This window comes from Tamandua tetradactyla, chromosome 21, assembly GCF_023851605.1.
Source record: "Tamandua tetradactyla isolate mTamTet1 chromosome 21, mTamTet1.pri, whole genome shotgun sequence".
Taxonomy (NCBI): Eukaryota; Metazoa; Chordata; class Mammalia; order Pilosa; family Myrmecophagidae; genus Tamandua; species Tamandua tetradactyla.
The window spans coordinates 55,011,368-55,299,725 of record NC_135347.1 but is presented as its reverse complement, the minus strand read 5'-3'; the positions used below and the strand labels follow the sequence as shown (position 1 = coordinate 55,299,725).

The window sequence follows — 288,358 nt, the reverse complement described above, 5'->3', positions numbered from 1 at the left end:
AAGTGGTGGAGGCAGTGGAGCTTGGAGGAGGTCTCCACACTTACGGAAACTACAAAGAAAGCAAAGAACGTCTGATCTAGAGGTCCTCATTGGGTCCTCTGAGTGAACATTTGTAATCGGTAATGGAGAAACAGTTGCAGGCTGAGTCTCGTGAATGTGTTTTCTGCCTAAGATGGTTTTTTTTTAAATACAAACTTACAGTTTCTGCATTTATTCTAAGCAGAGTCATAAAAAAATCCCCAATCTTACAAAATCCAACTGATGTTAACTATATAAATTTTTCACAGGTTTATTCCACTTAAAGTTTGGGATTAGGGTCAAGAGCCTGTTCTGAAGTTAAAGGGGTTTAAAACATATGGACTCATTCGTAGCAAGTGAAGCAACAAAACGAATAGAGACAGTCAATCCTCTGGTTTACGGAATGCTTTCTCTTCCAGCAAGAACAATGTCATTTATGAGGAGCGATTGGATGGCCGGAAAGCTGTCCTGACGCACACTCAGACAAACAGGCAAATTCAAACAGAGTAATCTGTTCTCCTTATGGTAAACACTCAACTTCCCTTTGCCAGTCAGTGATCTCCTGAGGGAGGGAGCACAAGCCTTCGCTGACTTAACGTGAACTGGTTTACATCAGGCTTCTTCCTCTGGGCAGGCAGAGTGGAGAGGCCGGTAGCATTTGTTGGACCCTATTTTGTACCCAGTGGTGAAATAAAGCTTCTGGGCATGATCTCAACTAATCCTCCCAAGAATTCAGCAAAGTAGATACAAATATCCCCATTTCTCGGTGTGGAAAGCAAGGCACAGAGAGGTGAACGCTTTGCCTGAAGTTGCAGAAAGCGGAGGCGCAGGCACTCCCCAGACTGTTGCGGGGTGAGCGTTGGCAGGTCGGGGGTGCTGCAGAAACAACCAGATCCGGGTAGGGAGGGAATCAGGAGGCCGGAGGTGCTGGGAGCCCAGTGACCAGAGACAAGGAGGCGTCTCCAGAATCGGCAAGTTACCTTCCGGCAATGAAGTCTCTCTTGTGCACACCTAAATCGAAGTGTGTAAAATCTGACTCTAGTATGTACATACACTGGCACACACACACACACACACACACACACACACACACACACACACAAAGGAATAGAATAGGATTGGAGTCCAAAGCAGTAGTAATTTCTGGATGATGAACGTATGAGTTATTTTTATCTTTTTTTCACTCATCTTTAGTATTTGATTTTTCTAAAATGAGCCTGCACACTGGGTGTATGTGTGTCTATACCAAAATCCTGCCAATACGTCTTTTCACAAGCTGTCAGGAGTGTTTTCAAAGGTCACTTGTGCTGAGTGTACATATTTCAAAACAACAGGTTGTAAGTTCAAGCAGGTAATGCTAATTCTCGATGTTGTGTGGGTTTTCTTTCTACTGAATTTACATGAGGTTTTTGCCATTATGTTCGGTTTGGTTTTGCCCAGGATCGACTAGTTATTTTCCTTTCCTACAGGCATAAGCTAAGTAATACAATTTGGGTATGTTGGAAAAGAAGTATCTATCTGAACTTTCCCTAGGCTTTCAACAACATGAGCTTTTTATGGCCTTATTGTGCTGAGACAGAGACATTTATAAAAGCCAGTTAGAAAACTGAGGCACCGCTGAGCTGCCCACACAAGGCTGACTTCATCATCACCCTTTTCAAAGAAACGTCATCTATTTATTCATCAACATTTTGAAAAGAAAAACTAAATGAAGTTAGATTACTTATTTATTTATTTTTGGCTGATGAGGGTTGGGAATAAAAGTTTTTTTTAAAAAAAAACAACAGGAGATGATAAGCTTTTAATGATTCTTTGTAATATTTAAAACCTCAACAAAGTAGCTTAGTACCAGTGGGAGCTAAAACTAATTAGAAATCAAAATTATATTCACTTCCTCAATGCTCAAATTAATCCAAGGGAAAAGAAAAAAAGGTGCTTTTGTAATTAAATTTAATCTTGTGCAGTAATCTTAGCTCTTGACATTTGCAACCGAGGGAGTTCTTTTTTTTCTAAAGAATGTTTAAGGATGAAATTTTTTGTAAGAGTTAACAATCTGCTAAGTTTTGGGCAGAATGGAGATGATTCAAAGGAAAGGAAGAGAGGAGAGGGCATCAGGACAGATGAGAGAAGTGAGATAGAAAAGTGGCTGCCGAGGCTTCCCTGTAAGAGCCATGTCTGTGGGTGGCTCCGAGCCTGAGGACGTCAGGCGGGTCCCCAGAGTGAGGCTCTCCCTCCCCTGCTCTCTGCTGTGTTGCTGGGTGGCGCTCTCCCGGCTCTCCAGGGACTGCGTGGAGAAGAGAATGTGGTCCTAGTGGTGCACACCTCTCCTCGGGCAGGAGCGGGGAGAGGAGCCTAGGGAGCGAACGGCCTCTTCCAGAGTTCTACAATAGTGGGATCGCCCGTTGACAGTTTGAACGTACCTCACAGCACTGAAAAGTCTCTGACTTTGATGAAGCCTGCCTGATGTGATGAGCCCCGGAATATTAGTCACTCACCTTTTCAGATCACCCTGGGACACGTGGCTGTGTGTAGGAAAATGCCGGCACCTTTTGCCCTGGTGGCAGCTTCTATTTACTGAACATTTGCTACATGCAGGACAACAAACCTCAGGGAACAGGAATTATTATCCCCATTTTATAGACAAGGAAACTGAGACTGCTATTAAATAATTTGCCCAGGGCCGTTGCCCTTGGCCATAGGGTGACCAGGCATCTAGGATGCCATGCTCCAAACCCCACGGTCTCCATGGACTTCCTACAAATGCACACCACAAACCTCCACATCAGACTAGCCCTGCAGAAGGAAATCCACAGTGAGCTTTCATCTCAGGCCTGTGGAAATGACTGCTATTTTATAAAGGAAAGCTGCTGCTGGAGAGGAAGCAGAGAAACAGGGACACTCACTCCTTGCTGGGGGCAATGTAAAATGGTGCAGCTGGTGTGGAAGACAGCTTGGCAGATCCTCAGAAACTTAAAATACAGAATTACCATAAGACCCGGCAATCCCACTATTAGGTATATACCTAAAATATCTGAAAGCAGGGAATTACACAGATGCTTGTGCAATGATATTCATAGCAGCATTATTCACAATTGCCAAAAGACAGGAGTAACCCGTGTCCGTCCACTGATGAGTGTATAAATCAAATATGGTATATGCGTACAACGGAATATCATCCAGCTATAAAAAGGAACGAACTCCTGATACATGCAACAACATGGATTAGCCTTGAAGACATAAGTTAAACCATAGCCTATAGTTAGTACAATTATAAAAATGTGCTTCCATCAGTGATAACAAATGTTCCACACCAATGCAAGGCATTTAATAACAGGTTGGTATGGGAATCCTGAATTTTAGGCGCAACAGCTCTGCAAACCCACAGTTTCTCTAATCAAGAAAAGAAAAATCACCTCGCAGTGCTTCAGTAATACAGATTTCTGGGTTCCAGCCTAGTCCTACTAAAACAGAACGAATGAGTGATAAGCTTGGCATTGTCAATTCTTATGCAAAACTGAAATTTGTGAATCACATCATTGTTCCCTATTGCAAATGCAACTGAGAAAAGATGGTGCCAGAGAAAATGAAGGCATAATAGCAAATTCAGGGGTCAGTGTTCTCACTGATGGAGAGAGTTAACAGGACTCCAGGAGCTGTCAAAACCTCTGCATTCTGTTGGACAACCCCCGCCCCTGCCCCCGCCCCCAAACTGTCCACCCTTTATCTTCTTTGTGGCTTTAAGACTTATCCTTTTATGAAGTGAAAAGATAAATCTCTCCTAGTTATGCCATATTTTTCATTCCCATTTTTATGGTTCATGTCAATGTGTATTATGTATGAAAGACAAACTAGCTTACCATTCAGTGCTGCCCAAGGAGAGCATCCTGAGGATGCGTGGTATGAAAAAAGAAAGATAGGAATGGTGAGTTGGGATGTTGGCAGACCAATATACAATGTGGCCAAAAGACATGTATTTAGTGTTGGACTGAAAACTCACCTTCAGGCAGACTTTCACCTTGAAATCTGGGGATATGTGGAACAGATGTTTTAATTTACCCAGGGTGATTTGCATAATCAATTTAACATATGGTTTATCAAATCTGCCAAAGAGCAGGTGATAATATGGAATTAATATGATTACTAAGTTGACAGATCGTTGAGATTAATTTGACCTTTCCTGATCTCAGAATACCCAGAGGTCTTTACAGATGGGAGCAGTGTGCTATGAGATGCCATATGCAGCAATCCAAACTCGACTATCTCAGCCTCATGAATAAAGTCACTGTTTTACCCAGTCTGACCACATATTACTGCTCCTTTCCTTTCAAACTCTCTTTTAAATTGAAAAGGCAGGAATGAGTGAATTTGGGGGGAGATATTCCATTCAGTGTTCATGAGTTTATGAAAAATAATTGATCTCTCTCTCTTCTAATGCTATATATGGCACTGCCTTCTCCTTGATATGTTGATTTATCCTTGACTTGAGAATCAGAGATAACATATTTGAGAACCTATGGGCTCCTCCACAGCTTTAGCTTTAAGTCCAGATAAACAAAAGAAGGGATTTTAAAATGATGTGTCAGTTTGATAGCAATAGTCAATTGCTGGAAATAATAGAAATGTTCACCATTAGGGGATTAGCTAAATAAAATGACATATCATGCTAATAAACTATAAAATGATGTGGGGAAACTATATTCAATGAAATAAAAATGTTTTGTGATGTCTGACATATGATACGAAGAAATCAGATTGTAAAATGTGCGATGTATGCTAGTTAATAGGAAAATTATAAAATGTGCTTTCATTAATTGTAACAAATTTACCATAACAATGCAAGATGTTAATAATAGGGAAGGGAAACTTGTATTTGAAAAAAAATAGCACATGCACTATAATTTCATTTTTTTAAGGAAAAACTATGCATATATCTCTGTAGAAGGTTAAATACCAAAGTATTAACCATGGTAGAATTAAGGGTGCTTAATGTTTTCTTCTTTTTCTTCATCTATATTTTTAAAATTTTAACCTTTATTTTTGCATAATAGAGAAAAACGAATATTTTTTAAAATTGTGAAATGAGGATAGGAGATTGAATCTAGAATCCATTCTCACTCTCTCCAAGTTCCATTAAAGGCTCCATAAATGCTTTTCCAAATCCAAACACACACACACACACACACACACACACACACCACACACACACACACACAGAGAAGCAGAGAGACTCAAGGAGAAGACAGCTGCATGTCGGAAATGAAGGGCAGCTCTGGGAGCATAATTGGTTTGATAGGCAAGAGAAAGCCTAATCCCAAGGTAGCAGTGGGGAAAGTAGAGAACCAACCTGCTCAAACTGCAGGATCTTCACAGGAACTGTCACTGGAACTGAGGGTGATGGGGGCAGTGTCAAAGCTGCCGAGAACCTCTAGATCTCAAGATAGTCATGTAACCGGGCGAATATGTAACCGGTACCCTGCCGGCAATGGTGCCAGGTGATCCCCGATCCAGGTTCGTTAGTCTCGACACTAAAAAAATTTAGAGACAAGAGGGCCAGAAAGGAATAAGTAGTAAAATCTATTAAAGAGAAGGAGAGAGAGTATACATAGGAGAGGTTAATGCTCTTGTGCCCAAAGGAGAGACATGCACTAAGTGGGTTGGATTTCGCTCACTTTATAGGAATCGTGTTGGCAGCAGGTTTCCATAGTAACCTTTGAGCACCAGATATTTACTTTGTGCTCATTCTCGTGGTGACCTTTGAACATCAGGGACTTTCATGGACTGGGTTAGCCATGTACTTACAGGGTTAGCATTGTTTCAGGGAGAGATAAGTATTGATGCCTGTGGCCAGCCCGTCCTATATCCAACATCTGTCTTTGGGCAGATGTTTAACAATCTTTACAACTCCAGGTTTCTATTATTAACTAAGAGTTCGCTTTGGGCCCAGGATTTTACAAGCTTTTATGGTCTGGGGAGGTTTCAATGGTTTAAGTTCGGGGCTTTGAGGGAAATGTTTGTCCCCTGAAGTTTGCAGCTCTGTATTAACTCTTTATTTTTTTTTTAATTTTTTAATTGTGAAATATATATACAAAGAAAAAAGATAAAACAATAATTTTCAAAGTACACTTCAAAGAATAGTTACAGAACAGATTTCAGAGTTTATCAGTTACCATTCCATTATCTCAGATTTTTCCTTCTAGCTTCTCCGAAACACTGGTGTCTAAAAGAAATATCAATATAGTGATTCACCGGTCATGCTCATTCGTTAAATTCTATTTTCTCTTTATACCTCCTCCTTCTCCTTCGATCCTTCTTCCAATCTATAGGGATCTTTGGGCAATGCCCATTCTAACTTTTTCATGTTGAGAAGGTGTGTCAACACTAAAGGATAAATGGATGTAATTAGTTGATAATCTTGGAGAGGCTGAACCCCCTGGCTTTCAGGATTCATCTCGCCTCAGGAAGTTATAGGTTCCAGAAAAGTAAACTTAGTGCATGAAACTTTTTATAGAGTCTCACTTCAAGCTCCAAGTATACTGTGTTTTTGTTTTTAACATTATGTGTGTGTGTGTGTGCACATGTGTATGTGAAATATAGCATATATACAAAAAAGCAATACATTTCCAAGTACATTTTAATAAATAGTTACAGAACAGATTTTAAAGTTTAGTATGGGTTATGGTTCCAAGATTTTCTGGTTATCTTCTAGCTGCTCCAAGACACTGGAGGCCAACAGAAATATCAATATAATGACTCAGCAGACATGCTCATTTATTAAATTCTATCTTCTCTGCCATATGCCTTCTTCTGTCCAAAGAACACATATACATAAAAGCAATAAATTTCAAAGTGCATTGCAAGAATTAGTTGTAGAACAAATTTCAGAGTTTGGTATGGGCTACAATTCACACTTTTAGGTTTTTATTTCTAGCTGCTCTAAGGTATTGGAGGCTAAAAGAAATGTCAGTATAATGATTCAGTAGTCATACTTATTTCTTAAACCCAACCTTCTTTGTATAACTCCACCATCACCTTTGATCTTTTTCCCACTCTTTAGGGGTATTTGGGCTATACCCATTCTAACTTTTTCATGTTGGAAGGGGCTGTTGATAATATGGGATGGGGGATGGAACTAGCTGATGTTCTGGAAAGGTTGGTTCCTCTGGGTTTCAGGACTTACCTGGTTCAGGGAACAATCTGGAAGTTGTAGGTTTTGGAGAGTTACCCTAATGCATGGAAACTTTGTAGAATCTTATATAATGCCCTAGGTGTTCTTTAGGATTGGCAGGAATGGTTTCAGTTGGGGTTTGCCAAGTTATGAAGTAGCAATGTCTAACTGAAGCTTGTGTAAGAGTGACCTTTAATATAGCTTCTCAACTCTATTTGAACTCTGTGAGACACTAATACCTTATTTGTAACAGTTTCCCCCTTTTTCTCAGGATAGCATTGTCAATCCCACGGTGCCAGGGCCGGGCTCATTCCTGGGGGTCATCTCCCATGCCAACAGACAGACTTTCATCCCTGGATGTCATGTCCCATGTAGGGGGTGGGCAATGGTTTCACTTGCAGAGCTGAGCTTAAAGAGAGAGAGAGGCCACATCTGAGCAACAAAAGTGGCTGCATTAACTCTTTTGGAGCTGAATAGCAGATCGGAGGCACAACCTTGATGCGTATTCTATCCTGCCTCAGTCTCCCATTCCTCAGCACTTGAGACTGTCTTCCCCCACCGCCTCAGAAGTTTATTGTTTGGAGAGCATTTCTGAATTATGGGATACCATCACATTTGAAAGTATGAGCTCCATTCCAAAACCAGAAGGAATAAGTGACCTTATGCACACCAAACCCTGAATGCAGAGACCCTTCCTGACTTTTCTTTCACTCCGCAATGAAGACTTCAGCAGTTAGGCTCTTACCTGATAGATAAGAGATTGGAAAAGACTTTTTCACAGGCTGAATTTGAATTTGTTCCTCAAAGATTTCAACATCAAACAAAATATCATTTAGGGTAGAATATTCGCCTTCCATGTGGGAGACCTAGATTAGATTCCTGGACATGCATCCCCCCCCCAAAAAAAAAATATATATATATAGTTTAGGGATACATATGTAGGTGACATAACTAAAAGAAAAATACAGAAATTAATACTCTTGCTCCCTGTGAAGGGAAAGCAGGGGATACAGTTGGGCGAGAACCCCAGTCGTGTTCCATCTCTTAGCCTGTGCAGTAGGGGCATGGATGGGACACATTTAATTATTCTGTACACAAACTGTACATGTCCATTTTGTACACTTTTTTCTATATTATATTACACATTTTGTTCTGTTATATATTTTACAATTCAAAAGAGATGGTGCTGGGCGCGCAATGGTGGCTCAGTGGCAGAGTTCTCACCTGCCATGCTGGAGACAGGGTTTGATTCCTGGAGCCTGCTCATGCCAAAAAAAAAAGAATTGGTGTTATCCTAAGAAGATAGCATTTAGATGAAGACTCTGCGTAGGTGGCCCAAGACCTCTCTCCCTCTGTATTTTTTTCTCCCTTTCATCTTTTTATCTCTATTCTGCTTTTCACATTCTCTCATTCCTTCTTTCTTTTTCCATTTTCTTCTTATTCTACCTTAGAATGCTGGTTATACCTCAATAGAGTTCCTAAAAGAACAAAAGTTTACTAATTATCAGAAAGTTTTAAAGAATATCACACAGTTTTCCACCAATATTCTTTTTTTAAAAAAAGTATTGAGGTATAATTTATGTGTGATAAAATATACAGATCTTAAGTGTACCATTTGATGAGTTTGACAAATGTATATACATATGTGTGTATATCAAGATATGAAGCATTTCGTCAGTCCTCACCCCCAAACGCAAACACTGTGTGATTTCTCATACATTAATTAGTTTTGCCTGTTCTACGACTTCATCACATTAGCATCACACAGCACTTATTCCTTTTGCATCTGTGTTTTCTTGCACAACATAATGCTTTTTAGATTCATGCATGTTGACATATGGATCAGTAGTTATTTTATTTTTTATTGCGGCATAATTTTTCATTATGTAAATATATTACAGTATGTTTGCTTCTTTCATTTCTCTTAGTATTGTCAGTCTTCTTAATTTTAGCCCTTTCAGTGGATAGGAAGTGGCATCTAATTTTGGTTTTCATTTGCATTTTCTAAAGACTAATAATGTATATCTTTACATGCACTTATTGACAATTTACATATCTTCTTTTGTGAGGTGTCTGTTTAAGTCATTTGCCTATTTTTTAATTGAATTGTTTGTCTTTGTATTATTGATTTGTCAGACATATGAATTACCAATATCTTCTCCCATTCTGTTGCTTGCCTTTTCATTTTCTTAATGGTGTCTTTCAACGAGCAGAAACGTTTAATTTTGATGAAGTTTATCAGTTTTTTTCTCTGATGGCTAATGCTTTTTACATCCTAAGAAATCTTTGCCTATTTCAAAGTTGCAATGCTTCCTTCTATGTTTCTTTCTATATGATTTATGATTTTAGCTTCTATGTTTGGGCCTGGGATCCATTTTAAATGAAGTTTTGTGTGTAGCATGAGCTAGGACAATACATGTATTAATTGTTTCCATGCAGATATCCTGTTATAGTACCCCATGTTTTTAAATTGGTAGAATGTGCCTCTTATCTCTTTCTCTACTCATCTAGCAAAAAAGTATTCTAAATCTAAACCCGAATCTTGTGATATGCAACCCTGTCTCCCATATTCCATTGCTTTCCTGAAATACACTGTATTCGTTTGTTAATCTACAGGAACACAATATATCAGAAATGGAATGACTTTTATAAAGGAAATTTAATAAGTTACAAGTTTACAGTTCTAAGGCTCAGAAAATGTCCAAACTAAGGCAATAACAAGAGATTACCATCACTTAAGAAAGGCTGATGTCATCTGGAACACCTCTGTCAGTTGGGAAGTCACGTGGCTGGCTTTTGCTGGTCCCTTCCTGTTGGGTTCCTTTGTTGTCAGCATCTGTTCCTGTGGGGGTTTCTCACTTTGCTCCTTGGGAGCTGCCTTTCATCTCTTGGCTTCCCTTGGCTCTCTTCAGGTTCTGGCTTGCTAAGCATCTCAGGGGAATGCACATAGCGACAGCTGCTGGGCTCTGCCCGTGTCTGGACATCTGCTCTCCATGTCAGTATTCCAAGCATCTCCAAACATCCGTATATCTGTCAGCTCTGAAGCAGGTGTTCTCTAAGCATTTGCATGTGCTTTGAAGTTTCTCCAAAATGTTTCCTTTTTTTAAAGCCTCTAGTAAACTAATCAAGACCCACTTTGAATGGGTCACATCTCCATCTAATTAAAATCTCCATGGAGATAATCGAATCAAAAGTTTCTGAATCAGGATTAAAAGAAGTGGCTGCCCCCACAAGTTTGGATCAGGATTAAAACATGGCTTTTCTGGGGTACATAGTAATTTCAAACTGGCACACACACCAAATAACTTTAAGTGCAAATTATTATGCCTTCCAGAATATTACAACAACCGGCCCTTTATAATCACATTGCTGACTTAGACAGAAAAAAACTGCGAAATAAAAAAAACAAATAAATAAAAAAGAAAAAGACTGTGTAAGGAGAACAATTTTGGCATTGTTTTCCTTTGGCTGTGCCCTTGAATATTTAAGATGTAAACAAAATCAACTGATAAGTTTGGTGCTACATATATATATCATATAAAGGGTAAAATGATATGAAATAAATTGGAGTTTACCTTGCTCTTCCCAGTAGTTTCAAAGTAAGTATGTGCCTGACCCTCTTAAAAATCAATTTTACCAAAGACCAAAGAAATAAGAGTTTCAAAATCAAGGAAAAGGGAAAGTGTCACAAACACAGAGATTGATGAAAGTGATCAGTAGATGTAAAATTAGGGAAGTTCTGCAGCACGGTGGAAATGGCAGCCAAAGTAAAGGAGACTGAGGGGGAAACAGCACAGCTAAAGGTGTGGATAGAATTAAGAGACAGTTTTAAAGAAATGATGGGGAAGGTCTAAGAAATTTCAATGATGAAAACTTCCTTGGCTCTTGCTTGCAAATGTCAAATACATTTTTTTAACTATTTAATTGTATAGTACAACGTATATACAAAGCAAAGAAATAAAAAAGCAATAGTTTTCAAAGCACTCTTCAACAAGTAGTTACAGGACAGATCCCAGAGTTTGTCATGGGCAAACTCGATCCTCTCAGATTTTTCCTTCCAGCTGCTCCAGAATACAGAGGCCAGAGGGCTTAAATAATTTTTTTTGTCATCACAATCAACTTTTTTTTCCCTTCTTTTTCGTGAAATACATTTTGATACTGGAAATCCCATATATAAATCTTTACATTTTAAAATATTTATATACTTTATTTTTTAGAACAGTTTTAGATTTACAGAAAAGTTGAACAAATAGTACAGAGAGTTTCCAGATACCCCCATACAGTTTTCCGGACTATTAAAATCTTACATTAGTATAGTACATTGTTTGAAATTCATGAGTAAATATTGATACATTATTATTAATGAAAGTCCATAGTTTACTCAGATTTCCTTAGTATTTTTCCTCCAATGTCTTTTTTTCTCTTCCAAGTTCCAGGATACCACATTACATTTAGTTGTCGCCTCCTTAGACTCTTCTTGGCTATGACAGTTTCTTAGACTCGCCTCATTGTTTATGACCTTGAGAATTTTGAAGCATACTGGCTAGGTATATTATAGGACGCCCCTTACTGGAATTGTTTTTTTTTTAAATATATGCTATGCAGTGGGGGTTACATTGCATTCTTTTTCCATGTGACTATCTTGTTATTGCCGCATCATTTGTTGAATTTTTTTTCCTTGAGTGCATGAGCTGGGAATGGAACCCAGGTATCCTGCATGGCAGGTGAGAATTCTACCACTGAAATACACATGCACCCCTGCCTTACTGGAATTTGTCTGATATTTTTCTCATGATTAGACCAGGGTCATAGATTTTTGGAAAAGTGCATTTTCATCACATCTCACCAAGGATGAGATCTCTCAACATGGATTTATGCCTGTTCATGCTGACCTTGAGCTCCTCGCTAAGGTGATGTCTGTCAAGCTTCTCCACTATGGGTTACTCTGTTTTCCTGCCTTCCACACCATACCCTTTGGAAGGAAGTCACTGTGCACAGCCCACACCTAAGGAGTGGGAAGTTATGCTCCCTGCCTTGAGGCTTTGTGTCTACATAAATTACTTTCAATTCTGCACAAGAGAATTGTCTCTTCTCCCTCATTAATTTATTCAATTGTCTTTTATATAATTATGGATTTATGATTATTTCTTTTGCACTATGAATTGAGTAATACAATATTTGTTTATTGCTCAAAATGTCCATTTTTGCCAGCGAAAGTGCCTTCAGTTGGCTCCAAATGCTTACTAAAGTTGTTTAATGCCCAGTTTTTCTACCATGAGATTTAAAAATATCAATGGGACATACAATAGAACTATTACATTGGCTAAAAACTGACTTCTTCAACATTAGATGGCCTTATATGGTCTCTCTTCAAATTACTCAGAGCAATCTTGCTCTAGTTGCACATTTAATGATTAAAATGGTAGAAGTGTCTGTGTTTAAAAGGCAACAGTGTTCGGTGGTCTTCACATGTAACTTCCACAACCAGCTGGTGAGGGCGTGTTGGCTTCAGGGTTGAGGCATCAGGTCAGGCCTTTCCAGGGCTCGTTAGCAGCAGTCTGCCCTCCAGTCCCTCCCGAAGCTCCACAAGCCAAGCCTGCCACCACCCAGCTCATTTTCACGGATGCTGACTCAGCCTAGAAGAAGGCATCTGGCTACAGGACCATGCATCACAGATGGTGATTCAGCTCAAGGTCTTCAAGTCCCAAAGAATACTAAAGAGTGAAAATGGAAAGAGCCTGTATAGTGATCTATTCCTGAATAACTCATCACTCCAAAACCTACAGGCTTAAACCAAAAACAGCCATTTTTTTCTCTCTCTCATGGTTCCTGTGGGTTGGGAAGTGCTCGGCAGGGTGGTTCTGGAGTGGGTTTTTGCATGAGGTTGCAGTCAGATGATAGCTGAGCTGGAGCTGTGGTTATCCTAAGGACTTCCTCACTCATACTTCTGGGCCCAAGCTAGGATGATCCAGACAGCTGGAGACTGAAACTGATGGGTTCCTCCAGGCATCTCTCTTTATCTCTGTGTGATCTCTCCACATAGTCTCTGCAGCATGGAGGTTTCATGATAGCTGAACTTCTTACACTGTGGCTCAGGGCACCAACGGCGTGTGTCTCTAGGAGAAAGAGGGAACTCCAGGCAGAAGGTGTATTGCCTTTTGCTAACTTAGCATCAGAAGTCACCCAGTATCGCTTTACCAATTCATTAGAGGCACATCCCCAAGATCAGCCTATATTCTAGGAAAGGAACTGGACCCCACCTTTCTGTGGGAAGAAGGTTAAAGAATTTGCAGACAAATTTTTAAAACACTTGGAGAATATCATTAGCCATCAGGGCAATGCAAATCAGACACAATGAGATACCACTTCACACCCATTTGAATGGCTTTAAAAAAATAATAAAGTAGCAACAGATAATAACAAATGTTGGCAAATACGTGGAGAAATTGGGACTCACATACTGATGGTAGGAATGCAGATGGTAAAGCTACTGTGGAAAACAGTTCGGCGATTCCTTGAAAATTAAGCATAGAATTACTGTATGACCTGGGAATTCTACTCTTAGGCATACACCCCAAAGAACTGAAGGCAGGGACTTGGATGGATATCTGCACACCATGGTTTATAGCAGCGTTTTTCCCAATGGACTATTTTTCAGCCATAAGAAAGAATGACGTACTGATGTATGCTACACCATGGATGAACCTTGAAGACATCATGCCAAGTGAAAGAAGCCAAATGCAAGGGGAAAATATTGTATGATTCCACTTATATGAAACTTCTAGAATAAGTCAACTCAGAGACAGGAGATCAGAGGTTACCAGGGGCTGAGTGGAGGGGAACTGGGGAGTTATTGCTTAAAGGGCACAGAGTTTTTGTTATGGGTGATGAAGAGATTTAGTAATAGAAGATGGTGATGGTAACACATCATCGTAAATGTAATTCATGGTACTGCCTTCTACACTCAAAATGGCTAAAATGGCAAATTTAAAAACTTAGGTTATTAAAAAACAACAGCACCAACACCACAGACTTTTCAGACCCGAGAGCCTACCCCTGGGGCTGGATGTTTTTTATTTGCCACACACACACACACACACACACACACACACACACACCGCCGCCTCATGATGTTTTTTATTTGCCACACACACACACACACACACACACACACACACACACACACGCACCCCGCCGCCTCATTCTTGTCTCTTCTCTCGCCTGTTCTGCGGCCCGGGAGGCTGAGCAGGCAACCGGGCTGTGTTAGCCGGGACGGCCCTCTCCCGCTTGCTTCCCCGCCCTGCCCTCTGTACCCGCCCTCTTAGGCGCTCGCCTCTGAGACGGCCATCCGTGTCCTGCCGCGGTCCTGACCTCCCTCATCTTCGAGTCGAGCTCACCCACAGATATCCAGGTCTTGGGACCCCTTCTGCGTCCGCTCTATTAGCTACCCCCACGGAAATGAGAATGCCACCCCTGAAATTCCTCATCACTCCTACGGGGACTTGCCTGCGTGCTACCTCCACCGACCTGTGCCAAGCCACAGGGGAGCCTGCGGGAAAACGAGAAGCACCACTACTCATCCTGTCTTTATTTAACATTTTGATATTTTGTTTATGACGGATTTAAAAGTATATATTTTTATTAACAAATCTTCACACACATACATTCTAAACATGGTATACAAACAGTGGCTCACAGTATCATCACATAGCTGTGTATTCATCACCATAATCATTTTTAGAACATTTGCATCACTCACTCCAGGAAAAGAAATAAAAAGAAAAAAGAAAAACTCATGCATATAATGGCTTTTTTGTGTGTTTATCTTCATTTTATAATATATTACCTTATACTAGCATTTATTTTGATTACTGAGTTTTTTGGCACTGCCTTAACTTTTGGGCCCCCTCCTAGCCCCGACCCTGTCTCTCCAGAGCCCCTCCCTGGCTGGCCCCATCACCGCACTCTCGAGCTTGCTGTGGGCTTTTAGAACTGATTCCAAGAACCATTTTAGCATCTCCCTCTCCTCCCTTTCTTTCCTGAAGTTTTACTCTCATTGCTTGGCTGGCATCCCATCTGTGAATATTGTCAGCTAACATGTTAGTGGTGTAGTGGTGTGTATTCTCTGATTTGTAACTAAATGGAGGAGAAGCTCCCTTTTTCAGTTTGCTTTTGGGTGGAAGCCAGGATGCGCCAGGTTGCGTGTGAACTGAGTGCTGGAGCTTCGAGGAGTTCACATTTAGGGTTGAAGATAGACATATTTAAAGTTATAATAAGATACAATAAAGTGCATGTATGGCCAAGTGTATGTATAAAATACGATTAGTATGAACAACTAAATCTACTGACCAGAGTTTGTAGAAGGAAGGGAGAAAGGAGAAAAAGAAAAAAGAAAGGGGGAGGAAAAAAGGAGGGGACAAAGGAAGGAGAGAGGGAAGGGTGAAGGAAGGAAGTGAGGGGAAGGGTGCTTGGCAGAGGTGGCTGGCAGGGCCCCCACAAAAGAGAGGCAAGAAGGCAGCTCAGAAAGCTAGCCATCGCCTAACTCACCCTCTTCCCTGAGGCTGGCCTAATTTAGAAGCTCTTTTATCAGTCACCCTCCCCGGCAGACTTTTCTCCTTTAGATCTCTTCTAAGGCATTAAGGAATGCAACTCCTTACACTTCATCGCTGATGGCGTCACCACCGCCTAATGACGTTCACACCAGCGAATCTGCACCCAGCTGCACTCTTCCCTCTGACGCAGGCAGTGAGGGATGGCAAATGCCATTCCGTTAGGATCCAGAGCTAGATGTTAGTCATGGCGCATTTTAGAGGAAGCCCGAAGGGAGCTGAGATAATAATGTCACTCCAAAGTCAAGGAAGCCATTGCACACGGTTATGGAGTTTGTTGCTTTGGGCTGCACGTCTCACTTTTTGCTGCTAGTCTAGCAATTTTTACAACCTAGAATACTAGGACTTTGGTTAATTTCCAGGGCTGCTGCCTTTGGAGAAGGATTGATTCCCTGGCTGGATGGAGAGGGATCTTTTCAGTCTGGACTTGATTTCTGACTTGTGATTATCTGGGCAGATCATTTCCTCTTTCCTTCCTTTCTCTTTGGAAACATTCTCACCAACTCAGGGCGCTCTTTTTCCCATGTCCCCAGGCCTCGTTGAGATGGGCTCAAAATACTACTCTCTCTGGGCAGTTCCTAATGATCTTCTGTTTCTGCTTTATGATTTCAATTCCCCCCTTTCCCCAATCTTCTCAGTTTCACTACTCTATGTTTCAGCTTTTCTCTCTCATACAGCAAGGCCACTATCCATTATTGTGCATAATCTTTAATGGAACTTTTCCTATGTATTCTTTCGAAATGCACTTCTATAATTATATTTCAACTTATTTTTCTCTTTTTTTAATAGCAGCTTTTAAGAGTTTGTTAATGCTCTCATAGGAAGTCATTCCTTTCAATTTAATAATTCGAAAACCTGTCATATGTGCACACTCTAAATCCTAATGATAAAGACATAGAATATGATTGACATAATTAAATAATAGCTACCATTTAAGGTTATCACCTATGTGTTCCATATACTATAAGATTTAATTCCTACAATAATCACCAGTGTGTGTGTGTGTGTGTGTGTGTGGGTATGTGTATCCATTTTGCAGCTAAGAAAACTAATGAGGTCCTTGAACCTACGTTTGCGGAGTTTTTGTTTCCATCCTGTCGTGGATACCTACTATTTTGTGAATCCAGCAACCAAGTTATGTTGATAGAGTCCTACTCTCTGGCTTGTGAGTCTCATCCTAGACAATTCTGTGGACTGAGGATTATGAGAACATTTGTTTGGTGTATCTTTTTTTTTTTTTGCATGGGCAGGCACTGGGAATTGAATCCAGGTCTCCGGCATAGCAGGTGAGAACTGCTTGGTGTATTTTTATTTGTCTAACTCTAGCATGTTAATCTTAGGACTTGTTGATGGTCCATTTATTGCCTCAGGGCTGCAGAGTGGGGGCAGGCAGCCTGCAGACAGAGATCCAGCCAGCAACCTTGTAGCCCCTGCCTCTGGTTTCCCTTCCCACGCATTCTGCATGACTTCACTATGGCCTGGTAGTAAATCTTCCTTTTGGCTGAAGCTCAAGTTGCATATCAGTCACCCGCAACCCCCAAAGCCCCAACTTCTCCTGACTGCTGTTTTTCTTAACCGCACCAATGGAAGATGATGGATTTGGGCTGAAAATAGCTGACACATGAGGATTTCATTCAAAGGCTGATTTATATTAGTTCTCCAAAAGACATTTGCCTACTTCCTTCCTGATCTGAAACACATCTGAAAAATAAATGCTGTCTATTAAAAATAGTTCCAGCAAAAAAGTAGCCAAATTCATTCAAACACGTCATCTAGAAAGAAACTAGAAAGTATGGTTTTGGTTAACTACAACTAGTTTTATTGAGTTGTTTTTATTTCTTTCTTAAAGAACTCAATCATATATCCCATTTCCCAACATTTTAACAAATTAACCAGAAAATGGGAAAGAAAGGTCTTCTAAAGCATGTGTTTGGACATATTCTCTGATGAGCTGTTTACCGAAAGAAAAAGGTAGTGAACACTTAATGGAGTCCTAGGATCTTAGAATAGAAGGATATTTGAGATTATTTAGCCCCCTTTGCTGCTTCTGACTCCTCAGTGCCTAACCACGGCAGAGTCTCCATAAGCTCCCATGTGCCCATCGCAGGACCACTACAGGTTGTGCGCCTGGGGGGCTTGCCAGTTAGGAGCTGTCTGTGTACACATCTTCATTAGTAGCCTAATTCCTTATTTTTCTCCCATGTTCATGAATTGAATACGAATCTAATACTGTGCGGCCACGTTAACACAGGTAGCGATTTGCTCTAGTGCTTTGTGGAAAAAAAAAATCTTAATCCTGTCTAACAACAGTTTAAGACACCCCCTCCCCCCAACAAAAAAGAAAAACCACTCATCAGGGACTATACTAACATCAATACTGGAAAGTCTGCCGAGAAAAATACGTAGAAACACTAAAATGTGTGCAGAGAATGGAGGTAAATATGCAAATAATTTCCAACCAGCATGCCTGCGGGCTGAGTTTACCCAGAACATACTTCAAAATGATCAGTTAATTTGGTTGAATAAACAGCTTTCAACTATTAAGCTAATTGTCTGAATGACTAAATCAGTCTATGAAAACAATTGATATTCAGTCCTCAGACGTACGCCTACCAAAACTATTACACAGAAGACTTTTTCTTTCATCTAATTCAAGTCCCTCTTCATTGCTCCCATCCATTTTTAATGCTTTTGCTCACAGAGGACTGGCTGGCTTCTCTTTGTCCTCCAATCCTAGCTTCATCTCCACACTCACCCCACTTCTCAGGTTCTAGCTGTTCATCCTTTAATCACTCTTACTTTTGAAAATGCAGTTTCCACCGGCTTAGTAGATATTTGCCAACCTGGTGAAAACTACACGTTGTCCTTTCTCCACATAGCATTCGGTGGTACAGTCCTTCATGTTGTACTGTAGTTTGTGGATCGTTCGGGAAAATCGAATGTTTCTGGGTGTATTATTGTTTGCCCCCATTCGTACTAGGCCTTCCTGTGTGTGGGTCCGAGGAAAGAGCGTCCTGCAGGCGTGTCACAGGTGGTTGCTGGCCACGGGTGTGAAGGGGCGAATGTCTCCATGGGGATGTTAATAGTGTGACGCTGAGCTGAAGCTCAGACCCCGACAGGAGGAAAACAGGGCTCACAGGGTGAGTGCCCGGCTGAATTCCAGGGGCAGGCCAGGGGGCAGGAGGGGACAGTCGGTGAGGACAGGCTGGTGAGTGTGCCTGAGCTTCCCCGTAGGCTAAACAGGGGAGTCGAAAGGCCCGGAGAAGGCCTGACACGTTTGAGGCCAAGCAAAATCAGGGTTAAGTCATCTGTTTTGCTTTTCTTTTATTCCTCTCAGGTTTCTTTATACCCTTTCTAAAACTCTGAAATCTGAAGAGTCCCCGGAATGAGGAGAAGGCTGTGATTGCTAAGGTTCACAGCACCCCCCCACCCCCCCCACCCCCGCTTCAACATTCCCTCCCCTCCCCTCCCCCCCTCCATGGGCCTCTCCCCCACTGGGCTCTCCGCGGTCTGAGGCTTAGGTTTTAGGCTGGGGATAAAAGGTCTTTTGGTTCAAGTAGCCCCTCAAGAGACCGGAATTGTCTTAAAAATGAAAATATTAAATTCTCACGCCACTGGGCAAACTACTGCTCAATTTTGAGCATCACAAAAAATATAACCATTTCCTTGGGTTAAAACCCTCTATTACGGTTTCATTATTTTAAGAACAAGAAAACTGTAGGTAACAACTGTGTTTTCTGTGAGACAGAAGTAAGACAGCATGAGGTTTTTAGGATTTAGTCACCTTACTTTAGAGGGTAGGTTGGTAAGAGAAAAGCTAAACATGGACTATCCCCCTGTTTCCTGTAATTTGGGGCTTAAAGGAGAAACAATTCTCTTCTCCCAAGCAGTAAAGTGAAGTTGAAGCTTAACTTACTTCTGGGTCCCGAAGACAGTTGCTTAGCCCTGTAAATGTGCGGGCTAGCAATTGTAGTAAAGCTGCTCCGTTCTTTCCACCAGAGTGCGAAAGTTATCCAGACAGAGAAGGGGTGAAAGGAAGGACTTTACCTCCAGGTGATGTGGATGGGCCCTGAGGACCTGCTGCAGTCACCTGGCCCAGGAATGTGGACACCTTGTTAACATTCAGACCAGGTCACCGAGGTCCACTAAAATCTAGGAGGGTCACAGACCCCAGAGCTAGCTCGCCATTAAGGAAACCCTCATACAAAATGCAACTAGGATACAACAATCAGTAAAGAACAGAAAGAAAGCTGGAATTGCATTACTTCAAAATTCTGTAAAATCAGACTTTGCCTCTTGTTCAGCTTCCCCGTAGAGCTGAAAACTCCTCAAGTTTATTCCTGAGAGGCATGGGAAATTGCATGAGTTCTATATTCTCCGACAATTGCCAGAACGAATCCATCAAAGATTACGTGACAAGACGGTACGACAAGGTTATACAGGTTTGGGTATTTTATGCATGGGTGTAACTTTATCATTTTCTGTACAAAACCCAAAACCACAGGAGAATATAATGTGGCATTTGGCAAGCCAGGTAAAATGTCCCTCCCTTCCTTATTCTTTGTCCTCCCTCATTCTTCCTCCCAATTTATTTCACTAAGTTGTAGTGGCTGCAATCATTCTGGGTGAATAATGCTGGACCACGCAGCACATTTGTGGCTGAGGGCTGGACCCTCGTCATCAGCACGCACTTTGTCACTGAGACGGGGTAACCCATGGTTACTGAGCTCAGATCAGTTACAGGGCAGAGAGCCCCCCCTCTCCCCGCTGCTCTATAAAAGAGACCTGGCAAAGGGACCCTACCAGCTTCCAGCTCTCACCCTGGGCAAAGTGGTGGGAACGATACACTAGACCCGCAAGCAGAGCCCCCCAGCTGCGGAGGCAAGGCCAGGCATGCCACCGTCCTTCAGACTTCAGAGTCACTTCGTTCTGATCTTCCTGACAGCCCTAAGAGGGGAGAGCCGGCACCTAGAGGTGAGCCACCGCCTTCCTCGCACGCGTGTCCATGCTTGGGGACCGGCTGGCTGTCTCTGCTCGTGCCTCTGCTCTGAACTCTTTCTTCCCGTCCGCTGGGCCCCTTCCTTCCCCCTTTGTTTCCCCTCAACCGCTCTTACCCGGTGCCTCTGAGCATCCCCAAGTGCCTGCCTCCCCCAGGCAGCCGGGACGCCCTGGGTTCGAGAAGTCAGCCTCTCCAGCGCTCTCCAGACCCAGGGAGACACCCACCACCTCTTTTCCTTGACTGCGGGACGGGGAGGGTGCCGCGCTCTCGGTCCGCTTTTTTTCCTGATGCCCCGCACTTTTGCGGACCGAGCCCTTTTCCTCTCCAGCTGCGGGAAGCTGCCGAGCCCCGCGCGTTCCCGATCCTCGGCGCCGGCCTGAAGCGGGAGCCGGCGGGGGAGCAGCCCTACCGCCGGGCCCTGCGTGAGTCTCCGGCGGAGCAGCCCCGGACGCGGGCGCACAGGGAGGGGGAGGCTACGGCCCTCCGCGGGGGGCAGAGGCTCCGCGGGCGGCGGGCGGCGGGCTCCGGGTCACACGGGGAGACGCGTCTCGGGGCGCGGGAGCCGCGCGCAGCCGAGGGTGGGAATCGGGGCGCCGGGCGCTGCGCGCGGACAGCGACGGCAGCCCGGGACCCCGAGGACGCGCGGTCCCCACCCCCCCCACCACCCGCCGTCCCCACCAGGATGCCTGGACATGCTGAGCCTCCCGGGCCAATTCACCTTCACCGCCGACGAGCCGCGGCGGCACTGCGCCGCCTTCTTCATCAGCGAGCCCCACGAGGTCATCACCATCCACTTCGACCGGGTCTCCGTCGACTGCCGCGGAGGGGACATCCTGCAGGCAAGTCGCCCCTGCCCCGCTCAGCCCCGGTCCGGGGACCCGGAAGCGTGGGGGTGGTTTGGGGTGCTGCTGAGCGGAGGGGGCCACCGAGCGTGGGGAGCGGGTAGTAACTCTTACTTAGACACCCCCGCGGGGCCCGGGCCGGGACAGCGGGACGCTAGCGCTCGCGGATGCACACCTCGCGCCCCACCCCGGGCCAGGCTGTCGTTTAAATCCGCCCCGGTGCGCCCCAGCCTCCCCCGCCACCCGCGGTGACTGGAACTCGCCGCGCCAAACACCGAGATGCAATTCAGAGGGCTGGAGCCCAAGCGAGCAGGACTCCCAGGTTCACCGAAAAGGCCTGTCCTGTCCTGGAATGGCCAGTTCCGAGTTCTAAGCCGCCCCTCTCCTGCTGGCCCCTCTCAGCCAGCTGTTCCCGGCTCGCAGCCTAATTTCACCACCCCGGCCCCCCGAACCCGACTTTGGAGGGGTAGAGCACTAGATGCTGAGCCGGATGCTCGGAGGGAATGCAATTTAAGGGTGGGGCGGGGGGTGGGGTGGAGAAACGGACCCCCCCATCTTCACAACACCCCCAGTCCCAGGGTTCACCATAAGCCTAATAAACCAGCTTAGGATGGCTAGTGGAGCTCTATTGTCCAGTTAAATTGATGATTAAAATCTGCAGATTGGAATCATTTTGGAACATGTTAAATAGTTAGAAAGGGTTTGTGAAGTAATTTGTAGCTGGGTTGTTGAGACTTTCGCTCATTTGGCTTAGGTTACACTCATTAAACTGGAGACCTGTGGTGATTTTGAAAGAAACCCAACAGACTCACAGCCACACTTTGTCCAATTGCAAAAGTCAACTAACGAAGAAAAAAAGTCCTGAGTGGCTTACCAGATGTCATTGGCTGAGTGTTGAGGCAGTTATTGATATTTTAAAGTAAAAAGTGATGATACTTAAAAATGAGCACATAAGTTGCTGCTCTGTTCTTTTCTTTTACTATCTATTCTTGATATTTTATTGTCTGCATTTCATTAAATAGAGGAAAGAGAAGAGCTGAAACTAAAATCCTGTGGAATTTCTCTAAAGATGGAATGTTGAAAATGTGACGAGGATAAGTATATATTGTCGGTAGTCTAATTTACCAATGTGACTGATATTATAAAATCAAGTATAAAAGAAGTATTTACTTTGGAAGCTCTAAGGTTTAAAAAGAAAAATTCACCATATGACTTACAAACAAACGTCCAGAGGAAAATATATGCAAGTCAAAAGCAAGCAGGCAGAAGAGTGTAGGATGTCAGTTCTTCACTTAGGACCAAAGTCCCACTGCTGGGTGATTGTTTTTCCTCTTCACCAACCCCTGTTTCAGGTGTTGATGGAAAGGATCGTCTGTGTTTCTGTTTTTTATTGGAAGGTGTTTGATGGCTGGATCCTCAAGGGGGAGAAGTTCCCCAGCTCCCAGGACCATCCTCTGTCTACAGCCGAGCGGTATATGGACTTCTGTGAGCGTGGCGTCAGCATGAGGGGCAGCAGGTCCTCCCAGAATGTGGTCATGATCTTCTTCCGGGTCCAGGAACCAGGCAACGGATTCACGGTGACCGTCAAGACAGAGCCTAACCTCTTTCGTAAGTGGGCTCCCCATCATTGCAACTGCAAAGCAGAACTTGGGGATTCAAAATGCTTTTCGAGGGTAGCATCCATGCACAAACGTAAGAAATTAGAACCAAAGAAGTGTTTGAATGGAAGTCCTTTTGTAAAGAGAAATAACCCGAAGGATATTTTCTATTCATTATCAAGCAAATCAAATCACAGTTCTAAGTTTATTTCCCAGGCTAGGTAGTCAACTAATTTATAGTAGCTAAAATTCCATTTTCCCCCTAAATCCTTTTTCTCATCTCCTAAGGTATTACAATGCATTCAGTGTCAAACTTTAATCCCTCAAGTCATTCCATTTATCTGGGATAAGCTTGAAGGGCGAAGCATGAAGTTACAGTCCTAAAGATATTTAGGCAGCCTGACAGGTGGCATATCTAGGCAGTAGTAAATGGACCTCAGGCCCTGAGAAATGGCTGGACTAGAGGATGTGAGCTCTGCCTTCTCATTTTGAGACTACTACTCTAAATTGGCTCATTCTAATGCACATAATCAGATTATCCTGAAAAACTGAGTGGTCAAGGACCCAAGTACATTATCTTAACCAAAATGAGTTCATTGATATGCTTATTGTTTCCTTCTCATCAAGAGAAAAAATGTTTTTGAAAAAGTAAATCACATCACTCATTGTAAGTTGCATGCAATAGTGTTAATATTACCATTGCATGAGATTGTAGCAAGGGGCCTAATCTGCCAAAGCATAATGCACTGACTGATCGTCTAAGTTTTATTAATAAAACAGCGTGTCCTTTCCCCCCCCACAAAGCCTGCAATGTCATCTCCCAGACCCCAGATGGAAGGTTTACCCTGGTAGTTCCGCACCAGCATCGAAACTGCAGCTTCTCCATAATTTATCCGGTGGTGATAAAAATCTCTGATCTCACCCTAGGACATGTCAATGGTCTCCAGTTAAAGGTGAGCTCCTTGCTTTCTCCTGAATCACTTCCTCAGGCTTTATCAGTTCGCAGGGAGTCAGACACAGCCACTCTGGCATCAGCATGCTGGACCAGACGTGTTTATCTGCTTGTTTCTCTGACAGGCTGTTCAATTTTACACGCGCTTGCCCTCACTGCTCACGACTAAACCCCTCTTTATTTCAGCTATGGTGCAAGTTACACACTCAGGTGCCCTTTCTGACCACCTGAATACTTTTCTCCTGATACAAGAACTGTTTTCGGCTGATAATGTTTTGGTATATAATTACGACTGAAATCTCTTGTGCTTTCCTTTTTCATAAAAATTCTCTCCTAGTGGAAACTAGATTATAGTGTGAGTCATCTACAAAGCTGTTTCTGTGATTACTGGAATTTTCTTTTGACATGAAGGAAGTTATCTCATTGACAGAACTGTGTTATAAAGGAAGGCTAAGTATAGCATAAAATACGAAGTTGGATTTTTATATTGCAAAAAGAACAAGTAAAGATTGGGGGAGCGTTTTGCAGGGCATCTAGTTCAATACATTAAAACATTGGTAGAAATGTTCTAAGAAATGATCATGATGAATACACAACTATGTGATAATACTGTGAGTTATTGATTATGTAACAAGAATGGAATGATCATATGGTAAGAATGTTTGTGTTTGAATGTGGATATGTTTCATAAATTTAAAAAAACGAATTGATTGAGGTCTTAAAAAAAATGTTTGCAGAAACTTCCCATCGACTTCTATGACCTTCCATTTGGAACTTAAAATTAACGGTGAGCTTGACCATAGTTACATGTCCTGGTAGCTTCCCTCTGAGTCATCCTCATTTCCTTCTACTTTCTCACATGCCTGGGTGAAGGAAGTCCAGGTATTTGTGACATCAAACAGATTTTAGTGAAAACTAAATAAATAGGACCCAGATTAAGAAATAGAATATATTTAAGCCCTAAAATGCATAGGCCAGTGCTTACTTTTTTTAGTTGGATCTTAGAGAGAAATAATCTTTTGATAAGGACCAGAGGTAAGTAACTGACTTTGATGCAATCTTAGTGGCTTGTTTTGCTATTGTTTGTATGTCATTCTTGATGTAGACGAGAGACGAGAGAAAGTGTGATAGGAGGTTGGGAGTATTACTCATTAATTATTCTTAGCTGTGATGAGTACTCTTAATGTTTCTCCCTTTAAAAATTTAAAGTCTACAGTGCTCTGGGCATCTGTTCCTTTACAGAATATTTTCTGCATGCTTAACGTATGCAAGGTCCTATGCTACATGTTGGAAATTAGAAATGAACAAAAGAGGTCCTGTTCTCTATGTTCTAGTGGGAGGAGCAGGCAGAATCATGAGGTATTTCAAATAATAAGGGCGGTATAGAAATTGAAGCGGAGTGGTACGATACGCAGTGACTGGGGGAAAAGGGATGGAGAGAGAAGCAGTTGCTAATTGAGATAAGGTCTTCAGGAAAGAACACTTCTGGGAAGGAGATGTTTAAAGTGAGACCTGAGCAATAGACAAAAGAAGAAACCAACAGGTATGAGAAGATCAACGGATAGAGGGAATGGTTGTGCAGGCTCAGGGCTTGCCATGTGCCAGAAACAGAAAGAAACAGAGATAGAGGGGTCACTGCATGAGACGCATCAGGGAGATGAGTAAGAGCACTGCAGGCCGCATCAAGGAACTTGAGTTTACTCTAAGTGCAGTGGGAAACCACTGGAAGGGTTTAGGCGAGAGAGCAACAGGAGCGGATTTGCACTGTTTAATGGGTGCCTGGGCTGCAGGAGCAAGAGTGGTGCCAGAAGTCTAGTTAGGAGCCCCTTGTCATAGTCTAGGCAAGAGATGATAGTGGCTTAGTCCCGGGAAGTAGAACCTCAGCAAAGAAATCTAGGGCTCGCTGTTGGGGAACTGAACATCAGACGGGTCCCTATACAACTCAGCGGAGGTGTTTGGGAAGGAGAGAGAAAAGCCATTAAATACCAAGGAACAGGGGCACCCACCCTCATTGCTTCTTTGTTTTGTTTTCCTCACTTTAGCTTCTACTTCTTCCCAACTTCTTTATTTCTCATTTCTCTCTTCCAAGCCTGCCCCTTTCACTTCACCACCACCTGCTGAAATTAGGTTCTACTTGGAACCTATAGGACCAAGTAGAAAGTTTAGTCTGAAGAGATACTTTTTCTGGGCATCTTCTGCTCAAGGGAAAGACGATTAGGTGTTTTTCCTTCACTCTTAAATGACTTATTCAGCTCTCAATGCAAGATCATGAAGTCTCATACCCCGTAGGGCTAATTAAACCTCTGCTTATTCATTTGATGAAATTATGTGTAAAGCACCTTAGCATACAATAGATCCTTCAATTGAAAAATACACATCCCCACATATTTTTCGTTGGCCAAACAGTTGCTATTATATTGTTTTCTAATTTGTTGTTTAGCTCCAGTTGCATTTAATTGTCCTTCTAAATGATTGAATGTGCATGTTTGTATATGCAAGTGAGTATTTAGAGTTGTTTATTTTACATTTCGGTTCCTACATGTCAGAAGCTATCTGGCTAACTTCTAAGAACCTTGCCACACTCTCCACTGGATCTCTTAAATGAGTTTGCCTTTATGAAGAAAAGGGTCACTAGTAGGACTGGCTACATAATTTGTAGGACACAGTGCGAAATGAAAATGTGGGGCCCCTTGTTAAAGAGTGATTGCAAATTCCAAGATTGTGACTGTAGGGCATTAAGCCAGACATGGGACCCATCGATGTGTGGGCGGCATGTGCGCTCCCAGGCCTCATGCCCCTAAGGCCAGCCTTGATCACAGGAGATGGGTGCCCCGAAGTGTGGCATTTGGGACTGAGAGCTGCAGCTTTGTATGTGTGGGAAGGTGAGGCAGGAGGAACTGCTGTGAATAAGATAGGAAGGAAAGGCTGAAGAGAAGCAGCCAAAGGTGGTTACAATGGAGCCTGAAAAGTCTTAGACCCAATTCTTCTTTTGCGTAGCTGGAAATAATGTTTTATTAGTTAACAAGGAAAAAGATTATAGAAACTTCACCTTACTTAGATCCCGAGTTATGATTCTATTCTTTTTAATATTTGCATACGTTTTAGTTTCCTGGGCTGCTGAAGCACAGTCTATGACATTGGTTGACTTAAACATTAGGAATTTATTAATTTATTGTTTTGAGGCTAAGGGAAAGTCCAAATTAAGCTGAAATCAAGGCAATGCTTTTTCCTCAAAGACTGTCATTCTGGGGCCAGCTGCTGGTCGTGCTTGGCCCTTAGTCACGTGACAAGGCACACGAGGGCATCTCCTGCGCTCTCCTTTCTCTTCTGGGTTCTGTTGATTTCAGCTTCTGGCTGCTTCCTCTATGGCTTTCTCTGCCCGATTGAAGTTTACTCTCCTTATAAAGAACTCCAGTAATAATATTAAGACCCATCCTGATTGAGGGGGTCACTTCTTTTTAACGGGAGTAATCTCATCAAGAGGTCCTACGTACAATGGGCTCACACCCACGAGAATGGATTCCATTTAGGAGCATGTTATCTGGGGTAGGACAGCTTCACCCCCCCACAGCATACTAATCTGAATCCTTATCAGGAGAAATGACGTGTTTCAGTAGAAAAGAAAAAAGGATGAATTGAAGGAAAAACTAATGTGAAAGTCCTACTAATAAAGCAGATATTACTTCCTTTCACTCTGACTACAATAAGGAATTCAAATAATTTAGTATGCATGTCCACATGATTTGAAAAGCAAAGCATTTTCCGATTCAATTTTCATACATCTTATATGGAATTTACAGATTCCCATTTCATCATTCCAGTTCCTGAGCTTAAAGAAAACAAGCATGCACACATTTTTGAAGAATGATTACTCAGCAAATTTAGAAAAGCAATTCTTGTTTCTTTTTTTTTTCTCTCTCTCTCTCTCTCTTAAATAATCTTTTAATTTCCGGAGTCCTGGATATTAAATTGAATGGCCAGGATGCCTCGGGCTAACTGAATGAATTCACGGAGCCTGCCATTGGTTAAATGGTTTGACTTTGATAATTAGTTTGAATATATTTTTCTCTGTTCCTTTATTTCTTAGAAACCTGCAGCAGGGTGTGTGGGAATAGGAGACTTCGTGGAGCTGCTGGGAGGAACTGGATTGGACCCTTCCAAGATGATGCCTTTAGCCAATCTCTGCTACCCCTTTCACGGGCCAGGTGAGGTGTTTCTTTTATTATTATCTGTGTGCTTATCAAGCTTATCTCCTTAAGGAAAACACCCCCAATTTTTAATAAATTGGACCATGAGGTTCACCAAACCAAAAAAAAGACACTTCAGTTTGCACATTGAGCCACTGTGAGGTTTTACTTTATGCACTACTATACATAAGCACAGCATCCATTACCAAAATATCTGACACTGGGGAGAAATCTATGAGTAATAAAGTGCATATTTAAGATTGCCCCCAAGAAAAACTATGAAAAAGACAAAGCTTTCCTATTCTGTGCTCTTTCCATCTTCTTGGTGACCCTTGCTTACATCCTCTAGAGAACAAAGTGTTTGCCTACCTACAGCAAAGCATGTGGTTCAAATTGTAGGTGTATTGTCAATTAGTAATAGTATAATAATAATGATGATAGTATAATAGTATAATAATTGGTAATAGTATAATATAATTTTGTTACTATATAATAATAGCATAATTAAATATATAGTGTATAATATATTTAACTGCGTATATATATATATATATATATAAACTCATAGTAAATAAACAACAGAGTAGAAACTTTGTTAGAAATTCTATGAACTGCTGAATTTCCCTTGCTACCACTAAGCAGCTTGACTAGCCTCTGAGAGGCCACTGCAGCATAGAGGTAAATTCTGAAATCTGCAAGTGGTCACTGGTAATGAAAAACCGGTTAAGTGCACCATGTGCCAAAGAGAACCACATCTTCTCTGTTAGGGACCAGGGAGCAAGATTTGCACTGATTATGCTCAGGAAGGATGAGGGTGGAAGTGAGTGGCTGTTCTAGTTTGCTAGCTGCTGGAATGCAACACACCAGAAACAGATTGGCTTTTAATAAAAGGGGATTTATTTTGTTAGTTCTCAGAGGAAAGGCAGCTAACTTTCCACTGAGGTTCTTTCTTACGTGGAAAGCACAGGATGGTCTCTGCCGGCCTTCTCTCCAGGCCCCTGGGTTTCAACAACTTTCCCCGGGGTGACTTCTTTCTGCATCTCCAAAGGCCTGGGCTGAGCTGCGAGTGCTGAGATGAGGTATGCCGACTGCTTCAGCTGTGCTACATTGCGGTCTCTCATTTAAGCACCAGACAATTAAGTCAAACGTCACTCATTGCAGCAGACACGCCTCCTAGCCGACTGCAGATGTAATTAGCAACAGATGAGGTTCATGTACCATTAGCTTATGTCCCAGCAACAAAACTAGGTATGCTCACCTGGCCAAGTTGACAACTGAATCTAACTAACACAGTGGCCCACTCATGACCAAACTAATTAATGAATTCCAAAGGGAGAGGGAAGAGGCAATCCTTTTTATGATTATGTAATCTGAATGGAGTGTGCTTGGTTGGAAAATATCACCTGTTTACAAAACGTGCAGGACCGTTTCTACACCTCTTATCTGCAAGTCTTAATTTACAATGTGTTCTTTTCTGCTTTTTTTCTTTGGGAGGCACATGGGATTGAAAAATTTAGCGGCCCAATTTTATCCAGCTACTACACAAAAGCACAAATGACAGTCCCAACACTGCAAACTTTGCATTATCAGTAGTAGCAGGTTCAGCTGTTGAGCTAGAAAAATGTTGGCTTTTTCTCTTAATGAGAAATAAATTTCCTTTGGGGCTTTCCTCTAATTTGGCTGGACTGGGTTCCAGAAGAATCCCCCACAAGTTTAAAGTGTGACGACTGCAAGGTATTCGTGAGGACAGCAATTCTTAGCCACAGCCCACGTGCTCTCCTTTCACCTCAGATCATTAACAAACTAGGAAAGCAAGCTGCAAAACAGGAAATGTTCACCAGACATAAGCCTTTGTTCAGCTGTAAAAACCAGGCCTGCCTTTGGGGAAATATTGCCTAATGGGTACAGAGTTTTTTGGGGGATGATGAAAAGTTTTGGTAGTGGATGGCAGTGATAGAAGCATAACTTTGCAAATGTAATTAATACCACCAAATTGTATACGTAAAAATGGTTAAGATGGAAAATTTTATTACATTTATATATATATATATATATATAAACCACAATTTTTTTTAAAAAAGCAGGTCTTCCCATCAGTATTTTCTCTCTCTGAGCTAATGCTGAAACCTTAATTAATGAAACATCTTAGAAACATGCACATGCAACAAACACTAAGGCTTGAGTTGTACTCATAGGAATCATAAACATTAAACATGTTTCAGACAAGATTTAAAACCGGTCTGGATTCAAGGCAAGCTTTCCCATCAAGGCAAAGGCATAAAGTTTCCAAAACCCACCTGGCTGAAAACTTGAGGATTATTTTATGTCAATTTACAACTGAGCTACAATTTAACGTCAGTACCTATGGTTTCTTTAACCTTTGGTACGTACTCTCTGGGGCGCCAGGAGCTTCCACGCAGTGGGAAGGGCCTATAAGGAGGTGTATTAGAACTGGTCAAGAGGAAGAGATTAGTAGGAAAGGACTCTCATGCCTTAAAACTGAGAGAACTGAAGCCAGAATAACTTTTCTGCTTGAATTATATTGCTAGTTAGTATTTGGTATAAGGGTGAGGCTGAGGCCACAAACAAAACCACTTTTGCCTAAATTGTCTAGATGATGGAAACCAGGAAGATTTTAAGGCTTAAATTATGAGTCATTGCTTCATTTTGGATTTCCTTTTTTTCCTTTCACTCACCGTATTTTTGATGAGCATCTCCTAAGTTAAAACAATGAAAAACTATTAAGAACCCAGTCCTTTAAATTGGATTTTATTAGGAAGTATGTCAAAATAGTTTGAAATAATATGCACATTAACTAAAGGAAATAGGGCATGTTATATAGATTAAAGTTCAAAGTAAGATCAGAAAAAGAATGACCTTCCAAATCACTTTTAAAAAATACATTTGGAGTGGTACAATGGTGGCTCAGTGGCAGAATTCTCACCTGCATGCTAGAGACCTGGGTTCACTTTCTGGAGCCTGCCCATGGCAAAAAAAAGTAGAAAAAAACACATTTGAATTTTCTGGTAGAAATGTAATTTAGATTCTCTTGTGCTTATAATAAAATAATCATGGCATTTATATTTTTAATGGTCGCAAATTGACTTTTGCCTCTACAACTCTGTCTACTGTGTTACTTCATTTAAGCCTGGGCACATGTTTGCGAGTTACCTGTTAGTTGCCATGTTGGTGTTTCTGTGATAATGTTGAGGGGTGAGCTGGGGGGTGGGGAGGAGACTGCGAAAATAAAAACAGCAGAAAGCAATATGTTAAGAAAGATCTATCTTGTCTCAAAGGACAAATTAAGGCCAGAGAAAGAAAAGAAAGTTTTAATTAAAGTAATATGAATGTCAGTATATAACTATTCAGGCACATCTGCTAGACTATATATAAAAGTTGTCTGATGTGTAAACCAATAATGAATACGATTGGATTTAAGAGAAGACATTGGATCAGAAGCCATTCCATATAAGAAGTACAGGAAAAGTGACAGAAAATAGGTATAGGCAGAGAACAGAACCAAAACCAATATTATCCATGGTCCGTCAAAGCCATGCAAAAGAGTTTTTTGTTTATGTGTATAATAGAGTGGTTATCTAGGCTCAGGAAACAATAGACTGATATATTTTTTGGTTACATTAAAGGTCCAACAGAAACCCTATTCTGTACCCCTGACCCCTAAATTCCAGTTGTACCCCTAAATATTATGAGAACCAAAAAACCCCCCTGCAAGTTTCCAACCAGTCCCTAGAGGGCGATAGCCACCCCCCCACCCCCCCACTGAGAACCCCGTATTCTAGCAGCACAGGCTGACAGTACTTGCTTTCTCACCTATTTTACCAACAAAGCTTTGCAGGGAGGGGACAGGGAAAAGGCCAGGACATTTCCCCTGTTTCCTGCCAGTTGGGCATAAGGAAAAAGGCTGAGTTCAATTTCACTAGTTTACCATTAATTATCTACTATAAAAATGAAAATAAAAACATCTCCCTCCCCTGATAGCAGGTTCGAGTAGATGACAGGAAGATCTATCCCCTCGCTTTCATTACATTTAAATAATGCTGGTGGACAGAAATGATTTGGCTGCATAGTTTCTAACCTGCTGAAAAATGTTTATTTTCCCATCAATTTTAGCCCAAATGAGAATCGGCTGTGACAATGCTGTGTTGCGCATGGTCTCCAGTGGGAAACACGTAAATCGCGTGACGTTTGAATATCATCAATTGGAACCGTACGAACTGGAAAACCCTAACGGGAACAGTATTCAGGAATTCTGTTGAGTAGCCAACCTGAAGATTTAATGGCTCTTACATCCTATTTTAGTGACCAGCTGGTTACAAGCCTTTCATACCAGTCAGTATTCCACCCTCGAGCACATACTCACACACAACTGCATTCATTTTTGTAACTTGCTCCTTTTTTCATTTGCAATATATAAATGATCACATGGCAGAAAATAAGCCCTGATTTGGTAGAAAAATTTTTGATGGAAATGTTTGCAATTCTTTGGTGTGTTACAAACCTGAACTTGTAAGGCAAGCACAAAGCAGTGTGTGATAAAAATTGTATCTCAAAGGAAAACACCTCAAAGGAAAAATGGTGGCGCTCATATAAATTTTGTAACAGAAAAAAAATCCAATGTCTTGTACGGATCAAAGTAGTTGTATCTGCTTATCTTCTGTTTATTATCCTGTATCTATAATAATAGATCATTGTATCCATTATTTGTTGATTTGTAACAAAACTTTGTAGCTTGGAAAAATATTTCCATTCACAAATACAAACACGAATAAATGCATTTCAAAACGTTGACCCTTTGACTTTATGCTCTATTTCCTTTCTTGAGTAGTTCCTTCCCTCATTACCATCAGAAAATGTTGTCATATGGTACGGAACCTAAGGCTAGACTAAGTCATTTTGGACTCTTAGAGCTAGTAGAACTCTGGGTCCATGAAGGAGAATTCTTTAGAGCAGAAGGTAGAATTGCAATATTTGCACAAACAACATTGGCATGTGACTGATCCCGGCACGGAAGAAGGCTGCTGGGACCAGCTTTCCACTACCTTCCAAGAAGACTCAGGATATATGCCTTTGTCACAGGGGGTGTGCTTCTCGGTAAGGACCTTACCACACTCAGGGACATAATTTGCAGAAATGTGGATACTTCTCTGGTACTGTTGACTGTCCTCTTTCCTGACTTGAGACTGAACACAGTATATAAAAGTATATAAAAGAAATCTTTTTTTTGCATAATCATCATGATCATTTCTTAGAACATTTGCATCAATTCAGAAAAAGAAATAAAAAGACGACAGAAAAATAAAACGAAAACAGGAAAAAAAATTATACCTACCATACCCCTTACCCCTCCCTTTCACTGATCACTAGCATTTCAACCTAAATTTATTTTAACATGTGTTCCCCCATTATTTATTTTTATTCCATATGTTCTACTCGTCTGTTGACAAGGTAGATAAAAGGAGCATCAGACACAAGGTTTTCACAATCACATAGTCACATTGTGACAGCTATATCATTATTCAATCATCATCAAGAAACATGGCTACTGGAACACAGCTCTACATTTTCAGGCAGTTCCCTCCAGCCTCTCCATTGCATCTTGAATAACAAGGTGTTATCTACTTAATGCGTAAGAATAACCTCCAGGATAACCTCTCAACTCTGTTTGAAATCTCTCAGCCATTGACACTTTGTCTCATTTCACTCTTCCCCCTTTTGGTCAAAAAGGTTTTCTCAATCCCTTGATGCTAATTCTCAGCTCATTCTAGAGTTTTTCTCAATTCCTTGATGCTGAGTCCCAGCTCATTCTAGGATTTCTGTCCCATTTTGCCAGGAAGGTCCAAACTCCTGGGAGTCATGTCCCACGTAGACAGGGGGAGGGTGGTGAGTTTGCGTGTTGTGTTGGCTGGAGAGAGAGGCCACATCTGAGCAACAAAAGAGGTTCTCTTGGGGGTGACTCTTAGGCCTAATTTTAAGTAGGCTTGACCTATCCTTTGTGGGGTTAAGTTTCATATGAACAAACCCCAAGACTGGGGGCTCAGCCTATAGCTTTGGTTGTCCACATTGCTTGTGAGAATATCAAGAATTCAACTTGGGGAGGTTGAATTTTCCCCTGTTCTCACCATTCCCTGAAGGGATCTTTGCAAATACTTTTCCACTCACTGATCAAATCACTCTGGGATTCATCAGGGCATCAATCTGGACAAACCAACAAAATCGCATGTCCTACTGAAGGTTCCATGTACTTATGTTGTTCAACCAACTATCTACATAACTTATATTAGGAGATGCACTAGTCAAAATATAAATTTTGTACCAAAGAAACATTTTTTGCTTTAGTTTCACACATAAATTGAAAATTTAAAATATTAATTACCATCTATTTTCAGCACACTGTAGTAATGACATTCCGTTGTACTTCCTCAAGCAAAAACGTTTTTTAAATTTGCACATTTAGTCACTATCATTATACACTCTAGGCATTCCTAGATTATACCATCTCAATCTTTATCATCTATCTTTCTTTCTGATTTCATTTATGCCCCCAGCCCTCCTCCCTCTATCATTCTCACATTCAGCTCCATTCATGCTTTAACATAATTGTATTACAGTTAGGTAATATTGTGCTGTCCATTTCTGAGTTTTTATATTCAGTCCTGTTGCATAATCTGTATCCCTTCAGCTCCAATTACCCAATATCTTGCCCTATTTCTATCTCCTGATGGTCTCTGTTACCAACAAAATATTCCAAGTTTATTCACTAATGTCAGGTCATATCAATGAGACCATACAGTATTTGTCCTTTTGTTTTTGTAATCTCACTCAGCATAATGTCCTTAGGTCCATCCACATTGTTACATACTTCATAACTTTATTCTGTCTTACAACTGCATAATATTCCATCATATGTATATGCCACAATTTGTTTAGCCACCCGTCTGTTGATGGACATTTTGGCTATTTCCATCTCTTGGTAATTGTAAATAATGCTGCTATAAACATTGGTGTGAAAATGTCTATTTGTGTCCTTGCCCTCATGTCCTTTGAGTAGAGACAACATATAGATGGGTCCTGTTTTTTAATCCATTCTGCCAGTCTATGTCTTTTAATTGGGGAGTTTAATCCATTAATATTTAGTGTTATTACTGTACAGGCAGTACTTTCTTCTACCATTTTGCCTTTTGGTTTTTTCCAAAAGGTTTTTTACCTTTACTCATAGTCTTTCTTTCTACACTCTTCTCCACACCTCTCTCTTCTGTCTTTTCATATCTGTCTCTAGTGCTCCCTTTAGTATTTCCTGCAGAGCTGGTCTCTTGGTCACAAATTCTCTCAGTGATTTTTTGTTTGGAAATGTTTTAATTTCTTCCTCATTTTTGAAAGACAATTTTGCTGGATATAGAATTCTTGGTTGGCAGTTTTTCTCTTTTAGTAATTTAAATATATCATCCCACTGTCTTCTCGCCTCCATGGTTTCTGCTGAGAAATCTACAAATAGTCTTATTGGGCTTCCCTTGTATATGATGGATTGCTTTTCTCTTCCTGCTTTCAAGTTTCTCTCTTTCTCTTTGACCTCTGACATTCTGATTAGTAAATGTCTTGGAGTACATCTATTTGGATCTATTCTCTTTGGGGTACGCTGCACTTCTTGGATCTGTAATTTTAAGTCTTTCATAAGAGTTGGAAAATTTTCAGTGATAATTTCCTCCATTAGTTTTTCTCCTCCTTTTCCCTTCTCTTCTCCTTCTGGGATACCCACAACACATACATTCGTGCACGTCATATTGTCATTCAATTCCCTGAGTCCCTGCTCATATTTTTCCCTATATTTTCTTTTTCTTGTTGAATTTTAGATGTTCTGTCCTCCGGTTCACTAATCCTATGTTCTACCTCTCAAAATCTACCACTGTAGGTTTCTGTTGTTTTTTTCATCTCTTCTACCATGCCTTTCATTCCCATTAGTTCTGTGATTTGTTTTTTCAGACTTTTGATTTCTTCTTTTTGTTCATTCCTTGCCTTCTTTATATCCTCCCTCAATTCATTGATTTGTTTTTGATGAGGTTTTCCATGTCTGTTCGTATATTCTGAATTAATTGTTTCAGCTCCTGTATCTCATTTGAATTGTTGGTTTGCTCCTTCGACTGGGCCATATCTTCAATTTTCCTAGTGTGATTTGTTATTTTTTGCTGGTATCTAGGCATTTAATTACCTTAATTAGTTTATTCTGGAGATTGCTTTCACTTCTTTTACCTAGGTTTTCTTACTGGATGAATTTGTTGTCTATCTGTTCTTTGACATTCAGTTCAGCTTTATCTGGACCACTAGCTTAGGTTTTGTTTAACAGAGGATAATTTTTCAGTTCTTGTTTTCTTGTTTCTTGCCCTGCTTGTATGGTGCCTTCCCCCCCCACCCCCACCCTTAGGAGGGTCTACTAGGGTATTATAGACCCAGCCAGATTTTCCCAGACCAAACTGGCCTCCTATCAGGAGGAAAGAGTCACCTGTGTCAGTTTTCCCTGAGGGTGAGACCCAGCAGGTTGAAAGACTTTCTTGTGAAGTCTCTGGGCTCTGTTTTTCTTATCCTGCCCAGTATGTGGTGCTTGTCTGCCTGTGGTTCCCACCAGCATAAGATGATATGGTACCTTTAACTATGGCGGACTCTCCCTGCTGGGGGCATGCTGGAGACAGAGGAGAGGTTGTAGGCTGGTTTTAATGGCTTCAAATTACCAAGCTCTGGTGTCTGATTCCTTGAGGGAGGGATTCCACCTGAGTTGGGCTTCACCCATCCCCTGGGGAAGGCACAGGCTCCAGACTAGCCCTCAAACGAACTTGTTTCTGCCTATGCCTGGGGCAGTTGCAGCCTGAGAAGCCCTGCCGCTGTATCCAAAGGCAGTCAAGCCTTTGTAGAAACACAGCCGCAAAAACCTCTGTTTGCTTTTTTTTTCTTTTTCCGTCAGCCCTGCCCCCTTGGCACCAGGGCAAAAATGAGTGACCTCACTTTTGACCAAGTTCACCTCTGCTGGGGGCCTATTTTTAGTAGTCAGAATTTGTTAATTAATTCCACAATTGGCATTTTGTTGGGCTCAGCCCCTGTTGCTGGTAAAGTCTCTTTCCTTTCCCCTCTGGGAAGCAGCCTGTGGGGGAGGGGTGCCAGCCGCCACGGCTTGGGGAACTCACGGTTTTGGGGGGCTCACAGCCAGTCCAGCTGGTCCAGACTGGGGTACGCTGTGTGTCCGGTCACTGACGTGGCCCCAGGGGCTCCTCTGTACTGTTTCTGGTTATTTAGTAGTTGTTCTGGAAGATGAACTAAAATGCGCACATTGCTAAGCCACCATCTTGGCCCGGAATTCTAAAAGAAATCTTGAAGCAAAAAATGAGGTTCTGAGCAACAAAGAAAATGCCCCTAAATAAACTCCTTATTTTGGATTAATGAATGGAAACTGCAAACGATGTCATAATTAATGGCCTGATCATGATTCCTGAACATAGTTAAATGAAATGCATCATATAATAGGGTATGTTGGAATCCCACACACTGGACTTGTTAATTAAATCAAGTAAAAGGAAAAATATTGATTGAAAGTGCTAAACATACATAGGATTTAGCACAAGTTTCGGCTCAAATATTTTGAAGTGAGTAAATATTTTAGCAAGTGTATGAATAAATGCTGGGTGGATGGACAAATGATCATATCGCCCTTGATCGGTTATAGAGGATATTGGATTCCTCATGTCAAAGAAAATAAATTCTATGAAGTTGAACCCCTTTACCTTTATCACAGTCCCTCTACCTAAAGATTAATGCAATCACTTTATCACCTCCAAAAATGACTGGCTCTTACCCCTCATATCCTCTTAGACTGAGCAGAGAAAATGATCTGAGATAAAGAGGCATGCATTTTACCATGGAAGTTAGGGCAACCTGCTTTCATTCCTAAGGGACATTTTGGAATTTATAACTGAGACAGGCATAACTGTGGTCCCTAGGAATCCCTCCAGCCTTGATAAGATGTGGTCACTCATTTGTGACATACTTTACTTCAATGTTTGTTATTGTGCATTGGCGCACATTCTTTGGTTGGATGGCCAGTCTAGTGAATTCCACTGGAGGTCTTTGACTTATTCTTCATTCCAAAAGGATGATCAGCCTTCTAGAAACAAGATGGTAGATGAGATCTTGGGCAAGTTACAGGGTGATGTCTTCACTGGCGGCTCCACTGAATTAGTAACAGGAGATAGGAAGCATTGGCCAAATGTGACTTTCTAAAAGAGGCAGGATAGCATAGCTGTTAAAAGCACTAACTGCAGCTCTCCACATACCTGAGCAGGTCATTTATGTGAGCAAGTCAACATCACTCAGTTGTTGCCAAGATTAAATAGTTAAATATATGTAAAGCCCCAGAACTCTGTTTTGCATGTAGCTATTTTTATTATTATTCCTTACTTCTAAGCAAATATGCTTCAACAGGGCCTCATATTCTTGGTGGAGCATTTGCTTTGTGTCCTGATGGTTTGCACTGATTCAACTATCCTGGACCTTTGTGAGGACACTAGGGATAGTTAGGGTTGCCATTGGTAGCAGAGTAAGGTTACTGGTGATATTTGAAGCTGAATCAGGCCAGGACTTATCTGGTTCCCACATGCCTCTTCTCACAGCTGACACCTCTCTGTAGGCTCTGTGCTTCTCCAGGACCAAGCTTGGCCTTGGGCAGGAGAAATTCAAACAGCTCTTGTCCAACAGCTCCTGTAAGGTGATAAGCCTCACAGAGAGTCTGTCTTGACTCTCAGCCCTTGTGTCCCAGCCTCCACCTCCTTGACAGTCCTAGCTTTTGGCTACTTCACCCTAGCTTTCTGCCTGACCCTACTGTTGTCCCCACTTCTACCCCAAGGTCTTTCTGAATACCATTTAGGTGACTCTGGCTCTAACACTGATTACTGAATCATCCAATTCCTCCTGCCTCCATGGCGGAAACTGTGAGCAATTTTGCTCCAGAGTTTTATGTCTCACTGCCCATCCCACCCTCCGGACACTTTTTCTACCCTCCTGTACACCTGCCTCTTCTGCTGCTGGTATTTAACCCATCACCTTTGGTGTGTCTATAACATTGGACTATCTTTCGTTTTCTAAAGTGGTTCACCTTCCTCACTGTGCTGGTTTAAAAGGATGTATGCCCCCGGAAAAGCCATGTTTTAATCAAAATCCCATTTCATAAAGGTAGAATAACTCCTATTCAATACTGTATGTTTGAAACTGTAATCAAATCATCTTCCTGGATGAAGTGATTTAGTCAAGAGTGGTTGTTAAGCTGGATTAGGTGACAACGTGTCTCCACCCATTTGGGTGGGTCTTGATTGGTTTATTGGAGTGCTATGAAAGAGGAAACATTTTGGAAAATAGGAGATTCTGAGAGACCAGAGAATAATGCAGCCACAAGAAGCAGAGTCCACCTGCCAGTGACCTTTGGAGATGAAGAAGGAAAATGCCTCCCGGGGAGCTTCATGAAACAGGAAGCAAGGAGAAGAAGCTAGCAGATGATGCCGTGTTCACCATGTGCCCCTCCCAACGAGAGAGAAACTGTGACTGTGTTTGCCATGTGCCTTCTCACTAGAGAGAAACCCTGAACTCCATCTGCCTTCTTGAACCAAGGTATCTTTCCCTGGATGCTTTTGATTAGACATTTCTATAGACTTATAATTGGGACATTTTCTCAGCCTTAGAATTGTAAACTAGCAATTTGTTAAATTCCCCTTTTTAAAAGCCATTCTGATTCTGGTATATTGCATTCTGGCAGCTAGCAAACTAAAACACTCACTCACAAATCTTTCCTCATACTGTATCCTCATTTTAGTGACTAGCATATTTGGTGGCATCTACGTCCTGGGTAGAACCCTTACAGTTAGGTCTGATCATGTGTCTACATTCTGACTGAAGGGATACGGGTAGGTGTGATGTTGGACCCTGTCCCAGAGAATCTCTCATGTGATCTTCCAAACCTTTTCTCTCTTTTTCCCTATCTCCTGGGTAGATGAGGAGGCTTTAACAGAGGACTTCATGGCGATACAGGAAAACAGAGTCAAATGATATAAGGCACCTGGATCCCTGAATGACTGTATGGATGGCTTCCCACTGACCAGGGATAGCTGTGGAAATGATATTTTCACTTTTGTTCCAACTTTCCAGGCAGACCTGACCTGAATGTTTTCCAAATCAAAAACTACCTCAAACGCACAACTTTATCTCATGAGCACCAAGCTTTAATATGGTTGGATCGAACATCTTCTTAAACCTTAAAGACTCTTCTTAGAATAGTAATTCTTAGACCCTTTTGAAAGTCTGACAGGAACTAGAGATCTCTTCCCAGGAAAAAAAAAAAAAAAGAACCCGCAACACAAAAATACACTCACAAGGTTTGAAGGTTTACATTCTCTGAAGCCTATTCAAGTGCCTCAGGCTGAGAGTCCCTGCTCTAAGGGGAGATAATGAATAAAAGTCAATTTTGTACCAGTTTTCTCAAACTCGGTTGCCTTCTCTTCAGTATTAAGCACATTCACCACTTAATTTGGTATAAAATAGGTTTATAATCGAAACTTAATGTTACTGCTTGTATAGTTAACTATTTAATCTTTCCTTTCATTAGATGAATTTTCTTCAGTGGCTATGTAGCTTTTCCTCAGGGAGAAAATACATTTGTCACATACAATTTTGTGTGTGTGTGACAAAGATACTTTCAGATCTCTCCAACTTCGAACTTTCCTTTCTTGTTATTTTTAAAAAGGAGGCAATATCGCTAAGGTTTGCCTGCAAATGTAGATGCTTCACGAAAGAAACATAAAGGTAGGCAATTTTTTAATGTATTCAGTAGCACCCCTGAGAGTTGCAGAAAGACGCTCCTATCACAGGGTGATCAGATGAAATTATGTCCGTATGCAGATCTGAATGTAATGGAGTATTTCAGAACAAAAAAACACCTTTTTATGCTTAAATAAGCAAGTTGAGTGGCCTCTGTTCTAATGGGTCATTTGTAATGATTACCATCCATTTTTCTCTTTGCAATCAAAACTCTTTTTCTTCAAGTGCTAAGACAAACTATACAAAGAGAGAAGTAGCAGAAACACAAGAGAGGAAATAGGGTTGAATGAAAGAGGCTTGATTAGAGGGTGTAAAAACATAATAAATTTCAAGGTCTCCAAATTGGGCTCTGAGCTGTGCTCCTGGTATATCATAACAATGGTGTACTCAATCCCTCAGCTGAAAACGGGAAATGACAAGTGTTTTGGCTTTAAGGGAAAGACTGAATGTCAACTCTAGGACATAAAGTAGGGTGAACTGGACAGAACGGTGACCATGTAGCTAGAGGGGTTATCAGATATTGGAATGGCTTTCCTACTAAGAAGATGGTCTCCCACTGCTCACACCCACCCCACACCCAGGTTTCTAAAGCATAAGGTATCGTGTTCTATGCTATTAATAATTCGGATATAGTCAAACCGGCACAGTAAAGTAGGTGACTACCTGGGAGGGGTGATTTGAGGGATAGCAAAAGGCCCCGTTGACTTGAAAATATCATCTTCTCCTGAAATCTGCATACATTTCTTTTTGTTCTTTACAATGTTGGTGTTTTTTTAATTAAGCGTGTTATTTATAAGTACCTTCGGTTGTAAAAGATTCAAACCATACAGAGGTAACCAGTAATTAATTTGACTATCTAATGTCATTACCATGTGACACAGAACTGGTAGGCAAGTTTTGAATTAAGGAGAATATGGTGGGTGAAATTAAGAGTATGAGAGGCTGTTTCCCAGACCATGCATCCCCCAAAAAAGGATAAGAGGCTGAATGAGGCTGAGAAGGAAACAGACCCAGACAAATGCCCTATTAAGATTACCTGGTCAGCCAGCCAGGTTCTCAGGGAGCCATTCACCGGGCTGCAAGTTTGTACAGGTAAGCAAAAAGAAAGCATTTTTGGAGTAGGAGGTATTGTCAAAGACAAACTTGTTAATTTCACCTCGGACCATCTCAGAATGTAATTTTCTCTCTGTAGAAAGGATGAAACCAGGGAACCATCCTTGTTCACAGGATATCACAATGTAGAGAGAAGAACCCAGACTCGGAAACCAGACATGGGGGTTAGACGCTGATTATAGTCGACCTCCCTGAGCACGTCACTGCTCCTCTCTGAGCATCATCTTCCTCACAGGTAGAGTATGGACAGCAGCACTAGACTCCTTAATGCACTGGCTTGCATGAAACGCCAAACGTCATTCTGAGCACACACCCTGTAAAGATGAGTGCCCATCTCTGGAAAATTGTTTATCTATATACTAACATCTGAAATGGTGCTGCGAATTTTCTATTTAAAGGTGAATCAGTGGCATTTCTTTTAAGTGATGAGAAATTTTTTTTTGAAAAAAAATAGCTTATGGTTTTTGAAACTTAAATTATTTATTTTCCCTAAAATGGACTTATCACTACTAAATTCACTTGTTATTTCATTTAAATGGATTGGACCATTTGCAAGTTTAATAAAATGCCAGTCCAACCTTGCCGCATACACTCCCTTCACTGTTATGTCCCAGGCATATTAACAGAGGCCTCTGAGGGTTTTTTTTCCCCCTCCTCTTCCAGTATTTCCAGTGAAAAATAACCAGTGATGAACTTGAGTGCCCCTTAAGGGACAATGAAATGCTAATCCCAGGGTAAAGGTAGGATGGCGTGAGGCTGTTGTAGCTTTCTCTAAGGTAAGGCTGCAGGTTAAAACAAGACAAAAAACCTACCCCCACAATTCACGGACATCAAGAAAATGTTTGGCTTTATTCTTAATTTAAGTGATAATAGAAGTGTTATTCTACAAATTTCCCATGTGTTAAAACATTGAAACCTACCTCCGTTATATAGATGGGGGAGCTAAAGCATAGAGAAGTAACAATGTTTGCCTCAAATCACACAGTGGGAAAGCAGTAGGACCAGGATTCCAACGTCAGGGAGATGGCATGAGCGCCTACACATGGCGTCACCATCTCCCCTACTTGAGACCGCTGTTGGAATGAAGAGTGAAGCGCAACCCTCACAGAGAATTGCTGCCAGCATGGCAATAACATTGAAAGCTTTCTGGTCCATATCCTTTATCGAAGCATGACCTTCAAAGTGATTTTAAGTCATTTCTGAGGGTATCACAAATCAATCTGATTCCAATTCTCAGAACAGCCAAAGAATTCTAATTTTTATCTGAAAGTCTTTCAACTTGTACCCCAGCCACATCCTTGTTCACCAATGAAGGGTCTGCAGGGATTATATCCTTTTATTTTTTCTTTTCCCCATATTCTCTCTGTGGCCCTCTGCTCACAAGCAAACTGACTTTCACTTACAGGGGCCCTGAAAAGGGCAAAGGAACAGATTGGCACCATCAACACATTCCCTCAGTTAACCTAGTAGAGAACCAGGGGTTGAATATGACAACAGCCAAAATAAAAACCCAGTTCTCACCCAAATAAAACGTGTCTGAAAAGTAAAAACAAAATTAAAAATGGCCATGCAATATCATTGTCCCATTTTCAGGAGAAACTGGTGAAAGAAGAGTCAACATTTACACAGAAATTTAAGATTGTGCCTATGCGAATTCCACGCAATATTCTATTATAACCCATGCTAATTAAACATCATCACTTAACATTCATGATTAACAAAGCTTCTTCGACTATTGTCAAAGTCAAGTGAAAGGCTTCTGGCATCCTTTATTTCTTCTCAATGAAATGTGTTGGGAAATCTCTTTCAACACAGTCTTTAATTATGAAGTATTCCCTTGCGCATCATTGAACAATGTGTCATCTTAGATCATTGATATGAAATGCTTGGAATGAATGGGAGACTCTACCGAGATTCTCTACCTAGGATTGCAGAAATATCCAGAATGTTACTATGTAACAGGACAACAGCAGAACATCATGGAAACAAACAAAAAAACTAAAAACAAGTCTTAGTTTTAAGAAATGAAAAAAATAGTAATTAAAATATAAAGCTCAGTGAATGGATTCAATAGCAGGCTGGACAAAGATAATGAGAAAATCAATTCTCAAAGAAAAATTAGGAGCTATGGATGATAGAATGAGGTCCACCAGCACACATCTGAGAATGTCTTGGTCTGGATATTAGGCATTTTGCTTCTCTTCACTATAAAAGATAAATATCCTCAGATACTTTGCAGGTTTTTTAAATGATTATTTTTAAAACTACTACCTCAAAAAGTGATATGCATGAAGATGATGTGGAAAACTGACCAGTTTTACTAATCAAACAAATATAGTCAATCAGGGTAACCCCTTCCAGGCCTATTCCATTCCCTCCTTCCCCTTGCAGTCATTTTGTTTTGTTTATTCTTAAATAATCTGGTAAAGTACTTCGGTTCCTCCTTTGACTTTTAAAATATATGTTGATTTTAATTTGATACTCATGGTTTTGCATTAAGACAACCATTTAGTCCCAGAATTGAACTTATCCACATATAATAATAAGACTTCACATTTATTCAGTATTTGTTATAACCTAAGCACTGTCAAACAGTGCCTCATTTCACTTCAAACAATCAAAAGAGGTAGGTAGTATTAGCCTCATTTTATGAACAAAAAACTGAGGAATAAAAAGGTTAAGATGCTGCCAAAGGGCAAACAGTCATCCTATAATGGAAGCATCTCACATTGGTCTGACCAGGTTGACTCATGGCAAAATGACTCAGCCCATCCTTACTTATCAGTTCTTTTATATCGCCTTTTAACAGTCTCTCTTCTCTTCTTCTGTTTCAACCCATCCTAGACCATCTTCTCTCCCCACCCCCACCCCCAAATAAACAAGTCCATAGCCTGGAAAAAAATTATCTAGATTAATAATTCAATGTGTTTGCTTTCATTGTTTTCTTTTTAATGAAAGTATGTGGGTAATTTCCCTTGGTTTTTTTTTTTTCATTTCATTTTACTTGTAGAGAACTGGCTTGAGGATTCCACATGCCTGCTAGGAATGAAGAAAAGTCTTTCAAACTTGACGTTTTGGATAGCTGAACATTTTCCATACGATACCTAAGTCAAGGCTTAACTAGGAAATTCATTGCTGTGATGGATAGGAAGCAATGACCTCCTTCTGCATGCTGGCCAGAAGAGACAAAGCTTTCTTTTGAGCTTAAATGTGGCAAAGTTTCTGGGGACTCTTTATGAGAACAAAAGCCTCCTCTCTGTGGTGCGGTGGAGACATGCCTGCTTTGGTTCAGAGTGAGCTCGGGCTGGGTGCAGGCCAGAGGCGCAGGTCTCCTGAGCTAGACTGGGCACAAGAAAAGCTTAAGGGGCCAAATACCTGGCATAGCCAGAAACATTTTCTTGGTTAAACATAGCCTAATTGACCAAGTCGCCTCCTTTTTAGGAAGAAAAAGAAAAACCCCATGGGATTATTTCCCACTTTCTGTTGAAATTTTATCAGGCCCCTGAGGCTGTGCAAAAGAAGGTACCCCAGAAGAGAAGGCCCCGGAAGGAAAGGGCCCTGCACACGGCTGCTGCTGGTGGGAGAATTTAGAGGGAGTTCTCCAACTTGAGTGTGAATTGGAGTCACCTGGGGACCCTGTCAACCGGCAGATTCGGATTCAGGGGTGAGGCCTGAGATGCCACCAGCTCCAGGGGTGCCGATGCTACTGCCCCCTCAACCACAAGGTTGGACAGACCCATCTGGAGGAAGGAGACTGACTTTCAGTGTAGCTCGTTTCAGTCTGGTTTGTTTATTTTTGCTTTTCTAGAGATTTTGAAGGCTTGTGCTAAATAATAAATTCGGCCTACTTTTCGTCCACCCCGTCACTTGTGTCTGGAGCAGCACGGTGGAAGGAGCAAGCTGTAACTTGCAAACAGGAGACACATTAATAAAAGACGGGCCCGGTGGGAGAGCGTTGCCATGACGCCCAGTTAATGACAATGGCCCGGAAAGAGTGATTCTCCCAGAGAATCCCAGGGTGGTTATCAAGTGACACCATCTTAATTGCCCACTGAACAGGCTGCGGTGTTGCCAGCACACACTTATTTCCTGATCGATACCCCTGTCTTATTAAGCAGGCTTTCTGGCCATTTATAACCAAACATCTGATGTACTTGTCCTCAGAAGGAGAATTGCCTTCTAAGCTATCTCTTATCAGCAGCCCCAAACCACACACCACACAAAGCGTCTACGTTTAGCTATTCCGAATTGCTTGAAATCCCTCTGCATTTGTCCTGCTTCTTTGACTTTTGACGATACATGGGGAAATAAGAAAGGCACATGACCTTGCTTCCAGCAGCTTATTTTATGCTTATGGCTGAGGTCTCCCTTGGGGGAAGGAAAGAGGGTTGCCCCTTCTTGCTCTTGGCTCCCTGTTAGGCTCCCCTCTCCCCAGGGCCCTGCTCACTTCACTCGGGGCTGAGGGGACTCCGGGACCACCATCCCATCCGAGCTCTGGGTTGGGAGGCGGCCGAGCACTCACTTCCCTCTGGGTCTCTCTTTCACTTCCTTTCATAACGCTGCCACACTGAGTTGAAAAGCTTCTTGATGAGGAAGGAAAACTGAAGGGAACTAAAATGCATGCAGGAAAGAATTTAAAACTTGTGAAAAATATGACTTCACCCGCACTCTAATAAAAATCGCCCAAAACGAAGCCTTTCATACAACCACACCAGCTCCCCGCCTTGTTCAAGCTCAAGTCAGGGCTTTCTTCAGAAGAATATTTTGTCACAACTCCGCAGTTCAGACCTCCACCTATCACTCGGGAAACAGCACTCGCTAGCTTAGGACATGGTCTCCCTCAGGGCCAATTTCCCTTTCGCCACAATTTGCAGTAGTAATCCCCAGCTGGTTTTCTCTGATGCCAAATTATCCAGCCTAGAATCAAACCACGGGGAAAGGGTAAGCAACATCACTTCAGATCCGTCTAAAGTCTCCTGCGCATTGTTTTGAGCTTCCAGTATGTAAATGGAATCACCCGGGGAACGCACACGTGTGCACATGCACACGCGTGCGCACACACACACACACACACACTTCTCTAGGACCATCATTCATTCTCAGGTGCAATACAATCCAGGGGAGAAAAGAAACCCATAGTGGACTCAAAACTTTATAAACCGTAACCTTTACCTTACTTTTACTAGGTAGATACAGATATTCAGGAATTTTCATCTTCAAGCATAAGGCAAAACATTCACACCAGCTGGAGGTGTGCTCCGACCTGGGCCCCCAGGGACGAGGTTCCCGCCGAGAGACGGGAGGAAACACCAGGCACCCCCTGCGCCACTAAGTTTATTGCGAATTTACTCAGGACAGAGACAGAGGTGCTGATGGCTGGCGCGGCCCGAGGCTCACAAGAAGCATTCTGCAATTAGGCAAAAATCACAAGGGCCAGATTCAGCGGCCTGAGGCCTTTCATTGCATATAAGATCATGCATTTAGAAGGGTCCTGTGACCTATATGCTGGTCTCTCACTACTCAGCCTATGCATGGAGGGGTCACCAGGTAACTGAGGAAATTCAGAGTAGCGTGTGATGGTATATTTTCAGAAAGGCGTACAGGGTACAGAATAACATAAAACCACTAAGGGGTCTGGTTTTGTTCAAAGGACCGTGTGTATATTCTTCCCTCCTGAAGGAGAGAAGCTCAAAAGTTCCCTGGTGAGACGGGCAGCTGTGGTCAGTCAGTGGGATGACACCAAATTTTGGTTTTGGTTTCCACGGTATTGCATGACGCCGAATAAAGGGACAGAAAAGCCTTTTGGCCGTTGGCTATGCTCTGTCTCTTAACGTCATAAATTTTTCATTTTTTTTTTTTGCAATTAAAACAAATAAAAGAGTGTTCCAGCCCCCAACAAATGAAGCCAGAACCAATTTTGGCCAATTGTAAAACAAACAAGAAGGGAAGGGGGGAGGGAGGGAATTCTAGCCCCTAACTGCGTCTAGAGACCTTAATCTGATGACTTTCGTTTGTGGTTTAGAGACAAGCCTCCAGCCTCTGCTGGGGTGAGGAAGGGGATTTGTCTGGGGGAGCAGGGCAGGGCGGGCTGGGCTGTCCCAGGCCTTTTTTTTTTTTTTAATAACAACTTTATTGGGATATGATTCATATATGCACACTGCAATACAATTCGCCCATTTAAACTGGGCAGTCAGATGGTTTTTGGTATATTCACAATATGTGCCATCATCCCTAAAGTCAATTATAGAACATTTTTGTCAGTTCAAACAGAAACCGGTACCCTTTCACTAGCACCCACATATCTCCCCATTCTCCTTACCCCTAAGTAATACTAACCTTGAATTCTGTCTCTATAGAGTTGCCTTTTCTGGATATTTCATATAAATGAAGTAATACAATATGTGGCCTTTTGCAAATGGCTTCTTTGATTTTTTTTTGCTTTCAAGGTTCATCCATTTTGTAGCATGTTTCAGTACTTCATTGCTTTTAATGACCAAATAATATTCCATTATATGATAGACTCCAAGGTCTTTTTAAACAAACGTTTCAATTGGTTTTTCTGCTTTTTGTCTTGCATTCAACCCCACTTCCAAAGGTCTGGGGCTTCGATTCCTGCACCTTTTGGAGGTTCTCGAATATACTTATTGACGTTCCTTACTGGGCCTGGGATTCCACTTTCTTGGGCCTTTTTAGGTCAGCTAGCATTTGTTCTTTTTCCAGGTTCTAAAATTGTGTTGCTATAATCTTTCCTCTTCTCTTTGCACTTCCGGATTTATGACTTTTTAAAGATTTATTTATAGTTATTTAGAAAAAAACATAAAAAAAGAAAAATAAAATTATATTTATTTATAGGGACTTCAAAAGGAAATGATTCCATAGCCCAACTTTATCCCTAAGTCCCATGCAACCGTAATGGTTATTTTTAAATAAATTCTTAGTCATGTTCTTAATTTGCCTGGGCTGCTAGGCTGAATTCCATCTGGGGTGGTTTGAGCTGCTGTGCAGCCCGGAAAGACCAGGCTCTCAGGATTCCTGTGCAGACCTATTGAAGGTGGGACCTTTTGATTATTCCAAGTGGGACATGACCCACCCCATTCAAGTCAGGTCTTAATCCCCTTACAAGAGTCCTTCACAAGAGGATAGAGGACACACCGAAAAAGCCCAAAGAGCTCAGGGAAGCCGAAAGATAGGACACACCCAAAAAAGCTGAGCGAGCCACCGAAGCTAGAAGCTGAAAGCAGCGAAACCTGGGAAAGAAGGACCAGCCGTGGGCCTTCCCGTGTGACAGAGGTCTTCCAGACACCAGTAGCCTTTCTTAAGAAAAAGTATCATCCTTTGATGCCTTAATTTGTTTACTTTCATGGCCTTAGAGCTGCAAATTTGTAAGCTAATAAATTGTCATTGTAAAAGCCAATCCATTTCTAGTATTTTGCATTCTGCAAGCTTTAGCAAACCAAAATACCACCCAAACCTTTGGAGTAAACGACAAGAACTTGTTGGCTGAAGTTTTAGAGGCCAGAAGTCCCAAATCCAGGCATTGACAAGGTCATGCTCTCTCCCCAAAGGCTGTGGGGAGCTGGCGCTCGCTGGCCCCAATGCTTTTAGGGTTCCTTGGCTTTTATCTCTGCCTCCCCGTCACCTGGCAATCTTTCTCTTCTTGTGTCTTCCAGTTCCCACTGACTTCTGGTTTCTGGCTCCTCTGGCTGCTTGGGAATTTCCTTTCTTAATAAGGTCTTGAGTCATGTGGATTAAGGCTCGCCCTCACTCAGTCTGACCACATCTAAGGAGGATTTTAGAGATCCTTTTCACAAACGAGTCCACACCTTACCTGACAATACATCATCATCAAAGGGTCTTGTTTACAAACGGGTTTATACCCACAAGAATGAGAATTAAGATTAAGAATTTATCATTTGTAGGGGTACATAATTCAGTTTACCATATCATGGAATGCTAAATCAAAGCAATACACTTTTCTTTTTTATTTTATTTTATTTATTTATTTTTTTAATATAGAATGCTTCACGAATTTGCGTCATCCTTGCACACGGGCCATGCTAATCTTCTCTGTATTGTTCCAATTTTAGTGTCTGTGCTGCCAAAGCAACACAAAGAAATCCACTTTTAAAGGTGTTTGACTCATGTCCCAAATAAAAGTTCCAAGAGGATATACAGTATGTCAGCTTGGTTCATAATACTTAATTATGGCCATTATCACTTAACAGGTCTTCTATTTGTTGGTTTTAGAAAACATATATATATTTCATGGTCTGTAAAAATATACAAAAGATATAAAGATTATTCAATGATGATTCATGTGCCCATATCCAAAGCAAGAAATAAAGCATTGCTATCTCAGTTGAAGCCCACTCTTGACAGGAGTTCATAAATATTTATGTAGTGGTAGAATGAATGAATGCCTTCCAGAAAGTTGAAGTCAATATACATTCCCATCAACAGTGTGGGACAGCCTATTCCTCCTTGAGTTGGTCATAACTACATATTCTCATTTGAAAAAAGTTTCCATTTATGAATAGGTAAAAAAGAGATGCTTTGGTGTTTTAATTTGTGCCTATTTCATTACTAATGAAGTTAAACTTTTTAAAATCTTCTTATTGGTCATTACTTATTTTTCCTTTTCAGTTGTCCATTCACTTCTTTTGCTCATTTTTCCTGTTGTAGTGTTTGTTTTTTCCTTAAAGGTTTTCAAGACCTGTTTGTATGTCAATGACACTAAATGTTTGCTATACATGTTGCAGATATTCCCCCATATCTTATCACATTTTCTGAACTAAAAATTAAGACAGAAACTATGGAAAAGGATGTTTTCCTGATTTAAAAATGAACATATATGAAAAGGTTTACAAAAGTTTTATAAAAATAAATCAGTTATAATATTTTTTTAAATTGCCTTTTGTTCCGGTTTGAAGCTATTATGTACCCCAGAAAAGCCATGTCCTTTAATCCTCATTCAATTTTGCTGGGTGGGATATTTTTGATTGTTTCCATGGAGATGTGACCCACCCAATTGTGAGTGGTAACCTTTGATTAGATGATTTCCATGGAGATGTGTCTCCACCCATTCAAGATGGGGTTGCTTACTGGAGCCCTTTCAGAGGGAACCATTTTGGAAGATACAACAGAACCAACAGAGTCCACAGAGTAAGAGAGCTTTGGAGATACATAAAGAAAGCTCCCCTGGGGAAGCCATTGAAGAAGCCTGGAGAGAAAGCTAGCAGATGTTGCCATGTGCCTTTCCGGCTGAGAGAGAAACCCCAAATGTCATCAGCCTTCTTGAACCAAGATTCCTTTCTCTGGATGCCTTATTTGGACATTTTTATATCCTTGCCTTAATTTGGACATTTTCACAGCCTTAGAACTGCAAACTTGCAACTAAATAAATTCCCCCTTTTTGAAAAGCCATTCCATTTCTGGCATATTACATTCCAGCAACTTACAAACTAAAACACCTTTAAAGGAAATAATTAAAATTCCTGAAATAAGAACTTTTGGGAAAATCCACTCTTAGTGGATAGTGATTCTCAATCCTGGCTGTACATTAGAATCATTTTGAAAACTTCCTAAAAGAACCGATGCTTGGGTCCTTACCCCCTAAATGTCGTCTGTGGATTCTAAAGTGTAACCAGTGTTGAAAGTCCCTACTATATGTAACCAGCCCTGTTGATCAAAGTAGACTCACTACTGGGAAAGTTTCCCTCCTGGGAAAGTTGGTGCAAAGTATTGCAGATGAGTCTAGTCCTACCTGGGCTCCTCTGGTCATATTTCTTCTGAGCCAGCTTTCTCACCAATAATTGACAAAAAGTCTGTTTGCTCATATGTGTCTCCTCTTCCATTTCCACCACAACCTACCCAACATGCCCGTCATTATTGTCAATTCTTAAGTGCCCTTTACTTAAAGAAGTAGGGGATTTTCATTGAGCTAAGGCATTATGTTTCTTGGCAGGATTTCACGTTGGCAACCTAATTCCTTGATACTGAAAATCGCATTCTGAACCAGCAACCCTCATGCCCAGCACCAGACATACTGAATCAGAATCTGCCTATAAATCAAGCCCTCAGATGATTCACATGCACATTGAAGCTTGAAAAAGACAAATCTATAGGGACTTGTCCATCAGATATAAGCTCCAATAGGATAGGAACTCACTTGCCAATCTTGTTCACTGACATTCCTCATAGGAAATACTTGCAGTAACATTTGTTGAATGAAAGGATTTGATTACTGAAGTCAAGCATGTTATACGAACCTTACAGTACAGTCAATGGGGCTTTCTTTGGGTGCCACCGTGAAAGGCACAATCATATTGTCATGTATTTTGTCCAACACAGCATGATGTTTTATTTTTATCTTCTGTACAAGTATGATTCAGGTTGCTTGATGCACATGCTGTTTTCTGATAGCATAGTGATTTATTACTACCATTTGTATTTCTTTAAACACTTCATAAAATACTTTCATGCATCCCATTTCATTTAATCTCTACAATGTGCATGAACTCAATTTTGTGAACCAGGTGTACGTGGGTCTTTGTCATTTAATACATGGGGGAACACAAGATTGAAAGATTTATGTAAGGATTTGTAGAGCGTTTATGTCAAACTAGAATTTGCACTCAAAACTCCTCTATTTCTAGATTTCTCACTAACTACTTATCACTGAGGGTTCATATATAGAACCCAGCATTTTATAAAGCTAATAATGTTCAGATTATTGCAGAATACATATGAAAAAAATTATAATAGGTAATAAACCCTTTTCTTTTAAAGGCATTTTCTCCTACTTTTACATCTTGTCACTTTCAGTTTTGAGCAACTAATTAATGCCTACAAAAAACTTCCAAATGAGTATCGGCAATGCATATCTGTAAAGACTTCCTGAAATAAAATATGTAATACAATCTTACTGGGTATTCATAAGCAAGCTAACCCGAAATTGCTCTCCCTTTTACAGCGCAATATATCCTTGGGAGCTGGGAAAGAGAACACATCCCGTTTTATGGAACTGTCACTTCATTTTTTTGCATCAGAAAATAAACATTTGTTTCTTTTTGATGACATTGAGCATAATCTCTGATCATGTAATTTACTTCTCAGTTCACTAGAGGATATTTATGGCAGAACGAGCCTCAGAGATGGATGTTTAGGATAATTTTATGATGTTAGAAGCAAAGATACAGGAGGAATTAGGCAGGAATTCATGTTGAACTGATAATCTCTTATAAATGATCCCTTCTTCACCCATTCTTGTATAGGAAGGCCATTTGATGCAGCCGATCTTGTTCAACAAACAAGAGAGAGAGAGCAAGAACTGCTTCTTAGTCATTTTTGTGTCATTCAGAACTCTGCGTGTGACTGCCTTGCACTTGATATGAGTTCAAACAAACATTCTTTTAATTGGATTACTCAATTGTTTCGTGAATTCACAGAAATTGTATTGAAGACCCCACAAAACCCGAAAGTAATAGTGATAAATACTGAACTGAATCCAGATTCCTCTCTGAACCAGCAAGGTGGAGACTGACTCCTTAAGCCAAATCTAACTTGGAAGAAAAGTGCTAGAGACTTTTGTTATTTCATAGTATAATGAATAAGAAGCACGGTTCTTGTTTACATCATTTTCGTCCTCTACTTTCCCAAATATATGGTCATCTGACGATCTGGACTGAATGGCTCCTCAGACAGCCTCTGCTAGCTTTTGGCTGGACTGATGGACTGCAGCCACCACCCAGAGGGTGCTTTCTGCTGGTTCCCTAGACAAGCTGGGGACCCTTTTCATTTTTCTAGGTATTTTGGATTGTATTATTGTCCACAAAAACATGTGTTGACGTCCTGTTGCTTAGAACCTCAGAATGTGATCTCATTTGGAGACAGATGGAATTTTTTATACTGGAGTAGGGCGGGCCCCTGATCCAATATGACCGCTGTCCCTATAAGAAGAGGAGAAGAGGCAACAACTGGGAAGAATAGCATGTGATGGTAGAGGCAGAGATTGATGTGATGCATCCATAAGCTAAGGAACACCAAGGACTACTGACAAACCACCAGAAGCTAGGAAAAAGCAAGGAAGGACCCTCCTTTAGGAGGTTTCAAGGAGCATGGCCTGCTGACACCTTGATTTCAGACTTCTGGCTTCCAGAACTATGAGAAACTGTGAATTTCTATTGTTTAAGCCACTCATCTTGTGGCACATTGTTACAGCAGCCCTACGGAACTAAGACACTGGAGAAAGAGTTTCTTGGAGTACTTGCAAAGTCTGGTGCTTACACAGGCCCAGCAACACTTCCCTTATCTGTTTCCACACTTCGCATAGGAGAAAGGAAAGTTTGGACTAGCAAGTTTGGCCTGGGAAAGCTCTTTCCTTTTATAGCAACTAAGGAGGGGTGCAATGATCCAACTGCCGACAGGGAGTGACTCTGGGAAGGAAATCGTAACACCTCCCTCCTGATGCTTCTCTCTCCTTGGCCCAGGCCCCCCCAAGAATCCCAGCTGAATCTTGTTACCTAGGCAATAAGATGCACGTGTCGCCACGTTCCTTCTTTACCCCAACCCAAGGTCATCATCTGGGGTCGCATTGTTCAGGACCCCCTTTTTCCCTATGCAAACAGTAGGTAGATGGTCTTAAATGGATTCTCTATGTATTGTGGGATTGAGTAGAAAAGCCTCAGGATCTGTAATCCATTACCCTGAGAATTAGAACTTCTGAGTTTACACCACATGTAGTGCGGTGTGCAGATGAGACATGCCCAACATGTGCCCGAAGAGGCTGCTGTTTGCTAGTTTGGAAGAATCTTGTTTGACCCGTAAGGCCAGCCTGGTTGTCTGTTTCTGAGAAAAGAAAACATCTGATTATAGTCAGGGATTAAGTTTATTTTTCCAACATCAGGCACTTGGTAAGAGGAATCATTTAAGCCAGTCTCCCAAACGTCCCCAGTCATGGATTCACCTAGGTTGGTTGGTATGAACCCAGATCTCCAGGCTCCTCCACAGAAGATTCTGACTCACTAGGCCCGGGGGGTCTGAGAATTTGCATTTCTGACCTGTTCCCAGGAGATGGCGATGGCGATGTTGCTGGCGCAGGGACGCTGTTTTCCATAGGTGGATCCTTGGCATGGGAAACCCTTTCACTGCTCTGTCGAGCCTTGGGGCTAGCTTGGACTGTATTCAGAAGGTTCACTTCTGAACTTTACAGGCCTCCCGCCACAGCTCCCTCCTCTGAAGAGTTTCCACCAAGCAAAGCTGGAGCCGGACAGAAATCTTTCTGAAGATGTTCTGTTTACTTCCTATGTATTTCCTTTATTCTGCTGACCTTGGTAGAGGTCACCCTGCCTGTCTGCTACCAACATCAACACATTTGTGTCACCAGCAGTTGTCAGGTACTTTCAACAGCATCTTATCCTCAGTACAAGAAAGCTATTTTAAGGAAAGACTGAGTTCATTATTACTTTTTTTCTTAGAGCAGCTGTAGGTTTATGCAGGACATACAGAGTATATACCTCCCTCCACACACAGTTTTCCCTGTTAGTAACATTTTGCATTAGTGTGGTACCTTTGTTAGAATTCATAAATCAATATTATTATAGCTATGCTATTAAGTTTGGTGGACCATTTACCCTGTGTTGTACAGTTCCATGGTTTTGTCTCTCTGTGTGTATGCGTGCGGTTACCTATATAAAACCTGAAATGTTCCTTTTGTTTCTGTTTTCAAATATACAATTCAGTGGTGTTAATTGCTGTGCAAAGTTGTGCCTCCATCCCTATTGGCAACTTCCAAAACTCTTCCACCCCCCCAAAAAAGAGTTAGCATTTACTAGAGTCCTGACTTGCTAAAACCACTCCAGCATAATCCCCCTTGAAATTACAGCAACAAATACAAAATTTCTTGTATTTGTAATTTCTAAATGTCTAAGAACTCCCACTATATTCAAGAATCTTATGACATTGGTTGCCTGAGGGGAGGGGAGCTCTGTAGTGTAGATGGAAAGGAAAATGTTCACCATATGCTTTAGCATTTGCATTTTGAGCCATGTGAGTGAGTTAGCACTTCAGAAAATAAATTAGTCTCAAACAAATAAAAATCAAACAAAGCCAAAAAGCTCTTGCTAACATTGCACCATAGCACTGGCTGGCATAAACAACATGAATTCACCTCCTTGATTTTCTTTGAAGTTTTCATTTATTTTTTAATATGGAATACATTCATATGATCCCAAAATTTTAAAAGTATATATATATATACAGTGTCCCTCTTGCTCTTCTCCCTCCATCCACTGAATTCTAAACCTCTACCCCTAATAGCTTACTAGTTTTATTAGTTTCTGATGTATCCTTCTAGAATTATTTATGCAAATAAAAATATATGTTTTTGACTTTCTCCTTTTTCTTTTTTTTTTTTAGTGTAAAGAATCCATCAGAGGATTCTTTCCATATCAGCATTAGGTAATTTCCTCATTCTTTTTATGGCTACAGAGCATTCCTTTTTTCATTTTTAAAAACTTTTTATTGTAAAATATAACATATATATATATTCAAAACAAAGAAAGAAAATAGCAATAATTTTCAAAATATCCTTCAACAAGTAGTTACAGAACAGATCCCAGAGTTTGTCACGGGCTACCATTCCACCATCTCATATTTTTCCTTCTCCCTGTTCCAAAACACTGTAGGCTAGAAGAAACATTAATATAGTGATTCAGCAGCCATATGCATTTGTTAAATTCCATTTCTCCCTTATACCTCCTCCTTCTCTTTTAATCCTTCTCTCCATCTACAGGGATCTTTAGATCATGCCCATCCTAACTTTTTCATGTTGAGAAGGGGTGTCCACACTGAAGGATGGGGGATGAAATTAACTGATACTCTTGGAGAGGCTGATCCCTCTGTGTTCAGGATTTATCTGACCTAGGAACCCTCTGGGAATTATGTGTTCCAGGAAGGCAAACCTAGTGCATGACACTTTTATAGAGGCTCAGTTCGAGCCCTACGTGTTCTTAAGAGTCCACAATAGTGGTGTTGGTTGGGGTTTAGCAAACCACAGTGATTAGCACTATTTACCTGAAGCTTGCAGAAGAGTAGCCTCCAGACTCTATTTGATCTCTTGACTCTATTTGATCTCTCTTAGCCACTGATGCCTAATTTTATTACACTTCTTTTCCCTCTTTTGTTTCAGAAAGCATCTCATGGTACCAGGGTCAGAATCATTACGGGGAGTCATGCCCCATGCTGTCAGGGAGGTTTTCACCCCTGGATGTCATGTCCCATGTAGGGGGCAAGGTAATCATTTTCCTTTCAGAGTTGAGTTTAGGGAGAGAGAGGCCACGTCTGAGCAACAAAAGAGGTTTCCTGGAAGCAACTCTTAGGCCTCGTTATAAGTAGCCTTAGATTTTCCACTGCAAAAATAAGTTTCATGAGAGCAAGCCTCAAAATCCAGGGCGTGGCCTCTTTCCTTGGGAGTCCCCAGTGGTTGAGAGGGTACCTTGGGTTTCCCAGATGGGGAAGCTTTATAGTTAGACTATTATGTGTATATTATGTATTATGTATATATTAAAATATATAAACACATTTCAATCCATCCCACACACCAATTTCATACAGATTTCTTTAAAGCACTAGTTCCATCATATCCTTTTCATGTTCATACTCAAAGTCTCCACAGTATTATAGGATACGTCTTAATTCCACAATAGCATTCAAAGCCACTTATCATCTGCTTACTTTTATTTATCAAACCCTACTTCCAAGTTCTTCCCAAGATATTGTTTATAATAACATCTTGCAAATGGGGTAAGGTCAGTAGAATTATGTTCTCTACCCAAAAATGCCCACATCCTAAACCTTGGAGATTATTCTGGATTATCCAGGTGGGCCCAACAAAGAAGTTTTCCCAGATGTGGAGACAAGGAGATGTGACTACAGAAGAATGATTAGAGAGATGCAATATTCCTGACTTTGAAGATGGAAGCAGGCCTTGAGCCAATGAATGTGGACAACCTCTAGAAGGTGGAAAAAGGGAATGAAATGGTTTTTATCTTAGAGTCTCCAGAAAGGAACAGAATTCTGCTGACAACTTGATTTTCATCCAGTGAGATCTGCACCAGACTTCTAGTCCCACAGAACTGTAAGATAAAATGTTGTGTTAAGCCATTAAGTTTGCAGTGATTTGTTACAGCAGTAAAAGAAAACTGGGCGGGCCGCGGTGGCTCAGCGGGCAAAGTGCTTGCCTGCTATGCCGGAGGACCTCGGTTCGATTCCCGGCCCCAGCCCATGTAACAAAAACGGAGAAACAGAATACAATAAAAAACAAGAAAATGTTTAAAAATGTTTCCCTTTCTTCCTTCCTTCCTTCCTTCCTTCCTTCCTTCTATCCTTCCTTCCTTCTCTCTGTCTTTCCTTTAAAAAAAAAAAAAAAAAGAAAACTAATACACAGGGTAAATCACTATATACACACAGAGTGTTTCTATTTGCCATGTAAACCTTCACACCTCTAAATAAGCCACGGTCACTCATAACTCCAAAAATGGTCCCAGGATAGCCCCCTGCCAAAAATGTCTTCCCCTCTTGCTTTTATTTCTTTCTATATTCTCTGTCATTCAAGTCCAGTTGGAGACCGATTCATTTCAGATTATTTCCCACCCTTTTTCTTAATGTACTGTCCAACTTAATTATTGCTCTCCTACCTTGCTAATAAATTGCTTAAAATTTTTAGGTCTTGTTTCCAGAATTAGATTGAGGGGCCACATTTCACTTTTACTTTTTTTGGATACTTATCAGCAACCAGAAAACTGCATGCACATAGTTCAATAAGTTAAAAAATTTAAGAATTGAAAAACCAAATGATTACCAATTGAAAAATAATCCTTGGACTCATTGATGAAATTACAATGCTATTCAGCAAGAAAAAATCCAATTATTGAATAACTTTCCCCAAGAAAACACCACTGCATGAAAAAAAGCATAGCCCTGCATATTTTAGTGTAATATAAACGAATGACTTTTTCCAGTTGCAAAAAAAAAAAAGAATGATTCAACTACAGAGGATAGGCAATATACCTCTTTCTTCCCAGCTTGGGAAAGCGATCAGCCTGCTTGCTAAGTAGAATGGACAGGTCTCCTATCAGTGATTGGCACTATCAGATAAACCTTGAGGTGTGCACCTACAAAGCTCAGCCATGCCTTTGTTAAATTTAAACTAGTTTTTTTTTGTATGCTATATTGTGGGGGTTGCATTTCATTCTTTTTCACATGGTTATCCCATTATTGCGGCACTATTTTGATGGATTTTTTTTGGGGGTGGTGGTGCATAGACTGGGAATCAAACCTGGGTCTCCAGCATGGCAGGTGAGAATTCTACCACTGAACTACCCTAGCACCCCTAATATTAATTTAATTTAATTTAATTCCTTGGAACAGGAAAATTCAGCCTTTAACAAATTGCTATAATTGGCATCTTATTCAGTATTACAGATATCAGAATATGACCCCGGGTCTGATGTTCTGCCACAAAACATGTGTCCACGTGGCATGGCAACAATGAAAAAGAGGGTCCCCCAGTTTGCTTAATCAAACAAAGCAGGTTGATTAATGACACAAGTATGGCGTGAGACTAGGATGCAATCATTCTATGTTCTCTTATAATAATGTGGATATTTTTACACACTCATGGGCTAATCGCCATAGCTGCTTATTTGTAACAGAACATTCCAGGGACACGGTGGCTCAGCAGGCAGAGTTCTCGCCTGCCAGGCCGGAGACCCGGGTTTGGTTCCCAGTGCCTGCCCATGCAAAAGGAAAAAAAAAAACAAACGAACATTCCATTGTGGCAATCCTTTGGATGGTAATGATATACACAATTATTGATTTCATTTGCAGCCTCATTTTAACCATGTGGTTGAGCGCTAAGGACTGAGGAAAATATGCAGCAGAGTCTAAAATTGAACATAAAAGGTTTATTTCCTTATGAAACAATTGGATGAGCAGGGGAGGGAATGCAGAATGTGTGCCACTAAGTAACAATCTGTCACTGATGGGATAGGAGTGGTGTCCTTTGGTGGTGAGATCCAAGCTTTACCGACAACCACAGCCCTGGTATCTCCTCCTGTCTCCGCCTCTTAGACTTCAGACCATCTGAACTGCTCCACCCAGATGCAGCCCCAGAAAGCAAAGTTCATCTTCTTGCCTCTCTCCAACTGGGTCATTTTGCCCCTAAATTATTTTTCCATACATCTTTGCAGTATGTCTGCTGGATATCTCTCAGCATCGTGTGTCTCTAGCAGCATAAGCACTCTTCCCAGTCCCAACTGTTTAAGATTGTTTTGCTAGAAACATACTCTGAAAAGGAAACTATAGAAGTTTATTGAAATAAAGTAGCATTAATGCAAAACAGCAACAAAAGGTTACTGTTCAAAAGGCAAGTTTTGGATAGGCAGCATATATATGGCTGCTAGGAACAAAGGGAGGGTATGGGAATGAAGAGGGGAAGCAAGGGAGAGTGAGCTACATGAGGGGCTTGGGGTGGGATGTCCTTGGGTCATTTTTCATTAATTTTGTAACTTGGACAGGTAGGATGTCTCTGCAGGAGCTGGGCTATTCAGTGAAGGTAAGCAAACTTGTTTCTTTTCTGCAGAAGCAGAGGTCTTAGTAAACGCCATGAAGCGTTATTGGTATGTCAGCCTGACTCAGTTGTTCTCTGTTTCTTCTTCCTAGTTCCCTGGATAAAAGGAAGTTCAAGCATATCAAGTTGACTGGTGAAGCTATTAACCATTCCATTTTCACACAAGCCACTGGACATATCACTGGTCATATTGGTTCAAGTGATGACAAATGTATTTCCTCCTTAAATGATAATACATCCATACATTTTCCGAGGACCATGTAAAACCACACATCAACAAGCACTCTTCCTTGTTTTGATAAATTTGCACCTAAATGGGACTTAGCCCTGCCATCAGAGACCTATGTTTGATTTGGGCGTGGCATCAAAAGCTCCTCCAAAACATCTCCTTACTGGTGAATGTGTCACTTTCTCCTTCTGGTCGTCTGCTTTGTTACTGTCACGGACTCACCAGCAGTCACTGACTCCTTCCTCTGACTTCCCACAGCATCCTGTTTGTTCTTTTCCTACGTCTTTCAGTCTGCGTTTTGGTTAATTTTGGTTGTATGTACATGCATATGTGCTTCCTTGACCACTAAGCTCATACTCCCTAACAGCAAATATTTAAATATCCCTGAAGACATAGTAATGATATGTGTGCATAGCAGATAGACAATAAACATTTGCTGAGTATTTATTGAATGGATAATTACATTAAATGGTAATTTTCATATTTCTATAGTACCAGCTGCCTATAGGATCTTTTTTGTTGTTTCTTTCTGATTTTATTCTTTAAAGTTTTAGTACATAATTAGCATAAACTGAGTTAGAAAACTAGAAACTACATCCTGGTTAAAAAAAAAAAAAGGTAAGCTACCCATTGTCTCTCAACCATATATAACTCCCATATATATTCTGCTGTTTATTTATCCAGGCTATCTTCTATGCATATATAAACATATATATAAATGGGATCATGCTACGTTGAGTGTCTTAAAATCTGATTTTTTAAACTAAAGATATGCAATCTAAATGCAATTAAGTATAATCAATATAGTCATATATCACCATTTTGATAGCTGCAGGGCATTTCATTTTATGGGTGAAATGGGTCAAACCCTTATGATCCTAGATTTATATTACTTCCCAGTTTTTGTCTTTGCAAAGCCAGCCAAGATCTTGTTTCTTGGGTCTATCACCTTGTTAGCTTGTGGATGGATCTACGAAGGGACCCACAGTGTCCTGCATGCTTGTGCTTCCAGAAACCCCTAATTCCATCAAGTTATCCAGCTTGATAAGAACAGCTAAGGAGGTGAGGCTTATCCTGATATTTGAAAGTGAGAGTGTGAGCCCAGTCTATGCCTCTCCTGTATGTATAGTTGACTCTTCAGGTTTCCCCAAACATTAACAAGGCCCTAATATATGTGATGTTCAATGTATAAAGATTGATTGTGGAAAGAATTGCTATTAAAGAGAAGTACCCAACCAAATTTTCTTATAAATATATACAAATAATTCCACTAAAAATTTATATTTAAAATATATATATATATTAAAAAGTATATATATGTGGGAAAAGTGCAGCAGGCACTCATACTTCTGCTGAGTCTCTGTGGCTGCTCCACCACTTGGCAGACAACTAAAGACTTGGCCAGTTTACAAGCTAGATTGTGATTTTAATTAAGGTGCTGATTCCATCTATATGTTTGAACCCCAGGCTGGTCCGTTCCATACAGCACTGATGTGTCTAATGTCCTTATGTGCCAATGTCCCAGAATTAAGGGAGCCTCAGGATCTCCTTTGATAACTGTGGAGTGAGTTCCTATACGGTGCGTCGTGGGAACATGGGCTCAGGCACAATAGAAACTTTCAGCAAACGACCATTTTATTACTTACACAGCACAAAGTGTCCAAAAGAGTAGGGGACAAGATCCCACCGTGACCAGTCTCCTGGGGGTGACAAACTGCTCTGGCCAGGGTGGGTGGAGGGCAGCTCTGACACCCCACTCAGCTTGGGAGAGAAGACACAAGTCCGGGCTACCCGAGCGCAGGCTATTTACACCCCAGGGCGAGGGGGGCCCATCACGGAGCAAAACTGCATGTATAAAGCAACATGTGTATAGAGTTTCCACCCTGATAGGCAGCGGGGGACTGCTTGTTCCCATTTGGGGTTCACAGTAGATCAGACCCTTTCATTGAACCTAAAGGTCTCTCCCTGCTGTGAAATGAAAGCACTGACACATGGCCACACAAAGGAGAGGAGAGGGTCGGTGAGGGCTGCGAGGTGGCTTTTGAGGGCTCCTGTGACTTTCCAGCAATTACCTTGGGGGATAAAGGGACCAAGCTAAAGGGCATACCAACATCTCCCAATAGTTCTTTCCCATTCCTCAAGGAACAAAGAGAAGAAATCACATTCTTAAATGCAATAAAATTGGTCCATGAAAACTTTTCACCAGAGTTATAATTTTGTAACTACAATATCCCAGTAACCATAAAGTTAATTTAAATGTGGATTTGTAAAAGGAGAAGAACTGGAGAACATCAGTCACAGGACCCGGAAGGTCACAACCTATAAACTGTAGTTTGATACCTTGGAAACAATGCAAAACTTGGAGCTGGAATCTTTTGAAAATGCCGGTGCTTTATTGCCACCTGCTGGTCGAAAAGTGTATTTTTTCTTGGTATTGTCATTTGGTCTAAGCAGGATTTTGGAGAAGTTCTCGCCGCAGAAGCAATCTCACTTCTCCAGTGGCAACCACCATGGACAGAATAGTGTGTAACCTTTGAGAAATTTTCCAAGGATGGTTGTATGTATGTATGTCTCTTGCACATACACACATGAAAACCATTCTGAATCTCTTAAATACAAGTGACAAATGATTAGAGCTTACAATACATCTCTTTAATAGTTTACAAAGTGCTTTCACATTTGGTCATTCTATTCATTTGATGGGCAAGTAGGGATTATTAATGGAATGATCATTTTTATAGAAATCCCACAAGAAGCTAGGGAATCATCAATGATAGCCCTTCAAACCTTTCTAACACGATTCCAGTCTTTTTTCTTTAGCAAGTCCACTGGTACACCGAAACTATGATTTAGTTAACAAAAGTGACATGAATATTTTAGGACATCTATGGTGCAAAGTGGACAAAACTTGAACAGTTGATTTCAACTGTTTTGTCGACTTGTTGATTAACAAATATTTACACATTAATGCCTTATTGGCGCCCCTCAGCTTATGGTCCAGGATGATAATGGTGTGGTGATGAGGATGCCACATGGGGTGGACAGATGCCACATCTGTAAGTGCTCTGCCTCTGGAAACAGAGTGCCTGCAGTGGAATCCGGGACCTGTCCTCTGGCTGTGTTGTCTTGAGCAAATCTTTTAATTCCCAGGCTTCAATGTCCTTATCTGTAAAATGGAAGTGATAGTAGAACCTACTTCAAAGAGACTAGAGGTACTATTAGAGGTACTGCGCGCTTTCTTGGGTGCTCAGTAATTAAATGGGTGCTTAGAGTAGTGCCTAGAACAAAGGTGAGTTGTTTGTTTGCTTGTTTTTTGTAAAGTGGTTAGGCAGTGCCTGGCACAAAGCAAGCATAGGTAAGCATTTGTTAAAGAAAACAATAGCGGTTAAGACTCACTGCAAACTCATGTGTCAGGTTCTATACTTAGCACTTTATACACGTTATGGCTTTTTTATCCTCAACAATCCACAATCCTAAAATGAAAGGTATTATTACTTAATTTCCATTTTACACATGAGCATAGCTGAGCTGTTTAAATGACTTGCCTAAAGTCACCCAGCCAGTATGTAGCAGAGCTGGGGATTAGTTAGCCCGGCTCTACCTTAAATTCATTACTTCATTTTCATATGATTTTCCTGCCCCATATGGCTCCCTGTTGCATTTAAACCTTCTCACTTATCTATTAAGTGGAACATAACAGATATTAAGATTACCTTTAATTTGTTTATAATATTTTATATCTAGATACATTTAGTACCAAAAGAAATATGAAAAATGTTTAATAAACATATGATGATAACATAAGGCTCATTAGGCTCAAGAATATTTTGTCCTTCCTCTTCAAGAAACTGTTTCAATAAATTAATGCCCTTACTTTGGTGATCAAACATTTTTATTCGTTGTTATCTCAGATAGAATCTTTATGAACTAAATAAACAAGGTGAGAAGTACATATTTTTCAACGAATGAGGGTCATGTCCAGGCTTTTCCTTGAAACAAAAATAAGGTAAATATTTATTAAGGGCATTCTTATTTTTTTCTTTGGATAATTTTAATTTCCTGTCTTATATTCTTTAATGATAAGAGAGTTGTAAATAACTATTGTTCTCCTTTGAGGCAGAAAGGGCAGGAAGGGGAAGGGGGCTTCTCCAGTTTCAGGAAGGATCACCCAGCAAGCCTCCCGCCAAGCACAGGTGTGATGTGCTTCCCTGGGCGCGCTCCACCCGCGATCCGGTCCAGAGCTCTTCTCTCTGCTTGTCGGCTCATGGTGTCCTGGGGTATTGTGTGCACTGGGCAGCGGCGTAGGGGAGAAGGGGTTCGCTACTCCGGGCAATCAGTGGGGGAAGATGCTGGAGGAATAAATGCCTTATGGACAGCCCCAGCAGAGTCTTCTGGTGCGGGGACGGAAACGCTCCATGGAGTGGACGCAGGTGATGGCTCAGCTCTTGGCAGTTCCCAGGCCCTTATCCACAGTGCCACGTGGTCCCTTCCAGCTCGGCCCACCCACTCTTCAGGCTATGGGCCCTCTGTCTTCCGGAATGCCTTCTCCTGGCTCTCATCCCTGTGCCACCCCCCCTTCTTCCTCTTTCTTTTATCCTCTTACTCACTTCTCGGTCTTAGGGGAAAACCCTTTCTCCCTTTAGTTCCTTGCCTTCTCTAAAGATGTCTTATTCTTCCTCAAACTCTGGTCCTTAGTCCTCTCACATCGGAATCATGGTGCAGTGGACTCAGAGCCCAGACCTGTCCCTTCATTCTTGAGCACGGTAAGAAATTGTCTCTAGACTTTGTCAAAAATCTAAGGGGAAAATTGCATTCCATTTTTTTTACTGGAACAAAGAAAGGGGGGAAAAAAAGCAAAACAGATGGGTTTTTAAAGTAAGATGGTCTGCTCATTCGCATCCTTCCACTTTACCTTGTGTGGGCAAACCTGCTCCAGGGAGCCTGTCTGGCACAGGAGCAATGTGGCAGAAGTTCTGAGCCAGTCTGAGACCCCTAATAAGGAGAAAGTATTGATCCCGTCCCAGTTGCCTGTTTTGATGCTCTAAAAGAGAATTTGCACTGATTTTTTTTTTTAACCTCTAGTTAGTGAAAAGAGTTGCAAGACTCCCTTTTAATTTTTCTCTGATCTTTGTACCACTTCTGTCCTTTAAACATAACTTCTAACACATTTTTTTGAATTGAGGTTCTATGGAAGGAGTTTTATTCAATGTATGATATGGTTCTAATGCTGGTAACCTCATTTTATAATTATACTTTTATTAGTGTGATTATTTCATTAATGCCTGCCTCCCCCACTAGACTGAATGCTGTGAGAGACTCTACATGACAAAGAACTGAATCAAGTTCTATTTACATTGTACCCCAAGAGCCCAGCGCTGGGCCTGGCACATAATTGGGCAATAAATATTTGTAGAATAAATGCTATCCTATTTTGCCTTTGTGACATTTCTATCTGTGAGGGTTTCTATCCATGCATTAGAAATAAAGAGGGACAAAAATAAGAACAAGAATATTGGCAGAACCCTATTAAAAACATAGGTCCCCAGTGCCTCGCCTTCCTGGTTCTTATCCAGATGACTTAAGGCTTTCTCACACATGACAATTTCATCAATTGGCTGTGGCCACCTGGAGCAGTTGTGTTGAGAAGGATGCTGAAGTGGAGTGTGGGCTCAGTGGGGTTGAGCCAAGTGAGGAGTGGTTACTTCTCACTGGGATATGCCACTCACCCCTCACAGGGAGAGGCAATGGGACCAAGGAATAATCACACACCTCCGAAGTTTCACGCAACTTTTCTCAGCTCATCAACCCTGTGATTTCCATAGTCCGACACTAAATCACTCTGGTCCTCTAGTGCATTGAATGGCTTCTCATTCAATTCAACAAGCATATATTGAGCATACGATATCTTGGGAATGTGCTGGTAATGCTCAGTGTACATGTATTCTGTTTATTACTCATTTTAAAAACCTTGAATCAAAATGTTACCTTAAAATGTAACAAAGTGATTTTGCAAATGAGCCCATGTTGCCTCCACACACTCCTGTATGCACACACAAATGCGCAAAACCAGTCAGCCTCCTCCCACCGCGCTTATAACTTCTATACACTACTTCCTGGCTAAAATTTATCTAAGGGGAAGTAGAAAAGCCAAAAACCTCAAAATATACCAGGAACATTTTTAGGTCACAGTCGTTGGAAAACATCCCTGAAGTTTCTTTGCCAAATTCCTAGTGAGCTTTGAGATAGCAGCTGCTGGAGACTTGTCCATTAAATAATACTTACCTTCTGGAAAAAAAGTTTGAGGATATAAACTTTCATCCCTGAGCTAACAGAAATGTTTCTTGACTGCAGTGTTTCCTAGGTCAGTCATACAGAGGAACAGTGCTGAGAACCCAGAGGCTCTGAAATTCAATATCGTTTTATCAGCAAGCATTCCCCGAGTCCAAGTTCATAAAAATAAAGTGTGTTTAGAGACCAATGCAGTAAATGCTTTACTGTTTAAAAGTTAGGCTATTAAAAATTACTAAAACATCTAACAAAGTAAATAAACTACTCAACATATAAAATAACTCTGTGTTTAGGTATTATTACACTTGGCTGAATGAACTAGAAACCCAACTGTGGTGGCCTGATCAAAAGGGGATTATTTTTCTCATGCAAGGGCAAGTCCAGAGATGATACAGTTCCCAAGCATCATCAATACCTACGATCCTTCCATCCTTCGCTTTCCTTAGGATGTGGTCTTCATCTTCATAATTACAACATGGCCACTCCATCTCCAGTATAATAACCACTTTCCAGGTAGAGAGAATAAGAAGTGAGAGAAGGCTAAAGGCCAAGGCCAAATCCGCCCCACCCCCCACTTTCTTTTTTTTTTTTATCAGAAAAGCAATAGCTTTCCCAAAAGTCCTGCCTCTAGTCTTCTACTTACACCTCATTAGTCACCCCAGCTGCAAGGAAGGTGAGAAATACAAACTTTTCGGTAGGTATGTGACTACTTTGAATAAAATTTGGGGTTTCTTTTTAGAAAGAAGGGAGAACAGCCACTGGGCTGTGACCACCACAAAAATACTTTTCAAAAATCGAATCCACTTCTCTCTCTCCAACCAACACAACAAGCAAACTCACTGCCACCCCCGGTCCCATGTGGGACATGACTCCCAGGGGTGTGGACCTTCCTGGCAAAGTCAGACAGAAACCCTAGAATGAGCTGAGACTCAGCATCAAGGGATTCAGAAAACCTTCTCGACCAAAAGGGGGAAGAGCGAAATGAGATAAAATAAAGTATCAATGGCTGAGAGATTCCAAACAGAGTCCGAGAGGTTATCCTGGAGGTTATTCTTACACATTAAGTAGATATCATCTTGTTAGTCAAGATGTAATGGAGAGGCTGGAGGGAACTGCCTGAAAATGTAGAGGTGTCTTCCAGTAGCCATGTTTCTTGAAGATGTTTGTATAATGATATAGCTTTTACAATGTGACTGTGTGATTGTGAAAAACTCGTGTCTGATGCTCCTTTTATCTACCTTGTCAACAGATGAGTAAAACATATGGAATAAAAATAAATAATAGGGGGAACAAATGTTAAAATAAATTTAGATTGAAATGCTAGTGATCAAAGAAAGGGAAGGGTAAGGGGTATGGTATGTATGAATTTTTTTCTGTTGTCTTTTTATTTCTTTTTCTGAATTAATGCAAATGTTCTAAGAAATGATCATGATGATGAATATGCAACTATGTGATGATATTGTGATTACTGATTATATATGTAGAACGGAATGATCAAAAGTTAATTTAAGAATGTTGCGTTTGTTTATTGTTATATATATTTTTTTAATTTAAAAATTAAATTTTTATTAATAAAAAATTTATTAATAAAAATGAATCCAGAAAGGGTAAACCTCCCAGGAATTTTGGAGGCACTAAGAAAATGAGTCAAATTAATGGTTTCAATAAAACATTCTTAAATATGCATAGGCTCAAGCGGAAGGTATTACCTGTGCTCAGGGCACTGGGTATGGTTGGCATGGGCTGGCTTGAGTGGTTTTTAAAGAACAAGGCAGGCATCTTTTTACTTATGCTGCAGGGCACCTGAAAGGGACCACCCAGCAATGAAGACTGTCAACAGAATTTACAGTGATGCATGATTTTTGAAAATTTGCATCCAAATTTTACTCTAACGAATTTATGACCCAAATGGACCAGTTGCATTCAATGAAGCATAGTGTAAGGAAATCAGTAACTTTTAAAAATGCAAACTTTAACTTACACCTCTCGGAAAACTATTCAAGAGGCAACTTTTCATACTACCCAGCAACACTTGTTAGATCCCCGAGTCTCTCCTCTCCCATTTAGACATTTTCTTGCATTTTACAAAACTGCTGATCCACAATGGATTAAAACCTTTTTTTTTTTTTTTAAAAAAAAAAAGGTCCTTCACCACGGAGACTGTGAGAAAGTACTGCTATTGTCTAAATCGCTGACTTTTCATCTTGAAGACCTAGAATTGGACCAGGAGGGACAGACAGACTGTCCTCAGTGGTTCAGCATTCTTACGACTGGGAGGTGGGTAAGGTGTGGAGAGAGCTCCAGGGCAGTGATGACTTACTCAGCACAGTTATGAAATGAAGGTGGAACATGTCGGTATTACGCTAGGGGTGGAAAAGAGGGGCCTCCCTGTACTTCTTTACCATCACACCCACTTATTCTTTCCTTGGGCCTCCAGGGGAAGAAACAGGTAATGGTCAATTGACCAAAAGTAATATGGAGCAATAAATCAGAACTGCTGAAATGCTATAGCTCCCCAGATATTCTTGTGTGGCATCAAACAGAAGGGTCAGGAAGGGAGAGCTGGCTGTCTGTGAGATCCAACATAAATTATAATAAGAGAATATTCATTAGATACAGAATTAATGATACTCTAAAAGAAATGGATGATAAATCAACTTTTATTTAATGGACAATATTCTTCAGTTGTGGAATATAGTGATATCCCAGGTACTTAGCCTCCAGCCTGTTAAAATTCAGACTCCTGGAATGGCTCTCAATCAGGTTGAATATCCATTAGCTAGTGCTGCATACAAACTACCCCAAAACTCAGTGGCTCCAAAGCATTGTCATTTATCATTTATCACAGTTCTGGGGTCGGCGGGGACGGGCTGATCTCTACTGCGATTGCTCACGTGTCCAGGGTTTGCCTGGGGTCTCTGCTGTAGGCTGGGTTTGGCAGGAGCATCTTAGTTGGAACAGATCTGCTCCATGTGTCATTCATTTTCCTCCTGACACCAGCAGACATGCCTGGGGATATTAGCTTCATGGCGTGACAGGAATAGAAAAGAGCAAGTAAGAACATGAAGGCCTCTCGTGACCTGGGATCTGAACTGATGGACTGTTCTGGCACATCACTTCATTCTATCAGTGAAAGCAAACCACATAGCCAAACCCGGATTCAAAGGTGGAGGCAGGACTCCACCTCTTTGGAGGAGAACCACAAAGGATACAGATACAGGACAGAATCCAAGAACTGAGGTCATTAATGCGATTTCCAAAGCATCTACTACAAATAATAATCCTAAGCCTGAAGATTAAATTGGATTTGGGGGTTAGTTGACTCACTGCCTGGAAAAAAAGAGGTCTATTATTGTCTGGTTCTCTCTATATATAAACACTACATATTTACATATAATTATATGTATAAATATTATATATATATATATATATATATATATAAACTTTTTCAAACAAAACAAAAAAGCAAGGCAAAAGAGAGGAGAAGAAAGAGACAAATTAGAAAGAAGCAAAGAATAGGGAGGAGATGGGCAATGCAGCAGGGATGATGATGATAAAAACTAGAAGACATTCAGGAAGTACTTAAAGCAAAAATGAACAGTGATGAGGACTTAATAATAGAGCCATTATTTTTAAACAGAGAGATCTCACATAAACATCCAGGTTTCTGGCTTTTCCTGAAAAATCAGAAGCTTACCCACACAAGCATCTACAGTTCCCAGGAAGCGAGGAACAATAGCTCACTGCCCTGTCTACTAATTTACATTGTCTCCTTGGCCCCTGGACCCATTTGAGTTTGCTTTACGCAGTTTTAGTTCTTAAGCTTCTTAAGCTTCAGGTGAGCTTCTGGAAGCTCCACTTACTGACCATGTGCAGTGGACGTCCTGCAGCCATCTCAAATTCAATATAATCAACTCAATCAAAGCCAAGGCATGCCTCCCTCTTCCACACAAAATAGTCTTCTCTAATAATCTCCCCCTCATTTGTCCAAGCTCAAAATCTCTCTATCACTTTGACTTTTCTTGCTCTCTCTAATATTCTAATAAATATGATTTCATTCACAATAGTAATACAATTACAGAGTGCCTAGGATATAACCTAAGAAAGAATGCCCAAGACCTTTTCATAAAAAAAAAAAAAAAAAGGTAAAACTCAAAGTATAAAATAGGGTGAATAAATGGAGCAGAAGAGAATGATTTTGGATAGGCTGTCTTAAAATAGTAAGGTTTTATGTTAATGCTTCTCTTAATTTAAAATCACATATTCATTGCAATATTTAAATTTTCCATTAGATTTTTTGACACACTTGACAAACTCTTCTAAACTTTGTATGAAAGAAAAGAGGTTCAAGAATGATTAAGTCAATTTTGAAAAAGAAAAGCAGAGTGGGGACTTGCCCACCCAGATATGAAGACATATTGCTATACCAAAGTAAAGAAACAGAATTGTTCTGGCATCGGAATAGACTAATGTAAAATGGAACAGAATAGAGAGGTTGGAAGTAAACCCACATATTTATGGGAACTTGATATATGAGATATGTGGTACAATATAAAGGAGATGGCCGTAAGAAAACTAAATTATTATGTGGAAAAAGTACCTCCGACTCTCTGTAGTTGAAGTTGAAACCTAAATCTGAAAAGCAAAATTACAGGGTTAATTGAATAAAATATGACTCAGGGGTGAGGAAAGACTTCATAAGTGGGGTTCAAAAGCCCAAACCACAGAGCAAATGAAATAAAAAGAAGCAAAATAAAATGAAGATCGACTTGAGCCCATAAACACTAGGTATTTCTATTCAATAAAAGCAGAGCACCATGGACAAAGCTAACAGGTATATGACAGACTAGAATACATCCGCAATTTCTGAAACTAGTAAATGGCAAATATCTAGATTATATAAAGAACTCCTAAAAAAAAGGAATGGGGAAAAAAGGAAAAGAAAGGAATGGGAAAATGATTTGCATAAGAAATTCACAGAAGAGAAAATCTAAAACGTCTAAAGAATGCATAAAAGTACCCTAGTGTATTAGTTAGGGTTCTCTAGAGAAACAGAATCAACAGGAAAGATCCTTAAATATAAAATTTATAAAAGTGTCTCACATAACCCTGGGAACATAGAGTCCAAAATCCATGGGGCAGGCTGGGAAGCTGATGATTCCATTGGAGGGTTTGGATGAACTCCACAGGAGAGGCTCGCTGGTGGAAGCAGGAAGAGAGCCTGTCTCTTCTGAATCCTCCTTAAAAGGCTTCCAGTGTTTAGACTGAGCATCACTCATTTAAAAAGACACTCTCTTGGCTGATTACAAATGGAATCAGTTCTGGATGTAGCCAACGTGATCATGATTTAATTCTATGAAATGTCCTCATAGCCACAGCCAGCCAGCACTTGTCCAACCGGACAAACGGGTACCACCACCTGGTCAAGTTGAGACATGAACCTGACCAGGACACTAGCAATAGAGACGTGCAAATGGAAACAATAATGGGATACTTCATTACATTCATAAGAGTGGCTAATACTAAATACGAGACAGAATGTGGGGACATAGGAATTGCTTGTGTACTATTGGTGAGAGGGTGAAGTACCACAGCCATTCTGGAAAGCAATCTAGCGGAATACGGTAACACTAAATGTGCATTTGCCCTAAGTACTAGAGATCACATGCCTCATTGCATTTCACAAAGAAATTAATGCACAGGTCAATAAAGTGGTTTGAACAAAGATTTTCATTATGGCATCATTTGTGGTAACAGAGAGCTGAGGATAGCTTATATGTTGATAACTAAGTGAATGGATGAATAAAATGTAGTGTATATTTACAGTGGGTATGTATTTCCTAGGCTGCCATAAGTTACCACAAACTTGGTGGCTTAAATCAATAGACATTTATTCTCTCATCATTCTGGAAGCTAGAAGTCTGGAATCATAGTGCCAGCAGACTGGGTCCCTTTGGGAGGCTCTGAGGGAGAAACTATTCCATGCCTCTCTCCAGTCTTCTGGTGGTTGCTGGCAATCATTGGCTTGTGGCAGCATAATTCCAATCTGCCTACCCCTGTCGCCATGTGTCTACCTTCTCTGTGGAGAAGTGGCTCCTGTTCCTTAAAAGGATGCCAGTCATTGGATTTAGGGCCCATTCTAATTAGGGCCAATCTTAATTACATCTGAAAAGTAGGTCACATTCTGAAATTCCAAGTAGATATGAATTTTGGGAGAGGAGTCACTCTTCAACCTATTGTATCTTGGCTACTGTGAAGCACCTGAATGTATATACAGCAATATGTATAGATTCTTATAAGTACTTTAGTGTGGAAAATTAAGAAAGAGCATAAGATTTAAAGCAATTTACTACAAATGTAAAAGAAACACACAAAACAACATATTTTTGTATGGGTAGACTCAGATTTAAGGATGTACATACATCAGACAAGAGAGTGGGTGTCCACGTTGGCAGAGAGTGGAAGGGTGGAAATACTGAAGGACATTAAAACAAAAAGAGAAGAGCCTTGTGTGGGCCAATGTTGACAATGTACCATGAACTACGGAGTATGATTACAACTTGAAATAGAAGTAGTAAGTGAGAAAAACCACAAAACAAAAGCAAGTGTGGAGGTGTCATGTAGTAGACTTCTCTAGGGCTCTGGCCCTGTCCACTGTACTAAGTACCCCTTAGACCTGAACACTACGGGTGGCAGAGACTGCTATCCGGTACTCAGTATGCATTTTCCCCTTCGTTTACTTAAAAAGAAAACCTTTGTTTTAGCTTTCCAGGGCTGCTGTAACAAGGTGCCACAAACTGGGTGGCTTAAAACAAAGTAAATTTGTGCCACCATCCCAAAGGCTAGAAGTCTGAAATCGGGATGTCAGCAGGACCGTGCTCCCCTGACATCTGTAGGGTTCTGGTGGTGACTGGCCATTTACGCTGCTCCTCAGCTTGTGGCTTAACCCAGTCTCTGCCTCCCTCACATGGTCATCTTCCTTCTGTGTCCAAACGTCTTCTTCCTAGAAGGATACCAGTCTTATTGGCTTAGGGCCCACCCTAATTCAGTGCCTCATCTTAAATGATATTTTCAAAGATTCTATTTCCAAATAGGTTCACATTCATGGCATTGGGGGTTAGGACTTGAATATATATTTGGGGGGGGGGACACAATTCCATCCATAATACCCCTGCATTATCAGAGGGAACAATGTGCCCAGCTTAGAAACCCACACACATATACACACATAAATGCCCAGGCCCACTTGTAGCAAGAGGTGCCTACTGGGATATAAACAAATGTCACTGGGCAGAGCTTTGGGAAAATTCTTTTGTCCCTTGCTATCTTAACCAGGGAACCATGCTCTAGAATAGCAGAGCAGAGAGCGAGAGAGAGAGAAGAGCCTGAGTCTCTGAAAACCTGGTGAAGCACCCGTATATCAGCCCTGGCCTGCCCATCTCCAGGCTTCTTCAATGTAAAAGGATAAACTCCTAATTTGTTTAATAAACTACCATAGAACCATCCCTGTCACTCGTTCTTAGTGCAATTCCTGATTCACAAAGCTTCTTCTTTTTTCTCAAAATAAGGGTCACTGTTTTCTTCCAGACTAATGGTCAAAGGAAGACTGGTAGGATGATAGAGGCATAAAATTTTTTTTATTAGATTCTGAAGAAATACAACTAGGAAGCATACACTAAGGCTCGAACGGATTGCCTTTAAGATGAAAAAAAGAAGCACTGAGTCAAATAGCAGCTAATGACTTATTTCTTCATTGGCTAATTAATGATTAAAACCCGAAATCATATCTTAAAGGTGATCTTTGCAGGTGATGTCTATGGATTTCTTACCCCCTGTGTTGGTTTGAAATGATGTATGTACCCTAGAAAAGCCATGTTTTAATCCTAATTTCATTTTGCAAAGGCAGCCATTTGTTCTAATCCCTATTCAGTATCACATGTTTGAAACTGTAATTAGATCATCTCCCTGGAGATGTGATATAATCAACAGTGGTTGTGAAACTGGATTAGGTAGAGGCGTGTCTCCACCCATTTGGGTGGGTCTTGATTAGTTTCTGAAGTCCTATAAAAGAGGAAACATTTTAGCGAAAGAGAGATTTAGAGAGAGCAGAGAATGCTATAGCATCACAAAGCAGAGAGTTCATCAGCCAGCGACCTTTGGAGGTGAAGAAGGAAAACACCTCTTGGGGAGTTTCATTAAACAGGAAACCAGGAGAAAAAGATAGCAAATGATGCCATATTCGTTACGTGCCTTTCCAGATGAGACAGTAATCCTGACCGTATTTGCCATGTGCCTTCTCACTTGAAAGAGAAACCCTGAACTTCATCAGCTCTCTTGAACCAAGGTATCTTTCCCTGGATGCCTTAGATTGGACATTTCTATAGACTTGTTTTAATTGGGTCATTTTCTTAGAACTGTAAACTAGCAACGTATTAAATTCCCCTTTTTAAAAGCCATTCTATTTCTGGTATATTGCATTCCGGCAGCAAGCAAACTAGAACAGATTTTGGTACCAAGAGTGGAGTGCTGCTGCTGCAGTCTGCAAATACCAGTCATTTTGGACCAGTTTTTTGGATGCATAAGGGGAAGATTTTGGAGGAACTGTGAAGAGAATGATGGAGAAGTAAGTCCTGGACTGCTTGAAGTGACTGTTGGTATAAACAGAACCACTGCCAACATGGACAAAGGGGGACACAAAAGGTAGAAATTGGAGTTTGCAGAGTGAGAACCATGGAAGTTCGTGTCTAAAGCCAGGAAAGCTTGGGCCAGGAGAGTGGACCCACCCACATACAAGGAGAGGGTGAGTGTGCCCTAAGGGCAGAGGATGAGTCTCCCCTCTCATTGTAGCGGAAGAGCTGTGCCACCTCAGGTCTTGGAAAAGGTACAGCACGCTCCTTGGGGACCAGGAAGAGCCTGGCTGCCACCACATGGAGGGGTTGAGCGTGTGCCCTGGAAATGGCAGAGAGCCCAGGTGTGGCCCTGATGGTTGGAAGGGGTGGAGCCAAGGAAAAGGTGGTCTCCTCAATGCTCCCCAAGGTTGATTCAGAAAGAATGGGCCACTACACAGGCCCTTGGAAACGGTGGGACTGCCACTTTTTAAAGCCAAAGGATAAATGACTTTCAGATTTTGAAATCCAATGGCGCTTGCCCTGCAGATTTTACATCTGTGTTCTTCCAATATCTCCCCATGGAAATGAAAAGCTGTATCCTGTGACTGTCTCTCCTTTGCATATTGGCACCAGATAACTTGTTTTGAGATTCATAGGTCCACAGCTGGAAGAGAATTTTTTGCACTTTAATATTGTTTAAAGTGATGCATGTCATTGCCAAGTTGACAAGGGGTGGACATGCAGTAGTTCGATTCGGGTGTCAAACTTGGCTAAGTGAAGTGCCTAGTTCTATTGCTGTGGAGACGGGCTGATGGCACGTGAACCTCATCTGTTGCTGATTGCATCTGCAGTCGGCTACTAGGTATGCCTGGAGCAATGAATGATGTTTAACTTAATTGGCAGGTGCTTAAATGAGAGAGTGCAACATAGCACAGCCCAAGCAGCTCAGCATACCTCACCTCAGTGCTGTGGCTCAGCCCAGACCTTTGGAGATGCAGAAAGGAGGAATCACCCTGGGGAAAGTTGTTGGAACCCAGAGGTCTGGAGAGAAGGCCAGCAGAGATCACCCTGTACCTTCCCACCTAAGAAAGCACCTTAGTTGAAAGTTAGCTGCCTTTCCTCTGAAGAACTAATGAAATAAATCCCCTTTTATTGAAATCCAATCCGTGTCTAGTGTGTTGCATTCCAGCAGCTGGCAAACTAGAACACCTACCAAAGATGGAGAAAGTGGAGATTGCGTCTATAAAAAAATTTTGGATAAATTCATAGAGTTGTAATGCATTAAGTGAAGACAGAATTTTTTGGCTGTGCATCTCTATTTTGAACAAACTGTGCCTTTTCACTCAACTTCCCTTGATAGCTAGTGGATCATTGTCTGCTTAACCACAGGACAGAATCCTTGGTTTCACATAGACTACTTCCTAGAAGGATTCTTAAGGCCCTAGAAAAATGTCTGTGGAATCTAGAGAGCAGGTCCCTGCTGGAGGGATCACCGCCTGCCACAAACCATGACCCAGTGGGCAGTGCACTGAGCAAAACAGACACACAGTGTGCCCACCGACACAGACGCCAACCAGAGTTCTTGTGTGGAGCTGTGTTCAGCAAACATTTAAGGACACCGCTGGGTCATGGACCAGGAGGATGAGCAGGACACGGTTGCTGATGTCCACAAAGCCTCAGACCGAGCATTCAGAGATCAGGATCTAAGACGAACAACTGCCCGTTCCCATGCGGATCAAAGACCAAATAAACCCACAGACCCAGAACAGTTCTCTCTCCTGTCTCTACGGACTTTTGCCGCTTATTTTCCCATCAGGGATGTTCCTCTCTGCAAGTCAGACCTAATTAAATTTTTTACTTTTCCCTGGGGCCTAAACTTAAGGAATCAACTACAGAACGATTAAGGAAGCTAGACGTCAGAACCTGAGGTTCCAATGTTCTAGTTCTGGTTTCTCGTTTCTCTCTCCAATCGTCAGCGCATCACTTCTCGGAGTCAGCTTTCTCATCCGTAAAATGAGGTGCTAAGAACTGAACTCTACGCAAAAAGTTTTCAAGAGGCAATAAGAAAAGCCTGAGACATGAGGTCGCGACCCTCCCCTCGCTCTAGAGCTTCGGAAACCACTTCAAACGCTACCACCTCCTTAAACCAACCGCACCACCATCCCCTCAGTCACGAGAAGTGCGCAAGCGCACCCTGCCCGCTTCCCGTCGCTTCCTTTTCGGTTCCGGCCCCGCCTCCTGCCCGCGGCATTGCTTCCGGTTCAGCCCCGGAAAAGGCCGAGTTCTTCCGGCCCTGGAGTCCCTGACCCGCCCACTCCTCCAAAGCGTCTTCCGCTGTCTCAGTCGCTGGGGAAGGCAGTTGCTACTAAAGTTTTCGGTTTTCAGGTGTGCGGATCCGGCCAGGCCCAGCCTCGGTCCGTTGGCTCGTTGCCCGCACCCGCACCTGGCTATAGGCAACGAGCTCCAAGGCGTCATGGCCAGGGGCCGCCGCGGCTGGGCCGATGTGAAGCGGCCTTTCGCTGCCCGTGCGCTCCCGTGGCCTCTGGGTACTCTGGTACCTGTCTCGGCCTGAGCGCAGCCCCCCTGCGGCCGCAGACCCCTCGCACCGGACCTCATGGCCTCCGAGGCGCCGTCCCCGCCGCCGCCGCCGTCGCCTTCGTCGTCGCTCTCGCCGCCCACCTCCCCCGAACCTGAGCTGGCCCAGCTGAGGCGGAAGGTGGAGAAATTGGAACGCGAGCTGCGGAGCTGCAAGCGGCAGGTGCGGGAGATCGAGAGGCTGCTGCATCACACAGAGCGGCTCTACCAGAGCGCCGAGAGCAACAACCAGGAGCTCCGCACGCAGGTGCGCGGTTCGCCTCCGGCCCCCGCCCGCGTCCCCGCCCGCGTCCCCGCCCCACCCGGTCAGAGGCGAGGCCTTGGCAGCCTCTGACTCACCGCCGAAGGTCTTTCCGGCAGGGGCGCGGAACTGCTTCACGAACTATTTGGAATAAGCAACAATAAAAACTCAGTGCAATTGTAATTCTAAGTACACTTGGCGCAGATCTGAAGGTGGAATACTCAGTTTAGATAAGTGCGTGGTTAGCAGTTAACGTTGGCATCAATTGAACTTGAGTGCTTTGGTTAGATTGTGTTCTTTCTCACCTGCGAAGTTCCATTGGCAGGAAGCGCATTTGTAATATTCCCAGTCTTTATGTGTCTAGTTAAATCGCTGTACTTGAACCCGAAGCCCACCTCTACCTCTCACTAGATGTGAACTGATGCTGGGCCTCACTGGTCCATACTTGGAGGTGAAGTTAGCGCACAGTTGTGAAGGGTAAATCAAATTACTGTGACACCTTTTTACAAGCTCTCGAAGGCTTTACAGTTGTAAGGTTGGGCCTTTATCATTTTGGGTTTTCTGGTGGAAATAGGGAAGATAGAACCATCTTTGTTATAGGCTTTAACTTTATTTGTGTGTGTGTTTTTAAATTAATTTTATTTAGTTATGATTTCCAATGCAAGGGACACAAAGATTTTCATGGTACAGTTCAATCAACAGTGACAAATGTATACACTCATTTTAACCAAGATCCTTTTTAGTGAAACCATCTAGGCCAGAAGTTTTCTTTGTGGAGAAGTTTTTAATTAAAAATTCAATTTCTTAAATAGACATAGACTATTTAAATTTCCTCTAGCATCAGGTTTGGTAAATTTGGTTTTTTTAAAGCTTTGTTATTTCTTTTTTCCTATTTGCTGCCATTTATTGTCCTTAGGTTGTTTAGAATATCTTTTTATTATCGTTTTAATGTCTGTAGGGTCTATAGTGAATGCTTTATTTCCAATCATATATTTGGAAATACATGTCTTCTCTTTAAATTTCATTTTGATCATTCTAGCAAACAATTCATAAATAGTATCTTTTTACCAAAATTTCTGACTTTGATTGTCTAAATTGACTGTTTTTTCATTGACGTCTTATTTCCATTTATCTTTTCTTTACTATTGTTTTCTCTTTTTTCTACTTTTGATTTATTTTACTGTTTCCTTACTTTTTTAAGGTAGCTTAGATGATTGATTTCATTCATATATTCTGTTCCATAATAAATAATTCAGACTACAATTTTTCCTCTAAGAATCACTTTACCTATAACCCACAAATTTGCTATTTTGTGCTTTCATGATCATTTATCCTGAAATATAAACGTTTGAAAATATAACTTACTTTATTTTGCTAGCTTATTTCATTTTCAAAATGTATACTAAGGATGTTTCAGCTGTCACTTTTTTTTTCTTTTTACTTTTCAGCAGGGACATAATTTTTTTTCCAATTTGATTTGTTGGGCAGGTGCACACTCTGCCAACATGTAACTTCAAACTATTTCCACATTAAGCTGTTGCTTAGTCTTTTGTAATTTATTGGTACATTTTCTAAAACTACAAATGTAGGCTAAATATTAAAACTTTTAAACTTCCTTATGCAAATACCACTGTGTCGCCATGATTTGATGTGCGTGTTGTATAAACTGTCATGTCAACAAGACATAGAAAGGTTTCTTTTTTTGTTTCTCAACAAGTTCTTGAACATGTACAATGTGTGAGGACTGTGTTAGGAGAATACAAATATGTTGAAAATACTGGAGGAGGTGAACCAAATATGATTTAACCTTTAAAAAAAGCCTCTTGTAATTTAAGTTGTGAAAGTACTGCTTGCCATAGAGCTCCTAGAAAACAAAACACTCTTGCTAATCTTTGAAGAGTGAGCACTTTGGTTGTTGTAAGTATTTTGATAGTGGTCTAACTTGCATAGAAAGACTTTCCTGCTGATAGTAATAAATTCTCTCCACCACTCCTCCTAGTTGACTTCCATGTTTGGGATTTGGGAGTGGTGGAGTTTTGTGTTGAATTTTGTTTTATCTGGAGCAGTTTAAAAAAGAAAAAAGAAGGCTTGAGAATTGAGGATGAAGTAGTAGAAAAACATGTACAGGCTTTGGTACAAAGAACCTTGTCCTGATTATTTTCAGAATTTTCTTAAATAAAATTGGGATTAGGACAACTAATGTGTAAAGTTGTAAGGATTAATGAAATGCTGTCCAAAGCACCAGGTATAAATGTCTAGCATGTAGTGGTCCTAGCCAGAGCCAGGACTAGGGTAGGGCAGTTTAGACACCCAGAGTGTAAAATTTAAGTGGGTACTCTCAGGTCTGGACCCTGCACTTGCATGAACCCAAGAGCCTTCTTAAATTTGATACTCTCTTGCCTCATCCTAAACCCAGCCTTGGTAGTAACAAAGGATCTAATAACTTGAAAAATGCCTTGATTATCTATCTGTCTGTCTGTCTGTCTACATGTCTATATATCTATCTATGTCACTCTTAACACTTTTTTCCATTTAAGCTTTAGGTATTAAAGAAATATTTAGAGGCTTTCATGTTTATGATAGACATTGTCTCCCAGTGAGGTCTTGTCAGTCTGCTTATGTGCATGAGCATATTAGCTTATGAAGCATCCTTTCAGAGGCATTAAATGTATGAGGTACATGGAAGACAGATGCCCTTCTGAGGCACTCACCTTCTCTATTTTCTATTCCAATTATTAGGTCATAAGGCCAATAAAGAAAAATGTGCATTTAAGTATTTACATGGCATTAATATATTTAAGTGAGTAGTTAATTCAAAGTGGAAGACACTGAGGATATTAAATAATTTAATTCAATATGGATGGAAATTTACGTATTTTAGAGAGAACGGTTGATCTTTGAAAATATTAGTATAAAAGCATTCTTATTTGTTAAAAATAAAGGATCCTGTTCACAAAGTTGACCTGTTAATTTAGGTATTGATGGAGCAGTGGGACTTTAGGGTGGTCATATCTTGAAGTTTAAGGATGAAAATATCTCCTGCAAATTAAAATGTGAAAGGCAAAAGAAAGTCAGTTATTGCATTTTTAGTTTTTCTGCAAAAGAATCTAACTGTTCTTGGTACTTTTTTCCCCTAAAACTTTTACCAAGATAAGGAATTACTTACTGTGATTTCAAGAGAATGGTGTCCATTATGAGATTGGTATATGATTTGTGTTTCATAAAAGCCTTGTTTTCTTTCAGGTGGAGGAGCTCAGTAAAATACTCCATTGTGGGAGAAACGAAGATAATAAGTCTGATGTAGAAGTACAAACAGAAAACCACACTCCTTGGTCAATCTCAGGTATTCAGGTTATATAGTCAGGGTATCCTAGTGCTATTAAACTTAAGCTAATGTGAAGTTTTATATGCATTTGAAATAGACATAGGTCTAGAAAAATATGAGTACTATTACAGTGTTGAGTTCTCTCTGTCTGATTTGATATTTTCAGATAAACAATTTGCTCTTCTGGTGGAAAAAGTAGAAATGTATTGTCATTCCTGTAGACACAATGGGTATAATGTTTTCAGTGGCACATTCACTCATTAATTTTACCTGTGCAGTGAGCCATCTGTTCTCATATCTGGCCTTCCTCGTGACCAGGGCTGCATGTTTTCTTGTTGATGCGTTCTATCTAGTTAGCATCGTATGCAGTGCTGATCTGTTAGACCCTTGTCATAGTGGTGAGTGCACCGCCTTGGCCTCATCATTGTGAGGCAAAATAATTGAGCTACTGAGTTTTAATAAACTTGGACCACAAGAAGTGACCTTTTTCCATTAAGTTTTGCCTTGTTTTATTCATTGCTTAGCTAAATTACTAAACATAGCAATATTAGCCATAGTACAAATATTGGATATCTGTATATTATATATTTTAAAACGTCAACATCGTGATGAGAAATTTGACAGATCATCCCGATTTCTTGTCTTTATTTTATTGTAGTTGATAAGCAATGACATTAAAGAATTTGAGTTACTAAGTTTTTTTTTGATAGAACCCAATATATACTTATTTCTTTTTTTAAATCTTGCCATAGGAAATCCAAATCTCTTGCCTTTTGTTTTTTTTTTTTAGCTTGACAGCTGGGATAGTGAAGGTGACATTAGAATTAAAGATACACCTGCAGATTTATGTGCACTGCCAATTTTAATCTTTTAAAACATGTACAATTCTAAAAATCATGATTTGTTTGCAGTATGTGTTGTTTTGTGTTCAGTATCAATGTTTTGGAATTAAGTCCTTTTTATATACACTATTCTAATATGAAATCAATTTATTTTTGTTACAGATTATTATTATCAGACATACTATAAGGATGTTAGTCTTCCAAATAAAGCAGCTGAGCTCTCAGTTGAACAAAGTCAGGATGTAGAAACTTCTATTTTTGATTCTAAAGAACAGTCACAAATAGAAAATGTTGCTTTCACTGCCACTGACATAACAGAAAATGATAAATGTGGACAAGAGGACCATTTTGCCTCAGATTCACAGGTAATAAAATGCTAAACATGAACTGTTGATGCCTAAGAATTTGTCTTTCTTTGTTGTTTATATTCTGTAGAAATATAGACATTTTGGTCCATCACAACAAATATATACAAACATTATTATATAATTATACAAAGAATATTATGTTTTGAGAAATAAAAATTAGAACTTGTTCATATGTGTAATTGTTTTGCTGCTCTGTTCTTTTCCAAGAATTCATAATGTACATAAACAAAATCAAATTTGTCTTGACATATGTTATATATTATGACTTCAGATCAACCAGAGAACTTTGGACAGTTGTCCAGAGACGGCATTTTTATCTAAAAATTACCTACTTTAGAAACTTTAAAATAGATAAACATTTATTATTATTGATAGTATCAATCTCCACTAATTTTTTTCCCTTCAGAATCTATCATTTTGTGAATTACTGCTGTAAGGAATAGGAAGGATATCTGTTATGCTGGTTTTATTTACATTAAAAAGAAACTTTTATAATGGAAAATTTCAAACAAATACAAAAGAAGATAGTAAATAGAAAAATGAACCCCCATGTACACATCGTTCGTCAACTCATGGCCAATCTTATCTCATCTATACACCTATCCATTTCTCCCATTCCCGTGTTGTTTTATGCAAATCCCAGATATCATATCATTTCTAAAGATTTCATTGTTTACAGGGACTTTTTTTTTTTAACAACCACAACACCATTTTCACACCTTTATTTTTTTTAATGCTTTTTGTCAAATATTCTGTGGTGTTCAAATTTCCTTTAGTATTTTTTTTAGACCTTCTTTTTTGTATGCTGTATGGTGGGGTCACAGTTCATTTTTCCGTGTGAGTATCCCCTTATTGCAGCACCATTTGTTGAATTTTTTGTTTGTTTTTGTTGGTTTCTTTGTTTGGAAAGTGCATGGTTCCCTTAATATTTTTTATAAATTTGTTTTTTACAGTTTATTTATAGAATCAGAATTCCAGAATCCATACAGAGGCATCTGGTTACATGTGATACTCCTCAATTTATAGTTTTCTCTTCTACCTCTTTTCTTCTTTCCCTTTTTGAACATATAATTATTGAAGAATTTAGATCGTTTGTCTAATTTTTCAGGATCTTACATATTGTGTATTGCTTTCCGGGATATCATGCATTTATTTTAAATAACTGTTGCTCACTACCTTTTACTGTTTTCAACCTGGGTCAAAATTGATTAACTGACGTACTACTAAATTTTTTTTAAAGTAAATCAAATTGTAATAAATGGCTATCTGTTTACATTGCAAAAATTGAGGTCATATTATTTAAACATAGCTTTTAAATCTATTCATTAGTGTGAATTCTGCTAACTTTTAAACTGATAGACAGAAACTATTATTTCATTTCACTTGACTGTCTCTTACCTAGGAGCCAGCATCTGCATTGGCAGCTGAAGATACGTCCTTAGGAGGCTCATCATTAGCTGAAAGTTTGAGAGCTGCAGCAGAAGCTGCTGTATCACAGACTGGGTTTAGTTATGATGAAAATACTGGATTGTATTTTGACCACAGCACTGGTTTCTATTATGATTCTGTAAGTACCTCAGACTTTTTAATACTGTTTGATTGTGTGTTTATACCAAATATTAAGCCCTAAGCAGAAATAACAGAAACAAGAAGCTGTATTTAAAAACTGATTCAAAGTTGTTCGACAGGAGTGAAAAATTATAATATAGTTTATGAAGCTATACTTTTAAGGTTTCTAATTCAATACTGACAGGAGTGAAAAATTATAATATAGTTTATGAAGCTATACTTTTAAGGTTTCTAATTCAATACTAAGTTATTAATTATTACAGGCTAAAATTCAAAGAGGTCTAATAACCGTTTATATATAAAGTAACATAACTGAAGTGTTAAAACTTGTTTATAAAGGCAGATAATAAACTACATTGTTGTAAAAGTAGTGACAAATTTAGTAACCTAAACTAATGTTCTTTCTTGGATTTGATAATAAAGTGAAATTGTTAATTTTAGGCTTGGCGTGGAATTTTAAATATTAAAAAAAAAGTCTATGTAGCCATTTGATGCCATGAAGGGAATCTTTTCCTTGCATTCTCAGTAGCATGCTTATTATTAGTCATTGTTTTATAGTCTGTAGTTTTAAACATATCTTTTTCTTTTTCTTCTTTTAATCAATCTGTCAGCAGTGAGAACTAGGGAATTAGTGTGGAGTCAGAAATGTAATCATCCACTAAGACAGAAAAAACAGTCTTGATTTATAATAGTGTTATGGCCGCTGAAATGTGACACTTATTGGTTTCATTCAAGATTCAATGACAGTGATGATGGAACTCACATACTCATGTATTGGTCCTTGGAATTTGTAGAACATAACCCAAAATGTAACAAATGCCCCCATCCCAGTTACTGGAGCTATTGTTAACTAACTAATTTAGGAAATATAATGATGATACTAAGTATCTTATTTAAGAGGAGAAATTTCATTAGCTTCTCAGTCTACACTTTTATAGACTTTGGTCTTTGTGAAGAGAGGGTTTTCTCTCAGGAGTTTGCTAATTCAGAATACTAATTTAATACTCAGAATATAAATGTTTAAACTCTTGTCACCAAAGGGAGTAACCGTTACTTATTTGGTTTCTACAGAAATACAGCATTTCTAATACATGACATTAGTCTTTGTTATTCTACTTTCTTTTTGTATCTTTCCTCCTGACATCTTTTCTGAAAATGATTAGTTACATTCTGCAGGCTATATTTCTCAGTGACCTAGGGATATTTTTTGCCATTTTTATTGTTCTAGATTTCACTTTAATTAAGTAAAAAATGTCTTGTATTTGTGAAAAATGTCTATATTTTGTACCGACAGACATAACATTTTAAAAGTTTGAGTTATAAGTGCTTCATTATCACCAGAAAGAAATAAAAACTAGAAAGCTTCCATTCAGTTTCTTAGATAAGAGAAAACTAGTGAGAATTCTAAATATTTTTGTAAGAACTCTGCCAAATGCATGGTTAAAGATAATTGACAACAATAGTATTAACAGTTAGAAAAATAAATTATTCTTTTTCAGGAAGTTGTAGTTGCTCAATCTCAGTACATCATAAGATGTTTCCAGGTCTGGTCTGCATGGATTTATGATGTAAATAAAATATAGAATGTTCAATTAAATCTTGGTTATGGAGTACTGGCCAATATCTAATAAATGCAGGTGATTACATAATTTTATCTTCCTAGTTTTTAATCCATAATTGCCAAAATTAATTTTTGCATGGTTGTTTTACTTATAAATTTTATTTAATTACTTTACTATATAATTAATTAGTGAACAATTTTTTATTGATTTCTTTATGTGGAATGTTACATGATGTTTATGAGCTTAACTTTTTTATTTTCAAATGTTTCTTCAGTGACTTTCAGTAATATATGTAAAAGGCATATATTTGTTGTATGACATTGAGAGGAAGGTTTTAAGGTTTATACTACCAAACAGTTGTCATGTAATCATTGAGGATGATGAATCTGGAATTAATTTTAAATGGTTAGCTTTTTTTTTGATGCATGTGTTAGGTTTTGTGCTTTCATAAAGGTTTCTACTTATAATTTTTAATATATTGAATTGAATCATATGAAATTGCTGTTCATAAAAGTAAAAAATGGTCAAATATTGGCAGTTTCATATGAATCAATTTAATATTCGATTTATATATTTTTCACATTAGGAAAATTAGAGCAGATATTGAATAGTAAAGTATTTTGGAAAATTACAAGCATTCTTTAATCTGTTATCTTCAGAAAACATAATTCTGAAACATTTACTCTGAATATATTTGGAATTTTTATGTTTGTTTTTCTATTTTATTTTATCTTGCATGAATACAATTTATTATTTTCTTGACCTTGAAAGGAAAATCAACTATATTATGATCCTTCCACTGGAATTTATTACTACTGTGATGTGGAAAGCGGTCGATATCAGTTTCATTCTCGAGTAGACTTGCAGTCTTATCAGACTTCTAGTACGAAACAAAGTAATAAAGATAAAAAATTGAAGAAGAAAAGGAAGGATCCAGATTCTTCTGCAACAAATGAGGAAAAGGTAATGTCTTCATATATATTTTTTAAACATACATTATGGTGGTAACATGGTAATTAAGCCAAAATTTTTGATAAAACTGGAAATCATTTGTAAATCTGTATTTCAAGCATAGTCATTAAAATACCAAGATTTCAGAATCTATCAAGGAGTATCCACATGGGACAAGCATGGACTTTTTCATAAATTCTCAGTCACTAGAACACATTTCTTAAAACTTAAAGGGGGTAGTTTTAGGGCAGATAAAATATTATTGTGTTGCATACTTTGGGAGAACTTCAAGACCCTCAATTGATAATTCAACATTAGTGCGCAATTCACAGTAAAATATCCCCATTTATAAAGAGACAGAAAGGTTCAACTTCCTTAGTTGTGATGAGCCACTTTTTGCCTCTTCTTTTAGCAAGCATTAAAAAAGCTTCATTGCTGACAAATATAGAGTGAAGTATATATTTGTTATAAGCCTAAATTGGTAGAATCTTTTTGGAAAACAGGCGAAAACCATAAAGAAGTTTTTCTTTAATTGAAAAATCTCACTTCTAACCATAATTAAAAAAAGAAAGAAAACTCTGAAGTTCACATATGGAAGTAGGATTCTGTTAGATTTATTTTCTGTTCTCTGATTTGTTTCTGTTTCTCTTATTTTTTTTTGACACTGTGTAGGAAGAGAATAGTGTATGGCTAAAATACTAAATTTGATTTTTCTTTTTGCTTTCAAGACGTCTTTTGTAATTACTCATACCTGTTACTGTTGGTTGGACTGTTTGTTTGAAGGGATAGTTGCAAAAGCATTTCTCAGCAATGAAAAAATTACGTGTAGGGGTCCTCAAATGACCTTCCTTGACAAAGTAGAGGATGAAAATTGAAAGAGTTCTGTGATGTTTCGTCCATCCTGGCTCTCTTAACTGTTCATCTTGCCATCCTTCCCTGAAAATATGTGAACTCCAAGACAGGAACTCAAGAAAAATTGTTATGAAATTTTGAGAACTCTCCAAAAGCTCTAAAAGGTAGCTGTGAAGGATGAAAGAACACTTAAAGCATTCCCATCATTTTCTTTCTTTCTTTCCATTTCTGTTGTTCGTTTGTTGTGGATTTACAGAAAAGTCATGCATCAAGTACAGGGTTCTCATATACCACCTTGTTATTAATACCTTGCTTTGGTGTGATACATTTGTTACACTTGATGAAAGCACATTTTTGTAATTGTACTGTTAACAATAGTCCATGGCTTAACTTTTGGTTCACTGTGTCACACAGTTACGTGGTGTTTTGTTTTGTTTTTTAATTTTTATTCTTGTAACATATATAATCTAAAATTTCCCCATTTAACCACACTTAAATATATAATTCAGCACTGTTAACTATGTTCATAGTGTTGTGCTACCGTAACCACCATCTGTTACCAAGGTTTTTCCATCATCCCAAGTAGAAACTTTGAACATTTTAAGCCTTAACTCCCTGTTCCTTAACCTCTACCCCATCCACTGGTAATGTCTTTTCTAGATTCTTACTCTATGCATTTGCTTATTCTAATTATTTCCTGTCTTTGAATATTTGTCCTTTTGTGTCTGGCTTATTTCACTCAACACGATGTCCTCAGGGTTCATCCATGTTGTTACATGTATGAGGACTTCATCCCTTTCTTTGGCTGACAAGTATTTCATTGTCTGTATATACCACATTCTGTTTATCCGTTCTTTAGTTAATGGACACTTGGGTTACTTCCATCTTTCGGTAATTGTGAATAATGCATATTGAGAATCTTTTTTCTTAAAAATCTTTGTCTATTATGATCCAGTCTGGTAGAAGACCAGATATTTCCTGGAATTTTATCCCCTCCCTTTGGCTGGGCCATCATTTCCTGTTTCTTTGTTCATCTTACAATCTTTTATTGTAAATTGTTCATTTTAATGTTTTAAAGTTAACTCTGAAATTTGTTACCTGAGACGTCTGTTTCTTGAGTTGATAACTAGCTGATGACATGACAGATTTTTTTGACTGTCAGGGGCTACCCAAACCAAGGAAACCTATGCCCAGCACACCTTGCACCATCTTTGCATATTGGATTTGCAGTTGGCTGTTGCTGTCCGTCAGTTTAGCCCTTCTGTTAGGATGGCCAGCCCAAGGCAAATATTAAATGCTGGATCGTCCTTGTCTTTTCTCTTGTCTTAGGTTCGTGTTTACTAGTGGCCTTAGGAGTTCCTCTGTTTTCAGGAGTTTGAATATCCCTCCCTCTCCCAAGTGTTGTATTTTAGGTTTTAAGGCAGCTAAGCCTTTGCCAAGACTGTCTGCCAAGTTACTGCTTTCCTCCTCTGGAGGTACTTTTGCCTGGAGGACAAATTCCGGGAGGGCGTGCACTGCCAGGGAAGAGTTTTCCAAGTCAGCTATAACAAGCCCAGGGACCTAAAGGGAGCACAGGCAATCTCCAAACTACCCTGGGGTAAAGGATGAGGGAGGGGCCAGAAGGGGCATCAGGAGCTCATTCCATGGCTCCTCAAAGCTGTGTTTTGTTGACTCAGCACCTGCCCAAATTATGCAGCCCTTCAACTGTCCTCTGCAGCTCTGAGGAGGTTGAAACAATGGCCGCCCTCAGACCCAGGCCCCCAGCAATCTAAAGTAGCTAATCAAAAGCCCTGATAGGCCTACGTCCTCCCTGTATCTTGGGGAACTGGATTCATTTTCCTTTCTGGCACCAGCAGGCCATGCCAGAGGCCACATCCCACTGCTGCCTACTGTGGATAGGGGGTTGATGCTGATAACCACCATGCAGAGACCATTTTACTGGTATGTATGGTAATTTACCAGCCTTTTCCTCCTGCTTTACAGTGTTCTGCTGGATTCCAGAGTTTTGAAATAATTGATTTAGACAGTTCCTGCCTATTTATAGTTGTTCAGGTCAAGGGACTGATCCAGAACCTTTCTCTTCTGCCATCTTCGCACTATCCTCTTTTTATCTTTTAATAAGAGCTTATTTAACATTCTGGACCAGCAAATAGTTTTTTAAAAGTAGCACCTGTGGGGATTTTACTTATTTTTCCCTTGCATATGTTGTCCTATAAGCATTAGCAGTAATAAAATATACAAGATTGGAAACTTTTATTTTCAGTATGTATGTATACAGAAACATTTTGCTGTTATTCACTGTGGCTTGTAAAGCACCATATAGATATTTAGTTCCTTGCCCTGTTCTTGTCCTCGGTGTGTGTTTGTATTACTGGAAGCATATACAGTTTGTTAAGCTGAATGTTTGGCCAGTCTCCAAGCTGAATTTATGCCACTATTAAAAGTATGTGTTTAAGATATGCTCATATTTTATAAAATAACAGAAAGTATATAGATTTACTTCATCATGTTGCTCTCAGGGGGAAAAAAATTTCATGGTGTGTTATAAACCAGAGGAAAAAGAGGAAAGTAACTGTTTCTAAGGTAAAAATAATAGCTTTGTTTGCTGATCACAAGGTATGCCAAACACACATGTATAGTAAATTAATAATAAAAGTCTTAAGCCAGATAAGTTGGAATTTTAGCATAAAAGAGATGTAACTGATTCATCAAGCTATTTTAGTTTATAAGCTGCTGGAATGTAAGATACCAGAAACAAGACAGCTTTTAAAAAGGAAATTTAGGTTGCAGGTTTATAATTCTAAGGCCATGAAAATGTCCAAATTAAGGCAAGGCTCCAAACTAAGGCATTCAGGTAGTTAGTTACCTTGGCTCAAGAAGGCCAATGATGTTTAGGGTTTCTGTCTCAGCTGGAAAGGCATGTAGTGACATCTGCTAGCTTTCTCTCCAGGCTTATTCATCAGCCTCCCCAGAGGTGTTTTCCTTATGCATTTCCAAAGGCTTTGTGGGTTCTATTGATTCTTGTGGCTCTGAGCTTTTTCCCAAATGGTTCCCTCTTAAATGGAACCATTCTAGTCAGCAATCCCACCCTTTCAAGGTGGGGACACACCTCCATGTAAACCATCTAATCAAAAGTTAACACCCACAATTGGGTAGGTCACATCTCCTCGGAAACAGTAAAAAAGATCTCACCCAGCAATATTGAATAAGGATTTAAAACTTATGTAATAGAATTAAATTGATGTTTTATTGAACTATTAAGGTGATATTTTATATTAACTAATGTCACTAAATGATGTTATCATTAAAATGATAATATTTGTATATAGTGGATTAGTTCAAATTAATTTCTCCTTTTTTTTGCTTAAAAATTTTTTTTATTAGAGAATTTGTAGGTTTACAGAGAAATCATGTGGAAAATACAGAGTTCTCATATACTCCACTATTATTAACTCCTTGCATTAATGTGGTACATTTGTTACAACTGATGAAAAAGAATTATTCTAATTGTACTTTTAACTATAGTCCATAGTTTACAATAGGATTCACTGTGTTGTACAGTCCTATAGATTTTGCTTTTAAAAAATTTTTATTTTAGTAACATTTATTCAAATTTCCCCTTTAAACCCATTCAGATATATATAATTCAGTGCTGTTGATTACACTGACAATGTTGTGCTACCATCACTACCATCCATTAAACTTTTTCATCACCCCAAACAGAAATTCTGTATAATTTAAGCATTAACTTCCCATTTCCTATCCACACAATTGTCTTTGTTAATCTGTATTCTAATGTCTGACTATGAATTTGCTTAATTATTTCATATCAGTGTGATTACTAGAAAATTTAAAATTATAAATATGGCTTGCATTATATTTTTATGGGACAGCCTTGGTCGGGCTGTTAAGTGATCCAGACAACAGGAGATAAGGGCCTGGACTGGAACTGTTAGGGCATTGGGAATAGATAAGGGGACATTTTGGGATAAATCTTAGGTAGATTTCATAGTGCTTGTAATTGATTCCATGTGGTTATAAAGGGAGGTATCAATGATAACGATAGAATTTTTAATTTGATTGTCAGTGGATGGTAATATCATTAACCAAAAAAGAAAATGAGAGGAAGATGGGATACAAATAATAACTTTATTTTGAGTTTGTGATTCCTGTGGGAAACAGGAAATTCATGGACTGCATTTTGATAGAAGGTTAGGCTATTTATATAGACTTGGGTGTTGTCCACAGTGAGATGGTTGTTGAAACTGTGGGAATGGTGAAATGTTTGGGAGAGCATTAAATGCAAGGAGAAGAGAAGGCTGAGAGTGAAATATAGAGGATACCTCCATTTATGGGACCAGGTCAATAAGATCTAAAACTGACTATGTCATTCTTTCAAATAATATTTAGGAAATAATTTCTAAAGAAAAAATTGGGATATCAGAATGGTTTACTAATACTAAAACTAGTAAAGATATTAAGTCAGCTAGATTTTCAGTTTTTTTAGCTGCTGGATTCTAAAAGCATGCAAGTTTTGTTCTCTGCTCACTATTTCTCTAGCGTCTCTCAAGGAAGCACTTTCTATTTCAGTGGAAAGAACTCTGGGCTTAAAGTTAGGAGAACTGAGTTACATTTGTAGTTCTGCCACTAGCATGTTTGCGAATTGGTAGTTCAAATTACCTCTCTGTACCTCAATATTTTTATTTGTAGAATGAGCTATTTGGACTAGATTGGAGTCTTCAGATTTTTATTTAAGAAATGGACCTTTTTCCCTTTTAGTTGAGATCTTTCCTGGCACCCAGTGTATAAGTATATAAAGCAGGTAAGAGGCACTTCTCAGGTTGTAGAGGGGCATACAGTGGAAAATGCTACTCATGCTTCCTTTCCTACTGAGAACACCTGAGGCTCCTCCTTTGAACTCTGGGACACTAAAGAACATTAAGTGGTCTACTAATCTGTAGGTGCCCTTGTGTCTGTAGCATTTTGTTCTCCTTAGCATTTTAAAGGGAACATGACTAGGCTTGTCCTTTGAGTTGTGTGGAGGTAAGCAGTTGACTGAATATCTGCACTACATTGCTTTCCTTTTCCCTTGTGGCAGATAGTTCAAATAGGGGGCTTTGAATGCTTGGGCTTTAGTTTAGCTAAACAGTGTTTTGATTTATTTTCTGATGCGAGACCCTTACCTTATTGTGAACAAGTAACAGATTTAAGGACCAGCACTTCAAATAGCATCTGGCCACTATAACTGTCAGAGAATTGATACACTAATTTTTTTTTTTTAATATTGTATCTTTAGGCAGTGCGTACCATGTTGTATTTTAGAAAAGCAAAAGCTTGTTTCCTTATCAAGAAAATATACTCCTTGGAAATACAGATTGAGAGAAGATTAAATGAATATCATTGACCATCCATGTGTTTTAGCTGATGAAAAGATGTTCTTGTCTTTGTCTTGTCTTTGTTATTTTAGAAATTGCCTTTTTTTTTTTGACATGGGCAGGCTCCGGGAACTGGACCAGCTCTCTGGCATGGCAGGCGAGAACTCTGCCACTGAGCCACAGAAATTGACTTTTTTTGCCATAATCATGTTAAGCATAAAAGACTATTTATTTTGTGCAAGTGAGTTAGAAGTCATAAGCTTTTGATCTTTTTTGTTAGAAATGTACAGTGCTTTTATTTTATAGGACATTTAGAGAGGTAGGGGGAATAGTTCACATCACAAAACTGAGAGGTTATTTAAATCATTTACCAGATACAACAGACCTTAGCTTTCACCTGATCCAGACACAGAACTCATTCCAACTTTCTATTTGGTTTCTTACTCTAAAACAGAAAATGATGTCCTCCTCAGAATATTTGAGATTAATGAGGCCATCAGCATTATGAAACTGTATAAAATTATTGAATAAAAAAGGAATTATTCTTTTACCCTTTGATTAATCTTGATTTTCAAAAAGTTAAAATGACAAAATGGGTAGGTGTCTTGATGCCACAGATATGATAACCATGTGCACTTATTTAAGTGAAAATAACACCATTTTCCTACTTTGCTTATGAACAAAAATTCCTTTTTAAAATTTTTGTGTTGGTTCTAAAGTGAGTACATTGAGAGCAAAAGTATGTAAGTTCTGTAGAATATTGCAAGGCCAGGTCATGAAAATATGCAAGCAAAGGTTTATATGCCAGTCTTAATTTGATTATGTCATACAAACATGACATTTTATTTTAGCACTTAATCTCTGAAAGATGTTTTTCTAGGTTTCATTGGTGTTTAGGTAACTTAATTGCTTACTTTATTAGAGTGTGTTGACTCATTCCATTAGGTGCCATTTAGTAAAATACCATTTCACTATAATAATTATACAATAATATAAATATTACTATCCTTTCAAAAATACACCATGCAGTGTATTGATTCCCCATCCCAAGCGTTGACCCTGTGTTGGTACTACGTTTATTACAGCAATGAAACATTATAAAATGATTTTTTATTTATAAAATAATCTTTTTTTCTTGGTTACTTGTTCAGTAATTATTTTGGCTTCTTACTCAGTGACTGACTTCCTCCAGTGTAAGCATCCCAAGAAAACTGGACGGAAGAATTTTCTTGACATAACCTCAGAAATTATACAGTTATTTCTCTTTCTTTGTTTCCAAACGAATCATTACGGTTAGCCTTAGTTCAAGGAGAGGGTATATAGACAGCAGTTTTCTACAAAAGAAGTGTCATAGAATTTTGTGAGCATGTTTTAAAACGGCACATGATTTTTCATTCTATCTTCTAAACCTTTTTATTAATTCATTATAACACGTAGGATAAAACATTATAAAATATGTGATGTTTAAGATTGTTCTCCTTTGTTCTCACCCTACCCATCCTCCCCTTTCCAGGATTTAAATTCAGAAGATCAAAAACCGTCCATCGTTGACCATGTAAACTGCAATGAGGGCGATTTTGGAAATGTGAAAAAGAAAGCCAAAATAGACATTCATTATAAAAATAGTCCCCCAAAGTTCACTGTTCCAGCTGGTGGAAATACTATAGAATCTTCTCATAATGAAACTAGCTATAATTCAAATTCATTTAAAGTTGAAAAAATCATAGAGACTGATAGTGAGCCAGAAGAAGGTGAAATTACAGACTCTCAGACTGAGGACAGTTATAATGAAGACAGTACCAGTGAAGACAGTGTAACAGCAGAAGATACTGAGGATGAAGGTGGTGAGTGAATAATCATTATTTAATTTTAAATAAATAACCCAATCTGATCATCGTAAAAGAGCAAAGCAGTTAGTGACTTATATAGTATATCTGCAAAAAAGTAATGTCAATTGGAATAGTTTAAAATGGATTAAATTAATAATGACATTAAAAATATTCTTTTTTAGATAATTGACTGTAAATACATGAATAATACTTATACTTTAAGAAAGTTTCATTGTATTGAATGGCCTACTCAGTAGAACACAAAATAAAGCTATCTAGTTCTAATCCGAAATATATTATTAAGCCTGATTTAGTGGGTTAAATATTTATCCTCTACTTTTGTAATGGGGATATAGAGGAGAAGGCAGATGCCTTTATTACTCATTTGTATTTTAGATCCTTTAGGAAGTAAAAAGTGGAGTTAGAAACCAAAGATAGAATAGTACTGGTGTTTATATCTACTGATGTTATTATCTTTACCAGAAATCTTTATTTCTTTATTCAGCTTCCATCTGTTGTCTTCTGCCCTTTCCTTTCAGCCAGCAGAAATCCCTTTAGGTCTGGTAGTAATGAACTTCTTTAGCTTTTGTTCACCTGGAAATGTCTTAATCTCTCCCTCATTTTTTTTTTATTTTTGAAATATTTATACAAAACAGTAAATTTCAAAGTGCATTTCAACGAGTAGTTTAGAACAGATTTCACAGTCTGGTATGAATTACAGTTCTACAATTTCAGGATTTTCCTTCTAGCTGCTCCAAAACACTGGAAGCTAAAAAGAAATGTCAATATAATGACTCAGTACTCATACTCATTTGTTAAATTCTAACTTCTATGTTATAACTCTTCCTTTTCCTTTGATCCTTCTCCCAGTCTTTAGGGATATTTGGGCTATGCCCATTTTAACTTTTTTCATGTTGAAAAGGGGTGTGATAATAAGAGATGGGAGTGGAACTAGTTGATGTTCTTAGACGTACTGGCACCTCTAGGTTTCAGGACCTATCTGGCCTTATGAACAAACCGTCTAAAGGTTTTAGGTTTCTGAAAAGTAAACCTCATGCATGCAACTTTTGTAGGATCTCAGATAGAGTCCTGGGTATTCTTTTGGGTTAGCAGGAATGGTTGGGGATTGACAAACTATGGTAATTAGCAGTATCTCCCTGAAGCTTGCATAAGAGCAGCCTCCAGAATAGCCTCTCAACTCTACTTGAATTGTCTTACCACTGATCCCTTATTTTGTTACATTTCTTTTCCCCATTTTGGTTAGAAAGGCAATATCAGTCCCACAGTGCCAAGCCAGGCTCAACCCTGGGACTCATATTCCCCATTTGTCGGGGAGACTTTCACCCCAGGACATCTGTCTCTCATAGTGGGGAGAGTAATGATTTTCCTTGCAGAGTTGGGATTTAGAGAGAGGCCACATGTGAACAACAGAAGAGGTTCTCTGGGGGTAAATCTTAGGCATAATTATAGCTAGGCTTAGCTTCTCCACTACAGAAATAAGTTTCTTAAGAGCAGACCTCAAGATCAGGGGCTTGACCTCTTAACTTGGGAGTTGCTAGTGTTTGAGAGAGTATCTGGGATTTCCCAGGTAGGAAAGTTGAATAGTTCCATGTTTTTTCTTCAGTCCCTCAAGGGACTTTGCCTGTACTTTTTAATTACATGCCCAACATGTTCTGGAATATATCTGAGTATTACATTCAACTATACAGAATTACAAGCCCTCGTTGCCATTCTGGGCTCCATATGTTTGGGATGTTTAAATGAACTATCCAGACAGGTTGAGTTAGATTGTATGCTATAGAAACTTTAGGTTTGGACAAAATAAAGCTCTCTTCCTTTGGTCTAATACGGTAGGTGCAGTTCTAAAATACAGTCATCCTTTACCCTATATTCTGATTTGCCTTAGTCCCAACCAGATCAGCTTCATTCTTATATCTAATTGAAGCCTAATCTTTTTTAGTTTCTTTAACAGTTGTATGTAGCAGTCCTGTTCAGAGTTACAGAACTCCAACTCTCAATCTTAGGTGTCACACAAGTATCCAAATTTCCAGTGAAATACCAGTTACGCACATATAGCATAGCATCTCAGAATCTAAAAATAGCACTTAAAGCCAGGGGATAAATGTGACCGTTTTAAGAGCTTATGGTCTAGGCCCTAATTTTCTTATACATATTCTCTAGAAAACCATACAGTGTTTGTCCTTTTGTTTGTTTCTGGCTTATTTCGCACAACACAATGTCTTTAAGGTTCATTCACCTTATCTGCCTCACTATTTCGTTCAGTTTTCAAGCCGCACGATGTTCCATTATATGTATACACTCCAGTTTGCCTTTCTGCTTGTCAGTCATTGTGCCCTTCTGCCACCTGCGTCCATTGTGCATCATGGGTAATGTTCAAATAAACAGTCTGTGACTCACGGTATCCTCACTTAGTTGTGTAATCATCATCACGCTCAATTGTAGATAGTTTTATATTGCTCTAAAAAGAAAAATAACAGATAAGCACACTGTTACCAAATAGAAAATCCGAACCTTCTCTTAACTCTTATCCCTCCATTGCCACCCCCACCCCTGCCCCCAGTTTTGTTTTTTTTTTTACCCTAGTATTGCTGTGGTACTGATGTCTTCCTGTTAAAAATAGGCCATACTGGCATGCCATGCCAGAGACCCAGGTTTGATTCCTGGTGTCTGCCCGTGCAAAAAATAGGCCATAGTTTGGGAGAAGTAATATGGGACTATTAACCGTTACCACTGGGGAAACCCCTGATGCTGTGTCAAACATTAGGGACATCCAAATCAATAGGCCAAACCCGTGATCTTGAGGCTTGCTTTGAGGTTTATGTATGTAGTGAAGAAGCTTAGCCTATCTATAGGTATGTCTAAGAGTTACCTCCGTAGGACCTCTTTTGTTGCTCAGATGTGGCCCCGCTCTAAGTCCAACTTGCAAGTGAAATCATTGCCCTCCCTCCTATGTGGGATATGACATCCAGGGGTAAGAGTCTCCCTGGCAGCATGGGAGATAACTCCCATGAGCCCGGCCCTGACACTGTGAGATCGACAATGCCATCCTTACTGAAAGGGGCAAAAAATAAGGTATCAGTGGCTGAAGGAGTTCACATAGAGTCAGGAGGCTACTCTGGAGGCCACTCTTACATAAACTTCAGTTAAATATTGCTACGTATCATAGCTTGCCAGACCCCAACCAGAACCATTCCTGCCAATCCTAAGAACAGCTAGGGCAAGCTATAATATTCTACAAAGGTTCCTTGCACTAGGATAACTTTCCAGAAACCCACAACCTCCAGATGGGTCCCTGGACCAGGTAGGTCCTGAAATACAGAGGAGCCAACCTCTCCAGAACATCAACTAGTCCCATCCCCCTATCCCATATTATTGACATCCCCTTCCAACATGAAAAAGTTAGAATGGACATATCCCAAATACTCCTAAAGAGTGGGAGAAAGATCAAAGGTGATGGTGGAATTATGCAGAGAAGGTAGGGTTTAACAAATGAGTATGACTGCGAATCAGTACATTGATATTTCTTTTAGTCTCCAGTATCTTAGAGCAGCCGGAAATAAAAACCTAAAATTGTGGAATTAAAACCCATACCAACTCTGGGGCGGGCCGCGGTGGCTCAGCGGGCAAAGTGCTTGCCTGCCATGCCGGAGGACCTCGGTTCGATTCCCGGCCCCAGCCCATGTAAAAAACAAACAAACAAACAAAATACAATAAAACAAGAAAATGTTTAAAGATGTTTCCCTTTCTTCCTCCCTTCCTTCCTTCCTTCTCTCTGTCTTTCCTTCCCTTCCTCCCTCTAAAAAAAAAAAAAAAAAAAAAAAAAAACCCATACCAACTCTGAAATCTGTTCTACAACTGATTGTTGCAATGTACTTTGAAATTTATTTCTTTTTTTGTATATATGTTATTTTCACAAAAAAAGGCAATTGTGATGATAAATGCATAGCTATATGATGATATTGTGAGCCATTTATTGTATACTTTGGATAATTGCATGGTATGTGAATATATAATATATATCATTAAAAAATAAAAATTTTTTTGATTAAAAAAATAGATCGTAACATGCAATAGTAGTTTTCTCCCTATATCTCTCTATTTACTCTTTTTACAAGATTCATATCTTTGAAATGGTTCATGGAAAAACTTTTGTAATGTTACTCAGTGAGATACATGGCTCTATACAACCCCTTTCAATTATGTTCACCTCCACTATGGCAATATTACTTATAAACCCACTAATGAACTACCATCACTTCTATCCATTCCCATACATTTACGTTCAGCCTGTTGAATGCCAAGATAGAGAATTCTGAAAACTGCCAAGAATTCGGTAACCGTTGCCCTATCTCTAGCTTCTGTTTATCTCTAGGTCCCCTATATTCTACAGTATAAGTCTCTGAGTTTACCTTTACCAGAGTCGTATTAGCAAAATCATTCAGTGTCTATCCATTTGTGTCTAACTCGTTTCACTCAGCATTACAACCTTAAGGTTTTTATCCATGTTGCCATATGCTTCAGGACCTCATTTGGTCTTACCTACTGCACAATACTCCATTGAATGTATATACCACATTTTGTTTATCTGCTCTTCTGTTGATGGGCACTTGGATTGTTTCTACCTTTTGGCAGTTGTGCATAATTCCACTATGAACATCAGAGTGCAAGTGTTTATTCATGTCACTGCTTTCGGCTCTTCTGGGTATATACCAAGTAGTGGTATTGCTGGGTCATAGGCCAGTTCAAAATTTAGTTTCCTAAGGATCTGCCCAACTGTCTTCCATAGCAGCTATACCATTATATATTCCTACTAGCAGTGCATAAGTGTCCCAATTTCTTCATGTCCTCTCCAACATTTGTAATTTCCTGTTTGTTTAATAGCAGCCAGTCTTATAGGTGTGAGGTGATATCTCATTGTAGTTTTGATCTGCATTTCCCTTTTAGCTAATGAAAATGAGCTTCTCTTCATGTGCTTTTGAGCCATTTGTTTTTGCTCTTCAGAAGAAAGCCTGTTCATATCTTTAGCCCTTGTTATAATTGGGTTGTTTGCTCTTTTGTTGTTGAGTTGTATGATTTCTCTATGTATACAGGATATGAAACCTTTATCCAATGTGTGATTTCTGAATGTTTTCTCCCATTGAGTTGGCTGCCTTGTCACCTTTTTGACAAAGTTTTTGAGGCACAAAAGTATTTGATTTTGAGGAGTTCCCATTTATCTATTTTTTATTTTGTTGCTTATGTTTTGGGTGTAAAATTTAGGAAGCTACCTCCTATTACTAGGTCTTGAAGATGTTTCCCTATATTTTCTTCTAGGAGCTTTGCTGTACAGATTCTTATCTCTAGGCGTTTGCTCTACTTTGAGTTAATTTTTGTATAGAGTGTAAGATAAGGGTCCTCTTTCATTCTTTTGGCTATTGGTATCCAGTTCTCCCATGCCTATTTATTGAAAAGACTATTTTGTCCCAGTTTAGTGGATTGGGGGGCCTTGTCAGAAATCAGTTGACCATAGATTTGGTGGTCTATTTTTGCACTCTCGGTTCAATTCCATTGGCTAATACTTCTATCTTTGTGCTGGTACCATACTGTTTTGACCACTGTGGCTTTATAGTAAGTTTTAAAATCAGGAAGTGTCGATCCTCACACTTCATTCTTCTTTTCTAGGATGCTTTTAGTTATTTGGCCTCTCTTTTCCTTCCAGATGAATTTGGTAACTAGCTTTTCCAAATCTTCAGAGTACATTGTTGGAGTTTTGATTGATACTGCATTGAATCTATAGATCAATTTGGGTAAAATTGACATCTTAACTATATTTAACCTTCCTATCCATGATAGGAAGGTTGTAATCTTTTGTTGCAATCTGGATACCATGATACTTTAATACTTATTGCTAGAATTTAGAGCTTAAGTTATCTGTTCCTTAAGTTTGTATCCTGCTAAATAGGTGGGGGTATCTTTCCACCTATTTAGATCTTTGATTTCTTTTAGCAATGTTATGTAGTTTTCTGTGTATAAGTCCTTTATATCTTTGGTTAAGTTCATTCCTAGATACTTGATTCTTTTAGTTGCTATTTTGAATGGACTTTTTACCTTAATTGACTCCTCCATTAGTTCATTACTTGTATATAGAAACATTACTGATTTTTGCATTACATTAATTTTTCATCCCACCATCTTGCTGTTTATTAATTCAAGTAATTTTGATATAGATTTCTCAGGATTTTGAAAGTATAGTATCATTTTGTCTGCAAATAATGATAGTTTTACTTCTTCCTTTTGAATTTGGATGCCTTTTCTTTCCTTCTCCTGCCTGATTGCTAAGCTAGAACTTCTAGGAAAATGTTGAATTATAGTGACAGAGGGCATCCTTATCGCATTCCCAATAGGAACCTGTCAGTCTCTCTCCATTGAATACAATGGTCACTGTGGGTTTGTCATATATGCCATTTATCATATTGAGGACATTACCTTTGATTCCCTACCTTTTGAAGTGTTTTTATCAGAAAAGAATGTTGAATTTTGGGAATGCTTTTTCAGTATGAATCAAGATGATCATGTGATTTTTTTCCCTTTTGCTTTTTTATGTGCTGTATTACATGAATTGATATTCTTGTTTTGAACCATCGTTTCATTCCTGGTATAAACCCCACTTGATCATGGTGTATACTTCTTTTAATGTGTTGTTGAATTTGATTTCCTAGTATTCTATTGAGAATTTTTGCATCTATACTTGTTAGGGAGATTGGCTTGCAATTTTCCTTTATTATAGCATCTTTACCTGGTTTTGGTATTAAGGTGATGTTAGCTTCATAAAATGAGTTAGGTAGTGTTCTTTTTTCCTCAACTTTTTGGAAAGTTTTGAGCAGGATTGGTGTTCTTTTTGGAATGTTTGATAAAATTTCCCCCTCTAGAGAATTTTTTATTTCTGTTTCTGTGGTATTTAGCTCTGTTCCCTTTTCATGATTTCTCTCTCTTTATTGATATTCTGTTTGTCTTCATCTGTTGTTTTCCTAATGTCTTTTAGGTCTTTGTCCATGATTTCCTCTAGCTCTTTGAATATATTAAATACCACTTTTAGAAGTCTTTGTCTACTGCGTCTCCCAGGTCTGGTCCTCTTTGTTGATGGTTCTGATGCTTTAATCTTCTCCTTTGTATGGGCCATTACTTGCTGTTTCTTTGTATGTTTTGTAATCTTTTGTTGCAACCTGATATCATGATACTTTAATACTTATTGCTAGAATTTAGAGCTTGAGTTATCTGTTCCTTAAGTTTGTATCCTGCTAACATTATGACAGATTTCCTTGAATGCCTAGAGCTAAGAATCATAAATAAAGGGCAAAATGATAACACCTTTTCCAGTCTTTGCAGATTGACCTGTTTGAATGTTCTCCTTCAGAATTTAGCCATGTAATGAGTTTAGAGAACAGCCTGAAGCCAAAATTTAGGGACCCCTTGGTCTTTTCTGCCCGTGCATCTTGTTCTGGCTATGGAATTCCTATGGTCCTAAAAATTCCCCCATTTACACATACAAATGACCTCTTTTTCCCCAGGAAAGTTTCATCATGGTCCCAGGTGGTATACTCTATGTCCCATGTCCTTTGCTCAGGCAGCTGTGAACTGACTCTACAACATTTGTAGAAGAATGCTGTGAGCTACCTCTAGGTGCAGGGCATATTCTGGGATGTGTCCTACTCTTCCTCACTTTTCAGTCCTTCAGGCTGCCCCCAGACAGATTGGCACAGATACATGTGCACTGTAGTTTGTGCACAGAGATTACTCTGTTCCCTTTGGAACTGGGACCAAGGGCTCCACACTGGGAGCGAATGGGCCAGCAAGGGCATTGGGGGATCCTGCCAGTTTTAAGTTGCCTTTTTCTTGACTCAGCACTAACCTTGCTACTGCAATCATTTAACTGTTTTTAGGAGTTTTGAGGAAGATGTTTTTTTCCTGTTGTGTTGTTGTTCAGAACTTCTGTGGACTGGAGATGGAGCCCTGGAGCATCTCACTTCATCATCTTGATTGCGCAAGCTCCTCTAAATGTCAGATTGTCCTTAAAAAATATAGTTCATGAATTTAGCTACTTAGGCATCATGGTACATCTAATATTTACTTGAAGATATAAAAACATACTTTTAAAACACTGGGTTTCATATTATAGTAAATGAGCTTGTTTGTTCTTTTGTTAATGGAATTTTGACTTTTTTAAGGATGAACTCAATTATTTTAAGAAAATAACACAATTGTTTGAAACATTTTCAAGTTCTAAGACCTTAAAAAGTAGGTTATTATTTTATTGCTGTGATAGATGTTACGTACCATTAGGTTGATCACTATAAATTTATGACAGTGTAAAACCTTACTCGTATATATCGTTATAGCAGAGTTGAGAAGTTTTAGTCAGAATTAAGATTTTTTTGACTAATATATTTTTGTTTTATGCATGCTCTTAGTTATCCCTAAACATTTTGTGTTTTTCTTTCATAGCATTTGAATTAATGTTTATTACCCCCTTCTTTCTTTGGCAGATGAAGAAAAAATTTGGCCCCCGTGTATTAGAGTAATTGTTATTAGATCACCAGTACTGCAGACAGGATCACTTTTTATTATTACAGCTGTAAGCCCTGCTACAATTGGAAGGTAAAATCTTTGATAATATTATATCCTTCAGGAAGACTTTCTTGAGCATCTGTTGTGCATTAAGCATTGTTCTGTGTGCTAAGGATACAAAAGCAAGATTTCTACCCGCAGAAAGCACAGTCTGAAGGGAAAAAAGAATTATTGTATGAAAGTGCTGTAATACAGGCTATATAGAGTGCTTATGGGCTCACATATAAAGAATCATTTCATGGTAACTGGCAAGCCTAAAGAGTTGAGAATAGAGCAGCATTCTGAAGGATAACTTGTAGTTTGGAGGAACATGTGTAAAGGTTCATGTGTCCATGTGTACATGGGAATTGTGAATAATTTCATGTGACTGAAATCTAGGATGTGTGTAAAACACTGGAAGTTGAAGCTGAAAAGGTGATTTGGGCTTAAATTATAAAGGGCCTCCTTTGTCATCTGAAGGAACATGGTTTTTGTCCCTTAGGTATTATAGGACCATTAAAGGGTCTTTTAAGCCAAAGGATGATGCGTACTTTTTTTTAGAAAGCTCTCTAGCTTCAGTTTGAAGTATACCCACTTTAGATCAGGGAGACAACATGATCCTCCTTTCTCTTCATTCCCTTCTTTATCTGTGTGTTTCTTCTGCTTTCTGTATCTTTATCTTTGTTAAGGGGAGGCCTAATTTTATCTGTTTCCACCTCTGTGTTGAATTTCAGACCCACATGGTCTATCTAATAACAAGGTTTGCATATAAGTCTATAGTCAACATTTTGTATTGCAGGCAATTGTTACTTTTGATCAAAATTGGCATTCAAGGTGGAATGTATTTGCTGTCTTCTGTTAGTCGTTGTTGACTCCTTTCCTCTCATCTCCTACAGCTGGTCACAAGACTGTTTATTCTCCTGCTAAAATGTCTCTTCCATGTGCTTCTTTGTTTCTTTCCCTGTTGCCATCATCATCATTCAGGCTTTCCTTAGTCTTTTGAGTGGCCCGTTGTAGTAGCTTCTTAACTGGTTTCCTGTATTCGTTTGATTGTTCACCTCTCATAATGCTTCCAGATTCCTCTTGCTAAAAGCACAACCCTTATTCTTTTCCTTCTGTTTAAAATTAGTAACTGGTTTTTTGTGGCCTGATAGATAGTTTCTAACCGTTTTAGTTCTGCATTCAAGGCTCTCCAGACTAGTTTCAATATAACCTCTCTAGGCTTTTATACTTGGGATATACCAACTTTTTAAAGGACTGGATAGTCAATATGTACTGAATGGGTACAGTTTTGTGCTAAAAAGACTTGTATTTACAGAAAGAGGTGATAATTTGTCAGCCTCTGATCTACATAAAACTGAGGCTCCAACCATATTCGACTACTTACTGTTCCCTGAATGAATTCCATAATTTACTGCCCCTGTACCTTTTCTCATAGCATTTCTCCTATCTGGAATCCCTTTTCTCAGTGCTGGTTGTGTAAAATTCTACTTATCTTTGCACATATCCTTTCAGTCCCAGATCTAGAGCCACCTTTTCTGTGTGTGTGGTGTTTCTGAATCCAAGTCAGAAACCAAATCTCAGTTTTCTTATTTGTTACATGGATTAGTAATTTAATTCATAAAGTTGGTAGATGGAAGCAGACCAAGTGGCCTAATAAAGTACTTAGCTGAATTGTTTAAACATTGTCCTTGAATCTTCCAATACATGATTTACTATATTAAGTAGCTATTTAAATTTATTTTGTCTTATCGTTCCAGTGGACTGTAAGTTTCTTGAGTACTTACTGTGAAATGTGATAGTTGTTAAGTAGGTAAAAAATGGCATCTCTACCCCTCTCTCCCCCACTCAGAAATTTTGTTGACATTTAGCTTTTGTCACTACCTTTGGAAAGTCAATCTAGGATATTTCCTCCAAGTCCCCAAATAAAAACCTGTCTATATGAAGAGGTAAAACTTTGGCAGTACTTTCCACAGGGATTTTGTGGAAAGGATTTTCATCTTCTACAGAGATTTTGTCATTTTCTTACCTTTCGTTCTGTCCTTTTCAGGTTTAAATTACCAAAATCCAGCATTGGCAATAACTGCTTCTTTCTTTTCCTATGGAAAAGATAACCTAACCTATCCTAAATTCAGATTCTATACAATGTCCTCGTTTTAAATTCTTGGAGAATAGCATACTCCTTTTACATGTAATAATAGAAATAGAAACATTTTGTCAACAGTTCTAGAAAATTGAAATTGGTAAAGAGGACATTTTTTGCTTAACTTTTTAAATGTATAGTTTAACATATATACAAAGCCAATTAAAAAAAAAGCAACAATTTTCAAAGCAGTCTTCAACAAGTAGTTATGGGATGGATCCCAGAGTTTGTCGTGGGCTACCATACAATTAGAGAGGACATGGTTCTGATTAGCCTGAGATGGATAAAAAGAATAAAAGTAATTCTGGAACACCCTTTCAAATAGGAAATTTAGAGCAAGATTAAAGAAGCTATAAGTAGGAGATTTACCACAAGGGAGATTTACATTTTAACATTATCTGTTTTTTAAAAATTATTTCCATATCACTTTGTAAATGCTGCATCTTTATATGGTCCAAAAATTATTAAAGACACTTTATTTAACTCTGCAGAGAAAAAGATATGGAGCATACTCTTCGAATCCCTGAAGTTGGTGTAAGTAAGGTAAGCTGTTCGGTTTTTCAAACATATTCTTGCTGGGCTCAGTTTTTATAATCATCATTGTAACAGAAAGCTTAGGGTTTTTCTGTTTTTTCTTTTTCATTGACTAGAAAGGTTAATATACAGTGTCATAATGGTAATGAAAACAATAAAGATTCTTTTATTCTAGTGCTTGAGAAAATAAAAATTTTTCTTAGCAATTTGGATAAACTATGTAATAGTTAGATAAACTGTAAATTATGTTTATTTTTTTGACAGTCTGGAGCAGGGGTAGAATTTAAGAATACCGAATTTAATCTTATGTATCAAAGTAATACGCACTTAACAGATGTGTACTGAGTGAAATAAATATGCTAGATATTTGGCTGTTTACAAATGAGTCAGACCTAGATTGAGACTATCAGTTGGTTACTTTAGTAGGTTGCTAATTTGACCCCAGGGTATGTTTCAACCCAAGAATAATCTAGCTTCCCAAATTTCTTGTGTGTAGCTTTTCCTAATTGAGCCTCTAGTTGAACCTCTGATGGTTTCAGGGGGAAAAAAAAGTTGGATTTTCAAAACAAACAAACATTAAGAATAGAGTTACAACTTAAGTTTTAAGTAGAAGAAAACCAAAGATTTACTTCCCAAGTTCTTTATATTTCATATTTCTATCTTTTTGTGCTAGATTATCTGTCCTTTTCTCCCTCCTCCTTTGGTTATCTTTTTCCTTTTTTTTTTTTTGTTTTGTTTTTGTTTTTGTTCTTCTTTTTTCTTCCTATAATTTCCATTAAGTTCTCATTTAATGGACTGTTACATGAAGCTAAAGGATATTTTACTTAATTTTTTCCTTTTCAGAATGGAATTTGTTTCCCATTATCAGTGGATAGTATAGCACTTTCACTTTTTTTCATTCAAAGTAGGGGGAAATCCTCATAATCTTAACTCTATCTAAATTATCTTGCTTTTTTTTTATGTTCCTTATGATCTTTGATTCTCCTGCCTCCAAAAAAACCCAGTCAGTAACTTAAATAGCAGAGAAGTCCTTCTTCCTCCTCCAATGTAAAATATAGATGATTCTCCATGATATTTGTCTCTTCTTTCCTTTTTTTAAAGTAGCGTATCCACTGTTGAGAAAAAAAGCTGGCTCTTTGAAATCACCTTGTCAACATACACCACACATAACCAAGTCGATGAGAAAAAAAAACAGAAAAACCCATAAGTTTAATATTAGAGGAAATCAAATAGAAACAAATATTTAATTAGTGGGTTGGAGAAGACTTTCTAAGTTTAAAAATGTGGAAAAAGTTACAAAGGCAAGATCATTTCAACTAATTTCAGTTTGAACCTCTTTCTATATCACAAAATAAATTTAAAAGGTAAGCTAGAGATGACACTCAAAAAACATGCCAGAAAGACGTCCTTTATATTGCAAAAGCTCTTATGAATTTTTTCGAACCCCACTGTGACACCAGTAGATAAATGAACAAAGTTCATAAATAGGCAATTCACAATAAAGTACTGTGGGAAATACCTGAAGTCATTCCATTTTTCTAGTAATGCAAGAAATACGAGTGAAACTAGAATGTCAATTTTCATTCATCATATTTAGTTAAATCTGCTGGGAACATTATTTTGAGTAGTCTCTATGGAATAGGATTTGACAGTACTGAAAGACTTGAAATAATTTAAATACTTTGATATGGTTATTTTACTAATAAACAACTCAGCAGAAAAAAAATGAGCGAAAGACATGAACAGCAAAATGAACAAACTACAAATATGTACAACTGGATGAACCTTAGAACATAATATTAAGTCATAGAAGCAAAATAAAAGGAAATGTACAGAAGCATACATTTGTCAGAACTCATCAAATTGTACTTAAGGTCTCTGAATTTCACTGTATGTAAATTATATCTCAGTAAAAGGTTCTTCCAGTATGATTCCCATTCACATCAAGTTCAGAACCACACAAAATAAAATTACATATTATTTATGTTACATACATATGTGGTATAAAAGTGTAAAGAGTTGTATAATGGTTAAATAAACACCAAATTTAGGGAATTTTTGATTATCCCTGAAAAGGAAGGGAGGTAAATCAGAGATACACATCAATAGATAATCGTTTAGTTTCTTTTAAATATCATTTCTTTTCTGTCCTTATCACAATTTTTTTAATTGTGAAATATATATACAACAAAGCAATAAATTTCCAAGTACATTTTAACAGGTAGTTACAGAACAGATTTTAAAATTTGGTATGGGTTACAGTGCCATGATTTTTCGATTTTTTCTTCTAGCTGCTCTAAGATACTGGAGATCAAAAGAAATATCAATATAATGATTCAGCAATCATACTCATTTGTTAAATCCTCTTTTCTGCTGTACTACTCCTTCTCTTTAACATATATACATAAAAGCAATAAATTTCAAAGTACCTTGCAACCATTAGTTATAGAACAGATTTAAGAGTTTAGTATGGATTACAATTCTACAATTTTTGGTTTTTGTTTTCAGCTGTGCTAAGGTACTGGAGGCTAGAAGAACTACCAGTATAATGATTCAGCACTCATACTCGTTTGTTAAGCCCGACCTTCTCTGTATAAGTCCACCATCACCTTTGATCCTTCTCCCACTTTTTAGGGGCATTTGAGATATGCCCATTCTACCTTTTTCATGTTGGAAGGGGCTGTTGATAGTATGGGTTGGGGGATGGAACTAGTTAATGTTCTAGAGAGGCTGGCTACTCTGCATTCCAAGATTTATCTGGTCCAGGGATCTATCTGGAGGTTGTAGGTTTTGGAAAGTTACCCCAGTGCATGGAACCTTTGTAGAATCTTATTTGATGCCCTAAGTGTTGTTTAGGATTGGCAGGAATTGTGTAAGAGTGACCTCCAGTGTAGCCTCTTGACTCTGTTTGAACTCTCTCAGCCACTGATATCTTATTTGTTACACTTCTTTTGCCCCTTTTTGTCAAGATGGCATTGTTGATCCCACAATGCCAGGCTCATCCTTGGGAGTCATTTCCTATGCTGTCAGGGAGAGTTTCATCCCTGGATGTCATGTCCCACATAGGAGGGATGACAGTGGTTTCACTTGCAGAGTTGGGCTTAGAGAGAGAGGCCACATCTGAGCAACAAAAGAGGTCCTCCACAAGTAACTCTTTGGCATACCTATAGATAGGCTAAGCTTCTCCGCTACCTACATAAGCTTCACAAGAGCAACATTTATTTTCTTTTAAATATCTGAGACAAATATGGCAAAGTTTGTGAGAGCTGGGTTCCAGGTTATACAGAGTTGCAATATATTTACAGTATTTTGTGTGTTTGGAACTATAATTGTTTATGTTTGTGAAATATTTATAACAACTTTATTGAGATATTTAAAGACCATCTTAATTTACCCATTTAATTTGTATACTGCAAGGGTTTTTAGGGTATTCACAGAGATGCAGAGTTGGGCAGTCATCACTACAATTCAATTTTAGAACATTTTTATTACTCAAAAAAAGAAACCACCTATCCTTTTTCTTCCTCTTTTCTCCCAACCCTCACGGTCCTGGGCAACCACCAGTTTACTTTTGGTCTCTATGGTTTTGCCTATTCTGGATATTTCATATAAACAAAATCTCATAACAGGTGGTCCTTTGTAACTGGCCTGTTTCATTTAGCATGATATTTTCTAGGTTCATCCATGTTGCAACACATATCAGTACTTAATTTCATTTTAGTGCTGCATAATATTTGATTGTTTGGAATCACCATTTTTTATCCATTTATCAATTGATGGACATTTGGGTTATTCCTACTTTGGGCAATAGTGCTATTATGAATATTTGTGTACAAGTTTTTGTATGGATGTGTTTTTGTGTTTCTTGAGTGTATATCTAGGACTACAATTACTGGGTCTTATTGTAACTATTTAACCTTTTGAGGAACTGCCAGATTGTTTTCCAAAGCAACTGCACCATTTTACATTTCCACTAGCAGTGTATTGATTATAAAATTTTAAATATTTGAGTTGTCTCTTTATTCAGTTAAACAGACATGCATTGAGTACATACCCAATACGTGTGAAACATTATGTTTAGAATGATAAGCAAAAATGAGCTCCCTTTCAGTATACTGATATTCAACAATACATCATATAATGTGTGTTACAGTAATATAAAGAACATGTTGTGGAACACAAAGGGGGAGTGTTGAGTCCTGAGTATTGAAGATCTGGAAAAACTTCTGAGAAGTTGATGTTGAAATTTTCAAATCTCTTTTTGTATTAGGAAATGTTTAATGATGTGGATAAATACCTATATTAAGTGAAAAAGAATTTCAAATTGTATATTAACTCAACTGTATTAAAAGAGTAGAAAAGGTAGGACATATTAATCATAGTTATAGGTGGAATTACAGGTAATCCCCACATTTCTACTAAAGCATGAGTACTTTTGTATTCAGAAAAAAAGTATTAAAATAATAAATTATCAGAGACTATCTTCTCAAAAAGAATTGTTATACATGGTTTCAAAAGTATAGTACTTTGTGAGGCATGCAAAGATGTGAATAAACCTGTGGAGCATTTGATGAGGCAAAATGAGCCAGAAACAAAAGAGAAAATATTGTATGATCTCAGTTAGAAACTACCTATAAGAAAACTGGGGCCTAGATTATAGGTTCCTATAGCAGTCACAGTTAATCCAGAGTAGTAATTGTTATTTCTGGATTTTAAGGGGCTGTTTTATATATGTATGATCTGGTATTTAGAGATAAGCCAGTTGGGTCAGAATTAAGATAATTCAGAATACAGGGGTAAGGAAGACATTGTCTGTATTTTAGAACTTCACCTACTCTTTGTGAACAAAGGAAGAAAGTTTTATTATGTCTACAACCTAAATTTTCTGTAGCACATAATCTAACTCAAGCTGTTTGGACAGATCATTTAAACAATCCCAGCACAGGGAGCCCAGAATAATAATGAGAACCTTTGATCCTAAATAGCTTAATCTAATACCTGGATGCATCCCAGAGTGTACTAAGCAGATAATCAGAAGATACTGGTAAAGTCCCTTGAGGGATGGGAGAAAAATTATGGAACTATGAAACTTTACCACTGGGAAAACCCCAGATATTGTGCCAAACGTTAGGGACACCCAAATCCTTAGGCCAAGCCCTTGATCTTAAGGCTCCTGTGAAGCTTCTGTATGTAGTGGAGAAGCTCAGCCTACAGAGTTGCCTCTGGAGGACCTGTTGTTGCTCAGATGTGGCCTTTCTCTCCCTAAGCCCAACTCTGCAAGTGAAACCATTGCCCTCCCTTATATGGGACATGACATCCAGGGGTGAAAGTCTCCCGGGCAGCATGGGAGATGACTCCCAGGGGTGAGCCTGACTCTGGCACCATGGGATCAACCATGTCATCCTGACCAAAAGGGAGAAGAGAAGTGTAGCAAATAAGGTATCAGTGGCTAAGGGAGTTCAAATAGTCGAGAGGCTACACTGGAGATCACTCTTAACGCATGCTTCACTTAGACATTTCTACCTGTCATAACTTGCCAAACCCCAACCAAAACCATTCCTGCCAATCCTAAAGAACACGTAGGGCATTATATAAGATTCTACAAAGGTTCCATGCACTAAGGTAACTTTCCAAAACCTACAACCTCGAGATAGGTCCCTGGACAGGATAAGTCCTAAAATGCATAGGGACTAGCCCTTCCAGAGCATCAACTAGTTCCATTCCCCATCTCATATAATCAACAGCCCCTTGCAAAATGAAAAAGTTAAAATGGGCATATCACAAATATCCCTGAGGAGTGGGAGAAAGATCAAAGGTGATGGTCGAGTTATACAGACAAATGTCCCACAGGCTTATTCACATCTTTGCATGCCTTACAAAGCACTATACTTTTGTAAACCATGTATTCCAATTTCTTAATGAGAAGATGCTATGGACGTTAGTCTCTGATAATTATGTATAAGTGCAGAATCACTATGCTGATAATGTAATGATTATCATTATACTCCAATACCTTAGAGCAGGGTAGAAGTAAGAACCTTAAAATTGTGGAATTGTAACCCATACCAAACTCTGAAATTTGTTCTACAACTAATTGCTATGATGTACTTTGAAATTTATTACTTTTATGTATGTATGTTATTTAAAAAGAAGGAGGAGTATAACAGAGAAGATAGGATTTAACAAATGAGTATGACTGCTGAATCATTACATTGGTATTTCTTTTGATCTCCATTGTCTTGGAGCAGCTAGAAAAAAAAATGAAAAATCATAGAACTGTAACCCATACCAAACTTTAAAATCTGTTCTTTAACTACTTGTTAAAATGTGCTTGGAAATGATTGCTTTTTTGTATATATGTTGTATTTCACAATAAAGAAAAAAATGTTTAAAAATAAAGTTGAGTGCCTTATAATTGCTCGATTTCTTTTTTCTAAGTTTCATGCAGAAATTTTTTTTGACCATGATTTACAAAGTTATGTCCTCGTGGATCAAGGCAGTCAAAATGGCACAATTGTTAATGGGAAACAGATTCTTCAGGTAAGTGTATATATATTAGTTAACTGCTTGCACATTATTTTAAAGTCCAACTGAAAATTTTGATTCCTTGAAGTCCATAGTTACTATAGATATCGTTCTGTTTGGATTAGAGTTTAAGTCCACATTTGTTACTTGGAAAGGAATTCCCAGAAAGGGTTGGAAAAAAGTCTATATTCAACGTGTACTTTGCTGTTTAGTTTTGACTTCTAATTATGTGTCTGTGCCTTATTTTTAGATATAAATCCGTTTTAAAATATTCAATGTAAATATTTTTATAGCAACTTTAGGTCCCCCCTTTAAAGAATAAAAAGTTCTTTTAATGGAATTGTTGCCAAACTGGAACAGTTGAAAGCAGGGCTCTGTCTACCCAGTTAACTTTTTTTTTTTTTTTTTTTAACACGGGTAGGTACCAGGAACCGAACCCAAGCCTTCTGGCATGGCAGGCAAGCATTCTTGCCTGCTGAGCCACCGTGGCCCACCTTATCCAGTTAACTTTTATATCCCCAGTACATAGCAAAGTGCTTGGCACTTAATTAAAAAAAAAAACATACAGAAGGGAGAGAAAGAGTAAGGTCTTAGTCTTTAGGAATCAACAATGAAACAAAACTGAATTATCAAGAGGAAAGAGGTAAGGAGGGAAGTATAATGTACTTATTGCCTGGTAACACTTCCTCTTTACCATGATGATTGGTAATAGATTGTTTTAAGTCTAGGGTTGAGTATTTCTGATAAGATTGGTCATGGAGATGTGACAGTAGGGAGATTGGTGGGTTTTGATAAGATAGAAATTGGAAGAGTCTCATTTCAGCCATTTTCTATACTTGGAGAACGTTTTTAATGGGTTATTATTGTCAAGTTGTATGTGTACATATGTGTGTGTACCTCACAACCATTTCAAATGTTTTTTATTATTATCAGGCGTTACTCATAGTAGATGTAAAATAATTATATGTAACTGTCTGGATTTCTGGTTTGTAATTTTTTTCCCCTCTAGCCTAAAACTAAATGTGACCCATATGTACTTGAGCATGGAGATGAAGTGAAAATCGGAGAGACTGTGTTATCCTTTCACATCCACCCTGGCAGTGAAACCTGTGATGGTTGTGAACCAGGACAGGTTAGAGCTCACCTTCGCCTTGATAAAAAAGATGAATCTTTTGGTATGTGAAGCATATTGTTATTTGTGGATATGATAACTTTTTTTTCTAATTCAGTAAGTGTTCTAAAAATGTGTCAGCTACTAGCTCCATAACTAATTGATGCAATATCATATTGAGATATATTTATATAAGGTAAATATCAGCCTTGTATCTAATTGGTATAATACTATATTGAGATACATTTATAGTTCAGTGAATATTATCAAATGAGGCTAACAGATGACATGTATTTAGAATTTGTGACCCAGGCTAGTAGATTGCAATTGTAGTTGGTTTTTCTATGTAATGTTTAGCTATGTGATATTATAACACTTCCCACGAGGAAAGTTACACGTTAGCGCTGTTTTTGCCAATCCAGTTTAGTAGGCTTTTGAAGCAACATTGCAGTGTTCACTAAATGACCTTCAAAAGAGTAATTGTGATATAATTACAATAAAGATTAGTTTCCTTTTTTAAAAATTTCTTTAGGGCACTTTTAGGTTTACATAAAAATTACACCAAAAGTACAGAGAGGAACACCCCCCACAGCAGTTTTCCCTTTTATTAACATCTTACATTAGTGTAGAATATTTGCTACAATTGATGAACCAACATTGATACATTATTAGTACTTAAATCCATAATTTACATTAGGGTTTACTCTTTGTGTATCTAGTTCTATAGTTCTGTGGATTCTGACCAGTCCATAATGTCATATATTCACCCCTACAGTATCATACAAAGTAGTTTCAATGCTCTAAAAAAAAAAATGCCCTATTTTATCCCCTATCTCTGCCCCATTTCCCCAGTCTTTTCCACAGTGTTATGTAGTTGGAATCATATAGCAGATAGCCTTTAAGGTTGGTTTTCTTTTAATACCTATTTAGTGATATGAAAAAGTCATCCACCATTAAATTCTGATATAATATTGTATTATCTAGGGTTCTCTAGAGAAACAGAATCAGCAGGAGAGATCTGTAAATATAAAATTTATGAATTTATATCCTCATGCAGCCTTGGGGTTGTAAAAAGATCTTTAGTGCAGGCTGCGAGCTGGCAGATCCAGTGAAGGGCCTCAGCAAACTCTCAGGAGAGGCAGGCTGGCTGGGAGAGTTATTGTCTCTTCTGAGTTCTCCTTAAAAGCCTTCCAGTGATTAGATTAAGCATCGTTCATTGCAGAAGACACTCCCCAAGCTGATTGCAGATGCAGTCAGCTGTGGATACAGTCAACCTGGTCGTGATTTAAGTCCATGAAATGTCCTCATACAATAGACAGGCCAGCGCTTGCCCGACCAGACAACTGGGCACCACCACCTGGCCAAGTTGACACATGAACCTGACCATCACAAATATTAACATAGAGAATAATGGGCCAAGGCGTTAAGAGTTTTATACACACACACACACACACACACACACACACACACACACATATGTGTGTTTCCAATCCTATTTATAGTTCATGTTGCTATATTGTCTGTATACACTATTATTTTCTATAATAAATAGCACTGTAGGATGTTTCTATGTTGGTTTCAATCCTCCCATCTGAGGCTCTTAAAATTTGAACAGATACTTTGGACTTTAAGTACTTTAAGTAGACACTCTGTAAGGGGTAACATTTTTTTTTACCGTTTTCTCCCTAAATACCTATATCTCCCCTAAATTTTCTTCCTAATACAATATATCCTCATTATTTATTTTTTGCTTTCTGATAAATTAAAAGAATGAGCATGGTACATTACGAAATAACATAAATCTTTGAGTTTTGTACATGCCTTTGTTCCTTTGGAAAATATGCTTAATATTTCAGCACTTAGGATTCTATTACAATGATAATATTGAAAAATTGAATTGTTTAGTTTGGTATTTATGCTGTAACCATCCAAGAACCCATTAGATTGTGGGTTTAATTTACTTTCCAAGTAATTTTCATTACCAGAGATGCTGAAAGGACATCAGCGGAGTATTAGTTATTTTTCTATTAAATAACATTAGTGTTTATTTTTAAAAAAAATCTGTCAGATTTCATTTTATTTTTTAATTAGACTCATTTTTTTTCTCTTCAGTTGGTCCAGCATTAAGTAAGGAAGAAAAAGAATTGGAAAGGAGAAAAGAATTAAAGAAAATACGAGTCAAATATGGTTTGCAGGTAAGAATGTTAAATATTGCTTTAAGTGTTACAGTGTATTTGGATTTGAGTAGAAATGGCTGCACATTTGCCAAGTCACTTTATATATAAAAAGAGAGCTAGCTACTTAGTATGATTTTGAGATTTATGTAACTTCTATTAGTTATTCTCTATTCTGGGATTCATAATCTAACAGCTGTTGAGGTTTGAGTAGAAAACTGGTAACACCCTACATATGAATAGCCATTTCTGGTTTTTAAAAATTTTGCTTTTTTTTTTTTTTGAGGACTAACGCTACCTGATTTCTAGACTTATTCTAAAGCTACAATAATTAAGACTGTAGTATTAGCATAAAGATAGACAAATAGATTAATGAAACAGAACACTAAGTTTAGAAATAGACCCATATGTAAATGGAAAACTGATTTTTGACAAAGGTGTAGAGGTACTTTGGTGGAGAAAAGAGGACTTCTTCAACAAATGGAGCTGGAAAAATTGTATGTCCATTATTTTTTAAAAAAAGGAATTTTGATTCATACCTCATGTTTAAAAAAAATTAACTCACAGGTGGGCCACAGTGGCTCAGCAGGCAGAGTTCTCTCCTGCCATGCCAGAGACTCAGGTTCGATTCCCAGTGCCTGCCCATGCAGGAAAGAAAAAAAAAGAACTCAAAATGGGTTATAGATATAAATGTAATATCTAAAACTTTTGAGACTTCTAGAAGCAAATGTTTTAAAAAGTAAATTAGGCAAAGATTTCTTAGAAATCTAACTTCAAAAGCCCAATCCATAAAAAAAAGAAACTGGTGTACTGGACTTAATCAAAATTTTAAAACTTTTACTCTTCCAAAGACAGTTAAGAGAATGAAAAGATAAGTCACAGACATGAAGAACACATCTGCAAATTATATATCTAATAAAGGATTATATCTAGAATATATAAAGAACTCTCAGAACTCAATAATAAGAAAGCAAATAGCCCAATTAAAAAAAAAAGTACAAAAGATTTAGATAGACTTCACCAAAGAATACAAGGTAAATAGCGAACAGATATAAGAAAACATGTTCAGTACCATTAGTCTTCAGAGAAATGCAAATTGAAACCACTAGATACCACTGCACATTATACTAGAATGGCTAAGGTAAAGAAGACTGACCATACCAAGTGTTGATTAGGATGTGGAGGAACTGCTGATGCTAATGTAGAGTAGTGCAATAGCTTTGGAAAATAGTTTGACAGTTGTGCTGGTGTGAAAATATTATGTACCCCAGAAAAGTCACGTTTTAATCCTGATTCAATCCTGTGAGGGCAGCCATTTCTTTTCATCTTGGTTCAATGCTGTAGGTTGGGATATTTTGATTAGATGGAGATTGACTCCACCATTCCAGGGGGGTCTTGATTAGTTTCACTGGAATACTTTAAAAGAGGAAACATTTTGGAGAAAGGGCAGAGCTACCAGAAATTGAGAGTGAAGATGTGCAAGTGCCTACACTTGGAGAACAGAGACGAAGATGTTTGGAGATGCTTTGAGCCCAGTGGATGTTACTGTGAGATGTTAAGTGAGCCAGAATCTGGAGAGAGCCAAGAGAATCCAAGTGATGAATGTGAGCCCCAGAGAAGCAGAGTAACAAACTCCATATGGGAACAGAGGCTGAAAGCAATGGAGCTTAGCACAAGAGACCAGCAAGAGACTAGTGTGCCTTCCCAGATGACAAACATGTTTCAGATTTTGGCCTTCCTTGAAGCAAAGTATTTTTCCCTGAATGCCTTAGTTTGGACATTTTCATAGGTTTAGAACTGTGAATTTGTAACTAATTAAATTCTGTTTATAAAAGCTGTTCCATTTCTGGCATATTGCATTCCAGCAGTTTACAAACTAATGCAGAAGCTTCTTAAAAAGTTAAACACTATCTTAGTGAAATCTAGAGTGGACAGTGACAGTGTTTAATTGTATAAATATAAGAAAATTCTTACATGAACTAAAACAAACATACTTCACTATTACAAGGAGTTAATAATAGGGTGAAATATGGGAAACATACAGTTTATGCAAACTAAGGTCTATAGTTAATAGTAACATTGTAATATTTTTTCATTAATTGTAACAAAGGCACTACACCAAAACTAAATGTCAATAATGAGATATAAGAGGTGTGAGATTATTTATTTATTTATTTTTTTTTTTTGGAAGAAAGAGAAATTCTCATGTTGACTCTATGGGTGAATGCATAACTATATGATTATACCAAAAGTCATTGATTGTACACTTAGGTTGGATTGTATGGTGTGTGAATGAAATTGTTTATATAAAAATAAATAAAAATTAAACATGCATCTACCATATGATTCAGCTATTCTACTCTGAAGTATTTATCCAAAAAGAAGGAAAGCATATTTTCATATAGAACTTATAAACAAATGTTCATAGTGGCTGTTTTTGTAATAACTAAACAGTAGAAAAAATTCATGTCCATCATGAGTGGATGAACAAACTAGTATATCCATACAGTGGTGTTTTAGTTTGCTAATCCTGTTAGAAATGCAATATACCAGAAATGGGTTGGCTTTTGTAAGTCACCCAGAGAAAGATACCTTGTCTCAAGAAAGGCCAGTGGCATCTGGAACACCTCTGTCAGCTGAGAAGGCACATGGCTGGTCCTTTGGCTTCTGGTTTCAGCTTTTCCAGGGGTGTGCTCTTTCTGCATCTCCAGATGTCTCTGTTGGCTCTGAGCTTTTTCCAAAATGTTTCCCTCTTCGAGGACTCCATAAGTGGATTAAGACCCACCTTGAAAGGGTGGAAATACATCTCCATGGAAACAACTTAGTCAGAAAGATCCCACCCTAAACAATAAGTCTGCCCCCACAGGATTTGGAATAGGATTAAAAGAACATGGCTTGGGCGGGCCACGGTGGCTCAGCAGGCAAGAATGCTTGCCTGCCATGCCAGAGGACCCGGGTTCGATCCCCGGTGCCTGCCCATGTAAAAAAAAAAAAAAGAACATGGCTTTTCTGTAACAGTTTCAAACAAGGGCAAATGAAATACTATTCAGCAGTAAAAAAATCCGTGAACTGTTGATATAGGCTATCTGAATGATTCTCAGAATAATTATGCTGTATGAAAAAAGCAGAGTACGCACTGTGTGCTTCCATTTGTATAAAGTTTTAGGGAAGCAAACTAATGTATAGTGACTGAGAGAAGATTGTGAAATTGCCACATGCAAGGGAAAAGGAGGAGGAATGCACAGGAAAGGTTCAGAGGCAAAGATTACAAAGAGTGATGAAGCTTTTGAGAGATTTGGATATGTTTATTATCTTGATTATGGTAATGGTTTCAAGGTGTGTATAAATCTCAAAATTATCTAATTTTTTAATTTAAATATGTGTAGTTAATGTATGTTCATTATACCTCAAAGCTGTAAGTAGCCACCCAGCTATTTAATGACAGAGCTAGATATAGAATCTAGAGTTAAAGTATGCTTGTCCAGTGCTTTTTCTGCTTCATGAGGACATTGGTTAAAAAAAACCAAAAAAAGTACTGCTATAAAACGTTTTTCTGCAAAATCATATTTTTTGTGGTACTGCTATGTAATAAGGGAGAGAAATCAGAAAAAATGTCAGGGTTCGACTGGATTGAGAGGAAAATAGAAACTATGTAAGTAGAGAATAAAATGTTTTCTCTAAGGATTAATCTTCTGGGGGAAAAACTGATCAGGGTAGGGTCTACATTTTTTTTTTCTGTTTAAAAGCAAAACTAAGTAAAAACACATGTGGTATTTTACTTCAGTTGCACTACTACTCCCTAGCATCTTCTCTGTATGAATGTCATACTTTTTACATAAATATCAGTAAGTATTAGCAAAGAGGAAAGGAAGTCTTCTCTGAAGCCACAAGCCAAATTGACTACCTCTTCTTTTGTGCCACTGCTATGTATTGTTTAAACAATCCTGCTGTATCATGCTGAGTGACTTCCCTCCTGGATTATAAATTTCTTTGTGATAGCATGGCGCTTAGCACACTTTTTGCTCAGCGAATATTTGTGAAGTGACTAATCAATCATATAAATGTAACCAACCAAAAAATCTCTTATTGTAAGGGTAAAAGGTATTTATTTGCTTTTTCCTCATTTTTAAAAGACTTTAAAGTAGTGCCTATGAGAAAATGAGTCTAAAACATTCAATCAAAATATATCATTTTCACAGTATTTTGTTTGTAGAATTTATATTTATATTGTGGTATAAGTAGAAATCATATAAAATTTTTAAGAGGGATAGAATATATATATATATATATTCTATATATAATTGTAATTCCATAATGTAGAATAAAAATATCACAACCAGTAATATAAATATCTTGATTATATGACCCGGGTTCAATTCCCGGTGCCTGCCCATGTTAAAAAAAAAGAAGCCATAATATTTCCTAAGTAAGACAAATGTACAGAAATCACATTTTTATTTATAAAGTTTCTTTTCCTCAATTAATATTTTGTGTTTATAAAGAATACAGACTATGAAGATGAAAAGGCATTGAAGAATCCAAAATATAAAGATAGAGCCGGAAAACGTAGGGAACAGATTGGAAGTGAAGGAACTTTCCAGAGAGATGATGCTCCTGCATCTGTACATTCGTAAGTATTGAATTGTAATGGCTTGAATCAGTCTGTGTACCATAACCACATTCCTAGGGTAGTCTGACTTACAAGGTTAAGTATTCTGATAGGTAGCCTTTAAAGGGGTGGTTCAGAACAAAATGGAAGCACTGTCTATTCATTCCTTGCTCTAATATCAGAATTCCATTATTTCCTAGAATATTGATGAGCACATACAAGTGTGTACACACTTAAATACACATATATGCCTAACTAACATTCCAGCCACCCAGTTGAGTGATTATACTACTATATTCTAGCTATCTAGAGCCCAGGCTAGTAAGAAATTGATATGAACTGATACTTTTTATAATTAGTTTTACTCTCAAACACTTTTGTTCTTAGTGACCCAGAAATACTGTTTTTCTTATTTATTTCTTTTTTGATTCAGTTCTTTTCTCGTGGTAGGGTAGCCTTAATAAAGTAAAAATTGTGATTTAGACCTATAATGTGACCATTATTTTTGCATCTAAATATCTATTAGCCCCCCTTTTTTTTTCTTTCTCTGGATATAAATTCTGGGTTTAGTTAAAATTTATAACTGTCATGTGGAATTAATATCTGATGACAAAATTTTTATTAAATTTCATATTCGTTAATTCTAAGGGTTACTTTTTTTTATTTATTTTTACATTTTAACATACCTGATGTTGATGGAGTTTTACAATTATAAGCAGCAGCTATTTCTTTACTAGTATATGAAATAGTGGTACATCTTAAAAGCAGTAGGGTCAAATTTAATAAAATATAGTATTATAAGGTAGATACACTGAGCAACATGGCAATTTTAAGTTTAATATTTTAAAAATTGTTGGAGTATATGAAATGGCTTAGGAGTTAAACAAGAAGTGGGGCCTATTGTAAAGGGTCCTAGATGGTAAGCTCTTACAGCAATCACATATATTCAGGAGTTGTAACTGTTGCTTCTGAATTCTGAGATACTGAGCTGTTTGAGTATAACCTAATTGTTCACTGAAATGTCGCGTATATATGTGGCACCTGAGACTATGAATTAGAGCACTGAAGCTATTAGTATTACCCCATACAGCAACTCTTTAAAATGTTGAAAAAATGATCAGACGTCAACTGGAGATATGAATGAAGATAATTTGGATAGGACTAAGTTAAATCAGAATACAGGGTAAAGGATGATATGGTCCATATTTTAAAACTTAAACTTCTAAGTGGGATCAAAGGACGGGATGTTTATTTGGTCCAAAATTTATATTTTGAGTGATGCATTATCTAATTTAACTTGTATGATCAGTTATTTGAACACCATAATTACGTGGAGTCTTGAATAGGGCTTGAAATCCTGTTGGTTTGTACAGGTTAGTATGATGCCACGATATATCCCAGCTTAGTATGGGCAGAGAATGAAAAAGTATTTGCTAAATCCCCTTCAGGGACTGGGGAGAAAAGAGGAAATACTAAACTTCCCATCTGGGGAATTCCTGATATTCTTTTGGGGACAACCAGTTCAGTATGCTGAGTCCTTAATCTTGGGATTCACCTTTATGAAACTTATTCCTGCAATGAGAAGCTAAGCTACTTACGATTATGCCTAAGAGTCACCCCCTAGAGAACCTCTTTTGTTGCTCAGATGTGACCTCTCTCCAAGCCAATTCAGTAGATGAACTCACTGCCCTCCCTGCTACATGGGGCTTCACTCCCAGGGGTGTAAATCTCCCTGGTAACGTGGGACAGGTCTCCCAGTATGAGCCAGGACCCACCATCATGGGATTGAGAAAGCCTTCTTGATGAAAAGGGGAAGAGAAATGAGACAAAATAAAGCTTCAGTGGCTGAGAGATTTCATACAGAGTCGAGAGGTTATTCTTATGCATTATATACATTTTCCTTTTTAGTTTATGTGTATTGGAGTGGCTAGAGGGAAGTACCTGAAACTGTTGAACTGTGTTCCGGTAGCCTTGATTCTTGAAGACGAATGCTTAACTATATGGCTTTTACAGTGTGATTGTGTGATTGTGAAAACCTTGTGTCTGATGCCCCTTTTATCCAGGGTATGGACAGATGAGTGAAAAATAAGGATAAAAAATAAGTAAATTATGGGGGTGGGGATAAAGGGAAAAAAATTAGGTAGATTGAAATACTAGCGGTGAATGAGAGGGAGGGGCAAGGGGTATGGTATGTGTGAGTTTTTTTCTTTTTATTTCTTTTCCTGGAGTGATGCAAATGTTCTACACATTATCATGGTAATGAATATACAACTATGTGATGATACCATGAGCCATCAGTTGTATACCATGTATGGACTATGTCTGTGAAGATTTCTCAATAAAAATATTAAAAAAAAAAGTTAAACTAAGAGGCAGAAACAAAAAGTAAAATACGTTGGTTCTGATCTTGCTTGATTTATTGTATTGAGCCAATTTAACACGTTTTGTAGAACTGGAAACACAATATAATAGGACATAAAATTAAAATATTTTTAAATTAATGCAACATGTAAAAGGGTAGGACAGAATGCAAATAGTGAATGAGTTTTAATTTTAACTTTTTTATTGATGTATAATATGTGTACAGAAAAGTACACAAATCATAAATGTTCAGCTCAATGATATAGCATAAAATTAACATGTTGCAAAATGACCACCTTGGTCAAGAAATAGAAAATTATCACCTCCCCAAAAGCATACCCTCCTCATCACTATCCCTTTCTCTTTCCCATATGTAATATCCTGACTTGTAACAACAGATTAATCTTACTTATTTTTAAAATTTTAAGTAAGTGGGATAATTCAGTATTTGCTTTGTCCATATGTTTTGTTCAATATTATTTTGTTAGGTATAGTTTATTTTTATTGCTGTATAATTTTTTTTATATGAGAATACTAGAACTTCTTTATTCATTATACCACTGTTGGACATTTGGGTTGTTCTGTGACTGTTACTAATATTGTTACAAGGACATCCTTGTACATATCTTCTGGTGCACGTGTACATGCTTTTGTATTAGGTACATACGCCAGAGTGGAATCTGGGATTATAACATTTGTGTGTCTTCAACCTTATTAGGTAATGCCAAATAATTTTCCAAAATAATTGTTCCAATTGTTTATATTCATGAATTTATTATAAATGTCTCCTAAATGGTGTACTATATATCAACTATCACATCAATTTTTGTTCAAGTGAAATTACTGATAGCAACAGAGGCCGGAAGATGTTGGAGAAGATGGGTTGGAGAAAAGGAGAGGGCCTAGGGAAAGATGGTGGAGGAATGAAGACTCCGGTAAGAGTTGTGTTTTCTTTCATTTATTTATTCTTTCAGCAGATGCTTACCACATACCTAGTATATGTCAGGCATTGCCTTAGGTACTAGGAAAATACTAGTGTACAAAAAAAGAGACATGATTACTGCCTCTGTAGGATTTGCAATGACCAAATTTATAGGATAGTAAATTCTGTTTCCTGAGCCAGACATTCTGTGTCTTTTAATTGTTTTTATGACTTCCTTATTTGTCTGGTAACGAAACATTGTAGGGACGATTGTAGTGTTGGTTTATTATAAAAAGCAGATTCGGTGTTAGCTAGAGAATCTGTATTAGGTTCAAGGATCAGCACATAGCAAGCAATATAAAGACCAGTGCTTAGAAAACAATGCAGTGATTAAACCTACAGTCCATGATTCATAGGAGGTCCAGATTATCTTTCACAAAAGCCTTAAAAAGTATATGACTAAAGAAGTTTCTTGATAATTACTTGGTACCTAAAGAAATAATAAATGGGTAAGAGTAGCCATAATAGCAGGTTTCTCATTTTCACTGTAGATACAGTGAAAGAGCATGGTTTTTGTAATTAGACCTAGGTTAGACTCTGTGCTCAATAACTTACTAGCTGTATGACTTTGGGCAATTTTAGGCCTCAGTTTTCTTTGGTAAAATGGGGATAAGAAGAACTATTTTTCAGGGATGTCATGAAGATAAAACTTTAGCATGGTGCCTAACATACAATAATTTCAATAACTGGTAACTTTTTTTTTTGCATGGGCAGGCACCGGGAATAACTGGTAACTTTTAATGTTCTTAAAATGAGAAATCCTCCCCTCTTGTTATGAACAATCAAGTTTTCTTTATGATTCTTAATGTCTAATCTGTTCATTAACTTAGATGAGACCAGGACAGTAAGTTTAAATATGTCCATTGCCTTTACTCTGAGTTGGTTCTACAGCATCTCAGCGAAATATGGTGATTGCTGTTTAAGGCGCACTTGATTTTCTGTAGAGTCAGCTATACTTACTGACAGGCAGGAAAATGTGGAAAAATAACTTTAAATTACATGTATAATGATGTACGTTATATATGTTTTTAGTGCATTTGACAGGTTTTTTTTCCATTGGTTTCTAATAAAAGTGTTATAGTTAAAGATCATTTTAGACACAGCAAGTTTCCGTGTGTTTAGACTCTAAAATAAGCCCTGCTCAATTTTTGATAACAGATTCAGCTTCAACTTCGACGAACACATGCAGGCTTGGGGACAGGAAAACCATCCTCAATTGAAGATGTTCACCTTCTTCAAAACAAAAGCAAAAAGAACTGGGACAAAGCACGAGAGAGGTTTGCTGAAAATTTCCCAGAAACTAAACCTCAAAAAGATGCACCAGGGACCATGCCTTGGGTAAAAGGGACTGTTGAATGAAGATCAGTCATAAAACAAAAATTCAGGCTTTTAAAAAGAGTTAGGAAACTCTTGTCTTACTGCAGAACTTTTCCTCCGAGAAGAGTCGTGGCACATGGGAACTGTGTCACAATTTACTACTCCCTCAGGATTCAGAAATGTGTCATAAAGTGTGGTTTAGTTATTTTGGTAAACTTTGCAGCTTCCAAAAACCATTTTTTAACTAATAGTGATTGAATCAAGTTATGCTGTGAGTGGACTAAAGTTCACAAGGTGCAGATGAGCTTATTGACTTTGTTCTTTTGTCATTTATAATATCCATATAACAAAAATCCATATAACCACTAATGACTTAAGCGTGCATTTGTCCTTGTCTCCATATATTTGTTATTGTAATATGAGCAAAGGAAAAACACAAAAGTTTATTAAAAAAAAAAAAACAGTTCTGAGCATTGCACCCTTGTTTATGCCCTTTAGAATCTAGATAAATAATGTTTCTCAACACGGATAGTGGTGCATAAATCTTATCTTTGAAATAATCTAAATAATATTATTGAAGAACTAATGAACAGGTGACATGTAGAAAATTAGTCTTTTAGTGTTTTCTTCTATGAAGAATCTGTTGATTTGTACTTATATATATATTAAGCATTTACATTTGGTGTGTTTTGTAGCCAATGACATACTTAGGTATGAACAACTGAGTACAGTATTGAAATATTCAATGTGCTGGCATTTGTAGTTTTGATAAATCCCATTGCTGGCGATGGAATTTTGCCAGGGAAATTTGATTTCCGGTGCAAAAGGATTATCTACCCAAGGTCTCGAACTCATGGTATTTATTGCAAGTGTCCTCAAATGCAATAAAAACAATATTATAATATCAAAGAGTGAGTGATTGAACCGACGATTTAACTATATTTTGGTTTGCTTTGAACGCATGACCACATCAGAATTTTCTTCTTCAAGTTGGCAGAGCAATAAAGGATAACTTCAAATATCGGAGAACTGCAGTGCCAGCCTTCTGGGTGCAGATGTCACTGCTCTGCCAGTTAGTCACTATTCTTTGCCTTTCTTTTCACCTTTTTCTCAACTTTTTTGCCGAGAAATTAACTCTGGACCTCCCCCTTTTTTGGCAGTGAATATAAGCTGTAGCATCCCCAACAGCTTTGAAGAAATGTCTTCAAGATGTAGAAATAAGGAAGGGAAAATCCTGAATATAATTGTAGAGTAAGAAAGCTAATTCAGAAAGAAAGGTTACCTTTTAAAATTTCCAGTTGAAGTGATACATAGTACTTAGGGTACTGAGAAAGAAAGGGGAATAGGAAGAGAGAAATCTGTAATTAAAAGTTAGAGATACCACCAAATAAATTACCAAGACCTTACAGATAACCAGAGACTCTATAACTCAAGATCTAGTTAATAGTTAAAGTGTTCCTGGCAGATTACCTCCACATATACACAAGTGGCTTGGAGGTTTTACTTTTTCTAAAATAGAAGAAATTACTGCACTGTTGCTGGTTTAAATGTGGTGCTGTATGTAGGTAACAATAAGGGACCCCTAAAATAGATTTTGCTTCTGGTGGTTCTCACTCATTGCTAAATTTATGGCTGTCTTTAATAGTTCCATTTTTTTTTTTTTTTTTTTAAAGGAAAGACAGAGAGAAGGAAGGAAGGATAGAAGGAAGGAAGGAAGGAAGAAAGGGAAACATTTTTAAACATTTTCTTGTTTTATTGTATTCTGTTTCTCCGTTTTTGTTACATGGGCTGGGGCCGGGAATCGAACCGAGGTCCTCCGGCATAGCAGGCAAGCACTTTGCCCGCTGAGCCACCGCGGCCCGCCCAATAGTTCCATTTTTATCATTAGATTGAGGAAAACTTTTTTTATTGCTTTCTTTTGTAAGAAAGTGGGAACTTGGGAATAGTGATAAAATTGGAAATATATGCAGTAGTTATTAAAACTCTTTAAAGATCTTAAGTCTCAGGGCTGTACTATATAGTAGATAAAGTAATGTCTCATTATACTTCCATCTGTAAAGTAAAAATAATATTTATCTCATATCTGTCTTGAATAGCAAATGAAAGAATGTATCTAAAAGCACTTTGTAAACTGTAAAAGTAATACAAATGTGAGCTGCATCTATTTGTTTACAAGCATATATGCAAATTATGTAAAATTTGGATTACACATAAAATTTTGCCCAGTATTTTAAATTATAATTTATTTGTAGTTATAAATTTACTCTTTTAGTAGCTTTTAAATATTTGTCCTAAGTGGCACTACAATTTCCTGAATTTTGAGAAATTTAACATCTCATTTTTTGCCAGAATCTGAGATGCTAACAAAATTGAGAGGAGAAGAAAATAGCGTTAAAGTAACATGAATTGTTATTTGGTATTACATAGTCAAAGGAAGCACTTACCTTTAAAAGAGGGGGACTTAGTCTTTTTTTTTTTTAACCCCTCAGCTCTTTTGAAACAATTTTTAATTCTAGTGTTTCATTTTTATTCCAGTCATGAACTTACGAAAAGTACCCCAGTCAAAAACTTGACTTTTCATGTAAAAAAGTATTAATTTATTTGGCATGTTTTCACAGAGTAGGCAAAAGAGGATAGAAGTCACAAGCAGCGGAAAGCAAGATGTGTCAGATATTATATACTAAGGCCATTTATCAAGTTGTAGGTCAGAGGGATGTGGTTGGTGTCACGGTCAGGTTCATGTGTCAACTTGGCCAGGTGGTGGTGCCCATTTGGCTGGTCGGGCAAGTGCTGGCCTGTTTGTTGCTATGAGGACATTTCATAGAATTAAATCATGATCACGTCAGCTGTATCCACAGCTGATTGCATTGGTAAATAGCCAAGAGGAGTGTCTTCTGCAATGAGTGATGTTTAATCTAATCACTGGAAGGCTTTTAAGGAGGATTCAGAAGAGACAGTCTCTTCCTGCTTTGGCTAGCGAGCCTCTACTGTGGAGTTCGTCCAGACCCTCCATCGGAGTCATCAGCCTCACAGCCTGCCCTATAGATTTTGGACTCTACGTTCCCACGGTTACATGAGACACTTTTATAAATTTTATATCTACGGACATTTCCTGCTGATTCTGTTTCTCTAGGGAACCCTAGCTAATACAGTTGTTAAGTAACCAGAAAGCATTTTTGGGTCCAGCACCTAAAGATGTTTTCAAGAACAGTTGAAAATATGTCTTGTCCTCTGTGTGCTGCTTTTTTTTTTTTGGTGGACGGAGGGCATCACTTCTATCTCTGCCCTGAACATCTGATGTAAAACATTTTATTTTACTTTTTCAGGCTTTAGAGTAGAAATACATTTGCGTTCTTTAAAATGATTCAGTGTGTCTGCGGTATCTGTGTGTTTCAGAGCCAGACTTTTTCTTTTGCCTTTCTGCTTTACTGTTCTTGGTGCTGGTGTATGGCCTTATAGTTGGAAAATGACTTTCGTGACACCAGACCTCATTCAGGCCCAAACGGGAACAAAGGAGAAAGAGAGCAAGACAGTTCTCTTTGGTCAGGAAAGCAAAAGCTTACTCAGAAGCCCTTACAGCAGACTTCTTGGGGTCATTAGCCAGAACTGGCTAACATGGCTACCCATAGCTGCAAGGGAAGCTCAAAAAGTGGGCAACAGAATAGTCACAACTGGCATAAGCCAGTGAGGGTTGATGGTGGTAGTGGTTTAATTGTGATACATTCATACTGTGTAAAACTTTGTGACCATTAAAATGAACAAGATAGAGCTATCTATATCCTGACAGAATATCCTCAGTACTTTGCTCGTTTTCAAAAGCATGTTGTACAAAAGTCCATATATCATAAACCCATTTTTATTTTAAAAAATGTGCATATATCAAGTTGTCAGTATTACCCAAGGAGTGAGAGGACTTATATTTTATTATTTCTATATTTGAACTTTAAAAAAGAAAACAAGTTTCACTTGTGTAGTTAACTGTGTATGCTCATATGAGTAATAAATAGGAATTCAGCATCTGGAAGTGGGGCATCTTTAAGTCTCAACTTCAGGCATGCTTATTCCCACCCTCATGCGTGCCCAGTTTCATTTACTGTCTGTCTGCCAGCGACTTCCGCGGAGCCTCAGCAGGACAGTGACTGAGCCCGTGACTAGCATGTCCGAAGCAAAGGCACCTTAAAATTCAGCTTGTCCAAGACGGAACCCATAATCGTCTCTGAACCTCTCTGCTCTCTTGCAGCCAGTTTACTCCCTGACTGGCAGTGTCATCTATCCTGTTGTGCAAGCCAGAAACTTAGGAGCTATGGACGACTTCACTACAACCACTCTCTCACCCTGCCGTCAGCATCCAACATATTAAACCATTTCACTGACCTGCACTATTCCAGTAATGTCCTAACTGTTCTCCGTGGAGTCACACCTTTCTCCCTCCCATCTACCCTCCAAACTGCAACCACAGTGTCTCTAAAACTCCTGTCTCATCATCTAAAACCCATCAGTTGCACCTCATAACTCTCAGAAAACAAAATCCTGACCCATAAGACCGTACATAGCTTGGCCTCCCACTCCTTTTCCTGTCTTGTATCACTTTCCCTCCATGTTCTCTGAGCGCCATTAGCTTTTTGTTTTTCAGTTCACCAAGCCTGCCATGCTTCCATTCTATGTTTGGAATGCTCCTTTACCACCTTTTGACTTAGTTAAATTCTGACATTCTTTAGATCTCTGCTGAGTGATTCTTCAGGATACCTCCCTCGTTCCCCCCTGAAAAGTCAAATTTCTTTCATTTAGACTACTTACCTTGGTTCGCAATTACACATTTATTAGTATAATTTGTATAATATTTGTCTCTAGATTCACGAATGCTGTGTAGGCAGGAACCTTGTCTGGTTTTGCTCACTACTGCATCCCTGGTGTCTAGCATTGTGCCTGGCTTATATGCCTATAGACAGAGGTGAAGGAGAAGATGGCTTTGGGGAACTGCAAGTGGCTCGATAACAACGGAGTTTTACATGATTCAAGAAACGTGAAACGACGTGAGGCTAAATAAAGGATCTAAAGCAGTGGCTTCCACTTTCTTTTGACCAAGAGCCACAGTAAGACATAGTTCTATGCAAAGCATCTTTTGTTGGCTGCGTACATTAATTGAGCAAATGGCCGTGAAGCACTTAGCAGAGGGCAGGCACTGTACTAGGCACTAGGGTTATAGCAGTGGACGAAATAGGAAACAACTCCTGTCTTCATGGAGCTTACATTTAATTTTAGAAAGTATTTGAGGAAATGTAAAAGCCAAGTAGTCCAAAGTGGTTTATTTTCATTCCAAGTTTTTCAAAAGCCAAAATTCCCAGGGGGGTGGGCAGGGAGTGCAAATAGAGGGAGGGAAGGACAACTTTTTTACTTAAAACATTTACAGACCTGTCTAGGGGAATCTTACAAATTTCCGCCTGCAGAATTATCTATTAGTTGTGTTTTTGAGAGTGTTAGATGTAGACAATGGCTAAACCTTTCTGAAGCTACAGCCCCTCATTTAATTACACTCTTCCTCTGATTACCTGAGAATAAGAGACTCTTATCTATTCATTAATTTTTCTGTTTTGTGGTTCTAAATCTGAACAATACATTATTGAAGCACAAAAAAGAATGCAACATGAATCAGGTCAAATTTGAAATTGGAGTTGATGGAGAATATGTAAATTAAAAGAAAGTTAGTGTGAATGGAACTTTCGCACTAACCTTTAGTGTGAATGAAAAATTAGTGTGAATGGAGGCAAGCAATGTCTTCTACCTACTAAGAATAACTTTCAGAAATTCTCCCACACAAAGTTAGTTTTCTTCATCTATGCTGAAATGCCATGGTATTTCATTACCCTGAAATCAGGGAACAGTTTGGGAGAAGATGGTGGGAATATTATTAAATGTATTACACATGTGACAAAGTCTTAATGGCCAATTACCAACAGACTTCACAGGGCAGGAAGGTTGCCAGCTCATTCATTTGATCATTACTTATCTCGACCAGAAAGGCCCAGGAGAATATATACTGAAATCATAAAGATTTCATTAGCATTTTATGTTTTTTCCTTAAAGTTTTCATTTTAATATTATGAAATCAGGTATTAGAGAATATCTTAAGATTTTCATAAAAGGAAACATTTAATACTATTTAAATATGTTATGACTCCCAGTGCTACCTGAATTCATTTGCATCATAAACCCACTAAAATGGGCTTTAATCTCTAACGTGACCATGCTGCCTTCATTTAACATACAACACTATGAAAACCACTTTACAAGCTACACAAAAATAATTATCACTGCTTCATTATAATCTCACTTTATTGGCCAGGAATGTTAATCTGGTTAATCACCTACCATATTCACCAGACTTGGCTCTGAATAATTGGCAGCTCTTTTCAAAATTCTAATTTGTGCTGCAAAGATGAATATTTGCCAGGTTAAGTTTGTTTTAAAGAGTGTTCCAAAAGCTACAAGGGCCACTCCCAAAAGAAGCGTTCCAGAGATGTTTATACATGTAAACATTTTTGGAAAAACTAGTCTTCTAAGGAGACTAAAGAAAAAGTATCCAAATAAATAGGTGCTAATATATTTGCTTGTAAGATGAATCTGATTCCTTTGTATTCACAAGTCAGATTGCATTTTGATAAGAGAGCTCATATGGCAAGTCAGGTATGAAATGCATATTTTGATAGAAAAATAGTTCTACTATGAAGGACAGTGATTTGGCAAACCTTTGTGGTTTTCATGCAGCTGCTCTTGGAATCCCTCCAGGGAACCTCTTTCTGAGGAACCCGGGATGGGTTTTGAGTTCCCACTCAGGTCAAAGAAACAGAGGGAAGCAGTATTTGTTGAGTCTAACTATATGTCATAATTGGGCTAAATATCTTACTTAATTCTTACAATAACCCTGAAGTCATGTATTATCCCCATTTTTTAGTTGAGGAAACTAGGTTTCAGAGAGGTTAATGTGGTTGACCAAGTGGTTGGAAATTTAGATTTTTAATTCCCATCTGACTCCAAAGGTTTGATCAACTCCTTTCATACCACCTGACTTTTAAGTTAACCAGATTCTAGTCAGCACACAAGTTTTACAAATGTTCTCAGAACTATGAAGGCCTCTGATTTCTTTTTCTTCCCAGAGAAGCATAGTTCAAATTCACCTTTCCAGGTCTTTGGGATTAGTTTTGAGCTTCCTCCCAGGGATCTGTCATTGAGTAAAGTCTATAATGCTGTGATAGGCAGGATAATGCCCCCTACCTCCAACTTCCTGCCCTGAAGATATCTACTTACTTCCTGGAATTTAGGAATATACTATGTTACATGTCAGTGGGGAATTAAGGTTGCCAATCAGCTGACCTTAACAGGAGGGCCCTTGAGGCAAAGTATGAGTCAGAATGATATATTATGAAAAAGGCTAGACTGGCCATTACTGGCTTCGAAGTTAGGAGAGAGTTCATGTGTCAACTTGGCCAGATGGTGGTGCCTGGTACCCTGGTCGGGAAAGCGCTGGCCTGTCTGTTGCTATGAGGACATTTCATGGACCTAAATCATGATTACAGCTGCTGCATTCACAGCTGATTGTGTTTGTAATCAGCTAAAGGGAGTGTCTTCCCCAGTGAATGATGCTTAATCACTGGAAAGCTTTTAAGGAGGATTCAGAAGAGACTGTCACCCTTCCTGCTTCAGCTGGCAAGCCTCTCCTGTGGAGTTTGTCCAGGCCCTTCATCGGAATCGCCATCTTCACAGCCTGCCCTATGGATTTTGGACTCTTTCATTCCCACAGTTGTCCAGCCAACCTCTCCTGAGAGTTCATTGAGGACCTTCACTGGAGTTACTGGCTTGCAGAGTGCCCTACAGACCTTGGACTCTGTATTCCCATGGTTACGTGAGACACTTTTATAAATTTTATATTTATGGATATCTCCTGCTGAATCTGTTTCTCTACAGAACCCTAGCTAATCCAGGGGGCAAACAAGCCAAAGAATGTGGACAGCCTCTAGAAACTGGAAAAGGGCTGAAAACATGTTCTTCCCTGGAGCCTGCAGAAAAGAACAGCCCTGCAACATCTTGAGGTCCATGTTGGACTTCTGGCCTCCAGAACTGTAAGAATAGTGTGTGTTATTTTAGGCCACTAAGTTTGTGTATCTTACAGCAACAATAGGAACCTAATACAGAGACAAACTTTATTTCCTCTGGGAAAGCTGGCTGGCCTACCCCCAACCTCCCAGCTAGTGGGCAGGGAGTGACCAACATCAATTCAGAAGTGTCAGGAAAGCACTCAGGCCAAGATATAGATGATAGCACTGCTGATGAATGGACTAGAAGACAGGCCTTGAAGGAACTGCAACTATTTGGCCACGGGTATGCACAGGATCCATTGATTGTCTCCAGGCCTCAGTCTGCTACTTATTAGCTATGTGGTCTTCAGGGGGTCATTTAGCTTTTTTGAAGTTTGGGGCCTCATTTGTAAAACATGGATAATTATACTTGCCCTGCCTGCTCACAGAGGTGCTAGCGAGGACCAAAAAGCATAGTATGGGAGCCCATGTTGACACTGGCACACAAATTTTCAGTTCTGTGGAATGAACCTGATAAATTTATTATTCTGAATACTATTTAAGAGGTTTGACATACTATGGTTTTCATTCCTACTCCAGTGTCCAAATATCCCTTGTTTAGGACTCCAGTCATACTGAATTAAGGCCCACCCTGACTCAGCTTCATCCTGATTCTTGATAGGATCTTTGAAGATCCTGTTTACAGACTGGTTCACATCCATGGGATTAGAGGTTAGGATTTGAACATGTCTTTGTAGGGGACATGATCAAGCCATAACATGTCACCAGTTGGCAGTGCCAGCCCTCTGTAAGCAAACTATAACACAGCCAGAGAAGCCAGTTCAATCCTGTAAGCCCGCCTCTGCACTCTCAGGTAACATCAGGATGCTTAGGTAGCGACGCCACCTCACCAGGTTGGTCCTGATAGACCTTGGCAGGCATAGAAGCAGAAGCCCTCACGGCCAAAGAGACAAGAGGCTGGAGTCCAGTGACCTGCCACAGCCACTGTCCCCTGAGTGATCTTGGACAAGTCACTCTAGACCACAGTTTCTCCATCTATCAAATGATGGTATTGGATTGGACAAGGGCCAACTCTCTTTCTAAGCCTTTCTGAAAGTGGGAATTATGTTTTGTCCTTACGTTGGATGTTCTATTTATTTTAACTGAGCAAGCTGATGGTGAGGATTTTTTATTTGCACAATGTAAATTATTTTTTATTATAAAAGTAATTCATGCTTGATAAAAAAAAGTACAATGTACTTGTATAAAGCAGAAAGTCAACTGTCTTTCCTTGGCCCTATGATGGTTAGGTTCATGTGTCAACTTGGTCAGGTGATGGTGTCCAGATGTTTGGTTAAGCAAGACTGCCCTGATTGTTACTGTGAGAACACTGCATGGACTTAAATCATCGGTAAGTTGATTGCATCTATAGCTGATTATATGTACAAACAACTGAGGAGATTACCTTCAACACTGAGAGAAATTTCATCCAATCAGTTGAAGGCTTTAAAGGAGAAGTGACAATTTCAGCAGTCAGGAGAGACAATTTCCATCTTTACTTCAGCCTGGGGATTTTCCTGGGGAAAACCTTCATTGGAGGCTGCAGCCTGCTGTACAGAATTTGGACTTTGCATCCCCACAGTCACTTGAGATAATTTTTATAAAAATATCATAATATTTACAGGTATCTCCTGTAAGTTCTGTTTTCCTAGAGAACCCTAATACAGCTCCCAGAATCATCACTCGGTGCTCAGGCTAATTGCTCTTCTCTGTCCCCTGAAAAGGTTATTTGTGGTCAGCAGCTTTCCCCAGGGAGTGGTTAAAATTATAAGAGTAAATCTTTGCTTTATTTTGATATTTCTAAAAATTGGTAAAATAGAAGAGTATAATTTTTGTTTTTTTTTTCCCTCTATGAAGTCCAAATTCAGATCTTATAGCCCAATTTATAAATCTTCATGTAAAAATTAACTTCCAATATTTAAGAGAAATAACTTCTATGGTTAGAATAATGTAAAGTTTGTGAAAGAAAAAAGTATTAAAATATTAATAGCAGTTTTATCAAAATGACAACTTTGCGGGGATTGTGTTTTCTGCTGTTTATCCAAATTGAGGCAATACATTAATGTTACTTATCAAATAAAAAAAAAAGTCTTATGAAAAAGGAGAGAAATAACATTTTTTATAATGACATGCTAAAGTAGTTGGCTGAATTCAAACACAGTAGCCCATAACTGACACTTTTAAATCTTTATTGACTAAACAGCTTTTAAAAATTATTACAGCCATTTCCTTTTTAGTCTATTTTTTCTGCTATAAATATCACTCAGAAAATGCAAGCAAAATACAGTATTAATAATTATGAAAAAAATCAGCTTGTAAAAATCTTAAACACACTGAGTCATTTTAACACCTTAAATGCGCATCATCTATTATACACAAGGCATTGTAGGAGACAGGAAGATGAATAAGCTCCATCCTCAAGCCCAAAGGTTGCATTGGTCTGGCAGTGGAGGTAAGACAGGACCCCAAAATGGCCAAATGCTAGATGGCCTAAGGGCTGTGAACTACAAAATGTCATGTGATTCAGAGGATTAAGGAGGAGTCATCAAGGAGAGTGGCATGCATTCAGATAAATGGGCCTTGGTCTTTGAGCATGGGTGGGAGTTTGGGTCCTCAAGACGCTGATAGGGACTCCCCCATCAGTGCAGGGAAGATGAACAGAGACGTGAAGATGCCCAAAGCGAGGCACATCAGAAGGAACAAGGACTCCAGCTAGGCTGAGCTGTACAGTGTAAGTGGAGGACAGTTAAGACTGACATTAGGGTGGGAGGGCTTGAATGTCAGGCCACTGGAATGTTCAAAGCTGAAGCTTGAACTCTTATAAGTGGGTGATGGGTGACCTTAGAGGGTTTTTAAATAGGAAAGTGATACAACAAACGTTAGCTTAGGACAATTCCTTTGAGCCAAAATGTCTGCGGGGTAGGACAGTAGGGGAAGATGAGAATGGGGGTATCAACCCTAGACGAATGCTATATGGGAACAGAGTGAGACAGGGGGTATCAGAAGGAAGACAGGGTCAATATTTTGTAGAAATAGACTCAGTAGAGCGGGGGTTACAGATTCAGTCAGAATGGGGTTCAAACCTCACTCTGCCTCTCAGGAACTGTGTGACTGAAAACATTACTTAACTCCCCCAAGCCTGTCTCTACATTAACACAGTGAGCACAACAGCACCTATGTCATGGGGTTGCAGCATGGCACATGATTCTTTTTGTAACGCATTCAGCACAGTGCTGGCACATGGAGAACACTCAGTAAATAATGCCCTGATGGTATAAATTGGAATTGGAAAGAAACAATGTGAGCTCTAGTGACTACTGAACAGGGAAGCAAAGCTCTCAGGAGGCGGTACACTCCAGTAGTTAGCATGGCTTCTGGAAGCAGAATGATTATTTGGACCCACTCTACTACTTACCAACTTGAGCCTACATAAGCTACTTAGCCCCTCTGTATCCTTAATGTGTGTTGGGCATAATAGTAACACCATGAAGCTGCTGTGAGAACAAGATGAGATCATCTATGTCAAGTATGCAGAACATGCTTGGTATATTTTAAGTGCCCAATAAATAGTAGTATTAGGGGAGGGGTGGAGGTGGAGAGTTGGAAAAAACTTGCCCCTTCCATTTGTTGTAGTAGAATATGCAGGTGGAGGCAACAGAGGACTAGATGTAAAGGATTGGACCTGGGGAGAAAATTCAAAGCTAGAGATATTTAGGAGTCACTGACATGGAGGTGATTATTGCAGTTGTACAAGTAGGTGAGTCAAAGATTATACAAAGAAGCCTGAAGAAAGAATCAGACAAATCCAGAACATAGGGCTTCTAATTTGGCTGGCCTGGTTCCTTAAAAAAAGTGTCATGGCAAAAAAGTAAAGAAAGAAAGAAAATAGTAAGGGAACTGTGTTAGATCACTTATAACCAAGAGTATGAAGCTTGGCTAGACCATGTTTAAACTAAAAACAAAAACAGCCAGAAGACAGTCCTGGGACAACTGAGGAATTTTTTTTTATCAAGATTATATTACAGGCTATTAGAGAATTATTGTTAATATTCTTAAGTATAATTATACTGGGACTATATAGAATAATGTCTTCATTCTTAGGAGTTACATGCTGAAATATTTAGGGGTATATGAAAAAAATAGATGCATGTACGTAAGGGGGGAGGGAAGAAAAAGTAAAGCAAAATGTTAGTCCAGGTGGAGAGTATATATGGGTAGTCATTGAATCAGCCCTCCAACTTTTCCTGGTACTTGAAATTTTTCAATATGAAAAAATTGGAAAAATGAAGCCTGAGGAAGGATTATTTGGATATCAGTCTATCAGGAAAAAGAATTCTCTGGAGGAAAAGCAAATTCCTCCTACCAATGGAGCAATTTTAAAAAGGGAGAGATAGAGCAAAATGAAGGCTGGAAAGAAAGCATCATATTCAGTGATTGGGAAATGGTAGTGACTTAACCCACTGTAGTGTGGAAATCTGATCATAAAGGAAAGAAGTAAGGAGAATGGGGAGGAAATGTAGACTATGCGACCCTTAGGTGATATTCAAATGGAAGCACCAGCCAGGGAGGATTTTTTCAGTACATTGAGCATTACTGATGAAGGGTCTGGAGAAAGTGGCAGTACCAGACAGAGGAAAGGAGAACTAATGGAGTAAACACCCAATAGAGGTGGAAGAGGAGTGAGATGAAAACATGAGAGGAAGACATGGCTTTGGTTGGGAGGGACGCTTTCTCCTTTGGCCCAGAAGTGAAGATGTGAAGACACATGGGGAAGGAACTGCTCTTTTTAGGGACAAGGGACTGAAATCTTACGTTGCCAGTAAGGGGGCAAAAGAGGTAAATTTACAATAGCTGCCATAAGGTCTGAAAGGGAAAGAGGATGGCTGAGGTGAGATAGGGTGAACCTGTTATTTATTGGTTCGGCAAGTTGGGGGTTGGATGGTGTGCAGGCAAGTAAAATGAGGGGCTCTCCAGGACCATCCTGGGAAAGAAGGAAACCAGGGACTAGAGATGACGAAAGTAAAGGGCAGTAAGAGAAACTAATAGTCCTCTTTACAGTACTTGACGATTGATTCTGCAATAGGAAATAAGAAAAACTTTTTTTTTTTGCAATAAGGTCCCAGATTCAAGCTTTATCCTCATTTCCATACACCTTTCATCCATAGTTTACCTGGCTGGTGTACAGGCACATGTGTGATAACGGTCTGATGTGTAAAGTTTCTGCCCTTAAGTCATAAGGTACAAGGTTCGGCACTGAGTGACTATTGGCTCATCTGATCGGGTTCTTCAGGGCTGCTGGAGTTCTTCCCTCCGCGAAGCTCCACCGTTGACCTGTAAATGCCAACACCCAAGGAGGCCGCTGGGGCTTACGCTCCCTGACAACCACAGGTAACCCCAAAGAGGAAGTGACTTGTGGCTCTGCTCTGGTTTCCGGGAGTGCTTCTCAAACTTGAGCAAGCATCAGCAATGCCTGGAGGGCCCCACATTTGGAGATGCTGATTGAGTAGGGCTGCAGCTGAGCTTGAGATGCTGATCCGGGAGCCACAGTTTGGGTAGCGCTGTTGCCTGCGGTGGAAGTTGCAAAACTCTACAAGAGGACCTTGGTTATTACGCAGCTGTCCCTCTCCACGTCCTGTTCCTCTTTCAGTGGAATCTGCAGCGGGGCTGCGGCCAGGCCCAGGGCGGATTCCCGGCGGCTCACTTCCCGCAGCCGCGCCTGCAGCGCTTCCCTCTCGGCCTGCAGCTCCCGCCGCGCCTGGGCCACGGCGCGCTCCTCCTCCTGCACCGCCCGCCGCCTGCGCTCCAGGGCGCGCTCCGCCTGCTCGACGGCCGCCTCGCGCCGCCCCAGCTCCCGCTCCCGCCGGCTGGCACGGAAGGCCAGCGCACCCATCTGCTCCAGCAGGAGCGCCCAGTCGCCCTCGGCGGCTGCGGCGGGGGTAGCGGGTGGCGGCGGGCAGGGGACAGCGGGCGGTTCGCGTCGGGCGCTGCCCTTCTCCAGCTCCCGCCGGTGCGCGCTCTGCAAGTGCTTCCAGAGCGCCAGGGTGCCCGCGTGGAAGCCGGGGCCACGGCTCACCTGCTCCCCGCACAGCCGGCAGGTGGCCCAAGGGCCCGTGGGGTGCCCCGGATGCGCCGGGGCCAGGTGAAAGTACCCCCAGGCCTCGGAGTAGGGTGCTCCCAGGCCCGGAGCCAGGCTACCGTGCGCCACAGCGTCCTCCAGCCCACGGCTCTCCTCCATGCTGACCACCGGCTCTTCACACCTCATGCTTCTACAGCCTCTTCACACCGAGGGGGAAAGGGGGAGATGGATACACATACACACACATGCAAATCACATGCACCTTCTGTGACTATAGTCAACCTGCAAAGAAGCACGCCTCCCTTTTATTATAGGTAAAAATCCCATGGTTTGGGTAGATAGCTGGGTTTCCAATATTCAGTATTATCACATATTGATTTCTCAGAAAAATTGTTTAAAATGTTTAGCTTTCCTTATACTAGGAATTCTCTGCTAGATCAAATGGGTCCCCAGCTAACAAGTACTTATACTAAGAATGGGAAGCTAAGCTCCTTGAATGGAAAGGACTAAGTAAGTGCTGTATCTATATAATAGTTTTAGCTTGTCTCCTCAGCTCTCAGAAGAAAAATGTCTATGTTTTTTCTTAAAATAAGAGTAAAATTCTCTTTTGAATTTTTTTCTGGGTATTTCAGAGGAAACTTTAGAAATGAGCAAGAAATAAAGCGTTGGGAATGAAAAATTTGTTTCTTAAAGTTTAGGGGCTGAACAGCCTTTTCAGGAAGGTACGATGACTGGTCTTTTCCCAATCTGAAAATCTCTTTAATGATTATAAAACAATGTGCCTATGAGAAAACTGGCAGCTGTAAAAGTATTCAAAATGTTCAAAATTTTATGCACATTTGGAAATGTGTATACAAGCGGCTTTCTAAATGTTTACCTTTAAATTCGATGGCATTCCACATTCCCAGGACTGCACTGACTTAGGGCTTCCAGCCAACAAGGCTCACTGCACAGAAGCGCTGTCGCATCACTCCTGAGCTCTGAGAAACCACTCGCAGGGCTAGAAGTAAATTCAGAGGACAGACAGGCAGTGAGAAGCAACCCAGTAAAAAAAAATTCAATTAAACAGGCTTAAAGATAAATATTAGATATACTGACTAGCGCTGATCCTTCCCCGTGTTCATTTTTTTCTGAGCCTATTATAGGTGCCAGAGTCATAAAATAAAATTAGTTTCCTTTATAGCTCATTCAAACTAAATGGCTCCCTCTATATATCTGCAAGATACAAAATTTGGTCAATACTTTTAATTAAGGAACAAATATAAAGAAAAGTAATAGCTTATCACTTTCTCTGACAAAAGATCTGTGTTAAAGGGGCCCAAGTGCAATGCAATGATTATCATTCCAAAGTCTTTTCTATCTGGAAAACAATAATCTCTCAGAGGGGACAGGGAAAAGTGAAGTTTATTCTTTAGAAAATAAATTCACAAAAGACCAAACATGTGACTCGAGACAAATTTGATTTGAAAGTTCAAAAATAAACTTCTGAAAAACTTATTTCAGGGGGAAAATCAAGTTCAAGGTCAGAGAATGATGCACAGTGAAATAATCAATGCCCTCTCATTGAGTCAATTCGGAACCAGCAGAGTGGAAGCAATAAAGTTCTGGGATCTCTCTTTTTAAACACAACTGGCAATGACTGAAGACAAAGATGAGAAAAGGAAAAATATATAATAGCAGTATTTAGTGTAAGTTTTTCATACAATTGCTAATAGTCTTGTTACAAATACATTATAATTTTCTAAATCTAATTATTCTTTTTCCCAACCAAACAAGTTCATTTGGGATCAGGCATGACTTTAATATCTCTCTCACATTTTAAAAAAAGATTTATGAATCTACCAAAATCAATACCTTTTTTAACAAGAGAAATGGCTAATTATGTATCTTCTGATATTACAGTTATTGATTTGAATGTGGTTACTCATGATGACCAATTAGTATAAAAGACCACTAGAAATTAAAGAACTTTTACATTTCCCCAAGAAATATTAAATCACAAAAGTCCCCAAAGCAAGGGGCAAAGGGATTACAGACCACTTCCAAGGATCACTTTTATGGAAAGTAAATACAGAACAAAATTTTAGTATTAGAAATGTTTTCATTATCCAACTTACCTAAACTTTCTTTTACATAATCTTTTTTTTTTTCCTTTTTGGAAGTGTGGTTCTTTCTCACCCCCACCCCTATCCCCTTAAGGATTTTATAATAAGAAATTTTGAACATATACAAAAGAAGGTCCTCCATATCCATTACCCAACATCAATAATTATCATCATCACATAGCCAGTTTGAAGTTTTGAAAGTTTAAAAATAAACCCTTCTGTGAACTTATTTCAGGGGGAAAATCAAGGTCAAGGTCAGAGAATGATGCCCAGTGAAACAGTCAATGCCTTCTCATACTGTCCAGTTTTGAAGTAGCAGCACAGCCCCTTCCCTCCTACCCTGGGTTATATTAAAGCAAAATCCACTTCCATTCAGTATTAATAGTTAAAAGATAAGGACTCTTTCTTCTTTGAAAACAAAACAAACATCACCACCACCCAAAAATATAACCACTGCATCTTTGTCACAGGTAACAGAATGAACAATTCCTTTAAATTACCTTGAATCCAATTATTCAAATGTCTCCACTGTCATGAAAATGTGCTTTTGTTGCTGTTTTTGTTTTTAGACTTGGTTTGATCAAATCAGGATCCAAATAAAGTCCAGACATTGCATTTAGTTGAAGTGTCTCAGAAATCTCTCAACCTAAATCACAGGAAAGCAAACTACACCTGGGTCAAATCTGGCCACCACCTGGGGCTTTGTTTCTTTTGTTTTATTTGTTTAGACCTAATGCTCAGCTCTACCTGCCCCCCCCCCTTTTTTATTTGAGGTGAAATTCACAAAAGATTAACCATTTAAAAGTGAATAGTGGCAATTAGCACACTCACAATGTTGCGCAACCATCACCCCTAACTAGCTCCAAAACATTTTTATCCCTTCGAAAGGAAACCCTGCACTCACTCAGCAGTTGCTCCTCATTGCCCTCTGCCCTTGGCCCTAGAAGCCACCAATCTGCGTTCTGCTTCTGTGGATTTATATGTCTTTATTATGACTGTTGTTGTTATTGTTAGACTTCTATTTCCCTCTACGCCCGAGTTATTTCCAGAGTTCCTTTCTTTATTACTGGACATGCACAAAAGTGGAAAGAATAGTATAATCAAGCCCTATGATTTATTTTATAAACTGAAGAAAATTTAGAATTTTCCTGTAATACCAAAACTGTGACTTTGCTTTATTGAGGTAGGGGCTGAAAATTTCATATAACCTACAGACTCTCTTACCTGTGCCAAAGTCTGTGAGTAACTGTTACGGATGTGCCCCCAACAGTGCCAGAGGCGACCAGTGACTGTCAGACTTTACCTCCCTGCAAGATGTCTTTGGATCTCTTTAAAATCTGGGTATGCCCAGAGGGGTACCACCATGTGAATGCCATCTGTTCTAAGAGTTAAGGCGGAAACAAGGGTGAGAAGATTGATTTTGATGTCGTCATCCTTTAGGCTTGGCGGAAAGCCTCACCTGGGTCAGGGAGAAGCAGCACCCCCAATGTCGGCCAGCACAGCGCTGCCCCTCCGAGGGTGGCAGAGGGCCGTCCTCTGCCTTGGCACCCTTCACTCTGGGAGGTCTTAACCAGTGGAAGGCAGCATGGGACATACCTGCCTCACCTTCTCAGTCCTCCGCACACAGCTTTAGATCTAATATCTAAAGAGTGATCAGCAGCCGTGGCTGCAGGTCATATGCAGCCCGCCTAGCGCTGCTAAACGACCCCTGGGGCTAATTTCAACCACCCCTGCGGTGCAGAAGGCTGGGAGAGAGGCCTCCTAGTCAATCTCCGCAGCTGGGAAGAGAAGCCTATATGAACCCTCAGCCACAACCGTCAGACACAAAAAGCTCTTACAAATAAAGAAAAAGACGAACGAGCTGACAAAAAAAAAATAGGCAAGAACAATGAGCAGGCAAATGACCTAAGAGCAAAGCCAATTTGCTAGGAACTGTATGAAAAGATGTGCAACATCACTTATACTCAGGAGATGCTGTGAAAGTAACAATAAGGTATCATTTTATATCTATCACGCTAACAATACTGAAGAGTTCCAACAGCCAATGCTAGAAAGGGATGCAGAAAACAGAGCACGCTCATGTGTTACCGTGCTGATGTGAAGGGTTACAGCCTATTAGAAAAGCAATCCAGCAGTTTCTATTAATTAAAAATATGATATTTTCAGAGAGTCCACTCCCAGGAATCAATTCTGTAGATTGAGAAGCATCAATACATAAAGTCATATGTATTAGGATGTTTATTACAGCACTATTTAGAATGGCCAAAAACTGGAAACAAAGGAATGCTTTCAGGAGAGAACACCCGAGTAAATAATGTACCCCTACACCAGGGAATACAATGCACTGGAGCCGGGCCAGATGACCTGGAAGGATTTCTGGAGGTACAGTTGAGGGAGAAAAAGAAGATGCAGAAAAATATGTATAATATGATCTCATTATTATTAAATAATAATGAAAAATAAGGAAGGAAACAGTTTTGATTGAAAGGGTGGCAGCTGACATGAAAGGAGAGAAAAGGGGGAGAGGAAAAGAAGACAGGCACTAAGAAAGCATGCACCGATCATGTGCGTGCATTTAAACCGAGTGTGTATGTCAGGGTCTATATACAAATACAAACAATTTTAAAGAAACAATCCTTGGGTCCTCAGGAATGTAAACTCAGGTGGGGCCAGGCCAGCCCTAACTATGGAGAGAGGAGCAAGGGGGATGGGGAGGTGGGGGGCCGGATGGGTCAGTCCCGTGGAGAAGCCCATCACGGGGCCACCTGAAGACCTGTAAGCATAGTGTGCTGCCACCAGGCCCTCAGGGAAACTGAGAATGTGAGGCTGCTCAGCGTCAGGTGGTTTGCCATGCTCGGCCCAAGCATAAGGAGATTCTATGTCCATCAGAGACAGGGGATGGACAGGGAGAGAAGCTCACCTCGTTTGTCTCCTGCACCCAGGACAGACAATCAGGGGATGCTGCATTTAAAGGAAATGAATGTGACCCTGTGCTTATCTCCAGCTCAATCTCTGTCTCCCTGTCTGTAAAGGGAAATAATAAGATTATCTTCCTCTAAACAGGTGGCTGAAATCAGATCATGCAAATGATCTCACCACTGGACTCTCCAAGGCTACATAAATTAAGACATGAACAGAAACGAAGCAACAAGTATTTACTGCTCAAACAGGCCTGGATTAAGATTTTTGTAGCTAAAGATCATGCTATTTTTCTTCTTATTATTTTATTATTCAATACACTAGGTAATCTAAGTTGGGAAAAACAATACCCTTGGGGATTTATGAATGTAAAAACTGAACAAAAAAGAGTCATAGGTCTACCTCCTTCCCCAAATTTATTTTCACTTCTGAAATGGACTCTGATACAAATAGTTTGCTCATCATCAGGTGAAGGGAGATGACGGTGAGGTCTGGAGAGGGGAACCCTGTGATATGAGTTCTGCCTACAAAGGGCACAATGAAAATGCACATCCATTAACTGGACATCTGCTAACGAGCAAAATGAAAAGTGAAGAGCTCCCTTAACTTTGTCTTAAACAATTTTTAAGCCACCAAAAAGGTGCCAATGAATGTGATTATTTCACTTACATCCATTCACTTGATCCACTTTTTCATTCAGATGCTCACCGTGCATCTGCTCAGAGTCAGGCAAGGGCTGCTGGCGCTGCAGAGAAGCTCACGGCCTGGGGGTAGAGAGAGGTGCTTCCGTGATAATTCCCACACTGCGTGCTAAAGCTCAGATCAGGGTTCCTTCTGGTGGGTGAATTTCATCGTGCAGCGTTCACGTTGGGGAAGGGGTCAGCAAGGGGCAGTTCCATGGTGCTGAGGACTTGGGGGTCGTAACACAAACATTTATGCTGATCGTGACCCGGGGACACCCTGCTCCAGCCTCCCTTCCCTTCCCTTCCTCCTCAAGTGCAAAACTGTCATTCATCCTTAGTGCTCGAAACTAAGATGGTTCCAACCCTTTAGTTGTATAACTAGGCTTCCAAGCTCATATCTTAAAATAAAATTTCTTAACGCTAAATATGAAATTAATTTAACAGGGGAAATTTCAGAGTCAAATCTCAGGGGAAAAAAACTGAAAAAAAAAGGAGTAGTGCTTAGATAGTTCTTGGAAGGGTTGAGTTTTACTTATGACTTCATTATCTGGAAGGGGTGACAAGACATCTAAGATTGTGGATCTTAATTAATTCACATTAATTACTTCTGTAATTGTTCTAATAACCTATCAGATTAAAACCTCCCCTGAATGAAAGGGAATGAAGAGATCAAAACCTGAATGAGTAATTTGTGTAAATACTTACACACACATGGTATGACTATAACCACCCCAAAAGTTCATTTTATTATTTTATATTTATACTTTTACACATAAAAGTGTGCAGGGATAAAGGCCAAAGAACCAGCTAATGTTCTCAAAAGGAAAATAATAAATGAAGTACAGCTCTACTTATCCTTCCATCATCAAGGCTAATCTTTAGTTGAACTAACCTGGTAGAGCTACAAACAAATATGTTGGCTGAACCCGGACATTAGGTGAGAATTTCACACAAATGTGAAATTTACACAGACTTGTGCAGAGACATGAAAAACATTTTCATTTAATTCACCCATTAGTGACTTTAATTGAAGTAGAAAATATTATTTACAAGTAATTAGTCTCGATCACTGAGTCAGGGAAACCACCACTCATTCTCCTGTTATTTGTTCATCTCTGTTGAAATACTAGTTCACTGCTATGTACTAATCTATTTATAAGCAGATGCATACAATTAGACAGGTCAGTCTAGAATCACCAGGCTGAAGCTTCCATGAAGTTAAAATGCCTACGAACTGGAAAACGTGGACACCTGGGTGCCCGTACCTGAGTGTATATGCTGAGGCTACAGGCACTCACCACTCTTAGGGAATAAAGAGGTTAAGTGTGAAATTTTTGAAAGAAGGTTATATGTGAACTGTAAAAAAATTCATGGGACCCATAAGTAATTCTCTGTTGAATCAGAGATGTTCCCTTTGATGTCATAAGTTATGCTGTCAGTCACTTCTGTCATTAGCAAAAACGGAGAGCAGCACTGATATTAATGCCTTTTAAAAATGGAAATTGTAGCGTGTTCTGCCATAAAGTAGACCTTTATTTCAAGCCCAGGTTACTTTAATACACGTGCTACTAAAAAGAAAGGTGGTGAGCCATTTGCTCTTGTAAAATGCCTAATTTAATGTGAATTAGGGGGATGTGGTAGTTAGATTCAGTTGTCAACTTGGCCAGGTGAAGGTGCCTAGTTCTGTTGCTGTGACATGAGGCAATGGTACGTGACCCTCATCTGTTGTTGATTACACCTGCAGTCGGCTAGGAGGCGTGTCTGCAGCAATGAGTGATGTTTGATTTAATTGGCTGGTGCTTAAATGAAAAAGTGTAAGTCGCACAGCCCAAGCAGCTCAGCATACCTCATCTCAGCACTTGCAGCTCAGCCCAGGCCTTTGGAGATGCAGAAAGGAATCACCCCAGGGAAAGTTGCTGGAACCCAGGGGCCTGGAGAGAAGGCCAGCAGAGATCGCCCTGTGCCTTCCCATGTAAGAAAGAACCTCAGTTGAAAGTTAGCTGCCTTTCCTCTGAAGAACTAACGAAATAAATCCCCTTTCATTAAAAGCCAGTCCGTCTCTGGTGTGTTGCATTCTGGCAACTAGCAACCTAGAACAGGGGATTTAAAACTGCCCTGCTTTGATTCCCTTTGTAACTCAAAGGTTGCGTTTTAATGGAAAACTACCTGGACTGGGCTCTTGGCCTTTTTACAAATGGTGGTGTACCTTTTCCTGTCTGTTGCTTCAATCTATTTTTGACGAAAGGTGTATAAATAATACATCAAGAAAAAGTACAGAAGATAATTACCCCAGTTATGTCAACTTATTAAGCTATCTCCACACGGTTTCTCCGACGCGCCGCGTCCTTCTCTTCCAAGGAGGGAAAGGGACTGCTTGGTAGGCTCCGGCCTTGGAAGGACCAGAAAACTCGTCCGTTTCGGCGCCGCAGGGGAGGGGGCTTCTTCCCCGACCATCCGGCGGGGTCCGGTGTCCCCGAACGTGAGGAGAAGGCAGGGCAGAGCGCGCACCCCGCGCACCCCGGGCACTCCGCGCACCCCGCGTTGTCGCGCAGGGAGGCGCCCTTCCCGGGCCTTCGGCGGGGGCCCGGCTGCGGCCGAGAAACGTTGGCGCCGCCTGTCCCGGGCCGGGCCGGCCGCGGGGGACCCGAGCGCCCCGACACGCGGGGGCGGGACCCGACCGCGGGGACGCCGGGCCGGCCGCGAGGCCCAGGCCCCGGGCTCACGTCGGGGCTCCTGTGGGCGCCCCCCGGCCCCGCTCGGCCCCCCGCCCCCCCCCCCGGCTCCCGCCCCCGCCCGGCCTCCGCGGGGCCCCCAGTCTCACCAGGGCGGGTGGCGGGCTCGGTCACCCCCTGACCCCCAGGCGCGGGGCGAGCGGCGGGCCGGCTGGGCCTGGGGTCGCGGGTCCCCGCCGCGATCCCCGCAGACATTTTGTCCTGGAAGGACACGCGGCGCCTCCCCTTAAAGACGCAGCGCTCGGGGCGCGACGCGGACCCCGAAGCCGAAAGGGTGGCGGCGTCACTCCCAATAGGTCCTAGAGTGACAGGCCTGTGTTTCAGGGTTTGGAAACTGTGCACTCGTTTAGTGATTAAAAGCCAATGCAACCCAGTGGTCCGGCTTCCACATTTACCTGCCAAGACCTGGCTTCGCGGGCCAGTCTTCCCGCGCAGCCCGCAGCCTCTCGGGGGGGAGGGGGTGACGTCCAAGCCTTTGGGAGAAATGCTCTGAACCCAAAGGGGGATCAAGGCAGAGCTTATTGGTGCTCGCCCAAAACCTAACGCCAGCAGGGTGTATCAGTTAGCTTTTGCTGGATGATGCCGAGTTGGCAAACCCCTACAAATCATGGTTAAAAAGAAAGGTTCATTCCTCAAGTAAATTACATAACGGCTGCAGACAGTTTTCTGGCGCAAAGATCACTTGTTTTTGGGACCTGCTTATGAGTGTGCTGATAAACCAGCTTTGGGGAGGGGTTGGGAACCTGATTTGTACTGTTGGCTGATTTCCTTGGTGTGGGGTGGGTTACCTCGATTCTGCTCACATTTCATTGGCCAAAGCAAATCAAATGATCAAACCTGCTGTCAACTGGGGGGTAGGGGGTAGAAAAGTAAACTCCTTTCGCAAGGAAGCCTTGGAAGTCAGATGACAAGAGGTATGAGCCTCTTAAAAGGAGAACAAGGAATAATTGGGTACAATAATGTAATCCACCCTATGTGCTTTGGCTTTTATATATATATATATATATATATATATTGCCTCATTCTTTCTATAAATTAGGCTCTCAATGGAGGGAAATATGGAGAGATGAAAAAACTTACCAAAGAAACTAGACAGTAATTGCTAAGACATGCAACTTGGGTAACAAAGTGGGAGGAATTGTGGCGGGGGTTGCCAGCTGGAAAAGTATTTTTGTGATATGGACTTCAGCAGAGCCTCAGAATTACTCTTTTATGAGGGACGGGGAACAGGAGTTCACTGCTGCCTGCAGCTCAGCTGACCTAGAGAAAAACTGGAAGGTGGTTTGGTGAGCTGGAGATTACTTCAGGAGAGGTGTGGTCTAGCAACGTCTAACACCAACGTTAATAGACACAGTCAGAGTAGATCCAGGTTTTGTGGTGCTTAAAACTTATGCAGTTTCAAGGACCCATGCATTTTAGGTATTAGGGACACAGACACATAAATCATTGGCTTCATGCATGCAATTTATCCTGGAGGACAGCACCTCCTCCCTGCAAGGTATTGTCCCCCAAATTACATCTTGGCTGAAACTTTAATAGGCTATTCCAATGATCTCTCAAGATGGCTGATTCTGGATTTATGGTTTTTATAGGACCAATTACAGCTATGGCATAAACCACCAGTATGTCCCCTTCTACCTGTTCCACATCTCATGCCATCAAAAGTGAGACCCCTACTCTTTTTCTTTCTCTTCCTTCTTCTCTTAATAATATAAAGAAGACAGGGAGGCTCTTAGAAACCAAGGGGACTCCATCAGCTTCATTTGGATGAAGGGAGTTAGGCTGGAGTTATCACAGAAACTTTCCCAGGGTGCAGGCGTGAGGACATCAGTGAAAGTCCCCACGTTTCTGTGGATCTGCTAGGCTTCTGTCCGCTCAATCCCGCCGGTCCTCAGTGAGGTCACGGCCACTGAAAGCAGGGGAAGGGGAAAGGGTGGTGCTGATAGGGAGAGAAATGGAGGGCAGGAACACAGACTTCTCAATGAGGTTTCAATGCAGAAAAAAAGAACACCCGGAAAAGATAACAATGAAACAGAAGCTGGAGTTGTTGGGAATACGGTATCTAGAGCGGTTAGCATCATGGCAAATGACAAAATAGTTTTACTCTTTCTACTGCCACATCTTAAAGGGGAGAAAGAGAGGCAAGGAAGGAAAGGGAAAGCAAGATGAGTGACAATGTGGGGCCCTCTGGTTCGTTCTTGGATAAGCAGAGAAGAGACGTGAGAGGCCACACAGCATGAGAGCTCAGGCTGCTGGCAGGGCCCAATCCAGCTTGTTTAAAGGACTGGCATGACTGGTTAGTGTGGACACTTGGAGGCTAATCATACGCAGCCCCGGGAGGGCTTTCTCCCCACCCATGATCAGGGTAGATATGACGTGACCCTGCCAGTCAGACAGGGCACACAAGTCTCAGATGTTCTTACAAACTCCCTTTGCCAAAGGAACGAGCAAACTTGGAAAAAAGAGCTGGCTTTTTATTTTCTGGCTATTTTTGTAAAAAAAAAAAAAAATTATAAAGAACAACAAAAAGCCTTTGGTTTTCTATTGATGTCTATGCTGCAATAGGAGAAAAGGAAGCCATTAGATGTGTGAGTTGGTGGGACAGGCAGAAGTCCAACTTACAGACCTACAGTTTATCACCCTGTGCTCAGAGAAACAGTATCAGAATGCTATTTGCAGTTGGCTTTGGTTGGGTCAATTTGTGGTAATCTGACCTGTCTGAATTTGTGAATGATTTAGTTAATCCAAAATCTTCCTCTTGGCCTATTCTTTAACTCACCTCCTAATGAAGACTTCTTAGACTGTACCAGCTTATAAGAATCTCTTCCTCCTTTAAATTTCTCCTGTCCTCCAAGTTAGTATCCTGCATTTAACATATTGTTTCTTAGAAACTAGCTCTGTCTTCACAGCTCAGTTGTAATGAGCTCAGTGGCAGGGATCAGATCTCACATTTTATATCTCCCCTGTAAAGCCCTAGCACAGTGCTGGGAAAATAGTAGATCTCAGTAAATGCCTGAGGGACTGAAAATTAAACATTAAAGCATATACTGGAGTCTGCCCCAATCAAGATGGTAGAGATGCTTCAGGGCGCCATTCCTCCCACAGAAGCCTTAAACAACCAGCAAGACTTGGCAGAAACATCTTTCTCAGGGTTCCAGAAAACACTTAAAGGACTGTAGTATAAGGCAAGCACCAAATCAAGAGAAATCTTCTTAAAACTGGTAGGATTCTTGGTGCCCTGGCTGGCTCCTCCCCCACCCCTCACCTGCTTGGCAGGAGCTCCTGTGCAGATCCCTGGTCCCAGTTCCAGAGGAAGCTGTGGTCCTCCTGCCCTATGCCCTGAGGGACTCACCAGGCCTGACTTTATCCTGGGTGTCGAAGCAGCTCACTGAGCTCTCCTACAGAACCCTGTGGAAGAGCAGTCAGGACGGGCTGCCAGTGACAAGGGATTGCTGCTGTAGGAGAGACAGTGCAATGCCCAGGACCTGAGGAAACTGTTTTCTCAGGAAGAGGGGACATTTGTATCCTCGTAAATGGGGTCAATCTAAGGGTCACATGTGCATGCCCACGATCAGGGAGGCTCCTATGCTTTGATCTGGAACCATTCAGATACAACCCATTGTATGAATAAGCTCTGAAGGAGAAGCTTATTGACAAGCACAAGCCAATTTGCCAAGATTGAGAAAGGTGTTTTCCTTTTTCCCTTCTTTTTTTTTTGTTAACTCCTGACATTCAAGGAAAACTCAGTCATAACACTAGCTTAAGGAACAGACAGCGCAGAGTCTAAATTTCAGTGCTAACACATTAAAATATAAAAATGTCCAGATTTTAACTAAACGTTACAAAACATACAAAGAAACAGGAACGAAAGGCCCAGGCAAAGGGAAAGATTAAAGCATCAGAAACTATCAGCAAGGAGGACCAGACCTGTGACATACCAAAGACTTTTTTTTTTTTAAATGGTCCTAAATATGCTTAAAGAGTTCAAGAAAACATGAGTAAAGAAATAAAGGACATCAGGAAAATGATAGATGAACATGAAGATGATATCAGTAGAGAGATGGAAATTATGGAAAGGAATCGAACAGAGCTGAAGGTGACAGTAATAGAAGCTAAAAATTTCTCAGAAGGGTTCTGCAGCAGCTTGAAGCTGGCAGGAGAAAGAATCAGTGAGCTTGAGGTCGAGACTATTGAAATCAACCAGTCTGAGAAACAGAAAGAGTAGAGAAGAATAAAAGTAAACAAAATCTGGGGAACCTGTGGGGCACCACAAGCATGCCTTTGTGGGGGTCCCAGAAGGAGAAGAAAAAGAGAAACTGGCAGAGAAAATATTCACAGAGATAATGGCTGAAAACTTCCCAGAGTTCATGAAAGATATGATATGTATATCCAAGATGATCAACAAACTGAAAGAGGGTAAACCCAATTAGACTCACACTGTGGCATATTATAATCAGATTGCCAATGCCAAAGCTAGAGAATTCTGAAAACTGCAAGAGAAAGCAATGTGTCATATAAAAGGAAGCCTTGATAGATTACATGCCAGTTTCTCATTGGAAGTCAAGGAGGCAAGAAGGCAGTGGGAGGACATATTAAAAGTGCAGAGAACAACAACAAAAAATGTTACCAAGACTTCTATATCCAGCAAAATTGTCTTTCAAAAATGCGCGAGTTTCTGCCAGGACCACCATTGAAGGACATGGGCCGCAGCAAGAACCACCAGGTGAGCGAGCTGAGGTGTAGCTGCTGCTGCAGGTGCCTCACCAAAGCACACCAGGTTACTGCAGGACCTGATCCGAGAGGTGTGCAGCTGTGCCCCGCACAAGCAGCATGCCTTGGAGCTGCTTACGGTCTCCAAAGACAAGTGGGCCGTCAAGCTTATAAAGAAGAGGTGGGCACACACATCCATGACAAGAAGAGAGAGTTGCTGAGCAATATCCTGGCTGCAATGAGGAGAACAGATGCCAAGAAAGACAGCTAGCTCCCTGTTTGTAATAAAAACCTTTACAGAAAAAAATTTTAAATAAAAAATGAGGGAGAGATTAAGATATTCCCAAATAAACAAAAGCAGAGAGCGTTTGTCATGACTAGATCAGCTCTACATGAAATGCTAAAGAAACTTTGGGAGTTTGAAAGGAAAGGACAATAGAAAAGAAATCAAAGAAGTGTGAAGAAATAAAGATCTCTAGTGAGGATGATGACATGGGTAAATATAAATGCCAATACCGTTGTATTTTTGGCTTGTGACTCTCCTTTTTCTTCCTACAGGATCTAAATTGCTTAAAACTCAGTGAGAAATCAGTGGTTTGGTACTCATAATGTATAAACATGTAATTAGTGACAAGGATTTTACATAAATGTGGGGGAATGGGTTAAGAACACAGTTTGTCTATATTATTGAAGTTAAGTTAGTATCAAAGCAAACAAGATTGTTATAGAGTTAGGATGCTACATTTAAACTCTGTGGTAAATAGCAAGAAAATATCAGAGAATATGCAAACTTATAGAGATAAATTGGAGTACAGGTTGTCAGGGGCAGGGGATAGCGGGAATGGGGAGTTAGTAGATAATGAGCGTAGGGTTTCTGTATGAAGAGATGGGAAAGTTTTAGTAAAGGAAGGTGGTGAGGGTACCACAATATTGTGAATGTGATAAATCAGATTGAACGGTATGTTTGGGAGTGATTGATATGGGAAAGTTTAAATTGTATGTAAGTTTCCACAATTAAAAAAAAGAGCAACTAAAGAGGCAATGACAATTAAATTCAATCCATGACCCTGATGGGACTTAGCAAGGGAAGAGAAAGGCTCAGAGAGACATTATTGTGACATATGAAAAAATTGGAATACAGACTGTAAGCTTTATATCGATGTTAAGTTTCCTGTACTTGATAACTACACCTAAGGTGGTTGCATAAGTGAATCTCGTTGCTCTTAGGAAATGTACATGGTAGTATTAAGTGTTCAAGGAACATGGTGTCTACAACCTAAATTCAAGTGTTCAGAAAATGGATAGCTAGCAAGCTAGCTCGCTAGATGAATAGATAGAATGATGAGGCAAATGTGGCAAAAATTAAAAATTGATGGGCATCTAGGGGAGCAGGAGTATATCGGGGGTCTCTGCATGGGATTCATATTAGTTTTGTATCTGTCCCATATGTTTGAATGTATTTTGAATATTTCAGAATAAAACATTTTAAAAATGTAAAGCATGCACTGGGGAATGTACTGGAGAATCCCTAATTCCCCCCCAGCCACCCCGGCTGATGCCTCACGCTGCATCAGTGTGCATGTGGGAGTAAGATTTACAGTTTGACACACATGCTAGGCAGGCTCCAGATACCAAGGTTGATTTTCCACTTGCCAGCACTTTTTTTTTTATTTTAAATGGGAACACATGCACCAGGCTTTTAGTTTAGATCTGTTTTATAGTTTATGCATACCTGAGAATAGGTACGAAAGGCTCTAGAACTAGAGCAAACAATGTTAGAGTTTTCCTCAGAGTAATGAAAAAAGGTGCAGTGATACTGTGACTGTGGGCACGTCATACCTCAGAGCCTCAACTCTGGTTTGGTTTGGTTTTTCTTCTGTAAAGCGGGGATAATAACAGCACTTACCTCCAGGGGCTGTTGTGAGGAGTCAGTGAGCTAAGTTACGTGAAGTACCCGGCAGAGTACCTGAGTGGCATAACTATCAAATGCCTGGGTGGGCTGCTCCCTTTGGCTAAGTCACTTGCCTCCACACTGACCTCTGGCCCCGTTCTAAGCAGTTTCCCGCCCTGGGCGGTAGACTCCCGCAGGGTCCAAACCCACACCTGCGGCCCTCACCCACCCCACTCCACACAGGCCTCCCAAAACCTACAGCCAGTCCCAAATGATAAGCTCTCCATCCCCACCACCCTCAGAACCCAGGCCCTCTCCTACTTGGCACACATTTTCTTTATACTAACCAAAGCTTGACTCTGCGGGACACTTACTAACCTCCACCCTGGCTACACTAAGGACACATGCCCAGGCACCTCTAGCTCTGCCTGCGTGCGCCCCACTGGCTGTTGAGCCGCTGGAGCTGAACATGCCTCTGGTCGACCTTTCATGGAGCCCCTCTCTCTCTGGGACCTGTGAGTAACAAACTATCTTTTCTCATGCACATGACCTTGGTTTCCCTTTGTGTCTCACCTGATCTCTGCCTGGGCCCAAATTTAAAATCCAATTTAACTAATTTGAAACACTGAGAAAGAGTAAGAGCCGAAAAGCATGATTAAAAGTTTTTAAGTGACAGCTGAGAATTCTTTGATTTGCAACTTCAGCTTGGGTTTGAGAAAAATGAAAGTATCCCACATGTCACCAACCTCCTGGAAGATGCCAGGTTTTGGTCAAGGAATGACTCAACCCAAGGAATCAAAGGCCTCAGGGCTCTTTCTCTCATACTGACTTTTCTCTGCTCAGCTAGAAACAGCTGCCAGTAGCTTCTGGGCGCACGTGTCCACAGCTGTGTGCTCTTTCCTCAGTTCAAACTCAGCAGGTCTTGGGAAAGGGCTCAAAGAGACCCAGCTTGAGTCGCTTTGTCACCTTTGTGGTCAGGCTGTCATGCCTGGTAGCCCTTGCTTGACCAGGTGCTGGGATTTGGGAAGAGCAGTTTTCCAAGTGAAGAGGACTGCTGCCTGCTGGAAAAGGGCAATGTTGAGCAAAGGAAAATGTGGTGCCCTCCCCCTACTGCCTCCTTGAACTGTGTGGTCTGGTCAAGCCAAAGGACATTTAGCCATGGCCCCATCCTCAAGGATTATGTTGTAACTGATGACCTATACCCACAATAGTCTGCTTTCAGAGAACAGATGCCTTATGTTTCTTCTTTTCAAAGGAAGCTGAACACATTGATCTTAAGGTTTTTTGAGTTGGGATCTAAAATCGTTTGACCTGGGTTTAAAATGAGGGAACTTATCAGGTTGTAATAATGAAAAGTGAAAATGCTTAATGAAAAATGTTTGAAATGCACTCACGGCACCTGTAACATTTAATTTTCACTTCTAAATGGAAGCTAATGTTACATTTCTATCTCCTATGATATATTTAGTATGATATGTTGTAGTTGTTTTTGCCTATGACTCAATAGGATTGGATATTTTCCCCGTTCCCTCAAATAGTTTTCAAACTGAATGTGACACAGAGTCCCCATTTTCCCCATAAACAATATATTTATAGTACATGAGAATAACAGGAATGCTGTGTGTCTCTTAAAAGCACTTCTGTATGTGAAATATAAAGAAAATGACTTAATAGGGCTCTGAACTTTGGACACTCTCGATGGAGCGGGAGTAGAGATGAAAACAGCACTCTGTTCCGGGAGCTGACATCCTGGTTATTCTGTACACTGTCCCCTAAGCCTGTCCCGAGCTGCGTGTGCAGGGCACTGGTGATGAGGGGAAGTAGAGTGTGAGAACAGAGCTAGCTCAGGAGCAAAGTCAGTGTGGTGGTTACAAACGTGGGCTTTATGTCAGGCTTCCTGGGTTCTATGTATTCATCTATCCCAGGTCTACCACGTATACTAGCTCTGAGACACAGGGGTAGTTTCCTAGCCTCTTAGTGCCTTTGGGAGCATAGTAATAGTAATTACACTGATAATAAGTTGCACCTAAGAGTGTTATGAATAAGATGATGTGTGGAAAACGCTCACCATAGTATTGGGCACAGAGTGAACCCCTCAATAAACAATGGTTCCCTTGTTCCGGAGAGAGCTCTAAAGCAGGACAAGAGTGTCTTCTTTCCTTGCATCCTTCTTGTTTCTTACTCCATTGGTGCTTTGGGACCCTGTTGGCTTTCTGCTGAAGACAGCTAAGCTCTCGACTTGGGAGGAGGTGTCCAGCATTCCCGTCAGAAAGCTAAGTGGGGTCCAAGATGGGGAACACATAGTGGGTCCACAGAAAGTCTGTGCTTTATGCGGCATTCATGTGTATCTGAAACGCATCTCCACATAGGAACCTGGGGCCAAAGTAAATCCATCCCCTACTCTTTACCCTTCCCTCTCACTGACCAGGTATTTCAATCTACTGGGAGAGTCCTCAGTATAGTAGATGATCCCTTTATAATTCTACATCCAAGGTCATCTGCAAGAATCAAGGCTATTGGATGACAGTTCAACACTTTCAGGTATTTCCCTCTAGCTACTCCAATACACCAAAAACTGAAAAGGGGTATCTATATAATGCGTAAGAATAACCTCCAGGATAACCTCTCGACTCTATTTGAAATCTCTCAGTCCCTGAAACTTTATTTTGTTTCATTTCTCTTCCACCTTCTGGTTAAAAGGACTTTCTCAATCCCTCAATGCTGGGTCCAGGCTCATCCCCAGGGCTCATTCCCATATTGCCAGGGAGATTTACATCCCTGGGGGTCAGTTCCCACATAGGTGGGATGGTGAGTTCACCTGTGGAGCTGGCTTAGAGAGAGAGGCCACATCTGAGCAACAAAAGAGGCTCTCTGGGGGTGACTCTAAGGCATAATCATAAGTAAGCTTAGCTTCTCCTTTGCAGGAATAAGTTTCATTAGAGCAAGCCCAAGATCAAGGACCTGGCCCATCAAATTGGCAGTCCCCAGTGACTATGAGAATATCAGGTCTTCCCCAAGTGGGGGAAGTTTAATATTTCTACATTTTCCCCCAATCCCTCAAGGGGACTTTAAATTATTTTTTAATCTTCTTCCTGGTATTATTCTGGGATATGTTGAGGCATCATATCAACCTGTACAAACCAACAATGTCTCACTCCCTATTTAAGATTCCATGAAGTTATGGTTTATGAATAAGATGACCATACAAGTTAGCATGCTACCGAAAATATAAATTTTTCACCAAATAAACACCTCTTCCTTTGGTCTCATACAGAAGTCGAAGTTTTAAAATATAGTCAATATCATCCTTTACTCTTTAGTCTACCCAGATTTACCTTAGTCCTACCCAGATCAGTTTCATTCATATCTCTAATTGAAGTCTAATCACTTTTTCGTGTTCTTATCAGTTGCTGAATGGGGTAATGCTGACTTCCATAGCTTCAGAGCTCTAACTCTGAGTCACAGACGTCACACAAATACCCAAAGTTCAGGAAACAACCAGGTTACACATCTCAGAATTTAGAAATGACAGTTACAACTCCGGAATAGATGTGACCGCTGTAAAAATTTACAATCTAGGAACCTTTACAATGGCCTGCACATGATAATCTAAGCCCTCCAATTCAATTCTCAGAGTTTGCCCACTATAGTTAGTCCATGTTAGTGAGGCATTATAATATTTGTCTTTTCGTTTCTGACTTATTTCATTCAGCATACTGTCCTCAAGGTTCATTCACCTAGTTGCACCCCTCCCAGCTTCATTCCTTCTTGCAGTCTCTCTATAGTCCATTGTATGCACACACCACAGTTAAGCCTTCCATTTCTCAGTTGATGTACCCTTAGGCCACCTCTATCCATAGCAAAATGAGAACACTGATGCCACAAACACCAATTCAAATGTCCATTCATGTCCCCATTCTCAGTTCCTCCAAGTACACACTTAACTACAGGGTTTTGGGATCATACGGCAACCCCACCCCTAGCCTCCTGTGGAGCGACCACATGACCCTCCAGAGGGGCTGCACTGCCCTATTTGCCAACCAACAGTGAGTAGGTACATACATTCCATACATGGTATACAATCAATAGCTCACAATATTATCAATAGTTGTGTATTCATCACCATGATCATTTTTTAGAACATTTGCATCAGTCCAGAAAAAGAAATGAAAATAAAAAAACTCATACATACCTGTCATAGTCAGGTTCATGTTTCAACTTGGCCAGTTTGTCTGGTTGGGCAAGTGCTGGCCTGTCTGTTGCTACGAGGACATTTCATAGAATTAAATCATAATCACGTCGGCAGCATCCACAGCTGATTCCATTTGTAATCAGCCAAGGGGAGTGTCTTCTGCAATGAGTGATACTTAATCTAATCACTGGAAGCCTTTTAAGGCAGATTCAAAAGAGACAGGCTCTGTTCCTGCTTTGGCCGGCGAGCCCCTCCTGTGGAGTTCATCTAGACCCTCCTCCATCAGAATCGTCAGCTTCACACCTGCCCTACAGATTTTGGACTCTGCGTTCCCATAGTTACGTGAGACACTTTCATAAATTTTATATTTACGAATATTTCCTGTTGATTCTTTTTCTCTAGAGAACCCTAGCTAATACAATACCATACCCCTGGCCCATCCCTCACATTGACCACTAATATTTGCATCTACCCAATTTATTTTACCCTTTTACCTCCCTATTATTTATTTATCTTTAATCCATATTTTTTTACTCATCTGTCCTTATGCTGGATAAAAGGAGCATCAGACACAAGGTTTTCACAATCACACGGTCACACTGCAAAAGTATTATCTTTAATTCTCACCTGCCATGCCAGAGACCCAGGTTCAATTCCCAGTGCCTGCTCATGCAAAAAAAAAAAAAAAGGTTTTATCTTTATGCAATTATTGCCAAGAATCAAAGCTACTGGAACATAGCTCAACTGTTTCAGATACTTCCATCCAGCCACCCCAATACACCATAAACTAAAAAGGAATATCTATATAGTGCATAAGAATAGCCTCCAGGGTAACCTCTCAACTCTGTTTGAAATCTCTCAGCCACTGATACTTTATTTTTTCTCATTCCTCTTGTGTTAGGTAGATTCAGTTGTCAACTTGGCAAGGTGAGCATACCTAATCTTGTTGCTGCGGACATAAGCCGCAGGTACGTGAACCTGTGAACCTCGTTTGTTGCCAATTACATCTGCAGTCAGCTAGGAGGCGTGTCTGCTGCAATGAGTGATGTTTGACTTAATTGGCTGGTGCTTAAATGAGAAAACACAACGTAGCACAGCCTAAGCAGCTCCGCATTCCTCATCTCAGCACTCACAGCTCAGCCCAGGCCTTTGGAGATGCAGAAAGAAGTCACCCCCGGGAAAGTTGTTGGAACCCAGGGGCCTAGAGAGAAGACCAGCAGAGACCATCCTGTGCCTTCCACGTAAGAAAGAACCTCACTGGAAAGTTAGCTGCCTTTCCTCTGAAGAACCAACAAAATAAATCCCCTTTTATTAAAAGCCAATCCATCTCTGGTGTGTTGCATTCCAGCAGCTAGCAAACTAGAACACCTCTCTTCCCTCTCTTGGTCAGAAAGGTTTTCTCAATCCTTTGATGCCAACTCCTGGCTCATCCCAGGATTTCTGTCCCATGTTTCAGGGAGGTTTACATCCCTGGAAGTCATGTCCCATGTAGAGGGGAGGACAGTGAGTTCCCCTGCTGAGTTGGCTTCGAGACAGAGGCCACATCTGAGCAACAAAAGAGGTTCTCTGGGGGTGACTCTTGGGCCTAATTTTAATTAGGCTTAGCTTATCCTTTGCAGGAATAAGTTTCATAGGGGCAAACCCCAAGATCGAGGACCCAGCCTATTGATTTGGTTGTCCCCATTGCTTATGAGAATATCAGAAATTCTCCAAATTGGGTAGTTGAATATTTCCTCCTTTCTCCCCCGTCCCCCAAGGGGACTTTGTAAATACTTCATTATTCACTGCCAAATTACTCTGGGACATATTGGGATATCACACTACCCTGGACAAACCAACAAGATCTCACGCCCTATTCCAGATTCTATGTACTTATGGTGTTCTGGTAAACTGACCCTATAAGTTAAATTAGGAAATGCACTACCCAAAATATAAATTGTGCACCAAATACTCTTCTTTCCCTTTGGTCTCACACAGAAGTTGAAGTTTTAAAATATGGACAATATCATCCTTTACCCTGTATTCTGATTTTCCTTAGTCCTATTCAGATAAGCTTCATTCATATCTCTACTCAAAGTCTAACCACTTTTTCAACTTTTTAAACAGTTCCTGTGTGGAGTACTGCTGGCTTTCATAGCATCAGAGCTCTTCTAATTCTAAATACCTGAAGTTTCTGGAATGACCAGGTTATAAACAAATATCTCAGTATCTCAGAATTCAGAAATAATAGTTTACAACAGCTGAATATATGTGACTGCTGTAAGACCTTGCAATCAAGGACACTTTACCCATGTTCTCAATTTCAGTTTACCGAGTTTTTATGTTATAGTTAGTCCATGTGCTTGAGGCATGATAATATTTGTCTTTTTGTTCCTGACATTTCATTTATACAGTCCTTAAAGTTCATTCACCTAGTTGCATGCCTCACAACTTCATTCCTTCTGGCAGCCAGTCAGTTGTCTATTGCATGTATACACCGTAGTTCCCCCTACTATTCTTCAGTCATAGTACCCTGAGGCCAACTCCATTCATTGTGGATCATGAACATTGCCACAGGAAACACCAGTGTGCAAATGTCTGTTCCTGTCCTCACACTCAGTTACTCCAGGTATATACTGAACAAGGGGTTTCAGGATCTTAGGGCAAACCCACTCCTAGCCTCCTGTGGAACAATCACTCTGCCCTCCAAGGGGCTGTACCTCTCAGTTTCCCTACTGATAGTGAATAGATATATCTCTTTCTCTGCACATTCTCTAGCACTTGTTTCTCTCTGTTCATTTTTAAACAGTTTTATTCACACATTATACAAACCAACTGTTCTAGTTTGCTAGCTGCTGGAATGCGATATACCAGAAAGGGAATGACTTTTAAAAAGGGAAATCTAATAAGTTGCAAGTTTATAGTTCTAAGGCCATGAAAATGTGCCAATTAAAGCAAGTCTATAAAAATTCTAAGTTAAGGCATGAACAAGAGGTTGCCTTCACTCAAGAGAGGCCAGTGAAGTTCAGGGTTTCTCTCTCAACTGGAAAGCACATGGTAAACATGGCAATGCCTACTAGCTTTCTTTCCAGGTTTCTTGCTTCATGAAGCTCTCCAAGGGGTGTTTCCTTCTTCATCTCCAAAGGCCTCCAGCTGCGTGGGATCTGGTAGTTCTCATGGCTTTCATGGATCTGCTCTCTCCAAAATGGTTCCTCTTTTAAAGGAGTCCAGTAAACTAATCAAGACCCATCTGGAGTGGGTGGAGTCACAGCTCCCTCTAATGAAAAGTTAATACTCACAATTGGGCATGTCACATCTCTGTGGACATAACCTAATCAAGTGTCCAACCCATAATACTGAAGAAGGGCTGCTTCCACAAGATTGGATTAGGATTAAGCCATGGCTTTTCTAGGGTGCGTGAATCCTTTCAAACCAGCACACCAACCTAGGCAAAAAAAAAATCAATGGTTCCCTGTATAACCACATTGCCATGCCTTCCCCACAACAATCTATATGAGGACAGTTCCATTTCTTCTGCAAAGAATCCCATATCCCTCCTCCATATCCCCTGTTTATTGACATTTGGCCTTGGCATACTGCCTTTGTTACATTCAGTGGAGTCTTCTGGGATTTTGATTGGCGTTATGTTGAACCCATGGATCAATTGAGGGAGAATTGCCTTCCTAACAATACTGAATCTTCATTTCTGTGAACATGATGTATGTCTCTGTTTATTCACTTCTTATTCAATTTTTCAGCAATGTTTTATAGTTTTCAGTGTACAGATCTTATACATACTTTGTTAAATTTATCCCTAAGTACGTCATGTTTCTTGATGGCATTGATAAGTAGAGTTGTATTTCTTCTTTGCTGTATATAGAAATACAATTGAGTTTATGCATTGATCTGGTATCCTATGCCCTTGCTAACTCAATTTATTAGCTCCACTAGCTTTTTTTCTAGATTCCTTAGGATTTTCTACTAAAAATGGTGTCTGTAAAAATATAGTTTTATTTTTTCCTTTCTAAAATGTATAACTTTTCTTTCTTTTTCATGCTTTGTATTTTTTTTCCCAATGGTTAGAGCTTCTAGGTTAATGTTGAATAGAACTGATAAAAGTGGGCATCCTTGCCTTGTTTTCACCAGCTTGGGGTGATGTATGCACTTTCACCAGTAAAGAATTTGGTTGGCTAAAGGGTGTATAAGTTTGGGGTACAGGGGGAAAACTGCTGTTGCATGCTATGAGCTATGTTTAACAGGAAAACATCAGCAATACCACAGCAACACCAGGGGTAAATAATGGGGGGAGGGACAAGAGTTAAGGGGAGGTTTAGATTTTCTGTTTGGTGAGGGTGTGTTTATTGATTATCCTTCTCTTGGAAACAATGAAATTCTCTAAAATTGAGAGTGTTGATGGATTTGAACATTAGGCATGATGCCCAATGAATGGAGGAAGCTAAAGTGTGCACTGACTGACAAGTAGATTGGCGAACAATGGTATATACATATAATCAAATATTGTGCTGCTACAAAAAGGAACAAAGTTGTGAGGCATGCAACATTGTGAATCAACCTGTGGGACATTTGGTGAGTCAAAATAAGCCAGAAATAAAAGAGCAGATATTGTAGGTCTCATTTAGAAAATACTTAAACAGGGGCCTAGATTGTAAGCTCTTACAGTAGATTGTAAGCTCTCACATTAAGTCCAGAGTAGTAATTGTTATTTCCAGATTTTGAGAGGCTGTGCTGTATATGTATAACCTGGTATTAGCGATAAGCATGAAGCTGGTCAGGTCGGGATTAAGTTAATTCAGAATATAGGGGTAAGGAAGACATTGTCCATATTTTAGAACCTCATCTACCTTTGAGACCAAAGGAAGAAAGGTTTATTTGGTCCAGAACCTAAGTTTTCTGTAGCACATAATTTAACTCAAACCTGTCTGGATCATTTAAACAATCCAAACTCCAGGAGCCCAGAGTAAGAATGAGGGCCTTTAATCCCAGAGTATATTAAGCAGATAATCAAAAAGTATTGGCAAAAAAAAAAAAAAAAGTGTTGGCAAAGGCCCTTCAGGGATGGGAGAAAAAATACGAAACTATTAAATTTTACCACCAGTTAAACCCCAGATATTGTGTCAAACATTAGGGATACCCAAATCAAGGGGCCAAGCTCTTGATCTTGAGGCTTACTCTTGTGAAGCTTATGTAGGTAGCAGAAAAGTTTAGCCTACCTATAGATATGCCTAAGAGTTACTTCTGGAGGACCTCTGTTGTTGCTCAGATGTGGCCTCCCGCTCTCTTTAAGCCCAACTCTGCAAGTGAAACCATTGCCCTCCCCCCTATGTGGGACATGACATCTGGGGTGAAAGTCTCCCTGGCAGTGAGGGAGATGATTCCCAGGGATGAGTCTGGCCCTGCCATCATGGGATCAACAATTCCATCCTGACCAAAGAGGGAAAAAAAGTGTAACTAATAAAGTGTCAGTGGCTGGGAGAGTTTAAATAGAGTCAAAAGACTACTCTGGAGGTCACTCTTATGCAAGCTTCAGTTAGACATTACTACCTATCATAGTTTGCCAACCCCCAACCAAAATCATGCCTGGTAATCCTAAAGAACACCTAAGGCATTATAAAAGATTTGTAGAATAAGGGTTACTTGTAGAAAAAAGGGTAGCTTTGCAGAAACCTACATCCTCCAGATGTGTCCCTGAACCACTTAAGTCCTGAAACCCAGGGGGCCCAGCCTCTCTAGAACATCAACTAGTTCCATCCCCCTATCCCATATTATCGACAGCCCCTTCCAACATGAAAAAGTTAGAATGGCCATAGCCCAAATACCCCAGAGAGTGGGATAAAGATTAAAGGTGATGGTGGAGTTATACAGAGAAGGTAGGGTTTAACAAATGAGTTTGACTGCTGAATCATTATATGATATCTCTTTTAGTCTCCAGTATCTTAGAGCAGCTAGAAGTAAAAACCTAAAATTGTGGAATTGTAACCCATGCCAAACTCTGAAATATGTTCTACAACTAATTGTTGTGGTCTGCCTTAATATTGCTTTTTTGTAAACATATTATTTTTCACAAAAAAGAAAAAACTTTTTTCTTCTAGCTTCCAGTCTTTTGGAGTACCTAGAAGGAAAAATCTGAAATGGTGGAATGGTAACCCGTAGCAAACTCTGAAATCTGTTCTGTAACTAGTTGCTGAGTTGTACTTTGAAAATCATTGCTTTTTCTTTCTTTTGTTTGTATATATGCTATATTTAACAATAAAAAGCATAAATAAAAAAGAATGATGTTTTCTGTAGACTTTTTGTAGATGCCCTAAAATGTGATCTGCTTTTAATGAATACCACATTCTGGCAATTCTGAACAACATCGATGATAAAATATTCCACTCTCAAAAACTATCTTTTATTGTTCTAACTTCTAAATAATTGCTGCAGTTACTGTTGAGTTTTATCAATATAAATGTGAGATTCAATTGCATATATTTGTATTACTTATCTTTTACTAATTATATATATGTATATATATATATATAATTTTTTTTCGTACACTCTATGGCAGAGTCACATTTCATTATTTTTCCATGTGAGTATCCCACTATTGCAGCACCATTTGTTGAATTTTTGTTAGTTTTTTTTTTGTTTTTTGTTCATTTTGCTTGTTTGCTTTTCAGGAAGTGCATGGACTGGAAATAGAACCCAGATTTCCCGCATGGCAAGCAGGAATTCTACCACTGAACTACCCTTGCACTCCCTACTAATTATATTTTACGTGGAAGTTAATTCAGAGAACTCCCAGTTATGCAGTTGCCTGCCTGACCCTGCTTTTCTCCCTCCAAGCACACACTGACCCAGCTGCATGCATTCTTTCCAGAATCAGTGTGTAACAGAGTGGAGTCATTCCAGCTTGCTGTAGGTACAATTTGCACCTCCAATCCCTGGGGTGCATATATTCCTACATTTACACAATAGATTCAAAATTTTAAAAATTATTACACAATGATTGTAAGAATCAAGAAACAAAACTACTTACCTTAGTTCTATCATTCTATATAACCACTTGGAATTTGGGGTTTAAAAATTAAAACAATGAAACAGGGAAAACTTGTGAGGAGTAAAATCTTTCTTTGATAAATGCAAATTGTAATTCATACTTCAAATAATTTACTGATTTGAATAGAATCCTCAAAATTGAAGTTTATTCTTCATGTTATTCCTGTTATATAATTGTTATTAAATTATAATATGATTCATTTCTGTGCCGGACCAATATATAGATCTATAGGTGTTTTCCCTTTATACAAATATTAATGAAACAAAAAATATTGATCATTATTTTTGTATGTTTGGCTGTAATCTTATTTTTTATTTTTTACTTTTTGTTTTATTGGTTTAACTAACTACACAAAGCCCAATAAAAGAAAACGTTTGCTCTGGGGAGCATTTTGAGTTTTGTTCTGAGGCAGGGGCACAGATGGAGAAGTTAAGGATGAAAAGCTATGAAACAATTCTGTAATGTTCTAGTGGAAAATGCTGGACAAAGAGTCAGGACCCTCTACCCTGTCACCACATCATCAGCCTTTTATCTCTCTGGAGCTGGATGAGGCAAACTCAAGTGATTTCTTCAGGTTCTGAAATTCAATGATTCTCTTGTCCCACTAGGAAATACGTGTTATTTGTATCAAGGAACAAAGAAGGGGCCCTGGAGACTTAGATCAGTGGGGTGGGATGTTATAAATATTTAAAAATTTTCTCCAGGCAACCTAAGGAGTCTTATCCCCAGCTGTTTCAATTATGCTTACTTTTGTCCCTGTATTCCCAGGGGTAGGAAATCTTTATGAAGTTGAATTGCAGACAGGAGACTCTGATCAGGAGTTAACAAATGATATGTCTGCCTTCAAGTGTTCTCCTGGATGCTTGGCTCAGACTCATCTCTACCTGGGACTGTCTGCTGGCTCAGAAAGCAGAGACAGAGGCCCAAGCTCCAGACTGGCCTGAGCCTGGCACTACTCCCAAGTGGGGGGCTACAGCTTCTCCAAGGGTGTTCATGGATTGCTTGCATCAGAATCACCTGGGATCTTCCAAACCTACTGAATCAGAATCTAATGGTGGGGCCCAGAAATCTGCCCATAAATGTATTTACTAGTTAATGTAATGCATTCTGTAGTTTGAGCGCCATTCATATAGATGGACGGACGAAAGACTGAGAATTTGAAAATGGTTCACAGCTGATACTATATAACTGAATTACTAAAACATGTTGCTGCCTTTGTTATTTCACAGTATCTTTTAATTATTAAATGACCAGTGTTTTGCTCTCTAAACTTGTCATTCTGTAAAATAAGGATATGTCCTTTTAAGTAGTATAAGGTACTTAAGATTAAATGAAGCTATGAAATCCATGGCCTAATGAAAGGTTAGGGAAACTGTGGATTTATAATGAGAAAGTCAAATTTAATTAACTCTCCTCTGATTAATAGATTTGCATCGGCATTTGGCACCTGAAACTTCATAGCTAATTGCAAAGACTGCCAGTGAATAATTTCACAGTGGGTAATTTGCACCCCCAGTTTCATGTTGGAGATATAATTGCTGTTTGTCACAGAAAAGCAAGGTTGCGGGAATGTATACAAGTTGTTGCTTTCTAAAGGCATGCCAGGATGCTGCTCTGAGGGTTAGAGAATGGGTCCCAATTGTCATCCAAAGTCTGAGATGGAATCAATAGTTTCAAAGGATGTGCAATATACTTGGTTGTCTTTAAATCATGGAGGGAAAGCTCAATCAAACAGCCTCTAGCTGATTCCCTGGCACCAGACCATAATGCATCCAATTAGTTAAGAATATACCATCTTCCCTTGTCCTTCCAGCTCCATCTGCCGTTCAGCCAGGATGCCTGGCTGTAGGAGAGGTAACCAACTATTGGCTCACTTAAGCAAAGGGGATGATTGGAAAGCGAGACATCACAAAATGTTGGATTGTTAAGTCACTCTCACAAGAATCATAGGTTGTATGATTCTTTAATAATTAAACTTTAATAATTCAGATGATACAGGTGACTGAGATACAGATGAAATGTGGAGAAGTTTGGTGCCGACTTCCAGTGTCCTTCCAAATCAGGGCACACTCTGGCCCCAATTCAGTACCTGAGGTCTCGAAATAATGCATGCAGAATATCATTTACACAAACGAAGCCATTTCATAAATTGCAAGTTTGTTTACTAGAAGCAATCTTGACAGGCCTCTCTTGCTGAAACCACTTCATACAGAAGGACTCCCAATTCTCTTTCAACTAGTAAATACCATCAAGTGGGTTTGATTAGCACTTTAAAAGGAACATGTAACCCAGTAATGGCTCTGTTCCTCTTTTTCCCTTTTGTCCTCTTTTCCTGGGTGTTACTAAGGTAACTAAAATCAGCTGCTAATCTTTTCCTTCCCAGAGGATATCGGGGAGGAGACTCAGGGGAGTGGGGACTCTAAGCTTGGGTATAGATAATTACCAAGGGAACTCTAGGGACCAGGCTGCAAGAACCCCAGAAAGTTGCTCTTAGCCAGAACCGCCTGATCAGGACACCATTTGCCTCTGCTACCAAAACTGCTGTAATCAATGCCCATTTCCTTTCATCCTACAATATTTGCTCAGGATTCAAATTCCAGAATGAGAATTCCTAATTGGACAAATTTAGATCATATATTAATACTCACTACCTCTTCAGTCCCTTCTCAACATCCGTCACCCTCCTTCCCAATGATGTGTCTTCTCACAGGGAAGACATCTTCCCATTAAGTCTACACAAACAGGGGAGAAATATTTCCCCAATGGGGAGCAGAGTGCTATCAGGGAGGAAATCCAAAAAATAGAAGAGGGAACAATTCTCAACTCATTTTATGCGGCCAGCATCACCCTGATACCCAAACCAAACAAGACATTACAGGAAAATAAACTACAGCCTAATGTTCCTCACAAACACAGATGTAAATTCTCCAACAAAATACCAACAATCAAATCAAGCAAAATGTGAAAAGTATAATACATCTTGCTATATGAGATTTATCCTGGAATGCAAGGTTGGTACAACATTTAAAAATTAACCAATGTAACTTACTGTATCAAAACCACCTGAAAAATTCAACATCTGTTCATAATAAAAGTTCTCAGCAATCTAAGAATAGAAGAGAACTCTATTAACCTAAAAAGGGGCATTTACAAAAACCTACAGCTAAAACCATACATAACAGTGCAAGACTGAATGCTTTCACCCTAATTTTGAGAAAATCCATTTGGTTGCAGTATGAAGAATGGATTGTAGAGAGATGGGCAAATGTCAAGGATGGGTTACAAGGCATCTAAGAAAATATTGCAGTAGATGAGAGCTTAGACTTGGGTGGCAGCAGTCCAAATGGGAGGTGTTTAGCAGCCAAAATAGACAGAGTTTATTAGCAGATTGGATATGGAGGTTGGGGAATGTTGCAAGGATAACTCCTAGATCTTCCTTACTCAGCTAAATGGATGGTGCTGCCACTCATTGAGCAAAAAGATCAGGGTGATGGGAAATGTCCATTATCTTCTGGAGAAACCCCTATTCTCTACACACAGGGTGGGGTTTTAAACATGGTCCAAAAAAGGCGAACTACAATAGTTAGATTTCTGCTTAAGAGATATTAAGAATGGGAGTGAGACATTTCAAGAATATGCAAGCGTGTTTAAATACACAGGCTTTTCTGAGCCCAAATTGGCAGTGAAAGGAGAAAAGCAGGCCTTTCGAAATAAGTTGTTGGGAAGGTGTGCCAATACTGCAACACTAAAGAGGCGAGGATGATGAAGGCGCTTTATAACACAGCTCTTTAACATACTATCTAATCTGGGTCTCACCGCGGCCATATGAGTTAGAATTTTCCTCATATCTGTTTGCAGATGAGAAATCGTATTCCCAGATTTAAGTGATTCTACCAAGACCATTCAGCAGTAGTAATAGGGTTTTCAAACTTAAATCTTCTGATTCCAGCGTACCTGATCTTTTCAGTGCTACAATGAAAGTTAATACAGCTATGATGAGAAAGAATTCAGGTCTGTGCAGGAAGGGTTTTTTCTTGTAGGCTGTTCACCCCTTGTCCCTCCCCCCACCAAATCCTACTCGTCCTTCAAGGTTCAGTTCAGATGCTTCATAGTCCATGACTCTTTTATGCTCATTCCTGCCTAACAATTTCTTCCTTTTTTTTAAACTTTATAAACATATTTTACTTAACCCAATATCTCAAAAACATTGTCATTTCACATGTAATCAATATAAAAAATAAAGATATTTTACATTGTTTTTTCCATACTAAGTCTTTGAAATCTGATGTGTATTTTACACTTACAACACATCTCAGTTTGAACCAGCCACACTTCAAGTGCTCAAAAGCCACTGACCCTGCTCTGGGCAGCACAGATTTAGAGGGTAGCTCTCTTTTATCCCCGGTGTAATACTCACCTTAAAATGTACAAAAACAAAGTGCAGAAAAGGTGATCCAAAGTTAAGCAATGTTTCATTAAACTGGCAAATGAAAGATTAAATGTTATAGTGTATGATGGTTAGTTCAGATGTCAGATGATGGTGCCCAGTTGTCTGGTCAGGCGAACTCTGGCCTAATCGTGCCTGCAAGGACATTTCATGGCTGGTTGATAAACCAGAAGGCTGGTTTATTAAATTATCAGTCAGTTAATTGTACCTGTGGCTGATTACCTCTACTATCAACAAAGGGCATGTCTTCCACAAATGAGAGAATCCAATCCGCTAGATTTAATCCAATCAGTTGAAGACTTTTAAGGGGGAAGAGAGAATTTCCACTTCTTCAACCAGCCAGCCTCTCCTGTAGAGCTCATCAAGAAACATTTCATTTGAGTTGCCAGGATCATGGCCTGCCCTACGGATTCCGGATTTCTGCATCCGCACTGTTGTGTGAGACACTTTTATAAATCTTGTATTTACAGATATCTCCTGTTGGTTCTGTTTCTCTAGGGAACCCTGACTAATTCATTGTGTTTGGGCCTTTTCTAATGACTTGAATGAGAAATTTTGATGTTAGGAATAGCTTTCCAAATCTTAAAAAAAAATTTTTTTTAATTTTTAATCCAGATTATTCCTGCTTGGGAATTGTTCCCAAGTTATGTTCAGACAACTGCTGAACATTCTGCCAAGAGCACTGTTAATCTCTCCATTCTGCAGACCACTGATAAGAAAGTTTATAATTGGGGCACCATGGGGATTTCCAAATATTTTTGACATTTTTACAAATGATTTAAAGAATGGTTTCTTCTTTCCATTACCTCACCTAAAGTTCTCCTGAGCTTTTCTGGTAATTTTGTTCTTTTTCTCCATTTGAATTGTTCATTCAATGATTCAATAAATACTTAGTGAATGTGTCCAAAGGATTATGCTAGATGCAGAGAAGGATGTAAAAGACATCCGACCTCTGCTTTCACAGCTTCCAAACGAGTGAGAAAGGGAAAGAGAATGGCAAATATATCTTTGTATTTTATTTTGCTGTTTTCACTTTGTGTCATTTATTTGTTTGCATGGCAGTCTTTCCCCAATTCTTTAACAATGAAGAGAATAGAATTTTCTTATTTTCATAATCTTCCCATAGCCAGCAGAATGTCTTAATAAAATATTGTTGAATTTACTGTAATGAATAAGTATGCGCTATTTTCTAGAATAGAGGTCCCTACCAAGTACCCTAGGAACATAAAGAAACATTTTTCCTTTGGGAAACAGAAAAGACTATAAGGTGAGGAGTTATCTGGGCCAAGCCCTGAAGGATTCTACCCAGAAGAGGGTGGTGAGGAGGCTTGAGGAAAAGAATGAATGAGTATTTATAGATGATAAAGTATGGGAATAGAAGAGTACATCGCTTATTGTAGGTCTGCTCTGAACATTGCTTAATAAGTGCACGATGAATAAAAAGGAGAGCCGGAATGACCTGAGAATGTATCATCTGTGAGTATAGAGATGGAGGAGTCGAGAAAATGAAGGAAGCGGTGGTGGTGCTGCACAAGTCGTATGAGAAGTTTGGCCCACGAGTAAGCAGCTGCAATTGTTAACATTGGAAAGCAAACCAACAACAAACCTTCCCACCTTAGAAGGAACAGTATTGTGCCCTATTTTCTTACCTCTAGAATAATACTTATTGTGTCTATTTGAGAACTTTAATGATTCCATAATTCCATGATTTCTCATTAACTTGAACAATTTCATTCAACATGTTTATTGGCAGGGTAAAACTAAGAAATCTAGCAGAGCCGCATGCTTTTATTTTACCCTCATACATTTAAGGGAAAACAAATATGCCAATGATACAGTTCCAACTTGACAGAACAATCTCAAAAGCATTTATGCTATTTGGGAAAAGGGCCACATCAAATACTAAGTCATTAACATGGCAAATTATCAAATAAGACAATCGATCAGAGCCACAGATATTTGCATGTTCTTTTTCCAGGAAGACAATAATTTCCAAAACCTTCAGAATCTGACAAGATCACTTTATTTAGATTATATTTCTAAGGATAAAGTTTTAATAGAGACAAAAACAAGCTGAAAACAGTTATGAAGTTTCACATAATTCCCTATATTGTACAGGAAAATAAGATTGATATTCTTACAAATGTTTCCAATTGAAAACAAAAGCACGCCTGTATAGTTCAATTTTTCCAGTAGGCAGGAATAGAGAAAGCAATTGGATTTTACCAAATACTAATGAATTAAAGAGCACAGTATCAATCTTCCACCCAAACAAGATCACATGAAAACAAGAAGAAAACACCAAAGTTGCACTGTTTGCGTTTCTTTAAAGAACCCCTTCTCTAAGCAACATATTTAACACTCCAATCCCCTTCAATTTTCCCATCCTAATTCTGAAAAAAGTATTTCTCCTCCCAGCACCACTGACAGAGTAAGTGCCCTGTCTCTGCAGATCTCTCAGCCAGTGTAGTACTTCTTCTAAGTCATTTTCACCCAGCTCATTGCTGCCTCTGGCCTTTTGTTTAGTTATCCCTATTCAGGGCACCCAACACAATCTCTTTGGTTCTCCCATCCAGCCTAAATTAAAAATCATCTTTCATTCCACCTAGATTTGTCATGGGCTACCATATCATCACCTCAGAAATTTTCTTCTAGCTGTTCCAAAACATTGGAGGCTAGAAGGAATATTTTTTTTAGCATCACAATTTACTTTTTTCTTTCTTTTTTTGTGAAAAATAATGTATACAGAAAAAAAGCAATAAATTTTTAGCACAGCACTATAACTAGTTGTAGAACAGGTTTCAGAGTTTGGTATGGGTTACAATTCCACAATTTTAGGTTTTTACTTCTAGCTACTGTAAGATACTGGAGACTAAAAGAAATATCAATTTAATGATTTACCAATCATCCTCTTTTGTTAAACCCTACCTTCTCTATATAATTCCACCATCACCTTTGATCTTTCTCCCACTCTTTAGGGGTATTTGGGCTATACCCATTCTAACTTTTTCATGTTGGAAGGGGCTGTCAATGATATGGGATGGGGGATGGAACTAGCTGATGTTCTGGAGAGGCTGGCCCCTCTAGGTTTCAGGACTTATCCTGTCCAGGGACCCATCTGGATATTATAGGTTTATGGAAAGTTACCCTAGTGCATGGAACCTTTGTAGAATCTTAGGTAATGCCCTATGTGTTAAGATTGGCTGGAATGGTTTTGGTTGGGGTTTGGCAAGTTAGGATAGGTAGCAATGTATAAGTGAAGGTTCCATAAAAATGCCCTCGAGTAGCCTCTCAATTCTATTTGAACTCTCTCAGCCACTGATACCTTGTTTGTTACAATTCTTTTCACCCTTCTGGTCAGGATGGCATTGTGGATCCCATGGTGTCTGGCAGTATATTTTACAGGACAAATTTCCTGTCTCTGGAAATGATAAAGACAGCCAGATTAAACTATAAAGTGTGCTGTTGCAGACGTTTCTGTGCTATCCCCCACCCCCCTTTTTTAAGAGAGAGAAGGAAAGGTATATTGCCATCCTGGAATATAATCATCTTAAAGATGTGGAAGGGAGGTAAGCAAAAACCTAAAATTTGTGTGAATTCCTTAGCTAAGGCTGAGAAAGCCTGGTACTTGGAAAGAACACCATCCTTATCCTTCTGACAGGGTCTCACTTGTCATCTCAACCACTTGCCTGACAGCAGGGTTCCTGGGTTACTTGGTGAAGGTGGTAAGGAATCAAGAGGTCTTTTAGGATAGGAATGGAGGCAGGGTTCACCCCCAGTTCTGGAGGCCCTTGTTTACCAAAAACCATAGAGTGAGGCTGATAAGGTCTGGAAGATGTTCATTCAGAAGGCAGCTGCCAAGAATGGGTAGGCACAGGCAGTCAAGAGCAGGCAGAGGAGGCAATCAAAGGGGCAGGAAGGGCAGCAGAGTCACATAATCACATACACCAAGTAGTCCATGGCTGTTCTCCCTTGACATCATTAATGTCCACCAATTGCTCATTGGCCAGTGCCTGGACTGCTGGATACACAGGTGAGTGGGTAGAATGGGCTCCCTGTTAAAGCTAGAAGTGTAGTGGTGGTAGCCAGATGAGGGACCACAGAAACAGAGCCCAAGCAGTGTCCATGGCACCGCAGTCCACAGTATCTTAGCTTGGCTTAGAAATGGTGGGAGCTATTTGGTGCAACATGTAATGCAACATGGGAGAGGAAGGCCACATGGAGGTGCAAGAGCATGGCCATGAAGGTTTCAAACTTGAGACTGAGAGAACTGAAATGTCCAGAGGAGGGAGGATGCAGAAAGGTGAGCAAACAAGCAAAAAAAAGTAGAAAGCACACCTATTGCTGTTGCCTAAGCACAGGACCAGCAGGAAGTAGGAGCCAACCTTGTGGAGGAGAATTCCCAAGGGCAGGGGTTAACCAGACTGGAACCCAAAGGGCCTGGGGATCTCCACTGGCTCTCTTACTGAGCCACGTCTGGCTCTGTGGGCCCCTTCACACAAGTAGTATTGTAGTGGATTGGACCACAGCTAATCTTGGCTAATCTCAAGAATCCTGTTCGACTCTGGAAGGCTGTGGTCTGAAAACCAGGTGAAGAAGCTGCAGATGACGTCTTGGCTCCTGTGAATGAAGGACTGGGGTTCATGACCCTGGTGCCATATGATCGGAGAGGAACGAGATACCACCCGGCCAGAGGATCTGACTTCATGTTCCGTGACAATCAGCCTGTTGCTGAAATACGGGTTTCTTCAAAAGAAGAACACGAACTTGCAGCCCGTCTTAGGGTTTCTGAGCTCCTTCACTTCCAAACTGGTTACGTGCCATAACATCTTGGCGCCCTGGCCCCTAATCATGGCAGACAGCTGAGGGTGGTTCCGCAAGCAGTGAACCAGAAGCCAGGGGTATTCTTACTGAGCTAGTTCCTCCGCTTCAGGTAATGTGGACTCACGCACCCAAACTTGCCCTCCAGATGGAGGAAGGCCCCGCTGGCCTGAGCGTCCGCTGTGTCCGGTACCTGCCGGATGGCCTCCAGGGGCGTCACGCCGAAGGCCGCATTCAGGGGCTGAGGCCCCGCTTCCTCTATCGCCTCTCCCATCTGTGCTCCTCTGCCACTTCCATTTCTGCATCTACTGGCTTCTCTACTTCCTTCTTCTTCACACCTTCCTCCTCCACCTTCTTCTTCACCACCTCAGCCCTCTCCTCCTCCTTCGCTGCCATGGAGAAGATGGCGCACTTTCCAGGCGTCACTTCCGTGGCCTTTGCCCCAGAGGTCCCCTGACCCTCCTAACACCCCCCCCCCCCCACGCCCCAAACCTCTGCCCTGACCCCGCTCTGCAGGTTTTTAGGGCTTTCTCTCTAACAGGGCCTCGCAACTCTCCACCCTGAAAGCCGTTTTCCGGGCTGCGGCAGGTCGCCAGGGCAGCGCCCGCGAAGTCACTTCCGGCCCCCGGGGAGCCGCGCAGCCACTTCCGGGTCCCTGGGGACCCGCGCAGCCACTTCCCGCCCTGGCTGGTTGCCATGGGAACTCGACCCTGTCGTCCGGGGCCTGGGGAGTGAGGCCAGTTCCCGGGGTATGGACGGCAGCCTTTTCTCTGGAGTCTGGGAAGGCAAGGGCACGACAGTCTCCAAGCGTCCCCGACCCTGCCACCCCCGCGTCACCTTGGTTCCCTCTCGGGGCATCTGGCGCGAGGGGTTTCCTGGGCAGAGTCGGAGCAGCGGGGCCGGGAGCGTGGAGGAGGGAGGGCCGCTCGCCCCCGTCGGGCTGCCAGTGTGGGCGCAGCCAGACCAGGGGTGGGGGAGCGCGTTTTAGCCTTCCATTCGTGCTCCTCCTCGCTGAACTTGCTTTTTGTATCATTCTTGTGTTTTGTTTGTTTGTTTGTTTTTTAGCCACATACTGTTGTTTGAACGTGCATCCATTCATTTACACACATTATTTTTCAACCAACGGTTATTGACGCATGTGCACAAGGCACCATTCTAAATGGTAGTGCAGTCTCTAAGTCTAAAAACTTCAAACTGTAAGTTTTTCTGTTGTGCAGGAAAACACATATCCTGGGGCAGAAGATGAACATAGAAGGAGAAGGGGTGGGGGGAACCTGCTCCTTTCTTTCAGCTTTGTCCTCTTGGAGAGTCATGACCTGCTTCGAGGTCATCTGGGTGAGGACACAAAGATGGTGACTGCCATGCAGAGGCAGACCTGGGCCAAGTAATGAATGGAAGAGTCATTTGGTTTCTAAGCCGTTTTTCTGCCTATTTCTTAGACCAGTGCCCTTTGTGTTTGAATTTGATGTGAACAAACCTCTTAGCTATTCATATTCCAGTGACAATAGAGTTTAATGACATAAGATTTAACTACAATGGATAGAGAAATTTGTCTGCATATGGTCAGAGGTACAGTTTTCTGGATCCCCCCAATGACATCTCTTGGAAGCACCCCTGTTGACCTGTGAGGAGTGAGGTTTCACCAAAATTGAGAAGCATCCCCATTTTCACAGGAGTTGGTTAGGGATGGGGTTATACCTTCTTAGCCCTCCCAGATGTTGTTGGATATCTTAGGCTGGATATTCTTATAGTAAAGCCAACGTAAAGGATCATAGGTACCAGGAATAAGAAATGAGAGAGTGAAACAAAGGGGGAACAGTCAATACAAGAATGCACTGTCTGCACATGAATGACCAATAAGCACATGAGAAAGTATTTGATTTCACTAGTTTTCAGGACAATTCAAATTAAAACTGCAACAAAATTCTTACAGGATGCTAACTAGATTGCTGAATTTAAAAGACTGACAGCACAGGATGCATCCTAGAATATATTAAACAGATAATCAAAAAGTAATGTTAAAGCTCCTTGAGGGATGGGAGAAAAAATATGGAACTATTAATCTTTATCATCAGAGAATCCCCTGATACTGTGTCAAACATTAGGGACACCCAAGTCAATAGGCCTAGCCCTTGATCTTGAGGCTTAAGCTTGTGAAATTTATGTAGGTAGCAGAGAAGCTTAGCTTACCTATAGATTTGCCTAAGAGTTACTTCTGGAGGACCTCTTTCGTTGCTCAGATGTGGCCTCTCTCTCTCTAAGCCCAACTCTACAAGTGAAATCCCCCAAAAGGGGGAAAATAAGTGTAGCTAATAAAGTATCAGTGGCTGAGAGAGTTCAGATAGGGTCGAGAGGCCGCTCTGGAGGTTGCTCTTAAGCAAGCTTCAGTCAGACATTGCTACCTATCATAACCTGCCAACCCCCAACCAGGACCATTCCAGCCAATCCTAAAGAGCACCTAGGGCAATATATTAGATTCTGTAAAGGTTCCATGCACTAGGGTCATTTTCCAGACACCTGCAACCTCCAGATGGGTCCCTCAACAAGATAAGTCCTAGAACCTAGAGGGCCCAGCCTCTCCAGAACATCAGCTAGTTCTATACCCCTATCCCATATTATTGACAGCCCCTTCCAACATGAAAAAGTTAGAATGGCCATAGTCCATATACCCTTAAAGAGTGGGATAGAAAGATGAAATGTGATGCTGGAGTTATACAGAGAAAGTAGAGTTTAAGAAAGGGATATGATTGCTGAATCATTAAATTGATATTTCTTTTAGTCTCCAATATCTTAGAGCAGCTAGAAATAAAAACCTAAAATTGTGGAATTGTAAGCCATACCAAACTCTGAAATCTGTTCTACAACTATTGTTGTACTATGCTTTGAGATTCATTTCTTTTTGTATATATGCTATTTTTCACAAAAAGGAAAAAAATGTCAATTGTGATGATAAAAAATATTTATTCTTTCTAGCCTCCTGTATTCTGGAGAAGCCAGAAGGAAAAATCATAGAGGATTGTATGGTAGCCCGTGACAAACTCTGGAATCTGTTCTGTAAGTACTTGTTGAGGAGTGCTTTGAAAACTATTGCTTTTTTCTTTATTTGCTTTGTATATATGTTATATTATACAATGAGAAAAGAAAGAAAAAAGACTGGCAGCAACAAATGTTGGTGAGGATGTAGAACAATTAACTGGAGCTCTTGTAAATTGTTGGAATGTAAAATGGTACCTCTTTGGAAAGGCCTGGCAGTTTCTCGTAAATCTGAACATATCCCTTCTCTATGACCCAACACACCACTCCTAGTTATTTACCAAAGAGAAATGAAAGTATCTGTATACAGACTCGGATAAGATTTATGCAGCAGCATTATTCATAATATTGAAAAACTAGAAAAAGTCCATCAATAGAAGAATGGATAAGCAAACTCTGATATGTTTATGCAAAGAAACACTACTTAGTAATAACGAGGAACAGACTATTGATGATTAAACTATATGGATAAGTATTAAAGCATGCTGAGAGAGAGAGACCTTACACAAAAGAATATTGCATGATTCCATTTGTATAAGGTTCTAGAACAGTTTAGAAACTAATCTATGGTGAAGTAAAATAAAAATAGTGGTCTCTGGGGATGTGTGGAAATAGGTATTGACAAAGAGAGGGCATGAGGGAACTTTCTGAGATAATACTAATGCTCTGTATCTTGAATGCAGTTTGGATTACATAGTTGAGTGCATTTTTCAAAATATATTGAATGGTATATTTAAGATTTATATAGTTCATTGAATAAAAATTTTGACTCAAAAGAAAAAAGTCAAATATTGAACTCTAGTCAATGATATGGATGCTGGAGTGTTTAGTGGTAAATTGTACTGGTGTCTGAGAATTACTTTAAACTGCATTAAAAATAAGGTGTGTTGGGTGGGCCACGGTGTCTCGGCAGGTAAGAATGCTTGCCTGCCATGCCAGAGGACCCGGGTTCGATTCCTGGTGCCTGCCCATGTAAAAAAATAAATAAATAAAATAAGGTGTGTTAATGAATGAATAGAAGGATAGATAAGTGGATAGATATGTGTTCTAGTTTGCTATCAGCCAGAATGCAATATACCAGAAACGGAATGCCTTTCAACAAGGGGAATTTAATGAGTTGCTGGTTTACAGTTCTAAGGCCGAGAAAATGCCCCAATTACAACAGGTCTATAGAAATGTCCAATCTACAGCATCCAGGGAAAGATACCTTAGTTCAAGAAGGCCGATGAAGTTCAGGGTTTCTCTCTCAAATGAGAAGGCACATGGTGAACACAATCAGGGCTTCTCTCTCAGCTGGAAGGGCACATGGCGAACATGGCGCCATCATCTGCTAGTTTTCTCTCCTGGCTTCTGGTTTCATGAAGCTCCCTGGGAGGCGTTTTCCTTCTTCATCTCCAAAGGTTGCTGGCTCGTGGACTCTGCTTCTCATAGCTACATCGCTCTGCTCTCTCTGAATCTCTCATTCTCCAAAATATTTCCTCTTTTATAGGACTCCAATAAACCAATCAAGACCCACCCAAATGGGTGGAGACATGTCATCCCCTAATCGAGTTTAACAACCATTCTTGACTAAATCACATCATCCAGGGAGATTATCTCATTAAAATTCAAATATACAGTATTGAATACAGATTATTTTACTTTTATGAAATGGGATTTATATTAAAACATGGCTTTTCTTAGGGGGCATGCTTCCTTTCAAACCAGCACAATATGTGGTAAAGCAAACAAAGTAAAATGTTAATTGTACGGTATGGGTATTGACTGTACAATTCTTTCAACTTCTCTGTGTGTTGAAAATTTTCATAATAAAAAGTTGGATAGGGTGCTGGGTGGTTCAGTGGTAGAATGCTCGCCTTCCATGCAGGAGACCCAGGTTCAACTACCAGACCATGCACTGCACCCCCCCCCAAAAAAAAGTTGGGTAAGAAGAAAAATACATTATCAGGTTAAATACAACTGAGCAATGAATACTTAAGCCTACCGAGACCTGAGGAGGCTAATGAAATACACCTCAGAACCTACCACCTGGGTGATGTAAGGAAAAGCATTTATCCATTGGTTTCTGTCCCATTGTGTGAGTGCTGAGAGGCTCCTTGTAGGTGCCCCACACATTAGAGAAGCTAGAGGGTAGGATAAGCTGGAGTATACAACATGGGCTGATGTGGGGTGCTTCAGATTTCATCTGTGTAAAGGTGGTCAAGGCTTATATACAGAGCTGGTTTGTCTGCAACAATGACTAACATTAAGAGTTAAACAGGATATGAAGTACTGTTAGTTACTGTATTAGTTTGTCCAGGCTGCTGTAACAAATACCACACACTAGCTGGCTTAAACACGGGGATTTATTTTCTTGCAGATTTAAAGGTTGGAAATCCTAAATAAAAATGTTGGCAAGGCCATGATTTCTGTCATACAGCAATCTCTCTCTTTCTTCTCCTCCTCTGGTTCCTGCTTTCATGTCCAACTTCCTTTGTATTTAAGGATATCAGCCATATTGTATTAAGGCCACCTTCATTCAGTTTGGTTGTGCCTTAACTAATAACTTCTTTAAAGGTCCTCTTTACAAAGGTCCTCTTTACAAATGGGTTCATACCACCAGGACCAGGGTAGGACTTGAACATGCCTTTTGTGGAGGGCCTATTGCTGTATAACAAATTACCCCAAAACTTAGTTGCCTAAAACAACAACCAGTTATTATCCACAGTTTCTGTGGGTCATGAATTTGGGAGCAGCTTAGCTAGGTGGTTCCGGTTCAGGGTTCTTCATGACATAGTCAGTATTTCAGCCAGGGCTTGATTAGGGCTGAAAGATCTACTTCCAAGGTGACTCACCACATGACTGTTGATTGGAGGCCCCAATTCCTGACCACATGGGCCTTTCAATAGTGCTGCTTCAGTGTTCTCATGATAAGGCAACTGGCTTCCCCCAAAGTGACTGATCCAAGAAAGAGAGAAAGAATAAGGAAGAACCACAATATTTTTATGACCTAGTCTCCCAAGACATACACTATCACTTCCTCCACATTCTATTCCTTAGAGGTGAGTCACTAAGTATAGCCCACACTCAAGGGGGAGGGGAATTAGGCTTCACCTTTTGAAGGCAGGGGAATCAAATGATTTGAGGATCTATTTTAAAACCACAACACTTGTCCAATAATGTTCAACCCTTGCCCTACTTACATAGTTTGGTGCTCTGAATTAAGTCCAGTCTGTCAGGGTCTTCTTCAAGGTAGTGGCCAATTCCAAATCCTACAAAGACTTAATACAGGAAAGTTAGTAGAACAAATCACATTCCCTGATGCTTCAGCAGCTCCCAAGTTTATAATTTATATTTGTCACCTCCCTTTTCCAATATCCACTCAGATTTCCTTCATCATCAGCTAACTTTAGTTGATCTAGGTTGCTTCATTTCTGATGGGTCTGTACCTTTGGTTGCCTTGCCTGTATAAGGTCATGACTGCTGAAATTGCCCATTCACCATCACCAGTCATGAAAATGTTAACAGGTGTCCTAGTGAATCTCCTCTGCTCCAAATATACTCCTCCCTGCTTACATAATGCAAATGCAACTCTACCTCCTCATGGTAACAAGAGTCAATTATTCTTACCACTTTGATAATACCTTGATGGTCTATTGGCATGAGGATTCCAAAGTTAGCAGGAGGTAGTCATAGCTTCAAGTTCAGTGGAAGCCTACCATATCTCCTAGTTGAAAAATTCTCCTACCTGAAAGTAGGACCTTTACTTCATCGGAGTCTACAATCATGGGAATGGAAACCACAAGTTCTGCAAATGGGTTCTTAGGAGTAATAGTGAGGGAGACTGTGCCAGTTTGAATCTATTATGTATCCCCCCAAAGCCATGTTTTAATACTGATCAAATCTTTTGGGAGCAGCCATTTCTTTTAATCCTGATACAGCACTGTAGGTTGGAATCTTTTGGTTAGATTATCTCCATGGAGATGTGATATGCCCAATTGTGGGTGTGGCCTTTGCTAGAAGGAGATGTGACTCCACGCATTCCAAGTAAGTCTTGATTAGTTTACTGGAATCCTTTAAAAGCGGAAACATTTTGGAGACAGTCAAAAACAACAGAAATGACCGAGTCGACAGAAACTATACAGCAGAGATGACACAGGTGTCGACACCTGGAGAACAGAGACACAGATGTTTGGAGATGCTTGGAGCCCAGCAGACATCGCCATGAGGTGTTAAGCAAGCCAGAACCTGGAGAGAGCCAAGGGAAGCCAAGAGAAGAAGGCTAGTCCCAGACAAGAAAAGTGAGGAAACCCACAGGAATGGAGCCCAGGAGCAAGGGACCAGCAGATGCAAGCCACATAACTACCCAGCTGACAAAGGTGTTCCCGACCCATCGGCCTTCCTTGAATTAAGGTGTCTTTGCATGGATGCCTTAGTCTGGGCATTTTCATGGCCTTAGAACTGTAAACTTGCAACTTACTAAATTCCCCTTTAAAAAAACTGTTCCAGTTCTGGTATATCACATTCTGGCAACTTACAAACTAACACAGAGAGCAATCCTACCATCTGTTTCTCAGCACATATAAAAAATATCCAGGAGGACAGTGTCCTAATGTATATGATGTTGTTCCTGAGCTGACACTTTAGCTGAATTATTAAAAGACCTTTCCAAGAACTTCTGCTTCCAGCCCTGATGGAGTAAGCAGCCTGGACTTACTCTTTCAGTGTAGGCAACTAGAAAACTAAACTTAATGTTGGGAATAAGTAGTTTCAGACAGTGAGCAACAGGCAACACAAGATTTAAAAAAATATATTTTTATTGATGAATCTTCACACACACACAGTCCATACATGGTGTACAATCAAAGGTTCATAATATCATCACATAGTTGTGTATTCATCGCCACGGTAATTTTTAGAACATCTGTATCACTCCAGAAAAAGAATAAAAAGGAAAAAGAAAAAACTCATACATCTCATACATCTCGTACTTCTCCCTCTCACTGACCGCTAGTATTTCAATCTACCCAATTTATTTTACTTGTTATCCCCCCTATTAGTTATTTATTTTTATCCATATGTTTTTACTCGTTTGTCCATACCCTGGATAAAAGGAGCATTAGACACAAGGTTTTCAAAATCACATGTTCACATTGTGAAAGTTATATCTTTATACAATCATCTTCAAGAATCAAGGCTACTCGAACACAGCTCAACAGTTTCAGGCACTTCTCTCCAGCCACTCCTATATGCCTTAAACTAAAAAGAGATATCTATATAATGCATAAGAATAACGTCCAGGATAACCTTTCAACTCTGTTTGAAATCTCTCAGCCACTGAAAGTTTATTTTGTCTCATTTCTCTTTTCCCCCTTTTTGTCAAGAAGGCTTTCTCTATCTCATGATGCTGGGTTCTGGTGAAGCCAAGGAGTTCTGTCCCATGTTTCAGGGGGATTTAAATCTCTGGAAGTTATGTCCTATGTGGCAGGGAAGAGCAGTGAGTTCACCTGCTGAGTTGGCTTAGAGAGAGAGAGAGAGGCCACATCTGAGCAACAAAAGAGGTTCTCTGGGGGTGATTCTTAGGCATAATTTTAAAACATTTTTTACAGTGAAAAATAACATATATATATAAGCAATAAATTTCCAAGTGCATTTAAGAAGTAGTTATACAACAGATTTTAAAATTTGGTATGAGTTACAGTTCATGATTTTTCAATTTTTCTTCTATTCATATTCATTTGTTAAATCCTATCTTCTCTACTATACTCTTCCTTCTTTTTTCTTTTTTTGTGAAAAATAACATATATCCCCAAAAGCAATAAGTTTCAAAATACATTGCAACAACTAGTTGTAGAACAGATTTCAAAGTTTGATATGGGTTACACTTCCACAATTTTTGGGTTTTATTTCTAACTGCTCTAAGATACTGGAGACTAAAAGAAATATCAATATACTGATTCAGCACTCATAACCATTTGTTAAAACAAACCTTCTCTGTATAATTCCACTATCATCTTAGGCATAATTTTAAGTATCATAAGATTTTGATCCCCAGCAAAAGGAAATCAAATAGGGCAAGACCTATCATTGCAAAACTGTGGTCCTGGGAGGGGAAACCAGAGTCTGACAATATCCCTGAGTTAAATCAATAGAGGTTGAGGTTCAAAAAGGCCAAGATAGGTATAACTTGCAAGGTAGAGTACCTGAAAAGAGAGACCAAAAAGGAGCACAAGAAAGCTTTATGGGAATCCCCTTGAGTTTTTGGCTGAATGCCTATGTACTCATGATTAGGGTGAAACCCTATGAGGCTGAGAAAAAACAGCTTCCAAGGAAAGAACTGTTATAATGAACATGTAAGACAAACACAGGGCAGGGGAATCATTTGAGTTCCAATCAGAGTATAGAGGCCTTGTTGAATACATATGATGTTCAGTAGAAATCTCAGACAGGCATCAATTTGAAGTGGGACTAAGTTAACCATCAAATAAATACTACTCCAGACCATACTGAAAGAGTTTAAAAAAGATCAAGCTAATTTTTTAGTAAAAGTTCAATATAATTTAAAGAAATAGAACAAAGCCCAGCAAACAACAGTGTAAAATTTACAATATCCAGACTATGGAAGACTATCAAACAATCTACCATATGTTTAATTGAAGTACCAGCCAAAAAGGAAAGAGAGGAGGAAGAAAAAATATTTGAATAAGTAATAGCTAAGAGACTTCTAAATTTGATGAAAACTGTGAACCTACAGATCTGAGATGCCTAACAAGACCCAAAAATAATAATGATAAAGAAAATGACAACATGCACATCTTAATCAACACAGCACCATGTATTAGCTGTTGCTTTAGCACATATATACAATATTCAGGAGGATAGTGTCCTAACCAAAAAGATTTATCCCTGAGCTGACACTTTAACTGAGTTATTAAAAGATCTTTCTGAAGACTGTTGAAAATCAGTAGTAAAGAGTCAATAATAAAAATAAACCAGAGAAAAAAACAGCCATTAAGTATGAAGTAACAAATAAACACAGAAAATGTCTTAGACTCCAGAAAACTCTGGAGTGGTATCTTTAAAGTAAGGAAAGAAAAAGCTGTGAACCTAGAATTCTATAACCAGAGAAAATATCTTTCAAAAAAAAAGGTGATTCCGGGTCAAGATGGCAGCTTAACAACATGTGCATTTTAGTTCGTCCTCCAGAACAACTACTAAATACCCAGAAACAGTACAGAACAGCTCCTGGGGCCACGTCAGTGACCAGACACACAGCGTACCCCAGTCTGGACCAGCTGGACCAGCTGCGAGCAGCCCCCAGAACCGTGAGTTCCCAAAGCTGTGGCGGCCAGCGCCCCTCCCCCACAGGCCGCTTCCCAGAGGGGAAAGGAAAGGACTTTACCAGCAGCAGGGACTGGGCACAATCAAACACCAATTGTGGAACTAATTAACAAATTCTGACCACTAAAACTAGGCCCCCAGCTTAGGTGAACCTGATCAAAGTGGAGGTTGCTCATTTTTGCCCCAGCCCCAAGGGGGCAGGACTGACAGAAAAAGGGGCGGGGGGGAGAAGGAAACAGCAGTTTTTGTGGCTGTGTATCTACAAAGGCTTGACTGCCTCTGGATACAGTGGCAGGACTTTTCAGGCTGCAACTGCCCCAGGCATAGGCAGAAGTGAGCTCTTTTGGGGGCTTATCTGGAGCTTCTGCCTTCCCTAGGGGAGGGGTGAAGCCTCACCCAGTGGAATCCCTCCATCAAGGAATTCAGACACCAGGGCTTGGTAATTTGAAGCCACTAAAACCAGCCTACAACTTCTCCTCTGTCTCCACCACGCCCCCAGCAGGGAGAGTCTGCCAAAGTTAAAGGTACCACATCATCTTATGCTGGTGGGACCTGCAGGCAGACAAGCACCACATACTGGGCAGGATAAGAAAAACAGGGCCCAGAGACTTCACAGGAAAGTCTTTCAACCTGCTGGGTCTCACCCTCAGGGAAAACCGACACAGGTGACTCTTTCCTCCTGATAGGAGGCCAGTTTGGTCTGGGAAAATCTGGCTGGGGTCTATAATATCTAAGTAGACCCTCCTAAGTGTGTGCGGAGGAAAGGCACCACACAAGCAGGGCAAGAAACAAGAAAACAAGAACTGAAAAATTCTCCTCTGTTAGACAAAACTTAAGCTAAAGGTTCAGATAAAGCTGAACGGAATGTCAAAGAACAGATAGACAACAAATTCATCCAGCAAGAAAACCCTAGATAAAAGAAGTGAAAGCAATCTCCAGAATAGACTAATTAAGGTAACTAAATGCCTAGACACCAGCAAAAAATAACATCACACTAGGAAAATTGAAGATATGGCCCAGTCAAAGGAACAAATCAACAATTCAAATGACATACCTGAGTTGAAACAATTAATTCAGAATGTATGATCAGACATGGAAAACCTCATCAAAAACCAAATCAATGAATTGAGGGAGGATATAAAGAAGGCAAGGAAAGAAGAAAAAGAAGAAACTGAAAGTCTGAAAAAACAAATCACAGAACTTATGGGAATGAAAGACACAGTAGAAGAGATGAAAAAAATAATGGAAACCTACAATGGTAGATTTCGAGAGACAGAACATAGGATTTCTGAACTGGAGGACGGAACATCTGAAATCCGACAAGAAACAGAAAGTATAGGGAAAAAATGTAAAAATATGAGAAGGGACTCAGGGAATTGAAAGACAATATGAAGCGAATGAATATACATGTTGTGGGTGTCCCAGAAGGAGAAGAGAAGGGAAAAGGAGGAGAAAAACTAATGGAGGAAATTATCACTGAAAATTTCCCAACTCTTATGAAAGACTTAAAATTACAGATCCAAGAAGTGCAGCGTACCCCAAAGAGAATAGATCCAAATAGACATACTCCAAGACATTTAATAATCAAAATGTCAGAGGTCAAAGAGAAAGAGAAGATCTTGAAAGCAGCAAGAGAAAAGCAATCCATCACATACAAGGGAAGCCCAATAAGACTATGCGCAAATCTCTCAGCAGAAACCATGGAGGCGAGAAGACAGTGGGATAATATATTTAAATTATTAAAAGAGAAAAACTGCCAACCAAGAATTCTATATCCAGCAAAATTGTCCTTCAAAAATGAGGGAGAATTAAAACATTTTCAGACAAAAAATCACTGAAGGAATTTGTGACCAAGAGACCAGCTCTGCAAGAAATACTAAAGGGAACACTAGAGACAGATATGAAGACAGAAGAGAGAGGTGTGGAGAAGAGTGTAGAAAGGAAGACTATGAGTAAAGGTAAAAAGAAGGAAAATTAGATATGACAGATAAAATCCAGAAGGCAAAATAGTAGAAGAAAGTACTACCCATGCAGTAATAACACTGAATGTTAATGGATTAAACTCTCCAATCAAAAGACATAGTCTGGCAGAATGGATTAAAAAACAGTACCCATCTATATGCTGTCTCTACTCAAAGGACACGAGGCCAAGGACACAAATGGATGTTACACACCAATGCTTATAGCAGCATTGTTAACAATTACCAAGAGATGGAAACAGCCAAAATGTCCATCAACAGACAGTTGGCTAAACAAACTGTGACATTTACATAAGATGGAATATTATGCAGCTGTAAGACAGAATAAAGTTATGAAGTATGTAACAACATGAATGGACCTTAAGGACATGATGCTGAGTATGATTAGCCAGAAACAAAAGGACAAATACTGTATGGTCTCACTGATATGAACCGACATTAGTGAATAAACTTGGAATATTTCCTTGGTAACAGAGACCATCAGGAGATAGAAATAGGGTAAGATATATTGGGCAATTGGAGCTGAAGGGATACAGATTGTGCAACAGGACTGAATATAAAAACTCAGAAATGGACAGCACAATATTACCTAACTGTAATACAATTATGTTAAAACACTGAATGAAGCTGCATATGAGAATGATAGAGGGAGGAGGGCTGGGGCATAAATGAAATCACAAAGAAGGATAGATGATAAAGATTGAGATGGTATAATCTAGGAATGCTTAGAGTGTATAATGATAGTGACTAAATGTACAAATTTTAAAAATGTTTTTGCATGAGGAAGAACAAAAGAATGTCATTACTGCAGTGTGCTGAAAATAGATGGTACTTAATATTTTAAAATTTCAACTAATGTGTGAGACTAAAGCAAAAAATGTTTATTTGGTACAAATCTATACTTTGACTAGTGCATTTCCTAATATAACTTATGTAGATAACTTGGTTGAACAATATAAGTACATGGAACCTTGGGTAAGACATGAGATTTTTTTGGTTTGTCCAGGTGATGCCCTCATGAATCCCAGAGTGATTTGATCAGTGAGTGGAAAAGTATTTGCAAAGTCCCCTTCGGGGAATGGTGAGAACGGGGGAAAACTCAAGTTCCCCAAGTTGAATTCTTGATATTCTCACAAGCAGTGTGGGCAACCAAAGTATAGGCTGAGTCCCCAGTCTTGGGATTTGTTCATATGAAACTTAACCCCACAGGGGATAGGTCAAGCTTACTTAAAATTAAGCCTAAGAGTCACCCCCAAGAGAACCTCTTTTGTTGCTCAGATGCGGTCTCTCTCTCTAGCCAGCACAGCAAGCAGACTCACCACCTTCCCCCTGTCTACGTGGGACATGATTACCAGGGGTGTGGATCTTCCTGGCAGCATGGGACAGAAATCCCAGAATGAGCTGAGATTCAGCATCAAGGGATTGAGAAAACTCTAGAATGAGCTGAGACCCAGCATCAAGGGATTGAGAAAAACTTCTCGACCAAAGGGGGAAGAGTGAAATGAGACAAAGTGTCAATGGCTGAGAGATTCCAAACAGAGTTGAGAGGTTATCCTGGTGGTTATTCTTATGCATTAAGTAGATATCACCTTGTTATCCAAGATGTAATGGAGAGGCTGGAGGGAACTGCCTGAAAATGTAGAGCTGTGTTCCAATAGCCATGTTTCTTGATGATGATTGTATAATGATATAGCTTTCACAATGTGACTGTGTGATTGTGAAAACCTTGTGTCTGATGCTCCTTTTATCTACCTTGTCAACAGATGAGAGGAACATATGGAATAAAAATAAATAATAGGGGGAATAAATGTTAAAATAGATTTAGATTGAAATGCTAGTGATCAGTGAAAGGGATCAGTAAGGGGTATGGCCTGTAAAATTTTTTTTTCTGTTTGTTATATTTTTCTGTTGTCTTTTTATCACTTTTTCTGAATTGATGCTAATGTTCTTGGAAATGATCATGATGATGAATATGCAACTATGTGATGATATTGTGAATTGCTGAGTGTATGTGTTGGGAATGTTTGTTTCTTGTAATTTTTTTAATTAATAAAAAATTTAAAAAAAACTTCTTTATCACCTGATAAAAAATAAATAAAGGTGAAAATTATTGCTTTTTTATTTCTTTGCTTTGTATATATGTTATATTAACAAAAAAAGGTGAAATGAAGAATTTTTCATAAAACAATAGCTGAGTGAAATCAGTGGCAACAAACCTGAATTACGAGAAATGTTACAGAAGTTCTTTAAACAGTAGGAAAATTATTCCAGATGGAAATTTAGATCTACTGAAAAGAATGAAGAATGCCAGAAATAGGAAATATGCGAGTAAATAGAAAATACCATCTTTTCCTCACTTTCAATCTCTCTTTTAATTAGGCTCTAGTACAGAAGAAGATGGAGTAAACACACTCTACCTTGTCTTTCACAATAAATATAGATGTAAAATCTGGAACAACAATTTGCAAACTCTGAAAAGTAAGTAGGAACAGTAAGATTAGGGAAGCAAGCCAGAATTTGAAGTACTACTGAATTGGTGGAGCGTTTTCCATTTTTTATTTTTTTTCCCAGTGTAGAATAAATATAGACCTGAAAGTAGTCATGGGAGTGTGGACAGGGAGATCTCCAGGAGAAATCCTCAAATTCTGGCTAGAAAGAGAGGAAAGGGGATTCCTAACCCGTAGACAGAATGAGGAAATGTACAACATAGAATAATTAAAACACCAGTTTTCTATCCAGAGGACCAAAAAGGGAAGATCCCATTCACAAGACTATCTTTATTTAACCTGACTCACATCTTACCTACTGTGAACACGCTTTTTCCTAGTGTCTTTGTCAAAAACAGTCAGAGTCTGCCTGAGACAGCGAATAACAGCTGGGAAAAACAACAGGTTAAGCAAAAAAGGAAAAACTGGGAAATGAAATGTTCATAGAGTTTTTGAAAAATTTTTACATTTTGGGGGATCTAGAAGGCTGTGTAAATATGTATGGCCTCATGCATGCTGAGGCAAGGCCTGAGAAGGCCCTAAGCTCTCAAAACCACAAATGAAGTACTGCTACTTGGGCAAAGAAGTTCTATTTAGCTGTGGGCATCTCTGGTAAGGAACTCAGCTGAGAATGTCGTTACCAACACTTGAAGAAGCTGGAGAATTGAGTGTTTAATTCGGAAGGGGCTGGTTCTCACTCCACCACAGCATCCAGTATAGAGTTCACCAAGCACTGTGCCTCTGTAATGGTAAGAGGTACAGGATGCAACCACTTGTCCTTTGTCTTAGAAGGACTGTCTTACTATATCCCTTGCCATTAACCCCCTAAATCTTCAATGATGTGATAGACATTGAACTTCCCTGGTGTTCATCTCCCAACCTGTGGCATGCATGTTTCTTACAAGACCTTCTAGTGTACTTGCCACTTCCTGCTCACTAGGTCCAATTTGTGTTATGCCATTTACATTTTGGAGCAGAGTGATGTTCTTCAGAATGCCAAGAAAATCATTGTCCCTTGGATTATAGCTTGACAGAACAGAAAAGTTAAAACAGTCTTGAAGCAAGGAAGTGACTCTGTACTGCTATCCTTCTCATTTAAATGCAAGCTATTTTAGCTCCTTTTTATTGGTGGGAATAGAGAAGTAAATATTTGTCAGATCAAAAGCTACTTACCCAGTGCCAGAGTCTTTATCCTGTAAAGATAACACAATTGCAGTGTAACAGCTGTAATTGAGGCAACAACTTAGTTAAGTTTGTGATAACCACTCATCTACCATGATCCGTCTTGTTTCTGCAGGGCTAGTGATAATTAATTAGACAAAGATGTTTGGGAATTACCATCCCTTTTAAGTGTCTGGTGGTGCTAATTTGTGTTTACTTCTGGGAAGTAGAATGCCTTCAGATTTATAATCTTTTTTTTTCAGATTTATAATCTTGGTCACTGTATTTCAGTGGCTTCCACTAGGCCCAACCTACCATAATGGGTCTTACTCTACAAATCAACTTGTCGGGTTCTGACAAGTTGAAAATCATATATGACCCAATTACATATTTGGGGACTGGGGAGAATAACCACAATGCAGGTTTGGGAACCCATTAGACAGCTGTGAGTTATTCTTGGGCTAGAACTCCATTCACCAACTGACCACCAGAAGTTTCTTCTCTAATAGGAAAATCGTGATGGTTTTTCAAGTCTTTTGGTATCCATGCCTACTCATATCTCATAACAATTGCAAAAAGTATCTCCTTTTCTTCAGTAAATGGCTGCAGATCCCTTTGGGTAAGAATTGAAAAAATGCTTATTTTATTGTAATGGTGTTGGCATTGCAGGGGGTCCTTCTTCAAAATGACTTAGTCTCCCTTCAAAAAAATTGGCTCAGAATTTGTAAACTGAGTTGGATCTTGAAACCGGATGGGGGACCGTGATTTTCTACTATGGCAGAGTGGTGTAAGGCCTAAAATTAAGGCTTAAAATTACATGCTGCTTGACAGCTGATAAAATCAGGGCCTCAAATGGCTTACATTCAAGTTCCCCTCCCCACTCTGCTCCTGCATATAAGGTCCCCTCACCTTATTAAAAAGACCAGGCACAGTTCCTGCCTATCTCTCAGTGATGGGTTTCAGTTCCTTGTCAGCCAGCAGAATTATTGAAACAAGCCAATCACATCCTACTACAGGAACCAGAGGGTACCCTAAACTCTTGATACTACAAAACCTTCTTCCCACAGCATCTTGTTGTTCAATCTGTCCCTGAGTACAAACCTGGGTGGCCCTGAATAGTGTGTGGTGTCTTCCTCCCTTGAGCTTGAGTCTATGTGACTAATAAACTGCTTTTGAGCTCTTCTGTCCAGCATTAGGGGGTCATGTGTTTGGTCATTCCTATAACGTAGGGCAAGAATCCCTCCCAGGTGAATAAGAGACAATTAAAACAGGCAGCTGATATCAGTCTTCTGAAAGTTCATTAGTAACAGTTGGCTGCCCATCTCTCTCACCCCAATAATGCACTATTAGCCATGAGCGCAGGTTCCTGAGGACCAAAACAGCTCATTGCCTTCCAGTAATTATACCCACCTTGCCCCTGACTATTAAAATCATGGCATCTGGTTTCTGCTATTTACAAATTCATCATCCCTATTGATACTAGGGAGTCTACTTTCATGGCAGTATTTCTTACTACCAATCCTAACTACAGAAGACAGCCCCAACTGAGGTCCTCAAAGATACCAGTGCTTCCCTCACCAGGTAATCGCTTACCATATAAACTAAGGCATGTTCTCTGTCCTTCCCTCCTCCCCAAAGAGAACATGTTCAGGTGGTAGGTTCACCAAACCCACAAAATAAATCTATTCTCATATTTCCGATTCCCTGAGTTTTCTGATTCCTTCCTCAGTACTGTGCCATGTTAGTTCCAGCATCTGAACTTTATTGCAGGCTATCATTTTGTCCAAGTCTCAAGAAGCCATCCTAGCATGTAGTGCCCCAGGTTCCTTACCGGGATGTTGAACTATAAATCAAAGGGTGCTCCCTATTAATAAAGTCTCTGATATTTAGCTGTCTCTTCCACTTGCCCACCCTAGCCCAGCATCCTCAAGATCTGCTCCCACTAACTTACCCAGGTGTCTGTGTTTACACATAAGCCAGATCCTTCAGCTCCTTCAATAAACACACTATCCTCTTGGGGCAGGGATGTTTCTCCACTTGCGTGAGCCAAAACCTGACTCTAGTCATCATACTGGAGCCAATGAGAGAAGGTAAGAGGATCTGGAGGAAGAAAAACATCATCTTTCAAGACAAGATTTGGTGAAGTCTTCCCAGGGTCCCCTGGCAAGGTGAGGCAGCTCTCCTCTAGTAAGGGGAAGAGGGCTGGTTATGCTCTACTGGATGATTCAAATAAATCTAGTGATTAAATATTCTCAAAGCTGTCTGCCATATACTAGGTCTCAAGATTTTAAAAATGTCCTATCAGAAACCTAACTTTGACATAGGAGACTTATAGATGTTGTATATTCTGTCTCCTATTATGACTGTCACCTTAAGATTAAATCATGGGCTTGATTTAAAGACAATATTCTCTGCACCTTCAGGAGATAAAGTTTTTTTAAAAATTTCCATGGAGACCTCCTGCAGTTCACAGTGTGCCTTGAGCTGATGGTTTTCTAACCCAAGTCTGTCATTTTCTTTTTTAAAGACTTCCAAATGTTAACAAAATCCATTGAATTCTCATTCCTTATAATTATCATTGCTTCCATTTTGTTCAAGTGCCACAGCTGCCACATAAGCTTCTTGTTACACTTGTACCCCATCCCAATCCACCTGAGGTAAGATCTTCAATTGTTTTACTTTTGTATCTTCACTTACTACCAGCAGTAGAGTCCTTATTTCTGTCTGATTAGTAAGTGACCCAACTACAAAATCCCATCCAAAGATTCTCAAAAGTAGTAATTTCCAGTACTTCTGGATTGTGTATTGTGTCACTGCCAAGCAGCTTTCCATAGGCACTGCAGACTTTGGTGTCAGAGAAGCCCTGGAGCAAAAACTGAGAGGTGCTTGATGTGGACTAAGGTGCTATCAGATTACATCTTTGTGAAACTGGGCAAAACCCACATGGAACTGGTTGCCAGCAACAGTGGCTGTGACAAGTGGCAGGGCCAACAGTTTACAAAATGGTACTCAAGGAGACCGTAGCACCAGAGGCTCTGTCTCTGGTCAAATGCTGGTGTGTGAAACATCATCAGCATATTCCTGAGCATTTACTTGAGACCAAGCAAATCGGAAATCAGCTCCAAGATGTACTTAACCAGTACTAGGACAATGTCTGTTGGCCTAATCAATCTTAACTACACTTTTATTTGTGTGGTTCTGGTACTAAATTTGGACTGAGTCTGAGGACCTTAATCACAAACCTACTTCTCAGTGGACTAAAGGAGAAGGCAGATTAAATAGTCCCAAATTTACTAACGTCTCTGCCTTCAGCCAGACAGTAACTTGGTGGCTATTTTACTCACTAGCATAGCTTTGAACACAGTTTTCAGTGTCAAACTGTCTGAATAGTTTTTCTTGTTCAATTAATATATCTCTTAATATATTATATTATATATGAACTAATATGTCCACGTTTAAAAAAAATACCCAGATTTTCCCAACCGGATTGCTAATGGTTTAAAAATTATCTTCAGTATGGGGGAAAGAAGGACACATGAATTATTAGACTGTCATCATAGATATTCAAGAGCATTAAAAAGTTATAATTGCTTGAAGATTAAGAAAAAGATTTTATTATGGAAAACTTAAAACTTACCCAAAGTAGGGAGACTCCCATGTACCCACTTGCCAGCTGTTTGTTTTCTTTTATCAAGAATCTAAAGGAATGTAGAATTTTAGATATACCTTGCAGGTGCCAAGATGCTCGATATACGAGAAGAATGTTTTCCTCACTGCTCCCATCACAGCTTGAGTGAGTGATCACACTGCCCACCCAGGAAATGCATTTCTTCCCCTCCAGTGGTTTTATCTGCTCCAGGTTCTCTTTAGCCAGTGGCAGTCAGAGCCAGAGATGAGGAAGGGTCTGACTGTGCCCACCCGAGGAAGAAGTGTTTCTCCTGTTTCTCAATAATTTGCTATAAATTGATGCTGATACTTGTCAGAGTTTTATTTAGCTCTGTTGTTCTTCCCCTGCTGGAATAGAATTCCTTATTCTTGGACTGTGGGAGACAGTCCATGACCTTCACACTGCGTTACTGGCTGTAGCGTTTCACGGTAAATGAGTGGGCAGAACGTCACCTGCCCTACCTCTGCACTGTTCATCTCTTGCATTTCGACCGGTCTAGGCTGCTCACTATTTTCCATCTTCATTCAAGGAAATCAGAAAAAAATTGCTTTGAAATTGAATTTTGAAAGTATGTTTTTCTATTGAAACACCATTGATGGCCCTTATATTGTGGGTTTTTTTTTTTCCAGATCTCCTCCCAGAGATGCTATCGTTTTTTTGCAATAGAAAACACACTTTGTCTCTGGAGTACAGAAAATGCATAGACCGAACTATGCAGTCTATATGGTTTATATAGACCTCTGTGCTTTATTCTGAGCACTGCATTTGAAAGAATATTATGCAAAACTAGAATGTACAGGGGGAGAGCCAATGTACAGGTTGGTGAGTAGGCAGGGAGTACGATATGATAAACAATCAGCCATGGGGAAAGGAAGACCCAAGGGAGATGCAGTAGGTATATGCAAAAACTATATTGAAATACTTACTGTGACTGGTGTGGGGCAGTTAGAGGAATGAAAATTTCAGCTTATCCTAAGATTAGATTAGAAATAGCCAACATTTAAACTAGGTTAACTCAGAGAGAATTGAATTACCCTCATCAGGAATCAGATAAATATCAGATAATAGAGAACGAACTCCCAATAACACCAGCAAATACGTCGAGAGCACTTATTCTGTGTCAAATACTATTTAAGCCCCTTTCCTACGTTACTAATTTAATCCTCACAGCAGCCTTATGAGAGAGGCACTTCAGATTCACAATCTTTTATTCAAAAGCTTTAGGACTAGGTGTGTTTCACAATTCTGAATTATTTTTTGGATTTTAGAAAGGCATATAGAGCATATACTATATATTAGAAATCACCCCATGCAGCTGTATCTTGTAATCAAACTCATTACTATTTCAGTGGTGAGCCATTTGAATTTTCACACGAAATGGAATAAATAGCTTTATATGAGTTGGGTTAGGTTTTGCTGCCAAGAGGATTCAGATGAGCTCTTCCCACTACCATAGATGTTTTGAAATAATTTTTGGTTTTTGGATTCTGAATTGTAGATATGGTAATATGGATTTACATTACTGTCCCTAGTTTACAAATGAAGAAACTGAGGCACAGAGATTAATTTGCTCAGTTATGCACCTTCCACACAGACAGATGCCAAGTTCAAGCCCTGCTTATACCTCTCAGTGAGAAGTTGGGCTAAATAACCTCAAGTGTCTCTCTCAACTTCATGAGCTTTGATTTCCTGACCTCTGACACTTCAACAGCTTCAGGCTGGGCAATACAATGGTCTGTTTCTAGAGAGCAGGTTGGAAAGAGGGGCATCTGGAAAAAGAGGACCTTCCCTTCCAACGGATCCTCTCTTCAAGTGGATTCTGTCCCAGGAGGCATTTTAGTGTAATTGTTCCCTGCCTGCTAGGCAGAACCAGCTAAAGACAAAATGAGGTGTCATTATGATTTGTTTTCCGTACTCTTTCCTTTAGTGTCTTTCACCAGCACCTGTTCTCCACAACATTACATGGCTCCTGGTGGTGCAGGTTTACCCCCTTTCCATCCCAGACCCGACTTTCCTAGGAAAGGGATTAATGCCTCTTAGTTTTTATTCTGCAACTGTATAGAGATGCATTGGGGGTGGCGGAAAGAAAATGGGATTGGATCGTCAAATACTTGAATTTAAGTCCAGATGGGCAAATTTGGGCAAAGCCATTAACCTCATTCATCAATTTGTGAAATGGGATAGATAATACATACGTAGAGGCAGATTCAGGTTTTGTGGAGCTTGATGCTTATACAATTTTAGGGAGCCCTCTTTAGCACAAGAATATAAAATTGTCAACAGAAATTGGGTGCAAAATATGTATTGATCCAATAATCATGCCCATGACCACATAACGAGGAGTATAATGAGTTGAAAGTTGGAATGGAGAGAAACAATAATCTTAACAAAAGGCAATTTTTTTGGTGTGTAAGTTATAAAAGCATAATCCTGGGAGCATATTGCTAGGGCCTCTCCCTGGAGCCAGGATGAGATCCATTCATCAAGGGATCCTGAAGCCTAAGACTCATTAGCGTCATGGTAGATTTGTTTCTCTATCTCCTTGCAGAGTTGTTGTGATAACTAAATCACACGACCAAATATATGCAAATGTGTTTTGTAATCTCAAGCAATGTAGAATATTAATCATTATTTTAATGCCTAGAAACAAGCATAAGGACTTAGTCAATAAAAGACAGAATGGATAAAATTTGTTCCCACCAAAGTATAATACAGGCTTGTCATATTGCCCTTCTTTCGACTTTTAAACAATTTTATTGGTGTAATATTTGCACATATTTTTAAAAAAGAGTCAAATATTGATAAAAGACTTGCAACAAAAATATCAATCTCACATTCCACCCCTCATATTTCCTAATTCCACTTTCCAGAGTCAACACATTTCTTCCATATTGCTAAATAATATGTATTATATTGCTTACTTCTGATTTATCAATATTGAATATTCTTTTATGGTAGATAAGGATTTCACTTCCTTCTCCTTCTCCTCACAATATATTATAGCACAGTTTTTAATGACTATCATAATGTGAAATATTGCTTATGGCTGAGCCAAATAGTAAACTACGATTGTATTTCCTTTCATATAAATTCATCATCTAAAAAACAATTTTTAATAATTGTATCATTTTTACATTTAATTAGTTTTTCCTTGTAGCCATCCTTTAGTTTTCCCATTCTGTACAACAGCATTGTATTCATTTTTTCACACCCTGGCTAGCCCTGGAGACCTCCTGGAAGCCTCCTTGACCCTGCCCCAGACCGGTCTTGTTGCTCTCCTGGAACAACATGACACTTCCATGTGTCCCCATGCTGGAAATGGCCTGCACCTCTCTCTTATCCTGCATTTTCTATTTCCTGAATTTCAACCCCTCCTTTTTCTTGGCTTAGTCCCTCTTTTTTGTGAATCTTATTTACTCTTGTAGCTTTTCTGAGCAAAGGTATAGAAGAAGTAAATTGAAATTATACCTCTGTGTCTCAAAATATCTTTATTATAGCCTTGTAATTGATTGGTCATTTTGATAAATATAGAATTTTAGGTTTTAAATCGTTTCACTCAGAGTTTGAAAGGTGTTCCTTTGTCTTATAGGCTCTGATGATGCTCTTGAGAAGTTCTGCCATTCTAAGTGCAGTGCTTTATATGTGGTGACTTTTTCTCTCTGGAAGGGATCTAAAATTCCAAAACATACGTGGTCGATTAGATTATTACTAAAAATATTCACTCTTCCCCCTCTTCCTGCCACTTATATGGATGGAGTATTCTTCCCTGACCTTTTATTTTAGGCTTGACCATAAGACTTACTTTGGCTAATGGGGTATTAGCAGATAATGTTGTAAGCAGAGCCTTGAAAAGCACTTGTGGTGTTGGGCTTACTGTCCTAGGCCTATGCCATCACCAACAGCAAAATCTGCAGCTGGCTAGCCCACTGGTTCCAGGAGAGGATGAGAGCCATGGGGGACAGAGCCTATCTGTCCTAGCTGACCTCAGCCTAAATCTGCAGACCTGCCCAGCTGAGCCATGTAGATCTGCCAACCCCAAGCTGGCTCAGCAGTATGCCCCTAATATTTGGAAAAAGCTGCAAAAGCTCTCCATGCACCCACAAACTCCCAGTAAGGATGTATCAGAAACTTGCCTTTATGAATTTAACAATCAAAACAAGGGTGATGAGGAGGAGAAGGCAAAGAGAGGTAAGTAAAAAAAAACAAAAACAAAACAGAGAACAGGCTCAGCTTACTGCAGTCACTGTTAACAGTGCCTTGTCCTCTCAAGGTCACCCAATTTGTGGCTGTAAGCCCAAGGACCTTGAGTCAACTGTGAGTCAAAAGGCCACTGGCCAAGAGGGTACCAGAAACCTCAGGACAACCCTCAACCTTGGGACCCACTGGGGCTTGCCCAGATGCCATCAACATGGGCTCTGGGTCCTGGGACTGCACTGTTTCCCGAAGAAGGGGGCAGGACAGCACCTTAAGCCCTGCTCACAGCAAGTGAAGAAGACCGAGGGTGCCTGAGGCCACATATGCCTCTGCTGACTTCATATCTGACCAACTTAGAGGAGCCCCAGGTGACACCCAACTTGACATGTAAAATTATTAATTTCTTAATTAACATGTGAGCAACTCTGTCCTAAACTGCCACTTTGGGTCTACCTCACTTGGATTTGCCTAGTTATGGGAGCTGATACTAAAGTCAAAACTAAAATCTCCACTACTCTCTCCTTTTTAAGCTTGGAAACATTCTAGTGTCCCATCAATTTCTCGTTGTCCCTGAGCGCCCCACCCCCTTCTAGGGAGGGGTCTTCTTCACTCCTTGTGGGCCACTTTAGGACAGTAAACCCAGCTACTGTTTATCCTCCTATTTGTCCTGAGGCCCCTGCTAGATCTAAGGCCTTTTGGCAACCCAAAAAAAGCTTTATGCAAATAAATCCAGTCTTACAGAATAAAGGCATTCCAGGTCAAACCCACCAAATAGCCCTGTTCTCATTAAAGTGCTCAGTCCAGATCTTAAAAATGCACTTTTTAAATTCTCTTCACCCTAACTCTCAATACCTATTGGCTTTTGAAGGCAAAGCCTAAGGATAAGATTCTTGTCCAGCTCACTTAAATAGTGCTGTCCAAAAAGTTTCAAAATAATTCCCATATCTTTAAAAATGCCTTAAAAGCAAAAACTATGAACCTTCAACTGCCTCAAAGTACAACCTTGCAATATATTAATTTTGTAAAGTAACATATTCCTAATGTGAAAGTAAATTTTGTTTGTTGTGGCCATTGCTAACTAACTAAATATGGAAAGTCACAGAACATTTTTAAAAGTAAATTTTATAGTCATAACTGATGACAAGCCCTAAGTGAAAATGGAAAGTTGCAGGTTTGAAAACTAAATTTTGTAGTCAGTTGCTAACTACAAGCCCTAGATGGATGTGGAAAGCTGTAGAAAGTTTAAGAAAGTAAGTTTTGTTTATAGACACTGCTAACTACAAGAAGTTATAGAGAGTTTATAAAAGTGACTTCTGTTTGTCTTAGTTGATGCTGCTGTTTATTAAACTGCTCTTAATAAAAGGTTATAAAAAGTTGCTCTTAACATCTAAGTATCTAGAAAGCCGAGTTTATATCCTATCATAATAATATCCTTGGTAATATTTATGTTAACCATATCATTCTTTATTTCAGAAAACAAGTCTTTTCACTCTTTTTTTTTATTAATTAACGGAAAAAAAAGAAATTAACCCAACATTTAGAAATCATACCATTCTACATATGCAATCAGTAATTCTTAACATCATCACATAGATGCATGATCATCGTTTCTTAGTATATTTGCATCGGTTTAGAGGAACTAGCAACACAACAGAAAAAGATATAGAATGTTAATATAGAGAAAAGAAATAAAAGTAATAATAATACTAAAAAAAAACACAAAAAACCTATAGCTCAGATGCAGCTTCATTCAGTGTTTTAACATGATTACTTTACACTTAGGTATTGTTGTGCTGTCCATTTTTGAGTTTTTCTATCTAGTCCTGTTGCACAGTCTATATCCCTTCAGCTCCAATTACCCATTATCTTACGCTATTTCTAACTCCTGCTGGACTCTGTTACCAATGACATATTCCAAGTTTATTCTCGAATGTCCGTTCACATCAGTGGGACCATACAGTATTTGTCCTTTAGTTTTTGGCTGGACTCACTCAGCATAATGTTCTCTAGGTCCATCAATGTTATTACATGCTTCATAAGTTTATCTTGTCTTAAAGCTGCATAATATTCCATCGTACGTATATACCACAGTTTGTTTAGCCATTCTTCTGTTGATGGACATTTTGGCTGTTTTCATCTCTTTGCAATTGTAAATAACGCTGCTATAAACATTGGTGTGCAAATATCCGTTTGTGTCTTTGCCCTTAAGTCCTTTGAATAGATACCTAGCAATGGTATTGCGGGGTCGTATAGCAATTCTATATTCAGCTTTTTGAGGAACCACCAAACTGCCTTCCACAGTGGTTGCACCATTTGACATTCCCACCAACAGTGGATAAGTGTGCCTCTTTCTCTACATCCTCTCCAGCACTTGTCATTTTCTGTTTTGTTGATAATGGCCATTCTGGTGGGTGTGAGATGATATCTCATTGTGGTTTTGATTTGCATTTCTCTAATGGCCAGGGACATTGAGCATCTCTTCATGTGGCTCTTGGGCATCCGTATTTCCTCTTCTGGTAGGTGTCTGTTCAAGTCTTTTTCCCATTTTGTAATTGGGTTGGCTGTCTTTTTGTTGTTGAGTTGAACAATCTCTTTATAAATTCTGGATACTAGACCTTTATCTGATATGTCATTTCCAAATATTATCTCCCATTGTGTAGGCTGTCTTTCTACTTTCTTGATGAAGTTCTTTGATGCACAAAAGTGTTTAATTTTGAGGAGCTCCCATTTATTTATTTCCTTCTTCAGTGCTCTCGCTTTAGGTTTAAGGTCCATAAAACCACCTCCAATTGTAAATTTCATAAGATATCTCCCTACATTTTCCTCACCCCGCCGGGTGAAGCCCGCGCACCTCGGCGATCTCACCCGAGTGGCTTCTCTCAGCCAGCCAGCCGTTCCAGTATGGGGTACACTGTCTTTTTTATCTCTGTTGTGGCTTTGGGCGCTTTCTGTATCGTTTCTACTCCCGTAGTAGCTGTCCTGGGGAAGAAACTAAGAACTGCGCGTCTTACTAAGCCGCCATCTTCTCCGGAAGTCCCAATGATAGATTTAAAGAGACAGAAGATAGAATTAGTGAACTGGAGGATGGAACATCTGAATTCCAAAAACAAACAGAAACTATTGGGAAAAGAATGGAAAAATTTGAACAGGGTATCAGGGAACTCAAGGACAATATGAACCGCACAAATATACGTGTTGTGGGTGTCCCAGAAGGAGAAGAGAAGGGAAAAGGAGGAGAAAAATTAATGGAAGAAATTATCACTGAAAATTTCCCAACTCTTATGAAAGACCTAAAATTACAGATCCAAGAAGTGCAGCGCACCCCAAAGAGATTAGCCCCAAATAGGCATTCCCCAAGACACTTACTAGTTAGAATGTCAGAGGTCAAACAGAAAGAGAGGATCTTGAAAGCAGCGAGAGAGAAGCAATCCGTCACATACAAGGGAAACCCAATAAGACTATGTGTAGATTTCTCAGCAGAAACCATGGAAGCTAGAAGACAGTGGGATGATATATTTAAGTTACGAAAAGAGAAAAACTGCCAACCAAGACTCCTATATCCAGCAAAATTGTCCTTCAAAAATGAGGGAGAAATTAAAACATTCTCAGACAAAAAGTCACTGAGAGAATTTGTGACGAAGAGACCAGCTCTGCAAGAAATACTAAAGGGAGAACTAGAGTCAGAACCGAAAAGACAGAAGAGAGAGGTATGGAGAAGAGTGTAGAAAGAAGGAAAGTCAGATATGATATATATAATACAAAAGGCAAAATGGTAGAGGAAAATATTATCCAAACAGTAATAACTCTAAATGTTAATGGACTGAATTCCCCAATCAAAAGACATAGACTGGCAGAATGGATTAAAAAACAGGATCCTTCTATATGCTGTCTACAGGAAACACATCTTAGACCCAAAGATAAACATAGGTTGAAAGTGAAAGGTTGGGAAAAGATATTTCATGCAAATAACAACCAGAAAAGAGCAGGAGTGGCTATACTAATGTCCAACAAATTAGACTTCAAATGTAAAACAGCTAAAAGAGACAAAGAAGGACACTATATACTAATAAAAGGAACAATTAAACAAGAAGACATAACAATCATAAATATTTACGCACCGAACCAGAATGCCCCAAAATACGTGAGGAATACACTGCAAACACTGAAAAGGGAAATAGACACATATACCATAATAGTTGGAGACTTCAATTCACACTCTCATCAATGGACAGAACATCTAGACAGAGGATCAATAAAGAAATAGAGAACCTGAATATTACTATAAATGAGCTAGACTTAAGAGACATTTATAGGACATTACATCCCACAACAGCAGGATACACCTTTTTCTCAAGTGCTCATGGATCATTCTCAAAGATAGACCATATGCTGGGTCACAAAGCAAGTCTTAACAAAATTAAAAAGATTTAAATCATACACAACACTTTCTCGGATCATAAAGGAATGAAGTTGGAAATCAATAATAGGCGGAGTGCCAGAAAATTCACAAATACATGGAGGCTCAACAACACACTCTTAAACAACAACTGGGTCAAAGAACAAATTGCAAGAGAAATTAGTAAATACCTAGAGGCGAATGAAAATGAAGACGCAACATATCAAAACTTATCGGACGCAGCAAAGGCAGTGCTAAGAGGGAAATTTATTGCCCTAAATGCCTATATCAGAAAAGAAGAAAAGGCAAAAATGCAGGAATTAACTGTCCACTTGGAAGAACTGGAGAAAGAACAGCAAACTAATCCCAAAGCAAGCAAAAGGAAAGAAATAACAAAGATTAGAGCAGAAATAAATGAAATTGAAAACATGAAAACAATAGAGAAAATCAATAAGACCAGAAGTTGGTTCTATGAGAAAATCAATAAGATTGATGGGCCCTTAGCAAGATTGGCAAAAAGAAGAAGAGAGAGGATGCAAATAAATAAGATCAGAAATGGAAGAGGAGACATAACTACTGACCTCACAGAAATAAAGGAGGTAATAACAGGATATTATGAACAACTTTACGCTAATAAATACAACAATTTAGATGAAATGGATGGGTTCCTGGAAAGACATGAACAACCAACTTTGACTCAAGAAGACATAGATGACCTCAACAAACCAATCACAAGTAAAGAGATTGAATTAGTCATTCAGAAGCTTCCTAAAAAGAAAAGTCCAGGACCAGACGGCTTCACATGTGAATTCTATCAAACATTCCAGAAAGAATTAGTACCAACTCTCCTCAAACTCTTCAAAAAAATCGAAGTGGAGGGAAAACTACCTAATTCATTCTATGAAGCCAACATCACCCTCATACCAAAACCAGGCAAAGATATTACAAAAAAAGAAAACTATAGACCAAACTCTCTAATGAATATAGATGCAAAAATCCTCAATAAAATTCTAGCAAATCGTATCCAACAACACATTAAAAGAATTATACATCATGACCAAGTAGGATTTATCCCAGGTATGCAAGGGTGGTTCAACATAAGAAAATCAATTAATGTAATACACCATATCAACAAATCAAAGCAGAAAAATCACATGATCATCTCAATTGATGCAGAGAAGGCATTCGACAAGATTCAACATCCTTTCCTGTTGAAAACACTTCAAAAGATAGGAATACAAGGGAGCTTCCTTAAAATGATAGAGGGAATATATGAAAAACCCACAGCTAATATCATCCTCAATGGGGAAAATTTGAAAACTTTCCCCCTAAGATCAGGAACAAGTCAAGGATGTCCACTATCACCACTATTATTCAACATTGTGTTGGAGGTTCTAGCCAGAGCAATTAGACAAGAAAAAGAAATACAAGGCATCAAAATTGGAAAGGAAGAAGTAAAACTATCACTGTTTGCAGACGATATGATACTATACGTCGAAAACCCGGAAAAATCCACAACAAAACTACTAGAGCTAATAAATGAGTACAGCAAAGTAGCAGGTTACAAGATCAACATTCAAAAATCTGTAGCATTTCTATACACTAGTAATGAACAAGTTGAGGGGGAAATCAAGAAACGAATCCCATTTACAATTGCAACTAAAAGAATAAAATACCTAGGAATAAATTTAACTAAAGAGACAAAAAACCTATATAAAGAAAACTACAAAAAAACTGCTAAAAGAAATCACAGAAGACCTAAATAGATGGAAGGGCATACCGTGTTCATGGATTGGAAGACTAAATATAGTTAAGATGTCAATCCTACCTAAATTGATTTACAGATTCAATGCAATACCAATCAAAATCCCAACAACTTATTTTTCAGAAATAGAAAAAACAATAAACAAATTTATCTGGAAGGGCAGGGTGCCCCGAATTGCTAAAAATATCTTGAGGAAAAAAAACGAAGCTGGAGGCCTAGCGATGCTGGACTTTAAGGCGTATTATGAAGCCACAGTGGTCAAAACAGCATGGTATTGGCATAAAGATAGATATATTGACCAATGGAATCGAATAGAGTGCTCAGATATAGACCCTCTCATCTATGGACATTTGATCTTTGATAAGGCAGTCAAGCCAACTCACCTGGGACAGAGCAGTCTCTTCAATAAATGGTGCCTAGAGAACTGGATATCCATATGCAAAAGAATGAAAGAAGACCCATATCTCACACCCTATACAAAAGTTAACTCAAAATGGATCAAAGATCTAAACATTAGGTCTAAGACTATAAAACAGTTAGAGGAAAATGTAGGGAGATATCTTATGAATCTTACAACTGGAGGCGGTTTTATGGACCTTAAACCTAAAGCAAGAGCACTGAAGAAAGAAATAAATAAATGGGAGCTCCTCAAAATTAAACACTTTTGTGCATTGAAGAACTTCATCAAGAAAGTAGAAAGACAGCCTACACAATGGGAGATAATATTTGGAAATGACATATCAGATAAAGTCTAGTATCCAGAATTTTTAAAGAGACCGTTCAACTCAACAACAAAAAGACAGCCAACCCAATTACAAAATGGGAAAAAGACTTGAACAGACACCTACCAGAAGAGGAAATACGGATGCCCAAGAGGCACATGAAGAGATGCTCAATGTCCCTGGCCATTAGAGAAATGCAAATCAAAACCACAATGAGATATCATCTCACACCCACCAGAATGGCCATTATCAACAAAACAGAAAATGACAAGTGCTGGAGAGGATGCGGAGAAAGAGGCACACTTATCCACTGTTGGTGGGAATGTCAAATGGTGCAATCACTGTGGAAGGCAGTTCGGCGGTTCCTCAAAAAGCTAAATATAGAATTGCCGTACGACCCAGCAATACCATTGCTAGGTATCTACTCAAAGGACTTAAGGGCAAAGACACAAACGGACATTTGCACACCAATGTTTATAGCAGCGTTATTTACAATTGCAAAGAGATGGAAACAGCCAAAATGTCCATCAACAGAAGAATGGCTAAACAAACTGTGGTATATACGTACGATGGAATATTATGCAGCTTTAAGACAAGATAAACTTATGAAGCATGTAATAACATGGATGGACCTAGAGAACATTATGCTGAGTGAGTCTAGCCAAAAACTAAAGGACAAATACTGTATGGTCCCACTGACGTGAACGGACATTCGAGAATAAACTTGAAATATGTCATTGGTAACAGAGTTCAGCAGGAGTTAGAAAAAGGGTAAGACAATGGGTAATTGAAGCTGAGGGGATACAGACTGTGCAACAGGACTAGATACAAAAACTCAAAAATGGACAGCACAATAATACCTAATTATAAATTAATCATGTTAAAACACTGAATGAAGCTGCATCTGAGCTATAGGGTTTTTTTTTGTTGTTTGTTTGTTTGTTTGTTTTACTATTTGTATTAGTTAGGGTTCTCTAGAGAAACAGAACCAACAGGGAACACTTGCAAATATAAAATTTATGAAAGTGTCTCACGTGACCATAGGAATGCAGAGTCCAAAATCCACAGGGCAGGCTGCGAAGCTGATGACTCCAATGGATGGCCTGGATGAACTCCACAGGAGAGGCTCACCAGCCAAAGCAGGAATGGAACCTGTCTCCTCTGAGTCCTCCTTAAAAGGCTTCCCACGATTGGATTTAGCATCACTAATTGCAGAAGACACTCCCCTTTGGCTGATTACAAATGGAATCAGCTGTGGATGTAGCTGACGTGATCATGACCTAATCCTATGAAATGTCCTCATTGCAACAGACAGGCCAGCGCTTGCCCAATCAGATAAACAGGTACCACAACTTGGCCAAGTTGACACCTGTCCCTAACCATGACAGTCCACCCCTTGTCAACTTGGCATATATATATATATATATACATCACCTTAGACCATACTTAATTTCCAAATGAAAACAAATAAGCACACATTTTTTCTTTTACCTGACAATACTCAACTGTCCTGCATATAACTGGAAACACATTAAATCTCTCCAGAATAGCGTGCAAATCCTTGGGCAACATTCATTCTTAAACTTGATATCTTACAACTTAAATAGTATAACACAAACAAAACAGCATTACAGTCCTCGTTTCTGTAACTGATCACGTGGTCGAAGTTCATATTTATCACTACCTTCTTCCACTACCCATTCCATGTTCCCTTTCCCCTCAGCAAGCACTTCAGCTGGCCGTGGTTCTTTGCCTGGTGGGGTGACCCAAACCTTCATTCCTGAAGTCTCAGAGCCATTAGTGGTCCTGCCTGGATTGTGTTGTTGCAGTTTTCCATTGATTTTAATCACAGGGCATGGTAGTACTAATAGACGCCCCAGAGGATCTCCTATATTCCGAGAAAACTCTTCTTTACCTCCATTATGTAGTTGCAGTCCTACTTCCTTCTGATAGTCAGGGTCAATTACCCCAGACAATAATGTAATCCCCTTCTTGGTGTGTTGATCCAGAGGCATAAGTAGCCCAAAGTGGCCAGGTGGCAATCTTAACTTCCAGTTCAGTGGTATCACTGTTGTTTCTCCTGGAGAAAGCACACCCCGTTTTGGAACTAAAACCTGTAGACCAGCAGAACTCAGGGTAGCAGGGACAGGAAGCAAAAATTTTCCTAGTGGATCACTAGGAGTAATAGTGAGTGGCACCACACCCATTTCCACCCCTTGGTTCCTGGACCCATGGATCCTGGCTATGGGAGAAACAGCACCATACAGTGGACGCTGATTCAGAGCATACACAGCTTCCTGGAGAACATTACCCCAGCCTTTCAAGTTTTTGCCACCTAGTTGGCACCGTAATTGAGTTTTCAAAAGGCCATTCCACCGTTCTATCAATCCAGCAGCTTCTGGATGATGGGGAACATGGTAAGACCAGAGAATTCCATGAGCATGTGCCCATTCCCGCACTTCATTTGCTGTGAAGTGTGTTCCTTGATCCGAAGCAATGCTATGTGGAATACCATGACGATGGATAAGGCATTCTGTAAGCCCACGGATAGTAGTTTTGGCAGAAGCATTGCGTGCAGGGAAAGCAAACCCATATCCAGAGTATGTGTCTATTCCAGTTAGAACAAATCGCTGCCCCTTCCATGAAGGGAGTGGTCCAATGTAATCAACCTGCCACCATGTAGCTGGCTGGTCACCTCGGGGAATGGTGCCATATCGGGGGCTGAGTGTGGGTCTCTGCTGCTGGTAGATTGGGCACTCAGCAGTGGCTGTAGCCAGGTCAGCCTTGGTGAGTGGAAGTCCATGTTGCTGAGCCCATGCATAACCTCCATCCCTACCACCATGACCACTTTGTTCATGAGCCCATTGGGCAATAACAGGAGTTACTGGGGAAAGAGGCTGACTGGTATCCATAGAACGGGTCATCTTATCCACTTGATTATTAAAATCTTCCTCTGCTGAAGTCACCCTCTGGTGTGCATTCACATGGGACACAAATATCTTCATGTTTTTAGCCCACTCAGAAAGGTCTATCCACATACTTCTTCCCCAGACCTCTTTGTCACCAATTTTCCAATTATGGTCTTTCCAAGTCCCTGACCATCCAGTCAAACCATTAGCAACAGCCCATGAGTCAGTATACAAACGCACCTCTGGCCAGTTTTCCTTCCAAGCAAAATGAACAACCAGGTGCACTGCTCGAAGTTCTGCCCACTGGGAGGATTTCCCCTCACCACTGTCCTTCAAGGACACCCCAGAAAGGGGTTGTAATGCTGCAGCTGTCCACTTTCGGGTGGTACCTGCATATCGTGCTGAGCCATCTGTAAACCAGGCCCGAGTTTTCTCTTTCTCAGTCAATTCACTGTAAGGAACTCCCCAAGAGGCCATAGCTCTGGTCTGGGAAAGAGAAGGTAATGTGGCAGGAGTGGAAACCATGGGCATTTGTGCCACTTCTTCATGTAACTTACTTGTGCCTTCAGGACCTGCTCTGGCTCTATCTCGTATATACCATTTCCACTTTACAATAGAGTGCTGCTGTGCACGCCCAACTTTATGGCTTGGTGGGTCAGACAACACCCAACTCATGATAGGCAACTCAGGTCTCATGGTAACTTGGTGACCCATGGTTAAGCGTTCAGTCTCTACTAAGGCCCAGTAGCAGGCCAAAAGCTGTTTCTCAAAAGGAGAGTAGTTATCTGCAGCAGATGGTAAGGCTTTGCTCCAAAATCCTAAGGGTCTGCGTTGTGATTCTCCTACAGGGGCCTGCCAAAGGCTCCAGACAGCATCTCTATTTGCCACTGACACTTCCAGCACCATTGGATCTGCTGGATCATATGGCCCAAGTGGCAGAGCAGCTTGCACAGCAGCCTGGACCTGTCGCAGAGCCTCCTCTTGTTCAGGTCCCCACTCAAAATTAGCAGCTTTTCTGGTCACTCGATAAATGGGCTGGAGTAGCACACCCAAATGAGGAATATGCTGTCGCCCAAATCCAAAACAACCCACTAGGCATTGTGCCTCTTTTGGTTGTGGGAGGGGCCAGATGCAGCAATTTATCCTTCACCTTAGAAGGGATATCTCGACATGCCCCACACCACTGGACACCTAGAAATTTTACTGAGGTGGAAGGCCCCTGTATTTTTGTTGGATTTATCTCCCATCCTCTGACACACAAATGCCTTACCAGTAAATCTAGAGTAGTTGCTACTTCTTGCTCACTAGGTCCAATCAACATGATATCATCAATATAATGGACCAGTGTGATGTCTTGTGGGAGGGAGAAACGATCAAGTTCTCTGCGAACAAGATTATGACATAGGGCTGGAGAGTTGATATACCCCTGAGGTAGGACAGTGAAAGTATATTGCTGACCTTGCCAGCTGAAAGCAAACTGTTTCTGGTGGTCCTTACTAATAGCTATTGAGAAAAAAGCATTTGCCAGATCAATAGCTGCATACCAGGTACCAGGGGATGTATTGATTTGCTCAAGCAATGATACTACATCTGGAACAGCAGCTGCAATTGGAGTTACCACCTGGTTGAGTTTATGATAATCCACTGTCATTCTCCAAGACCCATCTGTTTTCTGCACAGGCCAAATAGGAGAGTTGAACGGGGATGTGGTGGGAATCACCACCCCTGCATCTTTCAAGTCCTTAAGAGTGGCAGTAATCTCTGCAATCCCTCCAGGAATACGGTATTGCTTTTGATTTACTATTTTGCTTGGTAGGGGCAGTTCTAGTGGCTTCCACTTGGCCTTTCCCACCATAATAGCCCTCACTGCACGAGTTAGAGAACCAACGTGGGGATTCTGCCAGTTGCTCAGTATGTCTATGCCAATTATACATTCTGGAACTGGGGAAATAACTACAGGATGGGTCCGGGGACCCACTGGACCCACTGTGAGACGGACCTGAGCTAAAACTCCATTGATCACCTGGCCTCCATAAGCCCCCACTCTGACTGGTGGTCCAGAGTGACGTTTTGGGTCCCCTGGAATTAATGTCACTTCTGAACCAGTGTCTAATAATCCCCGAAATATCTGATCATTTCCTTTTCCCCAATGCACAGTTACCCTGGTAAAAGGCCGTCGGTCTCCTTGGGGAAGACTTAGAGGAAGGTTAACAGTATAAATTTGTGGCAGTGTAACAGGTTTCTTCCCCATAGGGACCTGGCCTCCCCTTCATTCAAGGGGCTCAGGGTCTGTAAACTGTTTCAAGTCTGGAAATTGGTTAAGGGGCCGTGACTCTGTGTTTTTGTAATTCAGGTTAGACTTCTGTTCCCTTGACCTAGAACTCTTTTGTTTATACAGCTCCAACAAGAATTTAGTAGGCTGCCCTTCTATTGTATTTCTAGGCACCCCATGATTTACTAACCAATGCCACAAATCTCTGCATGTCATATAATTTTGATGCCTCCTTTGAGTTTGTTGTCTATTATAATACCCACGTCTACCCTGTCTTTGGTGATTAAGTGCTGCGACCTGGCTTCTGCCAACTCGGGATCCTGTCATCCCCATTGTGTTTAAGGATTCCAGCTCAGTGACAGCAGTTCCTACAGTAATATCTGACCTACAGAGAAGTGCAACCACAGAGCTCTTGAGGGATGATGGTGCTAGTCTCACAAACTTATTTCTCACTGTTCTGGTAAAAGGTGCATCCTCTGGACATTCCTGGGGTGTAAGAGCAGGCTTTGCATGATAAATCCACTCTAACATCCCAATCTCTCTAAGCCTCTGGATCCCCTCATCTACATTATACCAGGGCAGTTCTGGCATTTCAACCTCAGGTAATGTTGGCCACCTTTTGATCCATGTTTCAACCAACCACCCAAACAAGCTGTTAACACCTTTTCTAACTGCTCTAGCTATAACATTGAATGCAGAATCTCTGCTTAGTGGGCCCATATCAATAAATTCAGCCTGATCCAGCCTTATATTCCTCCCACCATTATCCCACACTCTTAAAATCCATTGCCACACATATTCCCCTGATTTCTGTCTATATAAATTGGAAAACTCACACAGTTCTTTTGGAGTATAACATACCTCCTCATGTGTGATACTTTGTACCTCACCTTTAGGGGCCTGTTGGGACTTTAGTCTAGTTATAGGTCTAGAAGAAATGAGGGGTGGTGGGGGTGGGTCATGAAAAGAATTAGAAATATCTTCCAAGCCATTTGCTTCAGGGCTTTCATTTGCAGTTTCATCTGGTGAAACAGGATTAATAACTTTAGGGCTAATCCCTTCAGGAGGAGGTTGGGTGGCCAATTCCTCAAGGCAGGCTGGAGGTGGGGCGGCTATGTCCTCAGGGCAGACTATTACAGGGTTATCTAAAGAAGGCTCAGAATGGTCTAGGGTATCAACCTCACCCCCAACATCATTCTCAATCCATATGTCACCATCCCATTTTTCAGGGTCCTACTCCTTTCCAATCAATGCCCTCACTTTAACGGCAGACACCATGCAAGACTGAGATTTCAGTTTACGTTGTAAAGTTGCTACTCTAACAATAAGATTCTGAGTCTGATTTTCAGAGATCTCAAGTCTACGGCTACAGGAAATAAAATTTTCCTTCAGGATACTCATAGAAACCTCTACATCTTTCAGACGGCACTTAAGCTTCTTGTTTGAAGCCTTAAGCCCATCCCTTTCACCCTTTAATGTAGACAGTGTATCTAACAATAACCAACCAACATCTCTATAACTCTTATTCCTACAAAACTCTGTAAAGGTGTCAAAAACATTATCCCCCAGAGTCTGGCTTCATACAAGCGAAGCATTAGGAGAATCGAATGATGATATTTTGACTATCTCCTTTGCCAACTCAGTCCATGGATTGGGAGTGTCATTCTGATTATGGGAATCAGAGTCCTTAGTGTCTCTGAGCCCAGTCAGAGTAGAAAACCATTCATAAAAACCCATTTTTAAGATTCTGTTCTTAAGAACCACTCCTGGTACCAAGATGTATTAGTTAGGGTTCTCTAGAGAAACAGAATCAACAGGGAACACTTGCAAATATAAAATTTATGAAAGTGTCTCACGTGACCATAGGAATGCAGAGTCCAAAATCCACAGGGCAGGCTGCGAAGCTGATGACTCCAATGGATGGCCTGGATGAACTCCACAGGAGAGGCTCACCAGCCAAAGCAGGAATGGAACCTGTCTCCTCTGAGTCCTCCTTAAAAGGCTTCCCACAATTGGATTTAGCATCACTAATTGCAGAAGACACTCCCCTTTGGCTGATTACAAATGGAATCAGCTGTGGATGTAGCTGACGTGATCATGACCTAATCCTATGAAATGTCCTCATTGCAACAGACAGGCCAGCGCTTGCCCAATCAGATGAACAGGTACCACAATTTGGCCAAGTTGACACCTGTCCCTAACCATGACACTATTATTACTACTTTTATTTCTTTTCTCTATATTAACATTTTATATCTTTTCCTTTTGTGTTGCTAGTTCCTCTAAACCGATGCAAATGTACTAAGAAACGATGATCATGCATCTATGTGATGATGTTAAGAATTACTGAGTGCATATGTAGAATGGTATGATTTCTAAATGTTGTGTTAATTTCTTTTTTTCTTCTTTCCGTTAATAAAAAAATAAATAAATAAATAAAATAAAGCAAAGCTATAGAAACTTCCAATCTACGGCATCCATGAAAAGATACGTTGGTTCAAGAAGGCTGATGATGTTCAGAGTTTCTTTTTCAGCTGGAAAGGCACATGGCAAGATCTGCTAGCTTTCTCCTCAATGGTTTCCCTGGGGCTCTGTCCATTCTGTTGATTCTGTTGGTTCTGGTAGCTTTTATGGCTCTAAAGCTTTTTCCAAAATCATTCCCTCATAAAGGGTTCCAATAAGCAACCTCACCTTGAATGGGTGGAGATGCATCTCCATGGAAACCATCTAATCAAAAACTACCACTTTTGGTGGTATTGAATGAGGATTATTGAATGAGAATTAAAGAGCTTGGCTTTTCTGGAGTATACAACAGGTTCAAACTGGCACAAACAGTGTATTGTTTTTAGTCATAGTTTTAGCTATTCTCAGAAAAAGTTACAAATCCTAAAAACAAAATCTCCTTGTGTGCTGGTTTGAAAGTATTATGTGCCCCAGAAAAGCCAAGTTTTAATCCTGATTCCATCTTGTGGTGGCAGCCATTTCTTTTAATCCTGATTTAATAATGTAGGTTGGAATTTGATTAGATTATCTCAATGGAGATGTGGCACGCCCAATTGTGGTGTTAACTTTTGATTAGCTAGAGATGTGACTCCACCCATTCCAGGTGGGTCTTGGTTAGTTAACTGGAATTCTTTAAAAGAAGAAACATTTTGAAGAAATGATAGAGCCTACAGAACAGACAAAAACCTCAATGCTGACAGAGAGAGCAGAGACATGGATATTTGGAGATCTTTGGAGCCCAGCAGACATTGCTCTGTGCCTCCCTATGAGATGTTAAGCAAGACAGAACCTGGAGAGAGCCAAGGGAAGCCAAGAGATGAAAGCCTGCCCCAGGAGAAACAAAGTGAGGAGCCCCCACATGGACAGACTGAAAGCAATGGAGCCCAGGAGCAAGGGGCCAGCAGACACCAGCTATGTGACTTCCCAGGTGACAGAGGTATTGCTGACTCATTGGCCTTCCTTGAATTAAGGTATCTTTCCCTGGATGCCTTAACTTGGACACTTTTACTTCCTTAGAACTGTAGACTTGTGATATGTTAAATGCCCCTTTTAGAAAGCTGTTCCAATTCTGGTGTATCACATTCTGGCAGCTTTCAAGCTAATACGCTTGTCAATTACACTACTTAAAAGTTTCTCTAAAAGTACATTTGGTTAGCTATAATTAAGAATTTTGTCTTCAACAAAAGGACTTTAAAAGAAAAACAAGGCCAGTATAGAAATTATGTTCTACTTGTTAATTAATATAACCCTGGTAAATGTATAAAGATAAAACAGAAAACTAGCACCACAAGGCTTCTAGAAGAAAATGTAGGGAAACATCTTCAAGGTCTAGTAATAGGAGGCAGCTTCCTAAACTTTACACCCAAAGCACAAGCAACAGAAGAAAAATAGATAAATAGGAATTCCTCAAAATCAAATGCTTCCACACTTCAAGACTTTGTCAAAAAGGTGAAGAGGCTGCCAACTCAATGGGTGGAAATATTTGGAAATCACATATCAGACAAAGCTTTGGTTTTCTGTATATACAAAGATATCATATAACTCAACAACAAAAGAACAAACAGCCCAATTATAAAATGAGCTAAAGACATGAATAGGAATTTTTCTGAAGAGCGAATACAGATGGCTCAAAAGCACATGAAGAGATGCTCATTTTCACTGGCTGTAAGGGAAATGCAGATCAAGACTACAATGAGATACCACCTCACACCTATAAGAATGGCTGCTATTAAACAAACAGGAAACTATAAATGTTGGAGGATATGGAGAAATTGGGACACTTATGCACTGCTGATGGGAATGTATAATGGTGCAACCACTATGGAAGACTGTTTGGTGGTTCCTTAGAAAACGAAATATTGAGTTGCCCTATGACCCAGCAATAGCACTACTTGGTATATATCCAGAAGAGCTGAAAGCAACCACACACAGACATTTGCACACTGATGTTCATCGCACCATTATTAACAATCACCAAAAGGTGAAAACAAAACAAATGCCCATCAACAGACAAGTGGATCAACAAAATGTGGTATATACATTCAATGGAATATTATGCAGCAGTAAGGCAAAATGACATCCTGAATCACATGACAAGATAGATGGGGCTTGACAACATAATGCTGAGTGAAATTAGCCAGACACAAAAGGATAGATACTATATGATTCCACTTTTATGTCCAGTGTAAAGGTATAATCAGAGGCTTATAATACAGAATATAGGGGACTTAGAGATACATAGAAGCTAGAGATGGATAAACCGTTAGCTAATGAGGTTGAATTCCAATATAAGGGAATAGATAGGAATGAATATGATTCTCTAGTGGGTTTATAAATAATATTACCATATTGAAGATGAACAAGATTGAAAGGGGTTGTATAGACCTACTTGTCCCACCAATTAACACTAGAAATATAAATTAATTTTCTCAAGAATTACTTCAAAGATATGATTCTTGTACAAAGAGTGTTTAAGTCTAGGGTACAGGGGGAATACTGCTATTGCATGCTATGAGCTATGCTCAAAAGGAAATCATCAGCATTTACAGCAACAGTGGAGGTAAATAATGGGGGAGACAAGAGTTAAGAGGAGGTTTAGATTTCCTATTTGGCGGGGGTGTGTTTATTGGTTTTCTTTCTCTTGGGAAAAATGAAATTATCTAAAATTGAGAATGTTGATGGACTGTGGACTTTGGGCCCTCTACATGATGCTCGATGAATGCAGGTGGCTGAAGGATGCACCGACGGACAAGTAGATTGGCAAATGCTGGGGTATACTTATGAACGAAGGTTGTGCTACTACAAAAAGGAACAAAGTTGTGAGGCATGCAGCAATGTGAATGAACATGTGGGACATTTGGTGAGACAAAATAAGCCAGAAACAAAAGAACAAGAATGGTAAGGTCACCTTCAGAAAACGCTTATAAGAAAACAAGGGCCTACATTGTAAGCTTTTTGAACAGACACATTAAGGCCAGAGTGGTGATTATTATTTCTGGATTTTGAGAGGCTGTTTTATATATATAACCTGATATTTACAGATATGAATGAAGCGGAACAGGTTGGGATTAATGTAATTCAGAACATAGGGGTAAGGAAGACGGTGTCTATATTTTAGAACCACACATAGTCTTTGAGACCAATGGGAGAAAGGTTTATTTGGTTTGGAACTGAAATTTTCGGTAGTGCATAATCTAATTCAACCTATCTGTATAGTTCATTTGAACAATTGAAACACAGGGAGTACAGAATAAGACAGAGGTCCTTTAATCCTGTATAGATTATTGTCATGCCTGGATACATCTTAGAGTATTAAGCAGATAATCAAGAAGTATTGGCAAAGTCCCCTGAGGGAAGGGAGAAAGACTACAGAACTATTAAACCTTACCATCAGGGAATCAATCCCTTGATACTGTGTCAAACTTTAGGGACATCCAAATCAATAGGCCATGCCCTCAATCATGAGGCTTACTCTTGTGAAGCTTATGTTGGTAGTGGAGAAGCTATAGGTATGCCTGAGAGTTACTTCTGGAGGACCTCTTTTGTTGCTCAGACATAGCCTCAGTTTCTCTAAGCACAACTCTGCACTTGAAATCACTGCCCTCCCCTTTACGTGGGACATGACATCTAGGGGTGAAAGTTTCCCTGGCGACGTGGGAGAGGACTCCCAGGGATGAATCCAACCTGGCACCGTGGGATCAACAATATCAACCTGACCAAAAGGAGGAAAAGAAGTATAATTAATAAAGTATCAGTGGCGGAAGGAGTTAAAATAGAGTTGAGAGGCTACTCTGGAGGTTGCTCTTATGCAAGCTTCAGTTAGACCTCGCTACCTATCATAACCTGCCAACCCCCAACCAGGACTGTTCCAGTCAATCCTAAAGAACACCTGGGCCAATATATAAGACTCCACAAGGGTTCCATGCACTAGGGTAACTTTTCAGAAACCCACAACCTCCAAATGGGTCCCATCCAGATAAGTCCTGAAATGCAGAGGGGCCAGCCTCTCAAGAACATCAACTGGTTCCATCCCCTATTCCATATTACTGACAGCCCCTTCCAACATGAAAGAGTTAGAATGGGCATAGCCCAAATACTCCTAAAGAATGGAACGAAGATCAGAGGTGATGGTGGAATTATACAAAGATGGTGAGGTTTAACAAACGAGTACGATTGCTGAATCATTATATTGAAATTTCTTTTAAGTCTCCGGTATCTTAGAGCAGCTAGAAGAAGAAACCTAAAATTGTGGAACTGTAACCCATGCCAAACTCTGAAATCTGTTCTACAACTTATTGTCATGATGTGCTTTGAAATTTATAGCTGTTTTGCATATATGTAATTTTTCACAAAAAAAGAAAGAAAAAAGTCGATTGTGATGATAAAAAAATATTTAAGCCCTCTAGCCTCCTATATTCTGGAGCAGCTAGAAGGAAAAATCTGAAAGGATCGTATGGTTGCCCATGACAAACTCTGGGATCTGTCCTGTAACTAACTACTTGCTCAAGAGTGCTTTGAAAATTATTGCTTTTTTCTTTCTTTGCTTTGTATATATGTTACATTATACAATTTTAAAAAGTTAAAAGAAGAAGAAAAAAGATAAAACAGGACAAAACTTCTGCTGTAGTTTGTCAAATATTTTTATATCTAAAAGTATCTTCATTAACCAATAAGAAAAAGGAAAGAACCCAAAAAGATAGCAAAGTACGCAATAGTCAATCAAACTGGAGTGAACCCAAAGCCCTGCCCCCAAGGACTTCAGCTCAGAAGCAAAACTAATTGCCTTCACTTGAGCTCTAGAACTAGGAAAAGAAAAAAAGCTAAATCTCTACACTGACACCAAATGTGCTTTCCTAGTCCTGCATGCTTACACAGCAGTGTGAAAGAGGGAGCCTTTTCCATAAAAGCAGAACCCCAGTTGAACACTGTCAAGAAATTTTACTCAATCTCTTAAATGCCGTGCTCTTACCAACAGAAAACTAGCAGTAATTCATTGCTGTGGTCATCAGAGAAGGAACACTGACATCTCTGGAGGGAATGACTGGACTGACACAGTGGCCAAACATGCAGCCTGGCCAATCAGGCCCCATCTAAGCCTCATTCCTGCACCACTTAACTTGACCATCTTATTTTCCAGTTCAGCTGGAATTCACTCTTGGACTTAAAGGATGACTGTTTCCTTCCTCTTTCTTCTTCCCCCGTCTTTCTTGGCTAATGCTTCTCCTAAGCCCACCAATTTCTATCCTCCATTTGCTGTTAATCGACCCTGGTATTTTTAAACGCCTCACCAAGTTTACTTCTTCCATTCTGGAAGTCCTTCACACCAAACTAATGCTAACGCAGGGTTTTTCAGCCATTCCAACCACCTCTTTGGACTCTTCCCTCTCGACTTAAATAAGATAGCCAGAAAGTTCTATGCCCCATCAGGCGGGCCCTACACCCCCTGCCAACCGGGAAGCAGCTACAGAAGACAGACCCTCATCCCTCATCACCCCTTGAGATTAAGGGGCAAGAACTCTCTGAGGGGGAAGCTGAAGCAGGCTAGAATAAGGAGAGAAGGGAGAGAAAAAAAAAACAACCTGAAACAAAAACGTGGAGGAGCCCTTGAGCAAGAACAGTTAATCAAGGTCAAAAGGGCCTGTCTGTGCCCTGGGCAGACAACCTGCCTGGAGCTACCCACTTAAGGGAAACACACAACAGCAGCCAACACATCTGGAGCCAAAGGACTTCTACCTAAGTGAGTTATCTACTGAGAAGGGTGGAACCACTCGACCCACCAAAATGCACTATATACCACCAGGCAACACCCTGGAAAGAAGGAAGGGCAGACAAGACCCAAACAAGGAAGGAGGAGAGGGAGTAAGTAAAGCTATTGTATAAAACCAAATGACTCCACATTGCCTATGGCCTCTTGCCTTTCATCTTTCTTTTCTTGTGAGAGTGCCCACATGTCTTCTCATATGTGTTGTCAGTAAATTTTCTATCTGCTTACCCTAAAAACCAAAACAAACAAAAAAAAACCACAATGAGATACTAGTTCATGCCCACTAGAATGGCTACTATTTAAAAAAAGGGAAATTTCAAGTACTGGAAAGGATGTGGAAACATAGGAACACTCATTCATTGCTTGTCACAATGTGAGATTGTGCAGCAGTTATGGAAAGGCAGTTTGCCAGTTCCTCAGAAAGTTAAGTATAGAATTACCATATGACCCAGCAATCCACTTTTAGGTATATACCCAAAAGAATTGAAAGCAGGGACTCAAACAGATATTTGCACACTGAAGTTCATAGTGGCATTATTCACAGTTGCCAAAAGATGGAAGCAACCCAAGTGTCGACCACCCAGTGACCGGATAAACAAAATGTGGTATATACGTGCAATGAAATATTGTTCAGCCATAAAAAGGAAGGAAGTCCTTATATACACGATAACATGGAAGAACCCTGCAGACAACATGTCCAGTGAAATAAGCCAGACACAAATTGATAAATATTACATGATCTCACTGATACGAAATAATTAGGATAAGCAAATTCACAGAATCATAATCTAGAATATAGGTTACCAGAGGACAGGGTGGGTGTAGGGAATAGGGAATTAAGATTTAAAAGGCGCAGAGCTTCTATTTGGGACATTGGAAAAGTTTTGGGAATGGATGGTGGTGATGGTAGTACAGCAGTGTGACTGCAGTTCAGAGCCCTGAATTATATTTGAATGTGGTTAGAAGGGGGACATTTTAGATGTGCATATGTTACTAGAATAATTTTTTAAAAACCATAGGACTGTGCAACATAAACAGTGAACTCTAGTGTAACTTATAGACTGTCGTTAATAGTATAATTATAATAATATTGTTTCATCAATTGTAACAAAGTTGCCATACTAGTACAAAGTATTATTAATAGGGAAAACTGTGTGTATGTGTATAAGCTCCGTATTTTGTTTGTTTTTAGGTGCATGGTTAGGGAATCGAACCCGGGTCTCCGCATGGAGGGCGAGCACTCTGCCACGGAACCACCGTGCACTCAGGCTTTGTATTTTATGTGTAATGTTTTCGTAAATGTACAACTTCTCTAATGTAAGTAAATAAGGTAGCAAGAAAGTCTTCTTCACTTCCCTACCCCCTTGAGCTTCCAAATTTTCAAAACTATATCTGGTCTAATAAATCCAAAGGCACTTACGAGGACGAGGAATCTGAATATTTGAAAGGAGTATCAGCTTTGGACACTTGGAGCCTGGGGCTTCAGTGTTCTCAATTCTTTCTCACAGAAGCCAATTTCAAGTGTTTCTAATCCCTACCCTTCCTTAAACTTCACTCCCTTGTCCTTCTTTTGGTCCTGCTTTCAGGTCCTTAATGGATTAAGTTAGGAGTTTCCTAGAACAGGTGACACTTCTTCCTCCTGCCCCTCAATTTTTGCCCAATAACTTATGCATTTTGAGTAGAACAATTGTGTGATGATATCTGCCTGGAAGCCCTTTCCAGACAGAGGGTTTCCAGAGCAGAGACAAACATGTTGGTCTCATTTAAAATCTATTATGAGAAAAAAAACTATTATGAGTATTACAAAGATTTTATTTTCTTCTCAAACATTTTTATTTTGAAATGTACTTTCAAACTTACAGGACAGTTGTAAAAAGAACACAAAATCCCTACAAAAACTCCAATACCCCTACCCACAGATACCCAGATCCACCAACTTCAAGTTTGCCACATTTGCTGTATCAATGTATGAATCCATCTATCTACCTATCCATCTATCCATCTGTATCTATCTATCTATCTATCTATCTATCTATCTATCTATCTATCTATCTATCTATCTATCTCTCTATCCATCTATCTATCTTTCTCTCTATCTAATCTATCAATTTTCCAAACACTTGAAAGTAGGTTGGATATATCAGGCTCATGGAACCTATAACATTTCCATTTCCATTTCCTAAGAATAAGGATGTTCACTTCTGTAATTACCTTAAATACTTTTGGGGATTGACTTGTGCGCTACAAAAGGCATGTTCAGATCCCAACACCTGAGCCTATGGGTGTGAACCCATTTGTACTTAGGCTCTTTGAAGATGTTATTAGTTAAGGTGTGCCCAAATTGAACGATGGTGGGGCTTAATCCAATACAGCTGAAGTCCTAATAATAAAAGAAAATTGGGGGTGGGCCACGATGGCTCAGTGGCAGAGTTCTCGCCTACTATGCCAGAGACCCAGGTTCGATTCCCAGTGCACCCCCCCCCCCCACACACACACAAAATGACATGGTAAAGCCACTGGAAGCAGCCGGAAACTGGAAGTCAATGGAACCCAGAAGAGAAAGGAGAAGATGTCACCATGTGCATTGCCAGGTGATGGAAAAGCCAAGCACACAAGTATTGCAGGCAGAAGATCATCGAACACCGTAGTCTTCAGGGAGAGAGTCTCAATGAAGTGAGGCCTAGATTTTGGATTTCTCCTAGTCTCAAAATCAAGAGTCAATAAATTCCCATTGAATGGTATTTGTTTTAACAGCCCAGAAAATAAAACAAGTACATAACAAGATTTTCTTATTTCCTGTCAGTTTGTTAATCAAAGGCTCTAGTGAGAGTTTATTTAAGAAAAGCAAATTACTCTCTAGCTTCTACTTGTTGGCTGAGAGGCATAGAGAGTCATGGTTTAGGAAACTTAAAATAGGAAAAACTTGTTGTTTTATCTTTTTAATTGATCCATATTTTCAATTTTTCTATCTACTTGTATTCCCCATAATATAGACCCATCTTCCCTACTTTGCCCATCCATCAAGCTATACAACTGTGTAATGAGAATTCTTTTTGATTCTTTTAGACATTAACCATAATCCAGAAATGGCCTGAGTATTATACACTAAGCAGCACAAATTTTAACACTGATAAAAGGGATTTGTTTTTTATTTAGACACTTTGAAACAAATTCAGGGGGTGAAGTGGTCATGTATAAAACTATTAGTTACCCCAAGCTTGCTAAAGAGGTAAAGAAATGTCAAGTTATCATTAAAAAATGACTCCAAATTCCCTCCTGAAACCAAGTTGTCTGCAGTAAGTCAACATCTGACACAATCTGTGCAAAAGGACAGATTGAAACATAGCACATTTGAAACACCATGTTTTGGTTTGCTAATGCTGCTGGTATGCAATATACCAGAAATGGATTGGCTTTTCTAAGGAGACTTAATAAGTTGCAAGTTACAAATCTAAGGCTATGAAATTGACCAAATTAAGACATCAACAAGAGGATACCTTCACTCAAGAAAGCCCAATTGTGTTCAGAGTTTCTCTGTCACCTGGGAAGGCTCACGGCAATGTTTGCTGTCCTTTTCTCCTGGCTTCTAGTTTCAAATGGCTCTCTCAGTTTCTGGCATCTTCTGGGCATTTCCTTTTGCATTTCCAAATGTCTGTGCCTTTGTTTTATCTTTCTGCTCTCTATGTCAACTCTGAGTTCTCTCTCATAAAGGGCTCCAGAAAGGATTAAGACCCACCTTGAATAGGCAAGGTCACATCTCTATGGAAACAACCTTATTAAAATTCCCACCTGATACCCAAATCAATAGGCCAAGCCCTTGGTCTGGAGGCTTCCACTTGTGAAGCTTATGTTGGTAGAGGAGAAGCTTAGCCTACCTATAGGTGTGCCTAAAAAGAGTCACTTCCATGAGGACCTCTTTTGTGGCTCAGATGTGGCCTCTCTTTCTCTAAGCCCAACTCTGCAAGTGAAATCATTTCCCTCCCCCTTCATTGGACATGATATCCAGAGATGAAAGTCTCCCTGGTGGCAAGGGAGCTGACTCTGGACCTGGCACTATGGGATCAACAATGCCATCCTGACCAAAAGGGGGAAGAGAAGTGTAACAAATAAAGTGTCAGTGGTTGAGAGACTTCAAATAGAGTGGAGAAGCTACTCCAGAGATCACGCTTATGCATACTTCAGTTAGACATTGCTACCTATCATAACTTGCCAACCCCAAACCAAAGCCATTCTTGCCAATCCTAAAGAACACCTAAGGCATTATATAATATTCTACAAAGGTAGACTATATCCCATATTATCATATCCCAGATTATCAATAGCCCCTTCCATATGAAAAAGTTAGAATGGGCATAGCCCAAATAAACCTAAAGAGTGGGAGAAAGATCAGAGGTGATGTTGGAGTTATAACAGAGAAGGCAGGGTTTAACAAATGAGTATGATTGCTGAATCATCATATTAATATTTCCTTTAGTCTCCAGTGTCTTAGAGCAGCTAGAAGTAAAAGCCTAAAATTGTGGAATTGTAACCCACTCCTAACTCTGAAATCTGTTCCACAACTAATTGTGCAATGTGCTTTGAAATGTATTGTTTTTCTGTGTACATGTTATTTTTCACAAAAAAAGAGGAAAAAAGTTGATTGTGATGATAAATGCACAGCTATATGATGACACTGTGAACCATTGATTGTACACTTTGTATGATTACATGGTATGTGAATATATAATATATATCAATAAAAAATAATTTTAGAAAAAAATCAAAGGAGAAAGTGGAGTTATAAAAGAGAAGATGGGATTTAACAAATGAGTACGACTCATGAATCATTATATTGATAATTCGTTTAGTATATGGTGTCTTGGAGCAGCCAGAAAGAAAACCCTAAAACTGTGGAATTGTAACCCATACCAAACTCTGAAATCTGTCCTATAAGTAATTGTTGTGGTGTGCTTTGAAATTTTTTGCTTTTTTGTATCTATGTTATTTTTCACAATAAAATTTTTTATAAAATAAATGTCCCATCCAACAATAGGTCTGTCCCCACAAGATTGGATTAGAGGGACATGGCTCTTCTGTGGTACATACAGTTTCAAACAAGCATACCCCACATGCAAAACGTTAAATCAGAAAACCGAGGGCATCAGTCACCGGGGAGGCTAACTTGTCTGTGGCGTGATGGCTGCCAATTGAAACAAAACACTCTCTGACGTGGGCCCCCTTGGGATGAGCCCGTTTTGTCCTCTCTATTTCTGTTTGCTAGTGTGGGTGAGGCCATTGCCAGCTGACTGCATCCACCAGCCAGCAACACACGTGTGTAAGTGTATGAGTAAGCCGTAAGACCAGAAGCACCTCTCAGCTTAGCCCAGTCCAAGTTGCTCACCCATAGAACTAGGAATTAAATAACCCATGAAGTTTTGGGAAGGTTTGTTGCACAACAATAGATATCGATACAGTATGGTTGTGTAGCTGAGAATTCCTGTTTTTTGTCAATTCTGAAAAATTCTCAATCATTGTCACTTTAATATTACCTCTTTCCCATTTTCTATTCACCCCTTCCATAATTCCTATTGGATGTTTTTCCGTCCTTTGTGCACTTTTAATCTCTTTCATCATGTTTCCTTTTTAAAAGTTCTCTGTGCTATATTCTGAGTTGTGTCTTTAGTTCTGTTTTATTTATTTTCTATTCAACTATTAAATATATCTATTTAGTTTTGAGCTTCAATGGCTATAAGCTTCATGAATAAAAGAACTATTTCATCCTTATCTAAATCTGCCTTTTCTTCTTTTTTTATAAACAATTTTGTATTGTGAAATATACATATATTCAAAAAACAACAAATTTCAAAGTACATTGTAACAAGTCATTATAGAACAGATTTCAGAGTTTGGTATGGGTTACGGTTCCACAATTTTAGCTGCTCTAAGACATTGGAGACTAAAAGAAGTATCAAATTGATGATTCAGCAGTCAGACTCATTTGTTAAATCCTATCTTCTGTTATAATTCCTCCTTCTCCTTTGACCCTTCTCCTAATTTTTAGGGACATTTGGACACTGCCCCTTCTAGCTTTTCATTTTGGAAAGGGGCGTTGTTAATATGGGATGGGGGATGGAACGAGTTGATGTTCTGGAGAGGCCTGCCCTTCTGGGTTTCAGGACTTACCTGGCCAAGAAACCCATCTGGAGGTTATAGTTTTCTGGAAAGTAATCCTAGTATGTGGAACTTTTATAGAGTCTCAGGTAGAGCCTTAGGTGTTCTTTAGGGTTAAGAAGAATGATTTTGGTTGAGGTTTGGCAAAGAATGGTAATTAGCAATATCTAGTTGAGCCTGTGTAAGAGTAGCCTCAAGAATAGCCTCTTGACTCTATTTGAATTCTTTTAGCCATGGATACAATATTTTTTACATTTCTTTCTCCCCTTTTGGTCAGGAAGGTTTTGTTGATCCCACAGTGCCAGGACCAGCCTCGTCCCTGGGAGTCATGTCCCATGTTGCCAGAGGGAGACTTTCATCCCTGAATGTCATGTCCCACAGAGAGGGGAGGGTAATGACTTTCCTTACAAAGTTTGGTTTAGAGAGAGAGGGAGGCCACATCTGAGCAACAAAAGAAGTTTTCTGGAAGTAACTATTAGGCATAACTACAGGTAGGCTTAGATTCTCTGCTACAGAAATAAGCTTCACAAAAGCAAGCCTAAGAGGCAGGCCACGGTGGCTCAGCAGGCAGAGTTCTCACCTCCCATACCACCTAATATTTGAGACAGCATCAGGGGTTTCCCCTGTGGTAAATCTTAATAGTTTCATATTTTTCTCCTGTCCCTCAGGGGACTCTGCCAATGCTTTTTTATTAACTTCCCGACATACTCTGGGATGTATCTGGTTATTACCTTAAGCTACACAGAATTACAAGCCCTCATTCCCATTCTGGGCTCCATGTGTTTGGGTTGTTTAAAGGATCTCTCCAGACAGGCCAAGTTAGATTATGTGCTACAGGAAATTTAGTTTTTTGACTGAATAAACCTCTTTGCCTGTGGTCTCATTCAGTAGGTGAAGCTCTAAAATAAAGGCAATGTCCTCCTTATCCCTGTATTCTGATTTACCTCAGTTCCAACCTGATCAGCGTTGTTCTTATCTCTAATTGAAGCCTGATCTCTTTTTTTAACAGTTGTTGTATGTAGCAATGCTGACCTTCAGGGCTGTAGACCACCAGCTCTGAGTCTTAGGTGTCACACAGGTAGCCAAAGATTCAGGGAGATGCCAATTTATACAAATATGTAGCACAGCATCTCAGAATGTAGAAGAAACATTAACAGCTGTGGAGTAAATGCCATCACTATTAAAAGTTTGCCATCTAGGTCCCAATTTTCTTATAGATGTTTTCTAAAAGAGATGATACAATATTTGTTCTTATGTTTCCAGCTTATTTTGCACCACATGATGTCCCCAAGGCTCATTCACCTTGTTGCATGCCTTGCGACTTTGTTCCTATCTGCAGCCGCACAATGTTCCATCATATGTATACACCACAGTCCGCCATTCTACATCTCAGGCATGTATCCTTCAGCCACCTCCATCCATTAGCCATCGTGTATAATGTCCAAAGTCAACAATCCATTTCACATTATCCTCACTTAGTTGTACAATCATCAACACTCAGTATTAGACAATTTCATTGCTTCAAAGAGAAAATAGTAAATGATCAATACGACCTCACCAAATAGAAAGTTGAAACCTCCCCTTAACTCTTGTCCTTCCCCATAAATATTCACCACTGGTATTGTTGTGGTACTGTTGACGTCTTCCTGTTAATTATAGATCATAGATTCGATAGTAGTTGTGCTGGTTGGAAATGATATATGTACCTTAGAAAAGCCATGTTTTAATCCTAATCCCATTTTGTAAAGGCAGCCATTTCTTCTAATCCCTATTCAGTATTGTATGCTTAAAACTGTAATTAGATCACCTCTTTGGAGATGTGATCTAATCAAAAGTGGTTGTTAGGCTGGATTAAATGGAGGTATGTCTCCACCCATTTGGGTGGGTCTTGATTAGTTTACTGGAATCCTATAAAAGAGGAAATATTTTGGAAAAAGCGAGAGATTCTGAGAGAGCAGAGAATGACATAGCCACAAGAAGCACTGAGTCCACAAACCAGTGACCTTTGGAGATAAAGAAAGAAAATGCCTACCGGGGAGCTTCATGAAACAGGAATCCAGGAGAAGAAGCTAGCAGATGACACCGTGTTTGCCATGTGCCCTTCCAGATGAGAAAGGAACCCTGACCGTGTTCACCATGTGCCTTTCCAGATGAGAGAGAAACTCTGACTAAGTTTGCCATGTGCCCTTCCACTTGAGAGAAAAACCCTGAACTTCATCTTCCTTCTAGAACCAAGGTATCTTTCCCTGAATGCCTTCAATTGGACATTTCAATAGACTTGTTTTAATTGGGACATTTTCTCGGCCTTAGAACTGCAAACTAGCAACTTACTGAATTCCCCTTTTAAAAGCCATTCCATTTCTGGTATATTACATTCTGGCAGCTAGCAAACTAAAACAGAAGTTTTATCCCATACCCCTCTATTATTGACTCTTTGTATAAGATTCATACTTTTGAAGTAGTTCATGCAATAATCAGTTAGATACATGGTTTTATACAACCCCTTTCAATCATGTTTACCTTCAATATCAAATCTGCCTTTTCTTTTACATGCTGTCATGGTTGGGTTCATGTGTCAACTTGACCAGGTGGTGGTGCCTGTTTGTCTGGTCAGGCAAGCACTGGCCTGTCTGCTTCTATGAGGACATTTCATTGACTTAAATCATGATGATGTCAACTGTATCCACAGCTGATTGCATTTGTAATCAGCTAAAGGGAGTGTCTTCTGCAATGAGTGAAGCATAATCCAATCACTGGAAGGTTTTTAAGGAGGATTCAGAAGAGACAAGCTCTCTTCCTGCCTCAGCTGGTGAGCCTCTCCTGTGGAGTCCAGCCAGACCCTACATTGGAGTCACCCTCTTCACAGCCTGCCCTATGGATTTTGGACTCTTCCATTCTGACAGGTGCCCAGCCAGCCTCTCCTGAGAGTTCATTGAGGACCTTCATCGGAGTTACCAGCTGTGTCCTGCCCCACAGACCTTGGACTCTGTATTCCCATGGTTACGTGGGAATTTTACAAATTTTTAATCTATGGATATCTCCTGCTGATTCTGTTTCTCTAGAGAATCCTAGCTAATACACATGCATTCCTATTTTTCATTATTTTAATGAAATATATAATATTTATTTTATCTTATAAATCATTTTAAAATGTTTATTTTATAGCCATCTATAGATTGTATTATTTCTTATATTTCTTGGAACATTAATTCTTCTGCTGATTTCATGATCTAATCCTCATGGTGATTTCCTTCTTTGGTTTGTAATTTTTATTGTGAGCTTATATTTGGAGGGATTTTCTTCCTGGGGAAAAACTATATGCCTTGGTTGTGTGATTGTCCCTTCAGTGTAGCTGTAAGTTTGCTTCTGCTGGAGTCCTAGGGATGTCACCAGGTCTCAGCCAGTCGTTGTTTCTTCTCAGCTTGGTATCTCTACCTCACAGTGAAAGTTCAGGACTCATATCAATGCATAGGCTTGGTTTCGGGTTTTTGTGGGTGACATTCTTTTATACCTACAACTTGAGGATATAGGGGCTTGTCTTTCCCTGATCCTGCTTTTGTCAACAGGGCAGTCCTCAGGAACTCTCAGATTCTTAAGGATGCTCAAATCCAGTGGCCTTCCTGGTACACCCCTGAGATAACATCTTATTAGCCTGAAAGGGTGCTAAAATCCCAGGAACCCCAAGGGTCTGTGTGCTGGTTTGAAAAGATGTATGAACCCTAGAAAAACCATGTTTTAATTCTAATCCCATTTTGTAAAAGCAGCCGTTTCTTCTAATCCCTATTCGATACTGTATGTTTGAGACTGTAATTTGATCATCTCCCTGGAGATGTGACTCAATCAAGAGTGGTTGTTAGGCTGAGTTAGGTGAAGGCGTGTCTCCACCCATTTGCGTGGGTCTTGTTAGTTTCTGGAGTCCTATAAAAGAGGAAATGTTTTGGACATTCAGGAGATTCAGAGATAGCAGAGAAGAATGAAATAGCCACAAGAAGCAAAGAGTCCATCAGCCAGCAGCCTTTGGAGATGAAGAAGGAAAATGCCTCCTGGGGAGCTTCATGAAACAGGCAGCCAGGAGAAGAAGCTAGCAGAGAATGCCGTGTTCACCATGTGCCCTTCCAGATGAGAGAGGAACCCTGACCATGTTCACCATGTGCCCTTCCACTTGAGAGAGAAACCCTGAACTTCATCAGCCTTCTTGAATCAAGGTATCTTTCCCTGGATGCCTTCGATTGGACATTTCTATAGACTTATTTTAATTGGGACATTTTCTCAGCCTTAGAACTGTAAACTAGCAACTTATTAAATTCTCATTTTCAAAAACCATTCTGTTTCTGGTATATTGCATTCCGGCAGCTAGCAAACTAGAACAATTTGTATCTTCCAAACCTTGCTTGGGTACAGTTGCACAAGTCCCAACTTAGTGTTCAGTCTCTGTGTTCCCTCTTTGTTTCTGGTACCTGGGGCTTTCCCTTTCTTTCTGTAAATTATATACCTAACTATTTTGTCCAGTGCTTTTTTGTGATAATAGCTAGAGGGAAACTCTTCTGTATCATCTCAGTCCACTGTAACGCTGGAGCTTCTTTCTTCCACATTTTGAGAGATGATCTTATAATAATCAAAGGTAAAATTCATAACAAAGCTATAAAAGTTTTGGGTCTGTATATGCTGAATTAGAATGCATCAAATTATATGAAGATTAGAAACATGATAGTAATGGGAGTCTTTAACATGCTATATTGGGGCTTTACCAAACCAAGAAAGTAAAAATTAAACACAACAGAGGGATCTGAATAGAAGTATACTTTATTTTATTGTGCTTCAATTTATTGCCCTTTGCAGATATTGCATTTTTTTTACACATTCAAGATTTGTGGCAACCCTGACTCGAGCAAGTCTATCAGCACCATTTTCCCATCAGCATGTGCTCAATTTATCTCTGTGTCACATTTTGGTAGTTCTCACAATAATTCAAATTTTTCATTATTATTATATCTGCTATGGCCTTCTGTGATCAGTGACCTTTGATGTTACTATTGTCATTGTTTTGGGGCACCACACACCTCACCCATATAAGATGACAAACTTAATCAATAAATGTGTGGGTTCTGATTGCCCCACTGGCCAGCCATTCCCCTGCCTCCCTCCCTCTCCTGGGCCTCCCTATTCCCTGAGATACAACAATATTGAAATTAGACCACTTAAGAACCTGACCACAGCCTCTAAGTGTTCAACTGAAAGGAAGAGTCACGTGTCTCTCATTTAAAATCAAAAGCTAGAAATCATCAAGCTTAGTAAGAATGACACGTAGAAACTGAGATAGCTTGAAAGCTAGGCTTCTTGTGCCAACAGCTAAATTATGCATGCAAAGGAAAAGTTATTGAAGGAAATTAAATGTGCTGCTCCAGCGAATATACAAATGATAAAAAAGTGAAATAGTCTTGTGGGTGATATGGAGAACATTTTAGTGGTCTGGGTAAAAGATCAAACCAGCCACAACACTCCCTTAAACCAAAGCCTAATCCCGAGCAAGACCCTAATTCTCTTCTCTTCTATGAAGGCTGAGAGAAGTAAGGAAACTGAAGAAGAAAACTTAAAGCCAGCAGAGGTTGGTTCATGAAGTTTAAGGAAAGAAGCCATCTCTATAAGGTAAAAGTGCAAGGCGAAGCAGCAAGTGCCCATGTGGAAGGGGCAGCAAGCTATCCAGAAGACCTAGCTAAGATAGCTGAGGAAGGCGGCTACACTAAACAATAGATCCCCAATGTAGATGAAACAACTTTCTGTTGGAAGAAGATACCTCCTAGGACTTTCATAACTGGAGATGAGAAGTCAATGCCTGGCTTCAAAGCTTTAAAGCTTCAAAGGAGAGGCTGACTCTCTTAGGGGGTAATGCAGCTGGTGACATTAAGTTGAAGCCAATGCTCACTTATTCAGAAAATCCTTGGGCCTTTAAGACTTATGTTAAATCTACTCCACCTGTACTCTATAAATGGAAAAGCAAAGCCTGGCTGACAGCATATCTTTTCACAACATGGTTTACTGAATATTTTAAGCCCATTGTTGAGACCTATTGCTCGGAAGAAAAGATTCCTTTCAAAATCCTACTGCTCATTGACAATACACCAATGGAGGTATACAATGATGGAGACGTACAGTGAGCTCTGATGGGGATATACAGTTAGATTAATGTTTTCATGCCTGCTAGCACAGCATCTTTTATGCAGCCAATTGATAAAGGAGTGATTTTGACTTTCAAGTCTTATTACTTAAGAAATACATTTCTTAAGGCTCTAACTGTCATAGATAGTGATTCCTCAGATGGGTCTGGGCAAAGTAAATTGAAAACCTTCTGGAGAGGATTCACCATTCTAGATATCATAAGGAACATTTGTGATTCGTGGGAGGAGATCAAAATATCAACATTAACAGGAATTTGGAATAAGTTGATTCTAACCCTCATGCATGATTTTGAGGGATTTAGTGGAGGAAGTAGCTGCAGTGCAGATGTGGTGACATATCAAGTGAACTAGAATTAGAAGCGGAGCCTGAAGATGTGACAGAATCGCTGCAATCGCATGATAAAACTTGAACAGATGAGGAGTTGCTGCTTATGGATGAGTAAAGAGTGTGGTTCCTTGAGATGGGCTCTACCCTGCGTGAGGATGTGGTGAGCATTATTGAAATAAAAAATGACCTAGAAGGTTACATAAGCTTTAATTGATAAAGCAGCAGCAGGGTTTGAGAGAATCAACTTCAAGTTTTAAAAAATATTTTTATTGAGAAATCTTCACACATGCAGTCCATCTGTAGTGCAAAATCAATGGCTCACAATATCATCACATAGCTGTGTATTCGTCACCATGATCATTTTTAGAATGTGTGCATCACTCTGGAAAAATAAAGAAAAAGAAAAAATTCATACACCCCTTACCCCTTACCTCTCCCTCTCATTAACCATTAGTATGTCAATCTACCCAATTTTTTTACCCTTTATTTATTTACTCATCTGTCTATACCCTGGATAAAAGTAGCATCAGACACATGGTTTTTAGCATTGGACACACAGGATTGTCTCCAATTTTGATAAAAGTTCTACTGTGGGTTAAATGCTACCTGCAGCATTGCATGCTACAGAGAAAGAAATCTTTCATGAAAGGAAGAGTCAATTGGTGCGGCAAACTTCACTGTTGTGTTATTTTCAGGAATTGCTATCGCCAACTTCAGCAGCCACCACCCTGATGGGTCAGCAGCCATCCGCATCTAGGCAAGACTCTCCACCAGTGACAAGATCATATTGCTGAAGGCTTAAATGATGGTTAGGATGTTTTTGCAATTATGTGTTTTTAAATTAAGCTCTGAACACTGTTTTCAAGCATAATAACATTGCACACTGAATAGACTGCAGTACAATGTATTATGTGTACTTCTTTATGTACTGGGAAACTAAAAATTGTGACTCACTTTATTATGAAATTCGTTTTTGTGGTCTGAAACCTAACCTGCAATATCTGCAAGGTATGGCTGCCTGGGGACGTGTGCAAAGGCAGGGGCCCTCATTTCAGAACATTTCCTACGTCCAGCCCCATGCTAGGGAGCCGCACCCCATCTTCTTGCATCTCTTATCTTTACAGCTCTAAATTCAACCTGATATCATTGCTGCTCTGTGAGTTAAATTGGCTTCTGTGGCCTGGGCAGGCAGCCTAAATACCAGATTTCACATTGCTTCTGTGTGAAAACGTGCCCAAATATCAAAAAACTGATCTCTAAAGAAAAGTTTTGAAACATGACCCATTGCACACCAGGGACTCCTTATATATATAAATCTTTGTAACAATGAGTTATATTACAATGGAAATATTTTCACAGGTATAATTCTTAGTCTATAGCCAATAGCTGGCACGAGAACGCGCAGTTCAGTCTTGGGTCCCATAAGTGGAGGATGTTACCGAGAAATTGGAAAGGAGCCAGACAGACAAAGTAAAGGATGAAAGGCTTTGAAAAATAGCCCTTCAGGGGAAAGTCTGCATTAGTCCAGAGAAGAGAGGTGTGAGAAGGCTGGAGATCTGTCTTCAAAAGTATAAAGGTGGGGTGCAGGGGGAGTTCAGTGGTAGAATTCCCACCTGCCATGCCCGAGACGCAGGTTCGATTCCCAGTCCATGCACTTCTACCACGCCGCCTCCCACCCCACCCCCCCAAAAAACGAATGAAATATGGCCCCCACCATACAGCATAAAAAAAAAGAAAAAGCATACGGGATGATGGACTGCACAACACCTCCATGCTGGCGGGGGACAGGGACCAGGTGGTGGTGGGGGGCGCCCTGGAGAGCCACACAGCCACCCCAGGCCATGGCCACCGTCGCCTGGAGGTGCAGCCAGCCTGCACGGCCAGTGGGAAGGACAGGCGGGGCGGGGATCCTGCCGGCTACTGGGACCTCCGGGCGGCCACAGCTGACCCACAACCGGGAATGAGGTGCTGGAACTTGGGACGTGCTTCCCCTGGGAGCACAGGAGCAGCAGGGGCCGCAGGAAAAAAGAAAAGTACAAAGGACGTTGCGTAATTGACATGATCCCCTCTCCCGCCGGCCGCACCCACTGAAGGTCACACGAGGGGAGATGAGTTTAGGGCAGGGCAGGTCTGCCCAGTCTGAAGACATCCACTCCCAACCACTCCCAAGTTGCCAGGCTTCAACCTCGCAGGAGAGGAAGTCATTCTCGGGGCGTCTTCCAGCTCTCTGATCCTGCGGCAGGCAAAGGTCACATGCTTATCTGCATATGTTATTATTTGGGAAAATGCTGAATTCTGCCCAAGTACAGAAAATGTTTCAGGACTATAAAGGGGGTAAAGTAATTTAAGTGTGAAGTAACTTTGTATGGGGAAAACCCAGACAAGAGAACTCTTAAGTCTGGCATTTGACAGAGCTGCTCGAAAGAGCATGAATCCAGGTGACAAGGAAAGCACAACATTTTGACTACAATTAATCCCCTGAATTGTATGCTTGGGAGTGATTGAGATGGGAAATTTTATGTTTTATATGTTTCCACAATTTAAAAAGAGAGGGAACTTACGGGAGATACAGGCTCGATTCCCAGACCCCCCCCCTCCAAAAAAACCAGAGAGGTCCCCCCCCCCAAAAAAGAGAGGGAGCTAAAGAGAAAACAAAAATTAATTAAATGCAACACATGATCCTGGATTGAGTTTGAATGATGGAGGATAAAAAACCTAAAAGGACATTAGTGAGACATAAAATTCAAATATAGACTGTAAGCGTTACATCGACTTAAAATTATTTTACTTGGTAACTGCACTTAGGGTGTTTTTTTAAAACTATTTTTTTTGTATATTATAACATATATTCAAAGCAAAGAAAGAATAAAAGCAATAGTTTTCAAAGCACTCTTCCACAAATAGTTACAGGACAAATCCCAGAAATTGTCATAGGAAAATCTCATATTTTTTCTTCTAGCTGTTCAAGAACAAAGGAGGTTAGAAGGAATACTTATTTTTTATCATTACAATTGACTTTTTTGTGAAAAATAACATATACAAAAAAGCAATAAATTTCAAAACACAGTAGTTAGTTATAGAACAGGTTTCAGAGTTTGGTATGGCTTACAATTTCACAATTTTAGGTTTTCACTTCTAGCTGCTCTAAGATACTGGAGACTAAAAGAAATATTGATATGATGATTCAGCAATCAAACTCATTTGTTAAACCCTACCTTCTCTGTTTTAATTCCACCATCACCTTTGATCTTTCTCCTACTCTTTAGGGGTATTTGGGCTATGCCATTCTTACATTTTCATGTTGGAAGGGGCTGTTAGTAATATGGAGTAGGGAGATGGAACTAGCTGATGTTCTGGAGAGGCTGGGCCCTCTACGTTTCAGGACTTCTCTGGTCCAGGGACCCATCTGGAGGTTGTAGGTGTCTGTAAAGTTACACCTTAGGGTGTTTTTATAAGTGAGTGTTCTTGTTCTTAGGAAAAGTACATGGGGGTATTATGTGTTCATGGATTGTGATGTATACAACGTATTCTCAAATGTTCAGAAAACAAACATGGACAGAGCTAGCGATGAAAGAGGGATGGATAGATAGAAGGTTACAGCAATTGTGGTAAAATGTTAAAAGTTGGTGGATCTGGGTGCTGGGTAGGCAGTATGTTGGAGCTCCCCGAATGTATTTTGTATTATGTTTGCAATTGTCCCATAAGTTTGAAATTATTTCAAAATAGAAAGTTAAAAAAAAAAAAGAAAAAGAATGTGGGTCCACAGGGGGAGGGAGATCCGGCGGAAGGCGGGCTGGCGTCCACAGGCACTGTGGGCAGTGTGGCCACCTCTCAGGAATGGCCGGTGCCTGGGGCACAGCGTGCTTTCGGGCTATTGTCCAACTAGCGTCCCTCTGGGGGACAGCAATGAGACAGGGAAAAGAAGCTGGAAACGGGGTCAAATGCGGAAGAATAGAAGGAAGATAAGCCGGGGGGGCGGGGGGTGGCAAGATGCTGGCTTCAAATATTTGAAGGTGGAAGGAGGTTGACTTGTGCTGTGCCACTGCGGGGGCAACCCTGGGCCAGAGCATGCGTTGCAGGGATAGAGTGGCAGCCGAGAAGGCAGCATTTCCTAATTCTCAGAGGTACTCAGCGTGGATTGTGGATTGCAGCATCTGGTAAAGTGGGAAATATGTGTGCAAAGACAGGGTAAATATCTCTTAAGAGGATTGGAGGGAGAATTTCTGGAGTTTTTTTTTTTCTTTTCCTCCCTACCCAAATGAAGTTTTTTGGAGAGAGAAATTACCAAGCATGAGGACTTTTCCCTCGTTGCTCTGGAAGGGTGAGCTTTGCAGTGTGGACCACTAGAGGGAGCCAGGGGGGCGCACCGCACGCCCGCGGCCCAGGAGCCGGGTTTTTGTTTTGTTTTTTGCATGGGCAGACAGTGGAAATTGAACGCGGGTCTCAGGCGTGGCAGGCGAGAGCTCTGCCACTAAGCCACCGTGGCCCGTCTTTTATCTCCACGGTTCTGCTCCTTTGGATGTCTCCCCATGACTCTTTTTGAATGGCTACATCTGATGAAACTGTTTAATGTCCGAGGGGCTTCATGGTTTGAGAGGCACGCTCATTGCTATTTGTATTTTGTTTACAGCTCAATTTATTAATTCTGTAAAATAGATGAAACAGTATTCCTCTAAAACTTCACATGCACCTTAAACAAACAAACAAACAAAAAATCAAGGCTTACAAAGTTTGGAAATACAACATTTTCTAGCATTTAAAACATTGATTTACAGACTTTATTTAACTGAATTCTCCTAAAATCACTGGACATGTCTGAATTATTTAAATGCTACAAATGCCTTTAAAAATAAAAACGCAAACACAGATGAATGACTGTAAAACTTATTACATTTAAACTTAGGTTGTAAAGTATTTATGTTTTTAAGTTTCTTTCTCCTTTATAAACATAATGACTATGCCTACTATACTTTAGCTCTAACTTACTCTTATGAGTAAGAGTGATAAGTTAAGCTTACAAGAAAGTTATAAGTAACTTTCTGAGGCTAGAAAATCTTTAAGAAATATACATTTCTTGACCTTCCTGGAAATATCATAATTTTCTCCAACTTAAAAGCAAAAAAATAGTCTCTGATTAGCTCAAGTTGGATGTGTTGGGTTTTGAAATTTCTTACAAATATACAAGACCTTCCCAGATACTTAAAGTTCTGGTACATCTAGTTACTTGAACTGACGAATGTAAGATGTGTTACCTTTTGGTGCCTGGAACTGTGTCACTTTAACAATTACCCCAAAATGTGGGAGTGACTTTGGAACCAGTTTGAGGCCGGAATACTTTTGAGGAACATGGTAGAGAAAGCCTAATTTGGCTCAAACAGACTTAGTTGGTAGAAATTGGACTAGGAGGACACCGCCAGTGAGAGCTCAAAAAGATGTATTATTGGAAACTGGAGAAAGCGGGTTCCTTGATATGCAGTAGCAAAAAGCTACTAAATTTCACAATTTAGTGAAACTGCTCCCTCGAACTATGTGGAAAGTAGAACAAGTGATGAATTTTTTTTATATAGCTAAGAAAATTTCCAAGCAAAATATTGAATAGGCCACCTGGTTTCTTTTTGTGGCTTGTAGTAAAATTTGAGAGGAGAGAGATAAATTGCAAGAAGTACTGTTCAACTAAAAGGAAAAAGGACTTGATGATCTCAGAAATTCTCAGCCTCTCCAGATAGCAAAAGATGTTAAAATTAAGAAATAATTTTTGAGCATATGGCATTGAGATACACTCTAGCCTAGAGAAAACAAAACAAAACACACACAAAAAAACGAAAAAAAAAATAAAACAAAAACAAGGGGTGATTGTCCAAGATTTTGTTAAAATTTTAGGAAGCTGTAAGGATCAGCGCAGTAGTCAGATACCCAAAGGCCATTTCCAGAGATTAAGGGTATGCCTCACAGAAGCTCTCAAACAGTAAGGCTTCTGGGGAGCTTAATGGAGTGATACTTCAACCATCTGAGCAAGAACCCAAGGTAGAGAGGGGCTTATCTCAAAGAATTCTGTGGACGTGGCTTTTGTGTAATGGAGTGAACCCTAGGGAAATTCACAGGAGACCCACAAAGTATTTGAGGAAATTATTTCAGCAGAAACATTACCAATTTAAACTGAAAGGGTCAGAAAGAGCATAAAATGAAAAGAGACTATTAGATCTCCAAAATTTCTACTGGCGGGAAGCCAAATGATAAAACTACTCAGCTGCACGTGTTAGCATTCATGAAAAAGGAAGGCTGACTTGGAAGGCAGAACCAGAGTTATGGTGTCTTATTCCCAGGCCTCAAAATGTAACAAAGGTTTCAGAATTGAGTTTGTTAGGGTGGATTTCTAAACTACTTTAGGCTGGTGGCTCCTTTTTACCTCCCATTTGCCCCCTTTTTGAATGGGAATGTCTACAGCTGTTTCATTGCGCCTGCTCCCCCACTGAATGTTGTGCTGTGTTGTGTTGAGAGTCAGATTACTTGTCTCTTTAGTTTTACAGAATGAGAGGGATTACACCCAAGGAGCCTTATCCATGCCCAGACCTGATGAGGAGATTCTGAACTCAAGCAAGTGCTGTAATGGGGTGAGACTCTTGAAGACCTTGGGAGGGGGTAAATGTGCTTTGCACGGGAGGGACATGACTCACTGGGGACGGAGTAGACCACAGTGGACAGGCTACAGGTGCCTTATGGTTGTCCCCCCACATTTGTGTACAAGTTCCTGTGCAAAAATAATTCTTCATTTCTCTGGGATAAATGTCTAAGAGTATAATGGCTATTTTCTACACCCTTACGTGATCTCCCTCCGGAGGGCGGATGGAACCCATGGCTTGTTTCTAACTAACAGGCTTTGGCAAAAATGATGAGATTTATGTGATTATGTGTGCAGGCTTACATCACATAAGATTGTAACCATCTTGTTAGGATACTCTTTCCTTTGCTGGCTTTGAAGGATCAAGCTGCCCTCCGGCGAGCGGCCATGTCGGGGGGCCACACAGCAAGGATGTGAAGGCAGCCTTTATCTGACATCCAGCGAGAAAATGAGGTTCTCAGTCTGACACCCTGTGAGGAACAGGATGGTGCCAACATGAGATCAGATACAGCTCTTACTCCGGTTGAACCTCAGAAGCCCATACAACAGACAATCACGCAGGGAAGCTCACAAGCACGCTAGAATCCATGAGCATGCGTTGGAATCTGTTTTAGTTTGCTAGGCTGCTGATACCATGAAATAGGCTGGCTTAAACAATGGGAATTTATTAGCTTACAGTTTTGAGGCTGAGAAAATATCCAATTCAAGGCATCATCAAGGCGATGCTTTCTTCTTGAAGACTGGCTGCTGTCAAGGCACACGGCAGTGTCTACTGGTCTCTCTCTTCTCTTCCAGGTTTTGCTGCCTCCAGCTTCTTGCTTCCATGGCTTCCTCTCTCTCTGAATTCATTCCATTTATAAAGGACTTCAGTAAAAGGATGATGCTCATCTTGAATGTGGTGGGTCACCCCTTAACTGAAGTAGCCTCATTGAAAAGTCCTACTTAAAATGGGTCCACACCCACAGGAACCATTTCTCTTAAATTTAAGAACATGCCTCTCTGGGGTGTGTACAGCTTTTTTTTTTTTTTGGCAGAATTATGGAAAATTTTAATTGGCATAGATCCCAAAATATTTCACAGAACCAAAATCACCATACTAACGCATCAATTCAATACATATTTGGAAAGCAGCCGAGCAAAGGTCCATGAGATCCAGAAGAATAACACGAAGTCATCTTCCCGTGGGTCTTATTTTTTAACCACACTTTGAATAGCTCTTTTACACAATGACATAACTGCAAATTCAGCAATACTTAATCTTACTTTTTTATATAGAGACCATAATTACTCATCAGAAGCAAATCCTAGAAGAAATCTGAGGCCACAATGTTATTATCAAATGAGAACTGTGGTAATCACAGATCCCCAAGAAGGCAGCCTGAAACCAGTGTCAACTCTTATTGCTGCTGGTGACAAGGGTTTCCCGCAGAAGCTGGGGCCCTTTATCACAGAGGTAAAACACACCTGGCCCAGGAATAAAAGAAAAAATGATGGAGAATCCAGGAATGGTAGAGCAACTGCATGCCAGGTACAGCTTCATGCTGATGAGGTGAGTCAGCAGATCAGCAACCATATGCGTCAGCTGCCAAACGGCTTATGCCAAAATAAAACATCACATAAACTTGTATCATCTTAAATATTTAAAAACTGTTAGCAAACATGGTACACTTCTCTTACACAGATAACCTTAAAATTGCAAGTCTAATTTGTACTCTCGAAAGTTCACCCTTCCTGTGGTTTGAAGAATGGATTAGAGGGGACCAAGAGTGGCTAGGGAAGGATCAGTTAGTGGGCTGTTGCAGTAGTTTCAGAGAGAAATGGTGGCAACTTCCGTTAGGGTTGTGGCGGTGTGCTAGGCTGGGTGGTTCCCGAGAACAGGCCTCTACTTGACTCACCTTCCACCCAGGGTGTCCACTAGTTCAAAGGTGCTTTGTGCAAATCACCTCCGCTCACGCTAACATCTCACACTCCTACAGTACAGTCTCAAAACCAGGAAATTGACATGGGTCCAATCCATACAGTCCATATGTAACTATTTCACTAGTTATACAGACACTGATTTGTTCGTGGGTGCATACATAGCTCTAGTGATTTCATTATATGTGTAGCTTTGCATAACTACCGCCATAATTAATTGTACCATCACCAGAAGATTCCTTCGTATTATTCCTCTATAGCCATACTGATCCCCTGCTCCCCATTCCCAACCCCTGGAAGCCACTGCCCTTTCCTTTATCGCTATAATTTTGTCATTTTATGAATATTACATAAATACACTCAGTAAGTATCCTTCTGAGATTGGCTTTTGTTCTTGAGGTTGATCCAAGTTGCTGCATATATCAGCATTTTGTTCCTCTTTACTGCTGAGGCTATGGTACGAAGGTACTGCAGTTTGCTCAATCATTTACCCATTGAAGGACATTTGGGTGGTTCCCAGTTTTTGGCTATTATGAATAAAGGTGCTATGAATGTTTGTGTACAAGTTCCTGTGCAAAAATAATTCTTCATTTTCCTGGGATAAATGTCTAAGAGTATAATGGCTGCATCATGTGGTAAGTCCATTTTTAGCTTGAAAAGAACAAACTATTTTCAAGACAGACTGTACCATTTTACATTTCCACCACGATGTGCGAGTGATGAATTTTCTCTGTACCCTTGACAGCACTTGGTGTTGATGCCATTCCTTTTTTATTGCTGAATAGTGTTCTCTTGTATGGTTATACCACATTTTGTTTATCCATTCATCAGTTGACGTAAATTTGGGTTGCTTCCATTTGTTGACTTGTCATGAAAAATGTTGCTATAAACACTCGTTTGTGTGGACATATGTGTTCATTTCTCTCAAGTAGATTCCTAGGAGTGGAATTGCTTACTGTGTTATCTGTACATCAACTTTTATTTCTCTTTCTTTTTTTTCACATGGGCGTACCGGGAATCGAACCCAGGTCTCCGGCATGGCAGGCAAGAACTCTGCCACTGAGCCACCATCACACCACCTTATGTGCATTAACTTTTAAAGAAACTGTCAAACTCTTTTTGAAAATGGCTATACCATTTTGCATTCTCACTAGCAATGTATGAGGGTTCTCAATACTGCACATCCCTGTAACATTTGGTAGACAGATGTTATTTGTCTTTTTTATTATAGCCGTTCCTATAGTGTGAAGTGGTATCTTATTATAGTGTTGATTTGCATTTCCCTAAAAACTAGTGTTGTTGAACATCTTTCATGTGCTTAATAGCCATTTGCATACCTTCTTTTGTGAAATGTCTATTCAAATCTTTTGTCCATTTTAGAATTGGGTTGTTTGTATTATTATTGAGTTTTGAGCACACTTTATATGTGCTAGATTTAATTTCTTTATTTGATATATGATTTGACATAGTTTCTGCCAGTGTGCAACTGGTTTCTAAATTTTTCTTAATGATTGTTTGAGGGTCAAAAGATTTTAATTTTAATGAAGTCCAAGTTATCCATTTTTTTCTTTTATGGATGATTCTTTTGGTGCCTTATCTAAGAACTCTTTGCTCAACCCAAGGTCAACAAAATTTTCTCCAATGTTTTCTTTCAGTTTTATAGTTTAACACTTACATTTAAGCCCATGATCTATTTTGAGTTCCTTGTTGTGTATGGTGTGAGATAAGGATCTAAGTTCATATTTTAGCATGTGGATGTATAATGATCTCAGCACCATTTGTTGAAAAAAGACTATCCTTTCTCCACTGAATTGTTTTGGCACCTTTGTTGAAATCAACTGGCCATAAATGCAAGGGTTTTTCTCTAGTTTCTTTTCCATTGAACTATATGTCTATTCTTGCCTCACTACCACACATATTTATTCCTTAATACCACACATATTTATTCCATGCATTTATTTATTTTGAAATCAGTTCATGTAAGTATTCCAACTCCATTCTTTTTCAAAATGGCTTTGGCTATACTTTGCATTTCCATATAATTTTTTGATCAGTTTGCCAGTTTTGCTGGGATTTGATAGGGATTGCATTAAATTACAAATCAATTTGAGTTCTACCCAACAATTAGATACCTCTGGGTGTCAAGATGCCATCTTGACAATATCGAGTCTTCCAATCCTTGAACAGGAATGTCTCTCCATTTATCTGAATATTTATTAATTCCTCAGAAATATTTTAAAATTTTAGCATTCAAATCTTGCATTCCTTTTATTAAATTTATTCCTAAGCATTTTATTCTTTTGATGCTATGATGAATACAACTGCTTTAAACTTCATTTTTAGATCTTTCATTGCTTGTGTATAGAAATACATTTATTTCTTAAACACATCTTTTATCTTGAGACCTTGTTAAACTTGTTTATTGGTTCTAGCGGTTTGTGTGTATGTGTGTGTGTGTATTTCTAGGGCTCTTCTATGCACAGGGTGATCCCGTTTGCTAACGAACACAGTTAAACTTCTTCCTTTACTCCTAGCTAGCTTTTACTGAACTCTTATATCTTTTGTTCTGCTCTGGCTCGAACGTCATTTGGGTTAAGGTATTTATTCCTGACCATCCCATGTTCCTTACGGAAAAGAAAAATAGCTATTATCCTAATCCCCATGCCCAGACACAGCCTCTGTGAACATGTGTGGTGGGTCCTCCCAGACGTTTCTGCTGGAGGTGCAGTCACGAAGCTTACGGAGCACCAAGCCACATGCTAAGCCAGTGGATGTCAGTGGCACTGTGAGGACAGTGTCTTGCGCTTTGCTCGCACCCACGCCAGCGTGCACCACAGAGTCTCCGTGCTTTGCTTTCCAGAAGCTGGAGAAGCCTGCTCAGCTGTGTGAAGAAATAACTCATAATTTCAAGGCAATTAATACTCCGGGATGGGGGGAAGCCTTTAACCAATGGGAAGAGAATTTCATGGATAAATGTCTTGGCCTCCCCATCCTTTAGTAGGACAATTCTAAGGTGCTTTCTACCTGGTTCTTCAGAGCCTCCCACGAGAGTGAACTCCAGTTGCCCACAGGTGACACCCACCCATTTATTGACTTTTCTCCTTTTCCCTCTCTTTTACTTCCTAGGGACATTTCCCCCCAAATTATCTGGCCCTAAGTCCTTTTCTCAGGGTCTATTTTAAGAGAAACTGAGGCAGGCATCATATTTGGTTCCTTGACAAACCAGCTTATATCCATGGAACAGCCATCAGGGAAGACAGGGTGTGAAAACAATGTAAGATAAAGGCAATGAAAGTAGATAAGGAACCCTGGGGAAGAGAAAACTTACAGAAGCAACCACAGTCATCTTAAATACCTGAAAAGCAACCAGGTAGAAGAGGACCAGAAGAGACACCGGGATGGCCTGAGCACCTAGGAGGTTAAATACTGGATATGTGCACATCATTCTCAGTGCAAATGCTTTCGTGATGGTATTCAATCCTTACACACCAACTCTGTGAGGCAGCTATGACTGTCCTCATTCTTCAAATGAGGAAACAGAGGCAAGAATGTTTAAGGAATTTTCCCATGATCCCAAGCTAGCAAGCATTGGAAGAGAGATTCAAATCCAAGCCTGTGTGCCTGCAGGTCTGTTTTCCTGCTGTACCGTGTGTTACATTGGAGGAAAGACTCAGACCAGTAGCAGACATTCTAATTCTGTAAAACTGTGCTTATATGATGGGAGAGCACTGCAGGGGTTGTCCAGATGTTCACTAATCCTGTTTTTTCTTCCCGCATGGAAGGAACACTTGGTATCCCCGCCTCCTCTACAATGAGATGGGGCCATGGCATAGGGTTTTGGCAAATGGGAATGTGCAGGTCTGATGCACATGATCTCTTTCTCTCTCTGCTGGGTGAAGACAGAGGATTCTGAGGAGGTCCTGGGAAATAGCAGGGCTACCAAGTAGAGGGTGTCTGGATCCATGGGGGTAAGTACAGAGAGGAACAAAACACCTGTTGGCCATATTACTTTGGGTTATTGAGTTTTGAATGAAAATACATTGAATTAAGCCACTGAGATTTGAGGGTTATTATACAACCAGCATTACCCAAAGAACTGCACAGAGCTGCCTGCAAAGCCATGGGGTTCTTGCTTCAGGAAATACACAAGCTGTGGTTAAATGTTCAACTGTAAACAAGGATGTTGTAAGAGGTTCCTGGGAAAATGGGCAAGATGACCTGTAAAGATAAAAGCTCACATTTATTATGGGCCAGGCATCATACATGCATTTGCTCATTTAGGTTTATTACCTTTATCATGCTCATTTTATACATGAGGAAAGTGAAAGAGAAAGGTTATTAATTTGTTCAAGGTCACACAGCAAGCAAGGGGTAGAGTCAGATACCTTTCTGCTCCCAGAAACCTCACTCTTAACCACTACTCCTCATTGTCTCCAAAGTAGAAGTTAGTTTGAAGGTTTGGTGACAGGTTTGATTTTGTCCATGCAGGTTATTTTTTGTTTTATTGCGGTTTTTAAATTCCAGCCTAAACTTAAAAATAAAGAGACTTCACATGCAAAAACCCTGCTTTCTAGTTCTTCTTGAAAAATTCAGATCTGACAGGACAGTGGTTGTAGCTTACCACGGCCACAGTCAACTCTAGGTGAGAAGTGGTGCCCTTAGATGGGGCATAAACACCACGCTTTCGTTTAGGTTACTGTCAGGCCTCGGAAGCTACTGGGTTTGTGAACCCTGAAAGATTCCGTCCGAAGAGAAATTCCCCTTAGAGGTGGAGCACAATGCTGGACATTTAACAGGAACTCAATTAGTATTTATCAAACGAATGAGTGAAAGCCGAGCCTGGGAGCTCTGACCTTTGGTCCTCCTTCGGCTCTCCTTTCTGTGATTGGAGCTCCGGAATCTGAGTCAGGGAGTGTAACGCACAAGACAGATCCTCTCCGCTCCAAGCGGCCTGGACTCAGGTTTCAGGGACGTGCGAAGGCTGGGCCCTACCCGGGTTCATATTGTCATTTTTTATCAACTGAAAATGTTTGCCAAGGCTGGGAGTGAACAGCCCAGCCGGGCGAGCGGGTTCCGTCCTGGATTAGGGCGCACAATGGACGCTTTGTAGAGTCCTTCCAGCAGAGAGCCGGCAGGCAGGTGTCCTCTGCTCCCAGCTTGGGAGACTCACTCCTAATTATGCTCGGGACAAACGCAAATCCGCCTGGTGCACACATGCCACAGGCTGTCGATTTCCCTGGGCGTGCAGCGGCCCGGGCCGAGGAAGCTTTTCTCCCGGCAAAGCTCATTGGGAGCGGCGCGGGTCAGACACCGCCCCCACGGCCCGCCCTCCGACCCTTCCCCGATGGGGGGTGGCCCTGCCTGGCTCTGCAAGCTGGTGTCTTGGCTTCGAGGAGGAAAGCGGAGCTCAGCTGCTCTTCCAGAAGAATTCGTGCTGCCGGCATGGGGGGAGAAGGGGCGCTCCTCTAGAGCCTTCGCTCCTCTAGAGCCTTCCCTCCTCCGCCCGCATGGGAGGGAAACCTTTCTAAAGCCGCAGCCCTCTCCCCCGCCCCCGCGGGAGCACACGCGGTGCCTGCAGACGTTTTCGGTGGTCACCGCTCCGGAAGGGGGAGGGCTACTGGCATCCAGGAGGTGCAGGCTAAATGCGCTGTAAAGCACAGGACAGCCCCGCGACAAGGAATGACCCAGCGCCAAATGCCAGCAGGGCCAAGGCTGAGCAGCGCCGGCAGAGAGGAAGCCTCTGTTATTATTCTTATTTAATTATAAAGAGCAATTTACATTTTTATAATCAGAAAAATAAAATGAAGGTTATTTTAAACAAAGATAAATATGCTGGACTTCCTGAATATCTCCTTCTTTCATTATGATTACCCGGTTGGAGCACAGTAGGTGTTCAGTATAGAGTTGTACAATGAGCAAATGAAAGACCTACTATCCTTAATTTGCTAACCTATTTACTTCCTTCAGTGAAGCTGTATTCAGAGTTTTTTGGGAGAGGGCGATAGTCTTATTTTATTTTTTTGTTTCTGCTTCTGACTTCAGTACTCGGACCCCTGACTCCACTTGCACTTTGTTTGATGCAGTGTTGTTGGATTTACTCATAAGCTTTTTGTTTGGTCCCTCTCTTTTCTCAATCCTTGCACTATTGTATGGGTAGATTTCACTCGATAAATTTCCAGTCCATCTGTGCAAGAACCAGATTCTGATGTCAGGATAGACTGTGGCCATAAAGCTGTTTTTCACTGACAGACAAACTAAAACTTACAGTTGAAATATTAAATTGTTACATATTTCCCTCAATTTACAAAACCCCAAGGTTAAGAATTTCATACTAATCAGAGTGGTGGGCCAGGTGGACTCATTTCTTGCACTCCTTGACACCCACCCCAAAGAGCTGATGGCCTGTGGCCCTGAAGACTTCGCTTTTCATAACACTTGATATTCTATCAGATATTGTTTAATTGCATTCGTGTCGGCTTCCTTTTCTAGAATGTGAATTCCATAAAGATAAGGATTGGTTTTTCTCTTATTCACTGCTGTATCCTCCTTACCTAAAATGGTACCTGGCTCTTGGAAGGTATTTAATAAATATTTGTCAAGGGAATGAATTAATGAATAAGTGAGGGAATGAATGGCAGGGCAGAAAGACCCAGAGACTGAGTAACCCACCCAAGGATTTGAAAAGCCCCATCAGGAGAACCAGCCACACAGTCAGGTCTGGGCTCTCTCCATTTAGGCTCACTAGGCTCCCCTCCCTCCTGGGGCGCCCCGGCATGCTTTCCTGTCACTGCACAGCTGCTGCCTCAGGAAGCCCTGGGCACGAGGGCACTGCATCATCAGTTCCCACATGGGAGGGGCTGCGGTAGGGGTGCCCATGTGACATGACATATAGGATGCTCAAACTGGTTTGCCTTCGACCAAGGAACTTCCTGGGACTTGGTGCTTTCAGTGCTAAAAAAAAAAAAACAGGAAAGTCCCAGTTAAGCTGGAAGGAGTCGTGTCCTTACATGACAGCAACTTCAAGAGAAAATCTATAGTGGCTTCCTGCGGAGGCTCGCTGTGGGAACGCTGTCAGGCTGTGAGGGAGTCGTGGACCCTTAGTGGTAGAAGGGAAAGATCTTCATGATCAGATAGTCTGAAAGTTGTGGATTCAGATGCCTGCATGAAACCGGGAGAAATGGGGACTGCGGCAAATAGGGGAGTATGCACCCCTTGTGAAAGGAGGCTGTGTCCATTCAACTGGAAGTAAACAGTGCCCTGGGGCCAGATGGGCCCATTGTTCAGGAGCCTGGGATGTGTCACTGACCTGCTTTGCCTGTCTGAACTGTCCTCGGCACTGAAGCGTGAACAAGAGTGATCTCGGGTCCATGCACCTCTCTGGGTCTGCGATCCATAGCAGCGTGTGTGTGTGTGTGTGTGTGTGTGTGTGTGTGTGTGTGTGTGTGTGTATGAGAGAGAGAGAGAGAGAGGCAGAAACAGAGACAGACACGGAGATAGAGACAGACACGGAGATAGAGACAGACAGAGATTTATTGGGTTTGAAACATTGGCAGCTGCTTTTGAAAACTATAAGCATTTTGCAATGCAGCAGTGTACCTGCAGGCCAGCTCAGCCCCTAGCACCGGTGGGTGTTGCTGATTTGGTCAGAATCCAGGCCTCCTAACTGGGGAGTCTCAATAAAAGACTCATTTCGATAAAGACTCATTTATTACTGTGGGAAAATTTGTAAAGGAAAGAGCAAATTATATGCTGTTTCGTGCTTAATTTACGTATGTATAGAATGAAGGTAATAACAGTAATTCACGGAGCAGTGGTGAAGATTAAAGGAGTTAATTCATAGGAAGTGTGCAAAACCACATAGTAAGCATGTGTTGGTTCTCGTATCATCTTTATTTCACATGTGAAGAGATGGATCTCTCAGAGGTTAACTTGCCCGTGATTGTACAGCAATAAATCAGAATCGGGTGTTCAATGCTGGTTCTCTGGCTCTAATTTCAGGGGTCTTTTTTTAGTACCACTTTGCAAGATCACTAGGCTCATGTTATAAATTCAAAATCAGGAAAACTAAGCAAACAAAAGGGCCATTTTTCTCCTTTGGTAATCATTGTATAGATAATCAATGTCATTGTATAGATAATCAATGTTCCGTGGTATTTCCCTATGTCGTCAACCGCATATCATTGGCAGTGATGGAAAGAAAAACACGATGCACATAATGAAAAATGTTAGGTAATAAAAATAATTTCTGCTTAGGCATCTATTATGCAATTTTGAGGGTAGCTAATTTATCTTCCTAATTATGTTTTGCTTAAGCTGATTTTAAAATTAGATTGTTTACCCTGAGCACACACTGAATAACAGCAGGGAAAATTGGCCTAGAAGCATTTTGGGTGGCAGAGGGAAGCTATCTGACGATCTGAGGACCGTGCACGGATAATTCCCATGTAGCTGGGAGGAGATGGAAGGTTCATATTCGGATGGTGTGCTGAGTGTAAACAATTACTGTGATTTGTTGTTGGGAGTTTGTAAGCATGAGGCTAGGATCGCAGCTCCAGAGAGAAGCATGGACCTGAGATCATTCTTGCTCATTCTTCAGTGCTGAGGACAGTTCAGATAGGCAGGTCAATCACACAGGGAGATGGAAAAGGAGTCGCAGATGGAGATGTCCCCAGGTGCTTCCTTTCAATGGAGAGCTGACAAACATTATGTGCCTAGTGTATACTGTGAATTATGCCAGGAGCTGAGGATCCAAGAGAAATAAGGCCAGTGTCTTGCCCCATGGAATTTTACGATTCTAGTAAGGGAGGCCTAAACAGAAATCATAGTCCAGTGGAAGCCATTCTATAAAAAGAAAGAATCAAAGTTGAGACAGCGGAGAAGAAAAAGCGACTCCACCAAAAGGAATTAAGAAGCGTCCCAGGCCCATGTCTCACTCTACCTCTGCCCGCTCTGTCTCGGGGGAGGAGGGTGCCTGCTTACTGGTAAGTGGCTTCCGGGTGTTCAGCTAGTGGATGGTTCTGATGACAAAGTGGAGGCGGGAGGAAGGGAAAGCCAAGATGTCTCTCCTTGTCTGATATCTTCGAAGCAACTGTGTCTCCCTTATGCTTCCATCTTCTACTGGCCAACCCCCTGTGGGCCAGCTGTGACAGGGTGATCAGGCGTGGCCCCTGGGCTCCTTCTACTGCCCCTTCCGCTGGGGGGGGGGGTGGCAATAACTTGTACCTTTACTGCCCCCGGGTTGATGGCTCAGTTCTTCCAACACCTGTGAAATGCCCTGCATTAAATGCACTCTACTAAAATTCTGAAAGTGGTTTCTGTATTTCTGGGTGGACACCTGAGGTGGTTCTTAAAGATTGAGGAATTTCCTAGGTAGCAATTCAGGGGAGGTAGTGTCATAACTATACCTGGAAGGTGTGAGACACTTGGGTGTGGGTGCCCAGGGGGACAAACCGCCCCAGCAGTGGGGAACCATGAAAAGGTGTTCAGAGGGGAACACTGCGTTCAGGCACTTTAGAAAACTTGCTCATGCAGTGCTCAATACAGATTAGTAAAGGAAAGACAGGTGCATGGAGAGTAGTTAAGAGGTGATTGCAAGTACTCAAGCTCAAGTTGACACCTGAATTATAATAAGAGTTTGATGGGCTTGGGGAGGAGAAGACACACTCTAGATATTATACTCTTAAATTATTCCTGAGAAAATAAATTGATTATTTTCCTGATGCACAATCAGGGCTCAACATATATTTGTTGAATCAATTCTTATTATTCTAATAACTTATTTGTGCTACAAAACCACATTCGTACCTTTTCTTTCCCATATTTCTGCCCCTTGAGCAGAAATATTATCATGGCGCCATGATAATATTTGACCTGTTCTGCAGTGCCTGTTGCCTCCCTTTTCTGGACAAAAGGACCATTTTTTGTCCAGAAAAGCATGGGTTCAAATCGCTGGCATTTTGGCTTCTAAGTTCCACTTTAGAGCAGCCCTTTCTCCATTTACTTGATGTCCTTTCCTGGTTTGAGCCATTTAATCAGCAGGCATTTACCAAGCACTTGCATAATCCTAGCTGGCATTTACTAGCCCTCACGTGCCCGGCATTGTGTTGAACACTTGCCATGCATTGCTTCAATCCTCCTAACAACCCAATGACTTTTGTCCGCGTTATATAGATAAGGAAGACACACCGAGGCTCAGCGGCTGCTGGTAGACGGCAGAGCTGGAATTTAGACCCAGCTGTCTGCTTCTAGAGCCCAGTTGCTGGGCCACTAGACTGTACCGTCCAGTGGCAAATGGCAGTGGGGAAATTAGTGTCAACTGGAGAAGGGAATCTGGCTAATCTTCCAGCTCGGAGCTCCTGGGGATGGAGCCTGGGTTGGACGGTCTGTGGGTGGAATTCCTTTCACCAACTCTTCTGCCCAAGAACATATAGGAGGCTCATTTCAGACATGCTCATTCCTTGATTAAAATAAGCTTTTCCTGAGACTCCAGATTTTCCTCTGAGTGTGTACCCTATACACTCTTTTTCACACATCAGTAAGAAAGATAAACCCTGTTATGACCCGGAAGGAGGCACCATCTCTGCTGGTCTGTTAGGGGAGGATGGAATGACAAGCAACTCAGGAGACTTGGGTTTACTCACTTGATGGCTTATTTATTAGGGAACACACGGAAATATTCCCACAGCAGGAGGAAGTTAGAGCATCTGTGCATGGAGGTGAGAGAATGCCTGCCCTGACTCAGAAGTCTGCCTGTGTCCTGTGTTAGTAACATCTGTATTTTAGCCTGTCCATCATTCTCTCCCTTGGGGAACTGCTTCTCTATTCTTTATTTTCCAGGTGGGACTATCAATCAAATATGCTGTCCTCCACTTCAGGGGAAAGGATATAATCCAACTGGCCAATCAGATAATCCATTCGCCTGGCCAAAGTGATTGGTTCAGGCATTGGCCAGGCCAGCCTGGACTGGAGCTGCCGGGAGAATGGCACTTACAATAGCAGGCCTTGTGAGCCAGCACTGGGTAACGTGCTGCAGCCTCACGGGCTTTAGTCCATCTAGGATGGGAAGGATTGGTCCCTTCTGGTCTCTTCACTGGTGCATACTCAGAAACTCCGTTGACAGTTGGTTTTTTTAAAAATTTATTAATTAAAAAAATTAAGAACAAACAAAAACATTAACATATAATTCCATTCTACATATATATTCAGTAATTCTCAATATCATCATACAGTTGCATATTCATCATTTCTTAGAACATTTGCATCAATTCAGGAAAAGAAATAAAAATCAACAGAAAAAGAAATAAAACGATGACAGAAAAAAAAATTATACATACCATACCCCTTACCCCTCACTTTCATTTATCACTAGCATTTCAAACTAAATTTATTTTAACATTTGTTCCCCCTATTACTTATTTTTATTTCATATGTTCTACTCATCTGTTGACATGGTAGATAAAAGGAGCATCAGACACAAGGTTTTCACAATCACACAGTCACATTGTGAAAGCTTTATCCTTATTCAGTCATACTCATGAAACATGGCTACTGGAACACAGCTCTACATTTTCAGGCAGTTCCCTCCAGCCTCTCCACTACATCTTGAATAACAAGGTGATATCTACTTAATGCGTAAGAATAACCTCCCGGATAACCTCTGGACTCTGTTTGGAATCTCTCAGCCATTGACACTTTGTCTCTTTTCACTCTTCCCCCTTTTAGCCGAGAAGGTTTTCTCAATCCCTTGATGCTGAGTCTCAGCTCATTCTAGGGTTTTTCTCAATCCCTTGATGCTGAGTCTCAGCTCATTCTGGGATTTCTGTCCCACGCTGCCAGGAAGATCCACACCTATGGGAGTCATGCCCCACATAGACAGGGGGAGGGCGGTGAGTTTGCTTGTTGTGTTGGCTGGAGAGAGAGGCCACATCTGAGCAACAAAAGAGGTTCTCTTGGGGGTGACTCCTAGGCCTAAATTTTAAGTAGACCTGACCTATTCTTTGCAGGGTTAAGTTTCATATGAACAAACCCCAAGACTGGGGGCTCAGTCTATAGCTTTGGTTATCCACACTGCTTGTGAGAATATCAAGAATTCAGCTTGGGGAAGTTGAATTTCTCCCCGTTCTCACCATCCCTCAAAGGGATTTTGCAAATACTTTTTTATTCACTGATCAAATCACTCTGGGATTCATCGGGGCATCACTCTGGACAAACCAACAAAATCTCATGTCCTACCCAAGATTCCAAGTACCTATGGTGTTCCATCAAGCTATCAACATAAGTTACATTAGGAGATGCACTAGTCAAAATACAAATTTTGTACCAAATATTTTTTGCTTTAGTCTCACACATAAGTTGAAATTTTAAAATATTAATTACCATCTATTTTCAGCACCCTGCAGTAATGACATTCTTTTGTTCTTCCTCATGTAAAAACATGTTTTAAATTTGTACATTTAGTCACTATCATTATACACTCTAGGCATTCCTAGATTATACCATCCCAATCTTTATCGTCTATCTTTCTTTGTGATTTCATTTATGCCCCCAGCCCTCCTCCCTCTATCATTCTCACATGCAGCTACATTCAGTGTTTTAACATAATTGTATTACAGTTAGGTAGCATTGTGCTGTCCATTTCTGAGTTTTTATATTCAGTCCTGTTGCACAATCTGTATCCTTTCAGCTCCAATTACCCAATATCTTACCCTATTTCTATCTCCTGATGGTCTCTGTTACCAAGGAAATATTCCAAGTGTATTCACTAATGTCAGTTCATATCAGTGAGACCATACAGTATTTGTCCTTTTGTTTCTGGCTAATCTCACTCAGCATAATGTCCTCAAGGTCCATCCATGTTGTTACATACTTCATAAGTTTATTCTGTCTTAAAGCTGCATAATATTCCATCGTATGTATATACCACAGTTTGTTTAGCCACTCGTCTGTTGATGGACATTTTGGTTGTTTCCATCTCTTTGCAATTGTAAATAATGCTGCTATAAACATTGGTGTGCAAATGTCTGTTTGTGTCTTTGCCCTTAAGTCCTTTGAGTAGATACCTAGCAATGGTATTGCCGGGTCATATGGCAAGTCTATATTCAACTTTTTGAGGAACTGCCAAACTGCCTTCCACAGTGGTTGAACCATTTGACATTCCCACCAACAGTGAATAAGTGTGCCTCTTTCTCCACATCCTCTCCAGCAGTTGTCATTTTCTGCTTTGTTGATAATGGCCATTCTGGTGGGTGTAAGATGATATCTCATTGTGGTTTTGATTTGCATTTCTCTAATGGCCAGGGAAGTTGAGCATCTCTTCATGTGCCTTTTGACCATTTGTATTTCCTCGTCTGAGAAGCGTCTGTTCAAGTCTTTTTTCCCATTTTGTAATTGGATTTGCTGTCTTTTTGTTGTTGAGTTGAACAGTCTCTTTATAAATTCTGGATACTAGACCTTTATCTGATATGTCGTTTCCAAATATTGTCTCCCATTGCGTAGGCTGTCTTTTTATTTTCTTGATGAAGTTCTTTGATGTGCAAAAGTGTTTAATTTTGAGGAGCTCCCATTTATTTATTTCTTTCTTCAATGCTCTTGCTTTGGGTGTAAGGTCTATAAAACAGCCTCCAAGTATAAGTTTTATAAGATATTTCCCTACATTTTCCTCTAACTGTTGTATGGTCTTAGACCTAATGATTAGATCTCTGATCCATTTTGAGTTAACTTTTGTATAGGGTGTGAGATATGGGACCTCTTTCATTCTTTTGCATATGGATATCCAGTTCTCTAGGCCCTATTTATTGAAGAAACTGCTCTGTCCCAGGTGAGTTGGCTTGATTGCCTTATCAAAGATCAGTTGTCCATAGATGAGAGGGTCTATATCTGAACATTCTATTTAATTCCATTGGTCAATATATCTATCTTTATGCCAGTACCATGCTGTTTTGACCACTGTAATTTCATAATATGCCTTAAAGTCAGGCAGTGTGAGACCTCCGGCTTCATTTTTTTTCCTCAGGATACTTTTAGCCATTCGGGGCACCCTGCCTTCCAGATAAATTTGCTTATTGGTTTTTCTGTTTCTGAAAAGTAAGTTGTTGGGATTTTTATTGGTATTGCATTGAATTTGTAAATCAATTTAGATAGAATTGACATCTTAACTATATTTAGTCTTCCAATCCATGAACACGGTATGCCCTTCCATCTATTTAGGTCTTCTGTGATTTCTTTCAACAATTTCTTGTAGTTTTCCTTGTATAGGTCTTTTGTCTCTTTAGTTAAGTTTATTCCTAAATATCTTATTCTTTTGGTTGCAATTGTAAATGGAATTTGTTTCTTGATTTCCCCCTCAGATCATTCGTTACTAGTGTATAAAACCACTACAGATTTTTGAGTGTTGATCTTGTAACCTGCCACTTTGCTGTACTCGTTTATTAGCTCTAGTAGTTTTGCTGTGGATTTTTCAGGGTTTTGGACATATAGTATCATATCATCTGCAAACAGTGAGAGTTTTACTTCTTCCTTTCCAATTTTGATGCCTTGTATTTCTTTTTCCTGTCTAATTGCTCTGGGTTGAACTTCCAACACAATATTGAATAATAGTGGTGATAGTGGACATCCTTGTCTTGTTCCTGATCTTAGGGGGAATGGTTTCAGTTTTTTCCCATTGAGGATGATATTAGCTTGGGTTTTTCATATATTCCTTTTACCATTTTAAGGAAGTTCCCTTGTATTCCTATCCTTTGAAGTGTTTTCAACAGGAAAGGATGTTGAATCTTGTCAAATGCCTTCTCTGCATCAATCGAGATGATCATGTGGTTTTTCTGCTTTGATTTTGTTCATATGGTGTATTACATTAATTGATTTTCTTATGTTGAACCATCCTTGCATACCTGGGATGAATCCTACTTGGTCATGATGTATAATTCCTTTAATGTGTTGCTGGATTCGATTTGCTAGAATTTTGTTGAGGATTTTTGCATCTATATTCATTAGAGAGATTGGTCTATAGTTTTCTTTTTTTTGTAATATCTTTGTCTGGCTTTGTATGAGGGTGATGTAAATTTACAGTCAACAAACCAATGTTGGGTTAGAGAAAGAATAGACATATAGATCAATGGAGCAGAATATAGAGTCTAGAAATAACCACGCATATATGCTCAATTAATTTATCACACAGAAGTGAAGCGAAGATAGTTTAATGGGGAAAGAATAATCTTTTCAACAGATGATGCTGGGACAAATGATGCTGTATATCTGTGTGGAAGAAACACGTACCACAATGCTTGTTTCACACCATTTACAAAATCTGTCTTAAAATGGACATAGACTTAGATGTGGAAATTAAAACTTTAAAAATTCTAGAAGAAAGCATAAGAGAAAATACCTTTGACCTTGGAGTAGGCAAAGCTTCTTAGGACACAAAAACCACTAAACAAAATAGAATGAAATTGATAAATTTTAGATTTTAGCAACATTAAAATTTTCTGCTCTTCCAAAGAAACAGTAGAGAAAATGGAAAAGAAAATCATAGACAGGGAGAAAATATTATAATACATATATCTCACAAAGGACTAGTATCATGGGTGGTTTTGATATATGAAAGTTCAAAATATTTATGAAGTCAAATGTACCAATCTTTCTCTTTATGACTTATGCTTTTATTATCATTCTTAGGAAGGCCTTTTATCCCTCATATTATAAAATGATTCATTTATATTTTTCATACATTTCCAGAGTTTATTTTTACACTACAATGTTTACTATATCTGAATTTTGGGGAAAGTTTAGCCAGTTATGCCAACACCATTTATTGGTATTCCATCTCTTCCCTCAATATAAAATGTCATGTTTATCAGTTATTAAGTACTTATAGAACTTTGTTTCTGGGACGTTTATTCTGTTTTCTAGCCAATTTATTATTGGAATACTCACTATTGCACCAATAGTGGAACACCTACTTTGTTAGTGCTAAGATTTTTGCTGTTTTTTATCTTGTGAATGCTGACATATTAATTTTTCGATTCCTCTCTCTCACACTCTTTTCCTTGCTCTTCCCCAATGATATGTTGAATTGAAACTCTGTTCTTCAAGCCAGTTACCTTTCTCTGCCAAATCATCTTGATATTATCTTTGGGTTTAGTGAGAATATTCTTGATTTTAATATCCAAGTCGTGTTTACTTTTGGCAAAAGTAATGCAGAAACAGCAGTACTAAAGCTACAAGGAAGCTTGCACATTACTATCCAATAATTCAGTAGCCCTGGTTTTACTAATGAGTAGAGAGAAGTTGAGTCACTTTGTCAAACCACAGAGGTCTAATTTGTAAATTGCCTTTCCCACAGTATAAATTTGTAGGCGGTTCCAAAGAATTATTAACCATTCACAGCAGTTCTTAGTAATAATTGGCTTATTTGCACAAAGAATTGTTCCCATATTTGCTTGAACAGACCTAAGGACTAAATATACTTGACTTCAAATAAAGAAGATGGGTTAAAAGGGAGCATTAATCTTACGCATGGGAAAGTGATAATAAAATGATTTCTGTCTTACTTTATAAAGCAGCCGTTTGCCATTGATTTTACCCATGAAGCAGTCACGTAAATAAACACTAAGACAAAAAACTAACAGAATACCTTCTGAACTCAATTTTGGAGTAGGAATGAGGGTCAGAAATAAAATTGTGAGGGCCCTAGGGAAACATAACAACTCTGGAGCAGAGGGAGCTTGAAAATGGCTTATATAACAATCTCTTAGAGTGTTGTCTCTCTCCACATTTCTTTTGTCTTTTAGAAGATTTTGGTTTAACCTAGTGAAGGCATGCATTCTAGTTGCAGGTATTCACATACTTAGTTGAAATAATGGGCAAGGATGCTTTGTGAAGGCTGACAGGCTTTATAAACTTAAGGTGTTATTATTATGCTTCTGAAAGTATAAGGAATACTGAAAAAAAGTGATAAGCTGGTGAAAATTGGTTGTATTGGAACTTTAAGAAATATTTATTTCCTTCCCAATTACCACTGTTAACAGTTTTTTTACAAATTTTACAGTGTTTTTTCCAGGCACAGCTCATAAATCAAAACTCTCAGTTACGAAGGTATAATAATGAGTTTCTTTTCCCTCTTTGAGTTGGGCTCAAGGACTGGATGAGCAGCTGTTTTGCAAAAGCTGGTCATGCTCCTTTCCTCTCTTCATGGTCTCTGCCCAATTGGCCAGCAAATTAATCATGTTTAATGTCGTACTGTCTTTTAGTTGGGAAGAAGAAACTAATGGAAAACTCATAAAAATTTGGTTAGAAATTTATGGTATGTAGATTTATGTTTTAAGCATTCCAGGCATTTTTACAAGCAGATCTTCCTCACCATTTCTAACTTTTCCCACTGATCACTTGAATGTGGCCTTGTGGTCCCTGGCCTTGTCCTCTTCTTTGTACTCTGGTGTCATCTGTTAAGGATACTGAAGGCCAACTTCTAATCTTACTTTCTAGTAAATAAACAGTCTACATGGCCAGGATGAAACTCTAAATAGCTCAATGCCATGGAATCAGGTGGCCAGGTCCTCAGTAGGAGGAGGGAAAGCCAAGTTCATGGCTTGACATGGTTGACAGGCTTAAAGTAATCGGCCTGGTATGCCTCCTACCTTTGTAAGGTGCGACATTTAAAATTTTTCAGTTGGTACTGTGGACCTAATCCTAGTTCTTTTACCAAACTAGCTAGTAGGTGTGCGGGTTTGAAACTGTCATGTACCCAGATGAGCCATATCCTTTACTCCTCATTCAATATTGCTGGATGGGATCTTTTTTATTGTTTCCATGGAGATGTGACCTACCCGGTTGCGGATGGTACCTTTTGATTAGATGGTTTCCATGGAGCTGTATCTCTACCCAATCAAGGTGGGGTTGTTTGCTGGAGCCCCTTAAGAGGGAACCATTTTGGAAAAAGCTTTAGTGCCAACAAAAGCCACACAGCCAAAGAGGCCTTTGGAGATGAAGAAAGAAAGACGCTGTTTGTAGAAGGCTGTAAAGAAAGCTAGCAGGCTTTGCCTTGTACCATCCCAGCTGAGAGAGAAACCCCAAATATCATTAGCCCCTTTCCTAGGAGTTAAGGTATCTTTCTCTGGATGCCTTAGTTTGAACATTTCTATGACCTTAGAACTGTAAACTTGTTACTTAATAAATCCTCTGTCACATTACCATGTGATGTGACATGCTGTGACGTGGCATGGCTGTGACGCGGCGTGGCTGTGACGCGGCATGGCTGTGACGCGGTGTGGCTGTGACGCGGCATGGCTGTGACGTAGCGTGGCTGTGATGCGGCGTGGCTGTGACGCGGCGTGGCTGTGACGTGGCGTGGCTGTGACGCGGCGTGGCTGTGACGCGGTGTTGCTGTGATGTGACGCGGCGTGGCTGTGACGCGGCGTGGCTGTGACGCGGCATGGCTGTGACGCGGCGTGGCTGTGATGTGGCATGGCTGTGACGTGGCGTGGCTGTGATGCGGTGTGGCTGTGACATAGCGTGGCTGTGATGTGGTGTGGCTGTGACGCGGTGTGGCTGTGACGCGGCGTGGCTGTGACGCGGTGTGGCTGTGACGCGGCATGGCTGTGACGCGGCGTGGCTGTGATGTGGCGTGGCTGTGACGTAGCATGGCTGTGATGTGGTGTGGCTGTGACGCGGTGTGGCTATGACACGGCGTGGCTGTGACGCGGTGTGGCTGTGACGCGGCATGGCTGTGACGTAGCATGGCTGGCACCTGCAAGTCCTTGTCCCGGTTCCATTGCCTCAGGCCTCTGATTCCAGTGGCTTCCTCTGTGATATCGGTAGGCCTTCACATAGCTTCTCCAGGGCAAAACTCTGGGGTCTGGCTTGCTTAGCATCTCATGGAAAGGCACATGGCAATGGATCCTGGGCTTTGCATTTCCAACTGCCCATGTCTAGGCATCTGTTCTCTCTGTCAGCACTCCAAGCATCTCCAATTGTCTGTGCCTACGTCAGCTCTCTAAGCAACTCCAAAATGCTTCCCCTTTTAAAGGACTCCAGTGAACAAATCAAGGCCCACATTGAATGGGCAGAGTCACATCTCCATCTAATCAAAAGTCACACCCACAATTGACTGGGCCAATATCCATGGAAACAAGCTAATCAACGGTTTCCACCCTGAAGATTAGGTCCACACCCACAAGATGGGATTAGAAAAAATAACATGGCTTTTCTGGGTACATGACATCTTCAAACCAGCACATCTACAAGCCAGAAGTTATGTAGAGTAACTTCATGAAGGCACACGCAGAAGTTCTGGGATGTCTGTAGATCTCTAAAACATCCATGAAGTTGGATATTAGTACTCCTAGCTGACTACAGGCCTGCTCTTGAGTATATTGAGTATATACTGGTGCGCTGACACATGTGTGACAACTGACCTTGGTGGGGTAAGCAGTAGATCAAGAGTTGATCTGCAGTGTTTGCCAATTTCTCTGGTGTAGATACTCCCACCACCGCTAATTTCAACCACAAAGTAGCATTGTTGGCCGTGGCGTTGGGAAGACGTGCAGTAGCCCACTATATATAGTATTTCCACCATGTAGAGCCAGTACATGAAGATAACCTTGAGAATACAGATAAGAGTAAGTGTAATAAAGTAATTAGGAAGCAATCAGTTTTAAGAATTTACTTTTCTTAATATAACTTAATATAAATTATGTATGCTTACATCATTGAATTTTTAATAAAGGCAGTGTTTAACAACCAGCTCACAAAAGCCCTGAAATTTTGAGACTTAGCTCTTGTGAGCCAGTGCAAGGTAGCTCCCGCACACCTCTGGATCGAAGGAAGAGAACAAGATGCTGGCTGTGTTTGTGCCACATCCAATTTCAAGGGAGAGTCCAAGGCTCTTGCCTCCTGCTTCACTTCCTCTTCTGACAGGACAGCGACCCTGAAACGAGTCTGAGACAAACAAGTGGGCTTCTTTAACCCATAACAAAAATGACAAATAATAAGAACGAACAAACAGAAACCTCTCACCCTGCTGGCCTAAAATTCCCTTCTTACCTCCTGGGCTCACCCTCTTCCATCCAGCAGAAAGCAGGCCTGGGGACAGGAAAGGTATGTTCTGAGATGAGAGATAAGGAAGATAAGAGATTAGAAGATGTCAGAACAGACAGGACGTGGCGATAGAAGGTTCTGGACAGCCAACTGTGGTGTTTGGACGCTGGATGCCTCGTTTGGGGAGAGGAAGCAGGAAGGGTGACAGGGAAACCGTAACCCTGCACATTCCAGGACTCTGAGGTTCTTGTGGTAAAGAAGGCAACGACCGAGCATCCTGCGGGCGCACACACAGCCTATAAAACGGGCCTCCCCGAGTGCCCACCGCAGAGCCGTCCTCAGCAGTCACAATGAGACACAAAATGAGCTGTGCCTAAGACCTGGGTGCTTCCTAAATCCCGGCTGCCGCGCCCGCCCAGCAAGGGAAATGAACAAATGTGATTTCAGTCCATTATCAATCCAGCCCCCTTCTTCTGAGTAACAGCAGAGCCGGAAATCGAGTTCTCACAGTGGCACTGTGATGTGTGGTCTATGGAAAGCCAGGTAAAGCGTGTGTGTGTGCGTGTGCGTGTGTGTGTGTGTGCGTGAGTGCGAGCACTGCCTTGTTTGTGTATGCAACAGTAACTTTCTTTCCTGCTTTGCCTTTTCTTTCCAGGCAGCAGATGCGGCTAGGAGGGGGAAGCGGGGGACGCGGTCCCACTCAGCACGTGACCCGGCACCCAGTGCAGAACCTTCCGGGGGAACTGGCACGGCGCGCTCCAGCCTCTGAGATAGGCGCCTTTATCACCGAGGGAGGGTAGTGAGCTGAGACCCAAGACAGTCTAACTTCTCCAGCCGACACCAAGGGCCTCCCTGTCCTCCCCACCAGCTGCCGCTGTGGACCCCGGCCTTCACTCGTCAGACCAGACATGGCCACATCTGGGCGTCGTCACCTGGGTGGACCCAGTGCCGGGACAGTCCCCCGCCCGGTGGGTTCAGAGGAAAGCTTTCCACCTGAGGGCTTGTCTCCTGGCATGCGGACGGGGAGGAGATCCTACAACGTCCTCGGTCCAGTGACAAGAGGCAAGACACAAACCTCTGCAGAGGGTGGCATACACTAACCCCTATCCCGGCATCAGCAGTGCCTGGTCAACTCCATGCCCCGCTGCCCGCCAGCATTCCGCAGCTGGTCGTGAAGTCGGGCACCTCTTGGTGACAAAGACGCCGCAGCCTGCACACCGGAGGTGTCTACTCTCGGCTGTGGGCCACTCGGTGCTTCACTCTTCGAGACAAGAGGAATAGCTGGATTTACAAAGAAGAGAAACTGGAGGATGGGGAGGAAGTTTGCACCGCAAAATTACTTACCAAAATTATTTGCTTTACACTGTTATATCCCAGGGTGTGTTTAAAATATGAACTCATATCCCCAAGGCTGACGTGCACACACATCGGAGTGCAGGGAGCAGTGGAGAAGCTCCCACACGCGCAGGGACCCGGCTGTGTCCCCCCAACCCACCCCCCAGCGTGCTCCCTCCTCTTCCCCGAGAAGAGAGGGGCTCCCTCAACCTACTGTCACGAAGGCTGATGAAGGGACAAGCTGGCTGCCCCTGAGGAGGGAAATTTGAGCAAAAAATACAGACTGGGGAAAGCTGAGGGGCTGAGAACAAGCATTTGTAACATCTGCTAGGAAAGCCACTGAATTCCCAGGAAGCGCCCCGCGTGGGGGCGAGGCCCACCCTCAGCAGCTGTGCACCCAGGGACCTCGAGGGAGAGCAAAACATGGTCCACGGAGGGCCAGAGCCCCTCCTGCTCACCCGGATGGGTTCCCACCGCCCAGGGGGCCTCAGCTGAATGCTTGATGATGAGGAAGTGAAGTGGAATGAGAGTCCTTATTGCTGACGTCAGACTTGCCTTTCATTTTATTTATACCCATGACATTGTGACACAGGATCTAATTTTCCATTGTATTTTTATCCCCCCCACCCCCACCCCAGTTAGGAAGCAAGTGATGACAAGTGAATTTGTGGCTGAGCCTGGAAAGAAATATTTTATGTTTCAAGCCGGGGCCCTTGCAGGGTTCTGTGACCACCTCCCTCAGCACCCCAGCTTGCTCTCGCCGGAAACTGCTGAACCTACTACTATCCAGTGGGGTGAAGGAGCCACGCTCCCACGGGGCATGGCTGCCGGAGACAGCGCTGCCCGAAACCTCCAGCTGCCCCCTCCTCACTCGTGGTAGCTTGTTGGCTCCTGGCCCCGGAGCTGAAGGAGACCAGGGGGTCAGTGAGGCCGCTGGGCAGCCCTGGCCCAGAGCCCCGGCCACGGTCTGGGCATGAAACTGGATTCTGGGTGCTTCCAGCGGCTCACCCAGAATTGCCTGTGCAGGGCCACTCCTCCACTTGCGCCCAGGCGGCTCCTGCTCCCTCGGCCCCTTAGGGGTATGGCAGGATGTGGGGGCAGAGATGGATCTGGAAGGAACTGCAGGAGCCACTAGAGGACGCTGGGGCAAGGGAGGGTTCTGCCCTGTGTTCAGAAATAGCTTTTGGGGGATGTGCCTGTGATGGGGGGAGGACAGGCCCAGGTGTCCTGCAAGTGGACAGGGGCGGCTTTATCCCAGCCCCGGTGCCTGGGCCCTCATCTCACTTGCCCCCCTCGCCACTTTCGCCTGCCTCAAATCCAGACGCATGTCTCCACCATGGCTCCCTATTTCCACCCTGAAATTCAAGCTCCGCCTGGATCTCTGCACACTTGTCTCTACGTCAGAAGGGCCACCTGGAGCAGGATTTCAACCAGGGTTTTCAGTCCCTGACCCCAGAGAAATCTCAGCTTCCTTGTACTCTGTTAGTAGATGTTTATTATTCAGGGTTCAGATTCAGAGGTCTGATAAGAGAAGCTGGAGGCCATCTGAGCTGGTAAACCCACAGAGTCTACGGATTTAAAAACCAGGAAACAGCAGGAGGGCCACGCCCAGAGGTGGGCAGCAGCACCTAGCATCTGAAACTTTCCCATGTGCTTAGAAATGGGTGTCAGTGAACTTTTACTACATCTACCTTGGATATCTTTGTTTTTCTGTTTTAAACATAGGTTTCCTGTAGCACCAACAAAATCGAATCTACATTTTATTGAACCTATTGGGGCTCATAACACTTAGATTTGGTGTTTCCTTCTACCACTTTGTCACCTTTCTCTATTATTTAGGTGAAAAAATGGTGCAGAGAAAACTGTTGCCTAGAAATGGAGTGCGGGAAGCCATAGGCCACACTGTCAAATCAGTCCTGGTTCTCGCCCTAACTGGCCCCACAGGTGTGGGGAGGGGGGGTGTTGCTTGGAGCCTGGATTTATGTGAAACAGCTGGGGCTGAGCCTTGAGCCCTCTGTCTGTAACAGCCCACATCAGACCCCATTCTAGTAGCCTCTGTATGTCAGTAAGTGTGTTAAGTGCTTCCTACCAGGTGCTGGGGTGGAGGTGGGGACCAAGAAGAAAGTATAAATGAGATGTGGTCCATTCCCACAAAGGAGCTTATAACCTAGTGAAGGAGTCATCCCAAGAGTTCAGAAGTGACAAAGGCTGCAGGAGATAAAAGTATGATGGAAAGGAAATACCGAGTGAGAGCTCAGGATACAACTGGGCAAACTGTAGTTTCCATACAGGGATGCTGGCATCACTTAGAAATCCCTTTCCAAAGACTCATTCGAGAGTCACTTGGGACAAGTGCATGATTTATTGTCAGACTGTCTTGGGTTCAGTTACTGCCTCCTAGCTCTGTGATCTAGTGTACTTAACCTCTCTAAGCCTCAGTTTTTGCATCTGTAAAATGGATACACTGAGCCAGTCAGATAGGGTTATTGTGGGGGTGAAACGAGGTTAGAAAGATAAAGCATGTTCCTGGCGTCAAGTACTTCACAGAGGCTCCCTCACCTTCCCACCTGCACTAGGGGATGGAAAGCTGGCCACAGAGAGTGGCTTTTAAGTCTTAGCCCAGTGCGATGGTTCCACTTACTGAGTTTTCATTCTTGAGACAGGCTGCAGAGGTTGGGAAACTGAATGCTGAATGAGTACTCAGTGGATATGGCTGCGCGGGTGTGGGGCTGGGGGGGTCAGACGAGCCCAGCAATTCAGACAGCAGTGCGGGGAGGAGCTCTTCACCAGCAGGGGTTGGAAGAAACAAGTCAAACGTCCATGGAAGCATGGTTGACCCTTGATCCTCCCTGGGTTCTCCAAGGTGAGGCTGGGGGCTGCCCCTGCCAGGACTGTTTCAGCCTGATTTTGTCTTGGGGTGGGGGGCACTGAGGTGTGGGGCGGTGCACATAGTGTCCTCCACCCTGGGCGGCACAGGGCTTGGGCCCCTTCTGCCATCTGCCCTTCCCAGCCAGGCCGTGCTCCAGCTGCCAGCTCCCCACGTCCTCGTGCCTGTTGTTTTGAGTGTACTTGTCACTTGGAAAGACTCAGCTAGAATAAGTTATCAAGGTAGGTTTCACGGGGCTGCTCTGTTCGTCATCAGAAAAAAAAAAAGCTATATGAAAAGTTATTTTTCTGAGGAAATTGAAATCCAAACATATTACTTACCTAAGTCAACATGGAAAGTGAATCATGAATCCATACTATACACACAATGCTTTAAAGAGAAGGGTGAGCCATTGGGGTGGCAGGGACTGAGGTAGCTGCTGCCGTCAGAGTAGCCCCAGGTGCAACCTGTTGGTTATGTAAAGCAGGAGTGGTCAAAAGCCACTGAGAATCCAACAATCTCATAAAGCCAATAGTTTTGCTCTCCTCCTTCATTAAATTCACCAAGTTTACTGTTAAACAAGTATTGTCCAAATCCCTTGATTTTTTCCACATCCATTGTGTGTGGTTTCCCAGCGATGGGAAGGAAAGGGAGCCAGAGGTACAGGAGGTCTTGGCTAGACTGTGCTCTGAACTGGGAATAATTGGCCATCTTTCATGCTCTGTCAGAGGGCTAGAGATAGAAGTGAATATAGCGAGCTCAAGAAATGCTCTGTGACCTCCTCGCAGGGTGGGCTCATGAGTGGGCTATGGTTAGGAAAAGCTAACTGATAAATGAGCACTTATCAGACACTCACTACGGGCCAGGCACAGTGTTAGGTTCCAGGTATATGTGGTACCTAGGTGACTTCAGGAACTCAGTTCAGTTAGGAAGATAGGTTTTAAACAAATGAATATCCAAGCACTTATATAATTTACAGATTGTGATAAATTGATGGCAATCATGAGAGAGAATATTAGCAGGGATGTCATACATAGGATGGGGTCAAGGTAGTTCTCTCTGAAGAAGTAACATTTAAACAAACCCTAGACCAGTGCTTCTCAAAATTTAACATTCACCAGAATGACCTGGAGAGGTTGTTAAAGCACAGGCTGCCGGGTCCCAATCCCAGATTTCTGATTCAATAGGCCCAAGGTAGGCCCTGAGAGTTTGCATTTCTAACAACTTCCTGGGTGATGCTGAAGCACTGGTTTGGAAACCATCCTTTGAGACATGTGCAAACACCTTGGATTGAAAGATTTGGGTGGAATCAGGGAGTAGAAAGACCAGTGTGTCTGGAAGGCGGTGAATTAGCTGACCAGGACTTGACATGATGTTGGAGATGAACCTGACCTTCATTCCTATTCTGAAACTCACCCCAACAGAGCTACCTTCAGTTGAGGCACGTCTAAGAAGAACAGTTCCCTTCATCCTTGTGGATGTCCTACTACAAAGAGGAAATAATAAATCTGTGCTGACCCTGCAGGGATATTGTGAGGATTTAAAGTGATAAGATATGCAGAGAGATGAGCTCAGAATCAACTCTCATTCCATTCTAGTTCTCTTTCCTCCTTCCATTTCCTCACTTGAAACATGGCCCTGTCTCAAATTCTCTAGTTAATCTTCGGGAGGATATGTTCCTAAATTGGTGCCGAGGTCCTATCCTATGACTGCAGGCAAAAGAAATAATGTGGAGGGAGACCCATGACACCAAACCTAGGATCCAGTTACATGGGTGGCTAAAGGTAAGAAATCTGGATACTGCTTCTGAAGAGCAGTGTGTGTGTGTCTGTTGTGTGTATTTCTCCCTCACACCCAATTCATACATGTCAGAGGACTTTAAACCAAAGAAAGCATGGGTTAGGTTTTTGGAGGCAAAATGCACAATTGGCATTGGCCCAATTCAATCAGCCTTCCTTTATCAAGCACTCACTCTGTGCCAGTGCTATGTGCCAGGTGTTGGGGAGACCCAAGCCTGGTCTTGAGTCACAGTCTCACTGAGGGGAGGGACACAAAAATAACCATAGAACAGCAATAAAAAAGATGCAAAAGAGATCTGTACAAAGGACACTAAAAACTCAGGAAAAGAGGGGGGAATTCTATCTGGGGAGGTGAGAGAAGGCTGCAGAGAGAAAGTGACATCTGAGCCCAGCCTGGAAAAGAAAAATCATGAAAATGAGTAGAAATGAAGCCTAAATGAACACATCTCCTTTAAGAACTTTTTTGTTATTGTTTTAAGCTCTGACCTAAATCATGGTTATGAGCTTCTAGAAGATTCATGGCCACATGGTGTTGAATTTGATTTAAAATATTGCATGAACTGTTATATATAGAAACACATATGGAAACAATCTGAAAATATTTCTCCTGAAATACAGTGCCATTTGCTTTTATGAATTTGCTATTTCTGGATAATTATGTGAAACATGGTTAGGTCTTCTGCGACTCAAAAGAACTTACATCACCATCACAAGTGGAAATAATTTTGGTTAATTAATTCATTTATTTAGTCAGTCAACGAACAGTTAGAAATTCAATTTTTGAAGCACAGCATTAGATCCTTGGAAGCTACAAAGATGTGTACGACATTGTCTGCCCTCAGGAATCTTCAAAGCTTAAAAAGTGGGAAAAAACACCTGAACATAAATAATTCTAACAAAAGTGTGCGCCGAGTGATATGAGTGAGTACAAACAAAATGCTACAAGTATATGGAGGGAAAAAGCTATTTTCTGATTGGGATAATCATAGAAAGTCCAATAATTTATGGAGGAGAAGCCATTTGGACTAGACTTTGTAGGGTGAGAAGATAAATGACATAGAAGAAATGAGGTTTCAGGCAAGGGAACCAAAGGGGTGGGAAACCAAGGATACAGTCCTATTAAGGGGTATGACTTCAGGAAAAGGGCTAGAATAGGTGGATTTTAGCCTCACAGCACAGACTGACCTTGACTCTGCTGGCTGTGACTTTCCAGAATTTGAAATGTCAAGCATTTGTCACTTGGTTCCTTGTTTGCTTGTTTCAGTTGGCATCTCAGGCCAGACCTTCATCTTGGCATGATTTTGTCCAATCCGTAGGACAAGTTTTTAAAAACTCAGTCTAGGTATGTAGTAGAATTATAATGCGGCTCCAAATAGCCATAAAGTTCACTGATTCTTTAGGAATTTATGATTCCACATCTGAAGGTTGAATGAAGTGGATTTTGTGTCAGAATCTCTTCAGGAAATAAATGAGGACTGATTACAAAGATGTGGGTATGGTCAAGGGAAGTCATCAAGGGATGGGATAGTATTCCTGGGTTGGTGAGAGCCTGGAAGATTTTACTACCCTCAGGCCCAATGGGGCAGGGGAGGCAGAAGACACTGGAACTTGAAAAGAGCTGTGGATTTCCATGGAGAAGCATAGCCACTGCCCATGCTCCTATTCCTGTGGGGGTGCCTACTACTGGCTGAGCCAGACGTGGCTAAACCCAGGTGACCAGAAACCACAGGGCAAGAGGCCCTTTGATGCAGTTCTTATGGTCAGCCTTGAGCTTACAGGTTGTGGGAGAAGAAGGATGAGAACCCATCTGGAGGGACACATGGAGACTATCCAGCACAATTTCCAAGTTTCTTTCTAGCTTTAACATTACTATGATTCCTAAATAACCAAAATTACAGTAAGCCATGTGTTTGAGTTTGTTAAAGCTGTTGGAATGCAATATACCATTAATGGACCGGCTTTTAAAAAGGGAATTTATTAAGTTGCAAGTTTATAGTCCTAAGGCCATGAAAATGTCCAAATTAAGATAGCTACAAGAGGTTACCTTCATTCAAGAAAGGATGATGCTAAAGGACAAACACTGTATGGTCCCACTGATGTGAACGGACATTCGAGAATAAACTTGGAATATGTCATTGGTAACAGAGTCCAGCAGGAGTTAGAAACAGGGTAAGATATTGGGTAATTGAAGCTGAAGGGATACAGACTGTGCAACAGGACTAGATACAAAAACTCAAAAATGGACAGCACAATAATATCTAATTGTAAAGTAATCATGTTAAAACACTGAATGAAGCTGCATCTGAGCTATAGGGTATTTTTTGTTTTTGTTTTTGTTTTTTTTTTTACTATTATTACTACTTTTATTTCTTTTTTCTATATTAACATTTTATATCTTTTTCTGTTGTGTTGCTAGTTCCTCTAAACCGATGCAAATGTACTAAGAAATGATGATCATGCATCTATGTGATGATGTTAAGAATTACTGAGTGCATATGTAGAATGGTATGATTTCTAAATGTTGTGTTAATTTCTTTTTTTTTCTTTCTGTTAATAAAAAAAAAAAAAAAAAGAAGAAAGAAAGGATGATGCCATCCAGAACACTTCTGTGAGCTGGGAAGCCACCTGGCTGGCATCTGCTGGGGTCTTTGGCTTCTGGACACCCCTCTCAGCTGGGAGGGCACATGATGATGTCTGCTAGCTTTCTCTCCTCATTTCATAAGTCATCCTTGGGTGCGTTTTCCTTCTGCATCTCCAAAGGTCTCTGGATCTGTCAGCTCAAAGCTTTTTCCAAAATGGTTTTCTCTTAAAGGACTCTAGTAAGAAACTCCACGTTGAATGCACGGACACACATCTCCATGGAAACCACTTAATCAAAAGGTACCACCTACAGTTGGGTGAGTCACATTTCCATGGAAACAATAAAAAAGATCCCACACAGCAATCTTGAATGAGGCTTTTCTGGGGTACACAATAGTTTCAAACCAGCACACTGTCATTTAACAAAAACGTTCCACTCATGTTGTTCTCAAAAATTTATAAAAATATAAGGAACACAGGGAATCAATTGGATGCATGTATATATGGATGGATGGATAGATAGAGGAGTTTCTGGTTGAGACCATTTAATAGTAACTCAATTAAATTCCAAGTTTGATGAACACAGGGACTGGGATAGGTTTGTTCATCTTTGCCTGGAGTTTAGTAGACTGCTAATAATCATTTGTCTAAAAAACTTGATAAATGAAAAGTCAAGACTTCCAAGCAATGTAAAATGTGTATTTGCAGGTCTTAGGACAGGAGAACCCAATGTTAGGTTACAAAAGCTAACATTCTTGGACCTAGTGGAAGCAGATGATGAAAGCATTTGCTTTTCTGCTTTTAATAACTTTTAGGGTAAACTTTCTAGTGTCTCCAAGGGGGAACAAGGGTCATTCGAGTGGGGAAGAGATAAAGAAGAGTCCTTCCCTCAATTTTCTCAGCATTATGATGTTGAGGAGGGCAACACTATAATTCCTGCATCACAACCTCAATGAATTGATTCATTTGTTCAGTAAACATTTATTGAGTGTTTATTTTGCGTGTGGGAGTCCAAAATTGAGATACATACAACCTCGGCCCTCATGGAGCTTAGTTTGTTAGAAATTACAGATAAGACATTAGGGAAAAGCCGGATAGGGGAGATGCAGGCCACTGTGGGAGCCACAGGGGCACACCTGGCCCAGCTGGAAGTGTCAGAGTAGGTCAATTGAGTCCTAAAGGACGGTTCCACCTGATTGCCTTCTCTGTGGCACCTCCCTTCAATAAATAGGTAAATATATGGCTCATAATGCAAATTCCAGGCTGAGGTAACACTCTGATCCAGATTCAGTCACATCAAAGTGACAGGAGCCAATCAATGAACAAGCTGTCGAGGGCACACTCCTTCCCCCCACTTCTTGGTAGAAGACAGGAGGAGGCAGAGTGAGCTTCTGGGTTACAGCGAGGAAGGAATCAGTCCAGGAAGGGAGGCAGGGAGCCCCATAGACAAACTTCACTGACTGCAGAGATTTTCGGAGAGTCAGTACTATTTGCTTATAACTCTTTGCAAACAAATGAAAATTACGCGAGGAAGTTTGGTTGTTTGCTTTTTAACCCAAACAACTGAACACAGGGAACGAGATCTTGGAAATGTTGTGTGCTCCATTTTAACAGTGTTCCACCTGATTTCTGAAGGTGGTTGGTTGGCTTAAAACTTGGGAAAATTTTGTTACAAAATCACTTCATTCCCACAGTTTTGCTAATCAGGAGATTCTCCCATTCAACTTGAGTGCTATGACCAGCAATGGAAGGAAAAAAGCAAGTTGGGAAAATGGAGCAGAGGAAAAGAAAAGAAAGTGTGTTGGCCAAAACCTAATGGGCCAAGATATGCTTATTTATCCATAATGCCTTCTTTAAAAAGAAAAATGTCACTAGAGCTGCCAGACTATGTTTTAATTCTTAAATAAAGTTGGAAAACAGAAGTGTCTTTTAATTAATTTTACTCCCTCTTTCTCCCATGTTTCTTCTCATTGTTTAAAGGAGAGAAAAATCGCTTCCAGCTCTAGAAAGTGTTGGCAGGTTAAGGGTGTATACGCTCGTGTGGAGGGGATGGTGGTTGGGTGGGTGTGCGTACTTTATTTTTCTTAAGAAAATTACTTCTTCAGGGACCAGCTTTCCCTAATTGCAGTTTCTAAGATTGTTAGAGCCTTGACAAAGTTTCTTTAAGATTAACACACTTCACATCTCTGGGATGCAAACACTTAGGCTGGGACAACCTCTGGTCTGAGAGTGGATTCTTTCACTTTTGAGCCATCTGCTCACATCTCCTTTGTCCCATCCTCTCCTGTGTTCTCCCCTTGAAATTTTGTGGTCTTTTAGGCTTATCCTTAATTAATAGTGTTTCAGCATTTAAAGTGAAATGCTCAGCACTTCATCTCCTGTTGATGCTGCTGGACCTTGAGCTCAAACCCAAACATTTTTCCTTCACCTGCAGATCTATCCTAAGCACCCCAGCCCCTTGCTTTCCTCTTAGCTCACTGGCCCCAGGTCCTTAGTCTTCTTGTCATGTCCTCCTCTCTTTGACCTCTGAGGGTTGGCAGGCCCTGAGTGTGCTTCTCTGCCCTCTTCTCTCTGATTAAACACCCTCATCCAGCCCCATGGCTTTCCATAGGATACTATGAGAAAACAACTTTCTTCTAGCTCCATGCCTCTGGTTATTAAGTTACTGGCCTGAAACTGTTGAATTTCCCTGTGTATCGGGGGTCACCAGAAATCAACCAGCCAACAGCCAACCAGAAGCCACCCTATTCCCTTCCATTCTCTTCTATCCAAACAGTTGGGCACACAGGGTCATAAGCAAAGCTGGGAAATGGATGAAATTGTTTCTGCTGCCTGTTCTAGTTTGCTAGCTGCCGAAATGTGAAATATCAAAAAATGGAATGGCTTTTAAAAGAGGGAATTTATTAAGTTGCAAGTTTACAGTTCTATGGCCATGAAAATGTCCCAATTAAAGCAAGGATATAGAAATGTCCAGTCTAAGGCACCTAGGGAGATACCTTGGTTCAAGAAGGCCAATGAAGTTCAGGGTTTCTCTCTCAACTGTAAAGGCACTAGCTTTCACTGCCGGCTTGTTTCATGAAGATCCCTCAGGGAGGCATTTTCCTTCTTCATCTCTGGCTGTGTGGGCACTCTCATGGCTCCACTGTGGCTTTCTTGTTTTTTTTCCCAAAAATGTTTTCTCTTTTAAAGGATTCCAGTAAACTAATCAAGACCCACCTGGAATGGGTGGAGTCATATCTCCCTCTAATCAAAAGTTAATACCCACAACTGGGTGAGTCACATCTCTATGGAAACAGTCAAAAAGCTCCCAGCCAGCAATACTGAATGATAATTAAAGGACATGGCTTTTCTGGGGTCCACCCCAGATTCAAACTGACACACTGCCCATTTCCTTTCACTTCGGCAATGCCTATTCCCCTTCCTAAGTAAACACTATCACAAGCTGCCCTTTAAAGAAGAGCGTGTCTAATAAGCAGAGTCTTAAGAAGGTTTTAAAGACACAGAGAGTTACTGAAAATAGAAATATTTGGAGTTTCAAACTTTAGGACAGAGCAGTGCTGAACCACTTAGAAAAAACACTTTGAAGAAACGTCAAGCCTTGGCAAACCTAGGTGGGACAGACATTTGGGCATGAGCGGGGGACAGAGTGGATTCTTTGGCACCTCTGAATTAAGTCATACCATGCTGGCCATTGCCTGCTCATCCAGCTTGGTCTAGGCCAAGAAGACAGGGGCCCAAACAAGCTCTGCTTCACTCCTGGCCATGAGCCCAGGGGGAGGGGCAGAGGTCAATGACAGTCTAATGGAGGTGGTAGCTGGCTGATATGGAGAGCAAGGGAGAAGGAGAAAAGCCAAAACATTATGTTTTGGAGAGTTTTTAGTAGCATTGACCACTAGGAATCAGGTTCGGTAGGGAGATGATGCTTTCTGGTTCAGAAGCTTTCATCGTGACATAGTGGTGGGACTCACACATAGAGGTCCAGTAGGTGATGGGAAGTTGAGAGCACAGCTTCATTATGCTGTTTTGGACCTTCCCAACTCCCATCTCCAGCTAGAATGGGAACTCTGTGCCTTTGGTTGCTTTTCTTTTTTCTTTCCTTTCTTCTTTCTTCTCTTCCTTTTTCTTCTTCCCTCCCTTTTTCCCTCCTCTTACCCTCTTTCCTCCCTCCCTCTTTTCTTATCTCCTTTCCTTTCCTTCCCTTCCCTTCATTTCCCTCCTTTCCTCCCCTCTTCCCTTCTCTTTCTTTTAAAATCATATACCACCTCTAGTCACCTTCAAGATGCGTGGGGGGCAATACACATCCAGTGGGCTAAGAGTTGAACTCTATTTCTCTATATCATAGCAGGGATGGAGCAGAAAACTTAAAACATTAGGCATCCAGAGCACTTAAAACATGATCTCAAACGCCCAGACTTTGGCTAATAGTTATGAGAAATGGTCTGTTATGCAATATCTTGGGAACAATAGACAGCCTGCTGATTGCCATAGGCGCCTTCTGTGTACAGACACTCTCCTAGCACTTCTTGAGCTGCTCTTCTGGAAAGTCCTCGCATTTACACGAATGAATAATATGACTTTTGTATTTCTCTGATAGGTAATTAGAAAAAGTATTCAGAAGATTTGATGCCTTTAGTTTTCCTCATTATCACTCTCTTTTTTCCTCTTTCATGTTTTATATTTACTTTTCTTCTGAAAGCATTTGTATTTTTTACTTGGGTCAATTTACCCTTAACCTGAGTTTTCCAAACTGTTCATTCATCTCCTGGGTTATTTTTGTCCCAGACTTTATTAAGGTTCTTCTGTTGCTTCATTCCTTACCAAATCTCACCCCGAACTTGAACTTTTACCTTCTAATGCCTTTGCTGTTCTACTTTTCCTTGTCCCTACAAGGTGTAAAAAAGCTAGGAGTATGATATAATGAAAGATTATCCATTTAATTTAAAGGACCTTAGCCCATTTATGTAATCCCTTTTTTTTTTTTGCCTCACTTTTCCATCTGTGGAAGGAGAGAATGTATTAGTTTTTTGACTTGTGGCATCATGCATCAGCATGAATTTAGCAGCTCAGAACAACACACATTTCTTATCTCAGTTTCTGTGGGGCAAGAGGCTGGGCCTAGCTTTTCCATATAGGTCCTTTTTTTTTTTTTTTTGTAATTCAGATGTGTTTATTTATTTATTTATTTTTATTATTTAAAGAAAAAAGAAATTAACACAACATTTAGAAATCATTCCATTCTACATATGCAATCAGTAATTCTTAACATCATCACATAGATGCATGATCATCATTTCTTAGTACATTTGCATTGATTTAGGAAAAGAACTAGCAAAACAACAGAAAAAGATATAGAATGTTAATATAGATAAAAAATAAAAATGATAATAATAAAAAATAAATAAAAAAAGAAAAGGAAAAAGAAAAAAAAAGACACAAACAAACAAACAAAAACTATAGCTCAGATGCAGCTTCATTCAGTGTTTTAACATGATTACTTTACAATTAGGTATTATTGTGCTGTCCATTTTTGAGTTTTTGTATCTAGTCCTGTTGCACAGTCTGTATTCCTTCAGCTCCAATTACCCATTATCTTACCCTGTTTCTAACTCCTGCTGAACTCTGTTACCAATGACATATTCCAAGTTTCCATATAGGTCCTTTTTTTTGGGAGCTTGTCAGAAAGCTGCAAGCACGTGGCCGCTGGGGCTGCAGTCTCAACTCAAGGCTTGACTAGGAAAGGGTCTGTTTTCAAGCTCAAGTGACTGTTGGCAGGATTTTGTACCTTTCAGCTTGCTGAGGGCCTGAATTTCTCCCTGCCTGTTGGTTAGAGGCACCCTCAGCTTCTTGCCACACAGGGCTCCCTGACAGGGCTGCTGGCTTTATGAAAACCAACCAGGAGCGCGTGTCCTAGGAATACTATGCGGCACATTCATGGGTGGGACATCCTGTCACCTTTGCCATATTTCCTGGTAAGAAGCAAGTCACAGGTTCCACCCTCACTCAAGGGCAGGGAATTACACCAGGGCAAGAGGTGGGGATAACAGGGGCCCAAATCAGAGTTGGTCTGCCACAGGGCAGAATGCTTTTGTGGGAAAAATATTTTGAGCTTCTTAGAAAAGTCTATAAAGTGTATATATCAATGCCAGTCTCATGCTTTATTGTTGGCCTTTTGAGTATAGCTAACAACAAAATAATAAAGTTTCTCTTCGTCTCTCTTCATGGTACCTGTTTCCTATGTACCATGTTTCACCCCTAAAAGCGATTCATTTTCTCTTCCATTAGAAGTCTCATTAGAAATGTCATCAGCCTCTCTGGATGAGAATACCAGCAGGAAAGCGGCGCTGTTCCTGTTCTTGGTTTTGGCTGGCCTGCCCTGTGGGCAGTAGGGAAAGGAAAACCCTTTGCAAATGCTTTGTACATTTTTGTTTGCAATCCCTCCATTCTAGAGGACAGGTATGGGGTATGGCAATAATTCCAAGATGTCAGATTTATGTCAACTGAGACATTTAATTAGTATAATTTATTACTTTAGAAAGACTGAAAGCTTCACAGTCTTCACCTCCCCCCTAAGCAGGTGTGGATGGAGGGCCAAGAAGGGTACCGGTCCTGTGGCTCGGTCCACCTTTGGCTTCACCTTCGTAAAGGTCCGCACCACTCAGATGAGGGCTATCCACCCCCCAACACATACACACACACACACACACACACCCTAGAGTGTGTAGACGTGTTCATTCGGACGTGCTCATTCCTTTATTATAAGGAAGGACGATCTTTATTATAATGACAGTCTCTGACTCAAAATTCATAAAAAAAACCTGTTAAGGTAGGTATGCATAAATAATATAAATAAAACTTAAGCTTTGAACAGAAGGAAGCTGGTTATCTGACCCTTCAGCGTTTTCTCCGGGGTGGAGGCGTGAGGAGAGCAGAGGGAGGGGGACGCGGCGAGTTGGCAGCTCAGCGCCCCCGGAAAGTTGCGGGACTCGGCGGCGCCAGCGAGACTCACCTCGCGGTGGGGGCTCGGGAAGCGCTGCCCGGAGCAGGGGCCCCCGCAGGGCGCTCCGCGGGGGCACAGTCGGGGCTCCCCGCCCGGGAGCGGCGCTAGGACCCAGGCGCCCGCCGGCCTCCGCGCGCGTCTGGGGAGTAAAGGCGCCGAGGGTCGGGCTCGCGCTCGCAGTCCCTCGCGGCCTCCGGCACCGCCAAGTGGGCGGGGGGCGCCGGCTGCGGGGGGCGCCGGCCGTGGGGTCCCCGGCCGTGGCGTCCCCGGCCCCGTGCCCTCTCCGCGGGGCGCAGCGCGAGGCCGTCCGCCGCCAGCATGGACCGGCCGAGGGGCCAGAAGGTGAGTCCCCCGCGCGGGCTCGACGCGTCCCGCGGGCGCAGCGCCCGGCACCGTTCGGGGGCCGCCCCCTCTTCCCTGGGCACCCCGCGCAGAGCGGACCCCAAGGCGCCCAGCCCCTCTCTTCCCCTTCCAAACGTCCCGCCGCGGGAGACTTCTTCTTTTCGTGCGCCCCTGCCCCCACCCCGCCTGCAGTTCTGCGTGTCCTGGTGCCCGGCTCCTTCCTTCGTCTCCAGGGAGAAAGGTCCTCGAGGGTCAGGTGGAGTGGTTTGCTCGTTCCGAGCAGTAATTACGGTAGTAGTGGCGGCCCGCGCGCAGCTGTCGTCGGGTTCGCGCGGCGCCGTCACCTGCGGCAGCTCAGGCTCGGCCACGTCGGGTCGGCGCGCCTGGCTGCGGTCGCCCCCGGTACCCGCGCTCCTTCTGCCGAGGCCCCGCGGCCCTCCGCGTGCTGCCACCGTCCGGCGCTCGGGGCGCCCAGGAGCGCGAGCCCGGGGCACGCTCCAGCCTCGGCGCCCCGCGGTCCTGGGCACCCAGCGCACGCCGCGCTCAGCTCCTGGGGACCGTCTGCGGGCCGCGTGGGCGTCGCGTCCGAGGGGGCTGGTACGGCCGGCCCCGCCACTCTGACTCGGGGCCTGCTGGTCCCCAGGACTACTGCTTGTCCGACGCTTGGACCGGCCTCCCTGAACACTTAGTTAAGGGGAATTGAAGCTCCAGCAGGTCTCTTTGTACCCTCAAGACTAGTCGCGCCCATCCACTCCGCTTCTGATTCAGTCTGACATCAGCTTGCGGTCTACGGGCTGGCAGGCTCTGAAAAATGCCCCTGCCGGCCAGAGCTGCCAGTGGCCGGGGCTGCAGGGCCACCTGTGGTGAGGTCCGACCCTGAGGCCTTTGGCTCTCCCCCCCCCCCGCCCCCACAGTAGCAGAACTTGAAGTTAAAACGTAACTGGTGGTGCTGATGCTAACCTAGAAGAGAGACGTCCTCTCAACTGGGTTGGGAGATAATCAGCGAAAACCTTGACATAGGAACCCTGGGGAAGGCACTCGGCAGAGGACCCGCCTTCTAGAATTTTATGATCTGCCCGGCTTGCATTGCCAGTTCTGCGAGCTGCTCCTCTGACCTTGAATGAGCTATTTTAACATTGCAGAGGCTTGGTTTCCAAGAACAAAAAAGGGGAGAATGATAATTTGCCAGCAATGGAAGAAGACATGGATTGGGAAAGAGGGGCTGTTTTTCAGCTCTGCGCTGCTGATAAAACTACATGACTTTGGGCAAGCCACGCACCTGCCTGATCTCAACCTCCACTCCTTTTTGAGATTCTGGGGTCCTCTCTGGCAGTGGTTTGCCAAGCTCAGACAGCCTGTGGCAGGCTCACTGGTTCTTTGCAGTCTTACTTGTACTTGGTTGCAAAGAGCAGACACCGGCTGGGATACTGGGTCAGAACCGTGGGTGAATTAAATTTCACTCTAAGACCCACGCACATCTTTCAGGTTTAAGGTCCGTGGAACTGGGCTTAGAAGCCTGACCAGTTCATTTAATACTGAGAAGGCATCGGGAAGGTCCTCAAATAGAAAGTCCTGTTTAAGTTCTGAGTGTGGCCACTTAACTGTGGAAGGAAAGAGCTGGCCCTCACCATAAGCGCCTGCCGCAGGCCTGAGTGGAGGAGAAGCCCCAAATGGACACGTAATTAGGGGAGCACTGAACCTACTACATATCTCATGCAGCACCCCCAGGTTATACCTGATTAAAAGAATGAGGTTAGTATTAACTTCTCAGGAAAGTAGTTTATCAGTTTGATAGGGAAATAATGAAATTGTCTCTAGAAGCTATGTTAAACATTGGAATGTCAGATCTTGCTAGAGCTTATTGGGGTAAGCACTGTTTAAAATGTAACCCTGTTTTTTCATTTAATTGCAGGAAGGAAAATAAGTTGTGTGGCTGAGGATGGTTTCTTACTAATTTTTTAAAGAGCTGAAAAAGCAGAAGTAAATACAACACAAGCCACAAGAGACCCTGTTTTATTTCATAAGCACTTACTCTGTTCCAGGCATTGTGCTGAGCACTTTACGTACACAGTCTCATGTAATCCTAGCAGCACCTTCCCAAGAAGCTGTTATAATTTCTTTTAGTTTTACAGATGTGGGAACTGAAGCTTCTTGGCTGACATCACGTAGCTGGTAGGCTCTGGGTGAGCTAGCTGCATTTATTTACAGTGATCTGAGCAGTATGCAAGGGAGGGAGTACAGACATGCCTACTAAGTGTCAGGCAGTTTACACCCTCAGTGCATAGAGATGAAATCAGGCACTTTACACCCTCAGTGCATAGAGATGAAATCAGGCACTTTACACCCTCAGTGCATAGAGATGAAATCTTTAATGAGTGGTAATTTTCCTTTCTTTTTCTACTTATGCTATCTCACTTTTATCACTTAATATGACTTGGGAATTTTTCCATGAAAGCAGGGAGATTAACCTCTGTCTTTTTTGTACTATGTAGATTTGAGTGCAGATGGATGAGCCATAATTTGCGTAACCAGTTCCCTGTGAGTGGAAATTTGAATTATTTCTGGGTTTTCACAATCAAATAGAGTGCCGCTACTACAGTGGATCTTCTTATTTGTATATTTCGCCACACCTATTCAGATATTTCTAGTAGATCAATTCCTAGAGGTGGAATTGCGGGATTGAGATTTGATATAAACTTCTAAATACATACTGCCTTTCCTAAAAGAAATATAATTCCTGCTTTGGGTCCAGCTCTTTCTTTACCATATTTTTGGACTTGTGGTAAATCGCTTCATCTGAATGGGCCATGGGCGTGTTGTCTGCAAACTGGGGGCCATAGGACTTGTTGGTTGCCAAGGTCTTTACCAGTTGTAAGAGTCTCCAAATCGGTGAAATTAGAGGCTCAACAAATGTTGTTGCCAATGTTTCATCTTTTTTTTTTTTTTAAACCTGCAAAAATGCAGTTGAAAATGGTTTCACCTAATATCCCAAGAACTCCTGAAATGTGACAACTGTTTTTGGTACTGTGGCTTTTCTGGGGCCGATTTGTGTGCTATGTGGGGCTAGGCTATACTGCTGACACAAATTAGCAGTATAGCTTTTATTTAAGCTACTGAGGTTAAATAAAAAGTAGCTTAAATAAAAAGGCTTAATACTCTCACATTGCATGTCTGAAGTAGACTGTGCTCCACACAATCGCTCGGCCAGCCAGTCGAAGCCCTGCTCTTCCATTTTGTTACTTGACCATCTCAAGACATGTGTTCTCTGTGGTCCCGCGTAGGGGAGCAGGCAGGCAGAGGAGAGTTTCTTTCACTTACAGCCTGTTTTAGTCTGCCAAAGCTGCCAGAATGCCACACACCAGAGATGGATTGCCTTTTAATAAAAGGGGATTTATTTACTTAAAGTATAGATCTTCAGAGGAAAGGCAGCTAACTTTCACCTGAGGTTCTCTCTTACACAGGAAGACACGGGGTGATCTCTGCTGGCCTTCTCTCCAGGCCTCTGGGTTCTAATAGCTTTCCCTGGGGTGACTCCTTTCTGCATCTCCAAAGGCCTGGGCTGAGATGAGGTGTGCTGAGCTGCTTGGCTGTGCTGCACTGAGCTCTCTCATTTAAACACCAGCCAGTTAAATCAGAATCATTCATTGCAGCAGGCACGCCTCCTAGCCGACTGCAGATGTAATCAGAGACAGATGAGCTTCACATGCCATTTGCTCGTGTCCATAGCAACAGAACTAGGCACCTTCACCTGGCCAAGCCGACACCTGAACCTGACTACCACATAGCCCATGGGCCAGAACTAATCCTGTGGGCTTGCCCTGTGCATAGAGACTGAGAAATGCTATCTTCCCCTAAGAGATAAATGGTTTGATAAATACACAGCGTTGTCTCTGTCCCATGGCACAATTTGAGGTGTCGTCACTGTTTTAAGGTTAGGTGGTCAGCATGTTTCTGAAGCCTTACTGTAGAGTTGTGCCTCCCTTTGACTCACACCCATCTCTGCGCCTCCCCTTCTCCACTACCTAACAAAAAAGTATAATTTCCAGAAATTCAGAGGGACCCATCGTCACCCCTTGGACTGTCGCGTGAGGCAGGGTGGCCGTGTGGGAGGGGTGTGGACCCGGAAGCCTGGGTTCTAGGCCCAGCTTCCCCCTTGCCCACAGCATCTCCTCATCTGTAAAATGGGAACAGTAAATACCCCATAGGTCATTGTGCCAGTTAAATGCGTTAAAGTATATAAAGTGCTTGTATATAAACAAACTAGGGGGTCAAAAATGGTGACTAGGACTATTCCTAGCTTCGGAAGCTTCCAGCTCCTTCGGGCGGAGCGTGTGGCCGCCCCGGAGTGCCCCAGGTCCCAGCCCACAGGGGGCTCTGCGTCAGGAGCTCACCACAGCTGCCATGGCACGCCTGGCTGGGGGGCAAGGATCCCTTAATATGAGAGTAATTGCCTCACCACTTTATAACTCCCACAGCTTTACAACATTAAAGCCCTAGAATCACAGTGAGAAAAGGCATACTAGAGACTGTCCCCTTAGAAAGAGGAACTCAATTACAGCTGGGCCAGCTAGGGCTGGCTGAGTTGAGTGATGTGCAAAAACAGCATGCCAGTTCTTCTGAGATGCACCCTCTCTTTCCTCCTGCATTTGGGGGACCCTGAAATTAGTCTGTGTCTTGAAGCCAGTGATGCCTGCGAGCTCAGGAGCAATGCATGCAGGTCCGGGACCTTCCCCACAGACCTAGGCCTGCCCAAGAAGGTGCCGCCGACTGGCCTTCTCCTGGCAACTCTTCCTTGGATGTAAGGAGTTGAGGTGCATGTGGGCTGCTCTCTACCTGGAGCAGGTGCTCTGTCTCCATGACGGTGAGACCTCTGATCGGTGGGGCTGCACCTGGGCTGTAAGGACTTCCAGTTGTCATGTGAACCTTGGGCCTCTGTGGCTGGAGCAGTAGGAAACCAGACAGTGGCCTGTCTGGGGTGGGGGAGGCAGCCCCACACGCCACGCCCCATCCTGCCAAGGCCTCGTACCCCTTGAGGGCGGGGGTCGGCCAGGGCTCTGCTGTCAGGGGCGGTTGCTGGGCCTTCCTGCGAGACGGCAGATGCTGTGCAAGCGGTGTATCCTGTCCTGGGCCCCAGCATGAAGCAGCGCGGCGTTGAATCAGAGCCGTTTGTGTCTTGGGAGTTGGATGAGCAGTCTGAAGCTGAGACTGCTGGAGGTCGGGCAGCATCCCACAACTGCTGTGAGCCAGGCCCTGATGGCATGCAGAGTCACTGCCTGTGCCTGCCCATTGACTGGCACAGCGTTGCGTGCTCCAACATTTCAGTCAAGGGAAGTACGTGGTTGATACCGTGTGTGCTGAGTTTAATTGCTGATTGAGATGGCATCAAAAGAGTTACGCTGTGATCTTTCATTGAAAAGAAAAAGTATATTGTTTTCGTGGAGAGCCAAGAAAATAGAGCTTGGGATATAAATTTGATATTGATGATGCAAATATTTGTCATGGGGGGAATGGCACAATTTCAGTTTTGTTTTGTTTGTTTGTTTGCAAAGCATCAGCCAAGTGCTTTTAAGAAAGTAAAGATACCTACAAGTAGATAAAACTAGACTTAGGTTTTGTTATTGAGATATGTGCAAAAGGATTACCTGTCATATGTCCAGTGACCACTCTGAAGGCAGGAAAAATTGCCTTTTCCCTCTCATGCAAAGCAGTTGGAGAGGCTAGTGGGGCCAGTTCTTGTATCTTGCCCGACTGTCAGCAGGGCATAGGTTAATGGCCAGCATGCCTCTTCTTTCTGCATAAAGTAAAGGTATTTCACGTCATCAATATTGACTTGGATTAATGGAATGTGGCCCAGGTGGCAAAGAGGGGCTGGGACTGAGACCCCTGTCTCTCAAGCAGTTCTTCCCTTCCTCACACCCAGGTTCGCATTCCTGAGTCTAGGGTCTGACCCCGGCTTTCAGATTGGTGACCTAGGACACTTGCCCGACCCCAGGAGGGGGCCCTTCTGAGGAATGAGGCGCCTGGGTACAAAATGTAAGGATCCGCTTAGATGGCGGGTTAGCATCTGAGAGCAGATGCTCCTTAGATTCTGCACCCTAGATGGCTTGCTTGCCTTGTCTAGTCCCAGCCCCAGGTTTGTTTTTCCCTGGAAAATTAAGTATATTCATCTGAGGCAAAAAAAAATGGATGTAAAAGCAACCATCTAACACATGTGGCCAGCCAAAATCCTCCCTTGTAAATATTACTTCTCTGGAGTGAGATATATGGAAAGTAATACCAAGTCAGTGGTTGAGATATTAATAAGAAAGCATGTGATCTAATAAATGTATTAACACTCTATGAGTTTTTATTCTTTTTTATGTATTAATTAAAAAATTAACAAACCAAATAAAACATCAACATATATAATCAGTAATTCACAATATCATCACTTAGTTGCATATTCATCATTTCTTAGAACATTTGCATTAATTCAGAAAAAGAAATAAAAAGACAATAGAAAAAGAAAATGAACACAGAAAAGAAAACAAAGATTATACCTACCATACCCCTTACCCCTCGCTTTCATTGATCACTAACATTTCAAACTAAATTTATTTTAACATTTGTTCCCCCTATTATTTATTTTTATTTCATATGTTCTACTCATTTGTTGACAAGGTAGATAAAAGGAGCATCAGACACAAGGTTTTCACAATCACACGGTCACATTGTGAAAGCTGTATCATTATTCAATCATCATCAAGAAACATGGCTACTGGAACACAGCTCTACATTTTCAGGCAGTTCCCTCCAGCCTCTCCATTACATCTTGAATAACAAGGTGATATCTACTTAGTGTGTAAGAATAACCTCCAGGATATTTTTAAATATCATTTTTAAATGATCATTGTACACACGTTAGAAGGCCATGGCTAACTAAATAATAGGAAAAATGAATGATTTCCCTAAATGTTTAAGATCTGTCTTCTAGTTCCATTTTGTATTTTTTAAAAAAGAAAATCGAAGACTATCCCTGTGGTGATGGAATGGAATATGAAGAGGATAATTCAGTTCCTCAGGCAACTTTCATCGACTGCGTCTGTTTTGAAATCTGCACAAGAGACTCTCCTGGTAACCTCAGAACGCTTTAGAAAGCTGAGACGTTCTAGATCCTGCTCTAGCTGGTGATGGAATAATGTTGAGAAAATTGAGATAAACAATATTGATGAAGAGTTTGCTATGATCATTGCAGAAGGGAGAAATCAGCAGGAAGGTGGGAGCAAGAGAAGGTAGTGGAGGGAGAAGAAGGGAGGCTTCTTGGAGAACAGAGAGCAGTGTGTCCCAACCCTTCTGCCTCACAGCACGCAGGAGTCAATAATAATGTGGTTTGGGGCACGACAGTCGGTGGACACGGTTCTCTGTCTGCCCCAGGGGCCTGAGGGGGCTGAAGAATCAATCAGTATGTGTCATTCTGTACAAGTCGTTGAGGAAGCCCTGGTGTAAACAATACCTCTCAGGAGGAGTGTCAATTGGCCACTGGCCTCAATCATCCACATGGCCTCTTGCCTTGGCCTTCCTGTCCCTTCCCCAGGCCCTGCGCCGTCTGCGGGGATGTTTTCCACCCGTGTCCCAGGTGAGATCTGGAGGTCGGTGAGAGCTGAGAGCAGCAGAAGAGGATGTCAGCCGCCAAGGAAAGTCACCTCTCCCCTCTGATTCCCCCTTTGTAAATAGAGCAGGTTTCTGTTACTCAGGCAACAAGTAAATTACTGAGCATTTAACATGGGCCAAGGTTTCTCTGCACTTGGGACTCACCTTCTAGCATAGGGAACAAGCAAAGGAGAAAAAGAAGGGAGGAGGTCAGGAGGGGAGGGAGGCAAGGAGGCAGGAAGGCAAGGAGAAAGAAAGGGAGGAAAAGAGGAAGGACGGCAGTAGGCTCTAGGGGTAAAATAAAGCAGAGAAGGGTGATAAGGATTCCAGTGGATAGGGAGGGGGCTGATGCTGATTAAATAGGGTAGTCAGAGAAGGCCTCTCTGATAAGGCAGCTTTTGAGGAGAGAACTGAAGGAAGAGGGTGTGAACCATAAGACTGGGAAAGAGATTTCGAAGCAGGGGGAGTAGCAGGTGCAAAGGTCCTGTAGTAGAAGCCTGCCTGTGTGTTCAGGTTGCAACAGGGAGGCCAGTGTGGCCGAAGAGGGTGAGCAAACAGAGGGAGGCAGGGCCTGAGACCAGAGAGGTCATGGAAGGCCAGAATATTTAGGCCCCGTTGGCTGCTGTATAGACTGAGCCACATATGGAGCCATTGGAGGGTTGGGAGCAAAGGATCTGACTTAAGGAGCGGGGGCACTCTGGCTGCTATGTTGAGAGTATCTGAGAGGAGCCTGGATGAAGCAGGAGACCCTCTAGGAGGCCACTGCAACAACCCAGATGAGAGGTGGTAGTGATTTAGGCTAAGATGGTAGCAGTGAAGATGAAAAAGAGTCAGATTCTGAATCTGCTTTGAAAATGGAGTCAATGGAATTTGTAGACCAATGGGACATGGGGTAAGAAAAAGTCTCTAGGATGACATTAGAATTTCTCTAAGGTTCTTCCTACATGACCACAAATTTTCGTCATCATCTGTTTGTTGCATTTGCCACCAGGCCCCTGTCTTTTGCTCATTTACTTCTGGTTTCTTCTCTGTGAGTTGACTTTGATGAACTGCGTTGATTTCAGTGGCAACCAGATCAGGCCTGGTTCTTGAATCCTACTATCCATTTTGTCTTCTCTGGAAGGGAAGATCGTCAAGGGAGCTCTGAGGTCAACTCTTGACTACAATAGCACCTCTTCTCAACATGCCACCCACCCCTGGAAGTCTTTTCTCATAACCAACCTTTGAGCGCCCCTAAGATAGCTTTAAAGGAGAAGAGTGGATTTGTTAACTGAAATTATTGTGCTAAATAAATGAACCATTATCAGTGGAATGATGACGACCAATGGAATCACTGATTGCAGACATGTACTTGATAAATGAGATGATGGCATTTCTTGCTCCCACCAACTCTTTGCTTGAAAAACTTCATACATACAGAGAAGTTGAAAGAAAGTTTCAGTGACCATCTTATGCCTTCTACCCATATTCTTTCTCTTGACTTTACTTTTCCTGGTAACTCCCACCTGCTTCTCAGCCTCACTTGTAATAAATCTCTTTGGAAAAAGAATTATTTATGCTTGCTATCTCCAACCCCTTTTCTCTGTCTCTCTTTAACTCACTAAAGTCAGGCTTTCTCTTACCACTGCACAGAAGCTGCTTTTTCCAGGGTCTCCAATGACCTCCACATTGCTAAACTCAGCAGTACTCCCAGTTCTCACCTTACTTGACCTGTCAGTAGCATTTGACACAGATGATGACCTCCTCCTCCTTGACACACTTTTTTTTACTTGGCTTCTGGGATGTCACACTCTTCCCCTTAAAGAGGTGGGTGCATGGATTGGCCCACTTTGTGTCACAGGAGCGAAGACAGAGGATTTGGAAATAAATATAGGCAGGTTCATAGATGTAGTGGTGGGGGATGAGGAAGTCTTTTCTTGCTGTTATTTTCCCAGTAAAATAAGAAGCATTGTTGTGGTTTCAGAGGGATAAAGAGAAGGTTGTAAAAGGGAAGTGATTTTTTGTTTGTTTTTAAGTTGGAAGAAGTAGAACTGTATTTGTGTGCTGTAGACAATGATCAGTAGAGGGGGTGTGGTGAGTGAAGGAGAGTAGGGGAGAGAGGAGGGATGCAGGGATTGGACTGAAATAGGAAAACAGGTCATTTGTTGAAACAAGCAGCAAGACGGAGTATGTGGATGCAGTGCTAGTGGGAGTGGAGGTCTGTGGAAGTTAGCTTATGATTGTATTCAAAACAGATAAACTAAAGGAGTATTCATTCTTATTCTCAATATATATTTTGGCCTATAAAGGGAGCTAGAAAGAGAATGAGAGAGACAAGAGGTAGGCCATAAACTGAGGCTAAGGTTAGGTGCCAGTGCCAAGTGAGGCTCAATGAGAAGCCAGGAGAAAACACTTCTTTCCCTAAAATCTGATCTGACACACGATTGGGGTGAGATGGAGGTGCACCTGTCATCTTCCCTTCACTTGGTCCCAGCAATGTCTGTCTGGTATCAATGATTGCCTTTGTAGGACTAAATGTTGTCTTCCCCTCATCACTTTGGGTCCAGTGTGAACTGGTTGTCTGATCTGCTGGCCAAGGCCCTCTGAAGAATTAAAACAACTGCTGGTCTCTCAACACACCTTCTAGGAAAAACTTTAACTGGCTAAAGGAAAATAAGCCCAAGAATAATGTAATTAGTAAGGGGTGATGTATTTATTATCTTCTTATCTTGGCACTCAGGGTAAATGCTGAAAGTTAAAAAAAAAACTTTTTGAGGTATATGTTATGTACAATAAACATACCCTTTTACTTTGATGAATTTTGTCAAAGAGACGTATAACCACATATCACCCATGCAATCACCACCATCATCTAGTTAGAACAAGTCTAACACTCTGTCCCTTTGCCATGCCCTAGTCAACCCCTGCCCCTGCAGTAGGCGTGAAGTAGACACTGGCCTTTCTATTCTGGTAGACTGGACCAGGGACTAGTAGATGTAGCCTTTTGTGTCTGGCTTCTTTTACTCGGTATAACCATTTTGAGTTCATCTGTGTTTCCATGTGTATCAGTAGTTTGTTTATTTTTTACCATTGAGTAATATCCTCTTGTATTGAGGTACCACAATTCGTTTATTTATTCACCTGGTTAATGAATATTTTGGGTTGTTTTGGATTTGATTAGTATGAAAGAAGTTGCTTTGAACATCCATGGACAAGTCTTTGGACATATATTTGAATTTCCTTTGGGCAAATACCTAGAAGTGAAACTGCAGGGTTGCATGACAGGCATATGCTTAACTAACAAGAAGCTGCCAGACTGTGTTCCAAAACTGGGTGTCATGGTTAGGGACAGGTGTCAACTCGGCCAAGTTGTGGTAGCCGTTTATCTGATTGGGCAAGTACTGGCCTGTCTGTTGCAATCAGGACATTTCATAGGATTAGGTCATGATCACGTCGGCTGCATCCACAGCTGATTCCATTTGTAATCAGCCAAAGGGGAGTGTCTTCTACAATTAGTGATGCTAAATCTAATCACTGGAAGCCTTTTAAGGAGGACTCAGAGGAGACAGGCCCCATTCCTTCTTCAGCTGGTGAGCCTCTCCTGCGGAGTTCATCCAGGCCATCCATCGGAGTCGTCAGCTTCACAGCCTGCCCTGTGGATTTGGACTCTGCATTCCTGCGGTCACGTGAGACACTTTTATAAATTTTATATTTGCAAATGTTCCC

General features: G+C 40.7%; 4 protein-coding genes, 2 long non-coding RNA genes, 2 other non-coding genes and 1 pseudogene across 22 annotated transcripts in view; 4 read left to right on the top strand and 5 right to left on the bottom strand.

The window, feature by feature from the left end:
• The first annotated feature begins 20,435 nt into the window (after window positions 1–20,435).
• On the top strand, window positions 20,436–33,179 carry CRHBP (corticotropin releasing hormone binding protein). The gene is made up of 7 exons (XM_077138721.1): window positions 20,436–20,766; window positions 21,120–21,213; window positions 21,473–21,630; window positions 23,031–23,241; window positions 24,036–24,184; window positions 28,271–28,388; window positions 32,502–33,179. The coding sequence occupies exons 1-7, from the start codon at window positions 20,686–20,688 to the stop codon at window positions 32,645–32,647; spliced, it is 957 nt and encodes a 318-aa protein (XP_076994836.1). The 5' UTR covers window positions 20,436–20,685; the 3' UTR covers window positions 32,648–33,179.
• Window positions 33,180–50,353: 17,174 nt separating this feature from the next.
• On the bottom strand, window positions 50,354–50,457 carry LOC143665895 (U6 spliceosomal RNA). Its single transcript, XR_013167288.1, has one exon. It is a non-coding gene; the product is annotated as a U6 spliceosomal RNA (small nuclear RNA).
• A 23,452-nt stretch (window positions 50,458–73,909) lies between these two features.
• LOC143665387 (uncharacterized) lies at window positions 73,910–78,307 on the bottom strand. The gene is made up of 3 exons (XR_013166926.1): window positions 78,239–78,307; window positions 78,025–78,136; window positions 73,910–74,495 (listed from the first exon to the last, which is right to left on the bottom strand). It is a non-coding gene; the product is annotated as an uncharacterized LOC143665387 (long non-coding RNA).
• An 81-nt stretch (window positions 78,308–78,388) lies between these two features.
• On the top strand, window positions 78,389–126,879 carry AGGF1 (angiogenic factor with G-patch and FHA domains 1). The gene is made up of 14 exons (XM_077139375.1): window positions 78,389–78,943; window positions 82,181–82,280; window positions 83,267–83,469; window positions 84,875–85,039; window positions 87,375–87,566; window positions 95,295–95,625; window positions 104,154–104,265; window positions 106,849–106,900; window positions 113,330–113,431; window positions 114,426–114,591; window positions 116,640–116,722; window positions 121,204–121,331; window positions 124,507–124,606; window positions 125,812–126,879. The coding sequence occupies exons 1-14, from the start codon at window positions 78,716–78,718 to the stop codon at window positions 126,010–126,012; spliced, it is 2,163 nt and encodes a 720-aa protein (XP_076995490.1). The 5' UTR covers window positions 78,389–78,715; the 3' UTR covers window positions 126,013–126,879.
• ZBED3 (zinc finger BED-type containing 3) lies at window positions 91,774–148,798 on the bottom strand. Of its 13 annotated transcripts, none has more exons than XR_013167161.1 (7): window positions 148,707–148,798; window positions 148,174–148,274; window positions 145,872–145,966; window positions 142,784–142,929; window positions 141,056–141,178; window positions 97,868–98,089; window positions 91,774–96,379 (listed from the first exon to the last, which is right to left on the bottom strand). XR_013167161.1 is itself a non-coding variant. In XM_077139380.1 (7 exons), exon 7 carries the CDS (start codon window positions 140,362–140,364, stop codon window positions 139,690–139,692), a length of 675 nt encoding a protein of 224 aa, XP_076995495.1. In that variant the 5' UTR covers window positions 140,365–140,377; window positions 141,056–141,178; window positions 142,784–142,929; window positions 143,508–143,664; window positions 145,872–145,966; window positions 148,174–148,274; window positions 148,707–148,798; the 3' UTR covers window positions 136,273–139,689. The 13 variants fall into 13 exon arrangements, 10 of the variants coding, with proteins under 10 accessions (XP_076995495.1, XP_076995496.1, XP_076995493.1 ...); XM_077139380.1 differs by lacking the exons at window positions 91,774–96,379; window positions 97,868–98,089 and adding exons at window positions 136,273–140,377; window positions 143,508–143,664; XM_077139381.1 differs by lacking the exons at window positions 91,774–96,379; window positions 97,868–98,089 and adding exons at window positions 136,273–140,377; window positions 143,508–143,659.
• LOC143665849 (small nucleolar RNA SNORA47) lies at window positions 143,767–143,903 on the bottom strand. Its single transcript, XR_013167245.1, has one exon. It is a non-coding gene; the product is annotated as a small nucleolar RNA SNORA47 (small nucleolar RNA).
• A 25,920-nt stretch (window positions 148,799–174,718) lies between the features above and the next one.
• On the bottom strand, window positions 174,719–176,165 carry LOC143665386 (testis-specific Y-encoded-like protein 1; annotated as a pseudogene).
• A 209-nt stretch (window positions 176,166–176,374) lies between these two features.
• LOC143665385 (uncharacterized) lies at window positions 176,375–190,062 on the top strand. The gene is made up of 3 exons (XR_013166925.1): window positions 176,375–176,466; window positions 178,691–178,771; window positions 189,347–190,062. It is a non-coding gene; the product is annotated as an uncharacterized LOC143665385 (long non-coding RNA).
• Window positions 190,063–276,993: 86,931 nt separating this feature from the next.
• Window positions 276,994–288,358, top strand: part of PDE8B (phosphodiesterase 8B) — a 303,711-nt gene continuing 292,346 nt past the window's right edge. Inside the window, exon 1 of one of the 3 annotated variants that reach the window (XM_077139368.1) lies at window positions 276,994–277,024. In XM_077139368.1, the coding sequence (XP_076995483.1) occupies window positions 277,001–277,024 (24 nt within the window). In that variant the 5' untranslated portion in view covers window positions 276,994–277,000. Of the gene's footprint in view, window positions 277,025–288,135; window positions 288,319–288,358 lie in introns of those variants that run through there. The other 2 variants (XM_077139372.1, XM_077139365.1) reach the window with 2 other exon arrangements.

What these genes read in the sequence shown, in the direction of transcription:
- CRHBP (XM_077138721.1), top strand. Translation starts at nt 20,686, where the DNA reads ATGCCACCGTCCTTCAGACTTCAGAGTCACTTCGTTCTGATCTTCCTG. An exon ending in GACAGAGCCTAACCTCTTTC is followed by an intron (nt 23,242 to 24,035) that starts GTAAGTGGGCTC and finishes CCCCCCACAAAG; the next exon opens with CCTGCAATGTCATCTCCCAG. An exon ending in CTACCCCTTTCACGGGCCAG is followed by an intron (nt 28,389 to 32,501) that starts GTGAGGTGTTTC and finishes CATCAATTTTAG; the next exon opens with CCCAAATGAGAATCGGCTGT.
- AGGF1 (XM_077139375.1), top strand. Translation starts at nt 78,716, where the DNA reads ATGGCCTCCGAGGCGCCGTCCCCGCCGCCGCCGCCGTCGCCTTCGTCG. An exon ending in CTGGTTTCTATTATGATTCT is followed by an intron (nt 85,040 to 87,374) that starts GTAAGTACCTCA and finishes TGACCTTGAAAG; the next exon opens with GAAAATCAACTATATTATGA. An exon ending in CTGCAACAAATGAGGAAAAG is followed by an intron (nt 87,567 to 95,294) that starts GTAATGTCTTCA and finishes TCCCCTTTCCAG; the next exon opens with GATTTAAATTCAGAAGATCA.
- ZBED3 (XM_077139383.1), bottom strand. Translation starts at nt 140,364, where the DNA reads ATGAGGTGTGAAGAGCCGGTGGTCAGCATGGAGGAGAGCCGTGGGCTG.